The 288,358-nt window shown below is 37.4% G+C and overlaps 1 protein-coding gene and 1 pseudogene across 2 annotated transcripts; one reads left to right on the top strand and one right to left on the bottom strand.

Annotated features, from left to right (window-relative positions):
- The first annotated feature begins 79,837 nt into the window (after positions 1-79,837).
- On the top strand, positions 79,838-251,289 carry KCNJ3 (potassium inwardly rectifying channel subfamily J member 3). 2 transcript variants are annotated; one of them, XM_056117637.1, is made up of 4 exons: positions 79,838-79,943; positions 80,707-81,457; positions 92,532-92,748; positions 248,064-251,289. In XM_056117637.1, exons 2-4 carry the CDS (start codon positions 80,756-80,758, stop codon positions 248,648-248,650), a joined length of 1,506 nt encoding a protein of 501 aa, XP_055973612.1. In that variant the 5' UTR covers positions 79,838-79,943; positions 80,707-80,755; the 3' UTR covers positions 248,651-251,289. The 2 variants fall into 2 exon arrangements, with proteins under 2 accessions (XP_055973612.1, XP_055973613.1); XM_056117638.1 differs by lacking the exon at positions 248,064-251,289 and adding an exon at positions 183,802-183,856.
- Positions 151,178-151,275, bottom strand: LOC130027067 (uncharacterized; annotated as a pseudogene).
- Positions 251,290-288,358: the final 37,069 nt, after the last annotated feature.

Below are 288,358 nucleotides of genomic sequence, written 5' to 3'. Positions count from 1 at the left end.
AAAATCAGAGAACAGTTTGTGAGATAATATATGAGAATATTTTAGATGCAGTCAACAAAAATCCTAATCAAACTGGTTTGATAAGAAAAAAATTCAATAAAGGAGAGAAAGTGTATATTTGTAATTCATAATTCTGGTCTCAGCAACTTAGTATTTCTCAGCATGTTTCCTTGAGCACACCAATTGACTGCTAGAAAAAAATGAAGCTGTATGCATGGAAGGGGAAAGAGTGAAGGAGAAGGAGAAATTTCTGAGAGAAACACTCCCTTAATCATAAAGGCAAAAGTTGTTCCTTCATACTGATGGGACCAACTATTCAATGACACTCACACAGGGAAGGTCATTCCAGATTACTGACATGTGATGTTGGATTTCCAGCACCAGAAATATTAGAAACAGGCCTACTCCAGAACTGAAAATGCTGTCATCTTCTTGTGAGTTATATGAGCTGGACTAGAAGAGAGTGTTATCTAAAGACCATGATGGCTAGAGTCACTGTCACTGTCACTGTTCTCCTGTTGTTCATCGATTTGCTTGAGCGGGCCCAGTAACATCGTGAGACTTATTGTTACTGTGTTTGGCATACGAATACATCACGGGTAGCTTGCCAGGCTTTGGCATGTGGGCGAGATACTCTTGGTAGCTTGCCAGGCTCTCCAAGAGAGGCAGAGGAATCCACTCGGGTCAGCCTGGTCGGGCACATGCAAGGCAAAAGCCCTACCCACTGTGCTATTGCTCCAGCCCCTAGGTGACTATAGTAGGAATCTTTAATAAGGAGAATGAAACAACAGTTTCTACTACACAGTATTTGGAACAACAAGCATTCATGAAAGTTACTATAATTCAAGTATTTTAAGTATGTAACTGTACACTTTAGTCATTTTTTCTTTTTGTTTTTGTTTTGTCTTATTTTGGGCCACAGCCAACAGAGATCAGGACTTACTCCTGCTCTGCACTCAAGGGTCACTCCTGGCTGTGCTTGGGGAACCACATGGGACACCAAGGATCACACTTGGGTTGGTTGTGTGCAAGGCAAAACACTACCCACTGTATTATCATTCTAGACTACAAGTATTTTTCTTAAACTGTATATTTTTTTCTTGAGAAGAAAGGAACAGGATAGTCTCTGTTTTAACTATATCACAGATGTGCAGTTTTCAGTGACAAAAATTTCAAGTCTACTTGGAGATAGTGATATATTACAATTGTTAAACATTTTTCATTGCTTGATATTTTGCTAAATGTTTGACCTAGATGACCTCAATTAGTCTTTTCAATTCTCCAATGAAACACTCAATCTTACACAGGATTACATCAGTCGTATTTGGTGGAATCAATGTTCAACTTTAATCATGATATTACCACAGATCACACAATTGGGCTCTATTCCCACTTACCTGACAATCTGATAGTTACATATATTTCCCCCACTATCAACTGAAATTTAGAAAGTGTTCAAAACTATGTAGAGAGGAACCCGAGGAGGTGGCTTAAAGGACAGGAGTGCATGCTTAGATGTGGGAGACCTATAACGATTTTGTGGCAGGAATCTAGGAATATGGAATGTGGGAATGTGTGTGTGGTGAGAGGGAGGAGAAATATGGTTTATCATGAAACTGATACTTTAATGCCCCCCCCCCCAACAGTCAAGTAACAATGGTTCCCATCAACCAGCCAGTGGGCAAGAAATGCCCTTAATCCAGCTTCCAGCTTCTTTGTTTGTTTGTCTGTTTATTTGTTTGGGTGAGTGGTGACACCCAGAAATGCTCAGGGATTTCTCCTGGCTCTGTACTCAGGAATCACTCCTGGTGCTTCTTTGCAGGAGGGATGAGGAAACCACAGAACTCTGCGGAATGCCAGCAAACCAACTTGAGTTGAAGGCAATCAGCTTTCTGCTTATCACTCACTGGCTTTTTGCTTCTTTTAACAGTCTGTTGAGGGCTAAAGTTCTTTACGCTGGTTGCCTCATGTTATCAGGACTCAGTTTTAAACTCTAGAGAGCTTTTGTTCGGTATGAGGTCAAGCACCCTAAAACACCCTAAAGTAAGAAAGTACAGAAGACCAATCCGTTTCACCAGAACGGGAAAATGCAGCCTAAAGTAAACACATCTCAGGCAAAGAGGTGGGCAAAAATGCCTCTTCCTCTGCCAAGCTAGTTTATGGACATTTTCCCTAAATTGCCTCCCAAGGTCCAGGGGATGAATTTGGTGTTGTTGAAGATCTTAGCTGGGTGTTTGTTCCAGAGTTTGGTCTGTTCCTCCTGGAGTTCCAGCCATGCCCTGTGGCAGGAACTCTGCATCTAGGAGATTTTCTGCACTTTTCAGATGAGATTTTGCTTCTTAAATGCCTTAAAGCCTTTGATCTTAGGTTCCTAACTTACTTCATCCTACAAATTATGTATCTGAAATCATAATCCTGTAAAATTTGTGATTGTTGCAAGCAAGAACATAGGGGAATCCTGGTAATGGTATCTTGAGGAAAACATTGTGTGAGACCTATACTAGCCCAAAACCATGAAGGAATTTGAGACAAAGGACTCTTTTCAGCAGCCCTTAAAAATCATTTAGATGCAGAATTCCAGGCCAGTTATAAGGATGGCCACAGTGAGGATGAGTGGCTGGTCCACAGGTATAGAGGCTCCTCATTGGAGGACAAAGGACTGACAAAGAAGACCATCAACTGCTCTAAGTTCTTCCAAATGGCAACTACCCTAATAACAGAGTGTGTGTGTGTGGGGGGGAGTCGGGGGGGGTCGGTTGCCGTTGGAGAAATCTGTATATAAACTTCCTTGGCAAAGGGAAAGGTATCTCGGTGTCTAGCAGCTGTCTGAGGGGGAAGTTTTATACACATCCTTGTTAGGGCTATGTACTTGGCTTTTAACCACATTGGAGAAGCCCATGTGTTCTGTTCATTATATAGCTTTATATCTACCTCTCTCCTTCCATCCCTGTATTTCCCTTATCAATTTGCTTTCACTGTTTGTTTCCTCCTAAAATTATTTTCTGCAACAAAAGCCTATGGAACACAGGATACAAAAAAACCTGGGTAAGATTTAGGACAAAGAGCAATTCCTTGCTCCAGCCTGAAGGATTCCCAACTAATCATGTGGCGGGGGTCATTTCCCATACTGGGCAGAACAATCAAATCAATCGTAGATTTCCCCAGGCACTTACTAACATGGGTCACTAAGGTAGAAAGAGAGGGACAGATTCATTTATCCTCTTCTCCACTCCATACAGGCCACCCAAGGAGCACTCACTACTCCTTCATGGAAGAGTCACTCTCCCAGCTGCAACATAATGAATAAGAATTTGGTCTGGTGGATACTACTGAAGAATGGTGTGTAATGTCAAAGTTGAAGTAAGTCACACATCTTGACCTTATCTATGGGAAATCAAGAAAAAATTCTATTTCCCAGCTTAAATATTTATAGTCTGTAAGTCTGAACTGATGTAACTAATTTTATTACAAAATTGACATTGCTTCTGACTTTACTAGAAGTTAGTCTACAATGCAAGATCTTCTGTGAGTCTAATGCTTATCAGGAGTCCAATTCCTGTGAAGCATTTTACAGGAATAGTTTGTAAAATGAGAGCATTGTGTAGGTAATTTATTGTACTTGATTTATATCCCTATCTTTTAATCCAGGTCAATATTGGAAACAATCCTTTTAATGACATTTTTCCATTCCCAGTTCCCGATTGAATACAGGGAGGTTCAAAAAGAATCAAATGTCATTAAAATGTTCCACTCAACAACTTGTACAGAAATACGGTGTCAAAACCAAGTTAAAAAGAGCAGAAAAGTGAATGGACTATGCGTTGATCCAGCCCATCAAGTCTGCCGGAGGGGAAAGGGTGTTGCCCCATTCGCCCTCTCCTCTCTGGAAAGAAAGATGGCGGCCACATGGGAGCCTTGTGGACAGCAGGTATGAGCCGGGAGTGTGGGGGCGACTAAAACCTCATGGGAAGGGGGGCGTTTCGCTCCGCCCTTCACGCCCTACCGAGGCCACCAGTTGCCCCCCACGAGCGGCTCTCCAGCACGGCCACGACTCCAGAACACAGAAACCAATTTCTTAACTATCTGACTTTCAGTAGAAATACTTCCAGGGTCAATAAGTAAAATAGCAGAAATCCAAAACCAACATTTAATTCTTGAACCCAGCTGGAGAAAGCAAATCACTTCACAATGCTTTTTCAGCATGTCTGATTTGGGGGGGGGGGGGGTAAACTCTAAATAATAGTGGTGAATCTTTTATTGAAACAATCTAATCAAAGCGGATAGAGTGTTAACTAGAATTCATCTGCCTCACAGGGACGGGGAGGGGTGGGGGGTGGGGTTTTATTGGGGTTCTTCATGGGAAAAAATAAGTATTGGTAAAGGGAAATGTGTTTGATATTTGCATGACTGAGACATAAACCTGAAAGCTTTGTAACCTTTCCCACAGTGATTCAATAAATAAAAAATAAAAAAAAATAAAAAAATAAAAAAATAAAAAAGAACTAACAAATACTATTAAAGGCATCCAGATAGGAAAGGAAGAAATCAAGCTCTCACTATTCGCAGATGATATGATACTATATCTCGAGAATCTTAAATCCTCTACCAAGAAACTCCTAGAAACAAAAGACTTATATGGTAAATTCGCAGGCTATAAAATTAATTCCCAAAAATTTATGGCCTTCCTAGATTCAAATAATGAGACAGAGGAAAGTGACACAAAAAAAACAATCCTGTTCACAATTGTGCTCCAGAAAATCAAATACCTCAGAATCAGCCTAACTAAAGAGGTAAAGAAACTCTACAGTGGAAACTACAAAACGCTACTCTATGAAGTAAAAGAGGACACGGGAAATGGAAACATATTCACTGCTCATGGATAGGAAGAATTAACATCGTCAAAATGGCAATACTCCCCAAAGCATTATACAGATTCAACATGATCCTTATAAAGATACCCATGAAATTCTTCAAAGAAATAGATCAAGCACTCCTGAAATTCATATGGAACAACAAACGCCCACAAATAGATAAAGCAATTCTTGGGAAAAAGACGCGGGGAGGCATTACCCTCCCCAATTTCAATCTATAATACAAAGCCGCAATAACTAAAGCAGCATGGTACTGGAACAAAGGCAGGGCTGCAGACCAATGGAACAGGGTGGAATATCCGTACACACAACCCCAAATGTATGAACATCTAATCTTTGATAAGGGAGCAAGAAATGTGAAGTAGAACAAGGAAAGCCTCTTCAACAAATGGTGCTGGCATAACTGGACAACCGCATGCAAAAACTGGGCTTAAACTTCAACCTAACACCATGCACAAAACTCAGATCAAAATGGATTAAAGATCTCAACATCAGACCAAAATCCATGAAGTACATTGAAGACAAGCTCAGCAAAACCCTTCACAATATTGAGGCTAATGGTATCTTCAAAGAGGACACTAAAAGAAAAAAACAGAAAATATAGAGATTTGCTTACACAAGTCAATAAATGTATTAAATGTAACTAATAATGCCTTGCAACAAATATTATATATTTCTGTTAATAACTATTTTGAAGACAATATTATATTTCATGTGAAATATATTGTTCAAAACCTTTTTTTTATCTTTTATAAGTATCTTTCTTTTTTTTATTTATTTTTTTCTTTTTATTAGTGAAACACCATGAAGTACAGTTGTAGATTTACAATTTTTTGTGCTTGGGTTTCAATTATACAATGATCAAATACCCATCCCTCCATCAGTGCCCACTTTCCACCACCATGGATAATATCCCTCCCACCCCCACCCACCCCAATCCCACCCTGCCTCTGTGGCAGGGAATTCCCTTTTGTTCTCTCTCTCCTTTTGGGTGTTGTGGTCTGCAAAAGAGGAATTTAGTGGCAAACATGTTCAGTCCATAGTCTACTTTCAACATGCATCTCCCCTCCTGGGAGGATCCTCCAAACAACCTTTATTTGATGCTCCCTTCTCTATCTGAGCTGCCCTTTCCCCTAGAATGCCCGGCTGGCCTCTAAGCTATGGAGTAATCCTCCTGGTGCTGATCTCAGCTATTCTTGGGTATTAATCTCATATTTTGTTACTTTATATCCCCCAGATGAATGCAATCTTTCTATGTCTATCCCTCTCTTTCTGACTCATTTCACTTAGCATGATACTTTTCATGTTGTACCACTTGTATGTAAATTTTATGACTTCATCTTTTCTAACAGCTACATAGTACTCCATTGTGTAGATGTACCAAAGTTTGTTTAACCAGTCTGTTCTTGGGCATTCAGGTTTCTTCCAGTTTCTGGCTACTGTAAAGAGTGCTGCAATGAACAAACAAGTGCAGATGTTACTTCAACTATACATTTTTGCCTGTCTGGGATATATTCCCAGGAGTGCTATTGCTGGGTCAAATGGGAGCTCAATTTCTAATTTTTTGAGAAATGTCCATACTGTTTTCCAGAAGGGCTGAACCAGTTGGCATTCCCACCAACAGTGAAGGAGTGTCCCTTTCTCGCCACATCCACGCCAGCATTGGTTGCTTTTGTTCTTTTGAATGCGGGCCAGTCTCTGAGGTGTGAGATGGTATCTCATTGTTGTTTTGATCTGCATCTCCCTGATGATTAATGATGTAGAGCATTTTCTCATGTGCTTTTTTTTTTTTTTTTTTTTTTTGCTTTTTGGGTCACACCCGGCGATGCTCAGGGGTTACTCCTGGCTCATGCACTCAGGAATTGCCCCTGGCGGTGCTCAGGGGACCATATGGGGTGCTGGGAATTGAACCTGTGTCGGTCATGTTGGCTGCATGCAAGGCAAACGCCCTACCCGCTGTGCTATTGCTCCAGCCCCCTCATGTGCTTTCTTGCCATTCGGATTTCTTCTTTGAGAAACTTTCTGTTCATTTCATTGCCCCATTTTTTGATGGGGTTGGATGTTTTCTTCTTGTGGAGTTCAACCAGTACTTTGTATATCCTTGATATCAACCCCTTGTCGGATGTGTATTCGGCGAATATCCTTTCCCATTCTATAAACTGTCTTTGTATTTTGGTCACTGTTACTTTTGAGGTACAGAAGCTTCTTAGTTTAAGATAGTCCCATTTATCTATCTCTGTTTTCACTTGCTTGGCCAGTGGCGTGACATCTTTGAAGATACAATTAGCTTCAATGTCATGGAGGGTTTTGCCGACTTTGTCTTCAATGTACCTTATGGTTTCTGGTCTGATGTTGAGACAAAGTCGGCATCAGACCAATATATGTATCTTTCTTGAGCAATGTAATCATACAGTTCCGTTTAATTTAGTCAAGAAATAAATATATAAAACTTTTCTAAACAGAAAGAAAAACGACACTCCACCGACCAACCAAGTGGAAACAGAGATAAACAAAGAGGACTATCTTAAATTATGAAGCTTCTACACCTCAAAAGATACAGTGACCAGAATACACAGACAATCTACAGAATGGGAAAGGATATTCACCCAATATTCATCCAAAAAGGGCTTGATATCAAGGATATACAAAGCACTGGTTGAACTCCACAAGAAGAAAACATCCACCCCATCAAAAAATGTGGTGATGAAATGAACAGAAAAGTTACTCAAAGAAGAAATATGAATGGCTAAAATGCACATGAGAAAATTCTCTACATCTTTAATCATCCGGGAGATGCAGATCAAAACAACAATGAGATGTCATCTCACGCCACAGAGACTGGCCTACATCCAAAAGAACAAAAGCAACCGGTGTTGGTGTGGACGTGGTTAGAAAGGGACCCTCTTTCACTGATGGTGGGAATGCTGACTGGTTCAGCCCTTTTGATAAACTGTATGGACGATTTCAAAAAATTAGAAATTGAGCTCCCATTTGACCCAGCAATACCACTCATGAGAATATATCCCGGAGAGGCAAAAAAGTATAGTCGAAGTGGTATATGCACGTCTGTGTTCATTGCTGTACTGTTCACAATAGCCAGAATCTAGAAAAAAACCTGGGTACATGAGAACAGATGACTGGTTAAAGAACTTTGGTACATCTGCACAGTGGAGTACTATGCAGCTGTTAGAAAAGATCAGATCATAAAATTTATATACAAGTCGTACTATGTGGAAAATATCATGCTAAGTGAAATGAGTCAGAAAGAGAGGGACATACATAGAAAAATTACATTCATCTGGGGAATATAAAGTAACAAAATAGGAGACTAACACCCAAGAATAGCCTAGTTAAGTACCAGGAGGTTCACTCCATGACTTGGAGGTTAGTCGCACATGATAGGGGAAAAGGCAGCTCGGATAGAGAGGGGAGCACCAAGTGAAAGGTGTTTGGAGGATCTTCCCAGGATGGGAGATGCATGCTGAAAGTAGACTATAGACTGAACATGATTGCCACTCAATGCCTCTTTTACAAAGCACAACACCCAAAAGGAGAGAGAATAAAAGGGAATTTCTTGCCACAGAGGTGGGGTGTGATGGGGGGAATGAGGGGATGGGAGGGATACTGGGATCATTGGTGGTGAAGAATGGGCACTGGAGGAGGGATGAATACTCGATCATTGTATAACTGTAACAACCCAAGCACAAAAATTTGTAAGTCTACAACTATACCTCATGGTGTTTCACTAATAAAAATTAAAAGAAAAAAAGCAGAAACTGGAAGAAACCTGAGTGCCCAAGAACAGATGACTGGTTAAAGAAACTTTGGTACATCTACACAATGGAGTACTATGTAGCTCTTAGAAAAGATGAAGTCATGAAATTTACATACAAGTGGTACAACATGGAAAGTATCATGCTAAGCGAAATGAGTCAGAAAGGGAGGGATAGACATAGAAAGATTGCATTCATCTGGGGGATATAAAATAACAAAATATGAGATTAATACCCAAGAATAGCTGAGATCAACACCAGGAGGATTACTCCATAGCTTAGAGGCCAGCTGGGTATTCTAGGGGAAAGGACAGTTCAGATAGAGAAGGGAGCACCAAATGGAGGGTGTTTGGAGGATCCTCCCAGGAGGGGAGATGCAGGTTGAAAGTAGATTGGACTGAACATGTTTGCCACTCAATGCCTCTTTTGCTGATCACAACATCCAAAAGGAGAGAGAAAACAAAAGGGAATGCCCTGCCACAGTGGCAGGGGGGGAGGGATATTATCCTTGGTGGTGGAAAATGGACACTGGTGGAGGGATGGGTATTTGATCATGGCATGACTGAAATCCAAGCACAAAAATTTGTATATCTACAACTGTACCTCATGGTGTTTCACTAATAAAAAACAAATTCAAAATAAGAAAAAAGAAAGAAAATGTGTCACCAGGTATCTGTGATATTGTACAGTGGGTAGGGTGCTTGTCTCACATGAAGCTGACCCAGGTTTGACACGCAACACCACTTATGGTTCCCTGAGCCCTTGCACATACCATTCTCTCTTTGCACAGAGCCAGGAATAAGCCCTGAGCAAAGCCGAGTGCAACCCCAAACTCAAATAAATAAAATAGATTTTTTAAATAAATAAGAAAATCTAATTAAGTAATTAAAAGTGTGGCAAACAGCAAGAAACACATCCAAATATGTGGGTATCATAACCAAATGTGTGTTATTTCCATCATTCCTGAAATAAAAGCAAAGTGAAAAGGAAAGGAAGAAGTCAGGCAAAGATGACAAGGAGGAAAACCAAATGTGTTATTAAAATGAAGAAGAGAATTGAGTTTAGTACAACTTGATTTATAAGGAAGAATTGATTAAAAAAGTCTACTTAAAATTCATAATTATCATATAACTAGTTTCATGCAATAGCATTATAAATGCTGCATTCAGCAATTAGTATTTTTATACAGAAGATAAAACATATAGATCACTGTATCAAAGGCAAGAGAGAAGATATATCTAAGTCAAGTTCACATTATTCTTTATTTAGTCTTAAAATAATCTCAATATTTCAACACTATCTTTTAATTTTTTACCTAATATTTCTATCCAAATCATCATATTTTAACTTTATGTTATAATTTATGTGATTTATAATCTGTTTTAAATATCAAAGCGATATCACTAGTAAGAAACTTGCTGTTTTGAGCCACACCTGGCAGTGCTCAGGTTTTCTTCCTGACTCTCCACTCAGGGATTACTCTTGGAAAGGCTTGAAGGATCACATGGGGTTCTAGGAAATGAACCCAGTTTATCTGCATACAAGTGCCCTACACTCACTCTATACTATTACTCAAGCCCCAATGTCTTTAAAAAATAATTGCAATGTATGCATTAAAGGATAAATTTCAGGTGTCTTATTATTATCTAAAAATCAAGTAATTCAGTATTCAATATGCTCCAGAAAACACATTTATAAATGTTTTTTCAGTGTGTATACAGAAAACAGAAAATAAAATGAATATTAATATTTGGAAGTGGATTTAAATGTACATGAAGTATTGATGATGGAATCGATTGAAGTATTGATGATGGGGCTGGAGCAATAGCACAGCGGGTAGGGCGTTCGCCTTACAAGCAGCCAACATGGCCGACCCGAGTTCGATTCCTCCGCCCCTCTCGGAGAGCCCGGTAAGCTACCAAGAGTATTCGATATGCCAGACACAGTAACAACAAAGTCTCCAATGGAGACGTTACTGGGCCCGCTCGAGCAAATCGACGATCAACGGGAGGGCCTTTACCTTTACTTTACCTTTATTGATGATGAACCAAAGTCACCAAATTGGAAAATGTGGAAATCTAAACTTTTCTCTGGAAGATCAGAATAGATGAATGGTTACTGAAATGAAATAGTGAGAAATAAAATCTAATTTCAGTGGTAGGAAAAGCATAATTAGAAAAAGTAGAATTAAACTGAAAGTCAGTACTAAATAGTTATATAATATACTTTTCCCATCATTTCTTCTCTCCTAAGAATGAATTCCTAATGTCTTGTTATACATGTGTTATCATAAGTTTATCATGCACACTTGGATACATTTGACATAGAAAGGAGAGCTAGTAATTAGTAATGTAGAGTCAAACTGAGACTCTAGTGTCAAAGATATTTTCAAAAGATGCCTAAACTAAAATTCCACTCCAACTCCTACCAGTTATTTAACCTCTCTGAAAATATTACTTATTCTTAATGGTGTAAACTCCTTTTGCCCAGGTGAGCTATGAGTGATCACACATTAACGTATGTTCAAGGGCTCGTTGGGTGGCTCTCCCTCACCGTCCACATTCTGCACTCTCTAACCGCTTTCCACCCAGGACAGCTGTTGCCTTGGGTGGACGACAGAGGAACGAGGCCCAAGCTGGTTGGTGATCAGTTATCATTTATTCCACCTCTCATCTCTCCCAAAATCTCTTCACAACTCTCACAAGTCTCCCCTCAACTCACCCCCAACTCTCGCCAGCCCTCTCTCTCTAATTCGCTTCACATTGTTCTCCACCTCTGGCCACAACTCTGTGTCTCACTCTTCTGCACCAAGCTCAGCTTGTGTCAAACCCCTCTTTTCTAACCATGCCTCTCACACCATGTCTTCCCTTGGGAACCACAATTGACATGTTTCTCAAACCTTCCTGACTACCTGCAGCCCACAAGGGCAAAACAGCACTTAAGGTGTGTTTCTCCTCTCCTTAGACCAGTAAGTTAATTGACATCTTAATTCTACTTCCTAATATTTGCCATTCTGTATGGACACAGTAATAGATACATTTAAGCTTGTAGGGCATGTTTCCTGGGGACATCTCACCACAAACTCAGACTATAGTGCTCAGGCCAGATTAATCATTCCTAACCCAGCAGGGACTGAATCTAGTTATTACTTTTTGGATCATGACATTATTTGTCCATGACCATGCTCTCACTCTCAACTTATGGTTAAGTATTATGGCATTTTGGCTTGCCTATTTCAATACCAAGGTAGCTGAGAGCTTGCCCTGGGTCCATCCAATCCCTCATCAGGACCCGGCTTTGGGGGATCTAGGAAGTAAGGGCAACTGAAGCTTAAGTCAAGAGAGCAGATGTCCAGGAGGTAATCTGGAGTCATTTAACTCCTAACTTGCAAGCTTGTCTTTTTAACTATCTTCCTGTGTGCATACAAAAAATAATTGCTCTGAAGTAACTAGCCATGCAAAGGACATTAAGGAGAATAGAAAAACAATATTTATAAGTAAACAGAGTCTGATCAGGAGGCAAAGGTAACTGACAGGTTGGGGAGCAATCAACAAACCCAAGCACCCTGCAGCCAGGGAGAAAGGGCAAACCAATATTATCCTACACTTAATAATGCTCTATTTTATGCCCAGTGTGATGAAAATAATAAACATTAATAGCTATTAATAGCTATTATGTGAAAGTCTTCTAAAATTATCATTTAGAAAATTCCCTTATATTATTTTCTTTGGTTGCTGCTTAGAATTTCATTACACATCTTTTAACCAACTTATGCTGCTTCTAATAATTTAATGCTATAGTATTTACTATAATATTAAATATTTATTTAAATAATAAATATTATGAGTTAGGTATTAAATATTTAATATTTTTTGTTTAAATAATGGACTGAAGTCATAGTACAGCGGGTAGGGCATTTGCCTTGCACGCAGCTGACCCAAGTTCGATTCCTCCATCCCTCTCAGAGAGCTCTGCAAGCTATAAGAGTATCCTGCCCGCAAAGCAGAGCCTAGCAAGCTATCCGTGGCATATTCGATATGCCAAAACAGTAACAACAAGTCTCACAATGGAGACGTTACTGGGCCTGCCCAAGCAAATTGATGAACAATGGGATGACGGTGCTACAGTGCTATTTAAACATTACAGTGCATTTATGACAATTCATGTATGAGATATATACATACATATAAATATGATTACACATATACATACCATGTATATAAATATTTTGGTAAATTCCTAGATATCCCATTATTTGGTGAAGGTGTATAAGCATTAAATATGCTTTTGAACTCTCAAAACATGGTTATGTGTTTTATATACACATAAAGAAAAATCAATAGCTAGATATACTAGATTCAGGTTTAAATAATAAAAATAATCATATCACATTGCAGCATACATGTTCATTTCTGAAGTTTCCCACTTATAGTGATTATTAAATTACCTACAGAGAAAAAATTTCTTTATAGCATTGACATTTCATTGTTAAACGAGGATATTTCATTATATTTATCTTTGAAATTTTTTACTTCCTAAAGTTTCACTTTAAGGGCTGGAGCGATAGCACAGCAGGTAGGGAGTTTGCCTTGCACGCAGCCAACATGACCGACCCGAGTTCTATACTTCCAGCCCTCTCGGAGAGCCCGGCAAGCTACTGAGAGTATCTCGCCAGCACGGCAAAGCCTGGCAAGCTACCCGTGATGTATTCGATATGCTAAACACAGTAACAACAAAGTCTCCAATGGAGATGTTACGGGGCCCGCTCGAGCAAATCGATGAACAATGGGAGGACTGTGACCGTGAAAGTTTCACTTTAAACTTTTATTTTGAAGAAATATTGATAAAATTTTGCATTTTGAATGGGGAACAGGAGTTTGAATAAAAGGTAAAAGTTTTATAATTTATTTTTCACCAAAAGAAAATAGATGTAGTAGAGAGAAGATGATTAGATGATAACATTAACTAGTTTTTTTAATTCAGTTGGAGTACAGAAACAATTCATTTACTTTGTGCTTGGCAGGATCATTTACATTTATTAAATGACTTATTGAACTTGTTCATTTTGTTCCTAAACTTGCACTCTCTGAAGCTGTGTTATTCAAACTAATTGCCAATTTCCAGAAGCTTGAATAATTATTTCTAGTTAATTATTTTAAATGAAGCAGAAATGCTGAACAAAAAGATCAATATATCATTAATTTTCAATCATGTTAATTATTCTTGGTGATTATATTAATGCTAAACTTTAAGATATTCAGCAACCAGAGGCTCTGGAAGGATTGAATTCAGCAACACAATGTCTTCTCTGATCTTCTTCCTAATGTTTTCAAGAATTTGTAAAAATTTTCTCTATTTTTGGGATGTTTTTATTCTTTTTAAGTTGCAAATTATTTTTAAATTTTATTATTATTTAGGGGACCAAATCAATAGCACAGTATTTTAAGCATTTGCCTTGCATACAGCCAATCTGTGTTCAACCCTTACCATCCCTTATGGTCCCCTGAGCACCGTCAGGTATGATTCCTGAGTGTAGAGTCAAGATTAATCTCTGAGCATTATTGGGTGTCACTCCAAAAGTCTGAGCATACTGGGTGTGACCCCTAAAGAAAAAAATATATATTGTAGTTTAGGTAGTTACACTAGGGTTTAGTTTATGCAATCAATATAAAAAGTTACTATATACAGACATCATTAAAATGTTCACAACTCCATACCACTGACCCTATGTCACCTCTACTATGGCCTTCTTTCTCCCTTAACCCCACTATTTGGTAATCAGTTTTGTATTCCAATGCCAAGGGTTTGTCATTGTACAGTACTATCTTTTCTTAGTTTGTCTCTATATTCCACAGATAAGTGAGATTGTTTGGTATTTTCCTCCCTAATTAATTTTGCTTGAGATGGTATCTTCCTGGGCTGGAGTGATAGTACAGCAGCAAGCGTGTTTGCCTTCAATGCGGCCAACCTCGGTTAGATTCCCAGCATCCCATACGGTCCTCTGAGCACCACAAGACTGATTCCTGAGGGCAGACCAGGAGTAACTCCTGTGCATTGCCAAGTGTAACCCAAAAAGTAAAAAAAGGTGATTACCCCCAAACTTATCCATGTTTCAGTGAACTGAATCATTAGATCTTCTCTGACTGCAGCATAGTATTCTATTTTGTATATATCACACAACTTGTTTACCCATTCATACATTGTTGGATAGTTGAGTTGTTTCCATACTCTGGCTTTTATTGTATTAAGTGCTGAAGAGAACATGGATGTGCCTATAATCTTTCAAAATATTGAGGTCTAGATTAGGCTTTACTTTAAAACTAGCTTCAATTCACTGCTAAATAGAGAATGACTCTGCCTGTATCTCTGTGGAATATTGCATGCCTTTCACTAGGCCTCTCCATTTTGAGTTGTGGGAACTCAAAGATCTCCTATGTCTGTAGGATTTCTTAAAATTATTTGATATAAAAACATGTAGCTGTATTTTCTGTTTTCTGTCAGTCTTTGAGCTATAGCACAGTGATAGGGCATTTGCCTTGTGCGCAGCTGGCCCGGCCAAGCCAGGTTCGATTCCTCCACCCCTCTCGGAGAGCCCGGCAAGCTACTGAGAGTATCTCGCCCACACGGCAAATCCTGGCAAGCTACCCGTGACATATTTGATATGCCAAACACAGTAACAAGTTTCATGATGGAGATGTTACTGGGCCTGCTCAAATAAATCAATGAACAATGGGAGGACAGTGTTACAGTGCCAGACTTGTGGACTCTACATATGTGCAGGTAGGATGTGACTTTCTTGATGGTCTGCCATACAGAATTTCCACACTTGAGTGTTGGATAGGTAAAATGAGTTACTATTAGTCAATAGAATGTGGCAAATGTATAGGGGTTTTGCCCATAAACATTATAGTCATATGACACTGGCTTAGCAAAATAATGGAAAAATTCCTTCTTTTACTGGTCTTCAAGGAAAAGAATTTCATTTCCATATCACAAAATGTGTGTAAAATACTCTGTGGATGGCACCGAAAACTTTGAGGGAAATCTCTAGTCAATATCCAATAAAAAACTGGAGTCCTCAGTTCTGTAGCCTAATGGAGGTGTAGCCTGAGACCTCAACCCTAGTTAATATCTTCTTTGCTGCTTAGCAGGACTATGAAGGGGAAAACCTGCCAAAACTGTGCCAACTAGTGATCTTTCAGATAACTATGCATAGTTTAGAGACATTAGTTATGTGGTAACTTATTACATAACATTGAAAAGAAATGCAAACATACAACATATTTCTGGAACTTTCCACATAGCTACCTCCTTGTTAGTATTCTGATGAGAAAGTTTTAGCCACCTAAGAGGCCCCAACCTTCTGGGGATAGAGTATTTGTACAGTGGGGTAAGATGCTCCTGATCTGGGTTCTTACCCCTGCAAATGGTTCCCCGCATGACCACCAGAAGTAATTCCTGAGTGCAGAGTCAAGATAAAACCTGAGAATCACCAGGTGTGGTTCCAAAATAAACAAATAACCCCCACACCCCCCAAAAGAGGTCCCGACCTTCAATGTACATCTTTGAAAGGCTTCAACATTGTCTTGCTCTATTTAATTCTCCTTACTAAATCTCCCTTCTAGAAATCATCTCCTGATAAAAACTTCAAGCTGCATTCATTTGTGATATAATATATTTGTATACCACTGTAACACTGTCATCCAATGTTCACAGATTTACTCGAGTGGGTGCCAGTAACGTCTCTATTCCTCTCAGCCCTGAGATTTTAGTAGCCTCTCCTTACTCGTCTTTCCCAGCAGCGACTGGAGGCACTTTCAGGGTCAGCAGAATGAAGGGGAATGAGACCTGTTATTGTTACTGTTTTTGGCATATTCAATATATGGGGAGCTTGCCAGGCTCTGCCCATATGGGCAGGACACTTTCGGTAGCTTGCTGGGCTCTCAAAGAAGTATATATATATATATATATATATATATATATATATATATATATATGATTTATCCTCTAATGTCTGAACCTCATCAAATATGGTGTGGTAATTATGGAAAATGGGTAGGAAGTATCTTATGGTGTGAAGCGGCCACGCAGTCCAGAAAGCAGCCTGGAGCTTGGTGGTGGTTGGGTAGTGGGTAGTGGAAGTCAACTGCCGGGGCTGGGTCCCCTGGCATGAGAAGGGCTCTCACCTGCCCCACTATGGGGTGCCCCGAGTGAAAACAGCCTGGCACGGAGTCTGGTGGCATGGTATGGGAGCCTCATTTTATGCTTTCTTCCGGGAGAAGCAGCCAATGAGTCCTGGAGGGTGGCTGATAAAGAGATTATCTGGCATGAGCAGGGAATGGCTTATGGGTATGATCCCTGGGTCGCTAGAGACTGAAGGAAGCAGGCAGAGGATCTCTGCTCCCAGGTCCAGTTGAGCTCAGAGCCTAAGGTCACAAAGTTCTGCATTACTTGTTCTGCATATATATGTAATAAAATTACATATGGACTGGAGTGATAGCACAGTGGGTAGGATATTTACCTTGCACACAGCTGACCCGGGCCAACCCAGGTTTGATTCCTCTGCCCCTTTTGGAGAGCCCCGCAAGCTACAGAGTATTCTGCCTGCACAGCAAAGCCTGGCAAGCTGCCAATGACGTACTTAATATGCCAATAAAACAGTAACAAGAAATCTCACAATGGAGACGTTACTGGTGCTTGCTTGCTCAAGCAAATTGATGAACAATGGGAGGACAGTGATACAGTTAAAATTACATATATTTCAAATATATTTGTATATATTTGTATATATACATATATATTAGATTATATATAGATACATATATATATATATATATTAGATTATATATCCATGGCCAGGGAAAACAGGGATTAGGAGAACTGGTCACTGGTTGGAACTAACCACAAGTATGTGTGGGGCTGAGGGTAGGTAAGACAGAGAAGAGACCACTATGACAATAATAGCTAGGAATGATGACGCTGGACAAAATCTGAGGGTAAAGGGATTTTCTTGATAATCTTCCAATAAAAATATTGAATATCACAGTGTCAGCACTGTGAGAAAGAAAGGAAGAGAGAGAGGAGAGAGAGAGAGAGAGGCACAAGCAGGAGTGGGAGGTGATGGGATGGAACTTGGGGACACTCTGCTTCGAAATGTACACTGGGGGAGGGATAGGTGTAAGAATTCTGTATGACTGAAATCCAACCATGACCAGCTTTGTAAGGGTCTGTCGCATAGTGATTCAATAAAAAAAGTTAAAGAGAAGAATTTCAAGAAGCAATAGGGATCAGTCTATTTTCTTTTCTACAATTTTATGCTGCCTGTTACCCAATATTTGGACATTTTAACTGTTTATATATTTTGTACAGTTATTATTTTTAGTTTATAAAAGATCCATAAATTTTGTTCTTTTATTTCCTCATGGGAAGAAGCATAGAGATACATCCTCCAATTTTAGAATTTTTAGATGGTAATTCTATGCTTTGAAGAAAGTTATGTGTCACTTTTACTTTTATCTGCTGCTTAGTGGTAAGTTTCCTGTTTCTTCTTCTTTGGAGTAAATGCCTCTTTTTTTATAGAATCATATTTAAAATATTGTCTTTGAGTATTGCTGTCCAGGGGAAATGTCTCAAAATCACGCAATAGTGGCTGCACGATTTTGGATTTCTGATATTTTACTTATTAAGCCTGATTTCTGCTGAGAGCCAGATAATTATGAGATTAGTTTCTGTGGCTCTGGAGGCGTGGTACCGTGGATTAACACATAGTCCATTCACTTTTCTGCTGCAAGCTGCCAGGCTCTGCATTAAGTCCTTGTGCTTCTGGAGCCAGGGCTGTTGCCCCCTTGTGTAGGGGGCAACGGTGAAGGACAAGCTGGGAATGCCCCCCTACCCATGAGGTTCCAGTTGCCCCATCACCACCGGCTCGTACCTGGCTTTCCAAAAAGCTCCGAGGTGGCCGCCATCTTGCTGTCCAGCGGGAAATGTCTCAAAATCATGCTGCCCCTATTGCAGCCACATGACATCATATGTTATTCATGACCAGCAATAGAAAACAAATTGTCTACTGTTGCCTTTTCAGCAGATCTGAGTACTGGGGTAAAAATCTCAAATAATAAAGGTGGGTCTGGTGTCAAAATATTGAATGTAATCAAAGTAGAGAGAGAGAGTAACATGGAGATCATCTGCCCCACAGGTAGGTGGAGAGTGTGGGATGGGGGCATACTAGGGTTGTTGGGGTCAGAGAATGGGCACTGGTGAAGGTATGGGTGTTTCATTATATGATCGAGACTTAGACCCGAAAGCTTTGTAACTGCTCTCATGGTGATTCAATAAATAAAATTATAAAAAATGAAAAAAAAAGTAAGCTGATGCACAATTCAATCAGCTAATCAGTAGCTGAATAAATAGCAATACTCCTACATAAAAACATTAAAAAATAAAATAAAAAACTCTCTTTGTTATGTTTTCATCATGCTTTCAGTTACTTCCTTATAATGCTGATAAATTAATTTTCTTTGTATTTATTATTTGTGAAGGCAATGCTTCATGTATGTTATAGGCTTAAGAAAAACACAACAACTATCATTTTTAAAATATTCATTCTGTCCTATACTATCTCTTCTCTTTCTGAAGTTCTAGTTACAGTGAAGTTCTAGTTACATGGAATCTAATAGTTTATGCATATTTTAGTCATCTTTATTCTTCAGCACACCAAATGTAAATATAGATATTTTCTTCCGATCTATATTCTTATTCATGAAATCTTTTTTCATTTGCATTTTATATCCTATTAAAGAAACTATTAAATTCTTAATTTAATTCACTCTTGATGATAGCCACAAGTTTGCATGTGGTTTTTATGTTCCAGATTGTGCATGACTCAAAACTTCTGTATTCTCAAACGTAGTAAGTACAGTTATATTTAAACCTCTGCTTATTGATTTCACTATTTGTACTCCTTATATGCCTTCTAAGTATTTGTGAGGCCCAACATTCTTCTCCCAACACCTTTTCCTTCCTGCTTTTTTACTTTATTTGTTTTGTCTTGGTGAAAGATTGAAATGTTGAGAAGATAATGCCTGCAGAAACAGCACCTCTCCAATAATAATTTTGAAGTTGATGGATAAATCTCCACCTTTCTCCCCTCTAGCATGGTATCAAGGCATGTCTCATAAAATCTCCTTAAGTTCCCTAAGAGTATTGAACTTCAGTTATTCTCAGAGGTAATTGACACAATAATGCAACTTTTATTAGTTTTCTCTTTTTCTCTTCTCATATCTCCTATCTTCTAAAAACAGTTTCTTGAACTCATATTTCCTCAAAACTACTTCAACATAACTCCTTTTTTTTTTCAAGGTCTACTCCTAGGAGAAGGTTATTTCACATTGCATTCTTTATCCCTTTCTGCTGTGCTCACTTTAGTTTAGATTTGTTTGTAAAAGATTTCAGAATAAAAGTAAGATGTTATTTATGTCCATTTCTTCTAAATATGATTTGTTACTTCTTGGCAGTAAAATCTCTAAGATTGTATTAAAAATAAATTATAAAATAAAGTATATATATATAATACATTAAAATATTGGCAGACATCATTTGTAGCAAAGTTCATATCTGGGGATATCACTTGGTTTTCTTTTTTTCCCCCAATTTTATTTTATTTTTATAAAGTTGTTCATAATAATATTTTACATTCAATATTCCAACAACAGTCTCACCATCATTACATCTTCCCAACATCAGTATTTTAAATTTTCCCAGCACCACCCAAAGGCGGGTCCTAAGAAACTTATTTTGTATGGCTTGCTAGAAATATCAAATATTGAGTAAATACAATGGGTCTCATTCCCCTGACCCTGAAGCAGCCCCCAATATGGCAGCATTAAGAAGGATGAGCAAGGAGAGGCTGATAAAATCTCAGGGCCGAACTAGGCTGCCAAAAAGAAGAAGGACCATAATGGCTGTCTGTACTTTCAAGGCACGTATGCTGGCATCGGAAGCATATATCGAGGACCTGATGGTGCAAGCGCAGAAGATCAAGTATGACATCATTGGTATGACCCAGAAGAGAAGGCATCGATCACATCACGCAATTTTCGATACTGGAGAACACCTGTTCCTCAGAACATGCAAAAAAAAAAAAGAGGCATTGTTGGTGTTGGTGTCCTTGTCAACACGGAAATGGCCATGAACGTTGAATTCATTCGAATGCCTAACAACCCGAATTAGATGATTACACTTGAATAGCTGTGGTTCACTGCCTCACTACTGGCAATTTCTGTCTCCGTTGTCTATGCACCAACATCCAATTATGATGAAGGAGAAATTGATAAGTTCTATATGGAGCTGGAGAAGTTCTATAAAGAATACTACACCTTCTACAAGATCATCATTGGTGATTTTAATGCCAACATTAGACCAAGAAGATCGGCTGAAGAACTCCACATCAGGACCCATGGCCTAGAATGGAAAGAAGAGTGTGAGAGACTTTCTGAGTTCATCATGTCGACCAAGACCATCCATGATAACTCATAGTTCCAGAAAGCCAAATCTAAACACTGGACATAGGGGTCTTGCAGTGGAGAGTTCCACAACAAAACTGACCACATCATATTCAATCAACAGTTTTGCCTGACTGATGTCACTGTTATCCCAAAATTCCAAACAGGATCAGACCACTGTCTCCTTTATGCAAAATTCTATTTCATGGAGTGGGGAGAAAGGGCTGCAAAGATTAAGAAGAGAATTCCCAGAATAACTACCAACTGGGAGCTCTTTAGCACTATTATGGCAACATGGGAAGATGCTGTAGTTGATGACATTGACGAAGAATACAATCGACTGGTTCAGCACCTCCATGATTGTGAGAGGAATGCCAAGAGAAAGAAAGTCACAAAAAGATGCCTGTCTTCAGAAACTCTCAAGTTCATTTGCCAAAGTGCCTGGGTGTGAGCCTCAGGCAATCACAAACTAACATCCGAGCTCGCAAATCTGTGCAGAGAAATGATAAAGGAAGATTTCAAAGAGAGAAGAGCAGCAGTTCTCGTTGATGCAGTAGTAGCCAGGAAAAGTATTCACAATGCCCGCCTGTCCTTCACCAACTACAAGACCAAGATGACTGCCCTCCGATGTCCTGATGGATCTATCGGATCTTACAGAAGGCCAATGGAGAAGATTATCCATGAATTCTACTCGGACCTCTTTGATAGCCACGTCCACCTGCTCACATACCAAATTTCACAGGATGGATATGTCGTCACAACGTTATCACTTCTGAAATCCGACACGTCATTTTGTCAGTAAAGAAGAGAACAGCACCTGGCCCAGACAAGGTCAGACCCAAACACCTGAAGAATCTGCTGTCAGTACTCATCAATACACTGGCTCAGCTCTTCACGGGTTACATGTCTGAATGAAAAGTTCCAACCCAATGGAAAACTAGCAGAACTGTTCCACTGTACAAGAAGGGAGACGTCCATGACATTGGCAACTATCTCCTGATCTGCCTCTTGTCTGTCGTATACAAGCTTTTCACTAGAGTCATCCTGAATAATATTGGAAGAACACTAGATTAAGAACAACCATGTAAGCAAGCAGGGTTTTGGAAAGGATTCAGCACGACATTCCTGACATTCCATTCACTCACAAAAGAATGAACATCTTTGAATGCAGCAGTTATGTGTACCTAGGTCAAGAACTCAACATGACGAACTACATGGCACATGAATTTCATAGCAGAAAGTGAGCGGCATGGAATGCCTTCAAGAGCATCGAAGAAATTGCTAAGAGGATGAAGAAACTCTGGCTCTGGGCACATCGCTTTGACTCCACCATTCTTCCTGCATTAACATATGCCTCAGAGACCTGAGCCCCATGAAAACAGGAGGAGAACACCATTCACCTCTCCCAAAGAGAAATAGAAAGAGCTATGCTTGGAATATCGTGCTTCACTCAAGTGAGAGAAGGAATCTGGAGTTCTGACCTCCATTGACAACTGAGAATCAGGGACCCTGTCTCATTTCCAAGGTGTCAAAAATCAGATGGGATGGATACGTTGAGCAATTTGGAGATGACCGCTGGATTAGAGCCATTACCGACTGGATTCCACGGGGACGTCAAAGATCTCGTGGCCGCCCACCTACAAGATGTTCAGACTTCTTCGTCAAGACTCTGAATGAACATTTAGAGGCTTTTCGTGTTCCTGGAGTGAGCAGACGCCATTGGGCTTTACTAGTACGTGACAGGGTTGAATGGAGACGTTACTTGTGCATACTCAAACAAAGTGATGAGTAATGGGATGTCAAGTGATCAAGTGTTATAAATAATCTGTTAAAAATGATCCAAAAATATTTCCTTAGAGGAAAGTGTGGGAAAATTGTTGTATCTTACCTTGGAGTCATTAAGCTATATATAAAATATTACCAAGATGTTGTTACAAGTTGAGCCTTGTGTGCTAATATATATAGATATAGATAATAGATACTGATATAGATCAGTTGCCTTCTATTTTACACCCCATCAAATGTGGTTTCCTACTCTTGATACATCAGTGGGACAGAATATGAGATGTCTCCAGGAATTCTAAAATTTTAAATAGGGCGATAGAGTTGGAGTTAAAAATTTAACTGGATGGTGACTTTAGGATCCAGAGGTATCTCTGAGGTTTGTTGCTCTCTTCTAAGCCACTGAATGATGGCCATAAGTGAGCTTATATAGCCATTAATGAGCTTATATGGTGCCCTAAAGAACAAAGAGATCGGGGGAGGTCTCCCATTCCCTACTCCATGAAAGTCTGGAGATTTCATTCATAAAAACCAGCAGATTTGTTCTCATGTGTGAGGGATTCTCATTCTGAACCTTTGCAGATTGGCCATGCACATGGCAGTGATTAGGTTCCCCTGCTTTTTGGCTGCCTGAGTGCTGTTGGGGAGGGGGAGGGGTGGCGGCTCACCCAAAAGCTTTGATTTTAGTTTTTAAACATCATAAGCAGTTCTTACAGCCTATCAGACAACTGGCTCATATCACTTCATTTTTAAAGTTTATTTGTTTAGGTTGCTTATTTCTTATGGAGCCCTAACCCAGCTGTGCTTAAGGTTTATGCCTGACTGTTCTCAGGGATCTGTTTGGCCCATGTAACCGAATTTTTACTACTAGAATTAGAATTTCTATATCCTCATTGTAGTAACCCAAGGTAAAAACCTCTCTTTGTAAGGGATTTCTTTCTTACTGTCATTAATTTTTGTATTTGAGACTTTCATACACTAACCTCTCAAAATCTTGATAATTTTTCCCCATAATATATCTGACACAGTCAGATGCCCACTCTCACTATATATTTTCCTTATTCATAATTTTTCTCCTGGAGAACAATATTTCATGTTAGTATGAAATATTGTTTTCAGGAACTTCTTCCTAAGCATTAATATCTTATTTTACTGGTTTCTCTTCATCTCCCAGACCTCTAGGTACATTAATGTCTCATATTTCAAGGTCTTCTCTATCTTTACTTCTAGTGACCTCTTTATAGTCTCAAGACTCTAGACAAGGATGAGTGTTGGAACATTTTTTATGACCAAAATTCAATCATGAAAAACTTTGTAACTGTGTGTCTCATGGTGATTTATTTTAAAAAAAAAGACTCAAGAAAAGGCAGGAATGCACCAGATGGGAGGTCAGAGTATTCTAAGGTATTCTATATTCCATAAGCTGGGAAATAATTTTTTGAATTGTATGTTTAACTCCAGGCCTGTTAAAAAAAAGAGGAAATATGGGCTTAGAAAGGGAGAGCTGCACAAAGAGAAACCTTGAAATGAGAGAAATTCCTGTTTTAGAAAAAAATCTTTTCAGAAATTTTATGATTCAGTGGTAAGAAATTACTGATATCTTAGGGCATTATTCCAGGATATGAGTAGTTTAAATGCATGAGGATAATATTAACTTGACAAGAAAAAGGAAAGAGCTTCTAATGATTTGCAAACAAATATTCTTTATGTTTTATAATCTTTTAATAAATCAACTAACTAGGAATAATGCTCTATGATAGTTTTTGTTCTTGAACTTTTCAGTTTATTCTATGGAATTCAATGGAAAATAATGTTGTTATTATTGTTATTATTTCCATGAAGCCTGCAAATTACATTGAAGCCATTGCTGACTGTCTTATAAATTCTAGAATTTTATGACACTCAAACATACCCAGTCAATTTTATAGTCATAATTAAGGTAAGGTAAGGTAAAGGCCCTCCCGTTGATCGTCGATTTTCTCGAGCGGGCCCAGTAACGTCTCCATTGGAGACTTTGTTGTTACTGTGTCTGGCATATCGAATACTCTTGGTAGCTTGCCGGGCTCTCCGAGAGGGGCGGAGGAATCGAACTCGGGTCGGCCATGTTGGCCGCTTGTAAGGCGAACGCCCTACCCGCTGTGCTATCGCTCCAGCCATAATAATAAAACAAAATCAACCTACAATTTTGCCATTTAAAGACAAAAAAGAATTTAGTCATCCATATACCACTGTTACCCTTTTATAGATAATTACTCTTGAAGAAAAGAATCATGCCTTATTCTTGTAAAAAATATAAAATTTTATCACATTCCTACTATGCTGGAAAAAAGCTTGAAGAATATCTAACCACTCTAAGTGACTTGGTTCCAAAGATATTCCTACAACTGTTTCTAGGAATACCAAAGTGACTATTTCCTACATGTTGAATCAGAAATTCTCAAAAAGCAATCCAGATTATCACTGAGTTCCAGTTAATGGCCAAAGGGTTGTACATGAATGTTTACATTTATACTTCTAAAAAGATAGGTGAAGCAGTAGTGAAATCACAGGTGGCATCAGAAGTCCTCTGTTCCTCCACATTTATATACATGACAGTCTTTATTAATTTATTGGATAATAACCTAAAGAATCAATACCTGATGTATCAATAACCTACTATGCCACATAATAATTTTATACATGAACTTTTCTTGCCAAAGTGATCCCATCTATAAATGATTCGAGGATTAAACAAGATAATCAACTAAATTATTACACACCATTAACACATGGCTTATAATGTACTATAATGTAATATAATGATGTAGCACTGTAGCACTGTCCTCCCGTTGTTCATCGATTTGCTCAAGCATGCACCAGTAATGTCTCCATTGTGAAACTTAGTTGATCATATATATGATTATACTTCAAATTGATATTATTCTCATATTTATAAAAACTAAGTAAAATCTTCCCAAATAGTTTAAAACAAGGTACTAGGAAAAGAACAGCATACTTGAAGTTACTACAATTACAAAGTTGAAGCATCTTTGTAAAATGTATGTTAATAGGTAGGAAATATTATTTATAGAGTCGCCGCCCCTGCCCAACAGGTCTGTACCAGCTTGGTGCCCCCTCCTTCCCTAAACTCGGGACCCTGAAAGCTTGCCGCCACCAGGATCCCAGCCTGGGGCACCTGCCTCCACTTCCGCAGTGAGCGTCAGGCCAACTATTTGATGCCCCAACAGGTCTGTGGACTAGCATCTGGACTGGCTGGGGGCATGACCACCACTGTAGGGAGCACAGCCATCATTTAGGGCGTGGCTTCCTCAAAGTGGGTGTGGCCTTCCCTGAGCCAGTGAGGAGGGGGCAGGGTGCTCATCCAGCTGCAGTTATATCTCCCTTTCCCAGCACTCTGGACTTTCATCCCAGCCTTTATCACCTAATTTTGTGGAAAAATTCCTGGCCACCTCAACTACAATACAACAATAATCCACTGACCTACTCCAATCAAACAAAAGACCAGTACGCAAGAAGCTGTACAAGCCCAATATTAAAGAGCAACTCCTCAAAAGTTTCACTAGATGCCTGTCATATACCAAAGAATAATGCCTGAGAGGAAGGTCAGACTCTAGAAAGAGAGAAGAGTGACCACCATCGACCGACCTTATCCAGAATCCTTTCAGTGAACAGTGCTAGTGAATTCCAGGGTTTTACCACTAGACAATCAAAACAACATGAAGAAACAGCGTAAATCTCCACTACAAGGAGAGGACGAAGAAAAGAGTCCTGAATCCTCAACTGGGGTTATTCACATATATGCTCTCTCTGATAAAGAATTCCGAGACAAAATGCAGAGGATGGTCAAGGAATTACTCAAAGAATCAATGGAGGAAATATCCAGAAAACTAAAGGAAGAAATGAAAGAAATAGTAGAACGAATAGCCCAGAAAATACAGGAAGAAATAAGAGGAGAAATATAAAAGCTACAAAAAGAAGTGTCACAAATAAAAGATTCAGTAGACAAAATTAAAAACTCAGTAGGTGCCCTCAGCAGTAGGTTGAATACAGTTGAAGACAGGATCAGTGAGCTTCAAGATAGAAAGATACATAAAAAGATTGCATTCATCTGGGGAATATAAAGTAACAAAATAGGAGACTAACACCCAAGAATAGCCGAGATAAGTACCAGAATGCTCACTTCATGGCTTGGGGGCCAGCCGCACATGCTAGGGAAAAAGGCAGCTCAGATAGAGTAGGGAGCACCAAATATAAAGGCTGTTGAGAGGATCCTCCCAGGATGAGAGATGCAAGCTGAAAGTAGACTATAGAATGAACATGATTATCACTCAATGCTTCTTTTGCAAACTACATCACCCAAAAGGAGAGAGAAAACAAAAGGGAATGCCCTGCCACAGGAGTAGGGTAGGATGGGGGGTTGGGGGAATGGAAGGGATATTGGGAGCATTGGAGGTGGAGAATGGGCACTGGTGGAATAATGGGTATTCGATCATTGTATAACTGAAACTCACTTAATCACTTAATCACTTAACTTCCCGTTAGTCGTCGATTTGCTCGAGCGGGCGCCAGTAACGTCTCCATTTGTCCCTGTTGCGTGCTAGTGTAGCCCAATGGCATCTCTTCGCTCCGGGAACATGGAGGGCCTCAAACCGATCGTTCATGATCTTGACAAAGAAGTCTGACCATCTGGTAGGTGGGCGGCCACGCGGTCTCTTGACATCCCGTGGAATCCAATCAGTAACAGCTCTAGTCCAACGGTCATCTTTAAATCTCATTACGTGACCAGCCCATCTGATTTTCGACACCTTGGCATATGAGACAGCGTCCCTGATCCTTGATCGTCGACGGATGTCAGAACTCCGGATTCGTTCTCTCATTTGAGTGAAACGTGTTATTCCAAGCATAGCTCTTTCTATTCTTCTTTGGGAGACCTGAATGGCGTTCTCATCTTGTTTGCGTAGGGCCCAGGTCTCTGAGGCATATGTTAATGCAGGAAGAACAGTGGAATCAAAGATGTGCCCGGAGCCGGAGGTTCTTCGTCCTCTTAGCTATTTCTTCGACGTTCTTGAAGGCGTTCCAAGCCGCTCTCTTCCTCCTGCACAGCTCGGGTGCCAGGTCATTTGTCATGTTGACCTCTCGACCTAGGTACACATAGCTGTTGCATTCGGAGATGGTCGTTCCATTGAGAGCGAATGGGGCGTCAGGAACAAGGCTGTTTCTCATAAACATTGTCTTCGTAAGATTCAGCTGTAGTCCTACCTTTCCACACTCACGGTCAAAGTCGGCCAGCATTTGTGCCGCTTGGCTGATGTTTGGTGTTATTAAAACAATGTCATCAGCAAAGCGGAGGTGGTGTAGTTGCCGACCATCTATCTTCACTCCCATTCCTTCCCATTCCAGTCGTCGCATGATGTTCTCGAGGGTGGCACTGAAGAGTTTCCGTGAAATGGTATCACCCTGCCGCACCCCTCTCTTGACATCAACGATCACTTCTTTGTAGAATGGTGAGATCCTGGTAGTGAATCCGCAATACAGCTCACGGAGGATCCTGATGTATTGGGCTTGAATGCCCTGATTGGCTAGGGCTTCAATGACCGCTTCCGTCTCAACAGAATCAAAGGCCTTCTTTAAATCAATGAACGTTAAGCAGAGCGGCATCTTGAACTCCCGAGAAACCTCAATGAGCTTGGTTACCGTGTGGATATGGTCGATGGTGCTGAATCCTTTGCGGAACCCTGCTTGCTCGCATGGTTGTCCTTCATCTAGTGTTCTGCCAATCCTATTCAGGATGACTCGAGTGAACAGCTTGTAGATGACAGACAATAGGCAGATCGGGCGATAGTTGCCAATGTCATGGATGTCTCCCTTCTTGAACAGTAGTACGGTCCTGCTGGTTTTCCATTGGGACGGAACCTTGCATTCAGACAGGTAGCGAGTGAAGAGCCGAGCCAGTGTATTGATGAGTACTGACGGCAGGTTCTTCAGGTGTTCAGGTCTGACCTTGTCTGGGCCGGGTGCTGTTTGCTTCTTTACCAACGAAATGGCGTGTCGGATTTCGGAAGGGAGAACGTTAGGAACGACATACCCATCCTGTGGAATTTGGTATGTCGGCAAGTGGACATGGCTATCGAAGAGATTTGAGTAGAAGTCATGGATAATCTTCTCCATTGCCGTTCTGGAGGATGTGATGGATCCATCAGGACGTCGGAGGGCAGTCATCTTGGTCTTATAGTTGGCGAAGGACAGGCGGGCGTTACGAATACTTTTCCCAGCTTCTGCCGCATCTATCAGTACTTCTGCTCTTCTCTCTTTGAGGTCTTCTTTGATCGCATCTCTGCACTGCTTTGCAAGCTCGGACGTTAGCTTGCGGTTGCCTGAGGCATGCGCCAAACCACGCTGGCGAATTAGCTCAAGAGTTTTCGAAGATAGGCGACTTTTTGTGGCTATCTCTCTCTTGGCGTTCCTCGCACATTCATGGAGGTGCTGAACCAGTCGATCGTATTCCTCGTCAATGTTGTCAACAATGGCATCTTCCCATGTTGCCGCAATAGTACCAAAGAGTTCCCAGTTGGTGGTCATTCTGGGAGTTCTCTTTTTGAACTTTGCAGCCCTTTCTCCCCGCTCTGTGAAGTAGAATTTTGCACGAAGGAGACGGTGGTCCGATCCCGTTCGAAATTTTGGGACAACAGCGACATCAGTCAGGCAAAACCGTCGATTGAATATGATGTGGTCTATTTCGTTGTGGAATCGTCCACCGGGAGACTCCCATGTCCATCGTTTAGATTCTGCCTTCTGGAACTGTGAGTTACCATGAATGGTCTTGGTCGACATGATGAACTCAGACAGTCTCTCACCCTGTTCGTTCCATTCTAGGCCATGGGTCCCGATGTGAAGTTCTTCAGCTGATCTTCTCGGTCCTATCTTGGCATTAAAATCACCCACAATGATCTTGTAGAAGGTGTGGTCTTCTTTATAGAACTTCTCTAGCTCCATGTAGAACTTCTCGATTTCTCTTTCATCATAATGAGATGTTGGTGCGTAGACAACGAAGATAGAAACTGCAGGCAGTGAGCCACATCTATTCAAATGTAAACGTCCGATTCGGGTTGTTAGGCATTCGAATGAATCAATGCTCTTGGCCAAGTTTGTGTTGACAAGGACACCGACGCCTCCAACACCTCTTTTATCGCATGTTCCGAGGATCAATTCTTCTCCGGTGTCGAAAACAGCATGGTGAGATTCGTGCCTTCTTGTCTCGGTCAGACCAATGATGTCATACTTGATCATTCGCGCTTGTACCATCAGGTCCTCGATGGATGCATCTGATGCTAGCGTACGTGCATTGAAAGTACAGACGATCATTTTTGTCTTCCTTCGTTGTGGCAGCCTAGGTCGGCCTTGAGATTTTGTCGGCCTCTCCTTTCTCATCCTTCTCAGTGCTGCCATGTCGGTGAAGCCTTCAGGGTCAGGTGAATGAGACCAGTTGTAGTTACTGGTTTTGGCATATCGAATACACAGCGGATAGCTTGCCAGGCTCTTCCGTGCGGGCGGAATACTCTCGGTAGCTTGCCAGTCTTTCCGAGAGGTATAGAGGCTTTTGGGGTGGCCTCTAATCACCCTTGTAGGTGTTACCATATTTGAACCCTATCAAATATGGTACGACAATTCCAGAAGATGGGTATTTAGTGCCTTATGATGTGTCGCGCGGCCGCTTGCGGCCGCGCGGGTCCGGAAAGCGTCCTGGAGTGTGGCGACGGCTGGGTAGTGGAAGTAGTGTCGAGAGTGGAAATCTGCCAGTGGGGTATTTATCTGGGTAGGGTGGGTCTCCTGTGCACAATTCGATCCCTGGGTGGTTGATGGAAGCAGACAGGACAGGGTAGGGTGGGGCTCCTGATTAGAATCCCTTTGTCACCTGTGGTGGTGGGAGCAAGCAGAGAAGCTCTGTCCCTGGGTCCGCCGAGCCTGGAGTCCAAGGTCTCAGAGAGTTCCACTTACCTTGTTCTGTGGGTCTTCAGTTGTGCGTGGGTCTCGGCCGGAGCTGCCACGTGGGTCCGGAAAGCGTCCTGGAGTGTGGCGACGGCTGGGTAGTGGAAGTAGTGTCGAGAGTGGAAATCTGCCAGTGGGGTATTTATCTGGGTAGGGTGGGTCTCCTGTGCACAATTCGATCCCTGGGTGGTTGATGGAAGCAGACAGGACAGGGTAGGGTGGGGCTCCTGATTAGAATCCCTTTGTCACCTGTGGTGGTGGGAGCAAGCAGAGAAGCTCTGTCCCTGGGTCCGCCGAGCCTGGAGTCCAAGGTCTCAGAGAGTTCCACTTACCTTGTTCTGTGGGTCTTCAGTTGTGCGTGGGTCTCGGCCGGAGCTGCCACGTGGGTCCGGAAAGCGTCCTGGAGTGTGGCGACGGCTGGGTAGTGGAAGTAGTGTCGAGAGTGGAAATCTGCCAGTGGGGTATTTATCTGGGTAGGGTGGGTCTCCTGTGCACAATTCGATCCCTGGGTGGTTGATGGAAGCAGACAGGACAGGGTAGGGTGGGGCTCCTGATTAGAATCCCTTTGTCACCTGTGGTGGTGGGAGCAAGCAGAGAAGCTCTGTCCCTGGGTCCGCCGAGCCTGGAGTCCAAGGTCTCAGAGAGTTCCACTTACCTTGTTCTGTGGGTCTTCAGTTGTGCGTGGGTCTCGGCCGGAGCTGCCACGTGGGTCCGGAAAGCGTCCTGGAGTGTGGCGACGGCTGGGTAGTGGAAGTAGTGTCGAGAGTGGAAATCTGCCAGTGGGGTATTTATCTGGGTAGGGTGGGTCTCCTGTGCACAATTCGATCCCTGGGTGGTTGATGGAAGCAGACAGGACAGGGTAGGGTGGGGCTCCTGATTAGAATCCCTTTGTCACCTGTGGTGGTGGGAGCAAGCAGAGAAGCTCTGTCCCTGGGTCCGCCGAGCCTGGAGTCCAAGGTCTCAGAGAGTTCCACTTACCTTGTTCTGTGGGTCTTCAGTTGTGCGTGGGTCTCGGCCGGAGCTGCCACGTGGGTCCGGAAAGCGTCCTGGAGTGTGGCGACGGCTGGGTAGTGGAAGTAGTGTCGAGAGTGGAAATCTGCCAGTGGGGTATTTATCTGGGTAGGGTGGGTCTCCTGTGCACAATTCGATCCCTTGTTCTGTGGGTCTTCAGTTGTGCGTGGGTCTCAGCCGGAGCTGCCGCGTGGGTCCGGAAAGCGTCCTGGAGTGTGGCGACGGCTGGGTAGTGGAAGTAGTGTGCCTGGTTAATTCCGATAACGAACGAGACTCTGGCATGCTAACTAGTTACGCGACCTCCGAGCGGTCGGCGTCCCCCAACTTCTTAGAGGGACAAGTGGCATTCAGCCACCCGAGATTGAGCAATAACTGAAACTCAAGCACAAAAAATTGTAAGTCTACAACTGTACCTCATGGTGTTTTACTAATAAAAATTAAAAATAAAAGAAATATCATTTATAGTTATTTTCAATTGTGAATTGATGTTATCATAAAGTTTCCCCTAATAGTATTTTTAATTTAAAAATACAGCCTTACCTTGTTTTTAAATTATTTCTAGACAATTTGTCCAGCAAACACAACTTTATTTTCAATTTGTCCAATAAAAATATACAGTGAAATTCTTCACAGGGAACCTCTAGATCACTTTTTGCAGCTCTGATCTCCTATTGATAATCCTGGTATCACTGTATCACTGTCATCCTGTTGGTCATTGATTGCCTTGAGCAGGTCCCAATAATGTCTCCTTCGTTCTAGCCCTGAGATTTTAAAAAGTGCCACATTCGAGGCTCTTTCAGGATCAGGAGAATGAGACCCATCATTGTTACTGGTTTTTGGCATGTTGAATATGACATGGGGAGTTTGCCAGACTCTGCTGTGTGGGCAGTATACTTTTGGTAGTCTGCCAGGTTCTCCAGAGTAAGTCCTAGATAATAAGATGTCCGAACGTGTGGTGAGTGGTCTTAGGCATGGCTGTGGCTGGAACTGGAGGTCTTCAGCTGCCGGGGCTCTGCTCGGGGTGGGGAAGGAAACTCAACCCACCCTCCTCCAAGGAGCCCTGGTGAGGGCAGCCAGACATGGAGGCAGGAGACTCTGCGCTGTTCTCTTCCGGGAGCCAGGTTACCAGACATTCGGATGAGCCTCACACATGTAGGAAACGGCAGAGGAACCCAGGTGTGCAGGACCCAGGCCATAGATCTCCAAACCTGCTCAGATTGGGACTGGGGCCTCCTCCTTGTAAAACAATTCAACCATCTGGTGAATCTTTCCAAGCCAGTATGTCCTAGAGCGGAGTGTTCTAATTGCTAGAAGCTACCTCCTCTTATTGAGCTAACTCTCTCTCTGTCTCTGTCTCTGTTTCTGTCTCTTTCTCTTTTTCTCATCCCCCCCAGTCTCTGTCCCTGAAATTGATTAATTTCAATTCTGCCTTCTGAAATTGGACCAATAATTTTAAGATGTTTTCAGAAATGTTCTGTGCTGCTGCAGAGATCCTGGTTGACTGAGAAAGTCAGCTTTCAATCCTCCTTTGAAGACCCCCCAGTAAAATTCTTATCCAAAAAAAAAATGCTTTCAGAAATAAAATGAGGTATTTAGAACATTCCTAATCAAACAACATGTCTTTAAATGCCCATGTCTATTTTATTATGAACCTCAAACTTCAATATTGAGTAATTAATATTTATGTAAAATAGGATGGATACATTTATTTCATATTAGGACTCTAATTTTAAAGTATTTTGTATTATTCATTCTGTACTAAATTGTTCCAGAAAAAAAAGAAAGATTATTTCTTGGCCTTGGATGAGTAATTTTAGGGAATTCTAAAATACATTGGCAAAATATATTGCTCTGTTTTTGAGTTAAATTTGAATTCAAAATGAGAAATGCAGTTAAAAATTTTTAAAAGAATTTTGTCACTAACTATATTGTTCATTTATGGAAATGTATTTAGGGAAATACATAGCACACACCACACACACTATATATATTATATATGTGTGTATATATATACACACATATATAATATATATTAGATCTTCAATATTTATAAAGAAAGATTTGCAATTATTTTTATTTTTGGACTTTTAAAATTATATTTAATTTTTTTTAGCTTTTGAAAGGAGAAATGCTTTTTTGTATAATAATTTGCAAATGTCATCCCAGCAGGAGAAATTTTAGAAATCTCTGAGCTATAGAAATACAGTTAACTAATCATAGTTATCTTGCCAGCAGGTTTTCTTTTGCAAGCACTGTTATGCACAGTTCCAAAGATTACTGAATTACAAACAGTGGTCATAAAGGTGGATCTGAAGCATTTTACCTCAATATTTGTTAATCTTTTACCTGATTTTTATTTTGGAATAAGTAAAAGTATATCATTATTTGAACTTACGATATTTATTTATTCTAGAAAATACAATAGTTTGCAGTAGTGGAGCATATCTGTCATTGCAGAAAAGCATTTTATTTTGTGACTCACCTGTTAGGGGAGGATTAGGTCCTTCCAAGAAGGGTCCAGGAATTCCTAGTAACCCAGGGAATTCTGGTGTTAGCTTGTTGGAACCAACAGTGAGCTTTTCAGATCCACTGGTGTCCTGAGTTATACTCAGCAGTACTCAGGGGACCACGCAGTGCTGTTCTTCTACCCTTTGAACTTCTGGTCCCTGGTAAGCCATGCTTGCCAAGATTCTATGATCTTTATGTTTCATTTATTGACTGATTGTTTTTGGTCCATACCCAGTGGTATGGCCATGCTTATGGTTTTGGTGATTGTGGATTTGGGTGATTATGTCATGATTAGGATAGAGCCAGGTCTCCTAACTGAAAAACATTTTTTTTCCCTTTGAGTCGTCTTCTCAGTCTACTTAAGTCACAATTAAAGATTTGGGAAGCTTTTTTCTTTCCTTGAATATTAAGGATGAAACAGCATAGAGAAAATACAGCATTCTCTTTTCAATTTGATTTTAATTTATTTTTGTAAAATTGCTCACAATAATTTATTACATTTAATATTCAAACACCAATCCCACCACCGTGTACCTTCCCACCACCATAAGAGAAAAATCTGCGAAGATTGCTGTATTTCATCCTGAAGCCTCTAAGCCCTTGTATAAGAGATTACAAACAAGCATGTTAATGGGTTAGAGTATGAGAACTCCAGGAAATCTGAAATTTAGAATATGATTACAGAGCCTTGGATTACAGAGCCTTCTTCTTGGCCTTGGATGAGATTATATGGTGCCAGGGGCCATTTGTGTGATTGCCAAGCTACTGAAAAACTAGGAACTTGGGTGGAGGAGGCCCAGTCCCACTCCAAGAAAATCTCAGTCACGGGTTCCTGCATACTTGGGGTTTTATACAGGTTTCCTCATGGGTGAGGCTCATCTGAGCCTGTGGAGAGTGACCTTGAACATGGCTGCGGTTGAGTTACGGAGGTTTTCAGATGTCTGTTCTGCTGGGGCGGGGAGGGAAACTCAACTCGCCCCTCTCTGATTTGCCTGATGAAACAGCCTGGCGCAGGGTCAGGATGTTCTATGTCACTCTTTTCTGGGAGCTTTAGAGAAAGTATAGCAGTCTAAAACTACATTCTCTCTCAGTTTTACCCCACAGTTGAGGTGACAGAATGAAGAGCCATTTTTTATGATTCTGGAGCAAGATTTGCCAAGTATAAAGTGTTGGCTTCCTCTAAGGTATTTTTCCCCTTTCTGATTTTCTCTGCATTAGAAATTAGAAGAGTGATCAAATTAACCAAAAAATTTTTAATGCATTTTCACAATGCAGCTAACACTTCAGCACATAGAACACTAGGTATAACTAACTTTTATTAAGCATCTTCTTTGTGATCAACTAGGTACTTCCATTTATAATACATTTACTCTGAATAATTGTTATGTTAGACATTATTCATGTGACAAGATTACACTGTTCTTAGAGTTTATATAATGCATCAGAGTTATGATTTTTTTCACATCTTAACTTTATAATCATGTATTTCCATTTGACCATGCTGCTGTTACAATACCAGATAATTAAATTGTCACTGTTAAAATCCAAAACTCATGTAAGATGTAAATTTCATGTACTGTAACTTTCTGATGATCCTTTAAGTTCATATAGATACTCAGAAATACACATTATTTTTTTAGTTTGTAACATGAATTTGGACTTTGTAAACTTTGTGGTAAGAATCTTTAGTTGATCTGTAGAATTTCTTATTCAGAAGTTGCTATTAAACTAGTAATAATTATTTTTTTAAATGATCTCTCTTTTAGTTAATATTTAAACCTTCAGTTTGCACGACTTCATCACAGTACTGAAAATTTCATTATTATTTCCCTAAACTAAAGTAAACTTAAAGTAACTTACCACTGATGAATTTGTCACTGTCCTCTTGTGGTTCAACAATTTTCTCGAGCAGGCCCAGTAACGTCTCCATTGTGAGACTTTGTCGTTACTGTGTTTGACATATCGAATATGTCACGGGTAGCTTGCCAGGCTTTTACGTGCAGGAGAGATACTCTTGGTAGCTTGCTGGGCTCTCCAAGAGGGGCAGAGGAATCGAACTCAGGCCAGCCATGTTGGGTGCATGCAAGGCAAACGCCTGACCAGCTGTGTTATTGCTCCAGCTCGATGAATTTATATAGAACAAATGTACATATACATAAATAAATGCTAAAAGTTATGGCTCAGATAACTATGACTTGGTACAATATTTCTCATTTTGTTATAGCTATGAATTTGGCCATAGCTATAACAAATGTCAATAACAATACTGACATAATTTTCAACTATGAAGATACAAGTGTTTGGGTCAACATGACTTGCCTCTAGGGTAGAGAACTTCAGGTTCTTGTAATGTATGAAAATCAGTTATTCTGATACACTGAATGTACAATGTTGTAGTCATAACTGCCATGAAAGGATTTTGATTGCTTTATTGGCTTTTAAAATTGCACTAAAGCAAACTCCTCATTGTTCCCTTTAACAGTCATCATTGTCCGTTCTTTATAGTCTGAGAGAAGAATATTCATTTGAAATTTAAAGGTGAGACTAGGACTATATTTTGAAGTGTAAAGAAACGCAGATAAAAAGAGAGGGCAAAGAAAATGTTCAAACCATAGAAATGCTCATGAAATTTCCTTAAAACTTAGAATAGTCTACTTTTTGGAGTAAAACTAAGAGAATGATGTTTTATACTTAAATGTGGTTGATTTAAAATCACATAAAATTTTTAAAGGTGAATTTATTATAATAATTATTATTAGTATTATTATATGGTTTTATGACACACCAAGCTGTGCTTAGGGCTTATTCCTGGCTCTGTTTTCAGGGACCACTCCTCACAGGGAATCATACCTGTATGTGGTGCTGGTTAATGAACTTAGGTTGGCTACAAGCAATACAAATACCTTAGCATCTGTATTATCTCTCCTGTCCCTATAACTATTTCAATAGATAAACATTATTTATTAATTGATCTATCAATTAGATAGATAGATAGGCTGCGCGACTTTTTATTTACATTCATTTAATTTTTCAGGGTACCTTAAATATCCCACCCACATGGCAGAACCTGGCAAGCTATCCGTGGTCTATTTGATATGCCAAATCCAGTAAAAAAATGGATCTCATTCCTCTGACCCTGAATATAGCAGAGTCGAGAAGTATGTGAAAGGAGAGGCTGATAAAATCCCAAGACAGAAATAGGCTGCCAAAACGAAGAAAGACAAAAATGATTGTCTGTACTTTCAATGCACGTACGCTGGCATCTGATGCATCCATCGAGGACCTGATGGTACAAGCCCAAAAGATCAAGTACGACATCATTGGTCTGACCAAAACGAGAAGACATCAATCACATCACGCCGTTTTCGACACTGGAGAACTGTTCCTTAGAAAATGTGACAAAAAAGGAATCGGTGGTGTCAGTATCCTTGTCAACATGAACTTAGCCATGAGCATTGATTCATTCGAATGCCTAACAACCCGAATCGGATGATTACACTTGAATAGATGTGGTTCACTGCCGGCAGTTTCTATCTTTGTTGTCTATGCACCAACATCCAATTATGGTGAAAGAGAAACTGAGAAGTTCTACATGGAGCTGGAGAAGTTCTATAAAGAAGATCACACCTTCTACAAGATCATTCTCAGTGATTTTAATGCCAAGATAGGACCAAGAAGATCAGCCGATGAACTCCACATCGGGACCCATGGCCTAGAATGGAAGGGTGACAGACTGTCTGAGTTCATCATGTCAACCAAAACCTTCCATGGTAACTCACAGATCCAAAAGGCTGAATCTAAACGTTGGACATGGGAGTCTCCTGGTGGACGGTTCCACAATGAAATAGACCACATCATATTCAATCCGCGGTTTTGCCTAACTGATGTTGCTGTTGTCCCAAAATTCCAAACGGGATCGGACCACCATCTCCTTCGTGCAAAATTCTACCTCACAGAATGAGGAGAAAAGAATGCAAAGTTTAAGAAGAGAACTCCCAGAACAACCACCAACTGGGAGCTCTTTGGCTCTGTTGCAGCAACATGGGAAGATGCCGTCATTGACAACGTTGATGAGGAATACGATCGAATGATTCAGCACCTCCATGATTGTGCGAGAAATGCTAAGAGAGAGATAACCACAAAAAACCGCCTTTCTTCCAACACTCTTGAACTTATTCGCCAACGCGGCTTGGCACATGCCTCAGGCAACCGTAAGCGAATATCCGAGCTGGCAAAACAATGCAGAGAAGCCATCAAGCATGAGCTCAAAGACAGGAGAGAAGTGCTGGTAGATGCGGCAGAAGCCGGGAAAAGCATTTGTAATGCCCGCCTGTCCTTCACCAACTACAAGAACAAGATGACTGCCCTCCGACATCCTGATGGATCTATCACATCTTCCAGAAGGGCAATGGAGAAGATTATTCATGACTTCTACTCAGATCTCTTTAATAGCCATGTCCACTTGCCCACATACCACATTCCGCATGATGGATATGTCATTCCCAATGTTCTCCCTTCCGAAATCCAACATGCCATCTCGTCGGTAAAGAAACAAAGAGCACCTGGCCCAGACAAGATCAGACCTGAACACCTGAAGAACTTACCATCAGTACTCATCAATACACTGGCTCAGCTGTTCACATGCTACCTGTCTGACTGCAAGATTCCATCCCAATGGAAAACCAGCAGAACTGTACTACTATAAAAGAAGGGAGACATCCACAACATTGGCAACTATCGCCCAATATGCCTATTGTCTGTCATCTACAAACTGTTCACTCGAGTCATCCTGAATAGGATTACCAGAACACCAGATGAAGGGAAACCATGTGAACAAGCCAGATTCCGAAAAGGATTCAACACTATTGACCATATCCACACGATTACTAAGCTCATTGAGGTTTCTCAGGAGTTCAAGATGCCGCTCTGTCTAATGTTCATTGATTTAAAGAAGGCCTTTGATTCTGTTGAGACGGAAGCGATCATAGAAGCCCTAGCCAATCAGGGCGTACAAACTCAATACATCAGGATCCTTCGTGAGCTCTATTACGGACTCAGTACCAGGATCTCACCATTCTATAAAGAAGTAATCATCCATGTCAAGAGAGGGGTTCTGCAGGGTGATAGCATTTCACCAAAACTCTTCAGTGCCACCCTCGAGAATATAATGCGACGACTGGAATGGGAAGAAATGGGAGTGAAGATAGATGGTCGGCAACTACACCACCTCCGTTTTGCTGATGACATCGTTCTAATAACACCAAACATCAGCCAAGCGGCACAAATGCTGGCTGAATTCGACCATGAGTGTGGAAAGGTAGGACTACAGCTGAATCTTACGAAGACAATGTTTATGAGAAACAGCCTTGTTCCTGACGCTCCATTCGCTCTCAATGGAACCACCATCTCCCAATGCAACAGATATATATATATATATATATATATATATATATATATATATATACACACACACATACCTAGGTCGAGAAATCAACATGAGGAATGACCTGGCACCCGAGCTGCGCAGGAGGAAGAGAGCGGCTTGGAATGCCTTCAAGAACGTGGAAAAAAATAGCTAAGAGGACGAAGAACCTCTGGCTCCGGGCACATCTCTTTGATTCCACTGTTCTTCCTGCACTAATATATGCCTCAGAGACCTGGGCCCTACAAAAACAGGATGAGAATGCTATTTGGGTCTCTCAAAGAGGAATCGAAAGAGCTATGCTTGGAATATCACGATTCACTCAAATGAGAGATAGAATCCGGAGTTCTGATCTTCGTCAACGCTCAAGAATCAGGGACGTTGTCTCATTTGCCAAGGCATCAAAAAATCAGATGGGCTGGACATGTAATGAGGTTTACAGACAACCGCTGGACTAGAGCCATTACTGACTGGATTCCACAGGATGTCAAAAGATCGCGTGGACGCCCACCTACAAGATGATCAGACTTCTTCGTCAAGACCCTGAATGATCGGTTTGAGGCTCTGCACGTTCCTAGAACAAACAGATGCCATTGGGCTATGCTAGCATGCAACGGGATGAATGGAGACGTTACTGGCACCTGCTCGAGTAAATCGATGAATAACGGGGGATCAAGTGATCAAGTGATCAATTGATCTATCTAATTATCTATTTAAGTGTACAAACATTGGTATAGGTAGAGACATTTTCTATTTCACAGATTGGTGAATTAAAAACATTTTTACACATTTGTTACATCTAAACTTGACACTAGACGACTATTAGGGGTCACAACGATAGAAAAAGGGTAAGACACTTACTTGTCTTGCATGAGGCTGACCCTAGTTCATTCCTCAGCACCTTATATGATTCCCTGAGTGTGCCAGAAGAAACCACCATCCTCCACAAAAAAATATTAGCAGAACATTGTGCTGTCATAAAAAGAAAAGCATTGGTAGTTTACATATAGTTAAATATATAGATTATGCCAAAATATAGAGGTCATATATGCTTTATATGTATTATTTTAATATAAAAATTATTTGATAAGCACTATTACTATTCTGATTTTCAAATATGACAATTGAAACCCAGAAAGATTAACTTAATTGTCTGAGTTGCCCAAGAATAATTATGAAATGATAATATATTCTTTTGTGTCCCCCCTCCAATTCATATGTTAAAATCCTAAACCTTTGAATTTGCAGGTGAGATCTTTGGAAGAATGGGGCTATAATGATTGATGTCCTTGTAAGAAGAGACAAACTCTTGATCTCTCTCTTGTTCTCTGTCTCTGTCTCTGTCTCTGTCTCTGTCTCTCTCTCTCTCTCTCTATCTCTCTCTCTCTCTCTCTCTTTCTCTCTCTCTGAACTTCCAGTTCCAGACCTGTGATAAATATTTCTGCCACTTAAGTTTGGTATTATGCTACAGCAATTCAAGTTAAGAAAAATTTAGAGAAATTGTTAAACTCAGTCCATATTCCCTTAGTATATACTCCCAACCAGATGTTCTACAAATTTATATATATTCCTTTCCTTCAATGCATACATTATGCAAACCAAAATACAGTGCTAAGATATGCACTTTTCACGGAACCACTATTTGCAAAACTCTCAAATTGTAACTGTCCAAATGTTCATCAACACAAAATGAATAATCACAAATTGTGGCAGGTTCACAGACAAAATATGTCCTATTTATTTATTATTACTACAATATTTGGTGTTTGGGCTTCACCTCGTGATGCTCTGTATTTACTTCTGGCTCTGCATTCAGGGATGACACCTAGCAGTGCTTAGGGGACCAGATGAGGTGCAGAGAGGAGACTCCGGATGGACCAGATGCAAGGTAAGCGGCTTATCGGCTGTGGATTTCCCTGACCCCCACCCCCCCATCTGAAGTATTTGTGTACACAGCAAAAAATAATGAAAATATTCAATATATACACACTGATGGATAAATATTCCAAACCTAATGTTGAGCAAAATGAGCCAGACAAAGAACAAAAGGAACTTGTATGGCTTTACTTAATTAAAATACAAGTCTGGTAAATTTATCTGTGCCCTTAGAAAACCATGTAGCAGTTTCTTTTGAAGGATATTTTATAACCAGAATGTGAAATGAGATGGACCCAATGAAAGAGAATTATTGATTGTGTGCTACATTTTTAAAATATAACAATTTGTATGCTTATATTTGTTTGATGTATGCCATGCTTCAATAATATTGTACCAAAGATAAAGCTAAAATTATACTTTATCACTAAGTCTAATTATGATGTCTTCTTTTTTTCTGGGGAAAATTATTTTCATCCTACAATTCTTTTGTAGTTCCATGTGCATATGTGTACCCTGGAAAATATATATTATCTATAAGTCATATCTTTATTTTCCACCTGTATATATTGGAAATTTAGCAAACAAAGATATGTTGTGTGATTAGATGATTTAGTAATTTTTATACTGATATATATGTAATGAGTAAATTCTATTTTAGCACATTTTCCAAAAATGGTTATATTCGTTCATACTCTGTGCTTATGTATGGATTTTCTGAGGCAATAGAGAAATTGCATAGCTAGATAATAGGAAATTGATATTTTCAGTTATGATAGATAATACCAAATTAGTCACCCTGAATTTACACACACATAAGCAACATTTTTTCATATATTTTGCACACCATATTAATTTTTCCTTTTCACATATTGTTCTTATTCTAATTTGCATTTCACTAGTTATGTTGAGTAACCTTTTCTTTGTTGGCCTTCTAATTTCAAGATCAAGTCAGCATTCTACACTCCTATAGTATGGAGTCTCCAACTTCCTAAACCTAATCCATAAAATAATAGAACAGACTATAAAGAAAGAAGTCGAAAAAAAGAGAATGTTTGACAGAAAAGGTAGTGAGAAATTACAATCATATCTAACTTTTTCTATTCATGCTCCTCTTCCCAAAGCATTGTTTCAGCCTATATCTGGGTACTAGCTTTAATTCTGATTAGTAGAGTGGAACAGTTTTATGGCTTTCTTCTCAGTCTAGTTAATATTCAGACCATTAAAAGCTATTTTGCATATTTTTCTCAAACCCTACACAAAGTCAATAAATCCCTGCCCATTTTATTATTTTTTGGAATAAAGAAATTTTATTAAAAGGGAGAGGAAAGAATAACAAACTGAAGAGACAAAACAGGCCTTTCCAGAAGGAGGATAAAGCCCTGACATCAAAGGCAGGAATTCCACCCCAACTTGGAATATGGGTAGTTCCAGAATGGAATTCCCAGATCCCTATCCATTTTAGACATGAAACAAATTGTGTGGTGAGTTATGGAGCCTTCAAACTGCTCATCTCAGTACCATAGTCTCTGAATAAGCTTCCCAATGCCTATTGATCTCTTCCATTTCAAAAACAAAGCTAGGTACTGGGGTAAATTCTCAAAGGGCTAGAACACAAGTTTTTGCATGCACTAGGACTGGATTTGTTACCCAGCACTGCATGGTCCCTTCAACACTTGCCTACAGCAACCCCTGAATACAGAGTTCCTGAGCCCTGCTGGGTGTGTCTCAACCTCTACTGCCACCAAGGAAATATTCTTAAACAAAAGCAAAAAGCTAATGTTTTCCAAGACACCATGTAAACATATTTTTAATATTTAATATCATAAATGTATATTTATGAGTGTGCAATCCATAAGACAAAGGAAAATAATTTTTTAAAAAAATTTTCTCTCTGAGCCTGGAAGATGACTTGAGTATTAGATCACATTCCTAATATGTGAGAGGTCTTGAGTTTGATCCCTGGTATAATATGGTTTCCTAACAATGGTTAGGTGAGGCCCAGGTAGCTCCTAAACATATTACATAGAGCTGTGAATTAGCCAGGCTGTACATCTGGGCTATGCATTACTGGAGAGGTCTCTGGCCAGTACTATTGCAAATGTCTCCACACACCAAAAAATCAGAAATTCCCTTGTTTTAAATAAAACCCGTATATTCAATTTTTTGAGCAAAATTTGAATGTTCCATTTTTTGATGCTAACCAGTAACAGTGATATCTGGAGAACTGCCACATTATTTCATCACTATAGAATCTTCCAATAAATATTTTCACAAAATACCCAAAAAAGCAAATATACCACAACTGATATAGGATGCATTCCTGCACTGAAAAATAAAAGATGTGTGACTAAGTTACTGTTTAGATGAAGATATATATCTTAGAGTTATCATATATTTAACATTTTGCATTTAATCTCCAAATTGTGACCTAAAAATAAATTGCTTATTTGTCAATGAGTACATTTATAAAATAACAATGTTAACCTAAAGGACTTATTTTTATTTATTTATTTATTTATTTTTTATTTTTAGTGAAACACCATGAGGTACAGTTGTAGATTTACAATTTTTTGTGCTTGGGTTTTGATTATACAATGATCAAATACCCATCCCTCCACCAGTGCCCATTTTCCACCACCATGGATAATATCCCTCCCATCCCCATCCCTCCCATCTCACCCTGCCTCTGTGGCAGGGCAATCCCTTGAGTTCTCTCTCTCCTTTTGAGTGTTGTGGTCTGCAAAAGAGGTATTGAGTGGCAAACATGTTCAGTCCATAGTCTACTTTCAACATGCATCTCCCCTCCTGGGAGGATCCTCCAAACACCCTCCATTTGGTGCTCCCTTCTCTATCTGAACTGTCCTTTCCCCTAGAATACCCGGCTGGCCTCTAAGCTATGGAGTAATCCTCCTGGTGCTGATCTCAGCTATTCTTGGGTATTAATCTCATATTTTGTTTCTTTATATTCCCCAGATGAATGCAATCTTTCTATGTCTATCCCTCTCTTTCTGACTCATTTCACTTAGCATGATACTTTCCATGTTGTACCACTTGTATATAAATTTCATGACTTCATCTTTTCTAACAGCTACATAGTACTCCATTGTGTAGATGAACCAAAGTTTCTTTAACCAGTCATCTGTTCTTGGGCATTCAGTTTTCTTCCAGGTTCTGGCTATTGTAAAGAGTGCTGCAATGAACAAACAAGTGCAGATGTCACTTTGACTACACATTTTCGCCTCTCTGGGGTATATTCCCAGGAGTGGTATCACTGGGTCAAATGGGAGCTCAATTTCTAATTTTTTGAGAAACGTCCATACTATTTTCCAAAAGGGCTGAACTAGTCGGCATTCCCACCAACAGTGAAACAGTGTCCCTTTCTTGCCCCATCCACGCCAGCATTGGTTGCTTTTGTTCTTTTGGATGTGGGCCAGTCTCTGAGGTGTGAGATGGTATCTCATTGTGGTTTTGATCTGCATCTCCCTGATAATTAATTATGCAAAACATTTTCTCATGTGCTTTTTTGCCATTTGGATTTCTTCTTTGAGAAAGTTTCTGTTCATTTCATTGCCCCATTTTTTGATGGGGTTGGATGTTTTCTTCTTGTGGAGTTCAACCAGTAATTTGTATATCTTTGATATCAACCCCTTGTCAGATGTGTATTCGGCGAATATCCTTTCCCATTCTGTAGACTGTCTTTGTATTTTTGTCACTGTTTCTTTTAAGGTGCAGATACTTCTTAGTTTAAGATAGTCCCATTTTCTATCTCTGTTTTCACTTGCTTGGCCAGTGGCGTGGCGTCTTTGAAGATACCATTAGCTTCAATGTCATGGAGGGTTTTGCCAACTTTGTCTTCAATGTACCTTATGGTTTCTGGTCTGATGTTGAGGTCTTAATCCATTTTGATCTTACTTTTGTACATGGTGTTAGGTAGAGTTCTGAGCCCATATTTTGCATGTAGCCGTCCAGTGATGCCAGCACAATTTGTTAAAGAGGTTTTTCTTACTTCACTTCACATTACTTGCACCTTTATCAAAGATTAAATGATCATATGATTGAGGGGAGATGTCAGTGTATTCAACCCTGTTCCATTGGTCTGCAGTTCTGCCTTTGTTCCAGTACCATGCTGTTTTAATTATTACTGCTTTGTAGTAGAGTTTGAAGTTAGGGAGGTTGATTCCTCCCATTTTCTTTTTCCCAAGAATTGCTTTAGCTATTCGTTGGGGCTTATTGTTCCATATAAATTTCAGGAGTGTTTTCTCCATTTCTTTGAAGAATGTCATGGGTATCCTTATAGGCATTGCATTGAATTTATACAATGCTTTCGGTAGTGTTGCCATTTTGACAATGTTAAGTCTCCCGACCCATGAGCAGGGGATATCTTTCCATTTCCTCATGTCCTCTTTTATTTCCTGAAGTAGCGTTTTGTAGTTTTCTTTGTACACGTCCTTTACTTCCTTAGTTAAGCTGATTTCTAGGTACTTGATTTTCTGGGGAGCAATTGTGAACGGGATTATTTTTTTCATGTGGCTTTCTTCTCTCTCACTGTTTGCATATAGGAAAGCCATGGACTTTTGGGTATTGATTTTATAGCCTGCAACTTTACTATACGAGTTTATTGTTTCTAGGAGTTTTTTGGTGGAGGTGATTGGGTTCTCTAAGTATAGTATATCATCTGCGAATAGTGAGAGCTTGATTTCTTCCTTTCCTACCTTTATGCCCTTAATATCTTTGTCTTGCCTAATAGCTATTGCAAGTACTTCCAGTACTATATTGAACAGCAGTGGAGATAGTGGGCATCCTTGTCTCGTTCCTGATCTTAGAGGGAAGGCTCTCAGTTTTTCCCCATTGAGGATGATGCTTGCTGTAGGTTTGTGGTAGATGGCTTTAACTATGTTGAGGAAAGTCCCCTTTATACCCATTTTGGCTAGGGTTTTCATCATAAAGGGGTGCTGGATCTTGTCAAATGCTTTCTCTGCATCTATTGATATGATCATATGCTTTTTATCTTTTCTTTTGTTGATATGATGGATTATGTTGATTGATTTCCGAATGTTAAACCATCCTTGCATCCCTGGGATGAATCCTACTTGGTCATGGTGTATGATATTTTTGATGAGTTGTTGGATTCTATTTGCTAGTAGTTTGTTGAGGATCTTTGCATCTGTGTTCATCAGGGATATTGGCACACACACAAATTTCTCCCCACACCAAAAAATCAGAAATTCCCTTGTTTTAAATAAAACCCGTATATTCAATTTTTTGAGCAAAATTTGAATGTTCCATTTTTTGATGCTAACCAGTAACAGTGACATCTGGAGAACTGCCACATTATTTCATCACTATAAAATCTTCCAATAAATATTTTCACAAAATACCCAAAAAAGCAAATATACCACAACTGGTATAGGATGCATTCCTGCACTGAAAAATAAAAGATGTGTGACTAAGTTACTGTTTAGATGAAGATATATATCTTAGAGTTATCATATATTTAACATTTTGCATTTAATCTCCAAATTGTGACCTAAAAATAAGTTGCTTATTTGTCAATGAGTACATTTATAAAATAATTAATAATGTTAACCTAAAGGGCTTATTAACATCACGCAAGATCTTGCTTATTTTAGAAGCATGAAAGGACAGAAAAGGCAGTTTCCAGCCCAAAGAAAGATTATATTTTCAGCACCATAATTATTGTCATTTACAGTGCTGGGATGCTTTAATCCAGGGAAAACTCATCAGTGAATTATGACTCAGTTTGATCTAAAAGTCCTTGAGAGGAGGAGAAATAACTGCAGATGGTTCCTCATCTGCATCTCATAATTACAGTATATGTTCACAGTCTAATAATCCTAAAAATATACAAAGACCAATATAGGCAATCCTGTGAATAAGCAATAACTAATGAACATCTGAAAATGACTATATAACTTATAATTGAGTAGGTAATTTTCAAATCAGTTAGTGAAGTGGCAGCTCCTAATTTCTCAGTGAAGTTCTCTTAGTACTACCTAGGCATTGGAAAATCACTTGGTCCTTTTGAAACATTTATTTGCTCAAGATTTATTATATAATTCTACATATATCTCTCTATATAAGAAAATGGCTTTTGGACTTTTTGTATATGATCAAAAAGGACCAATTGGTGGTGGAGAATGTGCACTGGTGGGGGAATGGGTGTTTGATTATTGTATGACTGAAACTCAAACATGAAAGTTTTGTAACTATCTCATGGTGATTCAATAAAAAATGAATAAAATGAAAAATAAATTTAAAAATGGACCAATTATAGCACAGCGGGTAGGGCGTTCGCCTTACAAGCGGCCAACATGGCCGACCCGAGTTTGATTCCTCCGCCCCTCTCGGAGAGCCCGGCAAGCTACCGAGAGTATTCGATATGCCAGACACAGTAACAACAAATATTAGCCTCAGTTCAAAAGGCCCCTTACTCTGTGACCACTCCAAATTATACTGTCCTGTCTCATGACAGTAAAATGAAATGCTAAACTTACTCACTGGCAACACGACATTCTATAAGATAATGATTCCAAATTTGCTACATTAGCCAAGTTTTATGGGCTTTTGGATCTTTAACCAGAATAGGTGGAAAATTCTCTTTTCACATATCTTCTCTCTTCAGATGACACAAATGATGTCTGTTGTGTTGTTGAAGAAAAAGGGTTGAGGTGACCAATTAGGGGGATTGATCCTTAGCACACGTGGTTCACCCCTCCAACACACTGTAGGAAGTAGCCTCCAAGTATAGAATTGGGTGTAGGTCCCAAACACTGCTGGTATGGCCCCCAAGCAAAAATCAACACAAAAGAAAATGGATAAAAGCACTGAAGTCTACTGTGCTAAAGATAGTCTTAATGTAAACAGAACTAGCGAATAATGAAAGAGACTAGCACAGCGGGTAGGGCATCTGCCTTGCACGCATCCAACATGGCCGACCCGAGTTCGATTCCTCCGCCCCTCTCGGAGAGCCTGGCAAGCTACCGAGAGTATTCGATATGCCAGACACAGTAACAACAAAGTCTCCAATGGAGACGTTACTGGACCCGCTAGAGCAAATCGACGATCAACGGGAGGGCCTTTACCTTTTACCTGACATGACACAATGGATTAATCTTTAGGCATGAAATTTCAAGTCTGAACAACAGACCTGAAGAGTCTACTATTTTTTTTATTTCTTAAAAAAATTATTATAGCACCATGATTTACCAAGTTGTTTGTAACACAGTTGTTTCAGGCATTAGATGTCCCAATACCAGTTCTACCACTAATCCCACAACCGGTGTGCCCTTCCCTCTACCAATGCCCCCAGTTTCCCAACCACCACCCCAGCCTGTCACCTTGCAGGCACAAATAAATTTACATCATTTTGTTTGTTACAACACAAAGGCAAATGGAATTATCAAAACTTAGGTCAGTAAGAGTCAATCAGTGATAAATGTTGTATCTCACAATGATATTACTAGAGTCATTGTTTGGGGATCTGCAGGAGTCTATATTGTTTAATTGAACTTTGTTGCTACTTATCTACAAAAGTTTTACTAGAGAAACTGTTTTTTTTGTATGTTTGTTTTTGGGGTCACCCTTAGTGATGTGAGGAGCTACTCCAGAGTGGTACTGACATGACATAGGGAAAGATCTATATGGGTCCAGGACTAGAATCTGGAGCTCATGCAAAACGTGTATGAAGCAAAACTTTTAAACTGAAGAACACATTGGAAATGCTTTTAGTTAAAGAAAATATACTGAAAACATTTTATTATTTTGAAAACAAAATAATAAAATCAGTCATAACAATTTTAGATCTTCAAATGTCTTCTACATTCCTGGTTTACAGATCTCCAAATATGAGTATTTCCCTAGTTGGATATTTTTATAAAAGAGAAGAAACAGAGGAAGCCAGTACCCTCTTTCCATACAGTTTTAGAATTTGAATTAAGCATCATTGTCTTATTTAAAGCTTATAACTTGTAAATAATTCAAGATAGTAGTTACCGTTTCAGTTTAATAAAATTTGTCTGGACACCCAAAACCTTAAAAACCTGTAATCAAAATAGGAGACTAACACCCTAGAATAGCCGAGATTAGTACCAGGAGGATTACTCCATGACTTTGAGCACAGCCGCACACGCTTGGGGAAAAGGCAGCTCAGATAGAGAAGGGAGCACCAAATAAAGGGTGTTGGGAGGTTCCTCTCAGGATGGAAATGCATAATGAGAGTAGACTATAGTCTGAACAAGATTGCCACTCAATGTCTCTTTTGCAAACCACAACACTCAAAAGGAGAGAGATAACAAAAAGGAATGCCCTGCCACAGTGGTAGGGTGGGATGGGGGGAAGTGAGGTGGGAGGGATACTGTGACTGGTGGTGGTGGAAAATGTGCACTGGTGGAGGGATGGGTATTCGATCATCGTATAACTGAAACCCAAGCACAAAAAATTGTAAGTCTACAACTGTACCTCATGGTGTTTCACTAATAAAAATTTAAGGAATAAATCAATCAATCAATTAATTAAAATATCCAAGGTCAATAAAACCCTGTAATCAATGTTGTTCTTAGCTTCAAAGGTATTTCTTTTCCTTTCCTTTCCTCTAAGAAAAATTGATTACTATAGGAGAATTAAAAGTTTGGTAATATGTGATAAACTAGCTCTACTCTCTCTTACCTTAACATTTTTATTGGTAATATGATCAACAGCAAGAACAAATATTATGTAGTTCAATAAACTCAGAAAGAATTAACTAAGTAGATACACAAATATAATTAAGAAAAAAAATTTTCCAGTGACTTGGGAGTCGAAGCTTAGGCTTTTCCCTTTGTATACATAATGTTCACTGCATCACTTGTTTTGTTGCAATAATTGGGGGAAAATACTTTAAAATAATGTCAGAGTAACTTTTTTGAGAAAATGAACAAAACATAACCATACTCTTAAAAAATTGTAAGTGTTCCTTCACCCCATACTTCAGGTTTTGGGTCATGGTGAGTTTGATTTTATACACTACTGTTAACTTGCTGTCTAGTCTCTCAACTATTTGTTCCAAATACAAGTATTTGATTTTATTTTTATAGAAATAGAATATCTTTGATTGCCTTTGTTAATATTGTTATTTAGTATTTTATGGCGGGGCATTACCTAGTGCTAAGCCTGAAAAAATGTATTTGGACATTATTTTAAAGTATTTTTCTGCCCAACTTCCTCCACCCAACAAAAAACCCAATTAAATAACCTCCATAAAATATTTTGTATTGTAATTTAAAATATATTTGAGTTGTTAAGACAGAAGTTCTTAAATATTCTCACTATAAGGAAAAATGATAATTATGTGAGAAAATATATATGTTGAGTAACTTTCTTTTTTGCAATTTTCTCTGACTCAGTCACTCACTTCCCTAGCCTGAGCAAAACTCCATTGTTTTTTTAGGTTACCATGTCCGTTTTAATTGCATGGAACAACAGCATCTAAGATACAAACTGAAAACATGTTGAGGATATTAGATCTCAGCATTGAAAGCCAGGTTTTACCACTGCACCAGACACAGAATTAGTACTTTATAAAAATTTGTTGGACACGTGAACAAATAAATGGAAACAAATTATCTGATTCTAAAACTGAAAATGCTTAAAGAAATACCTGAGAACTATGTCAGATTTATATGGCAATCAATTTATCTAGTGTGACATTTCTATTTAGGCTTTTCTCTTTGTATACATAATGTTCACTGCATAACTTATTTTGGTGCAATAGTTGCACTTAGTGTTTTTATTTTTTATTCAGTTATATGTGCCACACCCAGTGGCACTCAGGGCTTACTCCTAACTGCACACAGGGATCATTCCTGATAGGCTCTGGGATCATATGGGGTGCCACAGATGGAATGCAAGTCAACTTCCGGTGCCCTGCTAGTTGTACTGTTCATTATACTATCTCTCTAACCCTCTTTATTTCTTTATTACTAGGTCCTGACTAGGATGAAGAGTGATTTAACACTTGCTTTCATGTACTTAAAATAATCCCGCTATAGGACAATCAGATAAGTCATTTGCTTTGCATCCAACCAACCCAGGTTCTATCTTGGGCACCTGAATGGTTATTGTGTGCCCCTCATCACCCTCCCCCAATCCCTTCCAGGAGTGATCCCTGAGTGCAGAGCCAGGAGTAAGCCCTGAACAATGCTCAGTGTAGTCGCATAAAAACAAAAACAAAAACAATTTCCACTAGTATTATACAACATCTTGATTGACACTATGTTACTGATAATTATATAATTGATAGAATATGGAGTCATAACTTCTTTTTTATTAATTCTAGGAATTTAGACTATACAAGAACATTGTTTATTACTTTGCCCAATTAAAGAGAATTTACATGTCCTTTCTATAGAAATCTTTCATGCCAGATACCAACTGTTGATTTGTTAGTGGCTTCCTTAAAAATTTCTCATTTTCTATTGAAGACTCTCTTAGCAGCAAACCTTTTATATGTACTTCAGTGAAGCTATCCAAGCCACCTCTTCAACACTGAATTTTCTCTGTCTGCCTTTCCTTCTACCTGCTGTGGCTGAAATGGATTTTCTTTCTATTGTGCTTTGGCTCCTGTTTCCCAGTAGCTTCTGATAACTGTCAATTGGTTCCAGATCTCTCTGCAGAAGCAAGTAGAATGCCAACACAAGCCACTAGTCTGGCCTTGTGTGCAAAGTGAGTACTTTCTGGAATAAACTTTCTTGTTCTAACTGCAGTGGAAAGTTAATGAACCATCTTTAAGAATGTTTTCTTAGAGAAAGCTATGACCTAGTTATGAGTTTGACAAGAGCAATACAACTTTTGATCATGAAACCAGTTGAGTTGATTTTTAAGTACTTCTCAGCAGATATTCAGTGGTATTGAAAATATTTTTCCCTGAAAATTTGCTTCTACACTACTCCTGAATACTAGATCAAAGACCCTGTCCTCCCATTGTTCATCGATTTGCTCAAGCGGGCCCAGTAACGTCTCCATTGGAGACTTTGTTGTTACTGTGTTTGGTATATTGAATATGTCACGGGTAGCTTGCCCTGCAGGCGAGATACTCTGGGTAGCTTGCAGGGTTCTCCGAGAGGGGCGGAGGAACCGAACCCATCTCAGCAGGGCTGGCTGTGCGCAAGGCAAATGAAAACATTATATATTTATAGCTAATATAATTTTATTTATTTCTTTTCATTTCTTTTTAGGGGGTCACACCCGGCGATGCACAAGGGTTACGCCTGGCTCTGCACTCAGAAATTATTCCTGGAGGTTCTTGAGGGATCATATGGGACGCTGGGAATCGAATCCGGGTCGGCGGCATGCAAGGCAAACACCCTACCCACTGTGCTATCACTCCCAGTCCCACTAATATAATTTTACAAACAATGGCAAAGCATTATTTTTGCTTCACTGACTTTGTTGACTACCCACTTCTCTTTTTTTTGCTTTTGGTTTTAACACTCAGAAGAATATCGTTAACCATGTACTATGAGAAAACTCCTAAAAAGAACATTGAATATTTGAATATTTCAAAATACTGACATGGATGGCCAGGCAATGTTGGGGTTGTTTTTACAACAAGGTACATCTTAGTTCCTAATAGCTGGTGTATGGATATAGCTCAGTGCTGGCTGAAGCACTTGCTTTGCATGTCTTGGGGTCAAATTTGGCTTGACCCCAAAACCACATACAAAATTCATAGCACTTGATGTACTATTTTTATTGAATTTTATGTGAGTTCTGATTCTTCTAATCAAAATTGCATACTGATTTGTACAAAAATATTCAGTTTACTTATTCAATATGTATTTTTACCATTTGTATTAAGGCACTGTGATTTACAATAGCATTAACATACTCTTCATGTGTACATTGTGTAAATACCACACCATCACCAGAGTGCTGACTTCCCTCCACCAATGTCCCAAAAGCCCCTTTCTGCCATTCATCACAGGTAAGGTCAGTTCTGTAGACGAAAATGTCCAGTCTTTAGCTTTTTAGGGGGAGATGGGGGGCAAGGAAGGAGGGGACACCTGGCAGTGCTGAGAGTTTACTCCTGACTCTAAACTCAGGAATCACTCCTGGCAGACTCACGGGGATCATATGGGATCATATAGAGTGCTAGAGATCAAAACCAGGTTGGCTGCATAAAGGGCAAGTGACTCACACACTGTACTCTCATTCTGGCCCCTCTAATTCTGACGCTTTTGATCATATGTTGCTTCTTTATTGTGTTTCTTTGTATTTCAAATGTGAGAAGCATAATTTTTTTAAATTGTGGAGGTGGAGACACTTAAAAAATATAGATAACTAAAGATAAACTCTTAAACTCCACAAAATTTTAAACAAATGATGTTGAAGAATTATTTATTTCAAAACCTGTTTATCTTTCTTTCATTGGTGTCACTGTCACTGTCACTGTCCTCCCGTTATTCATGGATTTGCTCAAGCGAGCACAGTAACATTGTGAGCCTTGTTACTGTGTTTGACATATCGAATATGTCACAGATAGCTTGCCAGGCTTTGCCGTGCAGGCAAGATACTCTCAGTAGCTTGCCAGGCTCTCCAAGAGGGGTGGAGGAACCAAACCTGGGTTGGCTGGGTCAGACGCTTGCAAGGCAAATGCCCTACCCACTGTGCTATCGCTCCAGCCCTTCATAGGTGTATAAAATTTAAAAAAAATTAAGGTATAACTAATTATATACTAATATATTTGGAAATTTACATGAAATAGAAATATTCTACAAATATTTATTCAATTTAGTAAGAGTGAAGAGAGCAGATTTTCTTAAAATTTAAGTAAAATATGAACAAGTCTATAAAAGTACAAACGTGTTTTATCCTGAAAGGGTAATATTGACCTTATGTTATATAATATTTTAGGTATAGATAATTCTTAGATATCTAATATTACAATAAAATTTCTCTAGAAATGTAAAAAAACAGAAAAATTCATTATAAATGAAACATTTATTATTGACAGTTAAGCTATAAATAAGTAGACGTTTATTATTCTAGTAGTAGGGCAACTATTAGAACCATGAGCAAGTGCCTTACTCAGTGGCAAAGTGCTTATGGAAGTACCTCCGTTTGTAAGTTCCTTTTTTTATCTTGCTGCTCTAAATAAGCTTTCTCTATCTTTGGCTTTTGTCATTCTGATTATAATGTGTCTTGGAGTTTTTCTGCTTGGGTTTATTTTTGCTGGTACCTTTTGAACCTCTTGGATCTGGGTGCCTGCACTCCTCAGCTCTAGGAAATTCTTATCTATGATTATTTTAAGTACTGTTTTTCATCAAACTTCCTTCCTGTTCTTCAGGGATTCCAATGATTCTTAAACTGTTCCTCTTGAAATCATCCCATACTTGTCTGGTGTACAGTTCATTTCTTTTCATACTTTTTCAATTTCTTTAAATAAAACCTTAATCTATCATTTTTTCTGCTTAACACCTCATAGTGATGTATTTTCATTTTCTTACAGACAGCACTTCCAGGATCAAAGAAACCTTAACTCAACTCATAATATTGCCTTGTCATATATTCTTTAAAAATATACAGTTCAACTGAATTAAAATATATCAATTAATATATGTTGGTAGTGGGATAAAGGAGGGTGAAGAGAGAGAGTGTATCTGTATATGTGGGTGAGAGAGAGAAAGAAAAAGAAGAGGGAGGTGTATATTAACTTATGAATGTCATGTAGAATTATCTTTTATATTAATTTACAAAATTTATATTTTAGTATTGTTGACAGTTCATAATGAGCTTAATTTCCTGTTTGTTAACTTACAGTTTTAATTAAATGGAATTAAATTAAAAATATCAGAAGGCTGAGTTGATCGTTGATCGTCGATTTGCTCGAGCGGGCCCAGTAACGTCTCCATTGGAGACTTTGTTGTTACTGTGTCTGGCATATCGAATACTCTCGGTAGCTTGCCGGGCTCTCCGAGAGGGGCGGAGGAATCGAACTCGGGTTGGCCATGTTGGCCGCTTGTAAGGCGAACGCCCTACCCGCTGTGCTATCGCTCCAGCCCTAAAGACCTTAATATCAGACCTGAATCCATAAGGGACATGAAGGAAAATGTAGGCAGAATCCTCCATTGTCACTGAAGCTAAAAAGCATCTTTAAGGATGAAACATCACTGACCAAGCAGGTGAAAACAAACATAAACCAATGAGACTACTTTAAACTAAGAAGCGTCTGCACCTCAAAAGAAACGGTGACCAAAATACTGAGAGAGCCCAGAGAATGGGAACAAGTATTTGCCCAATACCCATCTGATAAGGAATTAATATCAAGGATATACAATACACTAGTAGAACTGTACAAGAAAAAAACTCCAGCCCCATCAAAAAATGGGGAGAAGAAATGAACAGAAATTTTCTCAAAAAAGAAATACAAATGGCTAAGAAGCACAAGAAAAATGCTCCACATCGCTAATCATCAGGGAGATGCAAATCAAAACGACTGTGAGATATCATCTCACAGCACAGAGATTGTCACACATTCAAAAGAAAAAAATAAACCAGTGTTGGCATGGATGTGGGGAGAAATGGACGCTCTTTCACCATTGGGGAATACTGACTGGTTCAGTATTTTGGGAAAACAATATGGGTATTCCTCAAAACACTGGATATTGAGCTTCCATATAAACCTGCAATACTACTTCTCGGAATATGTCCCAAGAGTGCAAAAAGGCACAGTAGAAATGACATCTGCACCTGTATGTTCATTGCAGCACTGTTCTAAACAACCAGAATCTGGAAACATTCCATGTGCCCAAGAATAGACAACTGGTTAAAGAAACTTTGGTACATCTACACAATGGAATACTATGCAGCTGTTAGGAGAGAAGAATTCATTAAATTTGCTTATAAGTGGATGGTCATGCTAAGTAAAAATGAGTCAGAAAGAGAGGGACAGGCATAGAATGACTTCACTCATTTGTGGAATATAAAATAACATGAGCTTGACTCCCAAGGACATTAGACACAACAGCCAGGAATATTGCCCCATAGTTGGAAGCCTGTCTCATGAACTGGGGGAGAAGACAGCTAGAATAGAGAAGGGATCACTAAGACAATGATGGTTGGGGGGATCATTCGGATGGGAGATGTGTGCTGAAAGTAGATAAAGGATCAAAAGTGGTAACCTCTTAGTATCTGTATTGAAAACCATGTTGCCCAAAAGTAGAGAGAGAGTATGGGGAAAATTGTCTGCTACAGAGGCAGGGGGGAGGGTGGGAAAGGGGGAAGAAGTGTAATGGGGACATTGGTGGTAGAGAAAGTGCACTGGTAGAGAGATGGGTATTTGATCATTGTATGAATGATCAACATGAAAATTTTGTAACTGTATTTCATGGTGATTCAGTAAATAAATAAATAAATAAATAAATAAATAGAAAGAATGGATATTCAGGTCTAAACTCTGTGACTGTTGTAAAGGGAATGGATGTAGTGAACTAAGGTCACCAGCCTCAGGCCTTCCATTTGGAGGCTGACCAGATGACATATCTGAAGTTGGGAAGGGCACAAATTTTCCTACAAATGAAGAGGTCACTACATTAAAACTAGAAGCATCTACTGGAAAATAATAAAAACAAAATGTATTATTAAGATATAACCACCATATATATATATTTAAATCTGCATCTCCTACTATAAAAATCTGATCTTCAAACTCTCATTGTCTAAGTATGAGCATTATTCCAAAAGACATTTTAGCTATACCTTATGGTGTCATGAAATGGGTGCCCAAGAGGAGTTCAGCAACGAAGTGGAATGAAGAGAAAGCTGGACAATTTCCCAGATCTCCTGAGTCTGGTCCTCACAGTATGGTTTCATTAATCTCTTTGAAGTACTTTCTCTGTACATCAGCCACACATTCAAATGTTCATCCGAAAATACTTTCCAAAGCCAAATAGGAATTCTCTCACATTGTGTATCATTTTGGATTAACCATATCTCTTTGATAAGATATAACTATTCCCTCTGATTTCAGCCTGTAATGTCTTTTGGTAAGTTTTGAGGAGATACTAAAAATATTAAACAACTGCCACGCCATAGATTTCTGGCAGCCACTATATTTCCAGCCAAGGAGATGAGCTGTCAGCTAATATCACTATGAGTTAATAACCTGTGAGTCTTGGCTGAATGGCAGCCTGATTAGATCCCTCCACAGGGAGCCCTTGAGTAGTTACAGTGAAGTCTGAGGCTCTAAAAAAAGTTATTATCTATTATTTTGTTATTTCAAAAGATGGAACTCAAGTGGTAAAAAAACTGTATGCTAAATGGTTTGGTATTTGAGCCAGATTTCTCTTGTCTCTGTCTTTTGTTTTGTGTCTGATTAAATTTCTTACTATATTAATATTAAAGTGATGCATTTTAATAGGTGGTGATTTACTCCAAGCATTCTTACACCTTTGATCTAGAAGACTAGATATGCATAAAGGAATATCATGATTAGAAATATTTTTATAAAATAATTACTAACATCTTATTTCTTAGTTTATACTCTGCAAAAAATCAGTGATATTTTATCTTCTAGTAGAATATGTGTGTTGAGATATAAAGCACCATATATCAGGCAATCAACCATCAATTTTTTGTTTATATTTACAGTTTTGCCTACACAGATCTAAGAATTACAAAGCTATTAGAAAGGTTCACGTTTTTAGAACTCAAACTCTTTCGGTGGTTCACTGCTGGTAACTTCTAGAAAACTTTGGTGCTATTGTTCTCTAGTCATTTATAGTGTAGTTTTGTGATATGACATTCACCATTTAAAATACTTACTCATAGTCCACAATATTATATACTTTCTATTATATGTGTGAGAACCACATCTACCTCCAATGACAATCAAGAGCAACAAAATCTTCGATAAGGGGGCAAGAAAAGTGAAATGGTGCAGGGAAAACTTCTTTAATAAATTGTGCTGGCAAAACTGGACAGCTACATGCAAAAAAGTGGGCTCAGATCTCTGCCTAACGCCATGCACAAAAGTAAGATCAAAATGGATTTACGACCTCAACATCAGACCGGAATTCATAAAGTTCATTGTAGACAAAGTTGGCAAAACCCTCCATGATATTGAAGCTAATGGTATCTTCAAAGATGTCACGCCACTGGCCAAGGAAGTGAAAACAGAGATAGACAATTGTGACTATCTTAAACTAAGAAGCTTCTGCACCTCCAAAGAAACAGTGATCAAAATACAAAGACAGCCTACAGAATGGGAAAGGATATTAGCCGAATACACATCTGACAAGGGCTTGATATCAAGTATATACAAGGTACTTGTTGAACTCCACAAGAAAAAAAACACCCAAACCCAATAAAAAAATGGGGCGAGGAAATGAACAGAAACTTTCTCAAAGAAGAAATCCGAATGGCTAAAAGACAAAGGAGAAAATGCTCCGCATCACTAATCATCAGAGAGATACAGATCAAAACAACAATGAGATATCATTTCACACCACAGAGACTGACCCACATCCAAAAGAACAAAAGCAACCGATGCTGGCGCGGGTGTGGTGAGAAAGGGACCCTCCTTCACTGCTGGTGGGAATTCTGACTGGTCCAACCCTTTTGAAAACAGTATGGACGATTCTCAAAAGATTAGAATTTGATCTCCCATTTGACCCAGCAATACCACTCCTGGGAATAGATCCCAGAGAGGCAAAAAAGTATAGTCGAAGTGACGTCTGCACTTGTTTGTTCATTGCAGCACTCTCTACAATAGCCAGAATCTGGAAAAAACCTGAGTGCCCGAGAACAGATGACTGGTTAAAGAAACTTTGGTACATTTACACAATGGAGTACTATGTAGCTGTTAGAAAAGACGAAATCATGAAATTTACATACAAGTGGTACTACATGGAAAATATCATGTTAAGCGAAATGAGTCAGAAAGAGCGGGATAGACACAGAAAGATTGCATTCATCTGCAGACCCAGGTCTGGGAGTGTCGTCGCAGGACTCACCTGCACAGGCTAACAGTGACAGGGTTCTCTTTGGTTTATTTGGCTGCTTACCGCAATTTTGAGTGTACATAAATGCTTGATGCTTCAAGGAGAGCTCTCAATGTCAACAGTACTGCCACAACTCCATATTTAATTTAAGGTTTTAAAATATTTTAATACCATTGCTTTTTGAATTTTTTTGTGGAAAAGGGTGACTGGAACTGTGATTAAGTTAATATTAGCACAGTGTGGTTGGGAGCGGCCAAACTGTTCTAATGTGAGTTTACTGCAATAGTCCAATGTGTGTTCCTCCAAGATATGTAGAACGGAAGTATCCAGCTGACCTAGCAACAAATATGGCCTCCTGGGAATCATCAGGAATGATGCCTGAGTGGAGAGCTAGGAATAAATGCTGAGCACTGCCAGGTGTGTTCCAAAACAAACAAAAACAAAACAATTTCTGGGTGATTTTCATGGAATTATAATGGTCTTGATAGAAAGCAGATTCTTAGATCCCAATATATGTTGATCATGTTAAAACTTTCCTTTTTTTGTAGAAAGATAGCAAGTGATTTTCTATTAAATTCTTATAAAATTTGAGTTTTTAAATTCTATTTTTTCTGAAATAACAAGAATATAGCCATTGTTATTATTTTCCTGAACTGTTTACTTTTCAAACACACAGTTATGATCTATATGCCTGTTTTAGTTTAATAGTGTTGTGCCGATTTCTAAAGTTCTTGAACCAATAGTTTCATAAAAGATAGGTACAAAATTCAGAAAAAAATTACACAATCTTTTAATTGATTATTATGTTTGTTGTATCCAATAAGCCATTACCCATACTATTTGCAAGGAATGGCACTGGAAAAATGAACTTGACTTAAGTTACTTTCAACTGGCATGCAATATATTCAAAGTTTAATTTAAAAAATAATGTATGGGACTAGAGCGTTTCTTTGCAAGCAGCCAACCTGAGTTTAATTCCTGGTACTACATTTGGTCCCCCAGTCTAACCAAGAGTGATACCTGAGCACAGAGCTAGGAGTAAGCCCTGAGCACCACAAGTATGCCCCCAATCTGAATTTTAATAAAAATTTTAAAAATAATAGTAATAATTTTTTTTTTACAAAACTGTAATTTTTTAAAAACATTCTTCTACAATTGTGATTTTTTTACTGGAATATTTTTTATTTCATTTCTCAGTATCTGCTGGTAATAGCATAGGTTCAAACACTGGTAATAAAAATAATGTACAAGCAGATTAATTTAAAAGACATTTAAAACCATCAGTGTGGATTGATCATTATGTGAAAGTTTCAGAAAGAATGCTTTGCCTTTTTTTCAGTTCTTGTTCCATGAAGGAAGTGAGGTAGGCAGCTTAAGTGACTGCTTTATGCACAGGATACGGGTTATCTCAAATAGCTTTTTTTATTGCCTTGGAATTCACAAAAGATGGGTTCTTTCAATATGTTTACCCACTAGGGACTAGTTTGAGTGCACCATGCTTGCTTAGCACATAGTATCCAGCAGAGTTCAAAGCCCAGATTGTCACTTATTTTTTTTAAATAAAAACTGTAATTTTTTTTATAAAAACTGCAATTACATTGTTTCCTGAAAAAATAAAGATATATATAAAAGAATATTTTATCACTAGTTTCTTAAAGTGAATTCATGAATATGTATATAAAACATTTCTAAAATTATTTCATTAGAAATCTACTTATCTCAAAATTGGTTCAGTACTCAAAGAGTTCAATGACAGTTTGACGATACTTGTATTTTTAAGAGTGATAATATACAATTTCAAATATATTAATCCTGAAAGGTATTCCAGTTTAGAACTTGTTTTGTTTTCCTAAAATGTTGCAAGTTAATTTATTTACAAAGTCATGATTTTGTAAAAGAATATTTAACATATTTCTGGAATATACTTGGAAAATGTTCACTGTCACTGTCACTGTCCTCCCGTTGATAATCGATTTGCTCGATTGGGCCCAGTAACATTGTGAGACGCGTTACTGTAATTGGCATATCGAATACATCATGGGTAGCTTGCCAGGCTTTGCCGTGTGGGCGAGATACTCTTGGTAGCTAGCGGGCTCTCCAAGAGGAGCGGAGAAATCAAACTCGGGTTGGCCATGTTGGCTGTGTGCAAGGTAAATGCCCTACCCGCTGTGCTATTGCTCCAGCCCTTGAAAAATGTTAATTTAGCACTTGTCTTTACTTACTCAATAATTAACAATTCTTTGGGGATTATATTCTAGGCAATATATTTTTCTTTTTTCACTTATTTTTTTTTGGGGGGGTCACGCCCGGCAATGCTCAGGGGTTCCTCCTGGAACTGCACTCAGGAATCACTCCTGGTGGTGCTCCGGGGACCATATGGGATGCTGGGAATCAAACCCGGGTTGGCCGCGTGCAAGGCAAATGCCTTACCCGCTGAGCTATCTCTCCAGCCCGGCAATATATTTTTCTCTAGGACATAAAAATTGCATAATATATAGCTTATAATGTGAGGAAAGGACGTTTTGGAATTTTTAGATGCACAGGTGATAAATTTATGATCCACATGAATAACAGAGGTTCAATCAATATGGATCAAGGATTGAAGATTAGATGCCTATGATCTAGGAAAATAAGATTCAAAATTATTGTTTAGGGGGCAAAGGGAAGGAATAGGGGTTAAGGTATGCAGACAACCCTGGTTCTAATCTTGGTACCACATATGATTCCCTGACCACCTCCAGGAGTAACCCCTAAGCATAGCATAGAATCACTCCTTGATCACTGTCAGGTGTGGTACAAAACACTCCTCAAAAAAAAAATTTGAAAGTATTAGTGTATACAACCAAATGGTTTTCCTGTGTGATTTGGCATTTTAAATAACATTTTCAGGAAGATCACCTGCAAGATATATGGTGGAGGAACAATAGCAAAGAGAACATGCTGAGAGAAAGAACATATGGTAAGACACTGAAATATGATGAGTGACTGTGAATTTCTAAACTCAGGCAAATCCTGGATAATTCGAATAGACAGGCTAAATTTGAGAGACGTTCTGAACAAAAAGTGGTAATTATAAGACAAATGGTAAGTGAATTTAATAAATTGAATATGAGGAGAGAAGAAGAAGAAAAAAGATTAATATTTATATCTTAGGGCAAGGCATATATGGTGATCCCAAAAGAATTTGTCAGAGAAGAAGAGGCACTGATATGTATTGGAAAATGGATTCAAAATTTTCAGATTTGAACCCACAGTATCTGATATGTCTGTACAGAAAATGTTAATATGACTGTTAAAACGGCTACACCAACATATCCAATTGGAAGTAGAAGTTTTAAAATTTAGGGTTGACAAAGTAGTCTTAGAAATCATTAATCTGTATAAAATTGAGTTTGGAAGTGTAGCCAAGAATGTTTACGGAGCATATAGAAAAAAGGAGAAACTTTGAACAACTTAAGAAGTTATAGCTTCTTAACTTTCAAATTTAAAAATTTGACCAGTTATTTTCTTAAAACTTCAAAGAGTAAAGTTGGTATAAACCTGATCTATGCCATTAACCTGTTCATTATTATTTGTTCCCATACATTCTCTTTCAAGCAAAGCAACTTCTACTGTCTATATTTTGGGAGGAATCACAAATGTTCACATGATGTGTTGCTGTGTAATTCTAAACCTGTTCAAGACACATAGTGTTGTTTTTTTCTTTTCCCTGCACTGCTTTTGTCTCAGTTAATGGAAAGTCCATACCATAAAAAGAAGAAAACTCTCCTTTAGCTTTGTCATTTATCTTGGGTCCCACCTAAGGAGCTGCCTATGGCATAACCTCTACTTTAAAGAGTTTCCCTTTCCAACTGTGACACCTTTCTGTCCAGTCTGAAACTCACATCAAGTTGATCTTCTTCCAGGTTAGGTATCTTTGCATCAAAACCCTAACTCTCCACAGATCCCCAAACTCTCCCATACAGCACTAGTATTTCCACAAAGATATCAAAATATGCTGCTAGTACTTAATATTTTTGTAGTGTACTTAATGGAATAAGATATTCTCTTCATTTAGAATTTCATGAACTCTTTCAATCCAGGTGCACATTTATAAGACAGACATGGTAGAACACCATTAAAGACTGGACAAGAGACATTTTTCTCAAAGGAACTGAAGGCAGAATTGCTCATAGCTCTATTACTAGAGTTTGTTACTAACTTTTTGGCCCCATTCCCTCTGTCCTTCTGAGGAATAAATTATCTTTCATAAGACTTTAAAATTCATCATGAAATTTACTATGTCAGTTTAGCCTCATCCATCATCCAAATGGGAGAACAATCTTGGAATGGAACATAGTTTGGAATAGATTTGCATCTCTTCTTATTATTACTAGAAAGTCATGATGAATAGAGTGTGACCCCCCTCCCTCCCCAAAGCCTTGAAGTTTCTCAGCTTTTCTTAGGACTAATGTGAGGAAGGAAAAAGTTTAAATCATTAGGGTTTTATGACTTGAGTTAGCCTCAAGCCTATTTTCAAATTTTCTATTTTTTCTCTCTCACATTTTATTTTTTAATTTTGGTTTTGGTTTACTCCTGGTTCTGAGCTCACAGATTACTCCAGGCAGGGATCAGGGAGGTAAATGGGGTGGTGGGGATCAAATCTGGGTTGGCTCAATGTAAGGCAGGCAACTCACACACTGTACTATCTCTCCAGCCCCTATCACATAGCTTAATTTTAAGGAGTTAATTAAATAGTCTCCCTCCCTCTAATCACAGCTCTTGAACATGCTTAGCACCATGGGTTAAAGTAACACTGGTGTCAGTTTAGTCAATCCTAACTTTGTGTAAATAAATGGTGAATAGTATGTAATTTTGGAAGATGCAATTCCAGTGTAAAATGTTTTATTCTCATACTCTCACTATAACGGTTGTATGGAACAAATATATTACTTATAAGAGCATATGTTTTTGAAAATGACATTCACTTATTCTAGACTGTGTATAAAAAGATACTTCTCAGGAGATTATATGTATATTTTTTGTCACTGCTGCAATTTTTGCTTTTATTTGAGGCTTACCCGAATGCAGCTTTTCATACTGCTTGAAAGATGAGTAGAATTGAAGTATCAGTGACACTTTTTATAATACTGCTATTTTGACTTTAAATAGCACTAATTTAAATGTGCATTATTATGTTAGGTGGGTTTAGTTCCTAAAGTCATTATTTGAAATACTCTGTAGTGTTTTTAGATTGTTATTTGCACAGTTATTTTAATACCCTGGCCCACCTTTATCTCTGAATTTCAAAATGCTCCTTTCTCAGTTTTTTTTCTACCTTGTAGCCCACACAGAGCACTAGGAAATAAGTACTAATGGTATAAAGGTAGCCTCAGATCTCTTGACTTAGGAAAAATAATTTTTAAAAACCCTAAAATCAAAATAAATATTATAAAGCAAAGGTTATAGTCTTTTGGACCCACAAAAAACCATTTGAACTTTATCTACATACTGTGGCCATATCAAATGAAATTGGTTCTAGGTTAGAAAATTTAACAGATTTTCCTTTTGTTCCAGGATTTCCCCCCCACCCCCCGTGTTTCTTTCCTGCTCACTCTAGTCCTTAAAGTATGTTCCTCTTTAAGGTGAGTGTGATAATAGCGAAACACTTATTTCATAAGTTGAATTCAAAAGCAACCAACAAACTAATGAATGTTGTAAATTTTTGACCACTCTCCTGGATTGAATTCTTCTCTCAGAAGGACAGAGCCACTATATCAGTACTGATAGTGCTCATTATGTTCTTCTTGTCCATAGTATCAGGAATAATAAGCAATTCTTCTCACATTTTACCTGCATCTTTCCTCACCCCAACAAGCAATTCTTAATGTCTCACCTTAAAGTAGTTCTGTCATTTAAGTCCCAGAGTCTGGCAAACTCATTCAACTTTCTAAGAACTCTTGCTGGTGGGTAAATCTCACACTATTTTATTACAAGAAAAACTTGAGATAGTTCTTTGCTTAAAGCCTCCTTGTTTTCTTGTTTCTGAGGGTGCGTAGGGCTCTTTATTTTTGGTTGTTGTTGAGCAGCTGAGAAGTCAACTTCTTTCACCAATGTACCCTCTTGTCCCCTCCTATAGTCCTCTCAATTTTCCACCTGGATAGGCACATTTTTAATGATTCTGGAGCGATAGCACAGCGGGTAGGGCGTTTGCCTTGCATGCAGCCAACGTGGCCGACCCGAGTTCGATTCCTCCACCCCTCTCGGAGAGCCCGGCAAGCTACCGAGAGTATTCGATATGCCAGACACAGTAACAACAAATTATTGGTAACAAGAAATATTAAATAAATTATTGAGGGCCTGCTATGGGGACAGGCTTAAGGGTTGGTTGGGAAAATTGCAGACAATGGTGGAAGGAAGGTGTATTGGTGTATTGGTGGCCGGATGGGTGTTAATTAATTCAAAATTAACATTTTGAACAACTTTGTAAACCACAGTGTTTATATAAAGCATAAGGGGGCAGTTGGAAAAAGTAAATAAATGAATTTAAAAATTAAATTAAAGTAAAATTCAGACATTCATTGGTAACAAAAAAACAATTTATCTTCTAGCCCATCCAAATTGCTGTGAATTGCATTACATATAGTGTCTCAACTGTGTATTTTTACTATACCTTCATAGTCTACTGATCTGTCTTAGGTTGATTCCATATCTTAGCTATTTTATTAAGTGTTGCAATGAATAATGCCATGCATATGATATCCTTTTGAATGACAAAGGACATAATATGCACAGGCATTATTTTTGTGTCCTGGGGATAGATATCCCTATATGGAATTGCTGGGTCATATATCAGCCCAGTTCTCTACTATTGAGAAATTTCCATACTATTTCCCAAAAAGGTTGACCCTGACAATATTTTTGTTGGACTGCTGAGAAGTCAGTTTTAAAAAAGCTGTTTATCAAATGGTGTGCTGGAGCGATAGCACAGCGGTAGGGTGTTTGCCTTGCACGCAGCCAATATGGCTGACCCGAGTTCGATTCCTCTGCCCCTCTCGGAGAGTCCGGCAAGCTACCGAGAGTATCTCACCGGCACGGCAGAGCCTGGCAAGCTACCCATGATATGCCAAACACAGTAACAACAAGTCTCACGATGGAAACATTACTGGGCCTGCTCGAGCAAATCGATGAACAACGGGAGGACCGTGACTGTGACCATATATCAAATGGCAAATACTTTGGAGTGTGAGATTAGGCAGCAGAGTGATGGTTCTCTACCATACATGACAAAGCATCTTGAGTAAAAGTCAATCAAAGTGACTAGTAGAGCTCAGATATCAGAGCCAGTGTAAAGTAACTTCAGCTACAGCCAGCAGTCAAATGTTAAAAGACACGTCAATAACAAGTTACTGTTATGAAAACAATCCATGGATTTGGGGAATACAATATTTGACAAGTAGTGGGAATCTCTTTTTGAGGAATTTTTAAAAAGATGGGTTTCACAGAACATTAAGAGAGGGACAAGCAGACCATGAATGACTGATGCAGGAGTGGTGGCGGTAGGTCAATATGTTCATCCATGGTTTCTAGATTCTTCTGATAAGTATGCTCAGACTCAGAGCTGAGAAAGTGGGAAAGTTCTTTTGGAAAGTAAAAAAGCAACTCCTCACTGGGGGAGGAACTTAGTATAGAACTCAATATGGCTCCTTTTGTAGGTTTTTAAATAGGATAACAATCTTTGTGTTACTTACCAAGTGACAAGAAAGTCACAGAGAATATGAGGATTTTACAGTGTGATCTGGCTGGCTTAGAGCCTTTTCAGTTATCTCTCTGACATTTGCCAATGTATGGCCCATTATCTTAGTCTCCAGTAAACCTAATGTTTGGTGCAGAATCCATGGTCTTGGGAAATTGTTTAATTCCCATCATTAGACGGAGTCCAGGAATTTGCTGGAATGTTCAAATTGTGGAATGGAAAAAGCTTAAATTGAATTTTTTTGCAGCAACTGGCAAGGGGAAACTGAGGTTTCCCTTTTCACTGTGAGAGAAGTGATTTCCTTTCAAGGCTAGCAAAATTTATTTTCGAGAGTTAGTTATACTACTAAAGCTGAGTTGGAGAAACACGATTGGCATTACATTTCCCTTAAGTACAGACTACCTTAGGTTCATATCTGTGACATAGGTCAGGCTACTAGTGTGTCCATTGTTTTGTGAATACTGACATCTGACATACAATTATTTTAATCATGATAACAGTATAATAGGAAAATGGAAGCATCTAGAAAATAGAAGCAAACACACATTTCTTGCTTTGAACATTCACTTTGTTTAACTGAGAAACAGAATTTGTAACTTATAAATCTACATTGTTATAAAGGAAATATGAATATAGAAATATTTTTAATTTTGTTGCTCCTTTAATTTTAATCTGTTTCTGTAGAATCACCTATAGAGTAATAGCAAATTTAAATTTTTTCATATAAATGCTTTCTTTCTTAACTTTTTGATTGCATGTGTTTTTTTAATTACCTTGAACATATTTAATGCCCCTATTAGGTTCTAGTATTTGTGTAAATTTTCTCATTAATTCTCACATCAAACTACCTCTTAGAAGTGTACTCTATTCCTTTCTCTAACAATGAGAAAATTCAGAAAGCTGAAACAATACAGGTACAGTGGGTAAGTGCTTGCTTTGCATACGATCAACATGGTTTCAATCCCAGATACCCCCTTTGACCCTCGAGCTCACAAAAAGTTATTCCTAAGCACAGAAACAGGAGTAAACCCTAAAGACTACCAGGTATGACCCCAAAACAAACAAAGAAAAAAATAAGAAAATTCAACCAAAGGAAGTTCATCACGGTCACAGTCCACCGTTGTTCATCAATTTGCCCAGTAACGTCTCCATCATGAGACTTGTTGTTACTGTGTTTGGCATATCAAGTACCTCACGCGTAGCTTGCCTGGCTCTGCCGTGCGGGTGAGATACTCTGGGTAGCTTGCCAGGCTCTTCGAGAGGGGCGGAGGAATCGAACTTGGGTCGGCCATGTTGGCTGCGTGCAAGACAAACGCCCTACCGCTGTGCTATCGTTCCAGCCCAAGGAAGTTCATAACTTTCATAAATTATACAGTCTGGAAACACAAAGCAAATCTTAGCCCACATTAGACATCTTATTCAAAATAGGAAAGCCATAGTAATTTAGGTAACCGAATTATGTTAGACCATCAAACATATTAAATGTGATAAATAGTGTAGAATGCTCAAAGAATATTATCGCTATTAAAATAATTACTTTGCAATATTACTTCAGTACAATAATACTTGATAAACATTATTTAGTATTTAAAATATTAACAGATTTGTGTTACTTTACAAACTGTATTGATGTGTTTAAGAAAATACCATTATGTATGTTTTTATCCTCACCAATGCTTCAACATTTTTGTCCTTACTAAGTAGTATTGGAATGGAGGTTAATGTTAGGTATATTTTACAACACATTTTATTTGTTATCTTGGTTTGTTCTATATTATCCAAACTTACTTATTAATTGTAGTTTCCTTTAAGAAGAAGAAGCAATGACACTGCTCTTCCAGTATGGCTATCAAAATCATTGATATAAGAGCTTTAGAAATGCATGCTAATTATTAAATATTTTCATTAAAGTGTTTAGTCAATATTTTTCTCTCACAGTGGACCATACCAGCATTACTCGGGTGTTAGTTTTGACTCTATAATCAGAAATTATACCTGGAGGTGCTCAGTTTTCTATATGGGATGCCGGGCATCTAATCCGGGTCAGCTGTGTGCAAGGCAAGTGCCCTATTTCCTATACTATCTCTTTGTCCTCATCAATATTTTTCTTTCTAGAGAATCACAGTAGTATACACTGCTACTAGTAATTTACCTAATTAGTGGCCCAGTTTATATGAGTGCTGTTTACTATATTTTCAATCACCTCTGTTACCTCTAACAATTGGTATGCAAACTTTCACAGTCTTAAAGTCAGTCCTGTCATTCATTGGTGTTGTCAAGAGGCATAAAAAATCACCATGTGACATTCTGACACCAGGGTTTGTTTAGTGATGTTTGCATCCTGACATTGACAGAATATATATGGACATTTCAGCAGAGGCAGTTCCAGCTTCACAGAATGCAAAAAAAGAATACTCACTTCATTGATAATTAGAATGGGGTGTTGGCTGCTTCCTCTCTTTGGTCTTGTGCCCTGACTCCTTTCTGATTTTTCTATCTTTATCTTTTATTTAACTAAACAAGTCCTACCTGAAACAACAATCTTCCTCCATTAGTTCATTCATTAGACAGAAAGTTAATGCATTATTTGTTTATTTTATGTATGTTTTTAACTCTATCATTTAGATTGACACACACAAATAAAAAAAGTAAAAATTGAGTAGCAGGGCATTTTCTTCATATTTTAGGCATAATAGCATGTTAGAAGCCATCAACTCGGAGAAGTTTTCTAATTTTTATAGTAGCTGTCAATCATCTAAGCTCTGTTTGGAGAATAGACTGCAATTAGTACAGATGAGGAAAGGAGAGAGGAGTAGCTTTAGAGAATCATTAAATTTAATCATTGCTTCAAAACCAAAATGTTCTTACAGCCATAATATTGCCTATGGGGTCAAATAAACAGGTAAAACTTCCCATGAATGAATTGAATGCAATTTTTACTTTCAGGTCAGTTTTGATCAATAATTGCTGCTCACAGGAAATTTGGATTATTTAATCACTAAATTTGTGTGCTTCTATGAATTCCCAGGGTCTCTTTTGCTTCTCAAGGAAAATTTGTAGATGATCTGTGACCTCTTGGGTAATTACTAAAGCGGGTAAATGTACACTGTTATTTTACTAGGTAGACCTAAGCTACTATTTTTTTTCCCAAGTGAAGAGCAAAATGAAAATAATGGAGAGTTCCCTGACTGGAACCAAGGAGAACTTCTAGAAGTGAGTAAGATTGATACCCTAGCTTCTTGTGATTATTCTCTTTTTGTCTGAATTAGTTGTTACCTGTCTTTTCCAAATTATCATACAGGATAAAGCAACTCGGCTGATCCCGGGTGGGGTCCTTACCATTGTGTCCCTGGGTGTCCTAGTGATTTCCATCATCCTATCAGGATTCTGTGAGAATTTTCATTTTTGTGCCCTTTTTTATATCTCCTTTTCTACCTTCCTCCCTTCTATTTTCCCTTTTTAATATGGGAAAGTATAAGAAATAGTAGTAAGAGAGATATATTATGGAGGGAAACTTTTTATATTCATATCCACTGAAAGCAGAAATCTTACTAATAAAAAAAACTTAAAACATTTATGGACTTTGCAATTCAGTGGCCCAGATCCAATCCCTCCTTTCATATTCATTACTCATGATTAAGGATGGTGGGACTGGATTAAACCATACCAAACCACATGTGCTCTGCTTTGTCCAGGTGCTTTTCCAGAAAGGAGGAGATCCTTCTGTCATCTTATATTTAGATTCACCAGCACTGAACTCCAGTGATTTTTGAGTTCAGAGATGTCTGAATTCCAACTCTCTCTCTTTGGTGCCAAAGGATAGGGATGCTCAGAAGTGGGAATGAAGATAGATGGTACTTCTGGGTTTGATATTTCCCAGGGACACTCTTTGACTAATATACAAACTACTATTGATCTGTGAGAATATCCACATAGCAGTATTAATTAATCTTGAGTTTTAACCAAAGAAGCTCTCAAAAATACTGATGTCTCGACCTCCTCCCACTACCCTCTCCAATGCCCTCCCCCGACAATGTGACATAATTATCAGGGATGGAGTTTCAAGGCAATTCTAATTATTACACTATCAACATCATTGGATTTCAGACAGCTCTATTTATTGCACTGTTTTCCTCATTGTGTTTTCCTGCCATAAAATCCTGAATTTTATTCTCCATCTTCTTCTCAATGCAAATACTTTATGGTTAATTTATCCTCTTCTCTCTATAGCACAGAGGGTAGGGCATTTGCCTTGCACGTGGCCGACATGGCTGATCCAAGTTCGATTCCTCTGCCCCTCTTGAGGAGCCCAACAAGCTACTGAGAGTATCTCGCCCACACGGCAAAGCCTGGCAAGCTACCCGTGACATATTTGATATGCCAAACACAGTAACAACAATGTCTCACACTGGAGACATTACTGGGCCTGCTCGAGAAAATCCATGAACAATGGGAGGACGGTGACAGTGACAGTGACTTCTCTCTACAACCCAACTCTTCTTCCACTAGTCTTTCACACTCTCCTTTGTCTTCAGCCAATGTGTGTGTGTGTGTGTGTGTTGGAGGTGAAATGGGACCTGAAGGTGCATGCTCAGGGATTTATTCTGGCAGTGCTTGGGAAGGTACATATGGTGTTAGAGATTGAACCCAGATCGACTGCATGCAAAGCAAGCACCTTATCCATTGCACTCTCTTCAGACTTAATACAACCACAGTAATAAAATGCATGTTTATCTATAATTATGAATATATTATAAATAGTTCCTATTTATATGTAATATGCCATTAATTATATATATATGGCTATTTCTAGTGACTTGCAAGCTATCACTAAAGTCAAGATTAATATGATCATGGGTTATTACCCCTTTAATCTCCCAGGAAAGATTCATATTGTGGTATCAGTCCCAAACTGAATATTTAGACACATATTCATAATCAATTAGTCATCTGGATTTTTGTACAAAAACTTCTGGAAAGACATTGATAGGTCCCACATTCTGAAGAGCACCCATGGAGGTGTGTCACTTGATCTCCTTTTAAAAACATAATCCTCAGTTGAAAGAAGTTCACTGAGCTGTTGGCATCTAACTAAAGCTCCTTTCTCCTTCTAATAAGCAACCAAGTAGTCATGTTCTTCTAAATTCAGTCTAAGACCAGAACGAGGCCAAGAGTACTATGTCTTTCTTTTAAAAAAAAAACTTTTAATTGAGGCAAAGTGATTTACAACAATTTCCATCTTGTTGTCATATCCTTGCAGGGCTACTTCACCACCCTACTGCTAGGCTGAGACAGTAACTCCTCACCACTCTCCCATTTCCACCCTCTCGCCATTTGCAGTCTCAGTTGTTCTATAGGACCTGTGATAATGAACTAGTTGTTTGGTAGTGTCTATGATAATGGATTATTTGTTCATTTTCAAAGTGCTTATAATAGGGTTTCAGGCATTCAATATTCCCACCTCCAATCCCATTGCCCCATGACTCCATCCTTCCACCAATCACCCTTGAGTCCCTCCTACCCTCCAACTTTAATGAGAAGCTCCCCATTTGATTCTTTAAGACTTAATCAAATTTGCTTTTTAGTTTGAATGTCTCTATCAATTCAACCTGGACTCACCATTATCACAGTTTAAAGACCCTTATTTTTGCTTCATTTGTTTTCTATTCTTTTATCTTTCTTAGGAGTTATCCCTTAAGAAATCTTTCCCATCTTAGACTGCCTCAGCATCTGCCTCTTAGATAAACACAACTGGCACAATCTGTCAGTCCTTTTCTTTAAAGATTTAAAAATTATAAAATTTGTGTTTTCCCCAATTACCAAAATGAGTTTGAGTGAAAATTTTGCTCTACCACTTCCAAAATGTTACTTAGTATTTTCCTCTAGTATTTTAATATAATTGTAAGATTGAACAAGATTAACACAGAATATTTCTCTTATTCCAATTATGTAGAAATCTTTTAGTGATTTTATTAAACCTTCAGATTTCTAAAATAAAATGACACAATATAGGTGATTCTGATTTGACAGGTTTGAAAAACCCACACTAGTTGGATCAGTACTTCTGAACTACTGAACACTAGTAAACCAATTGGGTCTCCCAAAGAGGAATTGAAAGAGCTATGCTTGGAATATCACATTTCACTCAAATGAGAGAAAGAATCCGAAGTTCCGACATCTGTCGACGATCAAGAATCAGGGACACTGTCTCATTTGCCAAGGTGTCAAAAATCAGATGGACTGGTCACGTAATGAAATTTAAAGATGACCACTGGACTAGAGCTGTTAACGACTGGATTCCACAGGATGTCAAAAGACCACATGGCCGCCCACCTACCAGATGGTCAGACTTCTTCATCAAGATCATGAATGATCGGTTTGAGGCTCTTCATGTTCCTAGAGCGAACAGATGCCATTGGGTTACACTAGCATGTGACAGGGACAAATGGAGACGTTACTGGCACCCGCTCGAGCAAATCGACGATTAACAGGAAGTCAAGTGACCAATAAACCAATCCATGTATTTAATTGCTTACCACATTGTGTTAATTATTATTGTGTTTGTTACTATATTTTATTAACCTTATGTTGCCGTCATTTCTCTCCTGCTCAGTCTTTGGTATAGTGTTAAGCACATGACTTGTACATATTAAGTAGTTATTATATTGAACTAAGATAGAAAGCTATGCATAGTTTATATAGTTTTACATCTAGAATATCATCGACAGTCTCAGCAGAAAAATCCTCAGAAGTATAACTTGAACTGTCATAGATGAAGCCATAGGGAATCATTACTCTCCCTTCGGACCTTTCCAATAGATCACTGGGTTTGATAAAATAATTAAAAAAAATAAAATCTTCATTCTTCATAATTAGAATTCTCTCATATATGACTTTGTAGCAAGGAGAGGAATATTTTTTTTTCTTGCTTTTTGGGTCACACCCGATGATGCTCAGCGGTTACTCCTGGCTTTGCACTCAGGAATTACTCCTGGGCGGTGCTTGAGGGACCAAATGGGATGCTGGGAATCGGACCCGGGTCAGCCACGTGTAAGACAAATGACCTACCCACGGTGCTATTGCTTCAGCCCCAAAGAGAGAAAGTTTTGTACAGAAAAACTTATTAAACAAACAGCCTCCAGTGATGATGACATTTGCCTTTCTCTGAACGTACAGGCAGAAGCCAGGATTTAGAGGCAAGATTAGGAGTTGACTGAGTCATTCACCATGTATGGCAATGTCTCAGTTCTCAAGTCTGCACAATCAGATTTCAAACTGATTTCTTCTTTTCATTTCATTTTATTTTTTGGCAAGGGAGAAAATAACTTCAAAATTCTTTTTTTTAAGCAGAGTTTTATAAAAAGAAATACCAGCCTCTAGCCCAAAATTGCATATAGAATTTCAAAGAATGACCTCTTCCCAGATATAGCAGAACTTGTATGGTGGTGCTGCAAATATGTCATCTTTTGAAGTGTAAGAACTTTAGATCCCTAGACCTGCCCATCTCTTCACTATCTTTTGGACACTGGTAAGATTCGGAGTAAAGGAGTCTTAAATATAATACCATCTCGCCAGAGAGTAATTAATATTTCTGGACATGCAGACAGGTCTGAGGTAGGAATCACACAGGCAATAAATGAATGAGAAGATAGACTCCAGGTTATGTCGAGAGGTTCAAAGCCTGGCTTTTTTTTCACAGTTGGACGATTAAATCATTTTTAGAATTTGGGCTTTTCAGAGAGAGGCTTTTTTCCCTTTTACATTAACTAAACTCTTTTTCCCCTAAAACTGTTCAGTTACATAATAAAGTGTGTGTGCAAAGTCATGCCTTTTTAGTATAAAACACAGAGTCATCTCCTTCATTTCTGAAATTACTGTTATGATATTACTAATTTTGGACACAGAAAATAAGACATTGGCAGAAGGATTTTCTGGGCAGAATAAATATGTGACTTGTTCTTACCGAGCCTGATGTTAAATATAACCTTGGTACCCCTCTTCCCAACTATCTGGTAGTTGTTTATCATCAACCTACTACCTTATTATAAATATTAGACTCCAAATGATTATTATTCCAGCAGTTAATATTTTCTAGACCTTTCTGCCTGGGCCAGAATCAGGTGACTTTTCTTGCTTTAATTCATTCTGCGTGTGTTTATTTTTGAAAAATTTTTGTTTGAGTATGGACAATTCTCCAAAAATTAGAAATTGAGCTCCCATTTGACCCAGCAATACCACTCCTGGGAATATATCCCAGAGCGGCACAAAAGTATAGTCGAAGTGACATCTGCAATTGTTTGTTTATTGCAGCACTCTCTACAATAGCCAGAATCTGGAAAAAACCTGAGTGCCTGAGAACAGATGACTGGTTAAAGAAACTTTTGGTACATTTATACAATGGAGTACTATGTAGCTGTTAGAAAAGACGAAGTCACGAAATTTACATACAAGTGGTAATACATGGAAAGTGTCATGTTAAGCAAAATGACTCAGAAAGAAAGGGATAGACATAGAAAGATTGCATTCATCTGGGGAACAAAAAGTAACAAAATAAGAGACTAACACCCAAGAATGGCAGAGATTAGTACCAGGAATTTTATTCCATGGCTTGGAGGCCAACCACACATACTAGGGGGAAAGGGAGCTCAGATAGAGAAGGGAACACCAAATAAAGGTGTTGGGAGGATCCTCCCAGGATGGAAGAAGCATGCTGAAAGTAGACTACAGACTAAACCTGATTGTCACCCATTGCCTCTTATGCAAACCACAACACCCAATAAGAGAGAGAGAACAAAAGGGAATGCCCTGCCACAGAGGCAGGGTGGGATGGGGGAGATGGGGGGTGGGAGGGATACTGAAAACAGTGGTGGTAGGAAATGGGCACTGGTGAAGGGATGGATATTTGATCATTGTATAATTGTGAAACCCAAGCACAAAATGTGTAAGTCTGCAACTGTACCTCATGATGCCTCACTATTAAAAATTTTTTAAAAATTTGTTTATTTGGGAAACACATCCTCGGGGTTCTGGCTCAGCACTCAAGGCTCGCTCCTGGCACTTAAGACATCTACAAGGCAAGTGTCCTGCTTGCTCTCTATTGCTCAGGCCCTAACACATTCTGTTTATGGAGTTTCTCTTTAGCTCACCAGACAGCACCTGATTTAGGTGGCTTCTGCCATCCGTTCCCCCACACATGCAGCCTGGCCACAGCCCTGGCTGCCTTCCAGAACTTCATCATGGAAGCAGCTGTCCAACAGGGGAAGATGAGTTGGCTTTATCTTTAAACATTCCCAACCAGGAGATGCAATGTCACAAATAGGTCAAAGGTTCTGTCACATTTAAAGTATGACGTGATGGCAAGCCCAAAAAGATTAACTTATCAGGCAACTCTGTTTTTATGAAAGAATAGAGACCTTGAACATGGGCAATTATGTCTTGGAGTTATGTATTAGGAATAACAACTGGTAAGTGCAAAGGGTGTTTCCAGATTCATTACAATTGGTTCAATTAACTTTATTTTTCACTATGAATGCATTGAATATTTACCTTATACAAGATAATACTGGATAGCTGGAGTACTGAATGGCCTTACACTAGTAAGAGGAGGCTCAGGGTGATTATCCCGGGGGAATTCTGGTTAATTCTAAGCTGAAATTCAGACTAGCAACAAAAAAAGTTGCTTTGCTAATCTAGAAAAAGAACAACTTAGAGAGGGCAAGATTATTGTTAGTAGGAACATAAGGTACTTTGGGCTTTGCAGAATAGGAAAGTATCAAGAAAGAATACAGACCATATTTGGGAAATCATTGATAAACAACATGGGTAAATTGAGGGAGCCAACTTGAATGTAGCCTGGCATATGAAAAACAAGAAGATAATCCTAGAAAGATAGGTTAAGGTTGTATTTTGGAGAACCAGAGGTCTCAATCTGCAAGACAAACATTGGAAAAAATCTTAATTATTAATTATAGATCCTAGCTTCCTTGCAAGGAATGGCATAACACTCAACTTCTAAGGGTACATTTTTTTGGGGGGGGTTCAAATTTCAGTGTTTCCTTTGTTTGACACTGAGCAATATATTTCCTTCCTAGGCTTAATTTACTTATTGGCAAATAAAAAGATTAGAATAAGCTATGTAGTTATGTACACAAAGTCAATGTATTTATGTATACATATTTTATAAAATATTGTATGTTTTTATCTAAAAACATTTGATTTTTGATTGGAAATGTTGACAAACTTAAATGAAGTGACCAAATGAAATCAGATCATTGGTTTTCATTTCACCACTGAACTTAGATGGTTCCTAGGATATTAATCTAGATAAACTAGTCTTACAGTTTGAAGGAATAAAACACTGAAGTCAGGAAAATAATTTCAGTTTCTGGCTAAAGTAAAAGGAGATTTAAAGAAGATGAGTAGAGAGGGAAAGTCCTTCAAAGACATATTGCAGTAGTATAATCAAAAGGAATTGACAGTTGATTGAGCATCAATTTTAAAGATTTCAAGTACAGGAAGCACTACTTTTTAAATTGACATGCTCTTTTATATTAAGACCTCTAAGTAATCTGATTTAGAGATGAGTTTTAATGCTGGCATTACTCAGTTTTAATGTCTTTGGGCCTTCTAGTGGTGTAAGTTGATATCTCTTATTTAACAACAAATATTTATTGTGTACCTCTATCTGGCTGGTCTATTCTAGGAAGAAGAAGCCAGATTGGCAAATTAAGTAAAGAACAGTAAAAGATGAAAGATTGCATATGCATAGTTTACCAGTGAGGCTAATTCCAAAAATCCGTTGAGAGTTTCTTCCAGGACTGGTCACAACTGTACAGCTCAGGATAGAACACCCTCATAGTCAAAGTAGTTCCTCTGACCACAGTCATGCTCTTTTTCATATCGACTTTGGAATAAATGGAGACTCCCAGTTTTTCAGAAGAGAAATGTGCGGTTCACAGCTTGTAAAATGGTAAGGTAGGACCAGGACAAATATCAGATGTTGTGACTCCAGCTCCACAGTGTTTCAGACCCCAGTCAGTTTTCCTTCTTAAGCAATCCTAAACAGCAGCAGGCTGTTATGAAACAGTCTGCTGGCGAATTCTCAGGGTAGATATTTTGTTGAAGGACAGGAGTGAAAGAGTTTAGTGTTTCTGTCCCACTGGCCACAAGATTTTCCTGTGCCAGGATTTAAAGGTAGGGAAGTGGAAGGAACTACTTTTAGACGAAGAAAAGGTAGCATGATTATGGACTTCTTTTCCTTTCATTAGGAGTCTTAAAGCAGCCCCTTGCTTTCACAAAACCGGGATTTGAGGATTTTCCAAAATGATCAATTTTATCGATCTTGACCGAGTGAAATATACTGTAAGATACCATGACATTTTGGACCCAAACACAAAATGCGGTGGTATATAGTGAAGCGGTGTGTCCTCATTGGCCCTGCAATAGTTTTTTCTGCACTTTGCCCCTCCATTAACTGCTCCGTTTAGGGGTCTTTAAGACCCAGTTTTCTTCTCTCAATTAAAGTCATAGGTTAATCTTAGAAATTCTAAGCCTAATTGATCGAACTATTTTCAGAGTTTATTGCTACTAGAGTCTACCCTCTTTCCTGTTCTTTCTTAAGGGCCCCTTCCACTTCTTGCAACTTTAAGTTCTGATCCCGGTTATCTGGGAGCCAGTTGGGAACTACAGGCACAATGCGTTCCCCACATCCAGGCGTCCCTTTAAAAAGCGAGTCCCAGTTCAAGAGGCAGAGTCCTCTTCTCTCCTTCCAGCGAGCAGCATTTGCAGCTTGCTGTGAGGGGGCTTTCTGACGAGCAGAGGGGGAGAGGAAGGAGAGTTGGCTGGCGTTTGGGAGCAGATTTCGAGTGCTTCTCACTGGAGGGACTCGCTTTTCCTTGAGCTGTCAGACACTGCAGGCTCAACCGAGGCGCGGAGGTGCAATTCAGGCTGGTGGAGCAGCGGGGGAAGGCAGGGACAGGCGGGGCTAGCGCGGCTCTGCAGCTGGTCACACGCACCAGCCCGACTCCACACTCCCGCCATCCCTGCCAGCGCGCCTCGCCTTTCCCACCGTGGGCTGGCGACGCGCATCCGGGGAGCGGGGCATCGAGGTTAGGCAGAGGTCAAGGAAGGTGCCTTAACGCCGAGGACAAGCCCGAGAGTCCGGGCGTCTAACCTGCAAGTCCGACCCCGAGCTCGACCCCCCGGCAAGCAGCACTGTGGTCGCCTGGCAAGAGCACCAAGCCCGGGAGCACTCGAGTCCCGCGCCCAAGTCGCTCAGCGCCCAGGAGAGCCGGGATCCTTCCGGTGGGGGCGGCGTGGTGCCCTCTGGAAGGTGCGGAGCTTTGGGGGACCTGCCTTGGCGCCGCTGGTGCTGGTGGTACCCCAGGAAAAGTCGGGGCGAGGAAGCACAGCAGGGAGCGCCGAGGGCGAGGCCCGGCAGCCGCCGGCGCCCGCTGTGCCGCCTCCTGCCCGCAGCTGCTGGGTGAGTGCTGGGGTTGCGCGCACCGCCGCGTCTCCGGCGCGCGCGGGGGCGGCCTGTGGGCCCCCAGAGGGTCAGCCCAGGGACCCTGGTGGCGAGAGCAGAGACTCGGCAACCCGCGGACGCCAGGAGCTCGCGTTCCTGGAACCCCACACCCGGGAACCCGAGCCCCGAGGGCGTGGAGAAGGGGGTGCTGCGCCGGTTGGTTCCCTGGCAGATATGCCTTTGGGCGGGATTCTGGCCAAAAGATAGGAGGCGGGGACGCCCGCGGTCCGGAGTAGGGAGGTGGACGGACGATCGCGAGCGGCAGGAGCGGGCAGGGGTTCGTCCGAGCAGATAGGGCAGCTCCGGGCACCCCCGCGAGTTGGCTGGTGGGGTTGGAACCTCGCGTGGCAACTCGTGCGTTTTCCAACAGCCTGGGAGTGCCGCAGGAGAGTCAGTGGGGGCAGTAGGGAGGGCACTGGGGCCTCCGGGATGCCGGTGGTGGGGGGAGAGAAGAGAAGCGTCGGAAAGCTGGGAGGCAAAATTGCGCGGGGGTTCCTGCTCCTAGCCTCGCGTCTGCCTTGAGTGCGGGCGGACACTTTCTCAGACTCGGCTTGGAGAGAAAGCCTCGGTCCCAGGGTGGCACAGGCGTCGGTCGGGGGGCAGAGACCGCGACTACCTGCAGGGTGCGCCTGACCACCCCCCCGCCGCCCCCCAAAGCGCTCTCGCTTTTGTCCCCCCCCTTGTCCCCCGCCCCCACCTTCTTATCGGTGCTGGTTTGCAGCGCTAGGCTCTGCGACTTGGCGTGTGAATCTGGCTCGCCCCTCCGTATTATGTCTGCACTCCGAAGGAAATTTGGGGACGATTACCAGGTAGTGACCACCTCGTCCAGTGGCTCGGGCTTGCAACTCCAGGGGCCGGGCCAGGGCCCACAGCAGCAGCTGGTGCCCAAGAAAAAGCGGCAGCGGTTCGTGGACAAGAACGGCCGGTGCAATGTGCAGCACGGCAACCTGGGCAGCGAGACCAGCCGCTACCTTTCGGATCTCTTCACCACCCTGGTGGACCTCAAGTGGCGCTGGAACCTCTTCATCTTCATCCTCACCTACACGGTGGCCTGGCTCTTCATGGCGTCCATGTGGTGGGTGATCGCCTACTCCCGGGGCGACCTGAACAAAGCCCACGTCGGCAACTACACGCCCTGCGTGGCCAACGTCTATAACTTTCCCTCCGCCTTCCTCTTCTTCATCGAGACCGAGGCCACCATCGGCTACGGCTACCGCTACATCACCGACAAGTGTCCCGAGGGCATCATCCTCTTCCTCTTCCAGTCCATCCTCGGCTCCATCGTGGACGCCTTCCTCATCGGCTGCATGTTCATCAAGATGTCCCAGCCCAAGAAACGCGCCGAGACCCTCATGTTCAGCGAGCACGCGGTCATCTCCATGAGGGACGGCAAACTCACGCTCATGTTCCGGGTGGGCAACCTGCGCAACAGCCACATGGTCTCGGCGCAGATCCGCTGCAAACTGCTCAAAGTAAGTGCTGCCCGCCCCTCCCCCCCAACGGAGGAGCACCATCCCCCCAGCCCCCTGTCACCCTCCCACACCCCTCCTCAGCCCCTAGGACACCTCCTGCCAGGGATAAACTTCTTTTGAGGATGGAGCAGGTGAGGGTGTCTGCAGGACTGGATCCAGTGAGCACCGCTGGCAGGTTTGTTCTTCACCTGCTCATTCTGATGCTCTTGTTTATGTCCCTCCGTCCTTGCCACCCTGCCAGCGGGTGTCACGATAGCACTATTGGAAGTAGTAACGCTTATGGAGAGGTGTTGGCCCCAGGTGCCCTAAGGTAAATTGCCCTGTTTTTCCACTCTCTCTGCTCCTTTGCAGAGCACTTTTATTTGGCCCTCATTCTGTTTGCTCCGTGATGGTGGTGCTGCAAAAACCCCGAAGACCTATTATTTTGATGAATTAGGCACCAATAGGACCTCACCTTTCCTTCTGTAGTGGCTCTTTTTTAACATTTCTTCTTACCAAATAATATTGCCTAATTCAGAACTCTACACTCAGTGACATGCACAAGGATGTACCTGTAGGTCATCTCTTTCAGCAAGCTTGCTCAAGGAGGCAAGAAGCAGTTCATAAAGTGGGAGGAACAGCATCATCTGATTCTTAGAAAAAAAAAGACTTAAAATCTAAATATTTTCCTAGAGAAGTGTTTTGTGAAAGCTCGAATGCTTTTCCTGTAGCGTGTCTTTTTAATTTTAATCTTAATTTTTTTTTTTGGTGGTGGCGGTGGAGGGGAAGTTTTGTCAATTACAGACTTCACCTGAAGCTTTTCAGCAGCCATAAAGAAGATTGCTTCCCATCCCTAGCAGTGTAAAAGCATGTGGCATGGTTATTAAAATAAGGTCCATGGATTCCTTAGCCTGCACCATTATAAACAAGAAAGAAGCCCTCCTTAGTCACTCACCCAATTAGAGCCTGGGAGCTAAAGATAATAACTCACTCCCCCCGGGCCCTTTACAGTTCATCTTTTGGAGGGGAGTTCCGAAACTGTTCACAGATTGAAAAAGATAACCTCGAGTGAAATATTAAAAATGCTTCTGAGATTGTTTTGAGCGCCATAATCAGAGTTAGTATTAAGTGTTAATAAGATGAAGATCATACTTAAATTGAGATTTTTGTTTTGAAATCTCACTTTACACCCACCCTGAGAATATATTGTTTTATTCACCCTCAACTTCTGTTGCAGTTAAAGGTAATCCATTGTTTGGGAGCAGTTTGGCCCTTCTATGTCATTTCAGTTATTCCTTTATAAGCCCTCACGCTAATTACATTTGACCACGTTGCTCACTGAAGTTTTGGGGGTGGGGGGACTGAAAAGGAGTTCAGTTCTTGTCACTTTACATCATATACATGCTCATTGTGTTTCAGACAGTAAATGATCTAAATTTTGTGTGACATGGTGTTAATATTTCAACTTGATTCAAATGTACATGCTATTGAAGGTAACTTTGAATAGTTTTTGATCAAATATCTTAAAATTTAATGAAATTCATAGTTTTGATTTAACTTAGCATATGTGCTTGAACTAAGCTTTTCATTTAACTTGGCATTTTATGTTTGACCACTGTCAAAACTAAGTGAATCTTTGGATCAAGCGAAGAAGCAGTTTTGCTACAGACATGATTATTGCAGTGCTATGTGTTGGATAGGCTTCTTTTTCAAGGACTAAACTCTCTCTTTGGGTTGAACTTGCCAGAAAGATAGGAGCACTTTTTATATTCTACTGTCAGATTTTTTTGTCAAGAAATCCATATGTATACATCACTTTGATTCTCTTCTTCATTTTTTATATATATCTACAAGGTGTTTGTGAAAATAAATGCTTTTAAAAGCTATATACTTTAGATAGCTTTTAGACTTTTTTCTATCTTTATTTTCACAAAACCTGAAAGAATTAGAATTATCTTAAATATATACCTATATGTATTTAGATATATATTTTGGCTTTGGTTTTGTTATTTACAAAGGTACAATGGATCTGACGTGTCTTGGCCTCTACAGTGTTTTAGAACACTGATAAATGACATTTGTCCCTATACCATTATAATATTAAGAGAGTCCTGATTAGAGCAATAAAACATTTATAATATTGGCAATTTCAGAGCAAGGTGCTATATCAACATAAGCTGATAAAAAATAATACCTAGTGAATACATTATTCTTATGAAGTACTTTACTTTTTAATTTGTTAAAATGTCAATGCTACAAGTAAATGATTGACATGTGGCATAGATTTATATTTAAACAAAATTATAGTAAAATTTTCTCCTGTTATTTCTGGAGTGAGAGGGTTGATCACTAGGAGTACTGTGTTACTCAGAGAGTGTAGTTTGTTTGAGGCTGAGTTTTTTCTGTAGCCATGGTGATGGAGATGGATTTTCCTAGTTCTTGTCATTTCCTTAGACTTATTAAAGAAAAGTCATGTTTTATTAGAGAACTAATAACATTCAGCAAATTAATGGCGAGTTTTGTCTGCAATAAGTTAGTATCATTTTCTCTTAGGAAGTGAGATAAAATGCCCCAAGCTATATTTTTTCAAAGAGAAGTTATACCAAAATATTAAAGCACTAGTATTTTAGTATCAGGCACTATAAATTTTTATGAAATAATACTATACATATCAGTTTCCTCTTGTAACCCCCACTTGATATTTTTAATTTCTCTGTAACAGAGATGTATCTAAAATTTTAAGGCAATAAAACAACATATTTGATGATTATAATTTTTGTCTATGTATGCTTTGCTATAGCTTCATTTTATTTTCTTGCTGAATAAAAGGTTTTCTCTCAAAATTACTATAGGAGTTCTATTTAAAGATCATACAGCATTTTCTGTTCTTGGGCAAATAGCATATAGGATTGGTTTTCCAACCCTTATTACAGTAAAAATTTCCATGTATAAACCTTTGAATTTTTTAAATTTTAATAATTTTAACTATGTTGCCAATGTTTTATGTAATTAGCTTATTCAAAGAAAATGTTACTTAGTTTAGGAGTCAGATAAGAGTTTTCAACTTCATTCCTAAGAAAATAGTCCATTTTCTATCGAGGAGAAATTAAATAGATTAAATAAAAATTAAAGCTAAATTTGAATTTATTCATTACATATTTTATATGTACTCGGGCTGGAATGACAGCACAGTGGGTAGGGCGTTTGCCTTGCACTCGGCCAACCCAGTTGGCTCAGGTTTGCTTAGAAAATTCCTCAAAGAAGAACATTCTATTTTCTTCTCTTATCTCTGTCTTGATGAATTGTTTGAATTTTCTCTCTTATTTATTTATTTTTAGTATTCTTCTTTTAAACTAGAAAAAGTTGTAATTAAGAATGGCCTTCATATATGTATATACATATATATATATACATATATATATATCATCTTAAATGATAGCACTGTAGCACTGTCCTCCCATTGTTCATCGATTTTTTTTAGTGGGCACCAGTAATATCTCCATTGTGAGACATATTGTTACTGTGTTTGGCATATCGAATACGCCACAGAGTGCTTGCCAGACTTTGCCATGCGGATGAGATACTCTCCATAGCTTATCAGGTTCTCCGAGAGGGATGGAGAAATCAAACTGGGGTCGGCCCAGGTTGGCCACGTGCAAGGCAAATGCTCTACCCACTGTGCTATTGCTCCAGCCCATTATATATATATGAATATATGTATATATATATATATATATATATCTCATCCAGTTGAAAGTTTCTATAAAAAGGCCTGATAAAAAGGCCCGATAATTAAAGCAATGGAGTCTCAATTTCGTGTTGGCTTAAAGGATTTGGGAATTACACTTACTCCTTTCTACAAATATACTAATAGTGTATTTTTTTAGATTGATTTCTTCTAGGTAAAGACAAAGTGTTCTTTAATATACTATTTAGGCATGTACATGGTCCAGAGAGATGATAGTAAAATCTTTAAGAACAAATCAACTAGATAATTGTTGGACCAAAACCCTGAACTAAAGTGATAAAGATAATTTTTTCATAAAAATATTATTTTGTTTCTTATTTTATTTCAAATAAGCATCAAATTTTTTTCTGAGAAGATTTACCCTAACATTCATTTATTTCAAAGCAGTGGTGTTTCTTGTCTAAAAAGTTATTTTTTTACTCACTTTTTTATTCTCCATTTACATGAATACTCAAAATTGGATTTTATTATAGTTCCTCCACATATGAATGTGTCTTTATTTTATCTCTTGCACTTAGATGTGATAATTTTTAATTCTATATGACTTTATATAAGTGATTCTTTTTGTCAGTTGATCTTGGCCAAACTGTACTTTAGTTTTGAATCTATTTAAATTATTAGTTTATATATCTCCTTTAAAAGAGCTGCAGATGGATATCTATTTTAAAAACTTGTTCTTTTTAACATCATAGAAAAAGTATCTGTGAAATCTGGGTACTTCAGTACAGGGGGAGTTTCATTTGTGGAAACATTATCTGTATTTTTAAAAACCATAGTTCCTTATTATCCTCATTGGCATCCTCTGAAAAAAGTGACAAAGACATTTACTTGAGTTCTTTATAAAAATCCTTTCATTTAGGATTTTTTTTTAAAAAATAGGCATAGTATGTTATTTTGTTAATTTTGTTCTTGATTTTTAATGTGGTTCCTAAAAGTACAGTGTGCCTTGTGCTCAGTGTGAACAGAAATAAAAGACTTAGAGACCCACAAATAAACAGTGGTAGGCAAGAACATATGATAAAGAAAAGTAGGAGAAGGCTTTTGTGGGATTTGAGGGTGTTTGTTGAGTAGGAGGAGAATGTGCCAGAAGGGTTACAAATCTCGTCCACAGTTATTATAAATTCCCTAAAAGGCCCTCGAGAAATTATAAAACCATTTTTTCATTTAACTGTATAAAAAAACACACAAATCTATCACAATATAAATTACATTCCACTCTATGTGATACTTTCTTTTCATAAAAGTGAATATGTTTCTATAGGATAGTTAGCTAACATTTTAAATGTATTTATTTTAGCCTTGATGTATGGTCATATTTTTTTATGTGACAATTCATGAAATTTCAAAAAGTCCAAAGAAATGCAGTTGCAGAGCAAGACAGACCCCAACTGTGGACAGTACAGATAAAATTAGATGTCTGTGTTCCACTCTGCCTGGATTTAAATTTGATATGAATATACCAAAGTCATGCCTATTATTTATTTGAGTGGCAAGGCATTATTATTTTTGTCTCTTTTTATAGAACCTACTTTTGGCTCATTTCCTAATTTTAGTTTCCTGATAGAACTTTTACCTCATTCCATGGGATTCCCCCCCCACACACACACACTTTAGCATATATTATACACATACACATACAGAGGTAGTATACAGATAAGTAAAATGGCATCTCTTCCCTTCTCTTCCTTCTCCTCACCTCTTCTTTCCTACCTTTCACCTTCCCCCTTTCCTTTCCCCTTCCCACTTTCCTTTCCCTTTCCCCTTCCCCTTTCCTTTACCCCTTTCCCCTCCCCTTCCCCCTCCTTCCCTCCCCTTCTCCCTCCTTCCCTCCGCTCCCCTTCCTTTCCCTCCCCTTCCTTTCTTTTCCCTTCCCTTTCCCTTTCCCTTTCCCTTTCCCTTTCCCTTTCCCTCTCCCTTCTCTTCCCTTCCCTTCCCTTCCCTTCCCTTCCCTTCCCTTCCCTTCCTTTCCCTTCCCCTTCCTCCCCTTCCCACCCCTCCCCTTCCCTCCCCTCCCCTTCCCTCCTCTTCCTTCTTCCCTTATTTCCCCTACATTCCTTTTTTCTCCCTTCCCTTTTTCTCTCCTGCCCCTCACCTTCCCCTTCTCATATCTTCCATCTTACCTTGCCTTATCTCTTTCTTCCCATATACTCCTTTTCCCTACCTTCTCTTTCCCTCTCCTCCCTTTTTCTACCCTTCCCTCCCCTTCCATCCCCTCCACACTGACCTTGAACACCTCTTTCCAGTAGAGATTTGTGGAAGGTGACATGTGTGAAGCAAGATTTAAAACATGAAAGAAGTAAATCTCATGAATCAGATGTTATTGATTAAGGAACTTATTCACAAATCCCAGATTCAACCAAAACTAGGAATAGTTATCATTAAAACATAGACTTATGAGTTAGACAAAGGCACAAAAAACATAGATTGTATTGGTGAAGTTAGTCCCTGATGAGTGAATATGGAAACTGTCCCATACCCATGAGGAACTTGATCACACGATTTGCTTGATGCCAAGATACACTAAGTGTGCACCCCAGAGAACTATGTTTATGTCTATTTAAATATTCAGTGGTCTTTCACTATATTTGGAAGATATTTATTAATTAAATGACCAGAATCTGAGTTTTTAATCTCTTTATCTACATTTATTCAGAATTATAATTGATAATCTTCTAGACCTTTTTGGATTTTTTTCCTTTCTTTGAAGTGTTCTTCTTTTATGTGTTTTTTTTTAATTTAGGAACCATGATTTACAAATATGTCCACATTAGAGTTTCAGGCATACAATGTTCCTAAATCATTCCAACCCTCATGTCAACTTTTCTCCACAACTCATGAATCAGATGTTATTGATTAAGGAACTTATTCACAAATCCATGGACTCAACCAAAATCTGTTCTCAGATTTCCTCTCGTCCACCCAACCTGCCTTCTTATCAGGCACAATTTTTAAGTTAAATTATTGTGATTTAAAAGCCATTTTTGAATTTTAATATAATGCAGTCATATCACATTGACTGCTCCTTTGAAGTTAGTACATTAGAGTCCAAAAAATGTACAAATCCTATGTTCTACACACATTCATTGGTGTAAAATGAACATAATAGGAGCCTTTATTATGAAGAAGAATTTAAATCTTATTTAAATGCCACATCTAACTGTGGTGAAATCATTTCTACAAAATAATTTTTCAAATACATAATATTATAAAGTTTTGGTTAATAAATCTAAACAAAGTTGAACCTTTAGATTGATTTTTCTCTTACCTTCATTCTTTGCTATAATGCATTCAAGCAGAAAAAAAAATTTAAAGCAGGAAGATTTTTTTCCTTCCCTCCATTCCAAATTGAAATAGATATTTATAGAAGTCATTCTAAGATCATAGTTTTTTTAAAAAAATAATTCTATACTTTTTAATAATTCCCAGTTTCTTTTTCTTTTTTTTTCTTTTTGGGTCACACCCGGCAATGCTCAGGGGTTACTCCTAGCTCTGCACTCAGGAATTACTCGTGGTGATGCTCAGGGGACCATATGGGATGCTGGGAATCAAACCTGGGTCAGCCACATGCAAGGCAAATGCCCTACCCGCTGTGCTATCGCTCCAGCCCCCAAGAATTACCAGTTTCTATGAGCCTGCTTTTCGTGACCTAGTATAATTTTTCATGAAAGGCATAAAAAATTATTTATTTTATGATTTTAAATGATTGATTCATCAAGTGGAAGTCAATGATAGTTACAACTTTTAAGGATTTAAATTTACTGTGTCAGGCTTAAATTTTTGATTTGCTTGTATTACAGAGAGAAACCATAACTGCTTATACTTTTTTCCTAGGAAATGATCATGGTTCTGCGATTTCTTTGGAATTAAGAGGTTTATGGTTTTGATGACTATTATCAAACTACTTTATTAGTGAAATATTTCTTCTTATATATTTCCTTGGGGAGCTGGAGGGTTGAGCCACAGCTGGCTATTCTCAGAGTATTCCTGACTCTGCAAAGGAGACCCTTTACTGAGCTGAAGAATTGAACCTGGGTCAGCTGCATGCAAAGCACGCACCTTATCCCCTGGGCTATCTCTCTAGCCCACTCCTTAAAATGGCATCATAATGGTTACACTTGGGGCCTGAGCAGTAGTACAGCAGGTAGGGTGCTTGCATTGCACCCAGTTGACTGGGTTCGATCCCTGGCACCCCATATGGTCCTCCCAGCACGACCAGGAGCAATTCCTGAATGTAGAGCCAGGAGTAACCTCTGAGAGCATTGCTGGGTGTGGTGCCCCCTCGCACCCCCAAAAAGTAAAGTAAAACAAATGTTATGCTGAATTTTCTCTAAAATTTCTTTTTACATAATTAAAACTTCTGGATACAATATGATAATTAAGAGCTAAATAAGAGAATTTGAAGCTGATGCCATACCAGTCCTTATAACATACTTAAAATACAAATCACTGTTTGATTTTATACAGGCAAATATGTAACTCCTCTTTATCCTTGGCTTCTTTTTCATATCCTTGCATCTAGTAGTTCCTTGAACAAAAATCACTCACTCCACTTGTATGAGACTTAAAACTAACAGGCTTTTTTTTGCCCCCCTCGCTCCAAAATATCTATGGAACCACACCAGAATTGAAAGGCCATGGTTAGAATTCTTGTAAGAATAGAGTAGACTGTGTATGCTTCTGGAAAAAATTGTTAGGTCCATTTATTTTCTGAAACATTCTAAGCTTTTAGTTGAGTACTGACAAGGTAACCTTGCTCTCCCCAGCAGCTCAGACTTAAAACAATTCCACCACCAATCCCCTGCCACACTCATACCATTAACCAGAGAAGCATTCTGTTTGAGTCACAGTGATCAATGCACATCCCTATCTCTTACAGTGTCACCAAAGCAAGCAACGCTCATGGCGGAAAGCGTATTGCCAGTTGAAATACTTTGATGGCATAACAAAAGATTTACCAGAAAAAAACACTGTGGCTATGTATATTACCTCTTTTTTTTCTTTAAAGAAAGGTCAATGATATAGGATCTTAGGCTATATTTTAATAGTTATGCACAAACTATATTTGTCTGCAAAATATATAAGCACAGAAGCCATTTCCACCCCCCACCCACACCTCAAAATTAGATATTATTAAATTTCTGTCCGTTGTCAGCTTTGTTTCTGCGATGTCTTGAATACAAAGCATATAGGGGTGATTTTTGAGTACATAAAATGCATTTTTTGAGGGGACCATATGGGATGCTGGGATTTGAACCCGGGTCTGCCGCATGCAAGACAAACGCCCTATTCGCTGTGCTATCACTCCAGCCCAATAAAACACATTTTTAAAATCATAAAATACATAGTGTTTCATGGAACATGCATATTTGGGTCTAACTTACTAACAAATTAATTAGTTTACTAAAAATAGTATGTTATTCATTTCAGTTTGGCATTCTCCTAATCGCCTGTTATTTTCACTCCGTTTCATGGGTTGGTAAATGATCAGAGAGTATAATATAGTTTATTAATGATTTATAAGTGTAAATAACAATTATATTTAAAGGAAAATATTTTAATTTTGAGGTTCATATATGATAATTGAAAAGACATGTCCTCCAGGGGAAAATTGTATGTAGATAAACAGAAAATTCATCTTTAAAGCTTTTTCTTTTTGAAGATTCACTTACTAAAGAACAAGAGTTTAGAATCACTAATAAAACATACCAAATTTTATTATTTAATTGCAAACATCAGAATCACACCTTGTGTTTATATAACACCTGTTTCTTTGTAGATGAAAGAATAATGAAACAAAAAAATGTCAAAAATATTTTTCATTTTTTATTTTTATTTTCTATCATCAATCCCTATACAACTGCATCATTGGAAAGGTTTGTGTTTTCCTAACATGACAATAGCAACAGAAACAGATTTAGGTAACTTGAGATAGTTCCAAAAAGAGCTTTTTCACACTGGACTAGAAATTCCTAGTTATCTCCAACATTGGTTGTTAGGGCAGCTGTTTTTATTTTACACTATCAGATTTTTCCGTGGATATCCTCTCTCTCTCTCTCTCTCTCTCTCTCTCTCTCTCTCTCTCTCTCTCTCTCATTCTCTCTCTGTCAGTAATTTTTTTTTCATCAATTGCTCTCTGGACAATGAAAAAAAAGAAGTCAATATTTTTGTTATTTTTTTCCTACAGAATGAAAATTCCTGAATATCGCTAGTGACAGATAATCTGTAATTCTGCTGATGTTGAGTCTATAACAAATAATTACCATAACAAATTTTCCCCAATTTGAAACTCCTGGTTCTGTTTTCTCCTGGAGGACATCTTATTAAGCCACATTTCTCAGTGTTTTCAGACTTATTTACTTACTCTACATGAAAAACTGATGTGTATCTTAGGATCCTTGGAATGAGGATTTTTGTTGGACAGACCATTGTACAAATCCTAGTTTGTTTATTGAATTAAATTTGTAACACGTGTTAAAATACATTGAGTCATTCCAAACCTATTGGCCACTCGTAAGTTTCACCAATGAAATTTTTCTGCAGTAATTTCTGACTGCAGACCCAGAAGTAATCCCTGAGCATCGTTGGGTGTGACCCAAAAAGCTGAAGAAAAAAAAAAAGAAAGAAAACTGTTTAACTGGTAGAATTTTAAAATTGCTTTTCAGTGCAAAAAAAGTTCAGCTTAGTGCAATGTTTTACTACCTTTCAAAAATTAATAAAACAGAAATAAATAAATGTAATGCAGTTTATTATTAGGAGTCTGAAAGCTGTTAGCTAACAACATCTGCTTTTTACTTTTACTATATGAACTGTTGTTTGTATAGAAATTTAATATGATAGTACCTTTATTTTAGTTTTTATCTATTTGCTGTATTTCAAAAGTCTGCAAAAATTATTCTGATTTACTTAATTACAATGTAATAAACTTCTTCTTAAATTATAAGTGTGCTTTAAGATAAACTGCATAAGATTTGCTTACTTATTTGCTTTCTGAGGAAGGAAGCTGGCATACAGAGTTACCAGCAGTGATTTATGTCAAGCAGTAGCACATGGACACTGAGTTCCACAGTTTGTGTTAACAGTCATTGTAGGACCAGGCAGTTCTCCAAAGAATGAGGGAATGGTAATTATAGTAAGTTGTGTATTATAAATAATGCATGTATGTTCCACATGAGCTATGTGGGATTTGGGCCCAATTGCTAGAACATAGCTGCATAATGATTTATTTGGATTTTGTTGCAAGATGATGGATAGCGCAGAATGTTGGCAATGATGTAAATTACTGTTGGGTTGCCTTGAAATTTTTAGTGCAAGTGGTGATTTCTTCTTTTTTTCTGTGTGCTTGTCTAGTCTCGGCAGACACCTGAGGGTGAATTCCTTCCCCTTGACCAACTCGAACTGGATGTAGGTTTTAGTACGGGGGCAGATCAACTTTTTCTTGTTTCCCCCCTCACGATTTGCCACGTGATTGATGCCAAAAGCCCCTTTTATGACCTATCCCAGCGAAGCATGCAAAGTGAACAGTTCGAAATTGTTGTCATCCTCGAAGGCATTGTGGAAACAACAGGTGAGTAAAAACTTAGAAATAACAAGTTTTCTTTAGTCCACAATAACTTGTCTTGAACTGGGCTAAATGTTTCAATTTACAACAATGAGAGTAATGTCTTGTTTCTTACTTCTTTGTAATGTCAAATTGGTACTCCTTTGAAATGAAAGTTTTAACTGTGATCATTGCTTATGTAATGTTAATTCAGGAATACTCACTGCAAAAAAAAGGGGCGGGGGGAGTGTGACTCCTTAGAAATGATTGTGATGTTCTATTTTAACTGCAGATTTGGATTTCCTAGAATCATAATATTCCTTTAAAGACTTAAGATTAAAATAAATTAAGATAATTACTGAGCAGCCTGAACTCAGCATGCACTTTCCTGCCTTAAAGATGGTGATTCATCGTGTCATTGATAGAACTTTTATATGCTACTATGTGCAAACTCAGTGGAAAACTCCTTATGTGTATGCATGTGTGTGAGAAGAGATTTTAATTTTAATGTGGGGCAGGAAATTTCCTTGATGAACCATGATCTAAAAACTTTTAAATTTGTTTTAGTTTCAATATAACTACTTACTTACATTATTCCTAACGATGCAGTATGATATTAATACTACCCAAATAAAATTTACTTCTTCCTTAGGCATGTTGGCAGGCCCAGAAAAATAACAAAAATAACAAATTGTGTATAGACACATACATGTATGTGTGTATCTTGAGGTTAACTCTTTCTACTAATAATGAGAAAACAAGATTATTCTTAGCTCTCCCTTTTTCAGTATCCTTCAAATGTTACTTATTGTTTGTGGAGTAATATTGAAAGTACCATCAGCCATACCATGGATACACATATGCAAGTTTTATCCCAAAGTACAAAACGTTGCATGATAAAAGATATCCCATCTTCCCAACAGTTTTGTTAGAGAAGCTAAGAGAGAGGCATGCTTTTGTAATTCTCATACTTCTGTCACATAACTCCTGTTTGAAGAAGATATTTAATTTCTATTAGCTTCCTTAAAGTGAAAATGATATAACAAAGCTGCTTGTCTTATTACTGTTGTTGTTAGCACTTGGGTTCAAAAATTTAAGTTGTTAAGAGCAGTGAGAAAAGACATAATTCAGCCTATACTTGGTATTTGATTTATGTGAACTTTCAGATGATTTAAATCCTTTAATTAAATTTTTATACTTAAGTTTGGAACAACTTAATATTATATTCCAAAAATTTTGCATATTGGGACCGGAGAAATAGTAAAACAGGTAGGGCATGAGACCTGCCTGGGTTGCATTCCTGACACCCCATATGTTCTCCCCAAGCTTTGTCATGAGTGATGTCTAGAGCACAGAGCCAGGCGTAAGCCCCGAGTATAATAAAAGTAAGTAAAGTAAAGGCCCTCCCGTTGATCATCGATTTGCTCGAGCGGGCCCAGTAACGTCTCCATTGGAGACTTTGTTGTTACTGTGTCTGGCATATCAAATACTCTCAGTAGCTTGCCGGGCTCTCCGAGAGGGGCGGAGGAATCGAACTCGGGTCGGCCATGTTGGCTGCGTGCAAGGCAAACGCCCTACCGCTGTGCTATCGCTCCAGCCCCCCAAGTATAGTATACCTAGTATATTATAATAGTCCAACTATACTAAGTGTAATGTAGCCCAACTATACTAGGTGTAGCCCAACTCGCTTACAAAAAACATTGTCATATATTAATAAATCACGGTCCTCCCGTTGTTCATTGATTTGCTCGAGCGGGCCCAGTAAGTTCTCTATTGTGACACTTGTTACTGTGTTTGGCATATCAAATACGTCACGGGGAGCTTGCCAGGTTCTGCCGTGCGGGCAAGATACTCTCTGTAGCTTGCTGGGCTCTCCGAGAGGGGCGGAGGAATCGAACTCGGGTCGGCCGTGTTGGCTGCATGCAAGGCAAATGCCCTACCGCTGTGCTAATAAATAATAAAATCAAATCAGGAAGAGTTTAAGAAATTTTATATATTTTAAGAAAATTTATATTTGAATTTTTATCTTTATTTATTTATATAATAATATATTATTACAATTTAAATAGCAGATGTTGGATGTTTAGTGATTTATTCTTTAGGATGTTTTTATGTTTGAGACACCCACTAATAGAGTATGATGTGCTTTAATGTTTGAATCACTGAAATGAGTGAAATATCTAGATTGCTTGAAAAAAAGTGAAAAACTTGCAACTTTCACTAAGGTGTCCTTCCTCCCATCCTCTCTTTCTCCCAGTTTTCCTTCTTCCCTTTCTTTGCTCCTTTCCTCCTTTGTCTCTTCCTAAATATTCGTTCATCCTTCCACCAATCCAACTGATTATTTGTCCATAATTCTGTTTGCCGTCAGTTTCTTTGCTTTTATAAAGAGTGAAAATATTTCCCCACCAAAACACAGTGCAATTAATAAAACCATCAGGAAATTTGACAATGGCACAATACTGTATAGTTCATAGTCTGCACCCATTGCTGCAATTCTTTTCAAAGTTATTTTGTTTTCTGTGGTTCAATATTAATTTAAGGATTATGGTTTTTATTTATTTTTCTTTGTAGTGCTAGGATGAGATAGTTTTTTTGAGAAGTTGACCTTGACATACTTGAACAATACAGACTAAGTGTTTTGTTGTGACTCTAAGTTTGGATTTGTCTGGAGATTCTTTAGACATGAATTCTTTTAATATTGAGATTTTGCTTCAATCTGGAAATTATAAAAGAAAGCTGAAGCTGCTTGTTTTAATATATTCCTATGTATTTGTAGGAACTTAGCATTGAAGCAACTCAAACATTGTAATGTCTGACAGGAAATCCACTGGAAGTTTAGAAACAATAAATCATTAAGATTAAAGTTCAACGATGATCTTCTTTCTTTTTTTTGAAAAAACAATGAAAAATTTTTAACAAGAATATTTTCCACAGAAAATGTGAAAATTTAACTCAAGATTGAATTTTTAATTTACAGATTGCCTTTTACGGAAAAGAGATTAAAGTCTGCTTCCTCTTAACTTCTTAATTAAGCTTATTTTCTAGATCTAATATAGCAAGACAAACAGTAAAAGCATTACTCATAATTTATAGAATTTATTTTCTGGAAAATTTATCTGACATTTTGTTTGTGTATATGCCCTCACTAATTAAATCTTGCACTGTTCAAACTCTGTAAATCTGTCTATATTTCCAGAGCTCCCTGAGCTGATTAAAAATAGCATGAGCATTTTTATGTGCATATTTTATTTGCTAATTTAAAATTTTACTGAGTAGTTTTAGGTTCATCTTTAAAGATGTCTCTTTCTTTATCCTTCCATTCAAAACAATTCTTACTTGATCACAATAGTTATGGCTTAAAATAAAACAGAGACAATCTTTTGGGATGTTTTAAGTCAGCAATATGAACATTTTTATCTGTCATGTTTTTGGGATCAGAGCTCTGTGAATAAGCTTTCAAACTTTTATTTGATGTAAATTTGATTTTATTTTGTATCCAAGTGTCTATCACGTTCCTGACACTCCATTTTCATTCTCCGTTCAATAGATAAGTATTTGAATGCCCGCTGTATGCTTATAGTATGATAGACTTTGAAAGTGTATTGCCGAATGTTATGGTGACCAGTGGGTCTCCTTCTCTTTCAAAGGGTCATATTCAAATTGGAGAATGCAAATTCTAAAATAAAAAGCAATCAAGATATTTTCAGATGATGTGTGTGGGATTAAAAACAACAACAACAACAACAAAGGCTCCAGTGATAGTTCAGTGGGAAAGACGTTTGCGTTGCAAGTGACCAAACTGGGTTTAATCCTAGGCTCTTTATAGGGTCTCCAGGATTGATCCTTGAGTAGAGTCAGAAGTAAGCCCTGAATACCGCTGTGTGTGCCCTCCAAAGGAAAAAAAAGTAACAAAAACAAGGCGATGGTACAAAATGCATGAAGGCTACTCTCAGTTGCTATTTAGGGAGGGATTCCTCTGGGATGTATACTCCTCAGCATCCTGACCCCTTAGGAGTATAGCATGACAGATACTGTGAAAATGAACCCCAAAAGTGGAAACCTTCCTGATTTAATCCAGGAACTAAGAGAAGGCAGAGTTTACTGGAATAGAGTGAAAAATTAGAGGGCAAGAGGCTGTCTCCACACTGGAAACTGTTGCACTGACAAGGTTTTGAAAAACCAAAATCTATAATTACAGAAAAGCAGTAGTTTAACTATATATTTTTAAAAAAAAACACTTTTTTTTTCTAGTGGGGTCGTTTAAAATGAGTGATTTTATGTCTTAGAAATATATTAAATTTTAGACATTCTTAACTTTTGTATTAATAATAATATCCTCCTCCCACAACACCCTCTGCCACACACATGCTCACACTCTATCCTCTGTCTCTCTTTCTCTGTCTCTTTCTCACACACACATACATACACACATGGATTACACACACAACATACACACACACACACTGTTCACTTCCCCTCAGACCTCATCAGAAGACTTCTGATCTCACAGTTTTTCCCTTTTCATTGCTCTCTTTTCAGCAGGAATGGTTTGGACTGGGTGAGAGAGGGAGGGCTATTGCTTAATTAGAACTACTTCTGATTCCTTGACAGTTTCATCTTTCAGTTTCAGGATTCAGAATAATTCCCTCCATCCCTGGGAAATACTTCGCAATAATAAGATTCAGGCATTCTCCCTTCTTGCTTTAAATGAGTTAGATTTTCGCTCCCCACAAGGAACACAGGCTATCTCTTCATTTAAAAACCTTTGCTTCTTCGCTCAGTCAGTGAATTCCTAAATCTCAGTTACCTTTAACTCTTGCTCTCTTTGTTTCTTCTCCCTGGAGAGAGAGCAGTGCTAGAGGCAAACAGCATTGCAGATTTGGCTCATTAGAATTGAATGCTTTCAAACTTCAATCTGCTCTTTGCTGCTATTTGGCAGACTTTTTAATTGTCTTTTCTGTACTCCTCTGCTCTCTCCCAGTGGATCTATTTTAGACCTTTTCTCTTTCCTATGCCCCCAGTCCCAGCTGTCCTCTCTCTTCCTTGGTGTATCATCTCTCCACCTATTCTAGCAAAAGAAAAAAAGCAGCACTTCAGTTCTTACACATTTTTGAGCTCTCATCCTTTCCCCCCGGTTATTTTATTTTCCTTTAGTGGTGTCTTTGTACACTTGTGTTTTGGGGGCAGATACGGGTGGGGGAAAATCTACAATCCTCTCCCAAATCATCTCTGCTAGAGCTAATTACGTTTCCCAACACCTGTGATTCAAGTCCCACAAACTTCATATCCATGATACCTAAAATTGCACTGACACTATTTTCTCTCAAACATTTCTACATTTTTCCTTGTGATAATCCTGGGATTTGTTATTTTATACTCAGAGTTCTTTTGGGGATTCAGAAATATGTTCTCCCCTCTCTTGTTTGTTATTTCTTCTCATTTATATTCTCAGTTACTCTGTTTTGCATCACTGCCCCTTCCTAGCCTCTTGTGTCCTGTGAATGTTTGCTAGTGTCCATCCTTCCTTTAAAACTCAACTATTGTCCTTTTGTTTCCCTGTAATGAGTTTGCAAAGTACTCACAATTTCATCTTTTCTTTGACTTCAAGCTCTCAAATCTCTTACAATTATGTTTTTATTTTTGTTTTTAATTTAGGGCCACTCCCAGCAGTGCTGGGGACGATTCCTGGCTCACTACTCAGCATCATACTCAGGGATTTTAAAGGGACCATGTGATAATACCAGGCAGGATTAGAACTGAGTACTTCCACATGCAATATACTCTATCCCTATGAACCATCTCCTGCCAACTATCTTGCTATTATTTTTTCCCTTGGATGTTATTATTTTATTACACTCAACTTGTCCAAATACTATGTCTCCTCTTACCTTTGAATTTCATACTTATTTGGGAAGTTGTATCATTAATACTTGCATTTTTTCCAGTTTTCTTCCCATTTTTCATTATTCTATTCAAATGTTCATTCAGTATGCAAATGGTCACGGTCATGGTCCCCCCTTGTTCATCAATTTGCTCGAGCGGGCCCAGTAAGTTCTCTATTGTGACACTTGTTACTGTGTTTGGCATATCGAATACGTCACGGGGAGCTTGCCAGGCTCTGCCGTGCGGGCGAGATACTCTCTGTAGCTTGCCGGGCTCTCCGAGAGGGGCGGAGGATCGAACTCGGGTCGGCCATATTGGCTGCGTGCAAGGCAAACGCCCTACCCGCTGTGCTATCGCTCCATGCATGCAAACATCTATTAAAAACATGTATTATGCCATAGCACTACTTTAGCAGTAGCCACCCCTCAAAGCTGGGGGAGAGAGACAGGATGCGTGATGTATTGATGTGGGCCTGAAGGTTTGCGGCTTAGACTGTTACAAGGAAGGTTGCTTCTTGGGGATATATATGCCTGCACCCTGGGACTATACCCTGGAGGAGAAGGGCAGGTGCATTGTGGGACAAAGTATTGAATTCAGAGCTTCATACCTACAAAGCACTTAAGTTATATCCCTGGCCCCTAAACACCGTTGTTCACCCAAGAGACATGTTTCCTACCAAAATAAAATTCCTGTTCTTGTGGGTACGTACATATTTTTATATCACTGTCATTGTCACTGTCCTCCTATTGTTCATTGATTTGCTCGAGCGGGCCCAGTAATGTTGTGAGACTTGTTAAATGTGTTTGGCATGTTGAATAAATCACGGGTAGCTTGCCAGGCTTTGCTGTGCGGGCGAGATACTCTCGGTAGCTTGTCCGGCTCTCCTAGCGGGGGCAGAGGAATCGGAGGCACAGGAATCGAACTCTGCTAGGTCGGGTCCGCCACGTGCAAGGCAAACCTTACCTGCTGTGCTATTGCTCCAGCCCATCCTTTTATATAAGAAACAAAGAACAACATACAGGATCTCACCTAGGGTGTTAGAAAGGGAGAAGTGACAAGGGATAAAAACAAACAAAGATGCAAGAAAGATAGGATTTTCTAGAAAGGGAAATCAAAAAGGACTGTAGTAAAGCATTTCTGCTGGGATTAAAATATGGTACCTTCAACACAGCAGGGATTGAGAGGAAGGGAGAGCAATTCTGACAGTGGGATCTGCACTTGTCAATAGTCCACGGGAATAGGACACCTGGTGCCACTCTTGCTAAATAATAATTTGAGACTTAGATCCACCTCAACCCACACGCCAGTACTGCAACAATGTCAAAGTTGTCTCTGAAATAGTTTCAGTACATGAGATGCACTTGCAATATCTGTCTGTTTTTCCTGAGCACCTAAAGGCCATGTGTTTTTATTTCTTCTTTAACTCACTTATTAAAACACTTTTCTAGGACTTGGCTAGTGAGTACATGCTCATTTAAGAAAAATAAAAAACTTTATTTTAAAGTTCAACTTCAGTAGCGTTAACATAATTGATTGTTAATTTTTTAGATGTACACATTCAGGTATTATATTTGTTGTTATGTAACTTACTTTTGTATCATGTATTGATGCCGGTGGAAGTGCTTCAAGATAAACAGCTCATATTAAATTATAATCCTTTATATAATTATTTAAGTTATATAATTATAGTCAATTATATAATTAAAAGATATATAATCCTTGTATATCATTTATTTTAATAGGTTCTTATATAGTAAAATGTATGTATATATACATATATATCTACTTTATGTTATCTTTCTCCTAGTGTGGGGTTATTAGCCACTTATGTCCTCACAAATGAAATGCTTTCAAAGTTTATAGTTTTAATCTATCTGTCATCAGTTTCACCGTTTTATGGAGATTTCTGAGTAGACTTTTTATAATAAAGATGGAATTCTTGAGTAAAAAGACAAATGGATATGGTGGTTTTTAGTGTCTGCATCAGTGTTGCTATCAGCAAGCTGGTACCAATTTAAAACTATAAATGAAGGTATCCATTTCCTAAGAACCTGACAATATGGACTTTAGAATTAACTTTATTTTCACCAATTTGACATCTGTTCTTTTTCTAATTGCTAGTGAGATTAGAATTATTATAAAAATTAACTGAGTTTTATATCTAGAGTTCAATTACTATTGCAATTTTATTTCTAACAATTTTAATGTATCAACTAGTGATGGGCCGGCGTGATAGCACAGCAGGTAGGGCGTTAGCCTTATATTCTATTTCTCCGCCCCTCTCAGAGAGCCCGGCAAGCTACCGAGAGTATCTCACCCATAAGGCAAAGCCTGGCAAGCTACCTGTGACTTGTTTCATATGCCAAAAATAGTAACATGAAGTCTCACAATGGAGCTATTACTGGTACCCATTCGAGCAAATCAATGAACAATGGAAGGACAGTGCTACAGTGCAGTGCAACTAGTGATACTATTAACATTATTAATAGACCATCTCCCATAGATTTTATACTCTTATTAAAATATATTCCATATTTATATATAATTATGATTTTATCACAGTTAATTCATGTGTGACTTATTCATGTGTGACTTATTGCATCTCCAGATAAAGTGTAAAGCTTTCAATATTGATTTAGAAGTTTGTTTTATGGTTATTTCTTTTTATGTCAAGGAACCAAGGTGGTAAGTCCCAATAAATACTGCTGATCTGTTCATTGTCACTTTATTTTTTTTTGAAATTTCATATTTTTTCTTCTAGCTATGAGTATACTTTACATATATCTTGATGTAGTGAGTTGATGACTATTTAAAATATTTAACATAGACATTGTGTTTGGGTTTCAGTCATACAAGTTCATTGTCACTTTAAAGTTGCTTTCTTTTTATAGGAGTTTTTCCTGTGTGGCAAATTATTTATTTTTGTGGGAAATGAACTATACCCCATGATGCTCAGGGTTTACTCCTGGTTGTGCTCAGGAGATCATATTCTATGCCAGGGACTAAACCCAGGTTAGCTGTGTAATGGGGCAAGCATCACACTTGCTGTACTACCCTGCTGACCCCATATTATTTCTTATAGGTAAAAAATCAATAAATTATTTGTGATTCTCCATGTTATATTGTGCCACATGGCACAAAAATGACTAAGGAAAAAGTCTACAGTGCAGTGGGAGTGAAGGTGATTAAAATTTACACATAACAGATCCATAATAGGCTGCCATGAAATTCTGAGATTTTCCTAAGGATATGTTGCAATGTGACCTCAGACAGGATGGTGAAAAAGAAGTTCATCATGAGGGTAAGATGAGCTGGACAGAAAGACAGAATTCGTTATCTTTGTGCAATGATTTTTTGTTATGTCTTAGGTGTAGAATATATAGAAGGACACTGATTGGAGATGAATCAATCCTTAAGTCATAGTTTGGATCTATTTAATAGCAGGCAGCAAGATATTGGAGGATTTTAAATAGAAGAGTGCAATGATCATACTTGCTGTATCTAAAGATCCCTCTGGCCAAGTGTGGAGGATGGATTGAGTAAGGTTGAAACCGGAGACAGACCAGTTATTAGGCTATTACAATAGGCCAGACCAGAGATAATTGGGTCCTGCCTGGAATTGTCTGGCTCAGGCAACTGTGTGTTGGAAATAATGAAAAAGTCCTCTGGTTTACATGTGATTAAATGGAAATGAACGAGAGGGGACTCAGAATTCTTCTCACTTTGAAATTCCGTGGGCTACTTATAAAAAGCAAAAACATACAGTGAAATTAAAAGAGAGAGAGAGAGAGAGAGAGAGAGAGAGAGACTGAGGGAAAAATAGTAGCTTGAATAATTAATGCTTTTCCTTACTAGAGAAATACTGATTTTTTTTTGATGAATGAATCATGTGAATAATTGAGATTTGGCTATAATTTTTGGTTAATAAGTCTATTATATATATAATGTTGTCATTTGTCACTTGTCACCTTGTTGGTCATTGATTTGCTCAAGCGGGCATCAGTAATGACTCCATTTGTCCCTGTCGCATGCTAGCGTAGTCCAATGGCATATTGGGGCTCTTTCAAGGTCAGGAAAATGAGACCAGTTATTATTACTATTTTTGGCATATCGAATATGACACGGGTAGCTTGCCAGGCTATTACTAATGGAATTAATTATTACTTCTTTATAATACACTAGGAGATAGTAATAAATACTGCCATAACTGAGGTAGCACTCTCTTGACATTGTGTGACCAGCATCATTAGCTCCAATCAGCAGCTCTTACTGGTTTTAGCTGGGATTCAAATAAGGGGCTTCTTGTTTTATTACCATATTTCTGCCCAAATTGCTTTTTCTTTTACAAGAGTTAATGATGAGCTGGAGAGATTCTATAGGCTTTAAGATGACTGCCTTGAATGTGGCCAACCCTGGTTTGATTCCAGTCACTACATGTGCCCTCAATCATGTCCAGAAGTGATCCCTGAGCAGGGAGTCCCAGACAGAGTAAGGTGTGCTCTTCCCCTCCAAAAAAGACAAATAAAAATACAAATTAAAATATTTACTGTTGTTTCACAAGTTCTTAAAAAATTATCTGATGTTTCACAAGGTTTTTAAAGTCAAAGTCTATAACATGTGGGTCTGTGGATATCGTAGATCTCTAAAATTCTCCTTTTAATAACTTCTATAATCACATATTGATTGTTCGAGGGGGCTGAACCTCACTGGTACTACTCCCAGTTTTGTGCTCCAGTATTGCTCCTTGGGGTGCCAAGGGTCAAACAGACATTGTCTGCATACAAGGTATATTTTTCTAGCCCCAATTGGTTATTGTGATTTTCTTCTCATTTTTAGAAACACCTATTCAGCAATTTGAGTCAAAATAAAGCTAACATTTCTGGGGGCCATGCCTTTGTTGACATATAACCATTGTATTACTTTTTTGGCAATTAAGTAATTTACATTTTAATTTACAACCTATTTTTGCATTTTTGTGGGAGAAATTCCTGGAATATCATTTCCTTTTGATAGACATGAAATGGGGTAATCTATCGCCTCAGTTGTTCTATAACTGAAAGGTTTTCTGACATGAAACTCTGTCTCTTAGGAGACCTGAGAAATACTAGAAAGGTTTGTTATCTTACTTAGATGTCTAAGACTATCTAGGATTTATAAAGTCTGCTTCAATTTAATTGAGAAAGTTCCTTTATTAATAGTGGAATAAGATTTTCAAATGTATGACTGGAATAAATAAAATAAAATACATAAATAAGATCCACTATTTTCATTATTTAGTCACTGTCAGAAGTGAAGTCTAATTAATAAAGAGTTGGACTTTTAGTGGCGAGCTTATACCATATGTTGCTTTTGACATATATCTATATGTTACATATCTGAAACATAATGAATGTCTCCACTAAAAATGCAGTGTTCTTACATGTTATTTTTACTATTATCTTTGTGGAAGATTTAACTAGCACAATTCTTAGATTCAAATCTTTCATCTATTGTGCAAAAGCTGGCATGAGTAAATTGTGGGCATGAATAGACTAGGGAAGATTAACACTATATTTTTCATAACATGGTTTAAGTCTGACATGAATAAAATGTCAGCCAGTCTTATGGATGATCTAGTTGATTGCTGAATGTAGACATACGAAAATTTTAATTGGGGAAGGCAGTTTAGTTTAAGATGTAGTAAACATGGGCCAAGCAATAGTACAGCAGGTAGGCCACTTGTATATTGCTGGCCCAGGTTGGATCCCTGGTATCCCATCTGATCCCCTAAAGACCAGCAGGAGTAATCTCTGAGCACAGAGCCAGGAGTAAGTCCTGAGCAGTGCTGGGTGTGACCCCCAAAACAAATGAAAACTGTAGTATACAGCCCAACGATAAGCAACTTTCCAGGTGAGATTAGTTAACTCATTTTAAGGGCATATTTTAAGTTGAAGCCTGAGGACTCAGCAATCTACTTTGGAATTCCATTGGATGCTTATTGAAATGCTGACTAGTAGGTGCTTGCCAAGACTAGTGTTTCTCAACAAGGGGACCACAGGTAAACATAAATGAGGGCCACAGCATGAAACATAGGGCCAACTGGAAGAATAAGAGCCATAAGAAGGCGACAAGATCAGAATGGGCCACGGTTGGAAAATGGTTGTAAAACCTGGGGCTAGACTTACCTAGTGTTTGTTACCTAGACCTTGCCTGCTGTTAAAATGTCTAGCAATTGTGAACTAAGAAAGTTTTTCATTTTTAATAAGCATGTAGATTATAATTAAGAACATTAAAGCCATGCAGAGCAGAAAACCCCTATTGAACTTGACAGACAACAACAAAAAATTAAAATATAATTCTTTTGTATTGAAGCTTGAGAACTCTTCAGTAAATAGAAAAATTACAACTATTTCTGAACTAACTTCCACCACTGTCAACTGTCACTGTCACTGTCCTTCCATTGTTCATTGATTTGCTCGAGCAGGCCCAGTAACATCTCCATTTCGACATTTTTACTGTGTTTGGCATATCAAATATGTCACGGGTAGCTTGCCAGGCTTTGCCATGCAGGAGAGATACTCTTGGTAGCTTGCCAGGCACTCCGAGAGGGGCAGAGGAATAGAACCTAGGTCAGCCAGGTTGGCCACACGCAAGACAAACGCCCTACCTGCTGTGCTGTCGCGCTAACCCATTCCACCACAATACCAGTTTAAAAAATAATTTCATTTTAATTACCATCATTTACAGTTTTACACTTTCTATGATTGGGTTTCATGACTGCAACATTCCATTGCCACACCCATCGCCAACAGACAGTTTCCCTCCACCATTGTCTCAGACTCCGCCCTCACTCCATATTGGACCCCATCACTTCCTTTCCTTCCCCCACCCCCACACCTCAGTGCTGTAGTAAGCCTGATTGTGTTGAATCAGTTCTCAGGTTCTGTTGTCTTTGGCCTTTTGTTATTCCCCTATTATGCATCTTTATATCTCTCATATGAGCAAGATCATTCTGAATCTGCTTCTTTCCTTCTGGCTGACTTCACTCAACATGATACTCTCCAGTTCCATTCCCAATATCATTTCCTTAGTGGCAATTGCATGAGTTTCTCTTTTCTTATAGCCTAGCAATATATTCCATTATGTGTATCCTATAGTCTCTTTACCATACTTCCTTATGTATACCATAACATATCCTAGTTTGTCCAGTTGTCTGTTCTTGAACACTTTGATTATTTCCAGATTTTGCTGTTGTACTATAGTATCTTAATCACCGGCATTGCATATAGTTCGTGGAGCACCACCAGGAATAATCCCTGAGTCCAGAGCCAGGAGCAGCCCAGAGCATGGCCAAGTGTGGCTTCAAACCAAAACACAAAACAAAAAACATCTTAATCCATTACATTAACATATGGTAAATATAAAATAATCTAGTTCTGATGGCTGAAGTCTTCTGTTAGCAAGCTTTGTGTAGATTCAGACTATGTTCATCATTGTGGCCAAATGCTAACTAATGTGGGTAGAAAACAGTAAAAATCAGGAGTGTGAATTAAAATGCATGACTGTTTTCATTATAACCAAGAACAAGATGTGATAGCAATTGTGGAACACTGTGTGAAGATGTAATATAAATGCCAAACAAGAATTCTAGTGATACACATTGAGGGAGAGAATTTTGATTTTTGTTATTGCTACACTAGCAGTAGATCAGAACCCTTTGTGAGATTATTTACTGTTTCACAGGAGAAAGTACCATTAAGCATATCGCAGAGTTCAAAAGTATAACTTGTCATAATTTTACACTAAAACCAACGCTACCTATTACTCATTAAGGTGAAACCCTTTGAGGGTTTTCTTTTCCTTGGTAAATTTAGTGAAGATTGAAATTAGATAGAAATTTACTTTTAAAAGCAGTGATAGTAATATTTGCAATAAACAAGATAAAATTTCTATTAAAAACTACAGATTCTAGGCCCAATTTGACATCACTTCACTTTGATTAATTATTATTGTTCTTTCTATGCCTTAGACTGTGTGGAAGAGAGCAAAGATTGTTGACCCATTTAGCATAGAGAGAGAGATTTCATTCTAAGGAAAGTCATGTGGTAAATCACTGATACTACTCTTATTGTTGCTTTTAGAAATAAAAGTTTAAAAAGATAACTTATTTTTATAAATGTCATTTTAACATTATTAATGATTGCAAAACAATGCTGTCACCACATTGAGAACTTCAGTGGAGCAGGGGAAGAACAATTTATTGTTGTCAAAGTGCCTTACCTTGGGGCATAACCTTACTTATATTGATTATGTGTGGGGTAGATTTGCTGACCTTCTCCTGCCACAAATACACCGGCAAGCCTGGGAGTAGCTCTAGTAATTCCTGTTTCCTGCTTCAGAGAATAGTGATTGATGTTTAAAACATCTCAGAGAAATGAATCAACCTAAAAACACTGGGGATAGAACAATCTAAGTGTCCTTTATATTTGTCCATTTTTTCCTCTGTATATCTTTGTTTTCACTTTTGTTTTCTGGGTCACAGCTAGTAATGCCCAGAGCTTACTCCTGACTGTGCTCAAGGATCACTTCAGTCGGGGCTTAGTGAACTTTATCGGGTTCTGAGAATTAAACCCTGGTGGGCCCCTGCAAGGCAGCACCCTGTCCTCTATACTATATTATATCTCCAGCACCTTCAAACTTTTTTTTAATTTTTGGGTCACACCTGGCAATGCACAGGAATTACTCCTGGTTCATGCACTCAGGAATCACTCCTAGCGGTGCTGGGGGACCATATGGGATGCTGGGAATCGAACCTGGGTCAGCCGCATGCAAGACAAACACCCTACCCACTGCGCTATTGCTTCATCCCCCTCTAAACAAAATTTTAAGAAAAATATAGCCCTTTGTCACTGTCCTCCCGTTGTTCATCGATTTGCTTGAGCGGGCCCAGTAACATCTCCATTGGAGACTTTGTTGTTACTGTGTTTGGCATATCGAATACGTCACAGGGAGTTTGCCAGGCTCTCTCGGTAGCTTGCCGGGTTCTCCGAGAGGGGCGTAGGAATCGAACTCGGGTCGGCCATGTTGGCTGCGTGCAAGGCAAACGCCCTACCGCTGTGCTATCACTCCATAGCCCTTTAATTTAAGAAAACTGAATATTTTGTTTAATTTTAGTTTTACTTTAGATTAATCAATTAGGTTGTAAGATGGCCCTGCCATATGATTTTAGAGACTGGGTGAGGCATTTTCCTTGCACTTGCCCTGGTTTGATCCCCAGAATCCCATATGGTTCCCTGAACCATCAGGTGTAATTTTTGAGTACAGGGCCAGGAGTAACCCCTGATCATTCATTGCCAGACATGACTCAGAACACAGAAACAACAAAAGGCAATTTTAAGACATCTTTAATCCTAATAAAACCAAACCTGCACTGTATATCTAGTTGCAGATATATCTGATTGCTTAAAAAATATACATCACATCACAGTTTAACTTTGGGAATGGAGATTCACAAGATTTGATCACCAGAGAAGGTTTAAAACCTTTTGAACGAAATGTAATCTGTTTGTAGATGAGCTCTCAGCACTTTTTTTTAGTACTTTTTCTGCACTAAGGGTTTACTTTCTGACTCATGCTCCTGAATCAGCAGTACTCTTGAAATGGCTCCAATCCTTCCATATTTGGCAGCACTAGTTAGAGAATGTAGAGAGAGAAATGATGTAGCCTCTTTGTATGTGTGTATTTATTCAGATGAGCATTATTGGTTCTAAAAATGTTTTTTGCATGTGCTATCTGCTTTTTTCTGGTGTTGCTTTGCTGAAAATTTCTCCCAGTGGTCTTTTCTTCAAATACGTTTCTTACCCTTTCATCTTCATATATACATATATATACATGTGGTTGATTTGAGGACCACACTTGATGGTACCCAGGGGTTATTCCTGGTTCTGTGGTCAAGGATCACTCCTGATGGAGCTTGGGGGACTACATGGGTTCCAAGGATACAACCTGAGCAGGCCATGTGCAAGGCAAGCACCCTACTACGTGTTATCACTCAGCCTCCCACTATTTATATTTTCATATATTAAATGCGAAGTTTTGGTAAACTTACATGACTTATTCTCATATGTGAACTAAAAATTTAGTGTTTTATATACCGTAAATTATTGAACAGTGAGGACTTACAATAATCCTTTATGGAAAAAGTTCAGATGTACTTAAATTTCTGATTTAATTCCTTAAAATTGAGGACACACTTTGGTCTTGAATATTTTGCTTCCATGCTAGGAAGTACACTGATGATCTGTTGCTTTCAATACAATTATTAAATATTATATAAATTCAGTCTAACAAGCCAAAATTAGTTTCTCTGTTTAATGCGTTTAAAACTCAATTAAAGAAAGGAATGGAACCTTTAAAAGTATAATTGTAGGACTTGTGCTTTGTTAAACCAGTATTACAAGATACTAGTTAAAATATTATTTTGGTCTCCTATGCCTGCTAGGAGTGATCTCTGAGTTAAATGCCAGGAGAAACCCTTAGCACTGCCAAGTATATCCCCTCCTTGCCCACCCACAAAAAAAAACCTCTTATTTTATTTGAACTGATTATTAATAATATCTTTCCAATATGATTGTGTCTTCTCTGGTTTGGGTAAAATCTAAAATGCTACTTTCAGCTTGGAACCATCACATTTCTTTTTCTTTCCTGTGGAAACCACAATATTAGATGCCAGACCACCAAAAGGGCATATTTGTGATGTTTATCTGTTACTTCATTGAATATTGAAATTAGAATGATAAAATTATAAAGATAAAATGTACCTTCACTGAGACCCTCACTTAAAGTCACCAATTTACTTAAGTGGAAAACATGATTTATGAAGTAAACAAACATTACATCTTTTAAAACCATCTATTGCAATAATGTGGACTACATGAGCTTTTGAGTTTTATTCTGTCCTTTTCAGTAGCAACAATGTTTCACTTATTTGAGTGTATTTTAAAGTACACACCTACTTTAAAATAATTTACAATGATGGATTCTGTTAAGGCATGCCAACAATCACTTTTATTACTAGGGTCTAGATTTTAGATCAGATCATTTTGTTGCCTAAGTAAATAGAAGAGAAAGCTAATCAAGAGATTCGTGCTCTATAAATCAGCTTGGTCTTGAACAACAATGCAGTTTTATATGCTCAGGTATAGTAAGAGTGCTAGTTATTGAGCCATTCTATTTTAAATAACTATGTCTTAAGTAACTGTAAAAAATCAAGCATGCACGCGGAAGGGTGATGTGATGTGATGATGATGTGTGTTGTTCTCAGGCTCTTCGGGCATCTCTCTCTCTCTCGCCACCCACATTCTGTGCTCTCGAGTCACTGTGCATGGACAAGATCGGGATGGCACCTCCTTTGTCCTCTGTTTCTGTGTGTGCTGCTGTGCTCTCTTCTGTCTGTCTGTCTATTTCTGACTCTGTCTCTGTAGTCTCTCCTCTGGTCTCTTCCGGTCTCTCTCTCTGGAGCACTTCTGCTTCTCTCTCACTTCTGATTCTGTCCTGTGGATTCTCACTGGCCCTTCTTGCTTCTGACTCCGTCCCTCCACTCTTAAAGTCTTATTTTATATAACAATCACATAGGGTAGTGATACAAAGGTGGGTTGAACATTAACAAATCAACAAAGAGAGGTAAAGTCACTACTCCAGGAGATTAACTCAAGGATAAAATCTCAACGAAAGAGATTACTCTGGATTACTAGGAATCCCATCCACGATGTGTTGCTTTCTTCTTTCCTCAGCTAGTAATGTGGTTAATCAGTTATAGTAAATATACTTCTAATATTTCTAGCAATGTCTTTCTGTATGAGCACAGTAAGCGATATATCAAACTTAAAGTTTGGTTCTTCCTGATGACATTTTACTATATTTTCCAGACAACAGTCCTCAGGCCAGGTTAGTCTTCCTAACCCCAGCAAGGTCATTATCTCGTCATTACTTTTGGATCATGACAGCATTTGTCCATGATCATGCTCTCAATTTATCATTGAGTATTGTGACGCTTTGGTCTGGCCCATTTCGATGCCAGGGTAGCTCACCCTTGCCCTGGGTCCATTCAGTCCCTCGTTGGGCCCCTGCTTTTGGGATGCTAGGAACTAAGGGCACCTGAGTCAAGAAAGCAGATTCCCAGGAGTAAATATCATTTGGAGTCAATAAACTCCCAAGTTACAAAGCATAATATTAACCATCTTCCTGTGTCCATACAGAAATGACATTGCTTTAAGGTAAACTAAGTTCTTCGTGGCCAGGCTGAAAGGACAAACGCAATGTTATCCTACAAGTAACCTCTATATACTAAGCACTGTGGGGTGCACTGGGTACACCATGTATAATAAGGATATATCATATTCCAATCAGATGAACATGTAATTCAGTAAGGAATAAAATCACTTTCCTGACAAGGGGAGTGATATAAATTAATAGGTAGCTAATCTATGGGGGAAAGGGGACCTTGAGCAAGGGAAGAAATGTGTGAGGGCAACAACTTAATCTAGAAAAGGGTAAATAAGAGCTACTTTAAGAGAAGGGACAAATATTACTGGGCAAGTGACAAAGTCAATGTGTCTACAATAGGGAAACAACTCACAAAGCTTAAGGCATTGAATAATGTTCAATGAGGTTGACCTGTGGTATGAGTGAAATCATACAAAATGAATTAAGTTTCAGAGATGTGTTGAAAGGGCTGGAAAATGTATCACTAAGTCTTTTGTGTATTTGTTCTCATTAAAGGTAATGAGAAGGTTCTGGAGTAATTACAGTGGGTAGGACACTTGCCTTGCACATGGCTGACCTGGATTTGATTCCTGGCACTGTATATGGTCCCCCGAGTCTACAAAAAGTGATGCCTGAGCATAGAGCTAAGAGTAAGCCCTGAGCACAGTCAGGTTTGCCCCAAGTCCTCTACCACTCAAAAAGATAATGGGGAGTTACACAGAGTTTATTTGGTTGGTTTGGTTTGCAAGCTGCACCTGTCAGTGTTCATATCTCTGTGCTCAAATTTTATAGCTTGTGGTGCTCAGGGTACCATATGTGGTCCTAAGGACAGAACTGGGGTTAGAGAACCATATAGGGTGTCAGGAATAGAATTGGAGTTGGCTATGTGTAAGCCTTTACCTGCTCTACATTCTCCGTATTTAGAAGAATGGCATGATTAGCAATTCCATTTAATGAGGCAGGGTTGGGATGGGAATCACTGTCACTGAGTTTGGAGAAACTTATAAAAGAAAAATTAAAAAGTAAACAATTAGAGCTTTGCACAGTAATTCAGAAAAAAGTGATAATATATTGATAGGTCTAGATTTAAAGGGGAAGCACCTTTATTCGCTAGGGTATAGAGGAAGATTTGCTGAAAAATTGAAGGATATGAAATTTCAGGCTGCCATTGATGAGGTTCTGTGCCTGAAGATGAAGGAAAAGACATATAAGACATGGAAAAGTATGTGGTTGGGCTGTGAAATTATACCTTATCTATAGTAGAAGATTTTTAGATTTTCTTAATTCAGGTTGGACTAGAGGAAGATACAAGGAATAAGGATAGTAGGTAAGCTTATAAAAGTGCTGGGAGAATATGGTACATAACTCCTATGAGTCAAAAAGCTATCTGGTATATTAGCAGTAATAGCTGTGATTGGATTTGTACCTAATGTCATGGATAGTAATATGTATAATAAATAACAGTAGTCTATATATAATATTGCCTTTCTCATTTTATTGTGATTTGTTCATTTTGTCCTTCCTGAGACAGGAAAGATAGGTTAATAGATACAGTTTTGAATTCATTTAGTTTATGAAAAATGCTCCACATCAGTGTCCTTGGTACATTTTCTAAAACAGATGAGATATCTTGGTGTTTCAGTAAAAATAGATGGTTCGCAATGATTATATGATTTTTTAAAACAAGATTGTTTTGAAAGTTTATTCCTTTAATGAAGTGTTTAGAAACTTAGAATTAGTTTTGCATCAAAACATGCTCTTTTGACATCCACCACATAGGGATTTCAAAAATAAAGTGTCAATTTAGAATTGGAATTTTAAAAAGCCTGCAAAGGTATTTGAATTCATTCAATCATAAGTGTGTACTCTGCAATTTAAAATTAAATTCTGGAGAGCACTTTGGAATAATGCTCCACCAAACTTTCAAAATTTCTTAAGAAATAAAATTATAACTAGAGAAAAAATTAATCTCAGAAATTTATATATATTAAAATAAGCTAAATGCTCTGTGTGAAGATAATATGGTAAATTTAATACTTAGAGAGATTAATATACTAATGACAATGTCCAATTTATAAGATCACAAGAATATCTATAATTATAAAATGATAAATATATATGCATTTATGTTTTTCTTCTGTTGAATATATTTAAAATTAACCAAGAAATTGCTATTATTATTAATATTACTTTGATTTTATTCAGGCATTGTAATTGATGCCAAGGATAGAACCTAGGTCTGCTTTATGAGAACAAGGCAAGCACCTTACCCATCGTACTAAGTCTACCCCATCAGGCAGTGCTTTTCACTATATGCAAAAGTAAAAATAAACCATAACCCTTTGGAACATGCTTTCACTGACACATTTCATTTCCTGGAATTGTGCCAGCAATTATGTACCATAGCAGTGAGTTTATTGCCTTTTCTTGCTAACTTTGCTATACATCAATATAAAATTGGAAAATGAGTTTTTACTGACTGGAAGAATAAAATCAGATATGATGGGTGAAAATAAATTTTTATTCGATATTACTGTTACATTCTGCATGCAATGATTTATTTCACATTATTTATAAATATACATCAACTATTACCTTTTGTTTTTGCTGTGCAAATGTACCTTAATGGAGAACTGCAATGTATGAAGTACTGTTTGACTCTGAAGAGTCTTTAATTAATTAAAAGGACTTTTAATGATTTGCATTGGAAGAATATCCTGCTGCTTAATGATTCATGTACATAAATACATTTCTTAGACATTCAAAGATTTCCTTCAAGAAAAATAAAACTTTTTGTAATATGAACTATAATCTATTGTGTTTGAAAAATCAAACCGTTCTAATTGTTTTTGATTTTGGTGACATTCCCACCCTGGCACTCACTAGTTACACAATAAAGATTTTCTTGGTTTGGGGGTGGAGAGATAGCAAAGCGGGTAGGGCGTTTGCCTTGCATGAGGCTGACCTGGGTTCAATTCTCAGCATCCCCTATGGTCCCCTGAACTCCGCCAGGAGTAATCCTGAGTGCAGAGCCAGGAGTAACCCCTGTGCATTGCTGGGTGTGACCCAAAAAAGAAAAAAAAAGATTTTTTTTTCCTTCGCACAAATTCTCTCCTGGAATTTTCTTCTACTATTTTTTTACTTTTTATATCTTAGGTCCTTTGCCAACAGCCTAGAAAGATGTATTTCCATTTTCTGGATAATGGTAATGCTTTCTCCATTTATTCCTCAAAATTATTCAGGGATGGTATAGTAAGATGTCTTCAACTCCTATATCTTGCTTTTTTGTTTTGTTTTGAGGCCATACCTGGTGGTGCTCAAGGCTTATTCCTGGCTCTGAGCTCAGAAATTACCCCTGGTGGACTCAGGTGACCATATTTGGTGCTGGGGATTGAACCCAGTTCAGTCATGTACAGGAGAATGCCTCACTCATTGTGCTATAGCTCTAGCTCCTCCTGTGTATCTTCCATTTTTGAGACTCCGCCCTACCTTCTGTAACTTCACTATATGCATAACTATTTCATATTTTTACTTCCAGTTTTCCTTACAAAACAGCCGATTAATTTTCTTTCATCCCATTTTTTTTGTATTTGCTCTTGGCATCATGCTTAATTTTGCTCGTGCATCGTGTGGCATCATGTACACAGAGAAGCTGATGACCTGAAAGTTAATGAATGGAAAGTGTATCAATATATTCAGAAGCTTATCTTTTGCTGTTCAAAGAATATGGTGGTGGCTGGGGACACCACTCAAAGGGTGGGGGAAATTGCCTTGCCTGGAAAACCCTGGTTTCAATTCCAAGCAACCCATGGTCCTCCAAGCACCACTGGGTATGGTCCTTGCTACGGAACACCGCTGAGATTATGCATTTTGCTTTCATTTACTCATTTTTTTCCCTTTTTGGGTCACATCTGGCGATGCAAAGGGGTTACTCCTGTGTCTGCTTTCAGGAACTACTCCTTGTGGTGCTCAGGGGACCACATGGAATACTGGGAATTGAACTGGGGTTGGACACATGTAAGGCAAACGCCCTATCCGCTGTGCTATTGCTCCAGCCCCACGGATCAAGCAAGCATTTAGCTTTCAGACCTACCTATGCAGCTGGACCTAGGGTTACCAGAGTGACCCTCAGGCCTATTGAGCATTGCTGGGTGCTTACCATTTCCTGACACCCCTCTTCCCCGAGTCTCCAGAAATAAGAATGTTGTAGGTCCTTTCTATATGATTTGTAATATAAAAAATTTAATTTTCATGAAAACTCACAGACTATAGAAGTTATACTTGGTACGATCTTTTAAAAACCGCTTCTTATGATTGTACATCAATCTGCTATGGTGAAAAGAATGCTGAATTAAAATTCCCTAACCGCTTGGACATACTATTTGCCAAGTCATTTACAAAATATGTGTATTTTAAAAACTTGCCCCTTCCCTTCCCTTGGTTGTTGCAATGACTGGAGTTATATTCAGACACTTTTTTGTGGGGTAGTGTCCTAGGAGTGGGGTGTGGCAGTGTCACGGATGGATTTCACTGGCTTCATGACTGTAAAGCAGGCTCTCTACCACTGAGTCACATCACTGAGGTCCCCTGGAAATATGTAATCTTGAGCAAAATTTTATTTATCTACAATATATCAATAGTAGTCTTGTTTTTTGCTAAGACAAAGGGAAATTAGTATTTTATAAGTTAGCTGCCACGTTCTGTAAAATATTAGAATTTTGGTAAATAATAATGCCTTAAATACCATTTTTTGTCATTTTCATCTTAGCTGTTCATTAATATGAGATTTTCTCAATTACAATCTCTTAACTCTTCTGGTTGTGTAAAAAGTTCAGTAACAGTTTTCATTATTCTATATTGATGTTTAGGAAAGTTTTGTTATTGCTTAGTTTTTGACCATGATTTTTTATTATTTTTTAGAATTTTGAATTTTTTAAAATAAAAGACGTTTTAAAAACATTTTAATGAATACTAGGAGTAAAATATTGTAGTCATTTTTTACAGTCATTTGACCACCCATTACCAGAAAGCTAGTGCCCCAAATGCCCCTCGATCCATAACCTCCAAAATAAGCTCATTTATAGAAACAAAATTGTCAACTCTGATTTTGACCATTTGTTGTTCCCTTACAAATTTTTTTTCTAAAAATCTCATATTTTGGACCAATCTCTCTTTTTTTAAAATTATATTACAGAGGTGTCAAACTTTAGGTGAATAAAGCCAATCTCCTGGAATTCCACACAATTGTAAATCAATGATAAATTGATACAGTAATAAATTTTTTAAACTGCATATTTCTTCAGGCATATAATTTTTTTAAATTAATAACATGGGCTGGAGCGACAGCACAGTGGTAGGGCGTTTGCCTTGCACACAGCCAACATGGCCGACCGGAGTTGGATTCCTCCGCCCCTCTTGGAGAGCCCGGCAAGCTACCGAGAGTATCTCGCCCGCACGGCAGAGCCTGGCAAGCTCTGCGTGACGTATTCGATATGCCAAACACAGTAACAACAGAGTCTCTAATGGAGACGTTACTGGGCCCACTCGAGCAAATCGATGAACAACGGGAGGGCCTTTACTTTACTTAATATGGGTTATTCTGTGCTAATACATTTTAATATTTACATGAAGTAGATGCAATCTACATATGTAAAAATTTAGGAAGATTGAAGAGACTTAAGGAAGACACAAGGAAAATCTGAATAGACTGGTAGAAACAAAAATAAATGTGCATTTTACTCTAAGAGAACATTGGCTTTATGTTAGAAATATTACATTATATATCTATTGCTTAGGTATCTGAATTAATAAATAAAGGATTGTTATAAAAATCTTTTAGGATGTTAAAAAACTCACCTGATAAATGTTAATAATTCATTGTCATGAATGTATACAATCCCTTAGTAAAAGAGAAATAAACAAACCTTTGTTGATCAAGTAGAGGGTAGTCATAAGTGAAATGAGTGAATCTCATACTGCATGCCAAGTACTGAGGAGTTTGTCCTGCCTTTTTAAGAAGTACCTTTAATGCTTCCTGAAAGATTGGATTCAAGCTTATATACTTCCTAAACTATTGCCTGCCCCTGAAGGTTTGTTTTGTTCTTTCAAATCTGAATGGTAGTCTATCTTGATAGAGTATTCTTGGCAACATGTTAAGTTCATTGAGTTTTTGTACTATATATTTCCATTTTCTTCTGGCACATGGAGTCCCATTTGATAGATCTGCTTAAATCTTCTGGGCTTTCCTTTGTATGTAAGTTCCTTTCTTGATCTTGGCGCTTTCAATATTTCCTATCTTTGAATTTTACTGAGCTGGTTGGTGCTGGTTGAGCCTTCTGTGATGCTGTTTCTGCTTCTTGATATTGGTTTGCTTTTTTTTAAAATTGAATCACTGTGAGATACAGTTACAAACCTCTCATGTTTGAGTTTTTGTCATACAGTGATTGAACATCCATCTCTCCACCAGTGCACATTTTCCACCACAAAATGTCCCTAGTACCCCCCCATCCCAACTCTCCCCTTGGCAGACAATTTCCCCCATACTCTCTCTCTATTTTGGGGCATTATGGTTTGCAATATAGATACTAAGAGGCTATTACATTTGGTTCTTTATCTACTTTCAGCACATATCTCCCATCCTGAACGATTCCTCCAATCATCGTTAACTTCTCTATTTCAGCTGCCTTTTGCCCCCAGCTCATGAGGCAGGCTTCCAACTATGGAGCAATATTCTTAGCCCTTTGTCTCTACTGTCCTTGGGTGTCAGTCTCATATGATATTGGGTTTGCTTTTACATGTCTTTTCCATTGGGGTTATGGTTCTTCTGCTGCGCTGAGGGTGAATCTTTATAGTTAGCCCTACTGTGAGTCTCTGAGTATAAGAATTGCTATCATCCTTTCCTGCCCATCTTCACCCAGGAAGTATAACTTAAGGAGCTATGGATGCAGGCCTGTTGAAATGGTGGAGGCCCAGTATGGAGACTAGAGATGAATCCCACTTGCTAGGGTGTGGCAGGTAGAGATGTGGATATGGGAGCTGACCATGATTATTTTAATGGTATTATAGTTGTTACCAGTAAAATCAGTGAAATCTCTTCATTGATCATACTTTATAGAGGCAGTCTTGGGGCTTACCTTACCTGCCATGTTATATGCTTATTATTATGTATTTTAAAATACTATACTGTGATATGGAGTAGTCATAGATGTCTCAACGCTTTTCACTATGAAACGGGATTATCAAGACATCTGTTCTAATAATACTTCTCTATTAATTTATTACATTTGAACTTACTTGGTGTTAATGTCGTTGATTTCTAGAAGCACTGGAACAAATCTGTGACTTTGAGTAGAAAGTTTCAATATTTGCAAAGCTAATGAGTAGCACAATTAAAGATATTTCAACCTGCTGATTTGAAAACTTATCAAGTATTAAAGAGGCTTGGAGTTGTTAAATTTAAGGGAATAAGAACACTGATTATAGGTGCAGACTTCAAAGTCATATTAACTAGGTACTTTATTTTCTGAGGCACAATTGTGAATGGGATTTTTTTTTTCATGTAACTTTCTTCTCTCTCACTATTTGCATATAGGAAAGCCATGGACTTTTGGGTATTGATTTTTTATCCTGCAACTTTACTATATACTCTATTGTTTCTAGGAGTTTCTTTCTAGAGGTTTTAGGGTTCTCTAAGTATACTATCATATCGTCTGCTAATAGTGAGAGCTTGATTTCTTCCTTTCCTACCTGAATGCCCTTAATATCTTTTTCTTGCCTAACCACTATTGCAAGTACTTCCAGTAATATATTTAACAGCAGTGGAGAGAGTGGGTATCCTTGTCTTGTCCCTGATCTTAGAGGGAAGGCTCTCAGGTTTTCCCTACTGAGGATGATGCTTGCTGTAGGCTTGTGGTTTGCTCCTGACTCTATACTCAGAAATGTTCATAGTACATATGTTAAGAATTTTGTAAAACTATATATTGAGCCCCAAGAGGTATATAAATGAAATTTTATTGCTGGGATAGCACAGTGGGTAGAGCATTTGTTTTGCACACGGCCGACCTGGGTTTGATTCTTCTGCCCCTCTCGGAGAGCCCGGCAAGCTACCAAGAGTATCTCTCCCGCATGGCAAAGCCTAGCAAGCTACCTGTGATGTATTCGATATGCCAAAAACAGTAACAACAAGTCTCACAATGGAGGTGTTACTGGGCCAGCTCGCACAAATCAATGAACAATGGAAGGACAGTGCTACAGTGCTACTGCTGGGAATCAGAAATAGACTTCCACAGTTTCAGAGTTATAATTAAAATGTAGGTTTAACATGACTAAATCAAATTGAAAATTGGGCTTCTTTATATTCGTTTTGGGTAGGGCATTTGCCTTGAACTTGGCTGACCCGGCTGACCTGAGTTCGATTCCTCCACCCCTCTCAGAGAGCCTGGCAAGCTACCGAGAGTATCTCACCCACACGGCAAAGCCTGGCAAGCTACCAGTGACATATTCGATATGCCAAAAACAGTAACAATAAATCTCACAATGTTACTGGGCCCGCTCGAGAAAATCAATGAATAATGAGAGGACAGTGATAGTGACAGTTTGGGAGCACTACATGCAAAATTTATAATTTCTACAATTAGTTTTGCCATCTAGAAAGGCAAATTTTATCTGTGCTTCTGTTTCAAATTCCATAAAATGTTACAGCATATTGACTAATTTTTCAACTAAGTAAACCATGGTCATTTAAACTCCTGAACATTGAAATTTAGAGTATAGTTTGTTTCATTTTATGAATCAAAAATATTTTTCTATTGTTCTATAAACATTGTGTGTGTTCAGCGATTGAATCCAGGGGTCTTATACATTCAAAGCTTGTGTTCTGCCACTGAGCTATAACCTGTACCTTTACATTTAATTTTAAAAATAGATTTTAATATCACAATAATTTATTAGTCATTAGGGTAAACATTGTCTTATAAATATTGACATAATTTTTTATTATTATGATTTATCAATGAGAAGCAATAAACTGGGATTTATACTCTACATCTCTAGATTGATGTTGCCTATATAAATGTTTTCTAAAATAGGGAGGATAGAAACAATTATTTTATTTTATAAATATAATTTTTGGAGGGCATTTGGACCACGGGGGGGCTGGAGCAATAGCATAGCGGTAGGGCATTTGCCTTGCACGCAGCCAACATGGACGACCCGAGTTCGATTCCTCCGCCCCTCTCGGAGAGCCCAGCAAGCTACCGAGAGTATCTCGCCCCCATGGCAGAGCCTGGCAAGCTCCCGCTGACGTATTCGATATGCCAGACACAGTAACAACAAAGTCTCCAATGGAGACATTACTGGGCCCGCTCGAGCAAATCGATGATCAACGGGAGGGCCTTTACTTTACTTTATTTGGACCGCACTTGTCCATACTCAGGGGCTATTCCTGGTTCTGTGCTTGGGAGTGACCATGAGCAGTGTTGGGGATGCAGCCCCAGGATCAAAGCAAGGTCAGCTGCATGAAGAACAAGTCCTTTACCTCTTTACTGTCTTTATAGTCTAGGAAATAGTCTTTTATCATAAATGAAATTATAATTAAATAAATTTAAACCTGAAAACCTTTAAAACAGAAATACTGATCTATAGTTTTAATTTCTCTTAAATCTATTGCATGTGTTAGACATGAATTTGGTCTTAAATACAGCATTTCCAGCTCACAGTGACTTAGCAGGGAAAGATTGATTTTTCATGTAGAACCAGGCATTTGTCATTTTTAGAAGTAGGCAGCTTTAGCTTTTCTAGGATGATAGGCTCAAAGACCCAGAAACTTGGAATCCTGCGGCTGCCCATAACATTTCTAACGTGGTCAGGATCCCCTGTGTACCTTCAGGGGTCATTTTAGTTACAAGATGAAAGAAAGGCAAAGGCAAGGGCATCAGTTTTATTTTAGAGGAACTTTGCCGCTGTATTTAGGAAAGGACAATCCGTAGAAAGTCATCTTTCCATTGCATTGATTTCCTCCGACTACCTTGATAATCTGGAAAAAAATTTAGAAGTTGAAAAATTTGTCTTTATAAAGCTACATAATGAAAATATTGCCTAAAATACATTGTCTATTAATAATTCAAAATGCAAGTAACCAAAACTAAGAATTTTATTTTTGTCCCTATATGTTACATAAAGTAGGAAAATTTAGTAATAGAGTGTTAAAATTATGCACTTTAGCAATTTCTTGCTAACCTACACAATTTTCTAATATGAAATAAGTCTAAGGTACAAGGAAAGAAACACAGCATCAACTTTTTCCAATGCCTAATTTAACTTTGCTCTTATAAACAGTTAAAGATCCTATAAAGTTTATAGAAATATTCAGCTATTTATTTTCCTAAATTTTTCATTCATACATGAATTTTTTCTCCCCGCTAAATGTATTAAGTTGTTTCATCACTAATCAAAATTGTATGTCTACACTTTTTTATCTACAATATATTGTTGATTTACACCCTCCAATACTCCAGTAAGCTGCAATTATTCTCAATTTGAGGTATGATGAAGCAAACCTACATGAAATCAAATTTAAAAGCAACAGTATTTTTTCTAAAAAAGAGAAAAGTGTATGATTTAGTCTCTTTCTATATGTTTGTAATGAATATGATTCACTTAAACTCTATGACATGATTTATGTAATAACAGAAGGATATAGAATCATGAAGTGCTCTTTGGATGAGGGTCTGACACAGTAAAAGGTGATCTGCCTTTTATATGTTAGAGGCTCAATTTAAACCCTGTGATAAGTTCAGATCTCCACCTAGTAGGTTAAAAGGGGCTATTAGTACAAACATCATTTTTTCCTGACATTATAAGGTTCATTTGTAGAGCTACTACTTGGTTGGAAGTAAATGTTTCGTATTATTTGATTTTGCATATTGTTGTGCATCAATATTTTAAATTTTGATATCTCAAGACTATGGACTATGGTTTCTATGGAATTATCTATTTTGGTTTGGGGCCACACCCAGCAGTACTCAGGTCTTACTCCTGGCCCTGCATTCAAGGATCACTCCTGGTGGGCTCTGGAGACCATATGGGGTGCCAGAGATAGACACAGGGTACCATGCGCAAGGCAAGTTCCCTACTGCTGAATCATGTATTCAGCATGAAATTTATAATTTTTTAGATTTTTGAGTTTTTCAATTTCTTGTTATTTTTCTTCATGGTATTTATTTTATACTGGGTGTTTAGGTAAATAAAGAATAATAAGAATTCAATGAACTCTTTAGAAACTAAATCATTTTACAGGGATATATTTTGGAACATTTAAAAAACTGTGCTCTAGTCAATTTTGTCTTTGTGTCACCACTTGGTGTGGGTTTTCATAGATAAAATACCATTTTGGCAATCAAGTCATCCATTAGATTTTTATTTCTGACTTTTTGAAATGATGGTTTGTCATCATGTTTCATCAACGTTCATCATCATATTTATCATCATGATGGTTTTTCATTGGCGGTTTATCATCATGTTTCATCATCATTCATGTTTCATCGCTTAATGTGGAACTTGGACCTGGCAAAAACTGTCTGGAAAGACATCATTCAAAAGCATGCATTATTCAGAGCTCACTTGAAAGTATGAGGGATTAATCAAGAATGAAAAGTAGAAAAATATATTTAGCTTTTATAATTTTTAAAGTAAGAATGATTTCTCTTAAAGTAAGATAAAACAGATGCTGTTTGCATTTTTAGCATGTCTGCACAGCAAAACATTGGAAAAAGCAAACAAATTCAATCCTCAGTCTAAAATTTTTTAAGAACTATTGGTATGCTTTGTTTTCTAAAATCTCCTTTCCTTTATATAGACCTAGATCTAAATGAACTTGTTTACTTAGGCAAGAACTTATATTGAAAATAATTCATCTTCAGCAGATTGTTAGCTTTTATTTGAATAATAAAGTTAAATGATTTTTATTACTCTATTTGAATTAACAATGTATGTTGATATCTAAGCATCAAGTGATCTTTATAATTCTGTAGTAATTTGTGGCTGAGAGATAGTATAGCAGATCAGTCACTGGCCTTGCACACAGTCAACCCAGATTTTATCCCTGGCACCTGATAGATGAACTGCATCAGTAGTTTTCTCTGAGTGCAGAGCCAGGAATAAGCCCAGAGCAACTTTTGGTTTGACCTCCATAAATAAATAAATAAATAAATAAATAAATAAATTCTATTGTCATTATAAAAGGCATAGTCTCTTAGCTTCTAGTAAATTGATCTTCAGTCAATAATTTTTCCCTAGGAAAACTTTAGTAAAATGTAAAATGATTTTGTCCTCTGAATATATACCATCTTTTTAATTGAAACTTGAGATTCTCTCTTGAAAAACTTGAGGAAAATACCTGGTCAGTGTTATCCACCTACTCTGTGTTGTGTGAATCTTTATAGGGGAGTATTGTGATTATTTCTGTTTTTTTTTTCATTTTAAGGCTGAAACTACAAGGTTGAGAGTCTCGAATTCATAAAACCTCCATCTCATATGATGCTACTAGATACATTCACAAAGAACCTTCCAAAAGCACATCTAGCTAGGCATCTAATAATTCCCAGTGCCACTTCCATTTGTAGGGTAGTATTGGGATTAATTAATGTAAAGTATGTCAAACCACTGGGGCATTTGTTGTTTGGGAAAATCTTTCAGTCTCTGTCCCATAGAACAGTGAATAAAAGAAATTCTAATAAGATTTCTACAAGATAAGTTTATGTGTGTGTGTGTGTGTGTGTGTGTGTGTGATCTTGAACTTCTGAGAGTGTAATGGAAAAAGAGAATATCATAATAAAATACACATTTTGTAAGGCTTGAGTTCAATATACAGTTTAATCACATTAGTATTTTTGTTACTTTTCTGAAGTTTGCTAATGATTACATTGCTATAAACCTTTTCAGAGACTTGGAAGGGGTTCATTAATGTCAAAAGGGGTCCAGGAGGCCTGAATTTAAAATTCCTTATCATCATAAAAATTATATATTATACAAACTTATGTCTGCTTTATACTTATTGAATTCATGGAAAAATCATAGAAATTAACAAGATATACGTGCGATGTCAAACTTCTGCAGGATTACTTTCGGTGTAGCATTTTGTATGGCTAGGATGGCTTTATTAAGCCTTTGTTAATAAGAGTGAATTTATATACTAGATGAAGTTGGACTTCTTCTGTTTATCTGTCTTGGAGGGAATCCTGGCAAAGAAAACTGCATATAGGAGGAGACATCTTAATAGTAAGAAACTCTGGGATGATCTCCCAACATCATAATCTGAGAAAATAGTTTTTATATATCTGACCTCTACTCTCTTCAAAGAAAGTAAATATAATTGAAAAACTAATTCCAAAAATTTAAAGCTATGAGCTGGCCCCAACGCTGGTGAAAGAGACAAAGGAGCTAACTATTGCTGGAATGAATCCAAACTAACCATCTTCTGTTATCAAGACAGAATTTAAAAAACATAATACATAAAACATAAAACATAAATACATAAAACATAATACATAAAATATAATGCTTACTCTAATTCCTATGAAGTATAGGTGTTTGTAGTGAAGAGACTGTTTTCTACCTAAAAGTTTCATTCTCTGAAGAATGACTATCTAACATTGAATTAAAAGTCAAAAATAAAGAAAAAAGAAATCATTATTGCTGGCTTAACAAGTTCAGCCTGCTCAGTAAACAAATTCCATTTATGTTCAGTCAAGTAATAGTAACGCTTTAGCTCCCTGGACTTTGCACTTTTGTTATGGCCTGTCTCCAGGTCACTGGAATATCTTAAACTGTCTTCCTGTTAACACAAACCTCTCCAAATTGCAAGACAATCAGCCTTTGGTAAGAATAAATTTAATTATGTAGCAGCTTTAAACATAAAAGGGAAACACTGGGAATACACTTAATTAATTTCTACTTTTTTTATTCATCTGGAATGTAGTTAATTATATTTTCTTGAATTATTGATGTTGGTACAAAATGATTTTTGAATATTAAGACCTTCTGGTTTTTTTAAGATGAAGCAATTATAGAAACTGGCATTTATTTTGAAAGTTTGTTTTACTTTTATGATAATATGTAATATTTCCTTCAGAACAATAAAGATTTTTGAAGAATGTGATCATTTGTTTAACTTTCAACCTCTTCTCTGCCTCCTCCATTATATGTTAGGAAATATTAAATAGTAAAAAGAATTATTTTGAATATGAATACCAGTTATAGGATGTTTATAGAAAAGTATTATGGCTTGGCTTAAAGCAATTTTTAAGTGCCAGTGTTTAGTTCAATGCAAGAAAATATGCAACATCTTAACGTTCAGATTTTATGTTACAATTTTTTGTTTGTTTGGGGCAACACACAGCGTGGTCAGGACTTACTTCTGGCTTTGCAATAAGGGATTATTCCTGTCAGGCTCTGGGGGCCCTGTGCGTTGATGGATATGGGGTTGGCCACACACTAGGCAAATGCCCTACCCACTGTACTATCATTCTGGCCCTATGTTATAATAATTTTATTTGGTTTGGTTTGTTTGGGGGGCATACTTGGCCATGTTCAGGGTTTAAACCTGGCTTTGTGCTCAGGGATCACTCCAGGCAGGGCTCCGGGGACCATGTGGGGTGTCAGGGATTGAACCTTATCAGCCAAATGCAAAGCAAGCACCCTGCCCCCAAAAAAGCTATTACATTTTATATATATACATATATATACATATATATATTATGTGATCTAGCACATATACAACAATTTTCAAGTCACCAGATATCAAGTGAGAAAGAGTAATATAATGGTATGACTTTTTTGGAAATTGTCTTCTGAATTATTCCAGGAGCTTGGCCTTGCATGCGCCTGACCTGGGTTCAGTATTTGGGACTGCATTATAATTCTCAGAGCACCACCAGGAGTGATGCCTGACCTCAGGGTCAGGCGTAACAGTTCTGAGAGCATCTGGTTGTGGAACACACACACACACACACACACTCATACAAAATAATTTCAGAAACCAAAAAACTAAGAGGGATCCAAAATCTCAAGAAGAATCTTCTTACCTTCTTGTCATAATAGTTACTTTTTTTTGAGTGGGAGAAAGTAACTACAGTGAATAGGGAGAAAAGAAAAAGAGTTTCAAGCCATTACATAGCAAATAAGGAAGGACAGTGATCTCATGAGAAAAAAATGAATCAACAAGGTGAGCCATACACCTATTGTAGTTGACTGCATTTTTCTAGGCAAGAATGTCAGGTGGAACCCAAAGTTTATTTCTCATGAAGAACCAGAGCTTAGGTGGTTCACCAAGCAGTACCCGAGAAGAGAGCTTAATTGAGACAAAATGTAATGTGACACATGCCTATAGTCCTATTCACTTTATTTTTATGAGGAAGCTCCTCAAGGCTAGGGAATGAACCACCAAAAAGATGAATGGAAACAATAGCTGGAATTATTTAAGAACAGATGACTTCCTGCTCACATCAACCATAGTGGAAAATCTCATCATTCATGAAGCATTACATCAAATATTCAGTATTGAGAAGACTATACAAAAAAATACAAATGTACCCAGACACTTCAAGATATAACCTGCCATAGATGATTTGACAGATGTGTTCTTTCTGCTTTTACTTGGCTATTTTGAAATAATTCAGAGTTTTCATTTGTGTATAGGGACTGACTAATAAGGATTTATGTCAGACAGGCATTTGTATGTGTTTTCTTCTCTGTGAATAGAAATGAGATTCACTGATGTATATTAATGGCAAAAAAGTAGTTTGAGGTGGGTTGGAGGGATGATACAGTAGGTAGGGCACTTGCCTTGCACACAGCTGAACTGGGTTAAATTTCCTGCTCTCCGTGTGGTCCTTTTATGCTTGCCAGGAGTGGTCCCTGAGCACAGTCTGTAGTTAGCCGTGAGCACTCTGAGTGAAGCCCAAAACACAAAACAAAACAAAAAAGTAAGGAAAAATAATAGTTTAAGGGAAAGAAAGTCTTCTTATCAATTCCCTTAGAGTGAAATAAGTAAAAATGGATTATTAGGAATTTTTTGGAGTGAAGCAGGAATCAAAGTTGAAAAAGCACTTATGATTTTTCTTAATTTTTCTCTTTAGGTATTTGTTTTGTTTTTGTGCCTCTTTTACTCTGATTTTAAAATGGAGAAAGGAGAATATATTATTTGAATCTCTTTAGCATGATCTCATGATCTTTTGTGGCTCATACATTACTAAAGCAGAGGTCTTATTAGCAACTTTATTTTCCTCTGAATTACTGATAAACCAGAAACAATATTGGGTTATATTCTGGTTTATCTTATCTAAATGGAAGTTTATATTGGATTTTGTACCTTGCAGAAATATAGAAAATAACTGCAGATATCGTTCAATTTTTCATTTCTTTAAAAATGATACTGGGAAACTAAATAAAGCCTAATCATATAGTTTTTTAGCCATACTATATGTTTTATTTTTAAAAAAATTGCAAAATTTTATGTTTAAAAATTAAAAAAAAGTCACAAATGGTTAAATCATCATGATTCTCAAATAAGCAGAATTATGGTCATATTTGCGCTTATTAAATTTAATTACAGAGGAGCCCCTTCAGAGATCACCATCTGGTTACCTGTGTGTTGGTTGGCGTTTGTTTCCTTCCGGATGTATATAACACACACAGTTTGAAAATAACACTTGATGTTTTTCTTTTAAGCCAGCATCAATAAAACTTGGGAGTTTTACATAGAAGTATGGATATTTTAAATATGTTTTTAAATGAAATGTGACCAATACTAGGCTTCCTCTCTAGCTTGAAACTGGGTTGTGTCTCACGCCTGTACTGTGGGCATATACTCTGCAGGTAAATTCTACTTACTCCAGTTACCAGTTCATAACAGAGGAATTTGCAGCTCTAGTTTAAAAAGTCAAACTGATGCCACCAAAATACACTTTCTGATTTAATCTGCTTGTAAAGATCTGAAATCTTAAAAATCAAACTTATTCAATCAAAAAGTGAAACTCCAGTGGGAATAAAAATTCAAATTCAGTTCTTCAATGAATAGGAAATATGTTTACTGAAGGATATCTGTATTTCTGGGCTATCACTTCCATCCATAACGGAATTAATTACAGATTGCTTTTCATTTTCAGTGCTGAATGCTGCTTTTGAGTTTCCCATGTTCATTGTCAGGTCTTTGTCAGTGTATTGTTATAATAGGGAAAGAGAAATCCTTATTGTTTTTCTTTAACTGCACTGTCATTGGAACCTATTTTTAGTAGTGGCTTCTGTTATTATTTTCCTGGTTTATCATATGTTCTATGTTCCCTGTTGTTGCCAGTGATTTAAAAAAAAAAAAGAAACCCTGATCTCTTGGAAACTGTTTCAATACAGAATTTGCCTCCCATTTCACAAAATAATAGTTTATTCATTTTTATTAATAAGATTTTAGTAGTATAACTATTTTATAAAAGCAAGTCTTTATAGAAGAAGGGACATTTGTTTTCTCCCAAATCTTTGTTGCCTTTGTGGCGACTGATGCTTTTGTAGAGAGAAATTATAGAACTCTGATGTCACGCCCTAGATGAGATTTTCCAATTTTAGCATCTGTCCCCTTGGCACATTTCCTGGTGTTGACAGTTGGGTAAGACACCCCTGGGTTTTATGAAGTTCTCCTGCTACAGATGGTGGGTTTTTGCTTTGAAAGAGTTTGCTTTAGCACTGACTCTTTTTAATCTCCCTCCTGCTTTTTGGGTAAAAGTTATGTAATAAAAAAACGATAATTTTCTCACGTAGAATCAGCACAAGATCACTTTACTGTCCACATGTATAAAATAAAGACTGCACATTTTTCATCTACAGAATTTACCAGCCTCACTTCCACTCTATCAGAGAAAATAATACAAATTGCAAAGGTGAACAAGATAAAGTCCTTCTGTCATTATTTATTGAGCTTTTGTATAAAGTATTCAATAATATTTTACTCTTTACTACATAACTTTTCAGAGAACCTTATTACTGGAATAAATATTGAGAAGATATTTTCTTTCTGTCTCTAGACAGTTCTAATGTGTCCTTAATGGAAAACACTTAACAATCTTAGTGAAAAACTGAGGTGCAACTACTCTTAGCTTGCAAACTACTTTTTGGAAAATTGTAGTTATTTAATGTTTTCATACACCGCTTGAAACTTTATTCTCTTATGAGGTAGACATCCTTGACATATTTTTACAGATGTGAATTTGATAGTCAGAGAGGTTAAGTAACTCCTCCAAAGCAACATAGCTAGCTAATGGTACACCTGAAATATGAACCCTCATAGTCTGATTTTAGGTTCATATTGGTAACTGGTATGCTGCATTACTTGATTAGTCTCAGTGAATACTATTAGTGTATTTTTTGGCTATACCTGGCAGTTTGTAAGGCTTATTCCTGGCTCGGTGCTCCAGAAGTGATTCTTGCAGTGCCCTGGGGACCATATGGGTAACAGGGATCAAACCAGGGTCTGCTGTGTGCAAGCAAGGCAAATATCCTAATTTCTGTACTATTGCTCAGATCTTTATAAACTTATTTTGTGGCATATTGTTTGTCTAGTAACTTTAATTCAACCTATTCTGTAATGAAATAAAGCATTTCTTTTATGATTGTCATATCATTTTTAATGATATTGCCACCCTTTGACATTGTTAAAAAATATATCTTAGTCTTTTAAAATGGGTGACAAGAACTCAATTGCACTTGTAAAAGGTATAGAATTGGAGCTGGAGAGAGGATTAGGTGGTCTAACCATCTTTCTTCAAATGGTTAGAATTTTAAACCATTTTATTAATGTTGGGACATTGCCATTTTTCACTCAAATATCCTACCTGTGGGAGTAAGTGGAATTTAATGAAAAATGACATGAAACTTTTTTCCTAATATCCAACTGTAAAATTGTGGATGAAACTATAATCTAGAATACTGACTTCAGGGTTTGAATAGAAACTTAAGTGTAGGAGTTTAACTCCCCATCTTCCCCTAATTTTATTGGAAGTGATAGAAAATTATATGTTTAGAGAAGTGATACTGTGATCATTTTTGAGAACTGGGAAAGGATCTAATCAGAAAATGACATTTTGAAAAGTAAGATCAAAATGGATTAAAGACCTCAACATCAGACCAGAAACCATAAGGTACATTGAAGATAAAGTTGGCAAAACCCTCCATGACCTTGAAGCTAATGGTATCTTCAAAGATGCCACGCCACTGGCCGAGCAAGTGAAAACAGAGATAGATAAATGGGACTATCTTAAACTAAGAAGCTTCTGCACCTCCAAAGAAACAGTGACCAAAATACAAAGACAGTCTACAGAATGGGAAAGGATATTCGCCGAATACACATCTGACAAGGGGTTGATATCCAGGATATACAAAATACTGGTTAAACTCCACAAGAAGGAAACATCCAACCCCATCCAAAAATGGGGCAATGAAATGAACAGAAACTTTCTCAAAGAAGAAATCCGAATGGCAAAAAAGCACATGAGAAAATGCTCTACATCATTAATCATCAGGGAGATGCAGATCAAAACCACAATGAGATACCATCTCACACCTCAGAGACTGGCCCATATTCAAAAGAACAAAAGCAACCGATGCTGGCGTGGATGTGGCGAGAAAGGGACACTCCTTCACTGTTGGTGGGAATGTCCACTGGTTCAGCCCTTCTGGAAAACAGTATGGACGATTCTCAAAAAATTAGAAATTGAGCTCCCATTTGACCCAGCAATAGCACTCCTGGGAATATATCCCAGAGAGGCAAAAATGTATAGTCGAAGTGACATCTGCACTTGTTTGTTCATTGCAGCACTCTTTACAATAGCCAGAAACTGGAAGAAACCTGAATGCCCAAGAACAGATGACTGGTTAAAGAAACTTTGGTTCTACACAATGGAGTACTATGTAGCTGTTAGAAAAGATGAAGTCATGAAATTTACATACAAGTGGTACAATGTGGAAAGTATCATGCTAAGCGAAATGAGTCAGAAAGAGAGGGATAGACATAGAAAGATTGCATTCATCTGGGGGATATAAAGTAACAAAGTATGAGATTAATACCCAAGAATAGCTGAGATCAGCACCAGGAGGATTACTCCATAACTTAGAGGCCAGCCGGGTATCCTAGAGGAAAGGGCAGTTCAGATAGAGAAGGGAGCACCAAATAAAGGATGTTTGGACGATCCTCCCAGGAGGGGAGTTCATGTCGAAAGTAGACTATGGACTGAACATGTTTGCCACTCAATGGCTCTTTTGCAGACCACAACACCCAAAAGGAGAGAGAGAACACAGGGGATTGCCCTGCCACAGAGACAGGGGGGATGGGGGGATGGGGGTGGGAGGGATATTATCCATGGTGGTGGAAAATGGGCACTGGTGGAGGGATGGGTATCTGATCATTGTATAATTGAAACCAAAGCACAAAAAATTGTAAATCTACAACTTTAAAAAAATAAATAAAATAAAGGGGAAAAAAAAGAAAAAGAAAATGACATTTTGATGAGTTTCTAAAATGTGTTAAAAATGAATTGAGGGTAAATCATAGCGAGAAAATATATGACAGCAACTAGAATTTAAATTTATTTCACAGAGATATTGCTTACCCTGAAGCCCACCAAAATGTTCTACCACCATAGATAAGGTAGCACTGTCCTCCTGTTGTTCATCGATTTGCTTGAGCAGGTCCAGTAAGTTCTCCATTGTGAGACTTATTGTTACTGTGTTTGGCATATCGAATACGTCACAGGGAGTTTGCCAGGCTTTGCCATGCGGGCGAGATACTCTAGTAGCTTGCCAGGCTCTCCGAGGGAGGCGGAGGAATCAAACTGGGGTCGACTGGATCGGCGGCGTGCAAGACAAACACCCTACCCACTGTGCTATCGCTCAAGAACTGTGAAAGTCAGTCAGCGAACTGTTGGTCCACTTGGGTCCTTTGTATTCTGCCTGTGTCAGTGCCTGCAACCTTGACAAATCTGAAAGAATGGTGTTTTAATTGAGCGTTTCTTGTGCAAGGTTGAGAGAAAACTAATGACAGTAGTATGGGCTGAGAGAGATGTTTCCAGAAACATTAATTTTTGATGCTGATAAATCAGACATCTTATTCCTGTTTGAGGGGACTGTGGACTGTTTTATGTAGTCCAACACTGTGATACTTCAAATGACAAAGAAAAGTGAGTTTTGATAATGATCGTTTTGCAGATGGACAGCATAAAATAGACTAGACAAAGGAATTTAATGATGAAAAGAATTAGATCATCAGAACTTAGAGATTAAGTAGAAAAGCAATTGTTGAAAGGTGCTGTCTACCAAAAGACAGTAATGAAAACTTTCAGTCAACAGAAGATGCTTAAAAGTAAATTATGCAAATATGAGAGCACTTTAAATAATCACACAGTGATGCCATATTTCTTCCAAAAGTAATACATTAATTTTCTTGACTCTGTTCTCTCTTAAACCTGTATCTCTTTTTTGTTCTCCCCTCTTGTTTCTATAAGCAAATATTTATTTTTCATTTGGGGTATGGGGTACACTCAGTGGTGTTCATGGCTTACTCCTGGCTCTGTGCTCAGAGATCACTCCTGGCTGGGCTTGAGGAATCATAATATGATGTCAGGGATGGAACTTGGGCCTGCTAAGTGCAAGGTAAAAGCCCTACTTATTGTACTGTTGCTCTGGCCTCTGTGTAAAGATCACACACAAAATGGGAAAAAGTAATATTTCAAAAGTTTAACTAGGATGTTAACATCATTGAAAATGAACAGATATCATTTATTATATATAATATATATTATAATGTGACTTTGTAAATTGTGCTATACTGAGCAAATTCCATTTATATATATACATACAGTAATGTACTGTTTATTATACTATATATAGAGAATACCTGTAGGATGTGTAGGATATTTTCTTTTTTTCTATTGAATCAACTGTGAGCTAGAGTTACAAAGCTTTCATGTTGGAGTAGTTTCATTCATACAATGATTGAACACCCATCCCTCCACCAGTGCATATTTTCCACCACCAATGTCTGCAGTATCCCTCCCACCATCCCACCACATCCGTGCCTCTATGGCAGACAATTTTCTCCATACTCTCTCTCTACTTTGGAGCACTTTGGTTTGCAGCACAGATGCCAAGAGGCATCTTGGTCCTTATCTGCTTCAGCACACATCTCCCATCCAGAGCAATTCCTCCAGTCATCACTGACATAGTGATCCTGTCTCTATCCCAGCTGCTTTCTTCCCCTGCTCATGGAACAGGCTTCCAAACATGGAAAAATATTCCTGACCTTGTCTTTACTGTCCTGGGGTATTAGTTTCATGTTATGATATTTTATATTCCACAAATGAGTGCAGTCTATGTCTGTCCCTATCTTTCTGACTCATTTCATTTAGCATGATGCTCTCCATGACCATCCACTTATAAGCAAATTTCATGACTTCATCTTTTCTAACAGCTGCATGGTATTCCATTGTGTAGATGCACTAAAGTTTCTTTAACCAGTCATCTGATTTTCAGGCACTCGGGTTGTTTCCAGATGCTAACTATTGTGAACAGTGCTGCAATGAACATACAGGTGCAGATGTCATTTCTACTGTGCTTTTTTGCACCCTTGGGATATATTCCCAGAAGTAGTATTTATGGGTCAAGTGGGAGCTCAATTTTTAATTTTTTTGAGTAAGTCCATATTGTTTTCCAAAAAGTCTGGACCAGTTGGCATTCTCACCAACAATGAAAGAGAGTCCCTTTCTCCCCAAATCCACACCAGCGTTGGTTGTTCTTGTTCTTTTGATGTGTTACAGTCTCTGTGGTGTGAGATGATATCTCATTTTTTTATTTGTATCTCCCTGATGATCAGCGATGTAGAGCATTTTTCTTATGCTTTTTGGCCATTTGTATTTTTTTTTGAGGAAGCTTCTGTTCATTTCTTCTCCCCATTTTTTGATGGGGTTGGAGGTTTTTATCTTGTAAGGCTCTAATAATGTCTTGTATATCCTGGATATTAACCCCTTATCTGATGAGTATTGGGTAAATATTCTTTCCTATTCCTTGGGCTCACTCTGTATTTTGGTCACTGTTTCTTTTGAGGTGCAGAAGCTTCTTAGTTTAATGTTGTCCCGTTTCCACTTGGTTGATCAATGGTGTTTCATTCTTAAAGATGCCTTTAGCTTCAATGTCATGGAGAGTTCTGCCTACATTTTCCTCCATGTACCTTATGGATTCAGGTCTGATGTTGAGGTCTTTAATCCATTTTGATTTGACTTTTGTGCCTGGCATTAGACAGAGATCAGAATTCATTTTTGTAAATAATTTTTATTAGTGAAACACCATGAGGTACGGTTGCAGACTTAAAATTTTTGTGCTCGGGTTTCAATTATACAATGATCAAATACCCATCCCTCCACCAGTGCCCATTTTCCACCAACATGGATCCCAGTATCCCTCCCACCCCGTTCCCCCCAACCCACCCTGCCTCTGTGACAGGGCATTCCCTTTTGTTTCCTCTGTCCTTTTGGGTAGCTGTACAGTTTTTGCAGCACCACTTGTTAAAGAAGCTTCCTTATTCTACTTTACACTTTTTGCTTCTGTAATATAGTTTCAAATACTAAAAATACATAAGGTCATGGAGAGAAATTCCAAAATATTGCCAAAATTGCTTATCATATTGGCTATAGTTCTTTCTACTATGAAATAAAAATAGAAAATCACATCAAAAGCTATCTATATTCCTTAAGTGCCTAGCTACAATCTGTGTCTTAGAAAATACTTTTTAAAACTAGAACAGTGACAGTGACAGACAATCTACAAATTAAACATTTATTTTAAGAAATGCTGAATTAAGGCCAAAGCAATAGTACAGCAGGTAAGTGTTTCCTTGTACACAGCAGACCCAAGTTTAATCTCTGTACTATTTATGGTCACCAAGCCCCATCAGGAATGATCTCTGAGTGCAGAGCCAAGTGTAAGCTCTGAGCACTGTTAAGTGTGCCTCCCCAAATAAATAATTCTACGTATTAAATACATTGATACATAAATTCTATACAATTTTTAATCTTAATAATATCTATTAAAAATACAAGATGAAAAATGAACTAAACTTCAACTAGAAAGCATAATGAAATACAGCTATTACAGATGAAAATGAAACAGAGTAAAACATAATTTGTGTTTGAATCCTATGTACCCCAAGGGTACATTGGACCCCAGAAGGGAACTCTGAATTCTAATTCTAGTTATTTAAAGTGGGAGAAAACAAGTTATTGACAAGCCTAGTTATAGAGATTGTCCATGGGGGACGCATGGGAGGGAGAAAATAGTGAGCAAATGAATCCAGAGAATAAAAGAGAATGGAGAACTTGATATTAACAGCAAATAAAGGTGCAGAGAGCACAAGTAGGGAATGGAAATCCATCATTTCTTACATTGAAATGGGGACTGAAAGGCATTTGTTTTGTTTTGTTTTGTTTTGTTTTAGGGGCACACCTGGATATGCTCAGAGGTTACTCCTGGCCTTGCACTCAGTAATTTCTCCTAGCAGTGCTCAGGGGACCATATGGGATGCTGGGTTATCTCTTCGGCTCTGGGAATGAAAAGGTTATCTCCACTGAGATGGGCATGAGAAGAACCACTATGTACTTTTCTTTTGAGTCCATTTGAGCTAGAAAATTGTTGGTTGTTATAGCTTGGTGGGGGTGAAAATCCCAACTAGACATTTGCTTATATAGGTGTTGTAAAACCAAAGATTTTCCTTGCTGTTTGACTAGAGTAGAATGATTTTATCCTAAACATTTTGTATCTGGGTGGCTGGTCTATTGTTCGAGAAAACACTTAGGTTAGTGGCTTTTGTTTATTTGGGTCTCTACCTGTTTCTTGGGTACCAGTGCTTTTAGCTATGACTGGAATATATGAGACAAACAGAAAGTGGTGAATTTACTGCTGTATCTTCCCTTAAGACCTGAGATATACTGGTAGTTTCCCTCTCTACCCCCTCCCACCCAGCTATCAATTTTATGAGTTTTTTTTTACATGTAATGTCTAGTACTTTTGGTTGTAATTAATCAGAGAAACAGAGTTAGGTATACTTTATCTGTCTTTCTTGAAGTGAAAATTCCTATTAACCTCATTATTTTATTAAACATATTTACATTATATTTACTGGTTAGTGCTCAGAAAAGTGGTACATTTTATGCTTTGACAAGTGTTTGATAAAATTATAGCTATCAAGAATATCATTCCATACTATTCGACTTTGAGGAAAGATGAAATTTTCCCTTTTGCTAGAACTTGGATGTCTCTAGGGAATATATCATTAAGTGAAATAAATCAGAGTAGAAGAACAAATATATGATGATTCATCATCTGTGGCATATAAAGAAACAAAGCAGGGGAATGGAAAGTACCTAATGATAACAAACCCTTGGACCTGGACTACAGATCTGAGGTTGCTAGGCAGTGGGGGAGAAGGAAGCAAGAAGGAAAGGGAAAGTGGGCTAGATGTGACGTAAGAATAGTAGTGGGGGGATTGGGGTAGTGGTTAGTGGTGGTAGAGGGGCAGTAACTACACCCAGAGTATAAATGTTTACACAATTATAAGCACATTATCTCATTTACCATAAAAATAAATACTATTTTATTGTCATTAATAGTTTACAAACATAAATATAAACATTCACACATGTAAAACACATGCATTTGAATAGAGTCATACTTATGTCAGATATAAATAATAAATAAGTCATACTTATGTCCTAGAGACATAAGAAAGTCATTCTTATGTCATGTTGACATAAGAAAGGTTATAAAGCTGGGGCCAGAGAAATAGGACAGTGGGTAGGGTGCTTGCATCACACTTCCAGGAGTGTTCCCTGAGCATTATTGGACATAAAGATAGGACTCAAATGAGCGATAGCTACTGATATGACTAACTGCAGATGAGAATACATAAAAATATCAATAAAATTCAAAAAGGTTCATCAGAAGAAACACATATGAAAGATAACAAATAGTAATGGTTATGAAATATTTTACAGTTAAAACTAATTGGTAATGAGACAGTTTAATGGAAAGAATACTGAGCAGTTTTTATGATTGGTTATTATTCTTTGGATTTTATCCAAAGAATCCAAAGATCCCGGACGAGATAAAAGATATAAAATCCAGATCCCAGACGAGAACAGTGCAGTCTCTGCCCCCGCGCCTGGGTGTTCCTTCCCGGAGTCCCTTGGAGGGGAGCGGTTTGAGCTTTCCTCCCCGCCCCGACCAGGGCTACGGCAGCCGAAGACCTCCAGGACCAGCCACCACCATGCTGAGACCACTCTCCGCACACAGGAAGGTACTGGCAGAGGGACAAAGCCACGCGGGTTCCGGGGCCGAGACCTCCAAGCCTACTCGAATTGGAGTCGAGCATCTTCCACCCAGATCCTCCAAATTCTAGTAGGCGGGGGTCACACCCACCACCTGGCCCCCTGGCGCCGTGTAATCCCATCAGCGGCCAAGACTCAGAGACTATAAAATCCAGATCCCGGAACCGCGCGGCCGCAAATGCGGCCGCGCGACATCTTATTATCTCATTCCTACTTTGAACAAAGTTGCAGGCTATCGAATGTAGCCTGCCCACAGGGCAGAGTCTGGCAAACTCCCCGTGGCCTACCAAATACGCCAAATACCAGTAACAATGATGGGTCTCATTCTCCTAAAGAGCCGTGAATATAATCTCAGGGCTAGGATGAAAGAGACGTTACTGGGGCCTGCTCGAGGCAATCGACGATTAACAGGATGATGAAATGAAAATGAAAATGATTATTCTTTGAAAGCAATCCTAATTGCCTGGAATTAATATTGACCTTAAATGAAAATCCTGATATTCCCTTTGGACACAAATTTTGTTCTATAAATAATAATGCAATGAGATCACATTTATAGCAAGTCTTTTGAGCTATCTAATTATTTCTTTGTAGTGATTGTTAAAACAGTAATTTGATGTCAAAGACCAAAAATATGATCTCTTCTCATTCCCTTCAGAACAAGGTACACCAATTATACTCCTGGTAAATGGATTATTATAATGTTTATTAATACCTGTATTTCTGATTGATTCAAAGTCCTTTAGAAAATATGGCATTTCAATTTATTATAATTGTGTTAGATTATGAAAAGTGTCTTCAATTTCAGGTAATGGTTTCTTTTTTATTGATTTATTTCCTCATTTATTTACCTGTATATAAGATTGTAAGCTATTTTAATTTTAGAACCTTTCCTATATAATAGCACTTAAGCATAATTTCCTTACTTTTCACTCATTTTTGCCGATGGGAATTGTTTTTCTTGTTTTTATTCTGTTTCTAATATGCTCTACATAGAGTTGAAACATATTTTGATATTTTTCACTGTGTAAAGTAATTTTTAGTTATATTTATTTTTTTTAGAATGAAAAAGAATTTATTGAAAAGTAGAGGAGAAAAGAAAAAGAACTCCCCATGTAGGGAAGAACTTAGTATAGGACTAAGTTCATAATTTTATACTTTAAAATTTTCCCTTTGATGATACAGTGTTTCTGATAGTCTTGAATGCCTAGTAGAGGAAAAACTACCAAAAATAGAAGGTAGGGGAGAGGAAAAACTTATTAGCTTTAAAATATGACAGGGAGTAAGCCCTGAGTGTCCACCAGGTGTGGCTCAAAATTAAAAAAAAAAAAAGCAAAATCACTTTTTCAAGTGGAAATAATGATGGTACTATATTAATAAGTATTGTATTAAATGAGATTATGAATTTTAAATGTTTAATGAATTTAATAATAACTGCAGGCTTTAATCATTAAAAAATAAAATAAAATATGACAGATTTTAAATATAGTTTAGATATTGATAACATATAACATTTACAAAATTTTCAAAAACATATTCACTTTCATTGTATGTAAGTTCAGGAAAAATGCTTATTTATGCACAAAATTTGCTTTTTCTATTTTTTAAATGTAGGAGTACTGCTGTTTATTCAGCCATTGATTTACCTCATTGAATTGGACATTAATTCCACATTATTTTTTTTTAATGAATCACCGTGAGATACAGTTACAAAACACTCATGTTCGAGATTCAGTCATACAATGATTAAACACCCATCCCTCCACCAGTGCACACTTTCCACCACCAATGTTCCAAGTATATTCCCCTCCCCCCCATCACAGTCCTCACCCTGCCTCCATGGCAATTTCTTCAATACTCTCTTTCTACTTTTGGACATTATGTTTTGCTCAAATTTTCCACCACCGTTCTAGCCTGCCTGCCAGGGGCAGATGCTAGATCATTTATTGTCCCTTGCTCATTTTGGGCTGGAGCAATAGCACAGCAGGTAGAGCATTTGTCTATGGTGTTTTCTGGGACTTGCCGCTGTGTCTCTAACTTTTGATCTCTTTCAAGATTTATTTATGGGTCTCTGAAGCAAGGCCAGTAATAGAGGTTACAGGGCAGCGCTGAAGTTGGTTCCTGGGGGTGACTTCCAGTGTTTCCATGTGTATTGGGAAGTGGAGGAAGGTAGCCCACCCCAACTCTGTGAAAACCTGGAGATTTCAGTCACAAAACCCGTATACCCATATTTTCAGCAGATTATATTTTGGTGAGGTCTGTCCTGAGATGGTGGAGTCAGGCCGGGGGTATGGTGGTGATTTTGAATTGTGGAAGCAAGTGGCTGCTGCGGGCTTTGCTTGGGCAGGCAGAGGCCAACCTACCCTCATCCAATTTACCCTAGTCTGTTCAGCCATGTGAGGGTCCAAGATTAACTGTGGCTATTGATCTCTTTCGAGATTTATCAATGGGTTTCTGAAATAAGACCAATAAATAAGCTTGTATAACGGATCCAGAGGTAGTTTGTGTGCATGGCTCCCACATACCTAATTTTTGGCTGTTTAATTTCTTGGTAAATTTGGTCCCAAGTTGTTGGGGTCTGACCAAATGCACAGAGACAATTTGGGGGTATCAAGCAATTTAGGGGTATCAGGAAGCCTAAAGGCACCATCAGGCTGCTGATGTACACACCCCACAGGTACAGGTTGACCTATTAGGGCCACCATACCCCATTTTCTATTATTTTTAAACTACTATTTGGGGAAAAAGTTTTATTTATAGGATTTTTTAATATATAGTAGAGTTACCACTTACATTTCAAACCAGCTTCTGTTTATATAAATATTTTATGACTATAATTATCAGCACTGAGAAATTAACATTAAATCAATAATTCTTTAGTGCTCAAAATATTTTTGCCAGTATTTCCACTAAAATCTTTTTCCTAAGTAACTTTTAAGGTTAAGTTTAGTGTTAGACTTTTAGAAATATTACAAAGATAAAGTCCCCTATTTTATAGATTATAGATAGATAGTTTGAAAGATTATAGATAGTTCACTTGCCAAGTTTGTTATGAAATTCTATTTGGATCAGCAATGTTATTTTGTTTTCTTGCTATGCTTTGATAAGTTGTGTTTTCAGAGAATTTGCCTGTTTATTATGTTTCCAGGTTTACCCTGGAAAGTTACTTGTAATATTTTTATACTATTTCTTTATGCCTCCAAACTCTATATTTCTCCTTTTCTTTTCAAACCTGTGATTGATAATGCATATTTTCATCCTTTTTTTCCCATGATCATTCTCCTTCTTACTTGAGTTTTACATATCCATAAAAAGAACATGCTTTTGATTTTCTTGGAGTTCTCTAGGAAATGTCTGCCATCTTTGACATGAATTTCCTTTTAATTTTTACGCCAGTCACATCTTTTTTGTTAATTTATTTATTTTTACATGAATCACCTTCTCTATTCCAGGTGCCTTCTCCCCCAGCTCATGAGGCAGGCTACCAACCACGAAGCAATATTCCTAGCCCTTGTCTCTACTGTCCTTGGGTGTTAGTCTCATATTATATTAATTTACATTCCACAAATGAGTGCATGAATTTCTTTTGTTTTTAGTATAATGCAATTTTATTTCTTTATGAGTTTTTTTAAAATTTTTATTAGTGAGACATCATGAGGTACAGTTGTAGATGTACAAATTTTTGTGCTTGGGTTTCACTTATACAATGATCAAATACCCATCCCTCCACCAGTGCCCATTTCCCACCACCACGGGTCTCAGTATAGCTCCCATCCCCCCAACTCCCCCATCCCGAACTGCCTCTGTGGCAGGGCATTCCCTTTTGTTCTCTCTCTCTTATTGGGTGTTGTGGTTTGCAAAAGAGGCAGTGGGTGAAAATCATGTTTGGTCTATAGTCTACTTTCAGCATGCTTCTCCCATCCTGGGAGGATCCTCCCAACATCATTTATTTGGTGTTCCCTTCTCTATCTGAGCTCCCTTTTCCCCTAGCATGTGTGGCTGGCCTCCAAGCCACGGAGTAAAATTCTTGGTACTAATCTCTGCCATTCTTGGGTATTAGTCTCCTATTTTGTTACTTTATGTTTCCCCAGATGAATGCAATCTTTCTATGTCTATCCCTTTTTTTCTGAGTCATTTCGCTTAACATGATACTTTCCATGTAGTACCACTTGTATGTAAATTGTATGAAAATGCCCTACCTGCTGTATTATCGCTCCAGCCCCCACAAGGCAGATCCTGGCAAGCTACCCATGACATATTCAATATGCCAAACACAGTAACAATAAGTCTCCAAAAAATGGAGACGTTACTTGGCCCGCTCGAGCAAATCGATGAACAACGGGAGGACAGTGTACCTTATGGATTCTGGTCTGATGTTAAGGTCTTTAATTCACTTTGATCTTACTTTTATACATATGAATTTTTTATTAACATTTTTAACACATTCTTGAACTTCAGGTTGATTCACTGTATTAATGTAATTCATTGAGTTAAAAGCTTAGATTCTTTATACTTGATTTTTAAAATTTCTAATATTACCCAGTTTTTATTGACAAATTTTGTCACAGATTTTTAAAAAATATTCTTTAAATATTTAAATATCATTTTGGTGTGATGTTTTGTTCATTTTTAAACTTTATTCTGCTTATACAATACATACCACAAAAAGATTAACAATCCCTGTAAATACATGAGAACACAGAAGTTACTAAAACTCAAGTAATTTTTCTGTTTATTACATGATACTACATAGTTTCTCACCACAGTCAGATTTTCACGTTTATAAGTCTGTGGATCAAAGATCAATATTTAACTCAAGAATCTCATTCACATTTTTCTCCATAAACTTTCTTTTTATAATTTTATATTAAATCTGGACTAACTGAAGTTTGAAGTGAAATAAACTGATTTTTTGTTTGTTTGTTTGCTTTTGGGACACCCCTGGCAATGCTCAGGGGTTACCTCTGGCTGTGCACACAGGAATTACTTCCCATGGTACTAGGGGGACCTTTTGGAATTCCAGAGATCAAATACAGATCAACCATGTGCATGACAAACACTCTTCCCCCTGGACTATTTTTCTAATACCCTCCCCCAAAGGAAATAAAGTACATTTTTAACAAAAGAAATATTTAAAAAAATAACAGATAATTCCCTCTGTAGATTACTATGATTGGTTTTCAGTGTGTTTTAAAATGGTTAATTTGGTTTTCTGTTGTGTTTTGGAAAATTAACATCTCTATATTTTCATATTCTTCTAAAGTAAATGGGTAAAAAAATTGAGGATAATTTTATAAGCCATTAGGATTACATTATAATGAATTTAAGAGGTACACTGAAATGTCAAAGCAATATGTGAATTGAATATTTTCGCATCAAGTATGGATTTTTGAGAGTTAAAATTTGTGACGTTAATAAGTATAAATCAAGAGTATGAATCAAGACATTTAAAAGCAACAAAATATTCTTATTATCCCTTTTTTTCTCCCTGGCTGTTTCTAGATGAGCAACTAAGAGAAGCTGCTGGATTTGTATTTGTGAGCACCAGAGCAATATAACAAGTAAAGGGGAGAAAGGCTTAATATTGCAACGGCTGGTTCAGATTTATCAGACTTTTAGAGGAACCAAGAGTAGAAATAGGAGCTTAAAATATAACGTTCACTCAACTGAGTAAATTCTTTGCCCTTTTTCCCTCCTTAGATTCTTTTCATTTCTCAATTTTCCAAATGTACACAATTTGATTTTTTTTTCCCTTCACGTGTAGTACAAGAGAAAAAATAAGATTTGGGAGCATCTCAATTTCTTGTGTAAACAGTTCTAATCTCTGGTTTTGATAGTATCACTTCCAAAATAAAAATTCTGTGCTTGAAATTGGAAAAATTCCTAGTTTTTGACCAAACTGAACTTAATCTTGATTAAGCACAGTCTCTTAATTTTAAGCATTTTATAAACATCTTCATATGAGAATCTCTTGACAGTTATTTTGAACATTTGAACTGAGAGCATTTAGCAGACAATCCCTCAGAATTTATTCCACAACTAGAATTATGTGGTTAGGCTGGTACTTGGTTAGCACTAATGATTCCCAGGAAACTTAGATTAATTGCAACTGAATAGAGTTAAAAAAAAAACGCTTACAAGGCAGCAGTGTTTTATAAGTTTGCCTATGTATGTTTGTATACTAGTGTAAGGTGTCCCTGGAGGAATAGCAACTTTGAATAGCAGGTGAAATCTGCTAAGGGAAAGAACTTTTTTTCATACTCACTTTTTAAATTGATTATTTTATTTCTTTTAGTTTGTGGACCATACCTTGAGTTACTCAGAAGTTATTCCTGGCTCTGCACTAAGGAATCACCCCTGGTGGTGCTCGGGGGACAATATGGAATACCAGGGATTGAACCTTGGTTGATTGGGTGCAAGGCAAATGCTCTACCTGCTGACTCTTACTCCAGCCTCATGATCCCTTTTTATTTTTCATTTTTTGGCTTTTTGGATCACACCTAGAAACCCAGGGCGATGTTCAGGGATTACTCCAGGCTCTACACTCAGGAATTATTGTTGGCAGTGCTCGGGGGACCATATGGGCTGCTGGGGTTTGAACTGGGATCAGCCATGTGCAAGGAAAACGCCCGTTCCTGTTTTACTATCACTCCGGCCCCTCCATAATCCCTTTTTAAAAGTAAATAATCTAATTATATAGGCGGACGGCTTAATTGCTTAGGAGACTAATTTAAAGAGGGAAAAGTACTGCTAAAGTCTTTCTCAACATTCTTTCTTCATTTCAATGATTAGTGATTCCAAGCCTATGTTTTTCACTATTGATGAGATTTGTTTTGCCCTAGAGGTCTCTGACAACAGTAAAAACAAATTTCATGCGCCTAGGATTAAAATGGATGATGGAAAGTCTCTGGTTGGTTTTGCTGAGTCAGGAACAGATGGTGCGACTAATCTTTTCATTAAGTGCCCTTTTATAATGTGTGTACCTGTTGCCAGTCCCAAGTGAGTCACATGGCTGTAAAGTACAGGTTGTGTGGAATTGGATTGAACTTTGAAACAAGCTTACAGAGCTGGCGCATTAAAGTCAATTCTTGGTCCCTTATGACCTGACACCTCAGTCTAGTGTTTGGAACAAGAAGATTTTCAGATACACCTGAGGGATGTTGGACTTTTGATTTAATGTGGTCTACTTATTTGCCAGTGTTGTGTTCCTTCTGCAGTATTCTTAAAGGTCCTTCTTCATATTGGTTTTAACACAATTTAATCTAATTTAAAAATTTTTAAGAGTATGGGTTAAAAAGAACACTTTGTTTATCCTGAGTTTTAATTCAATAGTTTTTTACTGTTGAAATATTTTTTTCAGGTGATATGTTTTCAAAACACAAATTAGTAGTTTCTAAACATATTTGTTTTTCTTTTTTTTTGGGGGGGGGCGTGCGGGGGTGGACAGGAAAGGCAGCCCTCAATTAGTCCTCAGGAACCCAAGGAACTAATCCTGGCAGCCCTCAGCCAGTCTGCTAGATGCTTAAATTCTAGGGTGCAGTAATGTGGCGGGGATCTCTAAGGACTGGTGATGGTTGGGTTAGGGGCAGGAAGTCTCACTGCATAAAGACTCACACACACACACACACACACACACACACACACACATATATATATATATATATATATATATATATATATCACTGTATCACTGTCATCCCATTGATCTTTGAGTTACTTGAGCAGGCGCCAGTAACATCTCAATTACTCAGAGTCCTGAGATTTTAGCAGCCTCTTCTTATTTCTTTAACCCAACGATTGGAGGCTCTTTCAGGGTTAGGTGAATAAGACCTATTGTCGTTACTGTATTTGGCATATTGAATACGGTACGGGGAGCTTGCCAGGCTCTACCGGTGCGGGCAGGATACTCTTGGTAGCTTGCCAGGCTCTCTGAGAGGCATAAATGGGTAGGAAGTGTCTTATACTGTGTAAAAATAATAATTTTAAATTTTATATAATATATATTATTATACATAATATATTATGAAATATTATAATAAGGTGGTAAATCGAAAAGCGGCTTGGAGTGTGGAGGTGGTTAGGCAATGGGGGTGAGCTGCCCGGTCTGGGTCCCTTGGGGTGGGGAGGGCTCTCACCCACCCCACAGCCTGGTGCAAAGTACGGTGGTATGGTTCTGGGGGCCTCCTTTTATACTCCCGTCTGGGAGGAGCATCCATGAGTTCTAGAGGGTGGCCAATGAGGAGATTATATGTTCTCACTGCATAAAGACACTGATATATATATATGTAAATATATATGTGTGTGTTTATAATTTATATATAATACCTTAAAGTACTTAATTAGTATCTCATGGTACTCAGGGGCTACTCCTGGATCATTGCTTGGGGATGGCCCCTTGCAGTGTTCAGAGGCCTATACTGTACTGGGGATCTAATCTAATGCAAGGCAAATTTTCTACCGCTAATAACATTTTCCTGCCCTAAGTATGCATTTTTTTTCATTTTTTCCCTTCCCTGAAGAAATTACTGTTCTGAAATGACATAGATTAAAGCTATGCAGCTTATCAAATTATATTTATATTCATTAATAAATGAAAATTAATGAATATAATCTATTTTTAAAATATAAGACTATATCATATGTAACTTGTATCTTTTAACATTTTTGTATGTATGAAAAATTACATTCTGTTCATACAGTAACAACTTTGTAGACTTATATGCTCTGAATAAAGTTCATTCATCAGCATCTTATTGATAAATTGTTTCCAACTCATTGCACTACCTGCCTTGCTGAACTGAATATAATTTTAGATTTCTTTAGATGAGATAGAGCTTTGCCAAACTATTGGATTATTAAATAAATCCATGGTGGTGAAATGCAGAGAAACAGATTTTCTAAGTATAATATTTGTACTTTCAATAGCTTTCCATGATCTCTATAAAAAACATTTTAAAAAATTAAACATGTCCTAAACAATGCTTATTGTTACTGAATTTAATCATTTTAGTATGAGCCCAGGACTAGAGAAATTATAAGACTTTGGGCACTTGCCTTGCATGAAACAGACCCTGATTAAATCCTTAGTGCCACTTTCGCCTCTGTGGACAGAACTGGAAGTAGCCCCTAAGCATTGCTCAGTCATGTAGCACAAATTCACTCTTCCTAAATTTTAAGCCAGTCTAGTGATTTAGAGATGAGTATGTATTTTCTATGATAGTTCCTTGTCTGTAATGAAATTTGACATTTTTTCCCATAAGATTATTGTTCGTTTGATTTTTTTAAATTGAATTGTCCAGCTTATTTGTTTTTGGTAGATGTTCTATGGATATAAACTTTTAGGTGATTTTTGTGTTTTATAGTTATGTTCTTAAAAACTTATAATTTTGTTCTAAAAGACTTAGATGGATATGGACTGCAGACGATGACCTTTCTATGCTGATGCTTAATATTCAAAGAAGACAGGATTAAGTTAAAGGATTTTCTTTTTTAAAAATTATTTTAATTTTTATTAGTGAAACACCATGAGGTACAGTTGTAGAATTGCAAATTTTTGTGCTTGGTTTTCAGTTATACAATGATCAAGTACCCATCCCTCCACCAGTGCCCATTTCCCACCACCACGGGTCTCAGTATAGCTCCCACCCCCCACCCACCCCCATCCCGAACTGCCTCTGTGGTAGGGCATTCTGTTTTGTTCTCTCTCTCCTTTTGGTTGTTGTGGTTTGCAAAAGAGGCATTCAGTGGCAATCATGTTTGGTCTATAGTCTACTTTCAGCATGCTTCTCCCATCCTGGGAGGATGCTCCCAACACCCTTTAAGTTAAAGGATATTCTAGTATGTTCAAAAGAAAGAATAATTTAAGTAATAAGAACATGTCTTTTATTTTTTTATTTTCTTAGGGATTCTCTGTGTATTTACACTGAAGATAAGCTATAACCTACGTATATTCTAGGCCTTTTCATTGTACATAGTAGAGGGCTACTAAGCTACCTTTAGGTTATCAACATATTGGCCACACTAAATAAGATTCATAAGAATTATTTGGAATAGGCTTTACCAATCAGTTTTTTTATTATTAAACTCCAAGTCTCCTCAGTTTTAACTTCCATTAAATTGTTGAATAGATTTTATAAATGCCATTGTAATTAAATCATATTATTTTAACTGAAGGTTCGGATTCTATTTAAATGTAGGGGAATTCTTAGCATTTGTAATGAATATATGTAGCATCCCAGCATTCTGTGTATAAGCTACTGCAGACAAAGTTGGAAGGGCAACTTAATGATCCTGAAGTCTTTAGTACATTCAGCATACTGGCATTGTATTCTCATGGAGGTTTTTGTTGTTTCTTTTGCTTGTTTATCTGTTTGTTTGTTTTTTTTTACCACACCTTGCAGTACTCAGGGCTTACTCCTGGCTCTGTATTTAGGGATCATACCTGTCAGTGTTTGGGGGACCATATGGGGTACCAGGGATCAAACCTACACGTGCAAAGCAAACAACCTGCCCAATATCTCTCTGGCTCCTCACTGAATGAATTTTGCTACTAATCTAAGCCTTTTAAGAGTTTCTCTATAAGGTTATTATATCTTTAAACTTCTGTTATTACTAGTCTTGGAAAAGTACTACGGAATAAATTAATTTTAAAATTAGTTCTACAATTTTGTATAGTATGCCATATAGAGAAAATTCAACAGTATGTAATTCTATGTAATGAACATAGTTACAAAAATTACAAAAATTATAATGATTAGCTCTTGCTTTCTCAAGCTCTCTCCTTAGTATACGTGTTTGCATTTCACTGTTCCCTCAGCAGTACTCTTTGAAATTTCAGTTTGTGCATAAACTGATCTTTTATGAATTTGGGTCACTGAGATATCTTGGAAGGATGAGCAGAATTCGCATTGTTGGAATTCTTCTTTGTCCCAAATTCTTTTCCTGCGTAGCTTTTGTAACTGGGATACAGAAAGTATGGCAGATTGAAGGAACTGAGAAAAAAGTAAAGGAAATTTAAATAGTAAAGGAAATTTTTGCCTTTTTTCTTTGTTTTTTGCCTGCAGTATGTGGAATATATATTATTATTGGTATGTTGATGACTTTGTGCTACTTAGATGTTTTTTTTGTTATAAAAATTTATTTTATGTTTTATTATTTCCTCTTCTGTTTTTAAATTGTTTTTATTGTAGTTTTATAGTATTAGGGAGATAATGACTTCAAGTGACAAGTAGACTCTAAGACTAGTTAGTGTTGGAACTACAAGGTCAGAGATCAGGGGTTATACACTAAACCTTCAATGAAGAATTGATACAAGTATGGTAGGCTTGTGAGAACCCGGCAAGCTACCGAGAGTATCTCGTGCACACTGCAAAGCCTGGCAAGCTACCCGTGACGTATTCGATATGCCAAACACAGTAACAGCTGTCACAATGGAGACGTTACTGGGCCCACTCGAGCAAATCGATGAATAATGGGAGGACAGTGACAGTGACAGTGAAGGTAGGCTTACTAGTATCAATTAACAAGCTAGCTATCTAATTAGATAGGAAAGTTGGAGTACAGCATTAGTGGTAGCTTTTCACAAAAGATATTAGAGTAATCTACTAACTTGCTAATTGATATTTAGGATTCATCAGACATACTACATTGGGTTGTGGATGTTTTTCCCTTCTTGTGCTAGAAATGTATTCAAGGACAAAAATTAAGTATTCCTTGTCAAGATGCTGACAGTATGTGAATGAATACTTAGAACGGTGACCCATTTTGAGTGAGTCATTAACCAGCATTGTCATTAGTCACTTTAATTAAAATTCAATTTAGGGGAAAATCTAAACAAAGATAAATGTTTTACTAATCATAATAGTTTATTCATATTTATGTCACTGTCACTGTCCTCCCATTGTTCATGGATTTGCTTGAGCGGGGGTCCAGTAACATCTCCATTGTGAGACTTGTTACTGTGTTTGGCATATCAAATACGTCACGGGTAGCTTGCCAGGCTTTGCCATGAAGGCGAAATACTCTGTATCTTTTTACCTGATAAATATTTTTAAAAGGCATTTCAAAGCAACTTGGTCAATTAATTCTGTAATTCAGGAACCCATATATTCAGAAGATTTTGGCAAACATTCTTCTATAATGTTGATATATTTTTTACAAACCCACTCACGCGTATTATTTGTATTATAATGCTATTTGCTTCACAAAATTGGATATTTATCTATTTCTTTGGTGTGTGTTTCCTTAATATATTTCAGTGATTTTTCATTTCCTAAATTTCACAGATTGATAATATATAGAGAAATTATTGTCCAGACATATTTTGAGATAAATCAATATTAATAATACCAATATTTTATTAACTGTGCTAAATAGGAGACCAAAATGTAACATATTGATTTTAGAATAAATGAAATTCAGTATAGAATATCTTCCTTTGAAAGTTTTTAGAACTTCTCTACTAAATTGTTTAGTCGTAGAGCCTAGAAAAGTCAAGGATTTGGAACAGAATACACCGTCACGGTCCTCCCGTTGTTCATTGATCTGCTCAAGCGGGCCCAGTAACGTCTCCATCGTAAGACTTGTTGTTACTGTGTTTGGCATATCAAACGCGTCACAGGGAGCTTGCCAGGCTCTGCCGTGCGGGCGAGGTACTCTCGGTAGCTTGCCGGGCTCTCCGAGAGGGGCGGAGGAATCGAACCTGAGTCGGCCATGTTGGCTGCATGCAAGGCAAATGCTCTACCCCTGTGCTATCGCTCCAGCCCTGGAACAGAATAACTTTGCAAAATAAAAATATTATCAAGAAAGAGAATTTTAGGTAAATTCTACCTGTGTATGACCTATTGAGAAATACCATCCAAAATACTGGGTTTACTTTTTCCTCATTTTATTTTATTTCTCATTTTATTTCAGCTAGTAGTAGCATCTTTACTTTTTAGGCCATGAGCATTTTCTAGGGAATTTAAGAGATAACATTTTTCTTATTTCCTTCCCATCTTTTAAAAACTTTTGAATTGAATCACCCTGAATTAAAAAGTTACAAAGCCATTCATGATTTAGTTTCAGGGATAAACTGTTCCAGCACCAGTCCCTTCATCAGTGTTCACTTCCCTTCATCAATATCTTGAGTTTCCCTCCCATCTCCCAGCCTGCCTCTGTGGCAGGTGCTCTTCTCCATTCCCTTTTCCTCCTTTCAGGCACTGTAGCTTACAAGATTGTAACTGACAAGGTATCATGCTATCACATTAACCTCCTTTCAGCACCAAGTCCTGGTTCAGAGTGACCACTTCCCTCTATCATTGCCAGAGGTGGTCTGTTCCCTGACCTATCCCCCTACACACACACACACACACACACACACACACACACACACACACACACACACCCCTGGCAAGCTTCCTACAAAGGACCAATTTTTTGTTTCTATTGCCTGTGGGAGTTATTCTCCTTTTTTTCTGGTTTTTGAGGGAATGCTGAATGTTGCTTAAGACTTACTGCAGGCTCTGCACTCAGAATCACACTTGGTGGGGGCTCATGGAACTGTACATGATGCTGAGAATCAAACCTAGGTCAGCCGTTGTGCAAGGCAAATATCTGATTTGCTATGCTAACACTCTGGCCCCTCCTTTTGCTCTTTCTTGTTCAAGTTTCTCTTTCTATCCTTCTCTGATTACCTGGGAGTTTAGAGAAATGAGCATGCTAGTATTTTATAATTATCATAATAAAATGTCTAGCTATATCTAATACCTTTGCATACTAGTACATTAATTTATAAAGCAAGTAAATATTGTGTATTCAGTGCTCAATATCTTAAGCATTTCATAGCTATTTTCAACCAGCCAGAGTATTTATTAAAACAGCTTTGTTCCTTGAAATTGTTACATATATACAAAATGTTATGAATTAAATGATAATATTTCAACAATATTATCATTAGATAATGTGTGTGTGCAGGGACCATGCTAATCTTCTCTGTATTGTTCCAATTTTAGTATATGTGCTGCCGAAGCGATAGCACAGCAGGTAGGGCATTTGCCTTGCACACAGCATACCCAGCTCGAATCCTCCATCACTCTCGGAGAGCCCAGCAAACTACCAAGAGTATCACGTCCACACGGCAGAGCCTGGCAAGATTCCCGTGGTTGGTATTCGATATGCCAAAAACATATAACAAGCCTCACAAAGGAGACATTACTGGGGCCCGCTCAAGCAAATCAGTGAACAATGGGAGGAAAATGCTACAGTGCTGATATTTGTGAGGGCAGATAATAGCTTAAATTATTTTTATTTTTTTCCTGTTTATTTTATTTTATTTCTTTTTTTGGGCCCTACCCAGTGGTAATCAGGGCTTACTTCTATACTTAGAGATCACTCATGGAGGTGCATTGGGGACCATATGAGGTGCTGAGGATTGAACTGAGATCAGTTACTTGTAAGACAAGGTCATGCCCTCTACACAATCTCTCCAGACCCCTTAAAGTATTTTTATATATTTATCTTATTAATCATTGTTACATATAAGAATGCTACAGATTTCTATGCATTGTTTGTATAACCTGATACTCTACTAAATATACTTATAATTTACCCCACTTATGATAGTATACCAAAATTCAAGTATCTAAGAACCAAAGGAGGTGAAACACCTATTCAGCAAAAATCTATAATTTACTTCTGATGGAAATAAATAGACACAAGGAAGTTGGAGCTGATTTCTTGTTTGTGGACTGGAAGGATCACCATTAAAATATCTATTTGGGGGGCCAAGCAATAGTGAGTAGAGTGTTTGCCTTGCATGAAGCTAACCCAGGTTTGATCCTTGTTACCCCATATGGTCCATCCTCTAAACTCTCCAGAAGTGATTCTTGTGCACTGAGCCAATAATAAGCCATGAGCACCACCAGGTGTGACCCAAAAGCCAATTAAAAAAAATTCATACTACCAAATATATTCTAGCTTTTCTTCTTCCAAAAAAGAAAGAAAGGAAGGAAGGAAGGAAGGAAGGAAGAAAGAAAGAAAGAAAGAAAGAAAGAAAGAAAGAAAGAAAGAAAGAAAGAAGAAAGAAAACCGTTAAGAATTATCTTTCTTAAATGAAATGAGTCAGAAAGAAAGGGACAAATATAGAATGACTGCACTGATTTTTGCAATATAGCACTGTAGCACTGTCCTCCCATTGTTCATTGATTTGCTCGAGCAGTCCCAATAACGTCTCCATTTTGAGACTTGTTGTTACTGTGTTTGGCATATTGAATACGTCATGGAGAGCTTGCCAGGCTTTGCTGTGCAGGCGAGATACTCTCGGTAGCTTGCCAGGCTCTCTGAGAGGGGTGGAGGAATCAAACCCAGCTTGGCTTGGCCGGCCAGGTGCAAGGAAAACGCCCTACGGCTGTGCAATCGCTCCAGCCCTCTGGAATATAAAATATCATAATATGAGACTGACACCCAAGCACAGTAGAGACCAGGGCCAGGAGGACTGCTCCACAGTTGGAAGCCTGCCTCATGAGTTAGGGGAGAAGGAAGCTGGGATAGAGACAGGATCACTAAGTCAATGATGGTTGGAGGGACCACTTAGGATGGGAGATGCTGTTGAAAGTAGATAAAGGACCAAACATGATAGCCTCTCAGTATCTATCTGTATTGTAAGCCATAATGCCCCAAAGTAGAGAGAGAGTAAATGGGAAATTGCCATAGAGGCAGAGGGAAGGGTGGGATGGAGAGGGAGGGAATTCTGGGGTCATTGGTGGTGGAAAATGTACACGGGTGGAGGGATAGGAGTTTTATCATTGTGTGACTTCTAAATCATGAAAGGTTTGTAACTGTAGCTCATGGTGATTCGATTAAAAAATAAATAAATTAAATATTTAAAAATTCTAAAAAAAAGAATTAAGTTTCTTTTATTTCAGAGTAGGTAATGCTATGGTGCTTTGGATACATCCTATTTACCAATCATGCCTTTATGAAATTGATAGCTAATTTAGTTCTGTGGCACCTCACTGAGAGCTTATTATATCCTGATTTTGGTAAGAAGGCACTGAAGTTTAAGGCATTACAATATAGATCCTTGTTGCTAAGGTAACAAAGATTTAGCCTTTCCAATGTCTAAGCCTAAACCCTTAAACTTAAGCCTTTCTGCTCTCCCAAGAACATAAAGGAAAAAATGAAGTGATAAACTTCTCTGACCATAGTAAAGATTGAAAAGAAAAAAGAGGGTTTCTTTTATACCATGCTTTTCTTTCGTTTTTCTTTAAAGGGTCTAATCCCAGTGAGAAGAGAAAAGAAAGAGACAGAAAGAGAGAAGAAAAAATATGAGGGGTTTGTGTGTGTGTGTGTGTGTGTGTGAGAGAGAGAGAGAGAGTGAGAGAGAGAGAGATGGAGGGAGAGATATTTGAGAACATGGTTTCTTAAATAATGTGCTAAGTTCTCTATTAGACTAATACATCCTTCTATAAGGGAATACGGAAAAGAAAATATCTGCCCTTAGAGAGGTCAGAGGGGATATTGCTTATGAAGAAATATTTGAATTGGATAATGGAAATTTATATGTTGAGACATATGGAGATATGGAGAGGTTTCATTAAACAGAAAAACAAAACAAAAGAATATAGTTTTATCAGGTTTTGATTCCATTATGTATTTCGCTACAGAGAGGGAGGTTTATTCGTGTGCATGCATGCACATGGTGTGTTTCTGTACATGGGAAAGAACTGTGGGTTTCAGTTTTTGTGATTTCTGGTTGTTGAGGCATGACTTTCTCAGATGACTTTATTGTATCTTTGAGGAGATGACAATTTTAATCAATGATGTCCTTATGGGGTTACAGAAATGAACCATCATTTGTAAGAAGGATATCGTAAGAGGAAAAATATGGAAATGGTGTAAACAAAATGTGAATTAGTGTATTAATTAATCAGCTCATCTTAAATTAGGGAGGATGTGTTTCCTATAGGATAGGGGTACTGAGACATGGGAAAAGAAGGGTGAGGGCCAGAATTATGAGCTGCAAGGAAAATAGAACCATCTGTTGCTGGCTTTGAAGACTGAAGGGGTCAAAAGAAAAAATAACAGAGTAGTCAGTTAAAAGGAGGGGGAAAAGTCGGGATATGGATTCTCCCTTAGAGTCTGCAGGAGGAATTATAACCCTGAGGACACTTTGATTTTAACTCCTAGAAACTCATTTCAAGTTTTAGATTTATAGAATTATAAGTAATAAGTGAGTTTCAGCTTTTAAATTTGTGATAATGTTCTGCAGCAATGCCAGAAAATTAATTTAGCCCTGAAACATTAATTATTCTCATTTAGTATAACTTCTTTCTACCATATTATGCCCAATTTTGATGTTGAGATTCCAAATTTCAGCTCAAACTTCCCAAAGAATAATTAGCTATGGATTTGTCTTTTGCTGATTAAAATAACAACAGCAGCAAGTAACAAAAACAGGTTCACTGTTTAAAAAAAAAAAGAAAGAAAGAAACAATGAGGAAGCACACAGTGAGACAAAAGTACAGAGGCAAGAATTAGCCAGAAGTATTCTGTTTAGAATTTGTACAATTTGAGTAATGTGAATTCTACTACTGAAATGATAGTTAAATTTAATTTTGTGAAAGAGCTTGGCTTCAAGTTACATTATTTCTTGAGTAGTCATGATATAGTAGACTATAAATGGATCCCATAGAGAAAAAAATAATAAACTTTTGGATATTTCTTACTTGCTTGAACTATTTAGTAATTGATAATAGCTATAACTGATGCATATAAATATTAAGGATGGAAATGTGGAATATATCTGTGGCTTTTATTTTTCTCCCTTTTGTCCACCTTCTACTTAGACAGTGCTCAATGGATCCTTAATGAATTCAATTGCTTTTGTTCAGTGTTTTAATTAGGTCAGGCTAGCAAATGATGCAGTGACTGTGGGTGCTAAAATATGTTCTAAAAAGGATATATAATTCTTTGTTCCTTTTAAGGAGATCTTATAATTATCTGCCAGTCAGTGATACTGAAGTAAAATGATTACTTTGCTTGGTCATGTTCATGTTGTAATGGGAAGTATTATTTGACTAACTGACAGGTAGTGAAAAGAAGTAGTGTAGTTGTTTAAAAAGAGCTAGAGTCAGAGAACCACATAAATGTGGCTCGACTACCAGTCGCCCATGTAACTCTGTGCAAGTTATTTTTCTAAGCCTCATTTTTTTGGTTTTATTTTATTTTATTTTTTTAATTTTTCTTAGTGAAACACCATGAGGTACATAAGTCTACAGTTGTAGACTTACAAATTTTTGTGCTTGGGTTTCAGTTATACAATGATCAAGTACCCATCCCTCTACCAGTGCCCATTATCCCCTACCTATAATCCCAGTATCCCTCCCCCCATTCCCCCATCCCACCCCGCCTCTGTGGTAGGGCATTCCCATTTTTTCTCTCTCCTTTTGGGTGCTGTGGTTTGCAAAAGAGGCATTGAGTGGGAATCATGTTTGGTCTATAGTCTACTTTCAGCATGCATCTCCCATCCTGGGAGGATCCTCCCAACATCCTTTATTTGATGCGCCCTTCTCTATCTGAGCTCCCTTTTCCCCTAGCATGTGCGACTGGCCTCCAAGTCATGGAGTAAACCTCATGGTACTTATCTTGGCTATTCTTGGGTGTTAGTCTCCTATATTGTTGCTTTTTGTTCCCCATATGAATACAATCTTTGTAAGTCTGTCCCTTTCTTACTGACTCATTTCACTTAGTAAGATGCTTTCCATGTAGTACTACTTGTATGTAAATTTCATGACTTCATCTTTTTTTTTGACACCACACCCACCATTATTATTTGGGATTTTACCCCAACACTCAGACCTGCAGAAAAGGCAACAGTAGACAATTTTTTTTCTATTGCTGGTTATGAGTAATATATGATGTTGCATGGCTGCAGTAGTGGCCACGCAATTTTGAAATTCCAAAATTTTAACAATTAAATCCAGAGGGATTTTTTGCCAAAACTGCTGGGTTCCAAGACTTGTTCCTGAGTCTCTGGGATCATGGCCATTAAGCAGCTTGATCGGGAGCCAAAGAGGCCATTCGTGGGCAGCGATTCACAGTCTTGTTGGGGTGGTGAGGAAAGGGCCGACTTCACCTCCATCCCATGAGACCCCACATGTCTCGTCACTGCAGGCTCAAACCTGACTGTCCAACAGCCTCTGGTGGATGGAGGCCACCGAGCCACCAAGGGGGAACAGGCCGAGGGACAGTGGGGTGGCCTGACAACAGTAACCTACTGTGTGGTCCAGACATATTTCTGCCAAAGCCGTTGAGTTTCAAGATTTGTTTCTAAGTCTCTGGGATCATGGTCATTAAGCAGCTTGATGAGGAGCCAGAGAGGCCATTCGTGGGCGGTGACTCGTGGTCTCCTTGGGATGGGGAGGAAAGGGCCAGCTCCACCACCATCCTGTGAGGTCCCTGGTGTCTCGTCACTTAGGGCACAAACCTGACTGGCCTCCGGAGAATGGCGGCCACCGGGCCACAAGGGGAAAACAGGCCAAGGCAGGAAACCTATTCCCACCTGGGGTGGCCCAAAACCAGTAACCTACAGCAGAGACTGGATGCATTTCTTCCAAAAGCCATTGAGTTTTGAGATTTGTTTCTGAGTCTCTGGGATCATGGCCATTAAGCAGTTCAATCAGGAACCAGAGAGGCCATGCCTCCAATTATATAGATTTGCCGGAGGTGGTTTGTGGGTGTGTCTCCCACATACCTAACTTTTGGCCATTTACTTTCTTGGTAAACTTTGCTCCAAGTTTTTGGGGTCTGGCTAAATGCACAGCAGCAATTTTGGGGTATCTGGAGGTCTGAAGGCACCATCAGGCTGCTGATGCACTCAGCTCAAAGGTACAAATTGACCTGCTGGTGGCAACATACCACCAAGATTTAATCTTTCTAACAGCTACATAGTACTCCATTTTTAGATGTACCAAAGTTTCTTTAACCAGTCATCTGTTCTCGGGCACTCAGGTTCTTTCCAGATTCTGGCTATTGTAAACAGTACTGCAATGAACAAACAAGTGCAGATGTCACTTCGACTATACTTTTTTGCCTCTCTGGGATATATTCCCAGGAGTGGTATTGCTGGGTCAAATGGGAGCTCAATTTCTAATTTTTTGAGAATCGTCCATACTGTTTTCCAGATTGAACCAGTCGGCATTCCCACCAGCAGTGGAGGAGGGTCCCTTTCTCGCCACATCAACACTGGTTGCTTTTGTTCTTTTGGATGTGGGCCAGTCTCTGTGGTGTGAGATGATATCTCATTGTAGTTTTGATCTGCATCTCCCTGATGATTAATGATGTAGAGCACTTTCTCATATGCCTTTTAGCCATTCGGATTTCTTCTTTTAGAAATTTTCTGTTCATTTCATCACCCCATTTTTTGATGAGGTTGGATGTTTTCTTCATGTGCTGTTCAACCAGTACTTTGTATATCCTTGATATCAACCCCGTGTCGGATGTGTATTTGGCGAATATCCTTTCCCATTCTGTAGACTGTCTTTGTACTTTGTTCACTGTTTCTTTTGAGGTGCAGAAACTTATTAGTTTAAGATAGTCCCATTTGTCTATCTCTATTTTCATTTTCTTGGCCAATGGCATTACATCTTTGAAGATACCGTTAGGTTAAATATCATGGAGGGTTTTGCCAACCTTGTATTCAATGTACCTTATGGATTCCGGTTTGATGTTAAGGTCTTTAATCCATTTTGATTGTACTTTTGTACATGGTGTTATGCAGAGTTCTAAGCCCAATTTTTTGCATGTAGCTGTCCAGTTTTGCCAGCACAATGTATTGAAGGGGCTTTCATTGCTCCACTTCACATTTATTGCTTCCTTGTCAAAGATTAGATATTCATATGTTTTTTTTTGGGGGGGGATGTCAGTATATTCAACCTTGTTCCATTCGTCTGCAACTCTGCCTTTGTTCCAGTACCGTGCTGTCTTAATTATTACTGCTTTGTAGTAGAGTTTGAAGTTAGGGAGGTTGATTCCTCCCATTATCTTTTTCCCAGGAATTGTTTTAGATATTCATGGGGGCTTATTGTTCCATATGAATTTCAGGAGTGTTTGCTCCATTTCTTTGAAGAATGTTATGGTTATCATTATAGGGATCGCATTGAATTTGCACAATGATTTGGGTAATATCGCCATTTGGCAATGTTAATTCTCCTGATCCATGAGCATGGGGTATCTTTCCATTTTCTCATGTCCTCCCATATTTCCTGAAGTAGCGTTTTGTAGTTTTCTTTGCACAGGTCTTTTACTTCCCTAGTTAAGCTGATTCCTAGGTACTTGATTTTCTGAGGTACCATTGTGAATGGGATTGTTTTTTTCATGTCACTTTCTTATATCTCACTATTTGCATATAGGAAAGCCATGGACTTTTGGTTATTGATTTTATAGCCTGCAACTCTACTATACAAGTCTATTATTTCTAGGAGTTTCTTGGTATAGGTTTTAGGGTTCTCTAATATAATATCATATCATCTGCTAGTAGTGAGAGTTTTATCTCTTTCTTTCCTACCTGAGTGCCTTTAATATCTTTTCCTTGCCTAATTTCTATTGCAAGTACTTCCAGTACTATATTGAACAGCTGTGCAGAGAGTGGGCATCCTTGTCTCATCCCTGATCTTAGAGGGAAGGCTACCAGTTTTTCCCCATTGAGGATGATGCTTGCTGTAGGCTTGTGGTAGATGGTTTTAACTATATTGAGGAAAGTACCCTTTATGCCCATTTTGGTGAGGGTTTTCATCAAAAATTGGAGCTGGATCTTTTCAAATGTTTTCTCTGCATCTATTGATACTATCATATGGTTTTATTTTTTGTTGATATGATGGATTATGTTGATTGATTTTTGAATGTTAAACAGTCCTTGCGTCCCTGGGATGAATCCCACTTGGTCATGGTGTATGATCTTTTTGATGAGTCTTTGGATTCTATTTGCTAGTATTTTGTTGAGAATCTTCGCATCCATGTTCATCAAGCATATTGACCTGTAGTTTTCTTGTGGTGTCTTTGTTTCCTTTTGTCATTAGAGAGATATGGACTTCATAGAAACTGTTTGGGAAAGTTTCCATTTGTTGAATTTCCTGGAAAATCTTGAGAAGAACTGGCAATTGGTCCTCTTTAAATGTTCGGAAAAATTCGCTAGTGAATCCATCTGGACCTGGGCTTTTGTTTTGGGAAAGACTTTTGATTACAGTTTCAATTTCCTTGATGTGAATAGGACTTTTTAAGTACTGTAGATCTTCTTGATTTAGCCTTGGGAGATTATAGGAATCCAGGAATTTATCCATTTCTTCTAAGTTCTCTTGTTTTGTGCCAAACAGACTTTCAAAGTAGTCTCTGATGATCTTTTGAATTTCTTTGCTTTCTGTTGTGATATCCCCCTTCTCATTTTTGATTCGGTTTATTAGGTGAGTCTTTCTTTGTGAGTCTTGTTAGTGGTTTATCTATCTTGTTTATTTTCTCGAAGAACCAGCTTCATTTTTTTAAAATACAAAATTAGCTCTAAAATAGAAGTATTGCTTGTCTTGTTTTACAAGGTATTTGAATGTGTTCAATTGGTTAATACAGTTAAGGTACTCCAAACAGTTACTGGATCACAGTATGAGTTGCCTAAAGTTAATCTATAATTATTTCCATGGGGTTGATAATGGTTAAAACACACCTTTATTTATTTATTTATTTATTTATTTGGGCCTATGTGGCAGTGTTCAGGAGTTACTCCAGGCTTCGTGCTTACAGTGACCCCTGGTGGTGCTCAGGTGCACCATCTGTGATACTGGGATTCGAGCCAGGTCACCACAATCATAGTCACATGGAAAGCAAAAGCCTCCTGTACTACCTCTCTGGTTTCTAAAACTGCCTTTAAACTGTTAGAAATATCTTATTTAATAGTGTCAACTTATATTCCAAATGCCTGTGCTTAGGCACACATTCACATATCACATATCCACATCACATACACCTCCTGTTTATATGTCTATAGATGAGAAAATTAAGACAAAGTGAGATGATAAAGCACTTATTAATAAAACTGGACCCCCACCTGTGTGTCTGGTACTAGATATCATACCTTATCAAGTGTTCCTTGCAGTTTGCCTTAGTTTAAAGATTTAGGAGACAGCTTCCTCTGAGACCTCTTAACCTATATTGCAAACTATAATTCCCAGAGAAAGAGAGAGAGAGAGAAGTAGAATAGAGAGAGAAGAAGAAGGAGAAGAAAGAGGGAGAAGAAGAAGAAGAAGAAGAAGAAGAAGAAGAAGAAGAAGAAGAAGAAGAAGAAGAAGAAGAAGAAGAAGAAGAAGAAGAAGAAGAAGAAGAAAAGTGCAGGCTGCAGGGGGAGGGGGAAGAAGGAAAACTGGGGACACTGGTGATGGGAAATGTACACTGGTGGAGGAATCATTACTGAGACATTGTATGACTGAAACCTAATCATGAATGGCTTTGTAATGGTGTATCTCACAATGATCCAACAAAAGGAATTTAATTAAATAAAATAAAATAAATAAAGATGTAGAAGGGAGATATAGAATCTGCAATTCCTTGCAGATTCTACAAACTCAAAATAGAATCAAGATTCCCATCATTATGTCCTTAATGCTTAAGGAAATAAGAACATAATGTTGCTTAAGACAACATTTCATATTTCTTTTGAGAAAAGTTTTGCATCTAAACTAGGAGAAAGTATACATTGTATGTTGGAGGAGAACTCACATGCACACACGCACACACATATGCACACGCACACACACTCACACACACACACACACACACACACACACACACCGGAGGTGACAGCAGAGAGAAAAAAAGATGTTGCTTGAATTTCAATGATGAAATTGTCAAAGGTGCTGAAACATTTTTATTTATGCTTTCCGTACTCTCCAGTGAATTTTTCATGATTCTGGGGCTTTAAAAGCAAAAGTGTAATAATAATGAGAAGTATTTACCCTAATTCTTTCCCCTTGGGATGAGACAAAGAATGAAACATGAAGACACGGTTTTGTAGGGACAGGAGTAGGAGAGCACCTGGAGAATTACAAGCCACCTGGATTAGCTAGAAGATTGTAGTATTTCCGTGTGTCTCAAAACCATGGAGAAGACTCTAGGAAAAAATCCACAGCCATTGAGTGGCAAATAGAAACTTTTTAAACACCTATAAGAATTCTTAGGAGGTAGACATTATTATCATCCTGGTAGAAAGGAGAAACCTATGGCTCAAAGAAACCAAGTAATTCACCCATGGTCTCATGGTTGGTAAGTAGTAGACAGACTTGAAAATTGGTAACATCCCACTCTTCTCTTTGAATTCTGTGATACTTATTTCCTCTGGATTGAACCCAAATCGTAACGACTACCATTGCTCTATTTTGTTATTACTGAATTTATAGTTTATGTCTAATTTACACTGTCCCCCGGTTGTTCATCAATTTGCTCGCGCGCGCCCAGTAATGTTTCCATTGTGAAACTTGTTGTTACTGTGTTTGGCATATCGAATACGTCACGGGTAGCTTGCCAGACTTTGTCGTGCAGGCAAGATATTCTCGGTAGCTTGCCGGGCTCTCCGAGAGGGGAGGAGTAATCGAACTCGGGTAGGCCAGGTTGGCCGTGTGCAAACGGCATGCAGCCAACCCAGCGGGTCCAGGTTCAATTCCTCAGCCCCCCTTGGAAAGCCTGGCAAGCTACCGAGAGTATCTCACCCACACGACAAAGCCTGGCAAGCTACCCATGACGTATTCAATATGCCAAATGGAGATGTTACTGGGTCCACTCAAGCAAATCGATGGACAACAGGAGGACAGTGATAGTGACAGTCTAATTTACAAAGTTTCGAATAATTGCTACTTCATTAGATTATATGCAGTAAACACTGTTACCATAATCAAATAAATTTCCTGAGAGAATTATGGAATAACACAGTAGTCTTCATTTTATAGACTTAAAAATAGTTAGTTTAGTATTTTCTTGCTAGGAGATAAATTTGAGTTTTGAGACATACTTCATGAGACTTGATTATATTATATATTAATACTATGTCAAAATTATAGTTGGTTTTGCAATTGGTAATATATCTAATAATTTAAAGTAATATTTATTAGTTGCAAGTTCACATTTGTTAAATAAATGGAACTTATAGACCAGAGAGACAATCCAGTGTAGGTAGGGCACTTGCCTTGCACACAGCTGACTCGTGTTCAATCCCTGGCATCCCATATGGTTCCCTGAACACTGCCAGGAGTAATTCCTGAGTGCAGATCCAGGAGTCACCCCTGAGCATCACCAGGTGTGACCCAAAAAACAAGCATAAATAAAACAGAATAAAACAAGAATAAAGTTTAAGATTATTAAAAACTAAGTGTGACTTACTACCCTTTAAAAACTGGAAAAGATTTAATATCCTTAGTGCACAAAAACCATTGGCATTAAATCTTTGAGAGATGGCTAGGGATATGGCTCAAGTAATGGAGCACATGTCCTTTGTGTGTGAGACCTTGTATTTGATACCTGGTACTACATGTTCACCTCCCAACCCTGTCTCAGACAGTGATGACCTTCTCCCTTTTTTTAAGTTTAAGTAGAAATTGAATATGGCTTTTGTCACAAATATTCAGGTCAACTAATTTACCAACTAAAATGAATGCCAGCTTTACTGCCTGAAATGTTGATCTGTATTCTAAACTTGATCTTGTAGTAGTCAGTATGGTCTGCAGTTGGGCTCCCAGGATTTGTATCTTAGCTCTGTGCCTTTCATCAGATTATGTACCTCGCTGGGTTTTATTTCCAGTTGGTAAAAATAAATACCGTGCATTTTTGAATGAAAAAAACTAAATGTTTTAAAACATTTTATATACTTGTACATTCATATATATTTGTCACCATCATTGTCCTCCCATTGTTCATCGATTTTCTCGAGTGGGAAACGTCCCCATTGTGAGACTTCGTTGTTACTGTGTTTGGCATATCAAATACGTCACGGGTAGCTTGCCAGGCTTAGCCATGTGGGCAAGATACTCTAGGTAGCTTGCTGGGCTCTCCAAGAGGGGCGGAAGAATCGAACTCGGGTCGGCCATGTTGGCTGCATGCAAGGCAAATGCTCTACCCACTGTGCTATTGCTCCAGCCCATATATTTGTACATTCATATATATTTAATATGGAAGGCATTTGGGATACAGTGCCTACACTGCTTTGTATTATTCTACATAAATGTTCAATTTTTTTGTGGGTGTAACGGTGGTAGTTGGGTTGATGGTGCTTGGAAGAGATAGAGAAAGAAAATTTACTGGATTGTTATATAAATATGCTAAACAGCAGGGCACCACTGTGTAGGTGAAATGTGTCTCCAAATGTAGCTATCAGCTGTTCTTTTCCAGAGAATAGGTGATGAAATAAATTGTGTAACTTTGAGATAATGACAAAGATGTGTGTGGCCAAAAAAAAAATAAGTGTTAGTTTCATAGGACTGCCATAACAAAATGCTACTCTCATAACAAAATGTAAAAGAGATAGTTGTAAACAAAAGCAATTATTTTCTAACCATTCTTCAATACTGGATTCCAATATTAGGTTGTCACTGAGTCTTGTCTTTTTCCTGTGCTCTTTCTTTTGGGTTAGCTGATTACTTTCTCTTTCCATAGTTATTTTCTCTGTGTTCATCCCTAGGGCCTCTTTGTGTGCCCATATATTCTTTTCCTGTAGGGAAATCAGTCATATTAATTTAGAGTCCACCCCAGTTAGTCTCATTTTAAACTGAATTTCTTATTTATATATACTCTGTTGTCATATGTAACTGCCTTCTTAGATACCAAATGGTAGAGATTCAACATACGCCATATGGGAGAACACTACACAGGTCATAAGAGTCATATTTGGAGAAAATATATCAGAGATCAGTGACAAAAGCCTGCAATAACTGTGAAATGCTAATCTTCATATCTATGAGTATCTCTTTTTTTAGGTTGAGAATGTTGTGATATGGTTATCTATGGAAACAAACTGAATGTAACCACTGTGCTTATTTAGCGCTTTTTTTAACTTTAACACTTTTGTTTACAAAGTTGAATATAACACAGTTGCTTCTGACATTCAGTATTACAACACCATCCTACCACCAGTGTGCCCTTCCCTCTGCCATTGTCTCCAGTTTCCCACCCAACCCCCCAAGACTGTTGCCTTGGCAGGCACAGCATAATTTATTTTATATTGCTTGTTCCAAAAGATGGCAGTGAAATTAATATTGTTTTTAAATTTCAGTAAAAGAAAATTTGTGAAAGTTGTTATATCTGACAACGGGGTTACTAAAGTCATTGTCTATTGCTTAGCTATTTTATTTCACTATTTTTGTTTTGCTTTTTTGGGGTCACACCTGGCAATGCACAGGGGTTACTCCTGGCTCTGCTCTCAGGAATCACTCCTGGCGGTGCTCAGGGAACCATATGGGATGCCGGGAATCGAACCCAGGTCGGCTGTGTGCAAGGCAAATGCCCTACCCACTGTGCTATCTCTCCAGCCCCTTGCTTAGCTATTTTAAAGAATTTTAAATCGAATGTAAATTTTTAAAATAATGTTTGACTCCACATATTTATAACTGAAATAAAAGAATAAAATAAAAGCTTAGTAATTTCCACCTCACTTAACTTCTGAATAATATTTTTTATTCTCCTTACTTTGAGAATTGAGAGTTAAAAGTTATAAAAGTTTCCTTCCATCTACCCTATTCCTGAAAATTTAGAGACATTGAACAATCATTTCCTGAAAAAAAAAAATTACTGAGTTGTATCTAGCTTGTTTTTGAGATGTTAGACAAAATACATGAGAAGTGTTTTCATGATTAACATTGTTACCCACACAAACAATGCAATTAATAATTTGCTATTTGATATCACTAATGTAAGAAATGAAATGTTATTTCCAATGTTAATTTCCTGAGTTACTTGGGCACAGTGTAATTAACTGTGCTTTTAGTGCTTAGTGAAATTGTATTTTATTTCATCATGAGGCAGTATAGCTAGATTCCTGTAACTCCTTGTCTGAAATAAAACAAAAATATTTTCTGATATAAGAATTGTATTATGTGATATAAAAGAACTATCATAAAAGGAATTTCATTTTAGTGAACTTAGAAAGAAACAGTAAATTGTATATTATGCTTCTGTTCATCTACATTAGTTTCCAAAAGTTGAATTATAAAATTCATTATTTTACATAGGGGCTGAACAAGACAATAATCCCACATAAATTCAACATTTCTTTTTATCCTACACCCCCACCAATTCAGATTGTTTCTAGACTTTTCATTGTATGTCATTCACATTGGTGTGTGGTGATATTTCATCATTATCTTAATTTCTATTTCTCTGATAATAAGTGATGATGAATACTTTTTTATGTGCCTGATGGCCATCTGTCTGTCTTCTTCAGAAGCAATATGTACTCACATTTCTATTTTTAAAATTATTTTAAGCATTTGATTTCTGCTATATTAACATTGCTACAGTTACGAGGGATGAAAAATCTTAGTCTTTGAGTTGGAGTTATTTTTTCAACTTCTGTGAAGCTGTTAGTCAGAAATATTTTAGAGGATACTTTTCAAAAAGTGAGGTTGCATGCTGCATAAATAATGAGAATGATTCTGAAGAAAAAAATGTCACCTAACTGCCTTGAGTTAAACATGAGAATTCTAAATAAAACTATGTAACTACATTTGATTAAGTATTACTTGAGATTCTCACTCTAAAGTTGTTGTGGAGTTGGGGCTGGAGAAATAGCACAATGAGTAGGGTACTTGTCTTATATACAGTTTCTATAAAGGGCACCTTAGAGGGTCTTCCAAGCTCTCTAGAAGTGACTACTGAGCACAGAGCCACGAGTAAGCCCTGAGCACCATTGAGTGTGGCATCAGAAAGAAATAAAATAAAATTCTAAGGTTATTTCGAAGTTTAAGAAATTTTCACCAGAATATGATTGGCATTCATTATTAACTTTAGCTATTATCAGTTCTTGTAAGTTATTGATTACATAACTGCAATATTTCTGAAGGTTCTGAGATTATTGTGGCTGAAACTTTTTAAGCTTACAGTAAGTGCAATAAGAGAGCACAATGGTTTTTGTGGAATAGATTTCTTTCTAACCAAAAAGTCCAGAAGCAACCTTGTACCCAGAGCCAAATAGTTATCAGGCTATGTTTAAAGTGGAGAAGACAGTGGCCACAGGGGAAATTAAGACCACTGTATCTTTGAATTTACTTCGTTCATTGGAATATCATGGGGATTTTTTTATGAGAAAACTGCTGAAGACATTTGCTTTGTCTAGAAATCATAATTATGGAAGTTTGCTTTGTGAAAGGCTTTATTAGGAACTAGGCAAGCAAAAAGATCTTAAAAACTTGAGGGTTTAAAGAAATAATAACTCTCAATAAACAGTGTAGATGCTAGGTTCTCTCTAATTACTAAAATAATATATTCCAGAGTACCTTGAAGTATTCAAAATAGCATTCTAATGTTAAATATTATTGCAGGTGACTTATATGAAGTGAAGAGAAAGGAGAGATGGTAGCCTCAAGAAGAGCTCTTAGTGACTTTTAGGGCCAGCTATTTTATGGGTATTTATTCTTCAGGTTGTCTTAGACTGAATTTTCTGTGGATGTAAGAGTTAATCAGGGCATTGGCATAAAGAGGTTTGAATTTTGGATGGTCCCCCTCCATGTCCTTATTACAGCTTTATCTCTCTGCTGTAATTTGTCCTCTCTTACAGTGACTGGTGGTCTTGACTTTTCCAAAGCCACGTCTGGAGCCAGTTAGAGTCTTGGCAGGCCTCAGTTCAGTATCCACAAAGTGGGTCCCGCAATGATGCTTTTAGCTGCTCTAAAGCTAGTAATGGAGCAACTTCTTCAAATTGCATCTTGATTTTATTACAACCCAAGAACTCATTGATAGGGAGCTTTCCTATCTACCTGCCTGATTCAATGTCAACAGTTAATTGTAACATAAACTCTTCCTGGCAAGATAAAGAGATAATGTTAAATGATATGTAGAAAAATGATTTCATTCTCCCTCTGTCCTCAACGCTCTAAATGTATGGTTTCATTCAGATATTCCTAAATTTTTCTAGAATTTTTCATCTTTCTTGTCATTCTATGCAGAGATGTGTAATGTTGATACTCAAATGACCCATCATGAATAAGTAGATATTTGGATGTTGGATATTTGCATATGAATAAATAGACTAAGAAAAAAGTGTAATGAAAGTTGTAATGGAGAGAATAATAATTTGTTATAGAAATATTTTGAACAAAATAAAGAAATACAAAATTAACACTATTGTAGTGAGGTCTGAATGATGTAAATGTTATTTTTTTAACTTTTTAAACTTTTTTAAAATTTATTTTAATTTTTATTAGTGAGACACCATGAGGTACAGTTGTAGACTTACAAATTTTTGTGTTTGGGTTTCAGTTGCTCCCTTCTCTATCTGAGCTGCCCTTTCCCCTAGAATACCCAGCTGGTCTCTAAGCTATGGAGTAATCCTCCTGGTGTTGATCTCAGCTATTCTTGGGTATTAATCTTATATTTTGTTATTTTATATCCCCCAGATGAATGTAATCTTTCTATGTCTATCCCTCTCTTTCTGACTCATTTCGCTTAGCATGATACTTTCCATATTAGACCACTTGTATGTAAATTTCATGACTTCATCTTTTCTAACAGCTACATAGTACTCCATTGTGTAGATGTACCAAAGTTTCTTTAACCAGTCATCTGTTCTTGGGCATTCAGGTTTCTTCCAGTTTCTGGCTATTGTAAAGAGTGCTGCAATGAACAAACAAGTGCAGATGTCACTTCGTCTATACATTTTTGCCTCTCTGGGATATATTCCCAGGAGTGGTACTGCTGGATCAAATGGGAGCTCAATTTCTAATTTTTTGAGAAATGTCAATACTGTTTTCCAAAAGGGTTGAACTAGTCGGCATTCCCACCAACAGTGAAGGAGTGTCCCTTTCTCGCCACATCCGCACCAGCATCGATCGCTTTTGTTCTTTTGAATGTGGGCCAGTCTCTGAGGTGTGAGATGGTATCTCATTGTGGTTTTGATCTGCATCTCCCTGATGATTAATGATGTAGAGCGTTTTCTCATGTGCTTTCTTGCCATTTGGATTTCTTCTTTGAGAAAGTTTCTGTTCATTTCATTGCCCCATTTTTGGATGGGGTTGGATGTTTTCTTCTTGTGGAGTTCAACCAGTAATTTGTATATCCTTGATATCAACCCCTTGTCAGATGTGTATTCGGCGAATATCCTTTCCCATTCTGTAGACTGTCTTTGTATTTTGGTCACTGTTTCTTTGGAGGTACAGAAGCTTCTTAGTTTAAGATAGTCCCATTTATCTATCTCTGTTTTCACTTGCTCGGCCAATGGCGTGGCATCTTTGAAAATACCATTAGCCTCAATGTCATGGAGGGTTTTGCCAACTTTGTCCTCAATGTACCTTATGGTTTCTGGTCTGATGTTGAGGTCTTTAATCCATTTTGATCTTACTTTTGTACATGGTGTTAGGCAGAGCTCTGAGTCCATTTTTTTTGCATGTAGCCATCCAGTGATGCCAGCACACTTTGTTAAAGAGGCTTTCCTTACTCCACTTCACATTTCTTGCACCTTTAGCAAAGATTAGATGATCATATGATTGAGGGGAGATGTCAGTGTATTCAACCTTGTTCCATTGGTCTGCAGTTCTGCCTTTGTTCCAGTACCATGCTGTTTTGATTATTACTGCTTTGTAGTAAAGTTTGAAGTTCGGGAGGTTGATTCCTCCCATTTTCTTTTTCCCAAGAATTGCTTTAGCTATTCGTGGGGGCTTATTGTTCCATATAAATTTCAGGAGTGTTTGCTCCATTTCTTTGAAGAATGTCATGGGTATCCTTATAGGGATTGCATTGAATTTATACAATGCTTTCGATAGTATTGCTGTAATGTTATTTTTTAATATTTTATTGAATCCCTGTAATATACAGTTACAAAGGTTTCATGATTTTCAGTCATACAATAATCTGATGTCCATCCCTCCACCAGTGCACATTTTTCACCACCAAAGTCCCCAGAGTCCCTCCTACCACCCCAACACAATCCTACCCCTGCCTCTAGGGCAGTCAATTTTCTTCTTTCTCTCTCTCTCTACTTTGGGGCACTATAGTTTGCAATACAGATACTAAGAGGCCATCATGTTTGGTCCTTTATCTATGCTGATGTAAATATTATTAATAATACTTTATCAAGCTTGAAAATTAACAGAAGCCTGGTCTGTCAAGCTTGTCAAATAATAAGTGGCTATTTTATTAAAGCGGTAAAAGGGAATGGCAATTGATCTGATAAGTTACAAAAATAACACTCTAGCTGAAGGACAGGATCTTGCTTCCTTCATGACAGATATCAGAAACTATTTTAGCAGAAGTTCAAAAATAGCACAACTTTCAAAACAGGTTAACTAAATTATTCAAAATAATATCTTGAACTAAAACACTAACAAAAATTTAAAACAAAATGTAAATGATGGAGAAATGGGCACTGGTAGAGGGATAGTTACTGGATCATTGTATAACTGAAACCCAAGCACAAAAATTTGTAAGTCTACAACTGTACCTCATGGTGTTTCACTATTAAAAATTTTTTTAAAAATTCCTAGAAAAAAAATCAGTTTTGTCATAACAATTAATTCAGTGAGCTTTATAACCTTAACTCTACTAATTCTTACATTGATATTCATTAGTTAAATAGAGGAGAAGAGAGTTTTACTTTTTTCTGACACAATTAATAATGTTTTAACTCTAATGTTTGCATGAAGTTTATTTATCTTCTCCGTTTACTTCATTGCTTCTTTTATATACTTGTCCTGAAAATGACACTCAAATTACTCTGAGGATTATGAAGGCAATCATTAGTACAGTATGATGATATATACACTACAATTTGGCTATTTTGTTTGTTTCTGTTGTCACTGTAGTTTTGTTGTGAGGCTAAATGCTTTGAAGAAAGTTGTTTCTACATTCAAGAAAATAGCAGGTTTATAACATGTGGGTTATCGTTTATTTTTGATGAGCAAAGCTTTAGTATTTGGGAGGGGAAGCTGAGTCCTTTCTTAGGGGCCAAGCTCACAAATTACTATACCTCCAATGAATGTGGTACATCTAGCAAAAAGAAGCTGTACGATATGTACAATAAGAGTTTATAGGGAGTCCTGAGAGGTTTTCAAGAGAAGTTTTACTCTTTAACAAACTTTTGCCAAAGGAGTAGGATCATATGAGGATTGCAATGAGAGATAAAGAGAGAGAAAGAGAGAGAGAGGAGAGAGAGTAAATTTCTAAATTTTACAAATTTAAAAAAGAAAGTCAGTAGCGATTATTGCTGTTTGATTTTCATCAGTCTTGGTTAATTGTGATTTTGATCTTTTAAAAACTTATCGTAATTGGAGTAACATGTTTAATAGTGTTAATATTCATGCTTTTGTTGTCTAAAGTTAATGGCAACTTCACCACCACCTAAGTGGCAAAGAGCCTCCTCTAATATACTTATGTCACCTCTAGATCTTATTTTCATGATTCTTTCTCCTCATATACTCCAATTTGAGGATAAAATATAGAAGAGAAAGGGCCAGAAACAGTACAAGATCAAGACTCTCAACCTTGCATGAGACTAGCTCAGTAAGATGCCTAGTAACATATATGGGTCACCAAGCATGAACTTGGGAGTACTCATGAATACTGCTTGGTGTGGCTCAATGTTCCATTCTACCCTGCCTACATCCTTCCTCAAAATAAAGATCCAGAGAAGGTGGGGCTTTGAAGAGGAAGTGTGACTTCCTAGAGATAATAAAGATAAGGAAAAAGGAGGGACTTAGAGAAAATTTGACTTATGAAGAGATTGGGGTTTAGAGAGACAGTGACTTATAAAAGAAGATGAGTTTTGGGAGCCTGAGTAATAGTACAGCAGGTAAGGCAGACAACCTGGATTTGATACCCGGGCATCCAGATGGTCCCCCAAGCACCACTACCAGTAATGCCCGAGTGCAAAAGAGTAACCTCCAAGGACCCCAGAAGTAATTTCTTTGCTACACCCTTGTAGCTCCCAAACAAAAACCAAAAAAAGAGAGAAGATGGACTAAAGTTGCTTTAACCAGGCATCTGTTCTTGGGCACTTGGGTTGTTTCTAGATTTTGGCTATTGTGAACAGTGCTGCAATGAACATATAGGTACAGATATCATTTCTACTGTGCTTTTTTTTCTCCCTCAGGATATATTTCCAGAAGTGGTATTTCAGGATCATATGGAAACTCTTTGGTACATTTACACAATGGATTACTATGCAGCTGTTAGGAGAGATGAAGTCATGAAATTTGCTTATAAGTGGATAGACATGGAGAGTATCATGTTATGTGAAATGAGTCAGAAAGAGAGGAATAGATATAGAAAGACTACACTCATTTGTGGAGTATATAATAACATAACATAACATGAGACCGACACCCAAGGACATTAGATATAAGGGTCAAGAAGATTGCTCCATAGTTGGAAGCCTGCTTCATGAATGGGCGGGGAGAGAACAGATGGAATAGAGAAGGCATCATGAAGAAAATTATTTTTGGAGGAATTGGTCGGGATGGGAGATGTGTGCCCAAAGTAGATAAAGGACCAAACATGATAACTTCTCAGTATCTGCATTGCAAACCATAATGCCCAAAAGTAGAGAGAGAGTATGGGCGAATATTTTCTGCCATGGAGGGCAGTAGGAGGGTGGGAAAAGTGGGGGTATACTAATGAGATGGGTGGTGGGAAATGTGCACTGGTCGAGGGATGGGTGTTTGATCATTGTGTGATTGTAACTCAAACATTAAAGCTTGTAACTATATCTCAAGGTGAATCAATACGACTTTTAAAAAATGAGAGAGAGAAGATGGTTCTAAGGTTGGAGGTGGAACTTAGAAGACCAGTGAGGCTTGGAAGAAGAGGGGAGGCATAAAGGAGGAGGTAGGGCTTAGAGGAGAGATTGGAGAAGAACACAGGGAAGAACAATGGAGCAGAAGATAAGTTCCACCCCCGCACGGTTGAACATTGAAATTTGTTGGTTGTGCCTGAGTTAGGGAAGTGTTGATATTTTAATTGGTTTCAATTGTTCCTAAAGCTACTAAAGCTTAAAATATCTAATATGAAACTGTATGTTTTTATGTTTCTGAGAGTCATTAAAAAATTAGGATATGTCTAAAATTTCGTGCAAGGAGTAGAGAAAAGGAAATTCAAAATTGGTTTTGAAACATGGGGGGGGGGAGAAATGAAGTTTTTTTACTCATATTGAATTTTTTCAAAGACTTCTCTGTGAACTGGTCATGCATGCTTTACCTCATTGAAACCTCACATACCAGATTCCGTATTACCATCTTAAACAGTGCGCGTCTCAAAAAGGTTATAAACACAATTCATAGATGTCTAAGTAGTTGGCTCTGACCAAGAAATGATCCCTTTCAGTCAGTATAAACAGATGTTTGAACCTGTAGACTAGGTAATAAGATCATATGATTCTGGAGGGCATAAATAGGCTAATAGTATAAAACTCTAGATTATATAAAGAACTAGGAATTTCTAAGAATTTGGACATCAAATAGAGACTAGAAAGTGTTTAGTCTTATTCTATTGGAGCAAACTTCATTTTCTGAGTCAGGGATGGAAATTCAAAAAAAAAATATCAGATCTGAGTAGTTGTTCAGTAAGCTGAAAAATAAAATAAGAAAATTGTGCTGGAAGAAATGAATTATTTGATCTTTCAAGAGAAATATACTTAAATTTCTATTATAGATGCAAGATTATATCGGTTTGTAAGTCCACAGAGTCTCATGCCTATCCCCAAACAGCTTCTTTAGAAGGCAAGATACTCATAAACATGGGTGTTTTGTTTCTTTGCTTGTTTGTTGTTTTTACTGTCTTTATGATTATACTTATGAGCATAGGACTCCTATACTTGATACACATAAAACAATTTTTAGATCTACTCTCAGGAAGTTCTTTATGTACATATCTTGCAGGGTATGACAATACATTATTATTATTGTTTTAAAATAGTAATTATAAAAATTATCATTCTTTATCATTAAAAAATATTTAATTTATCATTATTTATCCAAAAATTCTTTATCAAAATTTATCAAAAATTATTATTCTCAGAATCATTGATTCAACAGGTTACCCTGAGACTAAAAATTGCATCCCAGAAATGTATCAGTCAGTTCTTCCCTATTCTTGGTCTCTGTCTGAGTAGATGCTTGCTTACTCCATGCTGTAAAGGTTCCCGATTCCCTAAACTCAGGGGCTCTTCTCTCTTTTTCTCAGGACTCTTCTCTTCAAGCTTTTGGTAGGTCTTTGGTCTGCACTCAAGGTATCTGGAGAGCTGGGAAAAGTAGGCAGTAGGTTTTCAATAAAATGGATGCGCCTGAATTTTCTGTGATTGATAAAGCTCATTGTCCTGGTCAAGGAGGTTCATGTCTTCTGTGAGAATTCGTGAAGCTATAACAGGCTAATGTTTTCACTCACATAATTATTTCACTGTGAATTCTATTATTTCAAATTATCTTTCCCATAATCATCCTTATTTAAGTAAGGGTACAATTACTACAAAACTCTCTTAGAAACATGCAGGTTTTATAACATGGAGTGGCTGTTTTTAGCTTGGAGAACTATTCTGTATTTTGATAAGAGCCAGGACAAAAAGCAGAGGTCTTGTGTCATCTCTGAATAGTTGTTGTTGTTTATTTATGTTTTAGTTTTATTGTGTTTTCAGGAAAATTATTATCTTACCTAAAAATATTAATGTAGTTTATCATGCTGTCAACCATACTTCAACCTACTTCAGTGGAAAAATGTCCCCATAAAAGTTGTATTTTGTTCTTATAAATATAGATCTCAGAAAGGTTAAAAATGATAAAGGAATTCTTTATGACAAAACCCTACCATAAGTCTTCAGAACTAAATTAAACATAAAATACTTTAAGAGGTTAGAACAATAGTAGAGTGTGTATGGTGCTTTTCTTGCATGCAGCCAATCTAGGTTTGATCCCTAGCATCCCATAAGGGCCCTTGAGCACCATGAGGAGGTCCTGGGTATAAAGCCAGGAATAACCCCTGACCCTCACTGGGTATGGCCCCAAACCCCAAACTCAAAACCAAAAATAATATAAAACCGTTTTACTAAAAAACATAAAAACCCAGATTTATACTAAATAGATCATTGGGGGGGGGGGGGTAAATGGTGATTTTTTTAATGAAAACAGAATAAACTTAAGCACAAAAGTGACTCATTTTTTCCTCTAGAATCTAATAGTTTGGATGAATGACACTTGAAAGTAAAAGACTTAAAGTTCTTGGAAATTTAAGAGAGTTAATGAAAAATACAAGTCCACATCATAAACCCTCTGTTAGTGAGCTTGTCCTGGGCTGTTGCCTCTCATAGAGGCAATTCCATGCCTGGTGTCTTCCTGTCAGCATCTCTCCTTTCTCACTGGGAAATTTCCACAAATGACATTGAATTGTTTTGAGTCATGAAAGGCAACTGCATAAATTCTCTCAGGATTGTACCTTGCAGGCACATGCTTATCAATTTACGATGAGAGCTGGAAACTGCAGGCATATATCTAAATCTATCAAAACGAGGAACACCTCAATGTTTGAGTGTTCTGCCTTTTAATGTCTCTTTAAAAATATGATCTCCTGTACTATACTATATCACAGAAAAATCATAAAAATGTGATTGCTTAACCTTGCTTTCAATGTGATTCTCAATACTTTTTTATATCAATCACAGAGTTTTCTAAAGTGATCTGTAATTTTAAAGCCTATAAAAAATTTCTTCTGAATGAGAGTGTTGTATAATATAATATTTATCATTTTGAGCCTCTCAGTTTTAGGCTTGCCAAGTGTTTGCTACTGGAGGATTCTTTTGTTTATTTATTTTACCTGTTCTACTATTACTCTGCCCCCCCTCCCCCGGAAGAGTAAAGGGTTAAGGAAGCAGAGAAAGAGAGGAGAGACAGAGACATAAAGAGACAGAGAAAATATGAACTGAAATATAAGTTCCAGAGACCAGACCACTAACCTTTAGTACATATTAAACTCAGCGACTCATGGAGGGGCCTATCACATAAGCATTTCTAAGTTGAATGAGTAAATAAATGTATGCTACCACAGAAGTGGCTGTGGGTTAAATACAAGTATTGAATTGAATGTCTCTAGGCACTCATATTGCATATTCTGAACCCAAACATTATGCTAATTCTTTTCTTCCCCTGCAGCAAATAACTTGCTATTTTCAGGCTGTTAGGTGTTCACTTTCAGCACAGTAAGGTGCAGGTGTCTAAAAGCTCCACAAAATCAGCTCAGAGGAAAGTTGGCGTTTACTGAATTGTGAGTCGGCATCTCACATCTCACTGAGATAATCAGATTAATGTATTCTATGATTTTATATCTTGAGCTACTGGGTAAAAACAGTTCTATTGCATTATTAGTAGAAAGCCGTTATTCAGATGAAGTTGGTTTTGTCAGAAAGGAAATCACATATATTTTGTTGTCACTTCTCCCTGATGTTTTTATTTCCTTAAAGAGAACTGATTTTGCTAGAAACTTTTGTTCTTATTCAGTATTTCCTTTCAATGTTCTTTAAAACAGATCTGCCAAGAAAAATAATTCACCTTCTTGCAAAATGTTAACATTTTCAATTTCAAGTAAAAGCTATCTCGCCAACAGTGTTATTTCAAAATGTTTGATTTGTCATGATATGTTCGGTCTATTTTTAAGGTTCTCAAAATTGAATTCTGAAGTTGGTGCCTGTTCCAAATTAAAGCACTGTGCAATATGTTGCAGTATCACTGAGTGGAAGAGAGAAAAAGATCCAGGAATAAATATAACTAGAGGAGCACTCACAGCTAAATTCTCTTTTCATTTCCCCAGCAAAAGGGATTTAACCTGCCAAATGGCATCTCACCTTGTAAGTCATAATGAATATCACTTGGGAGCAAGTGTGAATATTACTTTTGGTGAATATTTCCATTTAGTTGAAGCAATAGTATCATTGAGAAATAAATGAAATGTCTTATTTGTTCATGCTTTGCAATAAAAAATAATTTAGCTTCTAGTTAAGTTCATTTAAGTCTTTCTGTGCTCCTGGGGCTACCCTGGGCTCTGCAGCCTGACCCCATCCTGCATGGTGAGCACATTCCTACCTCTATGGGCCAGGCTAGACCCTCCAGATAGGGGACCATATGCCACTCTTGGTTCTGCCACCTGCAATGTCCAGAACCAGAAATACGATACTTCCAGCAACACACCATCTCCTATGACTTTCACACCCTAAGATAATGAGGTGTTATAACAGGGGAATGGCTGGAAAAGAAGCTTGTTACTCCAGAGTAATGAAAGCTCTGTGCCCAAATACTGGGCAATCTAGGAGGAGCCCCATCTATCCAAAATTTCTCCAAGATCAGAATCAGCTTGGTCTGTGCTTCCTGCATTATGTGGGGAGAGAGGAAGGAAGGTAAGTCAGTTTTCCTGTGGTGAATTTATAGGAATTGCCTCCAAAGTTCACTTTCCACCCCATTCCTAATAATTCTGTTGACCTAGGTTTATAGGAAATCCTTCTCACTGTCATCTAAATCCCACAAAGTTGAGAAGCAGGTCCTATCATGCATTCTACGAAGAGTTAATGAGAAGGACTGTTGAGATAAATTAAGGCTTGAATTTGTTGACCTTCCCCAGTTCATTTCTATATCAACAATAACTCTTAGCTTGCAATTCATCAAACACCTCTAACAACCAGGCTCTGATGTTATTCATTATCAGAACATTGTGAATTAACAAAGAGAGAGAAGAAAAAGGAAATCCCACAAACCATGGAACTTGCTTGCAAAGAGTTCACCAACTAGGAAAGAATTACCCAGGAAATCAGCCACTGTAGAAAGATCTGATAAAGGTTTAATAAAGTTAGGACAAAGGTAGAAAAGGAAGGATAATAAAAAAAATGCAAGAAGCAGTGAGATATCCTGGTTGTCTGGGAAGAGCTGAAAACGAGATGGAATTAGCTAGACCAAGAGCTGGCAGAGGAAGCCAGGAAAACTATTTAGGTTCCAACTTTATCAACTGGTCGGTTAGCTACAAATAAAATGGCAATGCCTAGCAACAACAATCTGGAATTATGCATAATGGTAACTTAAAAGAAACCATTGTTCTTCAATGAGTAACTTTGATCAGTACCATAAACCTTTTTTTAGATTATATTCTAATTTCAACTATTTAATAAAGACGTATGTTGATTTTTTTCTATAAAAAACATGTTTCAATTTTGCTGCTATCATTCCCTCTATGATCTAAGTTTCAAAAAATACCTATTTTTTTGCCATTCTTATTCTATCTTTAAGGGGGGGTTAGAGTACAATTATAATGAGTTTCTCACTATAGGAAAATGAATGTTATATAAAATTGGAGAATATAAATTTGTGGTCATCACTAGAATAGCAGCTATTGCTATCTCTTTGAAACAAAAATTATGTTTTACTGACCGTAGTATATAAATATGTGTGTTCCTATGCATACGTATATACATACATACTCATATACATATATAATAAGAAAGATCAGTAATTCTTATTTAGTAGGCAGTCACTATTTAATAACAATACTGCAAATATGTTTTATTATTCCAGTATAATATTTTTTATTAAACTTTTACAAATTTTTCTGAAGTCTTGTTTTTCAAAAACTATCTTGAGAATTACTTTTCTTATTTAATACTTTTAAAATTATTTAGCTTATTAAGAACACTTTCCAGGTCACAGAGATGTACATCACTTTGTGAGCACTGACTGGAGTGATTCCTGAGCACAGAACTAGAATAAGTATAGCCTGGTATGACCCACGAACCAAAAACCAGAACCAAAACAAGCAACAAAACCAGAATGTGTACTTAGTATCCTAGAATTATTGTCATTCTAATAGGTCAAACAGCTTTCTTTTTATTGCTTCATAGTGATTTGGGTCCTATCAGTCAAAATGAAATAAGTTATAAGTGGCGTCTTTGTCTTATAGACAATTGAAAAGCAGGCCTTTTTTAGAGTCATAAAAGAACATACAGCATCTTATTTGTGCTGTGTGTGTGAAGTACTTACTTTTCACCCTCCTTGTAATATCAGTTTAGAGCCTAAAACATCTTTACAAGTAAGGAAAGATTTACTTTGGATTTTTACTTAGGAAATTGGATTTTTGAGAAATTGGATTTCCCAATGGGGTTGTGAATGACAGTAACTCAAACTCTAATAGAAAGGCATCTTTTCAAATATCATTGCAGACTAATTCACAAAACCCTGGGCCATTGTTATTTTATTTTTACTAAATTGCAGATTTTCTATTGATGATTCTATTATGACTTGCAAACTTGGGTGATGTATTAAGATGAAAATTGTATTGAGTGTCTGCAGGGCTAAATTCCATAGTTGGTTGAGCATATCTGGAGGAATTCCTGGAGGAATGAATTGAAGCCTAGTTTTAAGTCATAAGATATATTTGTACAATATAGGGATTCACTCTAGGAATGGCACTCAGGAGACTCAGTCAGAAAAGGAGAGATTCCAAAGCAGATGGATAACCAATAGAACTGTTGGTTTATGAAAATTTTAAATCCCTTAATAAGTCTCATGCCCCATATTTTAAAAGCAGTTTTACTATGAGTGATTCTCATTAAGTTGTCCCATTAATTTCACACATTAACATTTAAAAAAATTTTAATTGAATCACCGTGAGATACACAGTTACAGGATTTCATGACTGGGTTTCAGTCATACAATGTTCCGACACCCATCCATCCACTAGTGAACATTTCCCACCACCAATGCCCCAGTATCCCTCCAGTCACCCCCCACCCTGAGCCCCTACCTGCCTCCATGGCAGGCACTTTTCTCCTTACTCTACTTCAGAGCATTATAGTTTGCAATACAGACACTGAGAGGCCGTAATGTTTGGTCCTTTACCTACTTTCAGCACAACATCTCCCATCCGGAGAGATCCTTCCAACCATCATATTAACATTAACATTTTAAGGATCCCAGAGCCCTGTCTCTATTGTTTTATTTCTATTATTCCACTCATGTGAATGGAAATGAAATGAAATCAATGAAATGACTTCTTGTTTTTCACTCTTTTGAGAATCCTGAGTCATAGTTTTTCATTATATTTAAGCAGCATATTCAATGTTTGAAAATTTGATACATAATTCTGTTACTCATTAATTTTTGAGTCTCATTTTAAAGTTTTTCTTTGTGATTGAAAATCAGGTACCTAGATACAATATAGCAGAGTTGAATGACAACATTTTACTGCTGTCTATTTCATTAAAACTATGAAAGGGTATACTTAAGAGTAGTAGGATATATTCATTAGAGTGAGCTATAAATTATTGACTTATTAGGAGACACTATCAATATACAGTAAATGTTTGTTTTAAAAAGTTGAACACGGGGCTGGAGCGATAGCACAGCGGGTAGGGCCTTTGCCTTGCACACAGCCGACCTGGATTCGAATCCCAGCATCTCATATGTTCCCCTGAGCACCGCCAGGAGTAATTCCTGAGTGCAGAACCAGGAGTAATCCCTGAGCATCGCCGGGAGTGACCCAAAAAGAAAAGAAAAAGTTGAATACAGGGCTTGAGTGATAGTACAGCAGGTAGGACATTTGCCTTGCATGAGGCCAACCAGGGTTTGATTCCCAGCATCCCATATGGTCCCCCGAGCACCACCAGTAGAAATTCATGAGTGCCTGAGCCAGAAGTAACCCCTGTGCATCACTGGGTATGACCCAAAAAGCAAAATAAAAAAAGGAAAAGGCTGAATACACGGAATCTATTTTATTCTAGACCCATTTCAGATCCATACTGTTTTAACATTGCTGATCAAAAGGCTGTAACACTCAATTATTGAAAGCATCTGTATACATGATATATGATTCCTAGCCTATGAGTTTATCTCTTTCTCATATCTGTTATGTTTCAGTATTCACAGAAACATACAATGCACCATCTAATGTTCTAGAGAGTTGGCATATTAAGGTGACCGTCACTTCCTGAGCATTCCTGTTACTCTCTGTGGAGCATCGTTTGGCTTCTTTCATTTCTAATTTTGAGATGTTAATGGTGGTTGTGGATCACAAAGGTAATACAAGACAAATTGGATAATGGATAGTTTTTAATTTTATGCCATGCTAAGTGCACAATATGCATTTAATTTAAAATATGAAACATATTTCATAATAAATTTTTCCAGTGACATCAAACTCTAGAATACAAAATGAGAGCTTGGGGTTGGAAGCACAGTACAGTAGGCAACGCTTAAGCCTTACCCAAGGCTATGTTGGGTTTGCTCCCTAGAGCCCTGGCTTTCCAAAACCCTCATACAGCCATGAGTAAGTGCTGGTACTGTCAAGTGTGACCCAAAGTTCAAACAAACAAAAAAGTGAAAAATGTCCGTCCTCACTGTTTACTGTGCATTTGATATTTTAAAGTGCATTCATATATTCGTGCAAACACATTTAGTTATTGTTGCAAATTTTAGTGTTATTATTTTATAAGATGGAAGCATATTGTAGGTATATATATATATATATATACATGTATAGATGCATATACATTAAATAACTTGCTTTTTTCATTAAGTTATACTGTAAACATTCTTATTTACATATATTTTATGAAATTCATGATTTCACATATCCCACATATGCTCTAGAAAGCTCAATATTTATGCTGTTGTATAATTTAAAATAATTTAATTATTTCTTAGGTTGTACATTTTGACTGTTTCTGCTCTTTCTTAGATACTAAATAAAATTACAACAGGTATCATGTTTAACTATCCCTAATACTAAAATTCAGAGACTTCATTTTTTTAATTAATTCATTTCTGAATACTAATCACGCTGTTATTTTAAAATTTTATTTAATTTTAGGCACCATGACTTACAGTATTGTTTGTGGTAGGATTTTATGCATAAAACATTTCCGCACCACATCCTCCAGCAGAGTGCTTGTCTCTCTCCACCATTGTCCCAGAGTCACGCCCTTCCCCTGCAAACCCTCACTTTGGCGAGCTTCCTACTAAAGACCAGTTCTCAGTTTCTGTTGCCATTGGATATTTGTTATTCTCTCACTATATTTCTTTCTTTACCACACGACGGAGATCATTCTGCATCTGTCTTTTTACTTCTAACTTCACTCAGCATAGTGCTTCATCCGCATAGCAACAAATTGCATAATTCTATCTTTTTTCACTGTTAGACTGCCAGAAACCACATCAGACGCCACTGTGAGTGAGAAAGTTTTATTAGAAAAGGCTGCTGGGTGGATACCCTGCGAGTAGAATTCTGCATTGAAAAGGATAGGCTCTTTTCTTCATATAGGAATAAGCTCTGTGTATAGGTCATCAGAGAAGGGGGTTTTCTTGCTTAATCAGACCAAGAGCCAGATGTCTACATTTAACAAACGTAATATTCTTAGGAATGTCTAGACCCCTTTGTTCTCCAGAAACATGCTTTTCTGAGTTTCCAACATTCGACTCAATGTCCAAGAAGCCCTATATCTTGTCCACCAGATATCCAAGCTGTGTCATTTGTTCTTGGACTCTTGACTTTTGTTTTCAGATTTTGGTTACCATGAATAGTGCTACAATGAACAAAGGAATGTAAATGACTTTACTAAATAGTTTGGGCCCTCGTGATAGATGCAACTCTGTGGAATTGCTGGATCATATGAAAGCTCGATTCCTAGTATTTTTCAGAAGTATCCATATTATTGTTTTCCAAAAAATTAAACCAGTTCACATTCCCACCAACAGTGAATAAAACTTCCTTTCCCCCATAGGCTTACAAGTTGTTTATTTTCTTTGTGATATGTAGCAGTCTCATGGGTGTGAGATATCTCATTAGTGTTTTGACTTGCATTTACCTGATGAAAAATTATATTCAGCATTTTTTCATATTCTCTTTGGCCTTCTTTTTCTTCTTTGAACAAGTTTCTGTTCCTCTCTTCTTCCCCCATTTTTTGATGGGGTTTTTGTTTCTTTTATTTATTAAGTTCTACCAATTTTATCTATTAAGTTCTTTATGTACCTTGATTATTAACCTTTGTCAGATCAAAGGTGAGCAAATATCTTTACCCAATCTGTGGGGTGTCTTTTTTACATAATTTCTTTTGCATCAGATTTATTAGTTTTATGTAGTTTTTCCAACCTTTGCTTCTGTTTGTATTGAATTATTGACTGTACCTTTAGATTCTATGTTATAAAGTTTTCTACCTATATTTAAAATTATGATTTATGGATTCATATCTGATATCAATATCTTTAATCCATTTTTTTTGCCTTTTGGGTCATACCCAGGGATTCACAGGGGTTACTTCTGGCTCTGCACTCAGAAATCACTCCCGGTGGTGCTCAGGGGACAATATGGGATGCTGGGAATCAAACCGGGGTTGGCCGCATGCAAGGCAAATGCCCTACCCGCTGTGCTATCACTCCAGCCCCTTCTTTAATCCATTTTTATTTGACCTTTTTTCACAATGTTATAAAGGAGTCTGCATTTATATTTTTGCACGTAATTAACCTGTTTTCTCAGCATCATTTATTGAAGAGGATTTCTTTGCTCCCATTCTTACTTTTTTTCCTTTATTTAAGATTAACTGCCTATATATTTGAAGATCTGTTCAGTAAATGTTTGTTTAATTTCCAACTGTTTGAACCCCCACATTTCTGTAAATGATTAATTTATATTTAAAAACCTCATGCCCAGAGAGAATAGTTCATAAGACTTCTGTCTTTTTGATTTTATGGAGGCATGTTTTGCCTGGCAAGCTCCCCATGACGTATTTGATATGCTAAACACAGTAACAACAAGTCTCACAATGAAGACATTACTGGGCCCACTCAAGCAAATAGATGAACAATGGGAGGACAGTGCTACAGTGCTATGCTTTGTGACCCAGTGTGTGGAATATCTTAGAGAATGTCTCATGTACAGTGGAAAATAATGTGCCAAACACTTTGGGAGCAAGTGCTTCTGTATAAATACTTGTCTTCTAGGCTCATGTCTTTCATTTCTCCCTTCAAGGATATTGCTCACTTACTAAGTTTTTGCTTAGATGGCCTATTCAGTGGTAAAAGAAGTGAAGTCTTCTGCTCTATAGTGTTACTGCCAGTGTCTTCCTTCATGTCTCTTTGCAGTTATTTTCAATATTTAATGAGTCGTCATACATATTTAGTAATGAGAGTTCTTATTGATGTGATGATTCCTTAATCATTAATGGCTATCCTTGTCTATTATGACCTTATTTAATTTGAATTTTATGTTATTTGATATGATATGGAAATCTGGTCTTTTTAGAGAAACTGTTTGCCTGCAAGATTATTTTCTGGCCTTTGATTTTGAGTCTATGCTTACCCCTGTGTAGATATATCTCTTATAGGTAACAGAAAGTTGACTGCAGGTTGATCACCCTGACACTCTGTGTCTGTTGATGGATGAGTTCAATTCATTGACATTGAGTGAGATTATTGAGATGATGTAATTTTTTCCATTATTTTGTAGAAGTTATGTGTGTTAAGTTTTAGACGTATAGTATTCTAGCACCAATCTCACCATCAGTGTCAACTCCCTCCACCAGTGTTTCCAAGTTCTCTCCCTCCCTTGAAGCCTGCCACCTTGACAAGCACTTTTTAAAGTTTGGTTCTATGATTTGGATCTCAGTAATGTGGACGAGTAGCTAAATATCCAAATCTCCATGCTGTACCTATTAAGGAAATTCCTTAAGTGCTTCTTACAAAAATGTTTTTAAGGCCATGGAGTTTCTAAAATTGTTACTTCTCTTCAAATTTATTTTTTTATTTTTTTTTATTTTTTTTAAAGTTGTAGATTTACAATTTTTTGTGCTTTGGTTTCAATTATACAATGATCAGATACCCATCCCTCCACCAGTGCCCATTTTCCACCACCATGGATAATATCCCTCCCACCCCCATCCCCCCATCCCCCCTGTCTCTGTGGCAGGGCAATCCCCTGTGTTCTCTCTCTCCTTGTGGGTGTTGTGGTCTGCAAAAAAGGCATTGAGTGGCAAACATGCTCAGTCCATAGTCTACTTTCGACATGCATCTCCCCTCCTGGGAGGATCCTCCAAACATCCTTTATTTGGTGCTCCCTTCTCTATCTGAACAGCCCTTTCCTCTAGGATACCCGGCTGGCCTCTAAGTTATGGAGTAATCCTCCTGGTGCTGATCTCAGCTATTCTTGGGTATTAATCTCATACTTTGTTACTTTATATCCCCCAGATGAATGCAATCTTTCTATGTCTATCCCTCTCTTTCTGACTCATTTCGCTTAGCATGATACTTTCCATATTGTACCACTTGTATGTAAATTTCATGACTTCATCTTTTCTAAGAGCTACATAGTACTCCATTGTGTAGATGTACCAAAGTTTCTTTAGCCAGCATCGGTTGCTTTTGTTCTTTTGAATGTGGGCCAGTCTCTGAGGTGTGAGACGGTATCTCATTGTGGTTTTGATCTGCATCTCCCTGATGATTAATGATGTAGAGCATTTTCTCATGTGCTTTTTTGCCATTCGGATTTCTTCTTTGAGAAAGTTTCTGTTCATTTCATTGCCCCATTTTTGGATGGGGTTGGATGTTTTCTTCTTGTGGAGTTTAACCAGTATTTTGTATATCCTGGATATCAACCCCTTGTCAGATGTGTATTCGGTGAATATCCTTTCCCATTCTGTAGACTGTCTTTGTATTTTGGTCACTGTTTCTTTGGAGGTGCAGAAGCTTCTTAGTTTAAGATAGTCCCCTTTATCTATCTCTGTTTTCACTTGCTCGGCCAGTGGCGTGGCATCTTTGAAGATACCATTAGCTTCAATGTCATGGAGTCTTTTGCCAACTTTATCTTCAATGTACCTTATGGTTTCTGGTCTGATGTTGAGGTCTTTAATCCATTTTGATCTTACTTTTGTACATGGTGTTAGGCAGAGTTCTGAGCCTATTTTTTTGCATGTAGCCGTCCAGTGATGCCAACACAATTTATTAAAGAGGCTTTCCTTACTCCACTTCACATTACTTGCACCTTTATCAAAGATTAGATGAGCATATGATTGAGGAGAGATGTCAGTGTATTCAACCCTGTTCCATTGGTCTGCAGTTCTGCCTTTGTTCCAGTACCATGCTGTTTTAATTATTACTGCTTTGTAGTACAGTTTGAAGTTCGGGAGGTTGATTCCTCCCATTTTCTTTTTCCCAAGAATTGCTTTAGCTATTCGTGGGGGCTTATTGTTCCATATAAATTTCAAGAGTGTTTGCTCCATTTCTTTGAAGAATGTCATGGGTATCCTTATAGGGATTGCATTGAATTTATACAATGCTTTCGGTAGTATTGCCATTTTGACAATGTTAAGTCTCCCGACCCATGAGCAGGGGATATCTTTCCATTTCCTCATGTCCTCTTTTATTTCCTGAAGTAGCGTTTTGTAGTTTTCTTTGTACAGGTCCTTTACTTCCTTAGTTAAGCTGATTCCTAGGTACTTGATTTTCTGGGGCACAATTGTGAATGGGATTGTTTTTTTCATGTTGCTTTCTTCTCTCTCACTGTTTGCATATAGGAAAGCCATGGACTTTTGGGTATTGATTTTATAACCTGCAACTTTACTATACGAGTCTATTGTTTCTAGGAGTTTTTTGGTGGAAGTTATTGGGTTCTCTAAGTAGAGTACCATATCATCTGCGAATAGTGAGAGCTTGATTTCTTCCTTTCCTACCTGAATGCCCTTAATATCTTTTTCCTGCCTAATCGCTATTGCAAGTACTTCCAGTACTATATTGAACAGCAGTGGAGAGAGTGGGCATCCCTGTCTCGTCCCTGATCTTAGAGGGAAGGCTCTCAGTTTTTCCCCATTGAGGATGATGCTTGCTGTAGGCTTGTGGTAGATGGCTTTAATTATGTTGAGGAAGGTCCCCTCTATACCCATTTTGGCTAGTGTTTTCATCATAAAGGGGTGCTGGATCTTATCAAATGCTTTCTCTGCATCTATTGATATGATCATATGCTTTTTATCTTTTCTTTTGTTGATATGGTGGATTATGTTGATTGATTTCCGAATGTTAAACCATCCTTGCATCCCTGGGATGAATCCTACTTGGTCATGGTGTATGATCTTTTTAATGAGTAGTTGGATTCTATTTGCTAGTAGTTTGTTGAGGATCTTTGCATCTGTGTTCATCAGGGATATCGGCCTGTAATTCTCTTTCTTTGTGGTATCTCTGTCTGCTTTTGGTATCAGTGTGATATTTGCTTCGTAGAAACTGTTTGGAAGTGTTTTTGATATTTCAATTTCGTGGAAAAGCTTAAAGAGCATTGGGAGTAAGTCCTCTTCAAATTTTTATAGCATTTATTCAAATCTGAATAACAGTTTAACTGGATAATATCACACTAATATTAATCACTGAAAATTTTGTATATTTTTTATGTCAAGACTAATACTCACTGATTATTCTACCCTAGTGTTTCAGAAATATCTTGGCTATACTTTTATAATTTAACTTCCAGATGGACTTTAGAATTTTACTTGACATGTTCTACCAAAAAAATCCTTGAGATTTTGTTTGAAGTTCTGCTGAATTTTCAATGAATTTGGAAGAGTTGACATATTTAAAGTATTGAAACTTGGACCTTTGAAGTTTAATATGACTTACATTTGGGGAAGTGGGGAGTTATGCTATAACTGTAGAGTGGTATGCATGTTTTTGTGTGTGTGTATGTATGTGTCTGGTGATAGAAGTAAAACATGAATGCTAAATATAAAAATACATTGAATAGTGAATCTTTTTTATGTCTGTGATTTTGATAAATCCTGATTTAAATGGAAAAAATCATAGTACTTTCAAAAAACTAATATTAAGATGTTTATAAAGAGGTAGGGAGGAGCTTGGAGGACTTGACATTTCAATCAGATTCCAAATATTTCAAAGCTTTAGCTTAATTAGACCCATATTCTTGGTTTCCCAAGCTCTAGTCTTAGCCCCCTTTTCTATGTACAATGGTTTAAATCAACAGAGCTGCTGCTTTAATATTTTCTCCTGCTCTGATTATTTTATTTTGAATATAATTCAGAGTCAATAATAGTAAGTAGTTGTTACTGGGTGTCTTTCATTTAAGATTCTACTCCAATTTGGTGTTACCAAAAGTTTAAACGCTTCCCTGTTAAAAGAAGCCTCAAACCTACCATCTCTAAAAGTATGTACCTAATGCAGAAAATGCTGGTAGGAACAGAAAATGGGTCATTATATATTATGTGGAGGACTTGATCCACTGGAGTTTGGATAAAAAATAAAAATCCTGAGCAGCGTTGTGACCACCAAGTACTCTGTTCTATGCCATGATTTGGTTCTATTCTAATATGTGTAGTCAGTACTGCCTTTCCCCCCTCCAGTTTTACAATTCATAGTATCTTTTGAGCAAACAGTTTCAGAGAAAGACTAAGAAAATATGTACTAAACATTCTTATTTATTATTTTATTCTTTACTCTTGAACTAAATTGTAATTCTTAATCATACCCCAACACCTATGGAAGAACATATGTAATTTGAAGAGGTGTTGTCACCTCTTGTCATAGATGTTATATCAAAAATTAGTTACTAAGAACATATATTTGATGTGATATGTATAGAAATTAAGTTAAACTGTGAAATGGAAATATCAAGATTAATATCAATTTGAGTTTTCTATACTATAATTTGAGTAATGATGCTGATTATAAGTTAGTAATCATACTGTTTTTGCTATAAAATTCTGTTGAGGTCTTATTTTTAAACTAAAGGAAAAAATTGGAAGCATACAAGAAAGTTTAAAACTCTAATAATTGTGCAATGATTTACTAATATTTCATGTACTCTATATTACAGTATGCAGTTTTATATTTAAGAAATGTTTCTAAATATAAGAAGCACATTTCCAAGTAAGATTTAAGAGTTCTGTGGGAAATTACAAATTTTAAATCCTATTATTTTAGTGCTATAAATTTTTGTCAAGAAATATCTTCTCTTCCATTCTTTTTTTTCCTTTTGGGGTCACACCCGGAAATGCACAGGAGTTACTCCTGGCTCAAGAGCTCAGGAACTACTCCTGGCGGTGCTCGGGGGACCATATGGAATGCTGGGAATCGAACTCAGGTCGGCCGCGTGCAAAGCAAATGCCCTACCCGCTGTGCTATCACTCCAGACACTTCCCTTCCTTTTCTTTCCCCTCCTTTCTCCTCCTCTAGTCTCCCTTTCCTTTCCTTTATTTCCCTCCATAATTAATCACTTATCACTTAATCACTTAATCCCCGTTATTCATCGATTTATTCGAGCGGGTGCCAGTAACGTCTCCATTCATCACGGTTGCGTGCTAGCGTAGCCCAATGGTATCTGTTCGTTTTAGGAACATGTAGAGCCTCAAACCGATCATTTAGGGTCTTGACGAAGAAGTCTGACCATCTTATAGGTGGGCGTCCACATGATCTTTTGATGTCTCGTGGAATCCAATCAGTAATGGCTCTAGTCCAGCGGTTGTCTGTAAACCTCATTACATGTCCAGCCCATCTGATTTTTGATGTCTTGGCAAATGAGACAGCGTCTCTGATTCTTGAGCGTTGACGAAGATCAGAACTCTGGATTCTATCTCTCATTTGAGTGAATCGTGATATTCCAAGCATAGTTCTTTCGATTCCTCTTTGAGAGACCCGAATAGTGTTCTCATCCTGTTTTCGTAGGGTCCAGGTCTCTGAGGCATATGTTAATGCAGGAAGAATAGTGGAATCAAAGAGATGTGCTCGTAGTTGGAGGTTCTTTGTCCTTTTAGTTATTTCTTCAATGCTCTTGAAGGCATTCCAAGCCGCTCTCTTCCTCCTGCGTAACTCAGGTGCCAGGTCATTCATCATGTTGATTTCTCGACCTAAGTATATATAACTGTTGCATTCGGAGATGGTGGTTCCGTTGAGAGCGAATGGAGCGTCAGGAACAAGGCTGTTTCTCATAAACATTGTCTTCGTAAGATTCAGCTGTAGTCCGACCTTTCCACACTCACGGTCAAAGTCCGCAAGCATTTGTGCCGCTTGGCTGATGTTTGGTGTTATTAGAACGATGTCATCAGCAAAGCGGAGGTGGTGTAGTTGCCGACCATCTATCTTCACTCCCATGTTTTCCCATTCTAGTCGTCGCATGATGTTCTCGAGGGTGGCACTGAAGAGTTTTGGTGAAATGGTATCACCCTGCCGAACCCCTCTCTTGATATGGATGATTACTTCTTTGTAGAATGGTGAGATCTTGGTAGTGAATCCGCAATAGAGCTCACGAAGGATCCTGATGTATTGAGTTTGTACGCCCTGATTGGCTAGGGCTTCCATGACCGCTTCCGTCTCAACAGAATCAAAGGCCTTCTTTAAATCAATGAACGTTAGACAGAGCGGCATCTTGAACTCCCGAGATACCTCAATGAGCTTGGTTATTGTGTGGATATGGTCGATGGTACTGAATCCTTTTCGGAATCCAGCTTGTTCACGTGGTTGTCCTTCATCTAGTGTTCTGCTAATCCTATTCAGGATGACTCGAGTGAATAGTTTGTAGATGACAGACAATAGGCAGATTGGGCGATAGTTGCCAATGTCGTGGATGTCTCCTTTCTTGTATAGTAGTACAGTCTTGCTGGTTTTCCATTGGGATGGAACCTTGCATTCAGACAGGTAGCGTGTGAAGAGTCGAGCTAATGTATTGATGAGTACTGATGGTAAGTTCTTCAGGTGTTCAGGTCTGATCTTGTCTGGGCCAGGTGCTTTTTGTTTCTTTACCGACGAGATGGCATGTTGGATTTCGGAAGGGAGAACATTGGGAACGACATATCCATCATGTGGTATGTGGTATGTGGGCAAGTGGATGTGGCTATTAAAGAGATCTGAGTAGAATTCATGAATAATCTTCTCCATTGCCCTTCTGGAAGATGTGATAGATCCATCATGATGTCGGAGGGCAGTCATCTTGGTTTTGTAGTTGGTGAAGGACAGGCGGGCATTACGAATGTTTTTCCCAGCTTCTGCTGCATCTACCAGTACTGCTGCTCTCCTGTTTTTGAGGTCATCCTTGATGGCTTTTCTGCACTGTTTTGCCAGTTCGGACGTTTGCTTGTGGTTGCCTGAGGCACGTGCCACGCCACGTTGGCGAATAAGTTCAAGAGTGTTCGAAGAAAGACGGTTTTTTGTGGTTATCTCTCTCTTGGCATTCCTTGCACAATCATGGAGGTGCTGAATCATTCGATCGTATTCCTCATCAATGTTGTCAATGACGGCATCTTCCCATGTTGCTGCAACAGAGCCAGAGAGTTCCCAGTTGGTGGTTGTTCTGGGAGTCTTCTTCTTAAACCTTGCATTCTTTTCTCCTCGTTCTGTGAGGTAGAATTTTGCACGAAGAAGACGGTGGTCTGATCCCGTTTGGAATTTTGGGACAACAGCAACATCAGTTAGGCAAAACCGCCGATTGAATATGATGTGGTCTATTTCATTGTGGAACCGTCCATCGGGAGACTCCCATGTCCAACGTTTAGATTCAGCCTTTTGGAATTGTGAGTTACCATGGAAGGTTTTGGTTGACATGATGAACTCAGACAGTCTGTCACCTTGTTCATTCCATTCCAGGCCATGGGTTCCGATGTGGAGTTCATCGACTGATCTTCTTGGTCCTATCTTGGCATTAAAATCACCAACAATGATCTTGTAGAAGGTGTGATCTTCTTTATAGAATTTCTCCAGCTCCATGTAGAATTTCTCAGTTTCTTTTTCACCATAACTGGATGTTGGTGCGTAGACAACAAAGATAGAAACTGCCGGTAGTGAGCCACATTTATTCAAGTGTAATCGTCCGATTCGGGTTGTTAGGCATTCAAATGAATCAATGCTTGTGACTAAGTTTGTGTTGACAAGGATACCGACACCACCGACGCCTCTTTTATCACATGTTCCAAGGAACAGTTCTTCTCCAGTGTCGAAAACAGCATGATGGGATTGATGTCTTCTCGTTTCGGTCAGACCAATGATGTCGTACTTGATCTTTCGTGCTTGTACCATAAGGTCTTCAATGGATGCAGCAGATGCCAGCGTACGAGCATTAAAAGTACAGACAATCATTTTTGTTTTTCTGCGTTTTGGCAGCCCATGTCTGCCTTGGTGTTTTATCAGCTTCTCCTTCCATATCCTTCTCGACTCTGCATAATCAGGGCTAGGGGAATGAGATCCATTTATTACTGGATTTGGCATATCAATTTGGTCTATTTGGCATAGATCTCCAAAAATCTCCATAATTATTGAGAATAATTTCCAATGAAGTGCACTCAGCAATTGAAATGTTCGTACAGTGAAAAGTTGCAATTGTTATAGATATGCGTCACGAGAGGTGAGTTTAAAGAATAGAGAGATAGTACAGTGAGTAGGGCATTTGTCTTGCATATAGCAGACCAGATGCAATCTCCAGCACCACATATGGTACCCTAATCTTTGCCAGGAGTGTTTTCTGAGTACAAAGCCACGAGTAAGCCCTGAGTACCTCTATGTGTGACCACCATCCCTCCAATAAGAAATAAAGAGGTGAATTTAATAATCAGAGATATATTTGCATAGGAATGCATAGAAATGGTTCAATATTTTGTACAAACTTTTACCTGGCAGGCTAAAGAGAGAGCTAAGAGAAAATAATGTGAATTGGGCAAAATGGTCTCATCAGTCTGGGAAATAGTGTGACATGACTAGTTGGGTAGAAGCAAAACTGAGAGGAGTGGAAAGCCTACGTTTATAGTGAAGTAGAAGTTTTGTGAAGTAGACTTTGTATTTAGAAATAGGTTGCATGTAAGTCACTTGTTTTTCTTTTTCTGTTTTATAAAATATCACAGTAACACTTTGGAAGGGTTTTAAATGTGTTTTTTTTCCTCTTATTAATTAGTGAATGGTAATTCTGGAGCAACTTAAAGTCATCATACAGTTTGGAGCAAAATAACTAAAAGATGGTAATTTTACTTTGTAAAGTTTTGCATCTATATTTCTGGAATTTTTCAACTAAAGAGCTATGTCATAACCGGATTTAAAGTACTGTTTAGAATCAATCTCTGAAGATGTTTTTTGTTAGAATCAGATGATAGGTTATGATATAAAAATACAGTTACATTGTAATCAGTTTGTTCAAAAATTGTCACAAAAATTAAAGACAATGATTATCAGGTTTGCCAGATTTTTATAAAGTAACTCCAAATTTAGAAAATAATACTGAAAGTGTTGTCTAATAAATTACAAACAGAATTACTTAAAATAGATATGGAAGATTTACTGAATAAAATGCATGTTGTTTCAATACATTGAATCAACATATAGAAAAGTATAAGGGAGTAGTTAAAATCATGCTCTACATCCATATTTTCTAGTTTATATTAGACCAAATGCTTTTAACTAGAGTATTTTATTAATTATAATCAAGTGTTCAAGTTTTGGGAAAATGTTTAAAGGATAGTTAACGAGAATAGCTTGACAAGGATGAGGAGAACTGGTCTATGATTGGAAGCTTGCCACAAGTGGTGATGGGGAGGATAGAAAGGAACCTGGAGACACTGATGGTGGGAAATGCACATTGGTGTAGGAAAGAGTGTTGGGACGTTGTAGGACTGAAACCCAGTCATGAACAACTTTGTAACTTTTCATCTCACAGTGATTCAATTAAAATAATAAATAAATAAATAATACAGTTATATCCCATCTAAAATACATATTTTTTTCAATAACAGTAAAGATTCTGACATTTTATTTTTCCATCATGGAAGCCAAACAGCCAGACACTCACCATTTGCCAGGTGTAAGCAGAAGTCAAAAGACTCTGATCAGAGCAAAGGTATATATTCTTCACAGTAGAGCGCCAGTGTGTTTCTCTGTTCCCTGTGTTCTCTGAGTTCCACTGAAGCCATGACATGGTCCAGAGGAGTGCTGGACACACAGTGGGTTTGCTCACAGCTGAGAAACTTCAAATCCAGTACTCTTATTTTATTTTGTCTATTTTTATTTATTTGTTTTGAATTTACTTTAAAATTTTTAAAAAATTGGTAAAGATTTTATGATTCACAATATTGTTAATCATGGTTTCCCATGTACATAATTCCGATACCATACTCATCACCAGTGTACCAGAATTCGCTACCTTTTTTTTTTTGCTTTTTGGGTCACACCTGGCGATGCACAGGGGTTACTCCTGGCTCTACACTCAGGGGACCATATGGGATGCTGGGAATCGAACGCGGGTCAGCCACGTGCAAGGCAAACGCCCTACCCCACTGTGCTGTTTCTCCAGCCCCAGGATCCACTACTTTTAAAGCAAAAAGGAAACATTATTGAAAATGATCCCTGTTTATAAAAAGTTCCTATTCCACTGGGGAACAAGTAGTAACAAGATTGTCACTCTCTATTGGATTTGGCCTATGTAGATGCCAATGTGCATAGTTAGAAAAACTTAGTATGGGGAGACATATAATCTTTGTAGCATAGCACACTCAGCAAGATTCAGGGTTCTCAAAGTCTTGGCTGATTGGCTCCTCAAAAATCCACCCTTTATCATTCCATGTTCTTAACTAAATTCAAGTTTTCATATTATAGTGCTATTCTGTGGGCTTTTCTGATTAATTTTATCATCAGAAATAGAACTACTGGTTTTACTTACTATAAGAAAGTGGAATATTATAATTTGGTATGATTTTTAGGTAAGTCTGGAAATACTACTTCCAGTTATTTATTTGAGACAAAAAAAAAAACTTAACATTGTCAAACCCAAAAGATAACCTATTCAATGATACTAGCTAGAAACTTTATACTCTTTGATGTGAGAGAAACAATATGTTGTTTCTTTAGATCTTATGTCATTAAATTAAAGCTACTATCAATAGTACTCAAATTAGAAGAGTATGGAGTCAACCTATATAATTGTATTGGTATCAGCCATGACTCTTAGGATCCCACTCTTATTCAACTGAGAAAATCCTGTGACATCATAATATTGAAGTGTATACATAGAAACACCTGTGGCTTTCTCTTTAGGTTTCTGCATTGACCTGTCAACTTTTTCAGAAGAAATAATATTGACACCACAGGATATATTAATAATTGAACAAGCGCCACTTTGGTCAGAAAGAAGATGTGTAGAAAAATATCATCTTTATTATCATTACTGACCATGAATGAATCTGACCAGCATCTAAAGTGGTATCATTGATAAATTCAGCTAAAGTCAAGGGCACTTTTCTTACAACTCTTTATGATTAAATTACTCTAATAACTGCCAAATGAATTCAGACACAACAATTCATTTGTCCTTCCAGGGATCTCCCTAACAATTATGGGTGCCCCTTTCAAGAGAGATCTCCATAGTCACATGATATTATGGTGATAGTTTTTGAAAGACTCTTCTGGACAGTCCTTAGGGTTTTTTTTTAATTTATTTATTGAATCACCGTGAGAACAGTTACAAAGCTTTCAGGTTTAAGTCTCGGTCATAAAATGATCAAACAACCATCCCTTCACCAGTACATATTTTCCATCACCAAGAACCCCAGTATAGCGACTGGAAAGATAGCACAGAGGGTAGGGCACTTGCCTTGCATGCGGCCTACCCAGGTTCTATTCCCGGCATCTCATATGGTCCCCTGAACACTGCCAGGAGTAACTCCTGAGTGCAGAGCCAGGAGTAACAGGAGTAACCCCTGTGCATCACCGGGTGTGACCCAAAAAGCAAAAAAAAAAATAGAAACTCAATATATCCCCCTTCCCACCCCTCTCCATGCCTGTGAGGAAGATGATTTCCGCTTAACTCTGTCTCTACTTTGATTACATTCATTATTTCGACAAAAGATGCACCATTATTATTTTGAATTTCCCCCCAAAATCAAACCTGCTGAAAAGGCATCATGAAATAATTTGTTTTCTATTGCTGGTTATAAAGACTATATGATGTCACACGACCTCAATAGTGGCTGTGCAACTTTGGATTTCTGATATTTTACTAATTAAGTCTGGAGGGATTTCTGCATAGTTCTGAGATTGGTTTGTGTGCCTCTGGGGCCATGGCTGTGCCGGAGAGCCTCTTGTGGGGGCAACTTGTGGTCTCGGCGAGGTGGAAAGGACGTGCCAGTGCCGCTCCCCATTCCATGAGGCCACAGTTGCCCCATCACCATTGGCTCATACCTGGCTGTCCAATAAGCTCTGAGGTGGCAGCTGCCATGCCGCCTTGGGGGTGGAGGGGAGATGGAGGCAGAAGAGACTGACACCCTTTCCCTCCCCAGGGAGGCACTGTGCTGAAGCTTAATGCATAGTCCATTCACATTTCTGCCAAAAGCTGCTGGGTTCCGAATTAGGTCCGTGTGCCTCTGGGGCCATGGCTGTGATGGATAGCCGCTCATGAAGACCAACTTGTGGTCTCAACAGGGGGGGCGACACTTTTTAGGTTTAAATTGCAGCAATTGTCAGATCAATTAGTGTTTGACTTTCAAAAAGCAGTGCAGTCCTAGGGAAACACTTGATATAGGGTGAAATATTGGTTGTAATTGTTACTCACTGCACATAGAACCTACATTTATCAGGAGGCAGAGGTTGACAATATGACCTACCCAATGTGACCTGCTTACTAGCCAGTAAGACTGTGTTAGTCTATGTTTATGGAAGGATTGTCAGAGGAAGTATTTTTTCTACGTCTGAGATATTTTTTCTATATTTCTTATGCCAGGGCTGGAGCGATAGCACAGTAGTAGGGCATTTGCCTTGCACACAGCCAATATGGCCGACCCGAGTTTGATTCCTCCGCCCCTCTCAGAGAGCCCGGCAAGCTACCGAGAGTATCTCACCCACACAGCAGAGCCTGGCAATCTACCCGTGATGTATTCAATATGCTTAACACAGTAACAACAAAATCTCCAATGGAGACGTTACTGGGCCTGCTCGAGCAAATTGATGAACAACGGGAGGACCGTGACTGTAACTTCTTATGCCATATTTATTCCATGAAACTAGTCAGAAGTAAAAATTGGACTGGGAAGCATATATTAACCCCAATATTTTGTGTGAATATTACAGGAGCTCGTCTACCACTTAATGTTTCTGATTGATTTCTTGGTTAATTATAGAAGCCAGTGATTATACCATAGTGAACACCATTTCATGAGTAATAAAAGATCTCAGAGTAGTTTAAATTTAAACAGCTTGCTATACTTTGAGAAACCACCTGAGTAAGGGATGTTTTCTTTTGAAAAAAGCTTAAGGATAATACCGAAAAACAAGAGATCATTAATGTCCACCCTAGGTCCTAAGGTTAAGATGATTGCTCTCCTTACTCTGACATAATTAATGTGCTTTTTCCAGTAGCTATAAATCCTCATTTTCTTCTGAGATCCTCTTCCTGCCCATAGACCTTTTCATCTGGAGTGTCAGATGGGATGTAAGATGAAAAAAGACATTTAAGTAAAATTGGTTGCAATGCATTGTACCATTTCTTTGACTCACGTGGGTGTGTCATGAACTCAGGATCAATGTACATAAATGGTGGTTGTTGTCTTTGAGACCTGAGATCCACATCAACACAATAAGTTGACTGAACGCAATAAGTTGCTCAATCAAAATTAAGTTTGAATTCTGTTTACTACCTTTTTACCAAATTGCCACCTAAAGGGTACCTTTTAGGCTAGCTTGAGATTGTTATAAAGGGAAGAAAATGAAGCCCCATGAATGAAGCACCAGAATTGACAGGGTAAAATAGATCTATTTCAAAATAGATCAGATAAATGGCCAGAGTGATGATACAGTGGTTAGGATACTCCACATATAGTTCCCCATGCCCTAACAAGAATTATCCCTGAGTACAGAGCCAGGAGTAAAACCTGAGCACTGTCAGATGTGACCCAGGAACAAATAAAACAAAAGAGAAATAGACCATTTAAGGCCTCAACTCTGTGACGCTGATACTACTGAGGAGCTAACCAAGAAAAGATAAACTGGGAGGATTGATCCATAGCTGGAAGCCTGCCTCGTGAGCAGAGGGGAAAACGTAGATGGAATAGAAAAGGGATCACTAAGAAAATGATGGCTGGAGGAATCAGTCGGGATGGGAGATGTGTGCTGAAAGTAAATAATGGACCAAACATGATGACCTCTCAGTGTCAGAATTGCAAACCATAATGCCCAAAAGTAGAGAAAGATTATGGGGAATATTGTCTGCCATGGAGGTAGGGGAAGGGTGGGGAAGGGGGGTATAGTGGGGACATTGGTGATGGGAAATGTGTGCTGGTGAAGGAATGGGTATTTGATCATTGTGTGATTGCAACCCAAACATGAAAGCATGTAGCTATCTCATGGTGATTCAATAAAATTAAAAAATAATAATAAATAAAAAAAATAATTTACAAAAAAGAAAAGATAAGATAAACTAGGAGACGAAATAATGTTAAAGTGGGTAGAGCTGCTTGCCTTGCACATGGCTGACCCAGATCGATTTCCAGCACTCCATATGGTCCCTTGAGTCCACCAGGAGTGATTCCTGAGTGCAGAGCCAGGGAAATTTAAAAAAAAAAGCATAGACAAATCATTTGAGGGCATTACCACATTTAGTGGCATTCCTTCACTAATTCCTTTAAAAACATTTGCTTTCACCAAGAATTTCTTTTATTAGCATTTACTTAGCATTGCCTTTTCTAAAGTGAGGATCAGGAAAAGGTTAGAGAGGGTTTCCAGTGCATTTTTTAAAAGATCATGCTCTTAATGGCCCAGCATTAATATAGAAAAGTCATGAAATTTTCATTGAATACCTCAACTCCTGACCCAATTCTGGGGTGAGCCTTTGCAATAAAAGATTCACCTGTGTTAAAAAGAAATGGTTTACAGATATGGAAAACTGAAACCATGACATAGATTGTTTACACAGGTCACAAGCATTTAGCTGGGTGGTAATGAATTCATGGCTCACCTCTATTTTCCTACAGAGGGAAATAGCTCTAGACATTTTAGGTAGTTCCCGCCATTACAAAACTTAGAAAGGATAGTAGAAAAAACATGCGACTCCAGGTAAGTCACCCAGTTGTTCCTATTTATCTCAGCAATAAGATAAGACTGGGTGAGAGGTGTTTCTCAATACCTCTGAGAGATTTGTTTCATTTCAGTAGAAAACTAGAAGGAGGAGATCAAATTATGATCTCACCTATAGAAGTGTTGAGAAAATGACTAGGCTAGAAAGTTAGCTAATTAATAAGATAATCAAGTTAATTACCAAACTGAGAGGCAATATGAATTGTATACAATAGCAGTTACCAGAAATACTCATACAAGGCTGTGAATAAGTAAAGTTGGATAGACAAAGAACACACAAATCTTTTTTCCTTTTTGTTTTAGCTCACAGTGGGTAGGGCATTTGCCTTGCATGCAGCCAACCAGGCCAACCCGGGTTTGATTCCTCCGCCCCTTTCAGAGAGCCTGGCAAGCTATTGAGAATATCTCACCCGCACGGTAAAGTCTGGCAAGCTACCCATGACATATTCGATATGCCAAAAACAGTAACAACAAGTCTTACAAGGCTGATGTTACTGGGCCCACTCAAGTAAATTGATGAACAACGGGAGGACAGTGCTACAGTGCTACAGTTTTAGCTCCTTCTACAATAGATAACCTTGACCTGATTTATTTTTTCTTTTATTCACTGGTTGCTATCAAAATAAAGGTGCTCAATTGTGCCTACTTTTGGGGACGCTTTAAAATAAAATTGAAAACAATTTATATTATGTGCTCATATAGAGTAACAACGTATATTGTAATGTCTTGTGCAAACTGATGTAAAGTTTTACCTAATACTCAAAGAACCAGCATTGCACACTTTGTTTGTATAAGCTTTTAATGAACATTTAAAGAAATAGCATATTTTACCTATTATATGAAAATACCCACAATATTGGAAAATACATCCATACATATATGTGTATATGTATATACACATAAATTCATACATCCACATGTATGTACATGTATATATATTTTTGTATATACGCACATATGTATTGGAGCTGAATATAGGTAAGCTTTTTTCTCTTTAATTCCTTCGTTTAGTCCTTCCTTTCTTCCCTCCCTCCCTCCTTCACTCTCTCCCTCTTTCTTTCTTCCTTCCTTCCTTCCTTCCTTCTTTCTTTTCTTTTCTTTTCTTTTTTTTTTCAGAGCCACACCCAGCAGTGCTCAGGGCTTACTCCTGGCTCCACTCTCAGGGATCATTCTTGGTTGTGTTCAGGAGAGAATTTGCAGTCCCAGGGCTAGAGTTTGGGACAGGTGCATGCAAGACAAGCACTCTACCTGCCTGTTATCTTTCCAGCCCCAAAGAAAACCATTCCTTCAAAGTTTGAAGTAAAACTATAATATATAACGAGAGTTCATTTCTTGAGGAGATGTACCTCCCAAGTGGCTCTCAGGAGACTCTCCTGGTGATTCTGACATAAACAAACTCGTAGGTAAATGTGAGGCACTAAGGATGCAGTACTGCACAGTGCCACCAGTGTTGTTCATTACTGGGGCTCGTCTGTCATGCTCTGAGGCCTCCCAAGCCATGCCTGATAAGACCTGGGGGAACTACAGGGCTGGACCTGCTGATGGCTGAGAATCATACCATGCTGTCCACACGCAGGGCCTAATAGCCCTATACTCTCTCTCCTACCCCAGAGACATAAATACAAAAAACTTTTTTTTCTGGCAAATACTTTGGACTCAAACCCTAAAAGAAAAAGGTCAGAATAGTCAGAATCTAGACATTTGATTTGGCATTGCACATGGGTGTTCCTTTCACTCTTCTAAGAAAAAGGTTATTTCAGAGTATGGTGTGTGATGTCTCTGGCATTCTCTTGTCCAGAGTAGAAATAGAATGACTTTAGTTTTTTTTCTCATATGGGATAAAGCCTGAGTAATATTCTCCACTTTTATATATTAATTGTGTTCTTAATGTATACCAAGCACTTTCTAAGTGCATTATAATACTAACTCACTTAAAGGCAGCCATGGTCTGATTAACACCTGAGTGGGGACTGTCAGTGACCTCATTCAGAGCCTGTGTGTTGGGGGAAGGAGAATAATTGTGGCTTGGGTTCAGGCAGTTCTCTGATCTATCCCAGTCTTCTGCAATGCATACTCAGAAAGTATACCAGACATATTGGGTCCCCAATGTCAGATTGTATTAAAATTGTGGCAAGGATGGGAGAGCAAAGAGTAAAGTGGGTTTCTTATGTTTGCAAAAATTCTGTCAATGAAAATATAAGAATGGCCTGGGGACATTTTTCTTTATATTGTTTGTTTTGTTTTGGGGCTGCACCCAACAGTACTTCAGGCTTACTCAAAGCTCTGCACTCAGGGGTCATATAGAATGCCAGGGAAGCATCCTACCCACTTTACTCTTTCCAGCCCATTTTCAACTTTATTCCACGGTCTTTAATTCCTTGGATAGTGACAGCTTTGTCTCCCTTTGGCCCCTTAGTTACTCATGAGCTCCAAACCATCACCCCATTATCTCTTCCTGTTCACTGTTATGTGTATCTTCAGAAATGCCCAGTAAGGGTCTGGAACAATAGTACAGTAGGTAGGACACCTGCCTTGCACTCAGAGGACCTGGGTTCAATCCCTGATCCCTGATCCCTGACACCCCATATGGTCCCTTGAGCCCCACCAGTAGTGATCCCTGAGTGCAGAGTCAGGAGTCATAAGCACCTCTGGGTATGGCAAATGAACAGAATAAAACAAAAATGCCAAGAAGGAATTCTTAGTGTACTTTTCCAGTGACCTATATGTCCCAGTGAAACAGAATCGGGGACAGGGAATTAAAGGTAGGCATTGTGGTTATTTCATACAATGTCAACACACTTAATGAACCTGGAATGAAGGGTCTGGATCTTGTTTCTTAAAGTTCTTTTAAAATATAAAATACTCAAACCTGTTTAGATTTCCAGGTTGATCCCTGAGGTTTTATTGCTGGACATAAGAAAAAGTTGCCCTCAGCACCCTTTTCAATTAAATAGTCACAAATGAAAACTCTGTAAGAGGAAAAGGATCTTGTTTACTTGAAATGCAAAACCCCCTGAGTATCTGTTTTAAGAGATTTAGAGAAAAATGAATAACATTTATTTCCTTAGATAAATACTTGTTGGATGATTATTGTACAAAAAAAATTGAGTGTCATTGTTCTGGATGAGATGAATCAATAGTACAGACATGAATCTTTACTTAAATTCAATTATTAGATTAATGCAATTCTAACCAAAAGTCCAGTGGACACAAACAAGCACTTAAATAGTCAAGGAAATATTTGACAAGCTGCTTTATCATAGAATTTGGGGCCACAGAATGGATCCTGTTCGTTGGATGAAAAACAAGAATAAGAACCAAAAAAGAACATATGTATGTATATATATGTATATATATATAGCTTTTATTTTAAAACAATCTCTACAAAAGTCCTTCCATACTCTCCTAGTGGATCCCAAGTGTTTTATTGTGAACAATAAAGAACCTTTGAAATTCTGTTGTGATCCTATTACAAACTTCGTAAAGTTGTTTCACATTCCTTGTCAGACACTGATCTCACTATTTTGACAGTGGTTCTGAGTCTCCAGGGTAACCCTGTTTTTTTTTGGAAGGTTACCCTTCAAAAAGAAATTAAAAAACCTCTTTTTAAAACACCTGGGGATCTTTTGTTTTCTCATTTATATGAACACAGTACACTGTTGGGAGTTGATCCAAAACTTTCTTGTAATTTACTGGTGTTTTCCCATATCAATGTCATGAAATATTGATATAGTTTGTTCATATCTTTTGTACATATCCTATTACTTGACATGATACAGCTAGTGAGTGTATCTAGAAAAGGGGAGGTAAGAACTTCATCATGGATTTCACGGAGTCATAATAATCTTAACTAAATTTATTTAACACTGTCTATGTGTCTCATTATGTAAATATTCTAAATTTAATGTCTTCACTAATCCAGGTTATACAAACCTGGTTTGAATTTATTGTTATTTGTTATGATCAACACTATTTTTCAAATATAATAATTGATATTAGTCAAGTACTGTGATTCACTTATGACTTTAAGCTTCACATTTACTAGATAGTGGGAACTCAACCCTCCTAAGCATTTTGTTGGATAGTAAATAGTCATAAGGGGCATTACCATGTGTTTTTATTCTAGCGTCTCAGTCCTCATTACTAGCTAGCTTGTAGTCATGCCCTACGTTCTTCCTGGCAGAGCATTCTTTCCCATATACAAACCATAGAAAACACCTCGAAGCCTATTCAGAAAATTTCACTGCCTGTGACCTCTCCCAGTGTAATATCTGCATATCCGGGGATCTGCTTCTTTGCTTTGACATCATAATAGGAGCTATGTATCAGAGCAGCCTTTCCATCACCTGATTCTTTCCACTTTATTTGGGGAAAAAAATAAAGCATATTGTAAAAGACAAAAATTAAGCCAACACATGCTTACAGAAGTAGTATATTTTTTCTAAACAAGTATTTCTCAAAATAAAAACAATGCTGAAAAGGGCAGCATTATGTTTACATCTTGAGAAACATCTTCAGTTTCTAGCTCAAGAGAAGACAGGTGGCTTCTCATATCTGCTTCTTCATTTAATATGTTCTAGTAAGGTCTTTTTGGTTTATGTTTATTAGCAAAATCAGGTCTCATGCAGATGTGTGGTTGGAAAAAGCCAGGATAATCATATACTTGAAATAATCTCAGGAAACTTCAGAAATCCCAGCCTACACTTTGAGAAAAATTTTTGTGGAGGTCCACATATTTTTATTTCCTCAGAGTTTAAAGTCTCTAAGAATATCCTTTTAAAACAAAATCTCCTTTTTAACCTACATTAGTACCTACCTTTCTGTTATCCTATAACCTCCATATTGCACTTTAGAAAATTATAGTAATAAATGTACTTCACAGACAAAATTCAGAAACTTACTTTTAACTAATAGTTCTGCTATTGTTTCCCTAAATTCATTTTTCTTCACCTAGGAGAATATTCTTAAGTAGTTCTCAGAAATCACTTCTAATAGGATGAAATTTTAATTCACTTCTTCCTTTTAAGAAATGCACTTTTTTTCTTCTGTGAATTCTGGTAAAGCATAGATTACATAGGTATGATATCTTCCACTATATGCTACACATTTGTTATTATTAAGGATCAGTTTTATAATTCACTAAGAAGAGTGTCAAGTAACCGGTATTTGAAATCATACAGTAAGCAGAATCCAACTTCACATTAGAACTTAAAATTCTACTTACAAGACTGATCACAAGAGTCATGATTCTTGATAAACAGTCCTGTAAACTCTGACTTTGGGTTTTGAATTTCTTTCTAAGCACCATGACTTACAGTACTGTTAATGGCAGGGTTTCATGCATACAACATTCCAAGGCCACAACCTTCACCCAGTGTCTGTTTCTGTGCGCTAGTGCCCCAGTCTACCCCCTCCTCAATCTCCACACTCCACAGTGGGAGTTCCAAATTCTGAAGGTGTCAACCCGCAACCTCATTAGTTAGGAACAATGTAATGTACTTACATCAAGAAATAGATTCCTTCCTATATTACTGTGTTTCAAAATTAGGTTTCTATATACTGATACAAAGTCACAGCTTATGATTTGAACAGTGTTCATTAATCAGCTGGTTGTGCTGTCTACATACTTGCTACTCACAAGTCAATAATTGCATTTCTCTATTTCTCTTTAACTGCACATCATTCTAGTCTTTTTACTTTCTCTCTTGCCATCTCATTTCTTCCTTCATCTTCTGACAAGATGTCCAACAAGCAAATTTAAAAGATGCAACTTTCTTTTTTTATTTTCGTTCTCTTTTTTAAAAATAAGTGAATCTAATTATCTCTCATTTTTTACCTGTCTCCTTTTGACATAAAATGGCACAGCTCCATTCTCAGCATTAAATGTAAATCTATTGTTACTAACAAATCTTTCAAACATTTAGTGCCTAATGATATATATAGGTATTAATGATAATGTATATACACTGCTTAGAATAATACAGAAATCCACATACTCTACTTGAAATTAAGCATGTTATGGACAGAAATTTCCTAACTCTTTAAGGTGAATACAGTTCTATTTTGCTCATTTGGAAGTCTTTTTTATTTATTAATTTCCTCAGTAGAAATGCCCTCAAAGCCTTCAGTGAAAATATATAATCAGTGATGTTATGTGGATTATTATAAAAGGTTATTATCCAGGAACATTCTAACATCTTTGTTATTCCTTAAAATAAAGTGGGAACCAAAGTATTTATTATGAGATATAGAAGTTAACAGAGTACTTTTAGAATCAGAATGTAATTCTGGAAAAGATCACAGCCATAAATAGAAAAGACAGTTAAAGTCGGCACCGTGACTTACACAGAAGCCTTGCTTGTGTATTTATGGCTTGCTGGGTATGTAAGAATAGCTGCTTCAGCCCCCAAGATTTGGGCATATATGAGATTAGAGATGTTTATTTGACTTCTACTTAATATACACATTCCTGTAAAGTTGTATTTCTGTATAAATTATTTTTCTCTATTTTTTCCTCTTAACAGAAGAGGTTCTTCTTGGTTTCAGCATCTGTTTTGAATTTAATGTACTAAAATTGTTGAGCACAAATGTTATTTCTGCTGTAGAATATACTTAGAAGTTAAACATTTTCAACAGCTTATTCTGTCCCAAAGATATCTATTAATAATGAATCCTAGCGAACAGGTTCAGCTATATTTTGTTTGGTTCTTTCTTTTACCACCGTTTTTTTCTTTAAAAAATTTTATTAGACATTACTATTGATTGTATACTCAGCTTTCAACAGTGTTCCTCTTTGTAATTTCTTTATGGGTTTATACATGTGCCCATGTTCACCAGAGCATGAATTTTGGATAGAAAGAAAATGAGTCAATCAAGCATCGCATACTAATGCATAGGCCTAGAAAAATGGCCACACGTTTTGACTAAGGAGAGAACCCTCAGCTGTAGCCTCTTAACTTTCTTAACTGTGTCTACTTCCCTCAATTTGAAGGACCTACATTAACAGACTTCTGAAATTAATTCTTAAATATTCATACATCCTGTTTTTTTCTCAAAAACAAAAGACAATGACCCAAAGTTGCCTAATGCAAACGTGGTTGACAGAAGAGGACTGACGAGGGGAGACTTAGGGAAAGGCTGTAATGAACAACGGTGAGGATTTGATAAGTTATTGATAGTGGTTGTGGAATGGTAGTATATATTTTGAAGAAATGTTAAATTGTATCCCTAAAACATACACAGTTGTGTAAACTAATGCTATCTAAGTAAAAAAATCAACACAGCTAATAGAAACAGTTTCCATAGTACAGTGTATCACAGATTGTTTGCTGTCATTTTTTAGTTGTTTTTCATTTTGCCTTTTATACAACTTTGTATTGCAGGACCCGCTCTACTTTATTACCTAACACAGTGTTATTTGGATAAAAAGAGATCTTTAAACTGAAGGGAGTCTTTCTCTTGTTGGAAGTAAAAACATATTGACACTATTGAACATGTAAAAGCATTACTGATATAATAAGTTCACATGCTATTTCATAATTGTTAATAATTATGTGTTGGTAGGCTATCCATATGTTGTATAACGTTGGATTATAGTGTAATGGATAATGATCAGCAATGTCATAGTAAATAATTCTTACTCTTAAACTGAGATTATACATTTCTTTAGGAAAATGATTCCCCCTGAGAAAATTCTTTCATACTGTAAGTGTGAATAATTAGGAGACTGGAGCAATAAATAGTACAGTGGTAGGGAGTTCGCCTTCCACACCACAGGCGTGGGTTTGAACCCCAATCTTTCATATAATCTGCCAAGCACTGCCAGAAGTAATTCCTTAGCACAGAGCGAGGAGTAATCCCTGAGCATCACCGGGTGTGATTCAAAACCAGAAAAAAAAGTATGAACAACTATTCTTTCAATATATTTTAAAACATAAATTTAAAGTAGGCACTGGTGAAGGTGTTGAAATATTGTATGCCTAAAAGCCAGTCATGAATAACTTCATAATTTTACAGTGACTAAATTAAAAGAAAAAAGAAAAAAGAAAAAAAACTGTAGCCCAGAATAAACCCTGTTATTCTTTTTTTTTTAATTTTATTAGTGAAACACCATGAGGTACAGTTGTAGACTTACAAATTTTTGTGCTTGGGTTTCGATTCTTATTGTAACTTCCCATTGACCTTTACCTTGGTCACTAGTGATAGTTTTATATATAAACAATAAGACCTGCTGAATGATTTTAAACAGTTCAACATTTTAGTGTTCTAGCAAGTCTTTCAGTCCTGAAGCATATCCATGTCAGTCCTCGGGAATAAAAGTGATTAATGTGAAGAAACAAGAGAATACCGCAATCATTTAAGTGTATTAATTGCATTCAAGATCCAATCTTTTTCTTTCCCCAGACAATAAGAACCTATGTTTGGTTTTTCTCCCCCATTAATTTTGTATTCTTTTTTCATTCTAATAATAACCTGCAATCTGCAGCCTTAATCATGATAAGCAGTCTCAAATCACTTTATCTCATCACAGTGTTGGATAAACACTTCTGATTTAAATTTCAATAATTCTACATCGACAGTACTGATATGAGCCTTCCAGGTCTGATGGAAATTCTGTTTAGGGATTACAGAGAAATTATTGGTTTCATTGAGGTTTATGTTAGAGCTGTAGTTAGCACTCTACCAGGGATCCAAGCCCCAGAGAGCAAGCCAAGCCAAGTTTGCATGATCACTGCTGTTCATCTACTAGATATGTCATAAAAATAAAATTAAAATCTCTTTAATGGCTGATCAAACTGTCTAAAACTCTCATCGAATTTTAGAATCATAGAAATTTAAAGATGAGATAGCTGTATTAGATTATCTAATCAGCCTCCTACCCTTGTATTTTTCTTGAGGGACTGTTCCCTGAATGCCATTTTTATATTATTTTGTCTAGTCTATCTGAAATGATCTGGTCCATAAGATTTCTATACTTCCCTCAGGAGAACTTTCTCTGCTCTAATAGATTTCATTATTGGAAAGTGCTTCCTAATTGTTAACTTGTCTCCCCTTTAATTTTATGCTATTCTCTTATATTAACCTTTGTCTTACAGTCCATATGTTTCTTTATAGCTCCACATATCAAAATAACATTTACATTTATTTTGACAACTTTGGCAAAAATTTGATCAAGTTAAGTCATTTTATTAATCAAAAAGGATTTCCCATATTTCTTGTTTGTAGAATAATAGAATCACCTTTTAGTTGTATTTTATTTTTATTTGGGGCCATATCCCACTGTGCTCAGGGCTTAGTCCTACCTCTGTGTCACTCCTGATGACATAGGGACTATATCTAGTGCTCAGGATCGAACCCAGGTTAGATCCATTGATTATAAGTAGTACCTGCTGTTCTACCTCTTTGGCCCTATAGAAGATCATTTTTAACATTTTAACATAAATTTTTCCTACTTTTATTATATTAAAATCTGACACAGGTCTGAATATTTAGAGGTATCTGCACCTTCTTTGTGTTGGTGAGAGTTAAGACAAAGTCTTGTTTACGTATGTTATGAATTGAATTATATCCCTCTAAATTTGTTTGTATATTAAAGCTCCAATGTGTCTATATTTGTAATAAAACCTTATTGTGATGAGGTTAAGTATTGTGAGAGAAATGGCTCTCTCTCTCTTTCTCGTTCTCTCTCTCTCACTCTCTCTCTCTCATACACACACAGACACACACACACAGACACACACACACCTCATTTTTTTTCCAAGTCTTCTGAAACCTCAAGAACTGAAAGAAAGTCTGAAATATTCAGCAACTGAATAATCTTTTGAGCTATTTCCTCTGACCTGATAGTGACATCTTATATAACCTTGTCACCGTGATCAAAACTATAAGTTAGCATTGGTGCAATATTATTAACTAGAATTTATACTTTATTCAAATTTCATCCTTTTTCCACCTCAGATGTCGATTAACCCGCCCATCGATTTTTTTTCTATACCCTAAAGACTCTGTTGTATATAAAGTCTATGTCTTATAGCTTCTTTATGTTATTGTCAAACTGTAGCACTGTAGCACTGTAGCACTATCCTCCCGTTGTTCATTGATTTGCTCGAGCAGGGACCAATATCGTCTCCACTGTGAGACTTGTTGTTACTGTTTTTGGCATATCAAATATGTCACGGGTAGCTTTCCAGGCTTTGACTTGCGGGTGGGATACTCTTTGTAGCTTGCTGGGGTCTCTGAGAGGGGCAAAGGAATCGAACCCTGTTCACCTGGGTCGGCAGCGTGCAAGGCAAACACCCTACCCATTGTGCTATCGCTCTGAATTTATATCTAGCTTTTTGAAAAAATTATTTCCAATTTTATAACTTGCATTTATTCTTTTGTCACATAAAGAAACACATACTATCCATTTGTATGTTTCTTAAAGTAAAGAAAACATTTTTATAACCTAATCCAATTTGTCTATTACAGTAATCAGTAATTGAATTTTTTAAAATTTTTCAACTACATTGAATTTATTTAAAAAAAAATCACAGGAAAGCATTCCTCATGTTTTATTTCCAGTGCCCAGATATTTAATGAATACAGTCATGCTAATGCACCTCTTTTAATTATCTCCTTCAAATGCATGTTGTTCTAAAACCTGTCTCAGTCAAAAAACATCAATTCCCATTAGTCCTCTATGCATACAAAGTCAAGAATCCTAGTTCAGTAAAAACTGATGATTTCCAAAGTGAAAAGAAAATTAATATTACAGAAACAGCCTGTTCTTGTCTACATAGCCAATCTGGGCAAATTTTTCTGGGTAAATGTTTTGCTTAAATGGTAGAAATGTGTTGGGAAAATAGACACTCCAAGACAGATTATAAAACTGTATATATTCCCATCAGAATTTTCCATCATATTAGTATCCACTGATAATCATTGCTTACATTATTTATTTCTACTTTTATAATTTTTGTTACATATTACCTGGAATTATACAGTAAAGAAAATTGCGCTTGCCACCTAGCTACTCACCTAGCTTCTATATATTTCTTTTCTATTCCGTAAGCTTTTGCTGTCACTGTATGCTTTAATTAATGAAATTTATCAAAATTCTAGAGGTTAGAAATTGACAATCAAGGTATTGTTGGCATTGATCGCCCTAAAGCCTCTCTCTCTTCTTGGCTTGTAGATGGCCATCTTCTCTCTGTGTCTTCAAACGAAATATTCTCAAGCTTATAAAACCCTTATTTATCTTTTTCCTCTTCTTTTAAGAATATCAGTCGTTAACTTAGAGCAGAGCCCCATGCCTGAATTCTTTTCAACATCTTTAAGCCTTAACTCCAAGCACAGTCACATTCCAATGTATAAGAATTTTATTAAGGCTTTAGCATATGAATTTTGAGGGGAGATAGTTCTGTCCATCACACAGTGAAATATATTTTTTTCTCTGATTAACAACATTTATAGTAAAGAGTTCTTGCTTCAGCTCCTTCTTGGGAAATATGTTTTATTTTTCCCTTTGAACACTTTGTTCTTTTTTATTATACATCTTTCTGTATGTATGGACATGTTTTAACATATCACTAGGATCTCATAGACTTTTTAAACATCAGTATTTCTATTCACTTGACCCCTTATTATTTTTTCTGGTGAAATTCCTCATCCTTTCCATAATCAACTTATGTCTCTTTTCCACATTAGACTTTAACTGCTTTTCTTTTTTTCCTTTATAAAATATCAGCATCTCAGCTTATTACTTTTTTCTGAGGCCTGGAAAAAGTCAATCCCTAAAAACACCCAAGATAACTTTTTTTTTGCACTGGGTCCACCCGAGCAAATCAATGAACAACAGGAGGACAGTGCTACAGTGCAATGCTACAGTGAAAATGGTATTGAAAATTATAGCCAGATCTAAAGAGCAGAATATAGATGATATTTCAAGACTTTGGGGATATTTTTGTTTATTTCTTTTAATGATCAGATTGCTAGACAAACAATGAAGAGTCTTCTGCAGAGGCATAAATATTTAAAAAGTACTTTCTTGTGCCAGAGAAATAGTATAGCACGTAAGGCCTTGCATGCAGCCTACCAAGGTTCTATTCCTGGCACTGCATATGGTTCCCCAAGTACCTCCAGGAGTGATCTTTGAGCACAGAGCCAGAAGTAAATCCTGAGCATTGCTGAATGTCTCCTCCCCACCTCCCCAAAATGTTTCTGGTATCCCTTCAAAAGCAAGTTCTCTGCAAATTGTTTTCTGTACCATAATTTAAACATGATTCAATTGTTATATATCGTACCTTTCTAGGATTTCTTTTCTAATTTTAAGAAAGGAATAAGTTCCTTAGTGAGCTATAGAGCCCTGTAGCACTATCCTCCCGTAGTTCATCAATTTGCTCGAGCAGGCCCAGTAACATCTCCATCATGAGACTTGTTGTTAGTGTGTTTGGCATATTGAATATGTCACGGGTAGTTTGCCAGGCTTTGCCCTGCAGGTGAGATACTCTCAGACCTATAGAGACTAAACAAAAATTCTAGCACCCAAACCTTTCCAAAAGGTTTTTAAATAATAGAAGAATAAGAAAATATGTTGTTTTATCCAAGCAAAAGCACATCTAACAGCAAAACTAAACTAAAACCTGCAATCAAGTTCTTTTCTGTTTTGGATTTAGAGTACTTCAGGGTTGGAGCGATAGCACAGCGGTAGGGCGTTTGTCTTGCACGCAGCCAACATGGCCGACCGGAGTTCGATTCCTCCGCCCCTCTTGGAGAGCCCGGCAAGCTACCGAGAGTATCTCGCCCGCATGGCAGAACCTGGCAAGCTCCCCGTGACGTATTTAATATGCCAGACACAGTAACAGCAAAGTCTCCAATGGAGACGTTACTGGGCCCGCTTGAGCAAATCGATGATCAACGGGAGGGCCTTTACTTTACTTTACTTTACAGTTGCCACCATAACTGTTCACTAACTGTAGACTTCTCCAACTTAATGGTATTGTACTTCATAAAAACACTAAAAACAAGGTAGCAGTATATTTCTCAGACTCCAGTGTTGGAGTAAGATAACTGTATTTATTTGGAAATAAAATTCAGCAAGTTTTCAGTCTCTGAAGAGGTACAAGTTATGTGTAAAAGATCACATGCACTTTTTTTTAACATAGCACTGCACTGTCTATCTTCCTGCTGTTCATCAATTTGCTCGAGCAGGCCCAGTAACATCTCCATTGTGAGACTTGTTGTTACTGTGTTTGGCATTCGAATATGTCACGGGTAGCTTGTCAGGCTTTGCCCTGCGGGCGAGATACTCTCGGTAGCTTGCCGAGCTCTCTGAGAGGGGCAGAGGAATCGAACCGAGCCCAGCCAGGCTGGTTGCATGCAAGGCAAACGCCCTACCGCTGTGCTATCACTCTAGCTGTGTTTTTTAACACGTGAAATTAAAAATACACTACTAAAGGAAACACTCATATACTTTCATCTCTAGTATGTAAATACCATTATTATTATCGTTTCAGTTCTCTACTGACTTTGTACAACACTTACATTCTTATTCCTTTTCTATCATTGATGAAGCAGTGTGGATTATTTTAGAATTATATTATATTTATGACATTAATTGCATTTACTATATTTATATTCTACGAAGACTTTTTGTGATAATCAGCACAATGTTATCCAGAAAACAGATATCTTTTTATTTGTCTTTGCTTCTTGGACAAACATTTACTTGATATTGATGATACTTTGTTGGAGGAGTTTCTGAATACTTTGGCTATAATTTGTTTAAAAGTTAATGTTTCATACCTGTTAGAAAGAAGACTGAGGTTCTAATTGCTCCAAGTAAATTATTTATTCTAATAATTTTTAAATAAATTTTAATTTACCAAAGTATTACAATTTGAGCTATTCAAATGCTAATTATTTGCATTTGAATAGCCCACATACCAGTGAAGAATAGGATAAAATAATTTGGTGTGGTTGATAGAAAAAACAGTTTTGGTGCTATAATTATACATGCTTTTAGATTAACTAAGCAGTAGTTGAATCTTAATTTAAATTTATCCTTGGGTATTTTGTGAAAACATTAGCATTCAAAATTTTTTCTAATGAATATGAAAATATTAAAGAAGCACACAATACCACTGCATTCAGATTTAAACTTAAATGTTTGTAATAATTTACTTTGCAAAATAATATTGAAACAATAATTTTAAAGTTGGTTTTTGTTATCCATAGAGAATAATTATATCTCAAAATTGAAAAATATACTGTTTAGAAATATTTGTGTCCAGATCCGCGTTAACTATGGTGAGCATGACATCTTATTATCTCGTTTTTACTTTGGAGAACCTGGCAGGCTACCGAAAGTATCCTGCCAGCAAGGCAGAGTCTGGCAAACTTTCGTGTCCTACTCAATATGCCAGTGACAATGATAGGTTTCATTCTCCGAGCCCTGAAAGAGCATTGAATATGGCTCTTTTAAAATCTCAGGGTTAGGAAGAAGGAGACGTTACTGGTGCCTGCTCGAGGCAATCGACGAACAACAGGATGATCATGATTGTGATCGTGATCCTCTATCACAAACAAGTTTCATTTAACATACCTTTGTAGTATTAAATAATGACAAATGCTTAGTCTTTGATTATAAAACTAGAATTATCTAGCAGCTGGGGGAGGGCTTTGGAATTAGTTGAGAAAGAAAAAGACTAGAAGTGACATAAAACAGTTGTAGTGGGAGAGGTGCAAGCAGTTTCGTCATGATAAAGGTGCAGTGACTTTGTGCAATAGAACCATAAATGTTGACTGTTGTGATCATATTACTAAACCACATAAAAATTAAGAGATCTTATCCATAGTACAGTGGGCAGAGTGCTTACTTCGCACACAACTAACCCGGGTTTTGATCCCAAGAACCCCATGTGGTCCCTAAGCCCTCCAGGAGTGATCCCTGAGTACAGAGCCTGGAGTAAATCTGAGCACGACCAGGTATAGTCAAATAATTTTTTAAATAATAATAAGTACATTCATATTTCGCCAAGAATCCAGAGCTAGGATAACAATTTCAGTAATTGGTGCTCACTTTTTTAAAAGATTTTTATTTTTTTTATTAAGGCACTAACAAACTTATCCATAGTTCAGTTCAAGCACACAACACACACATTACAGCACAAGTATCCAGCAGTGTCGACTTCCCTCCACGAATGTATCCAGGTTCCCTCTCATCCTCCAGCCTGTCTCCTTGACTGGCAAATTACCGAATATAATCTTATCATTACTTTTGCTGAAAAAAATGTTCAATATTGCTTTGCTCCTATAGATTGGTCTTGTAGTCCAGGCATGGAATGTATTCATTTCTTTGGGGAGAAAGAGGCAGAAAGAGAGATTGATTTAGATGCTAATTGCCTTCTTATGTCATTCTTGGTCACTTGGTAGCTTGCTTGAATCAAGGTTGCTTGAATCATGTATCAAGATTCACGAGTTGTTTATATAGAGCCAAGTATATGCTAAACTCATCTGATCACTACAAAGGGCAATGATGAATAATAAGTAGTCCTTGCCCAACGGGATATGTGAAAATGTTAACAAAGAACAACTAGAGAACTTGGCCTTTTGACCAACAACAGAATTTTTTTCTGCAATGTTAACCTTGGCATCTGAAAATTTTCAGATAAAGTATCACAAGAGTTCTTAACCCTTCTATAAAGGGATGACATTGATCATTTATAGTATTAATCCATAGGATTTTCCTCCTTTCATTTAATGTGGGAAAATTCTTTAAAATTCCACATTGATAATTTATTAAGAACTATCATTAAAATCTGGTTTTCTGAAAGATTAAAAACTCATTTTATATTGAAGACATATTTACAGCTACATTGAATAGCTGTTTTTTCTTTAGCAAGTTGCCACAATAATAAGGGTATTAAAACTGAATATTATGAATTTAAGCAATACTCTTTGTACCAAAATGCTATACAGTGACTCCAAAAAGCTTCAATTCTGTTTTACATTTTTTGACCAGTTGTTTCAGATAAACCGAAAAGTATAGCACAGCGGTAGGGCGTTCGCCTTACAAGCGGCCAACATGGCCGACCCGAGTTCGATTCCTCCGCCCCTCTCGGAGAGCCCGGCAAGCTACCGAGAGTATTCGATATGCCAGACACAGTAACAACAAAGTCTCCAATGGAGATGTTACTGGGCCCGCTCGAGCAAATCGAAGATCAACGGGAGGGCCTTTACCTTTTACCTTTACCTATATATATATATGTATATATATATATATATGTAAATTGTAACCTTAGTAAATTTTAATTTGGAGCAGCTATATTTTATTAACAAAGTTTGAAACAAAATACAATCACATAAATTTGTAATTACCACTCCCAAATACCAAGCATGGTTTGGTTTGAGAAACTCTTTTTAAAGTCTCTACACAATACAAGGACTGGTTTTAGAACACTGTATGACTGAAACCCAGTGGAGAACAACTTTGTAACTATGTATCTCGCAGTAATTCTAGGAAGGCAGGAAGGCAAGAAGGAAGGGATTCCTGTACAAAGAACCAGGTGGGCCTTTAATCCTGTGCCCAAATAGAGATCAAGTCTTGCATTTTCTAACTCTCAGGATGCTGATGACTTAGGGTGCTGATAACCTACTGATAACTGTTTTTGCTGTATTACTGTCAGTTTGAGTGTGGGAGCTGATATCTGGGCACCTGAGCAAAAGTTTGCTACACATCCTGGAAGAACAGAGGTTTATTGCCGTATTGTGGATGCCTGGGCAATTTGAGACTCGTGTCTCCTACTTTTCTGTAACTTCACTTGTACCTAGCAGCAGATTGTCAACACAGCACTGTCCTACCATTGTTCATCAATTTTGCTTGAGCGGGTCCAGTAATGTCTCCATTTTGAGACTTCTTGTTACTGTGTTTGGCATATCAAATACGTCACGGGTAGCTGGCCAAGCTTTGCCTTGCAGGCGAGATACTCTTGGTAGCTCACCCAGCTCTCCAAGAGGGGTGGAGGAATCGAACCCAGCTCGGCCAGGCTGGCTGCGCGCAAGGCAAACACCCTACCACTGTGCTATCGCTCCAGCCCACCTAGAAGCAGAGTATTTATTAAACAGTGGCATCTTATAACTTATAAATAAAGAAATAGGATTCACCACGTTGATTTAAATGTTTCTGGAAAGTACATTGCACCTTTGCAGTAACCGTGCCAGTTTGATATACAGGGGTAAAGTAGCAGGTGCAATACCTCTATAAATCTAACAAGCTATTGGTACTTGGAGGATGTGGGATGGATTGAGGGTTACATAGATTATAAACAGACCTGTTTAGGTGTTTTACAGAAATATTTAGGAATGATCAGTTTCATAATTTTTATTTAAATTTGTAGATATTAAATACTTTATTCTTTTGGGGGGTGTTGGGAGCTCACTGCCTGTTCTCAGGGCTTATTCCTAGCTTTTCTCTCAGAAATCATTCGTGGTGGTACTCAAGGGACCATACGGGGTGGCACAGGGATTGAACCCCAGTCAGCTGCATGCAAGAGAGTTGCCTTATCTGCTGTATCATCTATCAGGCTCCAGATTCATTCTTAACCAGTTTATACAATATAATAACTGTATCCAGTTCCATATATTCTAATATATTTATATATTTAAATTTATATATATTTAATATATTCTAGTATATCTTGATAGACATTTACAAATAAAAACAAATTTTAGAGTCCTATAGGACATTGTAAGCAAAGGCAATTTAGTTAAACAACACAACAATTCTAATCATCAGATTCTGGACAGGTCAATACATTTTCAGTAATTCAGATTTTTTAAATGTAAGCAGATTTTGTTGAACACACAGTAGAATCTTAATATATACCTTCTGTGTTCTAGATAATGTGCTATAAATAGTGCTAACACTGTTAAAATATGGTATGTATGTAAACTTTGATAAATATAGATGTTAATGAAGACTACTAATATGGCATATTAAAATTTTATTTTACTATGAGGGTTGGAGCGATAGTACAGCGGTAGGGCATTTGCCTTGCACACAGCCAACCTGGCCAAGCCAAGTTCGATTCCTCCGCCCCTCTCAGAGAGCCCGGCGAGCTACCAAGAGTATCTCGCCTGCACGGCAAAGCTTGGCAAGCTACCCATGACGTATTTGATATACCAAACACAGTAACAACAAGTCTCAAAATGGAGACATTAATGAGCCCGCTCGAGCAAATCAATGAACAACGGGAGAACAGTATGTAACAATATGAAGTTACACTTCATTTAGATAGGGTGATGTAATTTGACATTTGCTTTAAATTTCCTGGACTATCTTAAACTAAGAAGCTTCTGAACCTCAAAAGAAACAGTGACCAAAATACAAAGACAGTCTACAGAATGGGAATGGATATTTGCCAAATACACATCTGATAAGGGGTTAATGTCAAGGATATACAAAGTACTGGTTGAACTCTACAAAAAGAAAACATTCAACCCCATCAAAAAATGGGGAGATGAAATGAATAGAAACTTTCACAAAGAAGAAATATGAATGGCTAAAAGGCACATGAGAAAATGCTCCACATCATTAATCATTAGGAAGATGCAGATCAAAACCACAATGAGATTTCACACCACAGAGACTGGCCCATATCCACAAGAACAAAAGCAACTGATGCTGGCGTGGATGTGGTGAGAAAGGGACACTCCTTCACTGTTGGTGAGAATGCCAACTGGTTCAGCCCTTTGGGAAAACAGTATGGAGGATTCTCAAAAAATTAGAAATTGAGCTCCCATTTGATCCAGCAATACCACTGCTGGGAATATATCCCAGAGAGGCAAAAAAGTATAGTCGAAGTGACATCTGCAATTGTCTGTTCATTGCAGCACTCTTTACAATAACCAGAATCTGGAAAAAACCTGAGTGCCCGAGAACAGATGACTGGTTAAAGAAACTTTGGTACATTTACATAATGGAGTACTATGTAGCTGTTAGAAAAGACGAAGTCACGAAATTTACATACAAGTGGTACTACATGGAAAGTATCATGTTAAGCGAAATGACTCAGAAAGAAAGGGATAGACATAGAAAGATTGCATTCATCTGGGGGAACATAAAGTAACAAAATAGGAGACTAACACCCAAGAATGGCAGAGATTAGTACCAGGAATTTTATTCCATGGCTTGGAGGCCAGCCACACATGCTAGGGGAAAAGGGAGCTCAGATAGAGAAGGGAGCACGAAATAAAGGGTGTTGGGAGGATCCTCCCAGGATGGGAGAAGCATGCAGAAAGTAGACTATAGACCAAACATGATTGTCACCCATTGCCTCTTTTGCAAACCACAACACCCAATAAGAGAGAGAGAACAAAAGGGAATGCCCTGCCACAGAGGCAGGGTGGGATGGGGGGATGGGGGGTGGGAGGGATACTGGGATCCGTGGTGGTGGGAAATGGGCACTGGTGGAGGGATGGGTATTTGATCATTTTATAATTAAAACCCTAGCACAAAAATGTGTAAGTCTGCAACTCTACCTCATGATATCTCACTATTAAAAATTTAAAAAATAATAATAAAATAAAATAAAATTCTAGAACAGATGAACAGCTACATTACAGTTACTTAACTCTGAAAATCACTATTATCCATTTTATTATCCACATTTAAAAATTATGAAGTATTATTTATATATCACAAAATATTGGGATTTTACAGACAAGCTATTTTATAAAATCCTCAAGAGTATGAACCTTGGAAAATATATAATCATATTATATATAACTAGACATAATATAATTATATTAAACATAAACAATATATAATTTTTCTCAATTACTAATTTATTGAGGTAAAATGGTTTTATAAGGATATTAATATTTATGAGGTTTAGGGATACAATATTACCATGTCATAAACCACCAAAGTGCTAATATCCTTCCAGTCACTGTCCATAGAATCATTCCTTCCTCTCAGTTGATAACCTCAGTTCTGTCATCAAAGTTTAAGGATTTCTTTTCATTGGACACTGTCAACTACTTTGCTTCATTTCTTTATATTCCACACGTGTTAATTTGTATTCTAAAATATATTTTCTTTCTCCTTTTGGCATATTTCTCTGAATATGATCACGGTCATGGTCCTCCCGTTATTCATCAATTTGCTCGAGCGGGCTCAGTAACATCCCCATTGTGACAACTGTTACTGTATTTGGCATATCGAATACGTCACGTATAGCTTACCAGGCTTTGCCGTGCGGGCGAGATACTCTCGGTAGCTTGCCGGGCTCTCCGAGAGGGGCAGAGGAATCGAACTTGGGTCGGCCATGTTGGCTACATGCAAGGCAAACGCCCTACCGCTGTGCTATCGCTCCAGAGCACTGAATATGATACCCTCCAGTTTTGTCCTTATTATAGCTGAGTATAGCTGAGTAGTATTTTAGTGTGTATGTATGTCAAGCAATTTGATCATTCACTTATCTATTATTTGGCACTTGTCTTGTTTCCAGGACTTGGCTATTGTATTTCTGTGATGAATGTAGGTATAGTAATAGCCTTGCAGATTAACGTTCGGTGTTCTTAAAACAAATGTCTAGAAATAGAGCGGGTTATGTAAAAAGTTATATTTTTAATTTTCTGTGGGACTCTCCACATCATTTTCCAAGGAGGCTTGACCAGACAATAGTCAACAACAGCAGAGAATGAGTGTCCCTTTTGCTCCACATCTTCATCAACACAGTCTTTTTCCACTCTTTAAATGTAGATTATTCTCAGTGGAGTAAGATGATACTTCCTTTTTATTTTGATTCACATTTCCTTGATATTCTGTCAGGATTAATACTTCATATGCCTACGGGCCATCTCTGTGTTTTTCTTTTTGCTTTTTCAGGAATTGTATCCTGAGGTGTTCCTCCCGTGTTTTGGTAGTTATATTATTGAGTTTTGTGAAAGTTTTATGTATCCTGGGAATTAATCCTTTTCCCAATAGGTGAATATTTTCTCCAATTCAGTGGACTATCTTTTTCTTAGGCTATGTATAAAATTTTCATATTATGTATTCCCCTTAGTTTATTTTCTACTTTTGTTCCCTTCATCGACTCCTTAAAACCTAAGAGGTCAGTATTGTGGGGAGATCTGCCTATTTGTTACATGATGAATATTTAATGGATTCTGGTCTGATATTGAGATTTTTTTTTTTTTGCTTTTTGGGTCACACCTGGCAATGCACAGGGGTTACTCCTGACTCTGCAATCAGGAATTACTCTTGGCGGTTCTCAGGGGACCAAATGGGATGCTGGGGATCAAACCCGGTTCAGCCACGTGCAAGGCAAACACCCGACCCGCTGTGCTATTGCTCCAGCCCCGATATTGAGATTTTTTAATCCACCTTGAGTTAACCTTTGTTTATGGAGTGAGATGAGATGTAGTTTTTTTTTTTCTTTTTGGCATGAGACTAGAGTTTTTCTAGTACCATATGTGGAAGAGACTTCCCTTTTTCACCTTACATGCTTTGTCATTTTAACTGTCTTTATATACAAAGGTCTACCGCTGGGCTTTCCATTCTATTTCATTAATTTTAAAGTCTATCCTTAGTCTAATATCATGAAGTTTTAATTACTGTGACTTTGTTTTGTATTATAGTTTTGTATTTCAGTTAAAAAAGGTTTATATTATAATTTAAAGTCAGGGTCTACACTGGTGGCTTTACACAAATTTTAGATTTATTCATTCTACATCCTTTGAGAATGCCAACTAGACATTTGATGTAGGTTGCATTGAATCCATATATTTCTTTGGGTATAATGATCATTTGGGTATAATTGATTCTTCCAGACCATGAACAAGGAGTTTATTTCCATTTCCTTGTGTCTTTCCTTTCAGTACTAATCAATAGTTTTTACTAAATGCATTATTTGCCTCATTTGTTAAGTTGACTCAGATATTAGAGTTTTGAAAAATGTACTCACTAATATAATAGTAATAGTTTGAATCTTGTCAAATATTTTATTGTATCTGTAGAAATGATCATATGATTTTTCTTTCCTTCTATTAATGTGGTTTTCCCAAATATTTTTATGAAAATATTTTAGTAGTTATTGTGTTGTGTCTTGTTATTCGTTTTTATAAATATTAGATATATCTTTTCTCTTTTGAACATGTCAGATATGTTGTTGTAAATGTTCACATGCAATTGGATGTCTTTTTGTTTTAGTTATAGTTTCTTTCACAAATCAATTGTTTTAAACTTTGATGCAATCTCATTTTTTATTTTTGCCCTTATCCCCTTAAAATTGGAGTAGAATTACTGGAAGGTACCACTGAAGCCAATATCATGGAGTATTACTATGTTTTCTTTGATATATTTTTGCTTTAGGGTATAATGTCAAAGTCTTTTGTTCCATTGAGTTAACTTTTTTTTTTTAGGGTCAGGGGTTGTGGCCACATTCAGGCATAAATAAGTCACTGTCACTGTCACTGTCCTCCTGTTGTTCATCAATTTGCTCGAGCAGGCCCAGAAACGTCTCCATCATGAGACTTGTTACTGTGTTTGGCATATTGAATATGTCATGGGTAGCTTGCCAGGCTTTGCTGTGTGGGCGAGATAATCTCGGTAGCTTGCCAGGCTCTCTGAGAGGGGCAGAGGAATCGAACCCGGCTCGGCGGGGCCGGCAATGCACAAGGCAAATGCCCTACTGCTGTGCTATCGCTCCAGCCCATAAATAAGTAATTGATACAATTTTAATACAAATTACTGTTTTGATGTTTTCTAAAGCATATCTAACAAATTATTCTGTTTTCTTTACATGAAATAGTCATTCCACTTACTATAATGCTTTTCAACTCACTTATAGGTTTACATCTCTGTCAACTTAATTGTTCATAATAACGTATACATTAATTTTTATTAAAGTATAATTTCTTATCTTGTGACACATATACCTTAAAATATGAGTTGATTTTGGCTATATTCTTATAGGTTGTGTTGAGTAGAGGAAATTTCAATATGTATTAAAACTATATTTTTTAATATCTCAAATAATAGTGATATATTGATACCCATCTGCTCCGAAAGGAGCCTTGGAAAAATCTTGCATTGAAATGTGCATCATGCATTCGGTTCAATTTATTTAATCTTATCTAATTGGTTGTGACCCACTAGGTGATGTGTTGTCAAAGCACAGAGTAAAATGCAGAAGTCAAAATTAATGAAATTAATACCCAAAATAGAAAGTTGAGATTTGAGAGTGTCATTTTGGTTATAGTATTTCCTTGAGTTTAGCAGAACAGAAAGACAGCTTAAGTGAAAGCATAATTGTTCTTAGTTTAATGGCACAGGTTACATGAGGTCTATTTTTCTATGCTATATGCAAATGCTAGGATTGTAAGTTGGGAGGCATGATGGTACAAAACTGTCAGACAAATTTATTCAGAAAATTAATAAAATAAAGTGTACACTTTTATTTAATACTTTTATCTTGGCATTTTTATGAGAATACAGGTGAAATTTTAGAGCCTGTCCATCTTTATCATTTTAACAATAAAACAGTTGATCTTTACCACCTTCTAGTGTCAACCACTTGTCAAGTCCTGTTTAATTTGTCTTCTAAATATTTTTTCGTCTCTCCCCATGACCACTTTTATTTGGCAATAGCATTTACAACAGGTTCTAGCTCGCATACTTGCTTTCATCCTATTCTGATCAGATATTTTCTCCACAAAGCAGTTGAGGTGATATTTGCAAACTACTATCATTCTGTGTCAGGGTATTTGAACAAACACATCAATTACACCCCACTGAGTAGAGTGACACATTTTTTTCATGTGATAAGGACAATCTTCCCTCAATATATACCAAATACTCATTTTCTGGTAGAACTTTTTTCAGGTGTTTAAAGGAAGTGCAAATGTTTAGCCATAACCATAAAAATTGTTTTAGTGCTTCAAAATAAAAATTTTAAATGAGAATAAAATTAGTGGGCTGGAGCGATAGCACAATGGGTAGGGCATTTGCCTTGCAAGCGGCCAACATGGCCAACCTAAGTTAGATTCCTCCACCCCTCTCTGAGAGCCCAGCAAGCTACCGAGAGTATCTCGCCTGCATGGCAAAGCCTGGGAAGCTACACAGGGTGTACTCGATATGCCAAACACAGTAACAAGTCTCTCAATGTTACTGGGCCTGCTCAAGCAAATCGATGAACAACGGGAAGACAGTGACAGTGAATAAAATTCGTAGTAGTGATGATAACCAACATTTATTGAATCCCTCATAAAAGATATGAATTGAGACTGTTAGAAACATCCTTATTTGTATAGAATCTAGGCGTTGTGGCAAACCGTTTTTTGAACTAGCTTTGGAGTAAGAGGCACAAAACATGGTATCAAGTTAGGAAATATTGGTGGAGGAAAGGGGACATTTGTGATGGAATTGGTGTTGTAGTATTGTATGAACAACTTTGCAAATCACAGTGTCTCAATAAAAATTTCTAAAATAAAATAAACTAAAGTGTAATGTGAATGTGGATGAATATCTGTAGTGTGCTAAAGGACACTCAGACTATGAGACCAAAACATCACAAGGACCAGGCACTTTGGTATTTTTTTAAAAATCTTTATCATTTGTCTCTATTGCAACCAAAAGTTGTAATATCAGATACATACAACAATGGAGGGGCAATAAAAACTTGTTGAATGAGCATGTATGAATGAATTATATTCTTTTTTAAAAAAAATTTTTAGTGAAACACCATGAGGTACAGTTGTAGATTTACAAATTTTTGTGCTTGGGTTTCAGTTATACAATGATCGAATACCCATTCCTACACCAGTGCCCATTCTCCACCATCACTGATCCCAGTATCCCTGATACCCCCCCATCCCCCCAGTCCCACCCTGCCTCTGTGGCAGGGCATTTCCTTTTGTTCTCTCTCCTTTTGGGTGCTGTGGTTTGCAAAAGAGGCATTGAGTGGCAATCTTGTTCAGTCTATAATCTACTCTCAGCATGCATCTCCCATCCTGGAAGGATCCTCCCAACACCCTTTATTTAGTGCTCCCTTCTCTATCTGAGCTGCCTTTTCCCCTAGTGTGTGTGTGTGGCTGGCCTCCAAGCCATGGAGTAAACCTCCTGGTACTGAAAACAGTATCGGCAGTTCTCAAAAAATTAGAAATTGAGCTCCCATTTGACCCAGCAATACCACTCCTGGGTATCCCAGAGAGGCAAAAAAAGTATAGTTGAAGTGACGTCTGTAAACAGATAGAATCTGGAAAAAAACCTGAGTGCCCAAGAACAGATGACTGATTAAAGAAACTTTGGTACATCTACACAATGGAGTACTATGTAGCTGTTAGAAAAGTTGAAGTCATGAAATTTACATACGAGTGGTACTACATGGAAAGTATCATGCTAAGCGAAATGAATTATATTCTTGAGGTAAAATAGAGAATGCCTGTGAAAGGTATGCATGATGTGTAATCTTCCCAATTTCTCAAATATTAAAAAAGCTGAATTATGAAACAAATCATCTCAAAGGTAAGAGCAAATATTTTTAACTGTGCATGCAATTTAAGTTAGTGAGTCTTTTATTACTTGTGACAGCACTTTGCAGGTGCAAATCTGGGTAGAGATGAATGCTTCCATATTTGGAGAACTCTCATTAAGTAAAAAATTAGCAAATTATAAAATAAAGAGCATGAAAATAAAAAAAAATCTTGTGTAAGTGAAAGTCCCTAAAGCTTAAATCTCATAAGTAGGATGTTAAAAGCACTTCTGGCAGACTGAAGATTTGAATGTTTACTTTTTGTCACACTTAAAAAATATTGCTTTCATACTTTCATCCTTCTCCTATAGACATAGGAAAATGTCTCTTTTAAAACATATAGCATATTCTCATAATAGTCGACTTAGAACTTATATGATAGCCCTTTATAGTAAACTCTACTGCTACCATTTATTAGATATTATTTCACTTTAAGATATAATATTTGAATAGATAATTTAAACTATGCTAACTTCTGGAGAAACTAAACAGGTAAAAAAGAGCCTGATCTTACATATAATTAGTAACATCAGTCTCAAAGGAACAGTGTCTTTGTGGATGGTATAAACAATCATAATGAATTAAATCATTATGTTGATTTTTTTCTTCATACTTAAAATGATTGCATAGTTGTATCTCTGCAGAAACATGAATTTTGGAAGTTCACCTTGACTGCATATAAAATATACTTATTTCTTTCATTAATTTTGTGGAAATAAAAAAATAGTCAATAGGCAAAGTGAAAGAGATGTGCCTGTCTAATTGTATAAGTAGGACAGATATTATACAATATGAAAATAGTGTTTAACATATTCAAGTTTAATAGAATGATTGAATATATGACTCTTGTTTTGTTTGGGGTGCCATACCTGCAGGTGCTTAGGGTTTACTCCTGGTGAGGTTTGAGGGACCATTATGAGGTGCTGGGGGATCAACGCCAGGTTAGCCACATGCAAGAGTAGCATCCAACCCACTGTACTAGCTCTCCAGTCCAAATATGTGACTTTTTATTCTGCCTTCAAAAGTAATTATCCTTAAAAGTTATACTTAAAATAGATTTTAAAACCCTTTATGCTTTTATGAATCAGAATATTCAAATTTAGCAGCAGTTAGAAAAAATATGGAGGTAGATCTAGTGTAAATAGTTTTTTTAAGCCATACACATAATTGTACATAGATTAAACCGTTGTAGCATATTGAAATGGTTGAAATGTATTGTGTAATAATAAAGGATTTTTATAGGTGAAATAGTTAGCTCTTTAGAACAGAAGTTACATAGGACCACCAGTTACGAGGCTGAGAGGCCTTGGACCAGTTACTTAATCTCTTAAGCTTTGACTTTCTTTCTGAACTATTTTAACATAAAACATTATCTTTTAATCAACAGAACTTACTTTCTAGTAAATTTAGGCTTACAGTAAAATTGAACAGGTAAGTCAGAGTTCTCTTGCTCCTTTCTTCAACCCTCTCCCCACCATAAAATCTCCCCCACTATCAATATGAAGTCCAATGCTGTGCATTTGTGGTAATGCAGCAAGGAAATAATGTTGACACATTCATAGTTTACATTAAAAGTGTTATAAAGACATTTGAAATATGTGCATTGGCACGTATTCCATGTGATTGCTCTTGGATACAGAACAGAATAGTTCCATTACTCTAAAAGTCTCCTTTGTGCCACCTTCTTATTACAAAGGTCTTGTAGTCATTAATCTTTTAACTGTCTCCACCTGTTCCAGAAGACACCAAGTTTAAAAATGTGTGGTGTGTGTAACCTTTCCATATTTTTTTTATTTATTTAAGGATTTTTTTGTCTTTTGAAAGTTTAATAACATTTCTTTTTATCAGTGAGTATTCCATGGATTGTCTGGATGTTACGCATTCTGCTTATCCATTCAGCTCTTGAAGGTTCTCGCAAGTTTTGACAATTATGAAAAAAACTACAATAAATATTTGTCTGCAGATTTTTCTGTGAAAATAAATTTTCAGCTCACTTAGGTAAATATAAAAAATTCTACTGCTGGAGTGTGTGATAAGAGTGCATTTAGTTTTGTAAGAAACTGCCAAACTGTCTTTTACAGTGGTTGAAAAATCTATATTCCCACTGACAATCAGTGAGTACTCCTGTTGCACCATATCCCTGTCAGTATTTGCTATTGTCAGTATTCCATATTTTCCCCATTTTGATGGGCATCAGCAGTACAGACTTGTTTTAATTTACAATTTCCTAATGACATTGGATGAAGAATGTCTTTTCATATGATTAATAGCCATCTGTCTATCCTCTTTGATAAAGGCCTATTCAAATCTTTTTGTCTGTATTTAAGCACAAATTTACCATCTGAAAAAGATGTTATTTCACAGGGATTGTGAAAATAAGTAGTTCATTTCAATAACTCTAACAGACCCTACGGTATAATATATATCCAGTAAATATTAAATAGTATTTTGTTATGGTCTATCTATATTATTTCATAATATAGCTAAATATAGCTAAAACAAACATATTCCTCCTACTTATCCAGCATACCAAATTACTTTCCCATTGGAAAAGAGTAATTCAATATTTACATTGGGAGTTGACTTAAATCAACTACTTTTACCTGATTTACCTGCCCCCTTCCCACTTCCTTTCTAATAACCACCTATTTTTTCTCAAAGTTTTAGAATTGATTTTTATTTTGTTTGTTCATTCATCTTTTTCTTATATTTTTTGTAAAAATATGATAATGTGGGTTTTTTCTCTAACTTTTTTCATTAAACCTCATACCCTCCATTTTCTTTCATATTGTTATAAATGTCAGAATTTCCATTTTCTTCTATAGCCGGATAATGTTAGACTTTATGTCAAGTTTATCCAATTATTTGTTGATAATGACTTGAGTTTTTGTTTATATTTTGTTTGTTTACTGAGACAATATTCATTTACACAATTGTGTATGCTTTAGGGATACAATTTTATGCATTACCACATCATATCCACCAGTATTATGGAATGTACTAGTATTATTCCAGAGATCTTTGGACCCCCTACTTCCTTTGATCAAATCTGGATTCTTTATTAGGCAGAGTAAAATATTACCTGAAGTAAAAGTTCTCAACATTAAGTTTATTGTGAGGGGGAAATGAAGATCAAACCTCAAATATGTGAAGGTTGTGCTTTACCACTGAACTATCTACCTAGCTAGCCCTAAACCTTATTTTATTTTTCATTTAAAGAACTATGATTTATAAAATTACTGATAGTTGAGTTGTTGAGTTTTAGGCATATAATGTTCTACCATCAATCCCTGCCACTGGTATAACTTTCTTTATGTTCCCTCCTGGCTCTGTACTCATCTCTCTCTCTCTCTTTCTCTCTCTCTCTCTCTATCTCTCTCTCTTCCTATATATGTGTGTGTGTACATATAGATAGATATAGATATGTTGTATTGATATATATAAAAGGATAAGCATTACTATGTCAAAATTTGTTAAAATTGGTAGAACATATAAAATTTAGTCTTGATTATGAATGACAAAAACATAAATATGTGTGTATATGTATAGCCACAAACTGAGCCCTCTTTTGTACTAACTGTTCCACTTTGTAAATTCCTTTTTGTTTGTATGTTTGGTTGGTTTAGGCCACACCCAGCTGGGCTCAGGACTTATTCCTGGCTCTGCACTCAAGTATCACTCCTGACAGTGCTTGTGGGACCTTGTGTAATGTTGGGAATCAAACCCAAGTCTGCCAAGAGCAAGGCAATCTTCCTGACAGCTGTTCTATCTCCCTTGTCCTCCACCTTGTAAATTTCTAAGAAGCATCTGGTCAGATATGTTCATTTCCGACATAAAAGTGAATTAATTCCTGATTTCCTCTTTTTTCCCCTTTCTTGTTTAGACCTTGTTAAAAAGTTTTGCAATACTTGGCCAGAGCAATAGTACTGCAGTTAGGGCATTTGCCTTGCATGTGGCCAACCCCGGTTTGATCCCTGGCATCCCATATGGTCCCCCAAGCACCTCCAGGAGTAATTACTGAATTCAGAGCCAGGAGTAACCCCTGAACATCACTGGGTGTTGATGCAAAAAAAGAAATGGAAAAAAGGTTTTCAATACTAACGTGTTTTTGAATATTAGATGGTTTATATATTGTATATCTTAGCATAATTTTTGTGATATAAGCAGTTCTTTTCTCAATATCAGGGCGTTTTGCAAAGACATAAACAATATTTTTCCAAAATGTCACCAGAGCAGTTGAGAATTTTATTTGTCATCTGACTCCTTCATATTAAAAAAGTACTCATAGGTGAGCTATTTTTACTTTAAAACCTACTAAAAAGATACCACTTTCTGATAAAGGATTAATATCCAAGATGCGCAGTGTACTGATAGAGATTAACAAGAAGAAAACACCGACCTTATGAAATAATGGGGGAGGTATGGAGCTGAACATAAACTTTCTCAAAGAAGACATACATATGGTCAAAGAGTATATTTTAAAATATTCTCTACATCACTGTCATTAGGGAAATGCAAATCAAAACAGCAATAAGATATCATCACATTAGTAACACTGGTACTCATCACATAAAACAAAATCAACCAGTGTTACCTTAGATATTGGGGAAAAGATCCTCATTCCCTACTGGTTAATATGTTGGCTGGTCTAGCGTTTTTTGGAAAACAATATGAACTCCTTAGAAAAATAAGATTTGATTCCCATATGATCCAGCAATAACTTCTTGGCATCTACCCCAAGACACCAAAAGTTCTATTCAGGAACAATACTTTCACTCCTATGTTCGTTGTAGCACTGTTCCCAGTAGACAAAATCTGGACATAGCCCAAGTGCCCAAGAACAGATTATTGGATAGAGTTAAAATAGAATACTACTCAGCTATAAGAAAGAATGAAATAATGAAGTTTGCTGCTAAGTGAATGGATCTGGAGTTATCATGTGAAGTGAAGTTAGAAGAGAGAGACACACACAGAATGATCTTTTTTTCTATATGTGGGGTATAAAGAAATGTAGTAGGGGTATAATAAACACTCAAGTCAACAGAAACCGAGAACCAGTCTTTAGTAAAAAAGCGTGCTACAAAGAAAGATAGTGGGGGGTGGAGGGTGTATATTAGAATAAGGGATAATTGGGAGGGAAGAAGACCTGCTTGGGATGTATGTGATGAGAGAGTGTGATGAGGCATTATTCATCGAACTCTATCATTGGCAGTATTATAAACCACAGTGTCTAAAATTTTTAATAAAAAATAAACAAAAATATCAAGAGGAGACAAGTAAAAGAAATAAATAAAATACAATAAAACTGAGGAGAATATCCAGGCTGTATCAAGAGATGAACTATAGTTTAGCATAAATTTACAGATTTCAGTTATTTCTATTCTGAAAAATCTCAGTTTTAAGGCAGTAACTGTTCACATTACATATTCTGCTTGCTAATTATTCTAATATTTTTAAAGTTGTTTCCTTTTCTTAATTGAAGCAAATTGAACTACTATCTAGGGAGAAGAGAAATCACAGCATTTAGTGAAGCTTTTAATATTTCACTTTGAAAGATGTGTTTATGTCGTGGGAGAAATTTAAATTTTCAGGAGACCTGTGTTTCAATGCAATCATTTATTTTAAAAATAGTTGCATTAAAATATCTTTTATTTGGGGCCATAGCAGTGGTACAGTGGTCACTTGCATTGCACATAGCCAATAGGAATTTAATTACCATCACTCATATGGTTCAATGAGCATCACCAAGAATAATTCCTGAGTACAGAGCCAGGTGTAAGCCTTAAGCAACACTGGTTGTGGTGCCAAAATCAAAAGATAAATAAATAAAACATCATATATTTGTTATTATTATTGTGGTGTGGTACCTAAGCAAAGAAACTAACAGTTTTCATAAACTTATATAAATTTTATTTTTCATTTAAACTCTATAAATAGCATAACAGCAAAATTAGGAGGAAAATTCTCTGACCTTTTATATAGAGCACAGAACTAGAACAACTGCTGAATTGCAAATATTTATTCAGGCTCTGTTCAAAGCCTGCAAGCAAACAAAATGTATTTGAATTTCTGCCAAAGGAGATGTTAAAAAATAGCATAAGCTATACTTTGTGACTGAAAAAGATGTAGCAGCTTATATAAAAAGTAAACCTTATGAATTTTGGGTGAAAAGTTTTACATTTTAAGTAAAAATAGATACACAACATTTTATAAGGTCAATTGTTAGGTTACAGTTGTATAGGGGATTAGAGTTTTCACAAAACTGGATTACCTAGAGCAAAAGTATTCAAAAATATCAAATTAATTTAATTATATAGCTTAACTTTTAAAATGCAGATAAACATGACCTCTCTAGTAATATAAGCATGCATCTATGTGCATCACAAAAGTACAAGGAAAAACTTAGCTGTTTATTATTTGTAATTTGTCATTAAATTTGAATATCAGCAAGTGTCTTATTTCTTTATTCAAGAATTATTTGTATTTTACGTAGTGACTGTATATGATTTATTTTAAGATTGATTTACCTCATTTCTCTAATCAAAATAAAAAGCACTTAGTATGTTTTGGTTCTTAAACGGAGTTATAGATTGCCACTTTAGAGGCATAAAAATAATCAGGATGGTCCTATTACAGATAGCTATTTCATTAGTAGTTAAATTTCTTTTATTTTTTCTAGTAACTACCTATAGTGGTGGTATTGATAGACATGTGATGTCTGTGTCATTAAGAAAGTTAAGTTCCTATTCAAATACCAATCCTACCACCAGGGTTGACTTACCTCCAACAATGTCCTTCTACACCCCAGCCTGCCTTCTTGACAGACACATTTTAAAGTTTGGTTGTTATAGTTTGGATCTCTTGCTTACTGTATTGTTGACTCTGTATATAGACATATATGTCCCCTCGACATCTTTAATTTGCCTGAAGACCCTGATCCCTACCCCACCTCCCAACCATCTCTTCTTACTCTCCTTTTGATTCCTTCTTTCCCTATCCTTCTCATTTCTATGATCCAATGTCAAGGGCAATTGAGGCATTCCTTCTGTGAGTTCTGGGGTCCTCATGACCAACATTTTTGGTGACCGAGAACTACCTCCTGGCCTCCCCAGCAGAGGAATAAAGAGACGGGGGACCACAGACTGATGGTCAAAATGGCCTCTTTAATGTACAAGTGTTAGAATTCCTAAAGAACATCTGATGTGGTTCGAGGTATAGGACTGCACACAGGTGTGATTGATCATTTACAGAGGTAAAGCATTTCAATGGAAGCAATTTTCCTGGGGGAGGGAGGCAGGGGGCTTAACTCAAGGAGACACTCTTGCTCCCAGGGACATCTATATTGCTTTTCTCTTTCCATTACTAATACTTGCAGTTATTTGGATAAGCACAGAAAGATATAGATTCCAAAACTTAGTTCTCTGGGCTCTGAGGTCAAGCAAGTCTTTTACCATAAATCCTAGACTAAGTAGTTAATCCTAGACTAAGTAGATGGTTCAACTTGCCCTTTCCCATGGGGGTCCATCCTATCTCTTAAGTCATAAAATCTTGCATCAAGAGCATGCTTTTATGCTTTCTAGACTGTCTACTTCAATGCAGGGGTAGCTTTGTGACTCACCCCAGTCAATCCAAGCCCATGGTGAGACCGCCCAGACCACAAACTGAAGCCCGAGTCAAGAAATCATGATGGACACCCAGGAGTAGATATATTTCAGAATCACTCAACTTCCAAATACTGGGAGTCTAGCATTAATGATCTTTCTGTTTTTAAGCAAAGAACATTGCTCTATAGTAAAATATGAAAAGGCAATAGGGGAAATAGAGAAGCAAATAAATCGAAGTCTAGAATTATCAGGTTTGACTTAGTAGCTAACACAAAGGAAAGGGTAAAGATAAACTTGGGTATTGGGGTGCTCATGAGAACACTATAAGCTTCTCTAGGGGTAGGGAAAAGGGGCAACTCATTGATGAAGTCTAAAACACTTATAGTTAATATCTTTGATATCTTGCATTTGTTCCTTCTTTTATTCTATAAACCAAAGATAAGTGAAATCATCTGGTATTTGTCCTTCTGATTCACTTCACTTAACTTGGTATCCTCTAATTCTATCCAAGTTACAGTGAATTGCATGATTCCAGTGTCCCTACCTAGTATATATAGTGTGTATATATGCCACTTTTTATTATCAACTCACCTGTTTGGGGGCACCTAGGTTGATTCTATATCCTAGCTCTTAAACTGAGTGCTATAAAATAAAAAAAAAATTAAATGGCTGACTTTTTTTCAAACAGTCCTGTTTTTCCTCTTCTTTCATTTCTTCCATTGGACATTTAAAATCAAACACTAAAGAGTATGATTAATACTGGAATCTTGACATGTTAAGATAATCTAGAGCTCTCTTACAATACATATACTAATTTGATATGTACATATACTAATTTGATATGTACATATACTAATTTGATATGTCTCTAACTTTAGTGAATCAGCAACTAGAATGTAACAAAATTCTGGTGCAAATTGTTGACCTTTACATGTGCTATTTCTCCACCTCAAGCTATGCTTTTTTCTTCATGGCAGATACAGAGTTGTGGCTAGTTACTAATCGTTTTTCTAAACTAAGTTTAAATACGGGTCTTGAGAGGCGGTTGATCACTTCATTGACAAAACACTTTGACAGCAGTATGGTATACATAAAAGATAAGAGATTAAAATAGAAAATCAGGAGAGACTTCTAGGCATTAATGGTATTTGAGCTGAATGTTGAATTTGAGGTATCAATCTGTAGAAAGGCAAGAGAGACTATTTCAAGGAATTAAAACCATGTGGACCATGTAATATGCCTGGTGAGTATCAATCAATGGGAAAGTCATCCACTCAATAAAATATGGAGCAGAAGAACATGAAGTTTAAAGACTGGCTTTGGAATTAGAGTGCCTAAATTTGTAACTTTCGACTACAGTCATCTCTGGCACACTGAGAAAGTTACATCCTCTTTCAATATCTCAGTATAATTCTCTCTCATATGAGAAAAACAATAGCACATATTTAATAGAACAGCAGTTATAAGTATATGGTAATAACATGTACTTAATAGTATCAAGTATATGTTTTTACTGTATTGCTGTGTTGTGACTTTTTTTTTAGAGATAAAATTGTGATTACCTTAGGAAGTAGGAGGACAGCATAAGTTTGGGGCTTATTTGGTTTTGGTTTGTGGTCACATGAACACTTCCTGGTGATACTCTGGATATCATGCAGTACTGGCCAGTGAATCTAGGGCCCTTGCATGTAAAACATGCACTTCCAGTCCTTTGAGCTATAGTGATCACAGAAAGACCTTTGAGCGTGCTATACTTGTTCCATTCATAAGATGTTTATTTATACTTGTTAATCGATTTCCTTGAACGGGCACTAGTAACGTCTCCATTGTGAGACTTGTTGTTACTGTTTTTGGCATATTGAATATGCCACGGGTAGCTTGCAAGGCTCTGCATGAGGGTGAGATACTCTTGGTAGCTTGCTGGGCTCTCTGAGAGGGGCAGAGGAATCGAATGCAGGTCCTCTATACAAAGCAAATGTCCTACCCACTGTGCTATCCTCCAGACCCTTGACCACAACACCACAAAAAATGATTATAAATAAAATTGAAAAGATATGTTTTAGGTGTAGGATAACACAGTTTTGTCCTTCCTCAGGTAGCTTAGGTTTATCGGTTTACACCCATCCCAATGCTCCAAGTCACTCCCATTCTTTTGTTTATTTGTAACTACTTCTCTATGCTCTCTCCCTCAAACAGTTAATCAGCTTATTCCCCTAATCAGATTCTTTTGACACTGAACTTGTAAGATATGTCTTTTGAATAGTTTACCTTAAAGCAATGTCCTTTCTGTATGGACACAGGAAGACAGTTAATATTATGCTTTGTAACTTGGGAGTTGATTGACTCCTAATAATATTTACTCCTGGGCATCTTCTTTCTTGACTCAGTTGCCCTTAACTCCTAGCACCCCCAAATCACGGTCCCAATAAGGGACTGAATGGACCCAGGGAAATCTGTGAGCTACCCTGGCATCGAAATGCCAAAGCGCCATGATACTCAACTATAAGTTGAGGGCATGATCATGGACAAATGCTGTCTTGATCCAAAAGTAAGTAACAACGAGACTAGGACCCTGCTGGGGCTAAGAAAACTAACCTGACCTGAGGACTGCAGAATGTATAGTGAGATATTCTCAGGAAGAACCAAACTTTAAGTTTCTATCTCTTACTGTGCTCACACAGAATGACATTAGAAGTAGATTTACTACAACTATTTAAATAGATTACTAGCTGAGGAAAGACCTCACCCTCGTTGGGATCCCACCCTTGAGAAGATCTCCTAGTAATCTGGAGTAATCTCTTTAGATGAGATTTTATCCTTGAGTTAATCTCCTGGAGGTGTGGTCTGATTACCTCTCTTTGTTGATTTGTTAATGTTCAACCCACCTTTGTGTCACCACCCTACATGATTGCTATATAAACTAAGAATGTAAGCTCGGAGAGAGGAGAGTCAGAAGTGAGAGAGCTCGGGCTCCAGTGATCCAGAATCAGAGAGACGGGGCCCAAGCTTGAGAGAGAACAGCAGTCCTGATCCAGGCCACACACAGTGCTCAAGAGCACCGAATGCGGGCAGTGAGACAGAGCCGTCCAGAGAGCCTGCGAACACACAACCATCAGCGTGCCAAGATTTTACATTTTAGGAATATATTTAAAAGCATAGATCTAAGCGATCACGATCACGATCATCCTGTTGTTCGTCCATTGCTTCGAGCAGGCACCAGTAACGTCTCCTTCGTCCTATCCCTGAGATTTTAAAGTGCCATATTCAAGGCTCTTTCAGGGTTAGAAGAATGAGACCCATCATTGTTACTGGTATTTGGCATATTGGGTACACCACAGGGAGTTGCCAGACTCTGTCATGTGGGCAGGTTACATTCAGTAGCCTGCCAGGTTGTCCAAAGTAAGAATGAGATAATAAGAAGCCACACGGCTGCGCATTTGCAGCCGCGGGCTTCCAGGAACTGGGTTTTGTAGTCTCTGGGTCTTGGCCATTGATGGGATTACACGGCACCAGGGGGTCAGTTGGTGGGTGTAACCCCTGCCTACTGGAAGATGGAAGATCTGGGTGGAGGGTGCTCAGCCCCGATACAAGCAGGCTTGGAGATCTCAGTCCCGGGACCCGCATGCCTTTGTTCCTCTGCCAGTACCTTCATGCGTGTGGAGAGTGGTCTCAGCATGGTTGTGGCTGGTTCTGGAGGTCTTCGGCTGCCGGAGCTCTGCTCGGGGCGGGGAGGGAAACTCAACCCAACCCCTCCAAGGGGACCCCGGCGAGGACAGCGAAGCACTGGGGCAGGAGACTCTAAGATCTAAGATCTAAGCATTTAACTATCATAATCTGGGCATATTTTTTCAATGTTGATTTGTATTACTGTTTCAGACACTATTTAAAAAAAAAGTTTATTCTCCCGTGAGCAGGATAATGTTCTCCAAGATAATTATATTTCAGTATTATGTAAACTATGTTGAAGATCAAAATTTATTCTATTTCCTCTTTAAAAAATTATTTTCTGATTATAAGCCAAATATTGAATATTTCCAATAGTGCTTAGGTTATATGTCAACCTCAAGATGCTGAAGAAACTAAAGTTATATTTTTCAGGGAAAAAAAGGACAAAATTTATTTATGCAGATATACTTTTAATGTCATCATTGATAACTCAAGAAAACTTTAAAAATATGTAATATGAAATAAAATCATGGAAAAAAATGCTAAGAATGGATCATTTCCACTGTTGGATTAAGCAAATTCTGTTGTACTTCTACGTGAAGTGAAAGTGAAGAGCTAAAGTTAATGTTTTGACAACATAGCAGAGAAATTGCGTTTGGGGAAAAATGTTTCTACTTTAAAGAAGTAGGAACTCCAGGGCCGAGGCTGGGGTAGAACCTCATCCTGGGGAGACTAAGGGAATTTTTAAGTTGTCTTAGGCAAGAAAAGAGAACAAAGACCAGGGGATAGGGCCTGGCCTTCTGTTATCTGTAGTGGGTCGATGTGAGGAAGCATGGAGTCCAGCCAAGTGGGTCATAAGTTCTGCTGGGGGCAGGGTGATCTTTAATTCATCAGCTGACTGCTGTTTGGTCTCGAGCAAACCTGATATATCAGTGGTTTGGGGTACATATAAGGGGACAGTGAGATCTCTCTAGTTTATTCTGGCAGGAACAGGGTTGCAGTCTTTAGAGGGATGGTTCAATTGGGAGAGGGGGAAGGGATGAAAGGGGCAGGGGTTAGTTGGCAACTAGGAGTACAGGTAGAGGAGTAATTGGGTGAAGGTGGTTCTGGAGATTTCCCGTACCCACACCTGGATGAATTTCAAGTGGCAGAGTGCTAAGGTAAAAAGCAGACAGAGGGGCAAGACGGATAGTACAGTGGATACGGCGTTGCCCTTGCCAACCTGGGTTCGATCTCCTGCATCTCATATGGTCCTCCAAGCACTGCTAGGAGTAATTCCTGAGTGCAGAACCAAGAATAACCCCTGAGCATCTCTGGGTGTGCCCCAAAAGAAAGAAAAAAACACAGATTCTGAGCAAAAAAAAAAAATACGCCTAAAATTAATGGCCCTACGTTGTTCACAGAAAGACCTTTGAGTATGCTATACTTATAGTTCCGTTCATAATATACTAATAATATGGTTTCTCTCATACTTCAGAATGGTAACAACAATATGAAGCAAATGTTTTATTTATAAAACTTGAAGATTATTTAATTTGTTTTGATTGATTCTTAGCAATGAGTAAAACACTAAAGGTTTGAGATATATATAAATTATCATTTTATTAATCAAAAATGCATAATAGTGACTATAGTTATGGGGCCTCCACCAATTATTTAACATTTATTATTTACCAAACAATTATTTGTGTAATTCATAACTTTTATTAAATTATATATTAGATGTTATTTTCCTGTGACCAGTCCATTTTTTATAGCAACTAAGGTTTAAGTAGCTTAGATAGCATGTCCAAGGACCTTACTAAAAATATATAGCTAAATAAAATCAAGTTAAATTTAAAATCTATATCATTTTGCCTAATAATTTCTTATTTCTTCTAAGTATGTATTCTGTAATATGATGAATGTCCTATCATATTTTTTAACTGACATCAATGCTTAAAACTGTACTTATCTATTTTGGGACTCTGATATTTTGTTATTTTGATCAAGGTAAAAATCTGTTTTTGCTTCTTTTGTTCTTCTGAGAACTTAGAAACCTACAGTATTCCATTTTAAATCTGTGTTGCTACATTTCTTACTGGCACTTTATTTTCTAACAAAAAACAATAGGAAGATTTTTGTTTGTTTTCATTTTAATATTCTTTGAGAATTCTTGACTTGGCTGAGCAATAATGGCAAACTGAATGTCTGGAAACACATTGTAAGACCAAGTGCTTGTAAATAATAGAGGATAATATTCGGTTGAATGCAGACCAAAAATTTCTTCTCTGCCCTAGAACTCTCTGAGTTTTAAAGAGATTCTATCTACTTGAGAACTGCATTTTATTTTTTCTAAATAACTTTGCAACTTATAACGCAGAAACACCTGATGTAACATTAGTATTTTATAAAAGTGGTGTAGACAGTATCTTTGACCAAAAAAAGTTGGAAAAGTATCATGTGCTTTTTTAAAAAATTTATTAATTTATTTGACTTTATTTTAAATTTTATTGAATCACACTGAGATCGTTACAAGCTTTCATGTTTGGATTACAGTCACATAATGAACAAACACCCATCCCTCCACCAGTGCATATTCCACCAATATCCCTATTATACCTCCCCTTTCCCACACTCCCCCTGCCTCCATTGCAGACACAAATCCCCATAATCTCTCTCTACTTTTGGGCATTATGGTTTGCAATACAGACCCTGAAAGTTTACCATGTTTGATCCTTTATCCACTTTCTGCACACGTCTCCCATCCCAACCGATTCCTCCAACCATCTTTTTCTTATCAATTCCTTCTCTATTCCAGCTACCTTCTCCCCTTTGCTCAGGAGGCAGGCTTCCAGCTATGAAGCAATCCATCTGTTCCGTGTATCTATTATCCTTAGGTGTCAGCCTCATGTTATGTTGTTTTATACTCCACAAATGAGTGCAGTCCTTCTATGTCTGTCCCTCTCTTTCTGACTCATTTCACTTAGCATGATACTCTCCATGTCTATCCATTTATAAGCAGAGTTCATGGCTTCATCTCTCGTGACAGCTGCATAGTATTCCATTGTGTAGATGTACCAAAATTTCTTTAACCAGTCATCTGTTCTAGGACACTTGGGTTGTTTCCAGATTTTGACTGTTGTGAACAGTGCTGCAATGAACATATAGGTACAGATGTCATTTCTACTGTGCTTTTTTGCATCCTCAGGATATATTCCCAGAAGTGGTATTGTGGAGTCATATGGAAGCTCAATTTCTAGTTTTTGAAGAACTGTCCATATTGTTTTCCAGAAAGGTTGGACTAGTGGGCATTCCCACCAACAATCAAAGAGTGTCCCTTTTTCCCTACATCCATGCCAGCACTGGTTGCTTTTGTTCTTTTGAATGTGTGTCAGTCTCTGGTGTGAGATGATATCTCATTATTTTGATTTGCATCTCCCTGATGGCTAGTGATATGGAGCATTTTTTCATGTGCCTTTTGGCCATTTGTATTTCTTTTTTGAGGAAACTTCTGTTCATTTCTTCTCCCCATTTTTGATGGGTTTGGAGGTTTTCTTCTTGTACAATTCTACTAGTGTCTTGTATATACTGGATATTAATCCCTTATCAGATGGGTAAATATTCTTTCCCATTCTGTGGGCTCTTTCTGTATTTTGGTCACTGTTTCATTTGAAGTGCAGAAGCTTCTTAGTTTGATGTAATCCCATTTGTTTATGTTTGCTTCCACTTGCATGCTCTCCTTGTTCCACTTCACCTTTCTTGCTCCTTTGTCAAAGATTAAGTGGTCAAATATACCCACTTTTGCCACTCCTATTCAATATAGTACTGGAAGTTCTGGCCATTGCAGTTAGGCAAGAGAAAGGTATCAAAAAATGCAGATAGGAAAGGAAGAGCTTAAACTATCACTATTTGCAGATGATATGATAGAAACCCTAAAGATTCTACACAAAATCTCCTAGAAACAATAGGTCAATTTAGTAAAGTGGCAGGCTACAAAATCAGCACCCAAAAGTCCTTGGCTTTCTTATATACAAATAACTAAAGAGAAGAAATAGACATTTAAAAACAATCCCGTTCACAACTGTACCTCAGAAAATCAAGTACCTCAGAATCTGCTTAATCAAAGAGATGAAGGACCTATAGAAGGAAAATTATGAAACGCTACTTCAAGAAATAGAAGAGGACACTAGGAAATGGAAACACATCCCCTGCTCATGGATAGGGAGGATTAACTTATCAAAATCGCAATACTGACCAAAGCACTATACAAATTCAATATGGTTCCTATCAGGATACCCATGACATTTTTCAAAGAAATAGACAAAACACTCCTGAAATTCATATGGAACAATAAGCCCCCACGAATAGCTAAAACAATCCTTGGGAAAAAGAAGATGGGTGACATAACCCTCCCCAACTTCAAACTGTACTACAAAGCAGTATCATGTGCTTTTACAAAAACTTTGCTGTTTAAGTTTAGGTCCAGCCCATTGTGACATAATAGCATGTAGAGAATGCAGACTAGATACTATAGGTATTATACCTAGGCAGCTGAGTTAAATCCTGGGAGACATAGCACATACTAGTCATGCTAAGCCATTCAACAGTTCAGTTGTAAAATCCAGGCTAAAGTGAAGAAAAAACTGACGATATGTTTTAAAAAAACTATATACTGTGTAGTACTTGAGTAAATTTTTTTAAGCAGGACGTATGTGTATGAATTTTTATAAAATTGTCACACAGCTTGTGTCAAAAGACTCTCCTCAAAGAAAATGACCAATATTTATAGTGCATGTAATTTTTATATACATAAACATTAATTCTTCTATTTTATCCTCACAATATCCCTGTGAGGTCAGTAGAGTGGCCTCAGTTTTACACATGATGAAATGGATATTTTGATTTAACAGTTTTTGCCAAAGTGACACATTCATTACTTGTGGAGCAAGGGTTCCATGTTTTATATCAAATGATTCTGGCATTAAAGTTCATCCTTTTTCCTCCACAGAAATGGACTGTAGGACTTACATGACCTGCTTACTTCATGTGCCAGAAAATCATTTATTGTTATTCTGTATAATATTCTTGGATCAAATTACTTTAGGGATGCATAAATGGCTTGTGTGTTAAATAAGATAATTGAGAAATATGAATCCCAAATAGAAACGAATGATTTAATAAGTAAACTTAAATACATATGCCTATATGTACACTTATAATAAAAACTTTATATTTTTATAGCATTATTTTCTAATTGCAGTAAGACTGCTCTTCATTTTTAAACTCATTAGTTTAGCTAGTAGAGTTATAATAGTGTTTAAGTTTATGATGTTGATGTACAAAGTTACTGCATACAATTGCTACCAAAGTGCCCATGTCCTTTCACCAATGTCCCTGTGCTCCTTCAATCCACTTTCTCCCCAGCCTATCTCTCATTTTGTCGGTTAACAATTATGATTCTGAATTATACTCTTACCTCCGCTAGCTGCCACACATGTGTATCATATCTATCACCTATGTTCCCATGTTACTTCCAGTTAACCTATTTGTTCTCCACTCCTCACCACCAAACAGCACTCTTTAGCATCCAAGGTTTATTATAGATTGGTATTGTTCATACCCTTGTTTGTGTCTTATATACCACAGATAAATGAGACAATTCTATATTTTTTCCTTCTGCCTCTGGCTTATTTTACTTAGTATGATACTTTCAGTTTCATTCAAGTTGCCCAAACCCGCATAACTCTTTTTTTCTTGTGGCTGTATAGTAGTCCACTGTTCATATGTATTAAAATTTTATTCATTCATCTATTTGGGGGCATTTGCATTCCTTCTGTATCCTGGCTATTGTACTAAGAGCTACAATGTACAGAACTGTGATATCTTTTGAAATCGATGGTTTTGTGTTTGAGGAAGATAGATTCCTAAAAGTGGGATATCTGGATTGAATGGAAATTCCATTTTTGTTTTACAAACTCAGATGTCTATCACTGTCACTGTCACTGTCCTCTCGTTGTTCATCGATTTGCTCAAGTGGGCCCAGTAACATTGTGAAACTTGTTGTTACTGTGTTTGGCATATCGAGTACATCACGGGTAACTTGCCAGGCTTTGCCGTCCAGGCTAGATACTATTGATAGCTTCCCGGGGTCTCCAAGAGTGGGGAGGAATCAAACTCGGGTCAATCACGTCAATCGCATGCAAGGCAAATACCCTACCTGCTGTGCTATTGCTCCATCCCAGTTCTGGGCTGTAGTGCGCTATGCCGATCGGGTGTCCGCACAGATGTCTATATATAATATAATACATATATATATATATATTCTTTGTTTGCAACCAAAAGTCAAACTTCTGTTCATCAGTCTAAAATTGACTCCTTGACTTTTCCCTCTCTTTAATACATTTAAATATTCTGCGAGTAAGATAATCATAAGGTAGTAAAGTTACAAAGAGCTTACCAAAAATCACTAAGGATTATGTGCTTAGTTCTTGTTCCTTCTTTCTAATACACAATAATAAAATTGGTGTTCAGAATATAATTTCTCAAATATCTAGTTCAAATTTCAACTTCACAGGGGCCAAAGCTGTAGTACAGTGGGCAAGGCTCATTCATTCATGAGTCTTGCCTTGCAAGTGACTGACTTGGGTTCAATCCCTGGCATCCTATGTGGTCCCTCAAAGCCACCAGGAGTGATTCCTGAGTGCAGAGCCAGGAGTAATCCCGGAGCACCAATGGGTGTAGCCCCAAAACACACAAGCAAAATAAAGGCTAAAACTAAGTTTCAACTTCACATTCTCTTATCTTTGTGATGGCATTAACTCGTAAACTCCCTGTGATTTAGTTTCCAAACAAAAAAGGCATAATAGCTCTCCCTCAAAGAGATGAGAGGATTCAAAACAATAAATACTTAGAATTCTAGATAGTTGACACGTAGTAAAAGCCTCCATGGAGATATTACTCATCGGTATTATTATTGTATGGCACGATTAAAGTTTTATTTCTCCCTTCCCCCTTTTGTTTAGTAAATACATGATAAAACACAGCTACAATTGAAGTGAAAAATCTTTCTCAAAGCAATATGTTGGGTAAGGTTTAGATAAAGCTGCTGCTGGGCAGGAGTTATTGATTATTCACTATTTTCTGTGTCACAGCATCCAGATTGTTCCTTTGCCCCGAGGTTATATTGTACTTAACCATATCATACCCACTTCATGTAGGCAATATTAGCACCAAGTCTGCCCAGAGAAACAACTTCATATAGGTATGATGAAATTTTAATTAAAATTTATCAAATAACAACTCACTGTGTCATTTTCATTTTAAAATCTTTCAGATTTGTTATTTGAACACTCAATTCAGATAAATAGATGAACTTTCTAGTGTGCTATGAAACCAGAATCAAGAAGATAATATAAAGCAAAACTGAGTTTATGTCCATCATTTTATGTTGACAAACTGAGGCTGGAATAAATGAAGCAATAATATGTAGCCTTTTAATCTATGAATCAGTGCACAGAATAAATTCCTTTTTCTCTCAAAATGTTCTTCATCTAAGGATTCAAAAGTACCAGCTATTTCCAGTAGCAGCATCTGTTGCTTTGCTAGTTTCCACAGAGATGAGCTCCTGTTGATTTTCATCACATTTGTTCAAGTCTGGAATCTGGTTAAAACATGAAAACAGTTGCATTGCCAGTGAAGTTCAATCATATAGTATCCTTTAAATGATGTTATTTGTCTACATTTATTTTGACAGTAAAGGCTGTCATAATATAAATTATTTTAGAATAGAGAATAGATGTTCTTAGAAAACAAAATTATAGTTACTTTAACTCTTTTCATTGATATCTATGTATTTCAATATAATTTTGTGATAACCTTTGTGAAATTAATGATTCTCTCAGTTCCACTTAATTTTAGCATTGTTTCAGCTACAAATTGACATTTATAGGCATTTTTTGCTGTTCTATATAAAGCTTCCATATTATTCTATGTGTTTTTATTTCGCACTAATAAGAATCAAAAAGCAAAATGAGATTTTAAAACTCTAATGCATTGAGCGATAGCACAGCGGGTAGGGCGTCTGCCTTGCACGCAGCCAACATGGCCGACCCGAGTTCGATTCCTCCGCCCCTCTCGGAGAGCCCAGCAAGCTACTGAGAGTATTCGATATGCCAGACACAGTAACAACAAAGTCTCCAATGGAGACGTTACTGGGCCTGCTCGAGCAAATCGATGATCAACGGGAGGGCCTTTACCTTTAATGCATTGATGGGGTAATGTAATGTGTTTTCTATTTCACGGTGAATTATAAAAGGGTATAACAGGGTCTGAGAGATAGCACAGCAGGTAAGGCACTTATTTTGCATGAAAAAAATCCAGTTTCGATCCATGGCATCCCATCTGGTCCCTGAAGTACCACCAAGAGTGAGCCCTGAGCACAGGGTCAGGTGCAAGTTTTGAGCACAGCTGAGTGTGGCCTCCAAAAAACGGAATAGCAGAAGAATAAATAAAAACTGAAATACTGACAAATGTTCTTTATAAAGTTAACAAAGTATATACATAGATTTTAGTCACTCAGCTTGCTGTAGATTTTTATAAATGCACTCTTAGTTAATTCCATGCTATTGGAGAAAATGTTGTGAATTCTTTAAATTTTGAAAAAATGAGTAATATATCTTTTCTATATTTCAAAATAATTGAGATTTTAATTGATTAATTAAAAGATAACACTTCTATCTTATCTATGTTTATATTGTTTCTACATACTACTAATATGAGGCAAATTACTAATGTCAAATATTTTCACTTATATGAAAGAACTAGCATCAATTTCCGAGGAAAACAGAAATACAGTGAACACTAATAAAAATATAAAAGCAGCAGCCAATATTAAGCTCTGACTAAATGCTAAGCACATTACCTATTTCAAATTAACTACTGCGTTAAAAGAGAGGATATCACTATCTTTCCTTTGCCGACTGAAATTGAGGTTCTGAGAGCTTTGAGTAATTTTCATATGCTATTAGATAGTGCAGTTAAAAGACAAATTCATATTTTTTCAATAACATAAGAATGTTACCTCACAAGTATTAGCTTTCCATGGATGGAAATAAAGCTAATTCCATATAGTAAAATAAAATCTCCATTTTACTTTAAAACCAAATTTATGCACTTACATTTTAGAGACAATGCTTATAGGTATTATTCTGTTAACTATTCGAAATATTTGAAAGACCTGTTTCCATTGTAGATGTCATTGAACCTTAAGCATTTTTCAATCAATCACCTGTTTACCTAAAGTTTCCTTTTTCTCATTTCTGTGTAGGCATTGGGAATTTTTAGTGTTGTTAAATTAATACCGGGAATATAATCTTTATTTGTTTTATTTTTTATCTACTTATTTAGGAACTGCAAGCAGTGCTTACAGAATCTTCTCCCATCAATATGGCTAACAAAGCTGACTGTTCAAAGATCCGGCTGAATGATGTGTTTCTGCTCTGTCCCTGTAATATAGGAAACACGAGGGCACTCTGGGCAGTTCTTAAGAGTTTTGGGGGCTACGCTCAGTGATACTTAGGTGTCCTAGCCCCTGAACTATTTTTCCACCACAATTTAATATATTTAGATTCCTCCACACTTGTGCCTACATATTGATGATCACTATATTAGCCTGGGGGATTGTTCCTTTTGATCATAATTTAGTGTTCTTTTTTGTTTCATTGCCTTTATTTGTCGAAGTTTTTTTCATCTAGAATGAGTGTAGCAGGTCCTGCTCTTTTCGCTCCATATTGTCTTGAAACACCTTATTCCATTATTTAACTCTAAACACTGTATTCGTCTTTTTATTGAACATGAGTCTTTTGAATACATGGTAAGTAGGGATTCTGCTTATTGGTCAGTCAAGGTATTGTTTCTTTTGATTGGTGAGTTTAAAGTATTCAAATTTGGGGTAATTAGTGATAAATATGCCTTCACTACAATTCTGTCTTTTATTTTCTGTCTTAGATCTCTGTTCTTGCCTTTTTCCCTCTTTTTTCTACCTGCCTTTTCATTTAGGCATATTCATTTCCTCAGGTAGAAAAAAGTCACAACAAATGAAATGGACTGATTGTTTTACTATTTATTATTCTTATAAATAATTGAGTAAATTCATCTCAATTCTTAATAACTAAATTTACAAACATGCATTGCAAAGTTCAACGCTGAGTTATCATTTGTCCTCATATCAGATAAATGTGCCCATTATCAATTTTCAATGAAACAAGCCTCTTTTTTTAAATTAAAATTTTGGGTTCTAAGGGAGCTATAATCACTTAACAGGTAAATACATATTTATAAAAATTTTCCTCGAATTAAATTTATTGGCAAGGACTGGAAAGACAAATAATGATTTCATGAAAGTGATTGCTTTAACATAAAAATGAAAGAAAAATTAAATAAATGAAGTACAGTTAACTGATTTCTATTTTATCTCTTATGCATAGAAATATTTATTTTTTATTTTGTGTATTTTTCTGGTTTTTGAAGTTCTCAGAGTAAAGCCAATAAAGTAAATAAATGTCAGTAAATACATTTTCACCTCTTTATAATGAGTGATAATCTTTCTTTAATTTTTCTTACAAAGTACTTAGAGGCTAGAGAATACAGAAAGTTATTGAATATATGTCTACAAACTTTATTAATTACTTTTCTGATTTAGTTTATATTCTTATATAAATTTTTCTGAGGGGATATTCCTGATATAATAGTGGTTATGAAAATTGACAATTGATTATTCTCAGCTTTTTACCATGTTAAATAAATTGATAAATTATTTGATTTGGTGGGGGTTCAGCACACCAAGAGCTTCTTACACCTTACTCCTGGTTCTGAGCTCACTCATGGTGGACTCAGAGAACTTTAAGGGATGCCAGGACTCAAAACTGAGTAGGCCACATGCAAGGCAAACGCTGTTCCCACTATAGTATACCTCTGACTCCTGAGAAAATAATTGAAGTTGCATTTCTAAGTAAATAATATAAAGTCATCATGGCAAACTAAAACAATACAACAGGAACAACTATAATAAAAATCCTAGAAATTAGAAATATACTAATATCCTTACAATTTTCAAGTGATTTAATCATGTTTTATTTAATATTTCTTTTTTATGATGGATATAGAGCATCTTCTTTGGGGTTGGGATAGTGTATAGAATTAGTCTTTTGCTTTCCATGCTATTGACTGGAATATGATCCCTGACTGCCTATTGTCCCTTGAGGACTACTGAGTGCTCCAGACACCTCTGAGAACAGAGCCGGGGAGTCGTCCCTGAGGAGCACCAGGTGTTGCTCAAAACTAAAAAATTTTAAAACAAAGAATTTTTTTTTCTTGTAGAATTATATTGAGGATTAGAAGAAATTCCAAAAGCACCCATGCACAATCTTAAAATATCATAAACTTTTATTTTCCGCATAAGTTTCTTCTAAAAATGTGTAGAAATAATGGTTATACAAATCTTGACAACTAATTTCATGATAATGCTGATAAAAATAATTGACAATATTTTAGAATAATTCAATGAATAATTTAAACATCTTTAATATAGGTTTTCCATTATGTATTACATATGATACAAAGTATTGTATGTATGATTACTGGTTACTGGGGGGAAACAGAATATAACTTAATCTAAAATATTCTAGGCTTAAACAAAATAGAAATGATTTATGGGTTGCCAAAAGAATAATAGAAAAGGAAAAAGATTATCATTAAGTATCTAAATTATACTTATTATTTCATAGATACGATATTGTAATTTTATTTATAATTTTACATTTTAATACTCTATTAGTAGTCTGAGTGTAAAGATATAGGAAAGTGAATTTTCAAGCTAAAAGAAAATTGTGACTTTTGACTAATGTGACTGATATTTCATATATTGCTTTAACTTGTTCTTGCACTTCCAGTATTCACAATATAAATATGCAGAGATTGATTTGAAAGTAATGCAGTTTAAGCATATGATTTTTGAAGTAAATACAATTGAGTATAACACTAGCATAAACTAAATTATTTCTACACAGCATAGCATATTTATAGTAAGTTTTTAATATAATACTAAATATTTATTTAATAAATTCCTGTAACAAATACAACTTGAAATATTACATGGTTCATAATATCAATTTAACGTATAGCATTCTAAAATTTGGGCAAAAGTTTATTCTATCCTTAATGATTCAGAAGAACTTATACTTACCAGAATGACTTTCCGTCATCCAAAATAGAAATATCCCTTTTTAATTAAAAAAGCTTAATATAGTTATTTTTGTTCTTATTTACTAAGAACTAATTATTTTTGACATTATAAAACACTTCACATTTCTTTACAAGATTTTTATGCTTTATAAAAGAATGAAATGGTATTGAATTCAGTGTACTTCTTAAGATACTCATACAATAGTAATATTTGTACTCAAGGTCAAGTTTATTTTATATATCACATTGCTTCTTAAATGTTGATGAATGTTTTATTATTTTCCCACGTTTTAAAATTATTTTTTCTATTTTTATTTATAGGTAAAAATAAGTCATTACATATGTATTTTATATATTTAAGCATAAGCATTACAGTAACATCACCTCTTTCTACTGAAGGACAGCACATGTATCTAAGCTATTTATTAACAGTAACAAAAATTTCAACATATTCTATTGTTCATTCTAGCATGTAGACAGTTTAGAGCTTAAATAAAAATAAATTGCAGATTCTATTTATGCATAATTTATCAATGATGTTATTTCTTACAGGAATGACTTGTCAAGCTCGAACATCATATACTGAAGATGAAGTTCTTTGGGGTCATCGTTTTTTCCCGGTAATTTCCTTAGAAGAAGGATTTTTTAAAGTTGATTATTCCCAATTCCATGCAACATTTGAAGTCCCTACTCCACCCTATAGTGTAAAGGAACAGGAGGAAATGCTTCTTATGTCATCCCCTTTAATAGCACCAGCCATTACTAACAGCAAAGAAAGACATAATTCTGTGGAATGCTTAGATGGGCTTGATGACATCAGTACAAAACTTCCATCTAAGCTGCAGAAAATTACTGGAAGAGAAGACTTTCCAAAGAAACTCTTGAGGATGAGTTCTACAACTTCAGAAAAAGCATATAGCTTGGGAGATTTGCCCATGAAACTCCAACGAATAAGTTCAGTTCCTGGCAACTCGGAAGAAAAACTGGTTTCAAAAACCACCAAAATGTTGTCTGACCCCATGAGCCAGTCAGTGGCTGATTTGCCACCAAAGCTTCAAAAAATGGCTGGAGGAGCAGCCAGGATGGAAGGGAATCTTCCAGCAAAATTAAGGAAAATGAACTCTGATCGATTCACATAACAAAACATCCACTTAGGCATTATTTACTCTTTGATTTAGTCACAGTCCAATATTTGGCTAATGAAACAATCTTCTCTAAGAAATCTGAGAGGTGCATTTTTTCCTACAAGTCATATGTGCATATTTGAGAATTTTTCCCAAATATAGCTGTATTCAGAAAGCAAAAGTTGTGAAGGGAGAACATCCTAAAGTTCTTATTAACAGGCATGTATTTTCCCATCAAGCATGCAATAATGTTCATATTTTGCATTTAGTTTTATGGCATGATTTATATATGGTATATTTATATTGTATATTCTGGAAATATATATATTTAAAGGAGTGATACTCTCCATTACATTTCTAACATATGTATTAAGCCAAACATGAGTGGATAGTTTTCAGGGTGATAAAATTATATATTTATATATATACACATAAATACAGGTATATGTATATATATTCAGACACACACACATACATATATATCTGATAAAATTGTGGTGTTTTGTTCAAAGTTGTAGTTCTTGTGCATGTTTATTAGGCTAGGATGGCTTCTGGCATTAATTATTAATACCAAATATTTTAGCCTTAAATTATTTGTCAGTTAAAAATCTGATTTAATGTTTTCTGATGTTTAAGGTTTTGGGAGATTTTCAAATGTACTTTATATGAGAGAATCATACAAGTCTGTGCTATTTATGCCCTGCAAAAAATTAATAATAATCACTGTATAGTTGTAAATTTTAGAGCATATCAATATACTGAAAATTTCTTATGACTTTTAAATACTGCTATATCTAGAAAAATAATCATCAATTAATTTGAGGATTGGTCTTTATCTGAGCTAACTAAAATATAGAAATAATTTTATATATGATCTAATGCAAATATGAGCTCTGAACAAATGTGTAATCATTGTAATCATCAGTAGCCAATTTATATTAAATATATCAAAATCTATGTGGTTACATAAGTAATGTTCCTTGTTTTAAGTTGAGTTCATTGGTAATTTTTAATTTTCTTTTACTTTTCTGAAATTTCTGTTATTTGAATAACTAACAGTTTATCTCTGAAAGAATGCAACACTGCACTGAAAAAATGATAAATATTCATGCTTAGAATATGTGTGTCTAGTTAAAGATTTTTTACTGTAATTACTTTTTAAAGTAATCTCTTGTTAATGACATTTGTTGTTTAACAGGACATATTTTTTTTCTCATCTGGGAACCTATCCCACCCCATTCTCATCACTCAGTTCAGCAGGAATTCCTGAGAAACTTTTTAATTAGATTAAACTATTTGGGTCATAGTTTTTGTTTTCTTTTGTCTGGTAAACATTGATATTACAAAATCTTAGCTCTGTGTCTTACCAAATTAATTTCAACACTCTTTTTTCCAACCCCAAGGTCTGATATTTAAGATTCAGTGGGGATTACAACTATTGCTCAGTTAGAACACCTGAACAATAAAAATTGGAAATGCAGTTTTATAAAACTTATAGGTGATCTTCATGGATTTTCTTATTCTTTTGGCATTTCAATCTAAGTTTGTTAAAATTTTACCTATTTCCTCTCATTAATATGTAAAACTTTAATGGCTGGTTTAGACCCCCATTACCTTTTTTAACAAACTTGTGATGATTTTCTTATTAGAAAATAATTATACCAACAATTCTAACATTGATTATAGTAATACCTTCTGGCTACCTCTCTATCAATCAAATTCTATAGGTGCAAACATATACCAGGGAATTGTTATTGACATAATGATCAACTTTGAGAATCCATCCACTGTGAGGAGAGCTGGTTACCTTACCCCTTGATCTTCAAACTTTCATATTTTCTAGACTTATAAAATAAAATAACAATAACAAACATAGAAGGGGTCTCAGGGGCATGATCTAGTCACTAGCAGCAGAAGAAACTGCATAGACCATTAAGGCCAACCATTTAGAAATAAGTAGAGCCATAACTAAATTTGGATAATAGTTTAAGATTATCTTTGGTACCAAGGAGAATATGAGGCCAAATTCTCATCTCTGAATATACTAGTGCATTCAAGAAAATTTTGCATGTATTTTATGTCTTAGGCATTTTATCTCCTTGTGATTTCTATTATGACAAAGTGAGAGAAGGCCACTGATCATTTGAAACCTATTGTATGTATGACGGTAAGGCACCGTGGAGACACACAGGAGCAAACATAATTATTTCAGAGAGTTAAACTATAAGCAGAGTGGAAAACAGGATATGATGATAGAAATATGTCAAGTGGAGTAAGAAATATTATACGAGAGATAACTGACTCGTGGAGATGATTGATACCTGATTGATACTAGAAAACTGCTGTTTCCAAAAATTTCTTTAATGAAAGCTTTTCTTTTCTTGAATGAAAGCTTTGTCTTTTCCACATATAAATGGGAAAGATATCATTTTTACATGTAATTGCAGTTTAAACCTTACTGATAAGTTAATTATAGGTCCCAGTTTACCTAGAAAGGTTCCGTTTTTACCTGTTGTACCTGTGAAATGATTAATAGCACTCACTTTTGGTATGTCCTGGTTTGGATGACATTTGGTGACTGTATGTTTTTGTTGAAACTAAATTATGAAGTCTGGCATATTTGGATAAAAAATAAAGAATTTCCTTTTCTCTTTTGCTGGTTTATTTTACACTGATAAATACTAGTTGATTTTACACTGATAATTACTAGATAACAATCATATATATATATATATATACACATATATATATTCAGCCTGAAGTTCTCTTATCAAAGTGACACATATAGGGGCCAGAGAGATAGCACAGAGGGTGCGGCGTTTGCCTTGCACACGGCTGACTCAGGTTCGATTCCTAGAATCCCATATGGTCCCCTGAGCACTGCCAGGAGTAACTTCTGAGTGCAGAACCAGGAGTAACCCCTGTACATCACCATGTGTGACCCAAAAAGGAAAAAAAAGTGACACATATAACAGTTATTTAAGATGTATATGACATGTTTTCTCAACAGCGGAAAGTTAGGCATTTTATTGATTGATCTATGAATAGAATCCATTTCTGTGTTATTTTAGAAAGTTTTCAGAGCTCTAAACAAAGATATCAGAAGTCCACTAAAGCCAAGAAAATTTCTGCCTCCTAATGTCAGGACTATTGAAAAGCAAAATGTATTAATCCTATTTAACTGGAAACAAGTTCTCTATTTATAGGGTTTTATCATAGAGTTTCTGTCAGGATAGAAAAATGATTTTATAAAAATGACAAAAAAATTTAATAAGGCTTTTCTTTCGGTTTCTATATTGATCCTTCTCAGCAATATGATTGTACATTTATAAACGTATACCAAATTACAGATACGAATATTTAATCGTTAATTTTCTGAAAAAATATACAGGCTATTTTAAATTAATGCTTGTAACAGTTTCATCATGAAAAGTATTTAATCTTTCAGTTCTCAAGATTCTTGAGAGACATGGAGAGAGAGAGAGAGAGAGAGAGAGAGAGAGAGAGAGAGAAAGAGAAGAAAGGTATCTGTATAGAGGCAGATGGGAAGTGGGAAGACAAACTGGGGGCATTGTTAGTGGGAAATGTATACTGGTGACGTGTTTTGAAACTTTGTGTGACTGAAACACAATCATCAACAACAACAACAACAAAAATGTTTTCTTTTTTCTACATGGGATGGAACCAAGTGGATTAATCCTACTGAAGGAAGACAGATTAGGGTGAAAGTAGCTTATGTTCTGATTGTATTTCTACCACTGAAATGGTAGATTCCTACCATTTCATAGTAAGGAGAGATTTCATTTCATTTTATTTTATTTTATTTTTAATTTTATTGAATAACCATGAGATAGTTTCAAGCTTTCATGTTTGGGTTACAATCACACAACGATCAAACACCCATCTCTCCACCAGTGCACATTCCCCACCACCAATATCCCCGGTATAACCCCTTTTCCCACTCTCCCCCTGCCTCCATGGCTGACATGATTCCCCATAATCTCTCTCTACTTTTGAACATTATGGTTTACAATACAGACCTTGAGAAGTTATCATGTTTGGTCCTTTATCTACTTTCTGCACACATCACTCATCCCGACCGATTCCTCCAACCATCTTTTTCTTAGTGATCCCTTCTCTATTCAAGCTGCCTTCTTCCCTTTGCTCATGAGGCACACTTCCAGCTATGGAGCAATCTACCTGTCCCGTGTCCTCATGTTATGTTGTTTTATACTCCACAAATGAGTGAAGTCCTACTATGTCTGGTAAGGAAAGATTTTAGCTTGTTCATGCAACACACTTGTAAGCTCTACTTCAGAATTTAAACTTGCATTATATTGTATGTAATCTAACTAATATGCAATGAATTGCAGATTTTTGACAATATAATCTCACATAATTAATATTTGAATTTTCAGTTTTTGAAACTACATTAAAATTTCCAATTTAATTTGGTTTAATTTTTAGAGGTTACATTTTCCTAATATTTTTACATATCTGTCTAAGATATCAAATCAATGTTTTTTCAAAGTTAGTTACTGTCTGAAAATAATTTATGAGAATTTTGTGTTCCTATAGGCTGGAGTGATAGCAGATCAGGTAGGGTGTTTGCCTTGCATGCAGTCAACCCAGCCAACCTGAGTTCGATTCCTCTGCCCCTCTTGGAGAGCCCGGCAAGCTACCGAGAGTATCTTGCCCACACGGCAAAGCCCAGCAAGCTACCCGTGATGTGTTCGATATGCCAGACATAGTAACAAGTCTCACAATGTTACTGGGCCTGCTCGAGCAAATCAATGAACAGGAGACAGTGCTACAGTGGTATTGTGTTCCTATATTTGGATCAGTTCATTTCTGTGAACTATCTAAATATCATTTTTGAAATTCTAGTTAATCACTCACATTTCTAGCTTCAGTCTATTTCTCACTGGACTCTTTCCTCCTAAAGTAATTACTGAATCCGTCACAGTCACTCCACAAAGTTACTTTTTTATTTTAGCTCCTATTTGTGAAGTACTATAGTGATATTGAACCTGAACTCTTCATACCGACTGAGACTTGCATTTCTCAGAGGAAACATCGTGACCATCTTTCTCTTTGTCAAACAAGTGTTGCAGATCCACAGTAAGTATAGCAGAAAAATACATCATTTTCCTAATTTTTATATGTCAACTTGTCTAGATATTAAATCAGCATTTTTTCAAAGTAAAAACATTTTTACTGCCTGAAAATAATTTATGAGAATATTATGTTCCTATATTTGGATCAGTTCATTTCTGTGAACTATCTAAATCTGACCTCTTGCAGAATTCATTTTAAAAACCAACTTTCTGGAGTTTCTGGCCTCATGGTGTTCCAGGAAGATGGTCTTCAAACAGTAACATTTTCCTATGTCATTTTTTAAAGCCTGGACAGTTCTTTTTGAAGTCATAGCTGTTTTTGAACTATGTTTGATGGGTAGTTCATGATAATCTAGACCAGAGACACCCAAACTTATCTAGCCTACCACTCATGTTTCTGAAAAAGAAAAACAAATTACTGTACAACACCTTGGAAACCTACCTTCTTTAAGTGGACAAAAAGAAAGTGTCACTCACCTGAAGCTACTTCTTTTTACCCTGAGGGGAGGTTCTACCTACCTTGAGAAAGACCACTCTAGATAATACTAACACAAACAGTAGGGCCCATTGTTTTCTTAGTGCTTATTAAACATTCAATGTATTTTGCATCTATTGTCCATATGTTGAATCTCTATGGAGAAGTGGCTCAGTGGAGGAGCACACGCATTTCATGTGTGTAACTATCCCCCAATACTGAAAAAATAAGTATAACCCTTGTTCATCATTTCCCAGTTCTGCAAGTCAATCACTTGTGGGTTGATTTTTTTCTATTATTTTCTTTGTTTGGGGGTCACACCCAGTTGTACTCAGAGATAACTCTGCAAAGTGCTCAACGGACCATATGTGTTGCTGGGGATTAAACCCAGGTCAGCTGTGTGCAAGGCAGATGCCTTCCCTATTTTATTATCTCTCCAGACCTTAGAGGAGGATTTTGTTCTATCTTCCCAGTAACGCTACAAAGTAAAGATCCGTTTACACATGAAGAAACTGATTTTCTGAGGAAAATGTAGTTAAATCAAGTCCAAAAATATCAATAGCCATACCCTTCCTGGTTCTGTTGTTAGTTACATGTGAATGCTTAACCATTTTTAATGCTTAACCATTCTTAATAAATGAATTAAACATAGTCCTACTATGACCATTCTTAATAAATAACTCTACCCTCCCTGGTTCTGTTGTTAGTTACATGTGAATGCTTAACCATTTCTTTGATTTTACATTGAGGGAGTTTTCAGTTTATTTGTTTTAAATTGTGGTGGATGAAGATCTGATTCTATCTCAACTTTTACTAACCACAATAATTACACCATATCTAGTCTACCCTTAATTTCCAAAATTTTATTTTATTTCATTATATTTTGGTTCTTAGCTCACACACAGAAGTGCTCAAGGATTGGTCCTGGCACAGCACTCAGGAATTAATTTTGGCAGGGCTCGGGGGATAGTATGGAATGCCAGGGTTGGAATCCTGGCATCCATGTGCAAAGGTCAACCATGTACAAAGCAAGTGCCCTAACCATTGTACCATCTCTCTGGTTCCGTTTATCTTGTCTAAATTTGACTATCAGTGTGTGCGCTCATGTTTAATTTTAACTGAGCTCATCATTTGATCATTTTCCTCATTCTACACCCTTTTCCTTCATGTATTTTTTTCATTACATATATACTTATCACTAACTCAGCCACATAACTATTTCTCAAATGTAAATATTTATTATTAATTCATTAAGTACACAGAATATTAGATCTATCTTATCTTTTTGAAGAAATTTCTACCAGCTTTCTAACATGCCCAATTGTGCATGTATCTTTGTCTACTGTGCAGATACTAGTCAGGAGAAAATTCCATTTATCTCAGTTTAGTGGAGAACCCCTTTTCAATAAATATATTTTTATGTCCCTTGATTCACGATTTAGCAATTTATAAGAAAGAAAAATATGGACATATATTCTCTGAAATGTTTATATTTTTATATAAATTCATCTCTCCTTTACAATCAATATTAATAGTTTGGTTTTAGGCTTACATTACTTTCCTTCTGATGTTCTCTGAAACTTTTACATTTTCCCTAATTTCTAATGTTGCTATAAAGATATTTGTTGCTCTTCAAATTTTAATCCTTTGTGTAAAAATTGGTTTCTCTTCTCTGGGACATTCTAATGTTCCCAGTGTTCTAAAATTTAAAATTTTCTGCTTTAGTGTGGGCCAGTTTTAATCCATTTTTGGTGTTCCATTTAAATCTGGAAATATGTTCTTAAGGAACATTTTTTAAAACTTTCTCCCAATTTCTTCTATTTCTTCTTTTCAAATTGTGTATTATTTGGATCTTGGAACTCGGAATTTTCTAATATTCTAGTATTTCCATTTTAGTTATTATTGCTTTGAAATTTTCTCTATTAAAATTATTTCATACTCTACAACTTTAATTTTGTTTATTTAGTTGATATCACATATAGTCTAAGTTTTTTCCTTCTATAATAGCTTTGATTTATAAGAATTGTTTGGCTTTCTCTTAGCATTTCTTTTTTTTTTAAGGATCATTTTCCTTATCATGGATAAAGGTTCTTAGGCTCTCAATTCATAATGATGTGCTTTAAATATTTCTTCTCCCTAAATTGATTCTAGCATCCATTTCGCAGGAAATTTGTAGTTTATTTTATTTTCCTTTTCTTTTGGGAAACACTCAGCTGTGTTCAGGGTTTCCTCCTGGCTTTGCACTCAGGGAACACTCCTGGAAACCATGTAAGTTTGATTGGTCAGAGATCCAACCCAGAACAGCTCGTGCAAGGCAAGTATACCTGCCCACTGTACTAGCTCTCCAATCCTGAGTCCATTTTCATGAGAAATTGCAAGTTATCATTTAGGTTCTGTGTGAATATATAGGGTAAGACCAACCTTGATCTTTACTGTTCAGTGACTTGGCTGGTCTATTGATCTGAAGTCAGTATTTCTAGGTTTCCTTTCTAAAGTCAATAGCATTGTCCAGACAAAATTCTTTTAGTCATTCAGTATAGAATAAGGACCTGATTGAAATATTCTTAATGCCAAGAAAAATATCTATCCCAAGTTTGCCAAACATCGTCCTCAAGTATGCTTAAAGTCCTGAATTCTTAGTTTAACTGTCAGCCACACGTGAACCATAGTTTTCTGCTAAGATGTGAAAGTGATAATCAACAAGTTGAAATAATTAAAGTAATAAAGGGTCTGCTTTTTTAAAACAAACTTTCATAAAACTCATTTTGCTACTGCTTTCTTACCTGACTTCTGCCTACCTATGCCATTCAAATCTCTTAGTTGTTGTCTCTCTTTACAGAAGTTTAAAGAAACAGCCTACATTTTTACATAAATGCTTCTATTTAGTCTGCCCTTTGGAGAAGTAAGATAAACTGACATATGTTCATTTTCTATAATAGTTATAATAAGTTAGAACAAATTTAGCAGAATAAATAACATGAGCCTATTATATTATATTTTGTAGAAAGATGAGTGTCATGAGTTAAAAACAAAAAGATTTCAGGACTGCCATTTCTTTCTGGATGCTAAAATAAATTTTATTTTCGTGACATTTTTGGTATTTAGAGGTCATATTAATTGGTTAGTTTTCTGTGATTTCATCATGAAAATTAATGATGTATCTCTTTGTGTTAGTTGCAAATTCACATCTAGTCTGATTCTTCTTCTCGCCCATCTCTTCCTCTAAGGACTCCTCTGATTACAATGACGCCATGTTGAGATACAAGATAAACACCCATCTTAATGACTTTTACTTTCTTATGTCTCCATATGTTTTTGGCTATTTTGGGTACTTTATGATTTCATACGGGCTGGAGTGATAGCACAGCAGGTAAGGCGTTTGCCTTGCATGCGGCCAACCTGGCTGACCCAGGTTGGATTCCTCCACCCCTCTCAGAGAGCCCGGCAAGCTACCGAGAGTATCTTGCCCGCAGGGCAAGGCCTGGCAAGCTACCCGTGATGTACTCAATGTGCCAAAAACAGTAACAACAAGTCTGACAATTTGTTGTGAGACGTTATTGGTGCCTGCTCGAGCGAATCGATGAACAACAGGAGGACCGTGCTACAGTGCTATGATTTCATATAAATTTTATCAGTGACTTATAAGTACATGAATAATGTCTTTAGAATATTATGGGTACTACATTACATATACATAATAATTTAGGTAGGATAGCAATTTTGGCCATGATGATTCTTCTAATCAATGAACATGGAATATTTTGTTTCCTGATATTCTCTAATATTTCTTTCATAATTGACTTATAGTTTTCAAGGTACAGTTCTTCCACATCTTTTATTAGATTGATTCCTACTTGATTTTTGGACACTGTTTTGAATGAGTTCACTGAAAAAAAAAACTCCTAGCAACAATAATCTAACAAAGGATCAGGATACACAATAAATACACAAAAATATATTGCATTCCTAAATGAAAATATTGAACTATAAAATAATGATATCAAAACAACAACTCCATTCAAAATATAAAAAACAACTTTTAATGATGTTGAAGGGAAGAAGGGATCATACAATCATTTTGAAAAGTTTGCTCTTCCAACATACTCTAAGGATAAAATAAAAACTATACTTTTCAAAAGATTTTTAACATTAATTGATTTTATTCAATATTTTAGCACCAATCCCCCATCATTACACCTTCCCACCATAATTATTTGGAATTTTCCCACCACGATTCAAGTCTGCATGTCAAGGACAGATGCTAGATAATTTATTTTCTATTGCTTATTATGAATATCATGAGAGGCCACATACTTCCGGAATTCTAAAATTGTAAATTGTTGGAGTCCAGAGACATCTCTGTAGGGAGCTAATCCATTTGGTGATTCATTTGGGAGTCTTTGGATCAAGGACATTGATGCACTGAGATGGTACCTGGAGGCAGATCATGGGCGTGAGAGCCAGGACCCCAAGCAGATGGGGATAAGGGAAAGGCCAGTTCATCTCTGATGCTGCCTGGAGTCTTAGTCTAGTCCTAGAACCCGCATACCTGGGTTTTGCTTCTGGAAGCTCATGGCCAGTGGGATTTCATCTGGAGTGGGCAGAGAGGGTGCGCCCACTCCATCTGAGGTGGAACGGGTGGAATTCACTCAGCACAGGGTCGGGAGAGATACCCAGTGAGCTGCTGTCTTCTGGGATTCACTGCTGTGCCTCTGGATCAAGGCTGTTGATGCGCTGAGCTCATTCAATAATTTCTTATTTTTACAGATTACATCAGACTTTCACGACAATGTCTCTTTTCTCAACCACTACAGTCACAAACTCTAAATTTCCTAAAATGTTCCCCAAAGAGAGTACTACTTGCTCTTCCTGTTCGTCCCCAACACTGTGCGGGTCTTCTTCCCCTCCCAGCTGGTACCCCCCGCCCCCCACCCGCGACACACACCAGGTACCCATGGGGGCGTGGCCTCTTCAGAAGTGGGAGTGGCTTCTGTAGAAGTGGGGTGGCCTAATTTGCCTTCCCCCCTCAACACTCAAGCCAAGCCACCGCAGATAGTTTAGTCATAGCAAGAAATCTAGTGTAACATCTCAGTCCCCATACCTCCTCACCAGCATAAAGACACAACTCAAATCCCCACCACGTGGGGAGGATGATGAAAAGAGTCCAGTAGTCTCACTAGGTCCTACTCATCTAAAGGACCTCTCTGAGAAAGAACCCAGATATAAAGTAAAAAGATGTTCAATGAAATCAATGTAACAGTCAGACAGATATCCAGTAACATGAGAGGAAACAATCAAGAAATGACGGGAAGAAATGAGAGCAGAAATTAAAAAGCTATGCACAGAAATGTCACAAGTAAAAGATTCCGTAGATGAAATTAAAAACTCAGTCTGTGCCCTCAACAGTAGAATGGCCACAGTTGAAGAGAGAATCAGTGAGCTGGAAGATCAGCTGCACCAAACCAACAGGCAACAACAAACAATGGCAAGAGACCTCAAAATAGCTCGAGAGCGAATCAGAGCCCTAGGAGATGATTCCAAGAGGAACAACATTAGAATCTTTGGAGTCTCAGAAGGTCAGGGAAGCAATCCCAGTGAAAAAGCCACGGTTAAACAAATCACTCCTGAAAAATTCCCAGAGCTCAACAATGCAGCCATTCAGATTCAAGGAGCCCGAAGGGTGCCAGCTAAAAGAGACCCTAGCAAAAACATTCCAAGAAATATCACAGTTAGAATCATAGATGCCACCAATAGAGACACAATACTGCAAGCAGCAAGGTCAAAGAAGGAAATCACATACAAAGGAACACCCCTTAGATTCACAGCAGATCTATCAGAGGAAACCCTCCAAGCCAAAGGAAATGGTGGGATATAGTGAAAAAACTTGCTGAAATGAACACTTCACCAAGAATACTCTATCCAGATAAACTCTCATTCAAACTTGAAGGAACGGTGCACTATTTTCTGGATAAACATCAGCTCAGGGACTTCATAGACTCAAAACCAAACCTAAAAGAAGGGCTAAAGGGGCTACTATAAGACCTAAAGGGGCTACTATAAGACTAGACAAACCCTACAAGCACAACAAACGCTTACAGAGAAATGACACAAAACCCCATAACAATAATGTCTCTCAACATCAATGGTCTAAATTCACCAATTAAGAGACACAGAGTGGCAAAATGGATTCAGAGGCAGAACCCAACATTCTGCTGCCTACAAGAAACTCAATTGAACAGTCAGAGCAAACACAGAGTCAAAGTTAAAGGATGGAAAACAATCCTGCAAGCAAACAACTCCCTCAAAAAAAGTGGGGTGACCATACTAGTATCCAACAACATAAATTTCAGGTTGAAAAAGATTGGAAGGGACAGTAAAATCCATTTTCTATTCGTCAAAGGATACATACAACAGGAAGAAATCACACTCTTAAAAGTATATGCACCAAATGAGGGAACAGCTAAATATTTAAAACAACTGCTAACAGATTTTAAGAAGGACATGGCTAGCAACACAATAGCAGCCGGAGACTCCAACATCTTTATATCATCTCTGAATAGATCAACAAGAACAAAACTCAGCAAGGAAACATTGGCTTTGAAGGAAGAAATACAAGAGAGAGGACTTATAAACCTATACATGGCTTTACATCCCAAAATGAAAGAATACACATTCTTCTCCAGTATACACGGAACATTTTCCAAAATAGACCATGTTCTAGGACACAAAATATACCTGAATACAATCAGGAAGATAGAAATAATATCAACAATCTTTTCAGACACAATGCACTGAGAATAGAAGTGAATCACACACAAACACGGAAAACCAAGCAAACACCTGGAAATTAAACAACTCAATATTGAACAATGAGTGAGTCAGGAAGGAAGTCAAGGACGAAATCAAAAGATACCTGAAAGCAAATGAGAATGAAGACACAAGCTACCAGAACCTATAGGATGCAGCTAAAGCCCTGTTAAGGGGAAAATTTATAGCTCTGCAAGCAATTCTCAGGAAGAAAGAAAGGGCCCACATAAACAACTTGACTTCACAACTCAAGATCTTCGAAAAGGATCAACAAAAGGAGCCCAAATCAGGCAGAAGGAAAGAGATCATAAAACTTAGAGAGAAATCAACGACATGGAAACCAAAGAAACAATCCGAAAGATAAAAGATACCAAGACCTAGTTCTTTGAGAAAATACATAAGATAAAACACTAGCAAGATTTACAAAGGAAGAGAGAAAGAGAAAAACCCAATAAACTGAATCAGAAATGAGAAGGGGGATATCACAACAGAAACCAAAGAAATTCAAAAGATCATCAAAGACTACTTTGAAAGTCTGTATGCCACGAAACAAGAGAACCTAGAAGAAATGGACAAATTCCTGCATTTCTATAATCTCCCAAAACTGAATCAAGAAGATCTAGAGTACCTGAATAGACGTATTAACATCAAGGAAATTAAAACTATAATCAAAAGTCTTCCCAAAAGCAAAATCCCAGGTCCAGATGGATTCACTAGTGAATTTTTCCAAACATTTAAAGAAGATCTATTTCCAGTTCTCCTCAAGTTTTTCCAGAAAATTGAAGAAACTCTCCCAAAAAGTTTTCATGGAGCCCATCTCTCTAATACCATAAGGAAACAAAGCACCACAAGAAAAGAAAACTACAGGCCAATATTCCTGATGAACACTAATCGAAGATTCTCAACAAAATATTAGCAAATAGAATCTGACAACTCATCAAAAAGATCATACACCATGACCAAGTGGGAATCATCCCTGGGATGCAAGGACGGTTTAACACTCAGAAATCAATCAACAAAATCCATCATATCAACAAAGGATAAGATAAAAACCATATGATCATATCAATAGATGCAGAGAAAGCATTTGACAAGATCCAGAACCCATTTATGATGAAAACCCTCATCAAACTAGGGATAGAGGGGATTTTCCTCAATATAGTTAAAGCCATCTAACAAAAGCCTACAGCAAGCATCATCTTCAAAGGGGAAAAAATGAGAGCTATCTCTCTAAGATCAGAGATGAGACAAGGATGTCCACTCTCTCCACTGCTGTTCAATATAGTACTGGAAGTACTTGCAATAGCAGTTAGGCAAGAAAAAGATATTAAGGGCATTCAGGTAGGAAAGGAATAAATCAAGCTCTCACTATTTGCAGATGATAATGCTATCCTTGGAGAACCCTAAAACCTCTAGCAAGAAACTCCTAGAAACAATAGACTTGTATAGTAAAGTGGCAGGCTATAAAATCAATACCCAAAAGTCCATGGGTTTCTTACACGCAAATAGTGAGAGAGAAGAATGTGAATGAAAAAAAACAATCCCATTCACAACTGTGCCCCAGAAAATCAAGTACCTAGGAATCATCTTAACTAAGGAAGAAAAGAACCTGTATAAAGAAAACTACAAGATTCTACTTCAGGAAATAAAATAGGACACAAGAAATGGAAAGAAATCCCCTGCTCATGGACTTGTAAAAGTAACATTGTCAAAATGGCAACACTTCCAAAAGCATTATAAAAATTCAATGCTATCCCTATAATGATACCCATGACATTCTTTAAAGAAATGGAGCAAACATTACTGAAATTTGTTTAGAACAATAAGCACCTACGAATAGCTAAAGCAATTCTTGCAGAAAAGAAAATGAGGAATCAACTTCCCTAACTTAAAACTCTACTACAAAGCAGTAATAATTAAAACAGCATGGTACTGGAACAAAGGCAGAACTGCAGACCAATGGAACAGGGTTGAATATACTGACATCTCCCCCCAAACATATGATCATCTAATCTTTGATAAAAGAACAAAAAATGTGAAGTGGAACAAGGAAAGCCTCTTCAACACATTGTGCTAGACTGGACAGATACATGCAAAAAAATGGGCTCAGATCTCTGCCTAACACCATGTACAAAAATAAGATCAAAATGGACTGAAGACCTCAACATCAGACTGCATTCCATAAGGTACATTAAAGGTAAGGTTGGCAAAACCCTCCATGACATTGAAGCTAAAGTTATCTTCAAAGATGTCTTTCCACTGGCTAAGAAAGTGAAAATAGAAATAGACAAATTGGATTATCTTAAACTAAGAAGCTTCTGCACCTCAAAAGAAACAGTGACCAAAATACAAAGACAGTCTACAGAATGGGAAAGGATATTCACCCAATAACCATCCAACAAGGGGTTAATATCAAGTGTATACAAATTACTGGTTGAACTCCACAAGAAGGAAACATCCAACCACATCAAAAATGGGCAACTAAATGAACAGAAACTTTCTCAAAGAATAAATCCGAATGTCAAAAAGGCACATGAGAAAATGCTCTACATCATTAATCATCAGGGAGATGCAGATTAAAACAACAATGAGATATCATCTCACACCACAGAGACTGGCCCATATCCAAAAGAACAGAAGCATCCAGTGTTGGTGCCGATGTGGTGAGAAAGGGACCCTCCTTCATTGCTGGTGGGAATGCCGACTGGTTCAGCCCTTTTGGAAAACAGTATGAATAATTCTCAAAATATTAGAAATTGAACTTCCATTTGACCCAGCAATACCACTCCTGGGAATATATCCCAGAGAGGCAAATAGTCGAAGTGACATCAGCACTTGTTTGTTCATTGTGTTCATTGCAGTTTACAATAGCCAGAATCTGGAAAAAACCTGAGTGCCCAAGAACAGATGACTGGTTAAAGAAATGTTGGTACATGTACACACTGGAGTTCTATGTAGCTGTTAGAAAAGATGAAGTCATGAAATTTACATACAAGTTGTACTACATGGAAAGTATCATGCTAAGTGAAATGAGTCAGAAAAAGAGGGACAGACATAGAAAGATTTCATTCATCTGGGGAACACAAAGCAACAAAATAGGAGACTAACACCCAAGAATAGCCGAGACAAGTACCAGGAGGTTTTCTCCATGGCTTGGAGGCCAGCTGAACATGTTCGGGGTAAAGTCAGCTCAGATAGAGAAGGGAGCACCAAATAAAAGGTGTTTGAAGGATCCTCCCAGGATGGGATATGCATGCTGAAAGTAAACTGTAGACTGAACAGGATTGCCACTTAATACCTCTTTTGCAAACCACAGCACCCAAAAGGAGAGAAAAAACGGTTTCCCTGCCACAGAGGCAGGGGAGATGGGGATTTGGGGGGTGGGAGGGATTTGGGGATCAGTGGTGGTGGAGAATGGGCACTGGTGGAGGAATGGGTACTCGATCATTCTATAACTGAAACCCAAGCACAAAAATTTGTAAATCTACAACGGCACCTCATGGTGTTTCACTAGTACTGCCACACTGTCCCTGTCCTCCCATTGTTCATCAATTTACTCGAGCAGGCCCAGTAATGTCTTCATTTTAAGACTTGTTGTTACTGTGTTTGGCATATTGAATATGTCACGGGTAGCTTGCCAGGCTTTGCCATGCGGGCGATACTCTCAGTAGCTTGCCGGGCTCTCAGAGAGGGGCGAAGGGGAAAAAAAAAACAGCAATTTTTTTTGAAAAAGAGAGAGAGTACTACTTGAACTTTTATTTTCTAAGTTTGTTTATTGCTACATTTAAAAGTATTGAGTGGTTTTAAAGAGAGCAAAATGCTGATTGTGAGAAAGCAATGGTTAGAAACCTAACAAGTTTTGACATTGGGCTGTTTACTTTAATGGTAATTTTTTTCAGTGTGAGGTGTGTGTTTCACAGGGAAAACTTCTATAACCCAATAGAATTTCTTAAAAAGTGACACCTAGGGGCCAGAGTGATAGCAGTATAGCAAGTAGGGCATTTGCCTTGCATGCAGATGACCTGGCTTCCTTCCGAGACATCCCGTATAGTCCCCAACCAGAATGGTCCCTGATAACTGAGTCAGGAGTCAGCCCTGAGCACTGCCAGTCGTGAGGGGGAAGAAGTCATATCTATTTGATACATTATTTACATTATCTTAAATGTAATAATTAAAGATTAAATGTTAGATGACTGAAATGTAAGCTGTATGCAAAAATGATTTCCAGCCACTAGTTATTTACACAGAAACAAAAATCTGAGGGGACAGAGTGATAGTACAGTGGGTAGGGAGCATGCCTTGAATGTAGCAGACACACGTTCAATCCCTAGTATACCACATAGGGTCCTTCAGCCATGCCATTATGATACTGAGTAAGAGCCAGGAGTAAGCCCTAAGAACCACCGCTTGTTCCCCTCTATACCCCTCCCCCCAAAAAACAGAAAAGAATGAAAAAATTATAGTTTACAGATATCATCTAAGCAAGAGTAAATGTCTGTACATTCATCTCCATTTCAACCTACTGTTTCAGATACTGACCCTTAAATACAAGACACATGTCAAATGATAGCCATATATAAGCAGAATACATATACATTTATGGAATACTATGAGCTTGAAGAAGTACAAGTCAGAATTGCTCCTTTATAATTTGAATTTACAATAAAATTTTATAATAAAATGCATAAAGATAAACAAGAGCATAGCTAGTTAGTTTTATATATTTTGGTATCCTCCAAATCACACAAATCATTGTAAATGTCATTGTAAATATGATTGTAAATCATAAATATGATTAATGAAAATATGTATTAATGAATATATGATTATAAATATGTTTAATGAAATTAATCATAAATGACCAACTTAATCAATATCTGGAATGATGGGAACAGACATGGTGTAGTCTCTGAGGGGGCAAATTAGAAATAGGTCAAGCTACATTGTACCTCACCATATAAATCTTGTTACTTTATATTCAATGAAAAATTAAATATACTTGTCTGACATTTTCTCCTCATTGACAGTTATCTTTTCAAAATTTTTTTAATTACAGTTTAGAAGCTCCTGGAAAGAAATGTATTCCTCAAATTACCTGACTTTTCAGTATGTTTATTGAAGCTGACATGGTAAAAATACAAAGAGAATCAATAATTAGAAATCTGACAAAAGAAGAGACAAGTGATCAAAACTTCATCTTAAGTTAAAAAAAAAGAAAGAATAAAAATTCCAGGTCATCAAGACAACCACTTGCTTTACAATTTAAATTTATAAAAATTGCATAAAATAACAAAATCTAAAAATAACAAATTACCTACTCTATCTTACTAAACACACACTTATACACACTCCCAGAAAGTTTGAAATATGGAAATGTTATGCTCTTGGGGCCAAAGTGATAGTACAGTGGGTAGGGCACTTGCCTTGCATGCAACTGACCTGGGTTCAATCCCCAGCATCCCATATGGTCCCCTGAGCCCTCCAGGAGTGATTCCTGAGTACAGAGTCAGGAGTAAACCCTGAGTATCACCAGGCATGCCCCCCAATTTTTTAAATGTTATGCTCTTTTTCTGAAAATAAAGAAAGATGGTATGATTATTATTCTAGATACTAGTACATGTATAGGCATATAATTATCTGATTTTAATGCATTAAGGGGTTACCTTTGGACTTATTAAAAAGATTCACAGTACTTTAATTGTGAGACATGTCTATAGAATATAGAACAAACTAATGATAATGGAAAAAATCTGTGCATCTAATTTCACCAGGTTCCCATGTAAATGTAAATGGTCTCAATGTCTTCAACAGCTGACTGTTGATTGCTAGCAGATGATTTTTTCAAGAAACAGATTAAAACATATTTGTCATAAATTGTCATAAATTGTAGAACCTATTTACTTCTTCCAACTACAAGTCATGGAGCTTGAGAAGTTCTATAAAGAAGACAACACCTTCTACAAGATCATTGTTGGTGATTTTAATGCCAAGATAGGACCAAGAAAATCAGCTGAAGAACTCCACATCGGGACCCATGCCCTAGAATGAAATGAATAGAGTGAGAGACTGTCTGAGTTCATCATGTCGACCAAGACCATTCATGGTAACTCAGAGTTCCACAAGGCCAAATCTAAACGTAGGACATGGGAGTCTACCGATGGACAGTTCCACAACAAAATTGACCACATTATATTCAATAGACGGTTTTGTCTGACCAATGTCACTGTTGTCCCAAAATTCCAAACGGGATCGGACCACCATCTCCTTCGTGCAAATTTCTACTTCACAGAGTGGGGAGAAAGGGCTGCAAAGTTTAAGAAGAGAACTCCCAGAATGACCACCAACTGGGAGCTTTTTAGCACTATTGCTGCAACATGGGAAGATGCCGTCGTTGACAACATTGACTAGGAATACAATCTACTGGTTCAGCACCTCCATGATTGTGCAAGGAACGCCAAGAGAGAGATAGCCACAAAAAAAAATACTCCTGTCTTTGAAAACTCTTGAGCTTATTTGCCAACATGTTTTGGCACATGCCTCAGGCAACCGCAAGCGAACATCCGAGCTCGCAAAGCAGTGCAGAGATGCGATAAAGAATGACCTCATAGAGAGAAGAACAGAAGTGCTGGTAGATGTGGCAGAAGCCAGGAAAAGCATTCATAAAGCTGGCCTGTCCTTTCCCAACTACAAGACCAAGATGACTGCCCTTCGTTGTCCTGATGGATCTATCACATCTTCCAGAAGGGCAATGGAGAAGATTATCCATGACTTCTACTCAGATCTCTTTGATAGCCACATCCGCTTGCCCACATACCAAATTGCGCAGGATGGATATGTCATTTTCACCATTCTCCTTTCTGAAATCCGACATGCCATTTTGTCAGTAAAGAAACGAACAGCACTTGACCCAGACAAGGTCAGACCTGAACACCTGAAGGAACTGCCGTCAGTACCCATCAATATGCTGGCTTGGCTCTTCACACGCTACCTGTCTGAATGCAAGTTTCCATCCCAATGGAAAATCAGCAGGACTGTACTACTGTACAAGAAGGGAGACATCCACGACATTGGCAACTATCGCCCAATCTGCCTATTGTCTATCATCTACAAGCTGCTCACTCGAGTCATCCTGAATAGGATTAGCAGAACACTAGATGAAGGACAACCACTCATGCAAGCCGTTTTCTGAAAAGGATTCAGCACGATTGACCATATGCATGTGGTGACCAAGCTCATTGAGGTTTCCGGGAGTTCAAGATGCTGCTTTGTCTAACGTTCATTGATTTAAAGAAGGTTGATTCTGTTGAGACTGAAGCAGTCATTGAAGCCCTAGCCAATCAGGCCACTCAAACTCAATACATCGCATTCAAACTCGATACATCAGGATCCTCCGTGAGCTGTATTACGGATTCACTACCAGGATCTCACCATTCTACAAAAAGGTGACCATCAATGTCAAGAGAGGGGTTCAGCAGGGTGATACCATTTCACCGAAACTCTTCAGTGCTTCCCTCGAGAATGTCATGCAACGACTGGAATGGGAAGGAATGGGAGTGACGATAGACGGTCGGCAACTACACCACCTCTGCTTTGCTGATGACATCATTCTAATAACACCAAACATTAGCCAAGTGGCACAAATGCTGGCCGACTTCAACCGTGAGTGTGGAAAGGTCGAACTCCAGCTGATTCTCACGAAGACAATGTTTATGAGAAACAGTCTCATTCCCGATGTTCCATTCGCTCTCAACAGAATGACCACTTCCTGAATGCAACAGTTATGTGTACCTAGGTCGAGAAGTCAACATGACGAATGACCTGGCACCTGTGTTGCATAGGAGGAAGAGAGCGGCTTGGAACGCCTTCAAGAGCGTCGAGGAAATAGCTAAGAAGATGAAGAATCTTCAGCTCCAGGCACATCTCTTCGATTCCACTGTTCTTCCTGCATTAGCATACGCCTCAGAGACCTGGGCCCTATGAAAACAGGATGAGAATGCTACTCTAGTCTTCCAACAAGGAATTGAAAGAGCTAAGCTTGTAGTATCACGTTTCACTCAAATGAGAGAAAGAATCTGGAGTTCCGACCTCCATCAACGCTCAAGAATCAGGGACGCTGTCTCATTTGCCAAGGCATCAAAAATCAGATGGGCTGGACACATAATGAGATTTGGAGACAACTGCTGGACTAGAGTCACTACTGACTGGATTCCATGGAACATCAAAAGACCGCGTGGCCGCCCACCTACAAGATGGTCAGACTTCTTCGTCAAGACCCTGAATGATCAGCTTGAAGCTCTCGTGTTTCTAGAATGAACAGACGCCATTGGGCTACACTAGCACGTGACAGGAACAAATGGAGACATTACTGGTGATTGCTCGAGCAAATCGATGATTAACGGGAAGTCAAGTGATCAAGTGAACTGCAAGTCAGTCTAATGTCAGTGAGATTCTATTTACTATTGAATTACACCAGTATCTCTTCAGAACTAAGGTTCCCATTCCTAGACAGTATGCAATGATTGAGCAGAGATTTGAAATTCATCAAACTATTTTTTAACCTATATTCCTTTTATATCTAAAGCAATGGTAACTTTTATAACTTTTATAATTGAACATGAAATTATAGTTGCTGAGTGCTATCTCTTGATAAAGATAAAGGCCCTCCCATTGTTCGTCGATTTGCTCGAGCGGGCCCAGTAACGTCTCCATTGGAGACTTTGTTGTTACTGTGTTTGGCATATCGAATACGTCTCTGCCGTGCAGGCGAGATACTCTCGGTAGCTTGCCAGGCTCTCTGAGAGTGGCGGAGGAATCGAACTCGGGTCGGCCATGTTGGCTGTGTGCAAGGTAAATGCCCTACCTCTGTGCTATCTCTTGATAAGGCCCAATTAAACTGACTCCTTTATCTTCTACTCTTTGATAAGTAATATTTTCCTGTAGTTATAGGATTCATGACAGCTTTGCTGTTTCAAAGCCAGCAGTGGAGAGAGAGGTGTTTCACTTCAGTTATTAAGTGCAAGTAACTTCTGTAACTCATCTTTGCCACCATCATTCTATTTCAATGAACAAGAAGCTCCTTCCCAGGTCCAAGGGTGGTGATTCATAAAGGAAATAAGAGCAGGAAGATGAAAGTCATATGAAGTTGTTTTGGATTTTCCCCCCTCTCTGGATTAAATACTCTGACAATTTCGAATATAACTTAGTAATTGAAACAGATCAATTCTACAATTTCTAAGTCAGCAGGAAACTGCCAGGATTTATTCTGCTGCTCTCTACATCTTTAAAATATATCAGGTGTGAGGATTTATAAAAAAATCCAGGTTACTCACCCATTACATTTTTTATTTAGGTCTAGAAGTTTCTAGGTCTCTAAAATGTCTCTAAAAATAAAGAGTAATAAAAGGAATTCAAGTTGCCAGCCTGCTTGCTGCTTCCTGTGGCATTTCCAACCTGGCTTGTTAAAGGGAAGCACTCCAGTGGAGTTGACATAGTGCATAGCCAGCTCAGAGCCCACAGCATAAAGCCCCAACCCAGCCCTAGATGGATCGTGTTTGTTGGCCAGTCCGCCTGTTCCTAACCACCAATGGATTGTCCAGCTGGCCAATTAACAGAGACCCTATAGGGATGTGGTGGAGCTCTAAATGCACCCTCTGCTGCCCTGAATCAAAATTTCTATTCCTCCAGCTTCATGCTGAATGCATCAATATACCGGTCAGAGTCTACAGTTCTGGCGTATTCCTCATTGTCCCTGGAGGCTAAACCCAAGTTGAAGAGTCTGTGTATCCAGATCCAACAAATCTAAAAGATTCCAGCCAAGAGGGCTCCAAACAGGAAAAAATCCACAATACACTGTAATCAAAATGAGAAAGGTCAAAGTTAGAAAATATTGCAACAATCAGCAAGATCAGAGAAGAAACTAATAAACAGAGGAACTCTTATTCCTAAGAGTCACAAAAAAAAATTAAATGAGATTCTGTGAGCCAGATAAAAATGGAGGGATAAAATTATAAAAAAAAAAGCTGAAGGAATTGAACAACTCACTAAGAATATTTTATCCAGTTAGATTGTCAGTCTGGTTTAAAAGAATGATATAAATTTTCATGCACAATCCGCAGATTAGAAACTTCATAGCCTTAAACCAATTTTTCAAGAAGCATTAAAGGCAATTGTTTAAAAGGCAAGAAAAACCTCACACCATACTTAACTTCAAAAAAATAATGGCAATAAATTACTTGATCCCAATAATCTCAGTCAGTGTCTGTGGACTAAACTCATCAAGTCAAGTTTCTTGCACTTGACATGTGCCTTACTTCTTGAAATATATTTCATTCTGAAAGCAATTATAAATCTGTGACTCTTGTATTTATTTACATCTTTACTCATTTTCCATTTTTATACATTTTCTGCTTTTATCTATTCATCCACGCTGGAGCGATAGCACAGTGGGTAGGGCATTTGCCTTGAATGTGGCCAACCTGAGTTCGATTCCTCAGTTGCTCTAAGAGAGTCCAGCAAGCTACAGAAAGCAACCCACCCGCAGGGCAGCCTAGCAAGCTCCCCGTGGAGTATTCAATATGCCAAAAACAGTAATAAGTCTTACAATGGAGAAATTACTTGTGCCCACTCGAGCAAATCAATGAACGGGAAGACAGTGCTACAGCGCTATAGATTTATCCACAAAATATTAGAGGCAGCATTAAAATATAATTCAAAAAATAAAGAAATTAAAAATTCAAACACAAGCACATGTCTAATAAGAAAAAAGCAGAATAAATACCATATGTCGCATAAAAAGTATATTATATTTAAAAACTAGACTGGCTTTGCAGACACAGTGAAATGAGTATATTTTATTTTGATTAGTTATATTTTAAAACTAATATGTAAAAATGACCTTATGAATAAAGTTAAAAAATCTTTATTTCAAGACCAGGTAAATTACTCAGAGGGCTAGAGTTGTGGGGTTTTTTTGTTTGTTTGTTTTTGCTCTTAAATCTTTTATTTTACCGTTTGAATGACTTCTTTTCATATAACTGTTGGCTTATATGCAAAATGAAAATAACACTTTTACTACACTTGCATATTTCTAATAAATTAAATCAAATAAGAAAATACATGCAACATGCCTCATAAAATGCACAGTATTCATTGTTAGTAGAGTTGTGTGTTTGCATGTTAAATGACCAGGTTCAATTCTTGGACCGCTGACTTCCCAAGCAATATCAGGTGCAAATGCACTGAATACTGTTAGATATGGCAACAAAAGTTTTTAAAAAAAAATGCGTATATCTATGGTGAAGATCTCTATTCTCCCATAAATACACTAAAGAAATTCAGACACATTTATGGCAGATATACTAATTAGTAAAATTCCTGATATAGTCACACATGATCTTCAAAAAGCCAAAATATGTAACTGTTTTCTAATAGTAAAAAATAAAATTAAAGTGGGTTGAGTTTCCCTCCCCACCCTGAGCAGAGCCCTCGCAGCTGAAGACCTCCAGTTCCAGCCACAGCCATGCTTAAAACCACTCTCCACATGTTCGTACGAGTCTCACACATAAAGGAATCGGCAGAGGAACCCAGGAGTGCGGGACCCGGGGTGTAGATCTCCAAGCCTGCTCAGATTGGGACTGGGCCTCCTCCACCCAGATCCCCCATCTTCCAGTATGTAGGCATTACACCCACCAACTGCCCCCAGTGCCGTGTAATCCCATCAATGGCCAAGACCCAGCGACTATAAAACCCAGCTCCCGAAAGATCCCAACATCTTATTATCTAGTTCTTACTCTGAACTTATTATCTAGTTCTTACCAAAGGTATCCTGCCCACATGGCAGAGGCTGGCAAACTCCCCGCCGCGTATTCAATATGCCAAAACCCAGTAACAATGATGGGTCTCATTCTCCTGACCCTGAAAGAGCCTCAAATGTGGCACTTTCTAAAATATCAGGGCTTGGACGAAGGAGACGTTACTTGTGCCTGCTCGAGGAAATCAATGAACAAGATGACAGTGATACAGAAAATTAAAGTATGCTAAAAACATATGAAATACTGAAAATACAAAGATTTAAATGTATAGAAAATGTGCAAAAAATCCCAAGCTAATGTTGCATTAAGAAAGGGAAACATTTAAAGTATGTCACATACCTTTTATTAGTTATTTATTTTTCAAAATGACATAACTAGTTTGTTGGATTGCATTTGTTTCAGGATTATGGCTCCATGACTCTCCAAAGTGTATTTTAGCATACCACAATCTCCATCTAACCTCTACCAGGTTTCACAAAGGACAGTGCAACAGATACCATATAACACCATAATAGAATTCTGTTGCAATTGTTTACAGGAATTACCAAGCTTATATAGTTTCAGTTTATTGATATCCTCTGGAAGAAGACATCACAGCAAAACCTTACAAGGCAAATTTTGAAATGTTCAACACACTTAATTGTCAATAAGTTATAAAAGTTCAGCCCAAATTGTACCTTCATTTCCATAATAATAATATACCAAGAGAAGTATTTTTGTTAATTCTCACTGTGATTAAGTACTATCCTTTTTTCAAAATCAAGATGTTACTTATTTCCTAAGTTTTAACCTTCTGACAAATTTTCTATGTACTTATGTTAAACTAATTCTTTTATTCAAAAGAAATAACTTCTTAAAGAATTATTTCTTTGGTAATTGAATTATTTTATTCCCCTCTTCTCATAGTTGTAACTGCAATGTGAATATAATTCTGTGTATTCAAGTCCACTCAAACATTAAACTGGACAATTCAACCTGCAAAGCAGTTTTAAAACTGGTGTCTATGAATATGTCTTCTTGAAGCAAGGCCAAAGTACAATTAAAATTTAAAAGTACTAACAGAGAAATTTTTATGTCACTTGACTTTCAAGCAAATAGTTTTTTACAGTTACCATAAAATCTTCACCTATCGAAAAGGTGAATATTTTCTGTGTCTATATTCAAAGTGTGTTGGGTTAATTATTTCTAAAACAGACCATATACATATTTTTCAGCTCCTAAAATCATTTTCAGTCTGATCTTGGAAATTCAGTTTGAAAATTCAGTACGAAAATTTTATAAACTATATAAATATGTTTTCTTGTGTCAATATGATCTTAGGTAATACAGATGGTAGAATAGTAACTACACTTAGGAAGTTCAACATTTATATTCTTTTTCTATTTCTTTTTAAATTTTTATTAGTGAGACTTCATGAGGTACAGTTGTAGACTTAGAAATTTTTGTGCTTGGGTTTCAATTATACAATGATCAAATACCCATCCCTCTACCAATGTCCATTTCCCACCACCACGGATCCCAGTATCCCTCCCACCCCCATCCCCCCATCACACCCTGGCTCTGTGGCAGGACACTCCCTTTTGTTCTCTCGGTCCTATTGGGTGTTGTGGTTTGCAAAAGAGGCAATGGGTGGCAATCATGTTTGGTCTATACATCTGCACTTTTTCATTCCAGCACTCTTTACAATAGCCAGAACATTCATATTCTTAAATATACTTTGAATGAAGCAATAATAATAATATATCACTACCTTGTTGATAGAATTGTATCCAATTGTTTAGGAATGTTTGTTTCAGGCAGGACACCACAAGGAGAAAAAGCAAACAATTGTTTGGACAGGAATGAGTAGGTAACATTCCAATAATTAGAAGAAAAAATGGTTCGTTATTCCACGGAAATGAAAAACATGTAAATAGAAATTATATTAAGAAATGTTATGATTTGGCAACAGGAGCTGGAGGCTGCAATTACCTCTGAAAATTAAAGTCTTCAGATGATCAAATATTTACCTGTATGTTTTGGTCTGCACAGCTTGAGAAATGAAGCAGGTGAAAGGAAAAGACTTTGTTGCAAAATATGATATTTTTATTTGACAGCAAATATAGGAAGGAGAATATAATAAAGTGAAGCAGCAAACCAGCCAGAGGAGATGAAATTACAAATTTGAAAAAGTACTGCTCAGTGAACAGAGTGGCAAAAGAAAAGAATACTTTATATTTACAAAACCATGCGGTTTTGGTTAATCAATGTTCAGTTGTCGAAGTTTTTATGGACTAGAAATTTGGGATTTTTTAAATATAGTTTTCTCCCTTAGGGAACTAAATACAATCAAATACTTCCCCCCTTCATTCATCATCAGGAGGACCAGTGACAGTGGAATGCAAGGATCAAGTATGCTTCTCTGGCCCTGTCGTGCTGAAGACAGTTGGTCAATCTGGGAGAGCTTGGGGCTTCCAGAGGCCCACGCATGTGCTTTGGGTACTCCAGCAGGAAACCCTGGAACGCTCCGTGGACCATGTGATGTTGTAATCCAATAGGGTAAGACTATACTAGACAAGCGCCCTACCCACTGTGCTATCTCCTTACTTGGAAACTGAAAAATTGGAGGATGGGGGAAGTCAGGGGGCTCGTAGTACAGTTGGTAGGGTCTTTTCCTTGTATGCAGCCAACCCAGGTTTAATCCTCGGCATCCCGTATGGTCCTCCAGGCACAACCCGGAGTAATTCCTCAGCCAGAGCCAGGAGTAACCCATAGCATCTCCTGGTATGACCCCAAAATTTTTTCAAAATGGGTTGGTGGGGGGACATTGTGGAAGCTCCCAAGAGTGCCCAGGTGACAACCCGTGATAGTTTACCAGTTGCTGGGGATTGCCAAGGTCAAATGTATGTTGATCTGTGGTGCCACGTTCAAACCTAAGTGTCAAGATATCTCCGAGACTTAGTGACAACTTTTCTAAATGCATTTATTCTTTATAATATCCATAAACATTCTATGTTACAAAGGTATTATTTTAGACTCATCAACAAAATTAGGATATGGACACACGGAGGCTTTGAGTAGCACTACACTTGGAATGAAATGAAGTTCATTTCTAATGAATTAAATAGCTACAGTTCCTAAATAGGTATTATGTAACAAAAAAGAACAAATGCCCCAAACAAAAATTATTTTCTTATCCATGTGCATGTTGTAAATAAAACATTACCTTTAATTTACATAAACAAATAAGTAAAAAAATGTGTTTATTAATGATAGAAATAGCAGACAGTAGGGCTGGAGCAGATAGCACAGCAGATAGGGCATCTGCCTTGCATGCTGCTGACCGGGGTTCGATCCCCAGATTCTCATATAGTTCCCCGAGCATTGCCAGGAGTAATATCTGAGTGCAGAGCCAGGAGTATCCCCTGTGCATTGCTGGGTGTGACCCCCCCAAAAAAAGCAAAAAAAAAGCAGACAGTATAATAAGTGACAGAGAGGGAATGCAGAAAGTCTTACAGAAATAATGGTATTTGAAGAGAAACCTGAAGAGGGTCCCAGAAGCAATCTGAGAGTAAAATATTTCATAAAACAGAAGCATTCTCAAATCAGGAACAAGTTTTGTGTTTTGATTTCAAGAAGCAGCAAGCTTGGAATAGCCACAAAAGTTAAGATAAATTTCAGTGATATAATTGGATGTGATAGAGAGTATGTGTAAAGAACTAGGGAACATTTTTAATGATTTTATATTTTGCTATGAATTATTAAGAGAATTTTGAGCTAATGTTGATGCTTTTGCAAAGTATTTTTAAATATCTACACTGATTGCTGTGTTAAAATAGATTTTTTGTTTGTATATTTTGGGGCCAGTCATGTTCAGGGCTTATTCCTGGCTCTGAATTCAGGGTTCACTGCTAGTAAGGAATCAGAAGTATAAAGAATTCAAAAGGAACTTTATAAGGCTTTTCTAAAGTTCCAGATAAAAGATCCAGGTAGACAAGTGTGTGAAACTAAGAAAGGTATTTTGAATATTTTTGGAGAAAGTTGACAGGCTTTTCTGGCAGAGAATATGTGTCCTCATAATTTCAAATCAGCACTTAATAAGTCATTTTATGCAAGTTTTATTTTTTTGATAGTTACAAAGCTCTTTTACTGAAGTTATACTCATATTTTTGGATATTATGCATATTTTATAACCCAGCTTACCCAAATAAGTATTGTCTGAATGCGAATTGTCAAATTAGATGCTTACATATAAAAAAAAACTTCAATTACTTTTAAAGATGTCTCACTAACAATATATTAGGTATCAAAAGAGGGAAAAAAATCACCAAAGAAGTAAGGTGGGGGTTTTTTTCTAGAAACCAGTTGTTCATAAAAAAATAGCTTATATGATTTTATTGGGCTGGAGCAATAGCACAGTGGGTAGGACATTTGTCTTGCATGAGACTGATCTGGGTTCAATTTCTCTACCTCTAGGAAAGCCTGGCAAGCTACGAGAGTATCCCGCCTGCACAGCAGAGCCTGGCAAGCTCCCCGGGTGTATTCAATACACCAAAACAGGTAACAAGAAGTCTCACAATGGAGACATTATTGGTGTCTGCTCAATCAAATTGATGAGCAATGGGAGGACAGTGCTACACTGCTATGATTTCATTATTACATTCCCAAGGTTTGCCACAGCTTTCCAGAGTTCAGCAACTCAGAATCAAGAAAAACTGTTCTTTTCCTTGTTTGAGGAGATGGGTAAAAGGCTAAGGAAAAGTCAATTTTTTAGAGAACTTGGACAAAGCAGAGATATGCGCCTGAAGAAATGGATTAGGTATTTATGGAATTATTTGTACATTAATTTATATAGTTGTATAGGTTATCAAAGGAACCAGAATTATTCTTCTTAGTTTTTTTTCTCATACATTGCTTAATTTAATGAATGGAGACAGGACAATGTATGAATTTTCTTAATATTATTTAATTTAACCAATAAAGGGACCATCAATAATAATGAGCTATGTCATTAATTTTTTTATCTTGAGGTTTGACAAGATGGAAAATATAACACTAAGGACTTGAAATCCTGCTTTGTGGACTCATGAACTTTATGCCGCACTCCTCATCAGATGAGAAATTGTTAAATCTAATTTCTTAGGCTAAAGAGGAAATTTTTCTCTTTTGTGCCCTTACACATTATATAATTATATAATATTCACAGAAGTGCTGTACTGCTGACATCTTAAAAGTAGCACCTTCTACCCCAGTGTGGCTGACCTTAAATTGCCAAGTTTTATTATTGTAAGTTCATGTTATTATTGTAAGTTCATGTTAACGCTTAATGAGACAAATAAAGTGCCAAAACTACCAATAAGTTTGAGTTAGAAGAAACTTACCTCAATACAGTAGAGGTCATGTATAGCAATACCATACTCAGTGGTGAAAAGTGAAAGCTTATCCGCCAAGGTCATATTCAGCATAATATGGAAAGCTCTATTCTCAGCAGTTAGGCCAGAAAAAAATAAAGGTAATCAAATAAAAAATAGTCATTCTGGAGTGATAGTATAGTGGGTAGGACATGGCAACAAATAAAAAAGTTTCTATACTTTGAAAAAAATCGCTGAAATAAAAGATAACATATATTAGATATAGATAAATATCAATTTATAGCAGTGCACACCTGAAAACTTATATTAGAGTGCAATACTACTTTAATTAAAAACTTCCCATTACTACTACACCCCATACTTGATAACAGACTCTAAAAATACATCTGGTCTTCTGAACCTTTACTTTGTTCATTGATTGTGTCTTGAAATGTATGTGTAATGGAATAGGAAAGAATATTTACCCAATATTTATCTGATAAGGGGTTAATATTCAGGATATACAAGACACTAGTAGAATTGTACAAGAAAAATACCTCCAAACCCATCAAAAATTGGGGAGAAGAAATGAACAGAAGCTTCCTCAAAAAAGAAATACAAATGGCCAAAAGGAACATGAAAAAAATTCTCTACATAGCGAATCATCAGGGACATGCAAATTAAAACAACAATGAGATACTATCTCATACAACAGAGACTGACACATATCAAAAAGAGCAAGAACAACCAGTGCTGGCACAAATGTGGTGAGAAAGGTGCTCTCATTCATTGTTGGTGGGAATGTTGACTGGTTCAGCCTTTTTGGAAAACAATATGGACATTCCTTAAAAAATTAGAGATTGAGCTCCCATTTGACCCACCAATACCAATTCTGGAAATATATCCCAAGGGTGTAAAAAAGCACAGTATAAAATGACTTCTGCACCTGTATGTTCATTAAAGCACTGTTCACAATAGCCAGAATCAGGAAACAACCCAAGTGCCTGAGAACAAACAACTGGTTAAAGAAACTTTGCTATATCTACACAATGAAATACTATGCAGCTGTTAAGAAAGATGAAGTCATGAAATTTGCTTGTAAGTGGATGGTCATGGAGAGTATCATGCTAAGTAAAATGAGTCAGAAAGAGAGGAGCAGAAATAGAATGACTGCACTCATTTATGGAATGTGAAATATAATATGGAACTAACAACCAAGGACAGTAGAGGCGGGGCCAGGAAGATTGCTCCACAGTTGCAAGCCTACCTTATAAGCAGGGTAAGGCAACTGAGATAGAGATGGGATCACTAAATCAATGACGTTTGGAGAGATCATTCAGGATGGGAGATGTGTCCTGAAAGTAGATGAAGGACCAAGTGTGATAGCCTCTCAGTATCTGTATTGCAAACCATGATGCCCAAAAGTAGAGAGAGAGTATGGGGGAAATTGCCTGCCATAGAGGCAGGGGAAGGGATGGGATAGCAGGGGATATTGGTGGTGGAAAGTGTGCACTGGTGGAGGGATGCGTGTTTGATCATTGTATGACTGAAACTCAAACATGACAGCTTTAACTGAATCTCATGGTAATTCAGTAAAAAATTAATGAAAGGTATATGTAAGATACAATATTACTTTGTATGCCTGGCACACAAAATAATTGATAAAATTACTAGCACAAAATTATTTTGTATGCCTGGCATACAAAGTAATTTGCTGGTTAAGAATAAGACATGGATTTTGATATTTTGATAGACAATGCCCTATTGCACTGCATATATTTGGCACTCATTCATAAACTCATTTTAGTGTGATCAAAAAGCACATTTGGGGCCAGAGTGTTAGTACAGAGAGTAGGGAATTTGCCTTTCACATGGCTGACTGGGGTTCAATCCCTGGCAACCCATATGATTCTCTCAGTACCGCCAAGAGTGATCCCTGAGCACAGAGCCAGGAGTAAACCCTGAGCACCACCAGCTATACTCCCCCCCATTCCCCACTCTCCAAGCAAAACTAAGCAAAAAGTATCAATTTACATATTTAGTTATGGATTTTATTTAGGTTGCATTTTTCTCATTATGGGAGCCATTATACATGTTTATACATTTTCAGAACGACTGATATTTTTCTGTGCATGCCTGTTTTATAACCTTTGTCCATTTTCCTGCTGTTTCTTACCTTTCCATCTCTACATTTTCTTCTGAAAACAAGTTTCATGATCTGAAAGACAAATTATCTTACTTTTCTCTATGGAACTTCATTTTGAACTTATCGTAGTTTATATAAACACACATTTTGGGCTCGGGTCACAGGTCAGATTCTTTAGAAAGCATTTAATGTGCAATGCTATTAAGATGCTGTGGACAACAAAATCTCTGGAAGCAGCAATAGGAAAAGGAAAGCTATAATCTAGGGCCTGTGACATCTTTCAGGCAGTTCAGGGACCTCTAGGACTAAAATGCCCCAAGATGCCAAGTTTGTATGTTCCTTCTTTGATCAAACTTGGATGTAGTCCTTGAAATAAGAAACTCTGACACTTTCAAATTGGAGTGACCCTTGAGTAGGCTGAAAACTGAAAGTGTCTGTCCATGCAACCAATAATAAGAGTAATAAGATCGCTGAAGAGGAATGGATATTGCCCAGCACACATACCCCATTGATGGGGACAGAGCCCTGCTTGATGAAAACCTGAAAATGAGATCACATTAATCACTGATTTTCTTTAGAAAAGTTTGTCTTTTGTATTTGACAGTGAATAAAATTTAAATCACATTATTGTGTTCTTAGATGTTTCCTGCTACTAATTTGGTTCTTTTAAAAATCATTTCAAATTTGTGTTTCCTAAATAAATGAGCAATATTGTTAAGGTGGAGCAATAGCACAGCAGTAGGGTGTTTGCCTTGCACGCAGCCCGGCCTGGCCGAGCCAGGTTTGATTCTTCCGCCCACTCCCAGAGAGCCCAGCAAGCTACCGAGAACATCTCGCCCACACGGCAAAGCCTTGCAAGCTATCCTTGACGTATTCAATATGCCAAACACAGTAACAACAACTCTCAAAATGGAGACTTTACTGGGCCCACTCAAGCAAATCGATGAACAATGGGAAGACAGTGCTATAGTGCATTATTAAGCTGGAGGTTTGAGTGACTATCAAATGACTATGAAATTATTAAGTTTGGGCAACTATAGAAAACAGGGCAATGAGGATTGACTGTAATGACCTGTTATCTCAAAAATACGGTGACACCATACCTCTGAGAAAATGTAAAGGGGCTGTAGATATAGCACAATGATTAGGGCACTTGCCTTGCTTCCAGCTGACCAGGTTTCAATCTCTGGCATGTCACATGGTTACCCTAGCACCCAGGAGTGATATAGAACTAAGTCCTGACCCCCGCTGGGTGTGACTCTTCCCCCCAAATGCACAAAATGAAAACATATACACTATAAAACTAATGTTATCTCAATTAAGAATATAATAAATGAATTCAAACTAATGTATTAAAATATTAAGGTTATGTCACAGCTTTGAAAGAGTGCATAAAATTTTAAACATTAAATAATAAAACTATGGAACTAGAGAGATAATATAGATGTTAAAGCACTTACCTTGCATGTGGCCAACCCTGGTTTGATTCTTGGCACAACATATGTTACCTTGAACTCCACAAGGCATAATTATTAAGCAGAGACCCAGAAGTAAACTCAGAACACCATAATCAGCTGTATCATATAAATACATACACATATAATAATTATTCAATATTATATATTATATGATACAATGTGTATATAACATAGTATACATATATTATGTACATATATATGTGTGTCTATATACAATATAATAACTATCAACATTAGAAACACTTTAGAAGAAAACCCTTATAAAGTGAGACAGAGCTGAATTAAAAACTGAGTAAAATGTATGATTATGTAACCCCAAATAATTAATTTGCATATATGTTTTATTAATAACAAATCAAAATAAAGGCTTCTTTATTTTGTTGACACAATATGTGTTACCCTGAGCTCCAAGAGACAAGATTATTGAGCAGAGACCCAGAAGTAAACTCTGAGCACCATGATTGGCTGTGGCCCCATAGAAATACATATACATATATTATATATAACATAAATTATGTATACATATAGAGTAACTATCCATATTAGAAACTCTTTGAAGGAAAACTAGTGTCAAAGTGAGATAGAATTGAATTTAAAAATGAATAGAATGTGTGATTATATACCCCCAAATAATTAATTTGCATTTGTTTTATTATTGACTAGACATTGAAGACTAGGAGGATGAGAACTGAGATTGTGGAGATTTTGGATCTGTGAGGACATGAAGAAGGACTATGATGAAGATAAACACTAGAAGGTGACTAGAATATAGGGTACTATGAGACTATGACGAGACAAGGAAGAAGATAAAACTGGACAAGAACAAAGAAGAGAACTTTGAAGTCTATGAGGAGACTAAGGTGGTGAAACTATGATGACTGGGTCTACAACCAAAACTACAACTATGATTGTGCCATAAGGGGAGATATCAGACTACACTGGGGAGGAGAGAGAAATTGTCTACCGACCAGCCTGGGACCCAGGTCCTGTTTCTCCATTCCGCGGGTCCACTTCCACTCTGGCCAGGGGAATAGCTCGAGACTACCAAATGCTTATGTCCCATCCACCTCACCAAGTTTCATTTTGTTAAAAAAAATACTTAAAACCTTTTATACTTTCTATCTACTTTTGTATCTTGCATTTATATATATGTATATAGACACATATGTATATACAAATATGTAGAGATCAAGAGATAGTAAGAAAGAAGTGAGAGAGAGAAAATGAGAGAGAAAACATGCAATGTGGAGATACACTGTATTTCCAGAGTTGCATACTCAGTACCAGTGATTAAGATGGGAAGTTAGTCTTTCTAACTCCAAAGTCCTGTTTTCTTCACTAAACAAAGCTATTTCCTGTGAAAGAAATAGGCTATAAAAATCTTGCACATAGGCAAATTTTATGTATTTACATATATTATGGGCTGGAGCTATAGCACAGCGGGTAGGGCATTTGCCTTGCACAAGGCTGACCTGGGTTTGATTACTGCATCCTTCTCAGAGAGCCCAGCTAGCTACCGAGAGTATCCTGCCCACATGGGAGCCTGGCAAGCTCCCTGTGGCATATTCGATATGCTAAAAACAGTAACAAGTCTCACAATGGAGATGTTACTGGTGCCCACTCGAGCAAATCGATGACAACATGAGGACAGTGCTACAGTGCTATGTTTTATTATTAACAAATCAAAATAAATGCTTATTTATTTTGCTTTAGCCTTTAAAAGTTATATTTGATGCATATGATTTACAGCACCGTTTATGGCAGGATTTCATGCATGTGACTCTCCAACTGTGCCAACTTTCCTCCACCAATGTCTCAGTGTCCCTCTTGTCCTTTACCCTAATCGCCTGGGAAAGCTTAGTGCTATAGACTACTTTTCAGGCTATGTTTTTGCTTTACATTGTATGGCACATACAATTTTATTTTTGGACTATTTTAGTTTTCGCTTGTTACATTGATACACTATCATAAAAATATATCAAGTATCATGCTGTGTAATGTTTATTGTATAAGGTATGTTTAAATAGATAAGTACATTTTTATTCTCTGAATGAATACATTAGTATATTTTGTAAGTAGTACTGTAGCACTGTAGCACTGTCCTCCCATTGTTCATTGATTTGCTTGAGTGGGCCCAGTAATGTCTCCATCATAAGACTTGTTGTTACTGTGTTTGGCATATTGAATACATCACAGGTAGCTTGCCAGGCTTTGCCGTGTGGGCGAGATACTCTCGGTAGCTTGCCGGGCTCTATAATATATTTAAAGCATGTATTTTATGCAAAATTTTGTTTTGTGTTTTGACCATACCTAGTGGTGCTCAGGGCTTACTCCTCATTCCATGCTCAGATATCACTCCTTATAGTGCTCAGTGAACCATTGGTGGTGCCAGGGATCAAACCTATGATCAGCTGCTAAAAGGCATCAGCCTTAACCGCTGCTTGGAACTGCCCTGGGTGAACACGTCTGAAGCCGGATTAAGAAAATAAGACAGGAGCACTAAATAAATGATAGTTGGAAGGATCGTTCTGGATGGTAGATACATGTTGAAAGCAGATGATGGACCAAACATGATGCTGCTTGTTACCTATATTGCAAACCAGAACACCCAAAAAGACAAAGAGAGTAAGAGGGAAAGAGGAATTGTGCCTACCACAGATGCAGGAGATGGGAAGGGATGGGGGTGGAGGGAGGGATACTGGGAACATTGGGGGTGGAGAATGGGCACTGGTGGAGGGATGGGTATTTCAACATTGTTTCTGTGAAACTCAATCATGAAAGTCTGTAAGTCTGTAAATGCATCTCAAGATAATTCATTAAAATAAAAAATAAATTAAAAACAACAAGAAGAAAGAAAACAAGACAGGCCAAAGAGAAAGAAAAGACTGTAGTCAAGGGGGCTAACAGCTTCGTGGACTAAGAACGCCCAATTCTTCATCACATTCTATATTTATTGTCTGAACCCAAGGATCATAGGAAGAACAAGGGTAATAGTTTCAAACATCTGCTTATCTGTGCTAAGCTAGTCAGGCTAAGTGTATACAAGGGACTATTTGGCATAAAAGCTACATGACGAAGTTTGTCTAAAGTGAATTTATCTTTAGGAATCTTCTCTGGAAAAAGTAGCAGAGAGCAGCTACAGGACCTCTGTGGAGCAAGCTTTCACCTGTTGATGCTGGTTTTCTGGGAAGTAAAGTTTCCATAAACCACTCTACCCAGTCTTTTTGCTTTAATCTGACAACTCCCTATACTGTCTCTCTGACTCCAAATAGATTTTAAGATGTACATATATTTATTGCATAATAAATACATAATTTTTAAGATACAAGTGAATTTTATTTTTTTCCCCTTTATTTTATTTTATTTTTTTTAAAGTTGTAGATTTACAATTTTTTGTGCTTTGGTTTCAATTATACAATGATCAGATACCCATCCCTCCACCAGTGCCCATTTTCCACCACCATGGATAATATCCCTCCCACCCCCATCCCCCCATCCCCCCGTCTCTGTGGCAGGGCAATCCCCTGTGTTCTCTCTCTCCTTTTGGGTGTTGTGGTCTGCAAAAGAGGCATTGAGTGGCAAACATGTTCAGTCCATAGTCTACTTTCGACATGCATCTCCCCTCCTGGGAGGATCCTCCAAACATCCTTTATTTGGTGCTCCCTTCTCTATCTGAATAGCCCTTTCCTCTAGGATACCCGGCTGGCCTCTAAGTTATGGAGTAATACTCCTGGTGCTGATCTCAGCTATTCTTGGGTATTAATCTCATACTTTGTTACTTTATATCCCCCAGATGAATGCAATCTTTCTATGTCTATCCCTCTCTTTCTGACTCATTTCGCTTAGCATGATACTTTCCATATTGTACCACTTGTATGTAAATTTCATGGCTTCATCTTTTCTAAGAGCTACATAGTACTCCATTGTGTAGATGTACCAAAGTTTCTTTAACCAGTCATCTGTTCTTGGGCATTCAGGTTTCTTCCAGTTTCTGGCTATTGTAAAGAGGGCTGCAATGAACAAACAAGTGCAGATGTCACTTCGACTATACATTTTTGCCTCTCTGGGATATATTCCCAGGAGTGGTATTGCTGGGTCAAATGGGAGCTCAATTTCTAATTTTTTGAGAATCGTCCATACTGTTTTCCAGAAGGGCTGAACCAGTGGACATTCCCACCAACAGTGAAGGAGTGTCCCTTTCTCGCCACATCCACGCCAGCATCGGTTGCTTTTGTTCTTTTGAATGTGGGCCAGTCTCTGAGGTGTGAGATGGTATCTCATTGTGGTTTTGATCTGCATCTCCCTGATGATTAATGATGTAGAGCATTTTCTCATGTGCTTTTTTGCCATTCTGATTTCTTCTTTGAGAAAGTTTCTGTTCATTTCATTGCCCCATTTTTGGATGGGGTTGGATGTTTTCTTCTTGTGGAGTTTAACCAGTATTTTGTATATCCTGGATATCAACCCCTTGTCAGATGTGTATTCGGTGAATATCCTTTCCCATTCTGTAGACTGTCTTTGTACTTTGGTCACTGTTTCTTTGGAGGTGCAGAAGCTTCTTAGTTTAAGATAGTCCCATTTATCTATCTCTGTTTTCACTTGCTCGGCCAGTGGCGTGGCATCTTTGAAGATACCATTAGCTTCAATGTCATGGAGGGTTTTGCCAACTTTATCTTCAATGTACCTTATGGTTTCTGGTCTGATGTTGAGGTCTTTAATCCATTTTGATCTTACTTTTGTACATGGTGTTAGGCAGAGTTCCGAGCCTATTTTTTTGCATGTAGCCGTCCAGTGATGCCAACACAATTTATTAAAGAGGCTTTCCTTACTCCACTTCACATTACTTGCACCTTTATCAAAGATTAGATGAGCATATGATTGAGGAGAGATGTCAGTGTATTCAACCCTGTTCCATTGGTCTGCAGTTCTGCCTTTGTTCCAGTACCATGCTGTTTTAATTATTACTGCTTTGTAGTACAGTTTGAAGTTCGGGAGGTTGATTCCTCCCATTTTCTTTTTCCCAAGAATTGCTTTAGCTATTCGTGGGGGCTTATTGTTCCATATAAATTTCAAGAGTGTTTGCTCCATTTCTTTGAAGAATGTCATGGGTATCCTTATAGGGATTGCATTGAATTTATACAATGCTTTCGGTAGTATTGCCATTTTGACAATGTTAAGTCTCCCGACCCATGAGCAGGGGATATCTTTCCATTTCCTCATGTCCTCTTTTATTTCCTGAAGTAGCGTTTTGTAGTTTTCTTGATACAAGTGAATTTTAAATGGCAATTCTCGGTAGCAAAATATACAATTGAATAATGATGTCTGGGGTTACAAAGATCAGCAGTTGAAGATATTTATACTTATATCCAAGTTACACATAACAACTTTTAAATCTTGTGAGCAATATGAGGATTTCAGTGGAGAAACACAGTTAATAGATTTACGAAAAGAATATATAGTCCACTTGTGTACAGAATGATTAGTTATCTAATGTCATTTTGAAAATATTTATTTCACCATATATCGCAATAAAATATAATGTAATGGATTTTGCAAGATTTTTATAAATTAGAGTGTAAGTCATTAAATGAGAGTGAAGACCTAGAAATTTTTCAAATATGCACAGTTAGATATCAATGAAATGGATGTGAATAGGAAACAACTGAAATAAGGATAATTCTAAGAACATAGATATTTGGCTAGAAAGAAAAAACAGAAATTTTTTAAAGTGCTTCTACATATTGAATAAACTGTCATTATCCCACATCCATTGACTAAATCAAAATTTATAACATTTTCCCACCAATACTTTCTATAGTAAAAATAAAAGCATGATATTACAATGTTATAATAATGTCACAGCTAAGGAGAAGATGATTGTAAAGTTGATTAATTCTGAAAATAGGCCTTAAAATAGCATGGGTGAATAATGTATTATATTTTCTTACAAAGAACAATTTAAACCCATTTTGGTATAATTAATACTTCCATACTTCATGAATTTCTGGCAGGTCTCCTAACTCCATTGTGAATAGATCTGTAAGCTCTAAATGTAATTAGATTGGCCAATGAATTCTATTAGATGTCTGGGTAGCAGACAAAATGTAATGCTATGATTTTTGTTAAGAGACCTGGGTTAAAGTTGCAAATACTGATTAGTGCAGCAGCTCGGCAACCATAAAACAATAACACCAGTATTGTTGTAAATGATGATATCTCAATAAAAATAAAAATATATAAATAAATGTTCGTTAATATATAAAGAAATGTTTATTATATATTTATAATAAAAATGAAGTCCAAAATAAGTTAAAAGTTGTAACCATTAGAGCATGTAATTTTCAATCACACTAATGTAAAAAACATGACATGAAATATATACAGAAAAGCTAACAGGGGGTTGGAGCGATAGCACAGGGGGTAGGGCATTTGCCTTGCACGCAACCGACCTGGGTTCGATTCCCAGCATCCCATATGGTCCCCTGATCACCACCAAGTGTAATTCCTGAGTGCAGAGCCAGGAGTAACCCCTAAGCATCACTGGGTGTGACCTAAAAAGC

The sequence above is a fragment of the Sorex fumeus genome, unplaced genomic scaffold, assembly GCF_029834395.1.
Source record: "Sorex fumeus unplaced genomic scaffold, SorFum_2.1 ptg000035l, whole genome shotgun sequence".
In the NCBI taxonomy this organism is placed as follows: domain Eukaryota; kingdom Metazoa; phylum Chordata; class Mammalia; order Eulipotyphla; family Soricidae; genus Sorex; species Sorex fumeus.
Note: the sequence above shows the minus strand (reverse complement) of the source record. Positions and strands in the feature narration are given on the sequence as shown.

Bases quoted from the DNA above. Each gene is read 5' to 3' on its own strand.
- KCNJ3 (XM_056117637.1), top strand. From the start codon at position 80,756: ATGTCTGCACTCCGAAGGAAATTTGGGGACGATTACCAGGTAGTGACC. The intron at 81,458-92,531 runs GTAAGTGCTGCC...GTGCTTGTCTAG, and splicing joins TCCGCTGCAAACTGCTCAAA to TCTCGGCAGACACCTGAGGG. The intron at 92,749-248,063 runs GTGAGTAAAAAC...TATTTCTTACAG, and splicing joins AGGCATTGTGGAAACAACAG to GAATGACTTGTCAAGCTCGA.